General features: G+C 38.7%; 3 protein-coding genes and 3 long non-coding RNA genes across 13 annotated transcripts in view; 2 read left to right on the plus strand and 4 right to left on the minus strand.

Annotated features, from left to right (window-relative positions):
- The window catches only part of LOC135412084 (uncharacterized), an 8,753-nt gene extending 4,913 nt beyond the window's left edge, over nt 1–3,840 (minus strand). Inside the window, exons 1-2 of the long non-coding RNA XR_010429496.1 lie at nt 835–3,840; nt 1–39 (exon numbers count right to left, since the gene is read on the minus strand). The exon at nt 1–39 is cut by the window's left edge and continues 103 nt beyond it. This is a non-coding gene — a long non-coding RNA (uncharacterized LOC135412084). The remainder of the gene's footprint in view (nt 40–834) is intronic.
- A 12,043-nt stretch (nt 3,841–15,883) lies between these two features.
- LOC135412090 (uncharacterized) lies at nt 15,884–31,506 on the minus strand. Of its 2 annotated transcripts, none has more exons than XR_010429498.1 (3): nt 30,664–31,506; nt 18,139–18,281; nt 15,884–16,356 (listed from the first exon to the last, which is right to left on the minus strand). It is a non-coding gene; the product is annotated as an uncharacterized LOC135412090 (long non-coding RNA). The 2 variants fall into 2 exon arrangements; XR_010429499.1 differs by lacking the exon at nt 30,664–31,506 and adding an exon at nt 20,277–20,787.
- LOC135412089 (uncharacterized) lies at nt 21,144–22,596 on the plus strand. Its single transcript, XR_010429497.1, has 2 exons — nt 21,144–21,734; nt 22,186–22,596. It is a non-coding gene; the product is annotated as an uncharacterized LOC135412089 (long non-coding RNA).
- ID2 (inhibitor of DNA binding 2) lies at nt 23,727–25,783 on the plus strand. 2 transcript variants are annotated; one of them, XM_064650489.1, is made up of 3 exons: nt 23,727–24,184; nt 24,408–24,472; nt 25,142–25,783. In XM_064650489.1, exons 1-2 carry the CDS (start codon nt 23,837–23,839, stop codon nt 24,462–24,464), a joined length of 405 nt encoding a protein of 134 aa, XP_064506559.1. In that variant the 5' UTR covers nt 23,727–23,836; the 3' UTR covers nt 24,465–24,472; nt 25,142–25,783. The 2 variants fall into 2 exon arrangements, with proteins under 2 accessions (XP_064506559.1, XP_064506560.1); XM_064650490.1 differs by having other exon boundaries at nt 25,229–25,783.
- A 14,287-nt stretch (nt 31,507–45,793) lies between the features above and the next one.
- KIDINS220 (kinase D interacting substrate 220) lies at nt 45,794–123,529 on the minus strand. Of its 5 annotated transcripts, none has more exons than XM_064650483.1 (30): nt 123,429–123,529; nt 115,665–115,814; nt 109,889–109,987; nt 108,350–108,448; nt 106,817–106,915; nt 105,812–105,913; nt 105,279–105,377; nt 104,222–104,419; nt 101,920–102,018; nt 99,494–99,592; nt 98,758–98,856; nt 97,601–97,778; nt 96,934–97,098; nt 94,874–95,053; nt 94,336–94,501; nt 93,753–93,904; nt 91,108–91,397; nt 88,756–88,896; nt 87,886–88,129; nt 87,629–87,717; nt 86,488–86,632; nt 84,757–84,919; nt 68,826–69,004; nt 64,929–65,155; nt 60,725–60,835; nt 56,338–56,370; nt 53,326–53,466; nt 51,465–51,563; nt 50,124–50,372; nt 45,794–48,192 (listed from the first exon to the last, which is right to left on the minus strand). In XM_064650483.1, exons 2-30 carry the CDS (start codon nt 115,770–115,772, stop codon nt 46,921–46,923), a joined length of 5,325 nt encoding a protein of 1,774 aa, XP_064506553.1. In that variant the 5' UTR covers nt 115,773–115,814; nt 123,429–123,529; the 3' UTR covers nt 45,794–46,920. The 5 variants fall into 5 exon arrangements, with proteins under 5 accessions (XP_064506553.1, XP_064506552.1, XP_064506555.1 ...); XM_064650482.1 differs by lacking the exon at nt 56,338–56,370 and adding an exon at nt 59,805–59,861; XM_064650485.1 differs by lacking the exon at nt 60,725–60,835.
- Nucleotides 123,530–133,951: 10,422 nt separating this feature from the next.
- On the minus strand, nt 133,952–226,130 carry MBOAT2 (membrane bound O-acyltransferase domain containing 2). Of its 2 annotated transcripts, XM_064650487.1 has the most exons (14): nt 225,968–226,130; nt 210,772–210,917; nt 207,324–207,401; nt 166,994–167,089; nt 163,029–163,084; nt 152,843–152,897; nt 151,868–152,051; nt 149,583–149,639; nt 145,819–146,011; nt 142,769–142,872; nt 142,358–142,422; nt 137,351–137,483; nt 134,750–134,901; nt 133,952–134,188 (listed from the first exon to the last, which is right to left on the minus strand). In XM_064650487.1, exons 1-14 carry the CDS (start codon nt 226,037–226,039, stop codon nt 133,966–133,968), a joined length of 1,614 nt encoding a protein of 537 aa, XP_064506557.1. In that variant the 5' UTR covers nt 226,040–226,130; the 3' UTR covers nt 133,952–133,965. The 2 variants fall into 2 exon arrangements, with proteins under 2 accessions (XP_064506557.1, XP_064506558.1); XM_064650488.1 differs by lacking the exon at nt 149,583–149,639 and having other exon boundaries at nt 225,968–226,128.
- Nucleotides 226,131–282,493: the final 56,363 nt, after the last annotated feature.

The raw sequence follows: 282,493 nt of genomic DNA on the forward strand, positions 1-282,493 counted from the left end.
TTCAGAGGTTCATCAGCTCCATATGGATCCAGCCAACTGCTGTGTTAAATCAGAGCCTTTTCCCAGAATTGACATGGTAATGAAGTCATGGTATTGCTCACAGAAAAGGCCTCCATAGGTATTTTCCTCTCTAACAAATCCAGCCTTTTCACCCCATTCACTCCCTAAAATTATCTCATAACATTACAACATCTGTGAACTGGGTTTTTGCCTTTTAATGTCTAGCATGTTTTATTACATGACTATGCATTACATACTGGTTAACAAGACTCCTACACAACCAAGGAAATAAAATAAACTTGCACTCTTCTCTTTCCAGCTCAGATTGTTTCGTTCCCTTTTAATTTATATCTACTATATTTATTTTTCTCCAGATATAGCTGTCCAAAGTAGTGATGTGCAAGATGAACTTCTTTTTTTCTTATCTCTATCAGAAAGTGGTTATAGAAATATTCCAGAATGAAAAATTGTTTAACCACAAAATGGTAAATCTATCAATACAAAAAATTGCTCAAGACAGTCCATGCTAATGGCAATTAGGTTCTAACACTTTCCTTCAGTTCATCATATGTATGAGCTTTGCTTTAACAGCAATGGTTCAAGATTTGTTAAAGAATAAATATGAGAAAGTTTATTTCTGCAATATGCCATCTGCAATAAATATGTAGATATTGACTTGATATGAGAACACAAAGTATCTTTATTGGAAACCTATGTCTTTCTTGTAGTAATAATGTACTTGAACAAATCTGATCTATGAAAATAGGTATCATTGCAGATGTGTATGTATGTCCAAGTTTAGCCATATGCTGACTGGGATAGTTTGTTACTTACAGTTAGTGCAGATTTTTCAGATGGTCTGTCCATGTATGTTCCATTTCTGGTCTGTATGTATCCTGATACTTTTCTTTGTATGAGTTAACACTGTGTCCTGGTAGAATCTGTCATTTTGGATTAGAAAGCAGAAAGATATAGCACACACAATCCCCCTTCTTCACCACAGCATAACATCCATCCAACGCCACCACCAAGAGGGAAGCAGCATGGCTTACAAATGGACAACACCTCAGGATCAGAGTTACAGTGGGTTCACGGGGCAAGTGACTAAAGATTCTGCTTAGAGAAACTGTCTGTGGTATCCCTCTCAAATCCTGACTATGCTTCACAGTGCTGGTCTCAGCACCTCAAGGTAGGTGCAGTGGAGTCGCTGTATGTACAGACAAGGACAACTAAAACAGAGTTGTTTTAATAGAACAGTTGCTCAAAGAAGTAACAAGTGACTAAAAAAGATTGGGAAGTCCAATTTGAAGAGGAGGTAGCTGAGAGAGGAAATAAAAGTAAGGTTTCTAGAATCATAAAGGTGGTAGAAAAGCTGGTAGCAGAACTCTTCCAGAACTTTTGCAAGTCTAGGGTCACTTGATGAAATCAGTAAGAAATCAATTTAAAAGAGTACTTCCTCACAAAGCATCTAGTGAACTTGTGGAACCTGCTGATGCAGAAGGCTGAGGAGGGAAACTGCAGCTGTAGGATCATAAAAAAATGAGATAATTTGATGGACCAAGAGTCCATAAGCAGATGCTAAAAGGGCTACACTAATGTCCCTAATGCAACTGCTCCAGGTGTGGGAGGGAAGTCAAGGGGAATGAACTGCAGAAAGTGGCCAGGCTAGTATGGTCTCCCTAAATAACATCTGTTTCTGTTTTTGGAGACAGAACACCTGGGCAGCTGAACATTGGTCTCACCCAAATAGCATCATTACCAAGTTCGTTTTTACATCCTGAGAATGTCACTCCACCACCACCCAGATCCTAGAGCTCAGCGTTCATTCTACTTTACCAATGACTGCAAGACTCTGCCAAAACCAGCATCAACCATAGATCTGCTATTCAAAGTAAAGCCATCTAAAGGCACATGGAGCACAAGACCAAGTCATAGAGAATCAAGAACTGCTTTGAAGCAGAAATTGAGAGATTTCTTATTCTCATCTGACACAAATATTTCATAGTGTCTCCAGTATCAGAAGACACACTTTTTATTACTGTGTGACAATTAACGGTTGTCTTATGGGGGAGCTCCAACTGGATAAGACTGGAACCACTATAGTCACTGACAGCATGTGTGCTGGATTATTTCCTGAGCTAAAATATTATTGTCTGTGCTTAGTGCAGTAAGGTGCGCTGTCATGATTTTTGAGATATATGTTTCTCCTTTGGAAAAGGAGCAACAAAAAATACTGGTAGGACACTTATGCTGCTCATGGGTGAATTAACTCATAATTAGTGAGACCTGCCAAAAATATATGCCTTTAATCCCAAGATCTTTAAATCTATCATGTTTAAGGATACAAAGGTCCACATGTGAGGATATTCCTTTTAGACTTATCATTCCAGAGGGATAGACAGCTGTAAGGTACAGGGACAGCTCTACTAGCACAGTGACTCATAAACACTACCCAGGGATGCCCTGGGATAAATGACAACAGCCCCACGAAGAGTAAAGTAGCACTTGATGAACATGAACAACATCTCCTTAAAATACTCACAGAAATACAGGAAAAAAAACTTTTTGCTTGTATAAAAATAGAAAGAAATGCAAGAATAAAAAACATCTGCAAAGAAACACTGCAAAGAAAAAACATATGGAACTTTTATAGTAGATTATGCAAAAGAATACCCTTCACACAATAAATTTGTTTTACCTACCCATGAAAACCAGCTGCTGAGTCAGAGTCAGCCCACTCCATTTGTCCACACTTTGGCTTTCAAGTTAACTAAAGTTTCTATCACCTAACACAACATTAACTGCTCGAGCAGGACATACAGAGCAAAGACAAATACCATGCTATCTCTCTGGTCCCTCCAAATTCAGACAGGACCCCATCTTGTGAAGTGATACTGGGCCCTGATGCAACAACTGTGGCAAAAATGTGGAACCGAGAGCAAAGCCCAGGAGAGTTTCAAGTCCTGGTTAGTAAATCCCGCTGCGGCAACCTTGCACACCAAAAGGATGGTTTCTACCACAGGTTTCTGGGGCCCTTTGGCATCAGGCAGTTATGAAGAGGAAATGTTATCAAGAAATCACACATACTTTCTCCATGGCACAGTCTCCTCCTTTCCAGGCAGCAGAGTTTCCAAGTTGGTAAAAGACAAGTTGTCCTGCATAGCAGAGAGCTGAGATGTTGACTGGCCCCTTGGAGAGCAGTGTAGGGCAGGGGGGAAGGGACATAAATCCTCAGTGAGAGATAGGAGGATGCACTTGCTCAGAGTCTCTGAGGGCAAATGTTAAAGAAGTTGGCCATTCTCTGTGTCTGGGACACTTACTGACAACTGATCTCATCCTTTCCTGGAAAGAGCTTTTTAACTATTCAATGCACTTTAGACCTCTTTATTCAGGAATAGCTGTTTAAATGCAGCCTGGGGCGTGGATGTATGGCATTGTGTTGCAACTGCCTCCCCAATATTTGCAAAGGGATTGCTTACCTATTATCTCCCCTGCTTGCTTCTTCCTAGAGGCTACTATGAAGAACAATGCAATCGTGCTTGAAAGTCTTTTAACTCAGTATACAAACATTCAGATTTCTGAACAGTTCCCACAATGTATTTACAAAATGACTACACCTAATATTCTGAGATTGCTGATGTAGTATCTTCCTGTCTGCCCTCACCTACAAACTCATGGAGATGTATGCCAAAGGTAATGCTGATGGTTTGAAATGGGACACTAGCACCTCATCATAATGGTGTTCATGCCTTGGTCAGAGCTGCTCAGTCCTGCTCTCTATTACTCTAGTAGCCAGAAGATAAGGAGGAGCTAAAGAGGTAAGTAAATCTGCCTCCTTAGACAAGAAGACCTATACTTGCAGGTGTAAAAACCTGTATTCCAGCTCCTTCTTGCACTCCTGTAAGTAACAATGCTTTCCACTGCAATTTCTCCATGGCTATGGGCTGTTTGATTTAGTGACACTATGCGAGACAGGAAAAAATTTTCCTTCCTCCTCTCCCAGGAGTTAGACACACTTTGCTCCTCAATTACACTTATTAGAGTTGTAATGAGTGAAAGCAAACAAAAACACAATTTTGATTGGAATAAGAACCACAGGAGTTTGTAAAGGAAGGCAGAATCCTTTACAGCCTTGCTCAATGCATCCCACCCTGGGTGAAATGGCATCTACTTCACATCCACTTGGAGATTTGATGCAGCAAGATAATCATTTAATTCCAGTTTTACTAATGAGCTGGAAAAAAATCTCCAACACGAAGAACAGCTTAGCCCCTCAGAAGAGGGGCTGCCTTAACCTAGAGGTTTGCTGCCAACCCAGGGGCCCATGTTTGGGATGTCACAGAGGCCACCAAGCCTGGCAAAAGTTGAGGACTAGCATCGGCTCCTACACTTTTCATGTAGGATCGACTGAAGCTGCGACAAAGAGATTCCAAAATATCAGAAGGGACTTCATGTCCCTTGGAAAGATGTTGAAAGGACCTGGAGCACAGGGGACTGGGACCCAGGCAGAGTGAAAGAAGTGGATAGAGTGAATGACTGGCTACAAGACTGGTGCCATGGTCAGGGTTTCGGGTTCTATGATTTGGGATGTGCCTTCAACAGAGTGATGTCAATGGCAGATGGGGCTCATCTGGCCAAATGCGGTATGAGTGTTCTGGGGAGAAAACTGGTGGGACTTATCAGCAGGGCTTTAAACCAGATTTGGCAGGGGAAGGGGATGCTCTACCGAGTGGCAGTAAGGAATCAGAAAACAACAGCACTTTAGGGAACAGAAGGGAAACACCTGCAAATCATCCCAAAAGAATGAGAGAGGGCTTCTCCCAAGAGATGAAGAGGTCAACAGCCCAGCTGAAGTGCATCTACACCTATGTACACAGCCTGGGTAACAAGCAGGAGTTGGAAAGCATGGTGCAACTAGAAAGATACAACCTAATTGCTATCACAGAAACATGGTGGGACGAGTTACATGACTGAAGCACTGCAATTGAGGGGTACAAGCCTTTCAGAAGACACAGGCTGGGAGGGAGGGGCAGGGGTGTTGTGGTCCATGTTAGAGAAGGGATAGATTGTGAGGAACTGCTTATGAATAACAGCCATGCACAGGTTGAGAGCCTGTGGGTAAAAATTAAGGACAGGACTAACAAAGGACATCTGTACACAACACCCTTATCTGCAAACTGGAGAGACATGGATTTGATGGATGGACTATTTAGTGGTTAAGGAATTAGCTGGATGGACACGGCCAGAAAGTTGTGGTCAGTGGCTCTATGTCGAGGTGGAGGCTGGTGACAAGTGGTGTCTCTCAGGGCTATGTCTTGGGACCAGCGTTCTTCAATATCTTCACCAGTTACATAGACAGTGGGATCGAGTGTACCCTCAGCAAGGCTGCAGATGACACAAAGCTGAGCAGTGCAGTTGACACACCTGAAGAATAGGAAGTCATCCAGAGGAACCTGGACAAACTTGAGAAGTGGGCCCACAAGAAACTCATGAAGTTCAACAAGTCCAAGTGCAAGGTGCTTCACCTGGGTCAGGGCAATCACAGATACAAGTGAAGCCTCAGAGAAGAAGTCTGTGAGAGTGGCAAAGCACTGCAACAGGTTGCCAGAGAAGTTGTGGATGCCCCATCTCTAGAAGTGTTCAAGGCAAGGCTGGGTAGGGCTCTGGGCAATCTGATCTAGTGAAAGGTGTCCCTGCCCACAACAGGGGGGCTTGAACTAGGTGATCTTTAAGATCCATTCCAATTCACACCATTCTATGATTCTAGGAGGGCATGAGGTAGCAGACATAGAGGCTAGAAGATTTTTCCAGATGGAAGTAGCTGGGGGTTGAGGCACAAAAGCGCAGAGCATGGAGAAGACTATGCTGCTGTTTCCAGTGAAGGAATGAGGAAAGACATTGCAGGGTCTTCAGTCCTCAAAATTTTCCTAAGTATAAACACTCAATCACATGTGTAAATCTAGGACCACAACATGATAAAAGCACTGACTCTTTTTTCCCCCCATAGATCACAGAGTTCAACTCTGTTCTGATGAACCCAGCAGAAATTTTTGCTGTTTTCTTTCAAAGGGCAAACATGTTCTTTTACTCTCCCCTTAAAGGGTCCTTTGACTTTTCATCTCCCTTGCTTTTAGTTCAGCTTCCAATAACAATCGCTTAGGGATTCTTGGAAATTAGCAGTAAGTGTACAGTATTTCTAATTTTTATCTCACTTTTTTCAATCCTTCCAGCCTACTGCTGTTGGGGTTTGTTTTTTTTTCATTTCTAAGGCAAGTGTTTTTAGCTTCCGCTCATCTGTGTCATTCTAGAATTGTTGCTGTCCTTGCCACTTCTTTACAGTCTTGTTTTCCACTTGACGTTTGTGTTTAGGTACACTTCATCTACATCATTGTTTCCAATCAACCTGCCACTTTGGTTTGCATGACCAACAGCTCCCTAATAACTGCTGCCTCTACATTTAATCCATCACAAGCCACAGGAGATGCTTGAAATGAAGATTGCAGATAATTTGTAGAATTATAAACAAGAGATACCTAAATCAATACAGAAATTCTGTTCAATTAATGAGCACCCCCACCTTCCAAACTAAAAAAAAAACCAGAATAGTAAAATATTTCACTAGTTACTTCAGCACTTATCTTCTAGGTGTCTTTTTTGGCCCTCCATAAGAGCACAAACAGTTCAGATAAGCATTAGCGCACAGAAAAAGAACACATCCATAAAATAAGGTACTCATTAACAGTAAATTTCAGCGTCCAGATTCCTTACCAACATGCCAAGACAATCAAGATGAAGGACTGGCAGGAATTTCAGGCCTGCTGTATATATTCTTTTGTAATTTCTTTAAAGATGAGGTGGGAGAAAAAGTGCTTAGTTGTTTGCAAGACTCTTCAGAAAGAAGTGAAGTTTGCTTTGAAGTTCACACAAACTTGCAAATATTTTAGCTCATGGCTGTTATATTGAACTGCTTATTAAGTGCAGCAGGAACAATCTGGTGCACTATTAATTTAAGAGATGTATATACCCGCACTACTAATGATGCTGTCATTAAAAGAAGAGGGAGTGCAACCTTCATAAGACTTGATCCTGCAGTGAACTTCACATTGGCAGGTTATGCATCAGTCTGGAACTCACAGCTGGACCAGGTACCAAGTTCCTACTTCCTCTTCTTTACAGTTTGTTTACAGCTTTTGCAGCTTGCTTAATTTCACATCAACTTACAAACTTTAGTTAGTCACCAACTGATCGTGCAGCTCAGTCAGAGGTGTGTTAACAACCAGACACTTGAGTTCACTCGCATTTAGCTGATTTAGCCACGTTAACTGCAGCCAAAGCAGAGCCAGGGTACCCGTGCCAGGGTTGCTTACTAATGGCAGCAACACCAGAAGCAAATAAACAGACAAAAAGTTTCAAATAAGCAAAGCATCTGAGAACCAGCAGGGTGTCACAAGGCACTGGAGCGGGTGAACAGTTGGGTATACATTGGCCTGTCTCCCTGTGCTGGGTGTGCAGGCCATTCCAGAAAGGCATAGTATAGCAAAAAAATTACATATAGGGTGGAAATTAAGTCCTGGGATAAGAGAAACAATTTTAGCATCTATCTGTAGGTGTCAATTTGTAAGTTAGTGGTCAAAGACTACAGAGCCATGCAACTGACTCAAATGCAGACATGCACATTTGGGCAACTGGTTAGACACTCCCTGGAGACTGATGAGATGTTCACTGACTACAGTCGGTGTCATTTGAGGTGCAATTGGATGTCCACAAAATCCATGTGGGCCTGGCAAGGATGACACACCACCTATTGGACTTCTTTCCAAGACGGAGCAGCAGCTGGAGTTCAGATGGAAGACTTCAGCAGTTCAAATAGACTCCTACATGTGGACAACTAAACCGAGAACCAGAGCTTTGCTGTCTTAATCTGTGAGATTAATCCCACACTTACTTACAATAAAGTTGCACAAAAATATACAAGAAGATTTTAGGGCACATCTCTTTAAAGTCTCATGGGACCAGCAGACCTCTGAGAGACAGCAAAAGGGTAACCGTAGTTTTTGTGGATTTGAGGGGGGTGAATTCCCAATGCACAACCAACTTTCATAATTGTTTTATATTTTCAAGGGTTATCTTATTAGAAAAATGGACTGGAAATATATATTTCAAATAATCTGGAGAGCCTAAACACTTCAAGAACCACACAAACACAAGGAGTCAACACATCTGAAGTTTCAGCCTCGAGAGATGACTGAGAGGGGATCTCATTAATGTGTATAAATATCTAAAGGGGGGATGCCAACAGGATGGAGCCAGGCTCTTCTTGGTGATGCCAACCACTAGGACACAAGGCAATGGGCAGAAACTGATGCACAGGAAGTTCCACTTGAACATGAGGAAGAACTTTACTGTGCAGGTGACTGTGCACTGGAACAGACTGTCCAGAGAGGTTGTGGAGTCTCCCTCATCTGGACGCAATCCTATGCAATGTACTCTAGGACAACTCTGCTTAAGCAGGGGGGTTGGACCAGATGATCCACTGTGGTCCCCTCCAACCTGACCCATTCTGTGATTCTGTGAAGTGTCTCATCTGAATTCCAAAAATACTGCTTCTGAACAACTCTGGAAGACTCCATTATAGTCATTTGGACTTTGTGAGACTGAAATATAAAAACATACTTGCTACCACTGACAAGAGATGCCCTGTGTGATTGCATTGCAAGGGGTATTGCTACAGAAGGTCTTATGGATATTTACAGAGAACAGAAAGGTGCATTCTGGAAAAGCAGACAAAAACTGCAAACCGAATTTGCTGGGCTGTAAAGCCTACAACCCTGTCAGAGATATTCAGAAGCATAGGTAGCCTTTGAACTGTGTTATATGCAGCAGGTCATTGCTGGTGAGCCTCAAATGGGAAAGCAGTGACAGATCAGGCAGCTTCTCTTCTAGTTAGAAAGGTACCTCAACTGTTTTTAGACAAAAGAGCTCCCCAGTTCTGTTTCTCATTGGAATTGATTCCTCACAATTAAGGCTAATCCTTAATTTGATGTTTACTCAGTTTACTGTCTTTCTGCATTCTGCATTGTCCACATCTGGCATTACACTTTGTATTTATTCTAGTCAATATACATTTATTCATCAGCTGTGTTTGTTCTAGTCATGGTTGAGATGGCAATTTCATTCTAAGTCTTTGCATACATTGATGGATACATTACCTTTCCAGCTGAACTTTCTCATGCTTGTTCTCAGGCTTGAACCTGCATTTTTTTTCTGAAAGTTAGAAGTAAAGATATGCTCCTCCTCAAACCTCTCATATTTAGATGTAAGAATACAACATTTTAACAAAAATGCTTTTGATACAAAGTGCTTTTTATTTCTCTTTTCGAGTCCTTCAATTTTAAAGTAACTCTGAAATTATAGGAACATTCTTCAAATGTTATCATAAATGTGAGGCATAAGACTGTTTAGGAAAAGTAAGGTTTGTAAGGAGAAGGAACACTACCACTCCCTTTTGTGCACGAACTCCAATGGGAGGGTGAAGCATGTGAGTGTGAGAATGTTTGAGTCACATTTGCATACAAATAGTTACAGAGCACTCAAATGAGTCATGAGAATTCACAGCTTCTAAAAATGAGTGGAAATGTTAATGCAATGGTAAGGTTGAGATTTCAATTGACGATAAGCAAAAATATTTACTGTTCTGATTTCAAAAGGGACTTTAACTTCTGCCCATTATTCCTACCTACTACAACAGTTTATGCAACACTTGTTAAATTCAGATCTTGCCAGTATTTATCTATATAGATTTTTTAATTATTTGGTGTCTTTATTAAGGGAGGGTGGAATTTTTTTGTGTAGTACAATATTGTTTTTCTTACATTAATGGTGAACTGCATTACACCACAAGGGGCAATAGCGATATCTTATCAACAAATCATAAATAAACTTAAATTCTGTGTCCTGGTAAAAACAGGCACTGGGGTTAAGACGGTCTAAAGTGCTGTTCAGGAAAGTAAGGAAGGTGTGAGAGCTGGGCTTTGTGCAAAGAGAAAGATGGGAAGAAAAAAGAGCTACCATTTCTCAGAACAAGGCTTGGGTGCTCACTTGCAGGACTGTATCAGGAAATATTAGAGGATGGAAAGTCAGTTAGGATGAGTACAGTCTTCCGTTGCTATAATGACAACAAAATTAAAAAAATCAAAAGAACTTGAGTGCTGTTCACATCCAGGACCCAGGAGACAAAGCAGCAAGCTTAGCACAGCTTGAAGAGCTCATTCTCCGTTACCAGCGTTTACAATAGCCAAGGTAATGTAACAAACAGCAGAAAGTACAAAGAATTTTTCTTTCTCTGGTACTAAGTGAAGCAACAGAACAATTTAGACAGATGACTCTCACTGATAACTCTGCTCCCATACCAGCTATCATAAGCACCTATCCACACCACGGGTAACACTTCTATTGCTCTAGGAGAACACATCACGTGAGGATTACAGGAACAAAGTACTGCCTGACTTTTGCATCTGTCATCCTCGCAAGCTGCCTGGTTTTAAAACATTAGCAAAAATGGCAAGGTAACAGCTTGTGTTTGTTCTGTCATCCCCCCACTTCAAGACCCCTTACGCACTGAGAGACAGACTGCGGGTCAGGTTCTGCTCTGCCCCATTCTTTCTGTCGTTATTTACACCTGAAAAAACTGAGTGGAAAACATGCAAAATGGTACCATTTTGTTTTGATAGTGTTTTACCCTCACTTCACAGGGGTGAGAATGAATAGACAGGGTGCAAGGCAGTGGAGAATCGGGGATTCTGTATATTAAAAAACAGTGCAGACAGCCACAGAAAGTGTCAAACACCATACAAAAGGACTGTTCATGCATTCACGCTCAGCATCTGTGATCTGGACAGTATAAACAGAAGTAACTGTCTTTGAGCTATGTGGATTTTACAGGGTTTTGTTTATATAATTTAAAAATCAGCAGACCTGCAAGGCTGAATGTTGCAGGATGCTTTGCAAGCTGCAATCTCACCCATTTCAGAAGGCTTCGGAGCATACGCTGAGGAATTCCCTTATTGTTGATGGATGGTGAAGGCTATTGTCAGATGACTGATACTGGCTCTCTGCCATACGATGCTGGAGCTTACAGTATTAATTAAAAACCCTAAAACAATTTGAAGAATTGCCTGTCTGAAGCTCTGATTAGCTAGGATGCCTGCCCCTTCCATATGAAGTTGGGCAAGTAATAACAACTGGGAGGGAAGCCTTTCTGCCATGCTGAAAGGTTTAAGATATGTGGCTCCATATGTAAGAAAGCCACCCCCCCAAACAGACCTTTGATGCTTGAAGCCAAAATGCGCTCACATAGTCTGAAAGGGTGGACTCTGTGTCAGTCCCTCAGCCAGGCATGGGAGCTGAATTCACAGACATGCAAGAGTCAGGAAGGATGAAAGCAGCATGGTGGCTAAAAGCAAACTGGTAGAGTTGTGAGTGAAGGAGAGGGAAGGTAACAACCAGCAGAGCCAAGAGCTGCTCCTGTCTATGTCAGCTTCCAGTGACAGCTGGTGATTACTAAAACAGCATCATGGCCTTGTCCTCCCCAGCAGGAAAGGGGTTGACAGCAGATCTGCAGCAGAAATAACAGGAGCATGTTTTCACACAGGTTGCCTAGAAAACAATTTAACTTTTACTCTGCCCAGCTATTATCAGCAACGCCCCACAGGCATCAAGGGTGAACTGCATCTTAAGGAGTGATTTGAAGGAGAATGACTGGAAAGAATTTTCCAGACCTTTGTTCCACACATGCAGGACAGGATACAGGAAAACATGAAGGTATCTGTGTGGTAAAAGGACTAACACACGGTACAGGCCAGCACTGCTAGCAGAGCAAAGGTCATATTCAACTATGCACTAAGTTAATAGAGCTGGAAAGAATGGATAAAGAGTCCAAAAAAAGAGCAAGGGTTTTTTTGCCTGGAGCACAGGGGATGTTATGTGAGGTTAGTGGTTTTAGGGGCAGGTTTTCTTCTTTAACTGGTTTGTGAATTGATGGTGGTTTTTGTTGTCTAGAAGAAAATCTCACACATCCTGGGATTTTGTTTTGGTCTCCCTCATACTGTAAGTATACTTCAGAGCTATTAAGTTCAACAGCCACGAGTTAAGCAGTTAAAGATGAGCTCTGACAAGTTTCCCAAGCTGCTTCTAAAATGTATTTGGCAAATAAATTCCTCCTCATCTGCTAATTTCAGACTTTTAAAATAATTTATCTCTCAAGTACATAACATAATGTTATTATCTTGTTCTTTACAGTCTGAGGGCAGAATCTATTTAGAACGTGAGCAGGCTGGCTATGTGCAAGTGTAAAGCTTTAGATAAAATTCACTTGCCAACCCAGAGCAGTGAAACAAATTCCCTCTCTGCTCTCACAGGCACCTGTTATACTAGCCAAAAAACAGCCACATCCTTCACACACATTCACAAAAACACCTGAAGCTGGATCCAAAGCTGTGAACTGACAGGGAGAGTCTTCCTGGGTTTCACCGGATTTGCATCAGGCCCCATATGTGTAAAGCATCAAGACTACTGAGTCTCCATCAAAGGAGTTTCCACAGCCTGTTTCATGTCTTACCCACAGCCACCCCCATAACAGCTGATCCACACAGACAGCCTGCTTATTCTATACAAGAATGTACATTTGCAGCTTATATACATGTGCTTAACTCCACAAAACACTACCAAAATAGCAGAAAAGAGAGAAATTGGCACACTCCAGATTGCTTCTTAAAACAATTCTTCAAGGTATGTTGCTGCTCTCAGCACAGAGCAGAGAGTAGCACATCCCCAGATGGCAATGCCTTTACCAGGTTTAAAAAAGAAGCATCTGCATTACAACAAAAAACACCCAGTCAATAAAAAATTACTTAAAACTTTCCCATGACATTTTTTTCCCTTGATAGAATCTATAAAAACACTACTGAAAACAAAGCAGAAGCTCACATTAAAAAAAAAAAAAAAAAAAAAAAAAAGAAAAGAAAAGAATACAATCATGCTTCAGAAGAAAACCAAGGTTATTCTCCTGAACATTTTCTCAGGAAATTCTCAAAGAAATGGTCTGATGCTTACAAGGTCTGTCAAAAAACAAGGCTTCATATCTCATTCTTCCCAGGTCAGACCGCAACTTAGAATTTCCATTGCACCAGATGAATGTCCCAAATGACCACTTCTAGAGTGTCTCTTCTGTGAGGGTTATAAGGATTTCACTGGATCAGCTGTGAACCTATGTCTTTCATAAGCTAGGAAATTTATTTAGCTAGGGCTAAAATCACCACAGTTAACCTCATAAGTTGCCCTATTAGGAGACAGAAATACAGGAAGCTTCTTCAGAAGCATTCACTTTCTGGATAGTGTTGCTTATTTTAGCTTGTCATTTCAAACGAAAGAAACCCAAACTGATGAACAGAGATCTGAAACTTGAATTCTCCCTTTCTCCTGTTCCCCCCTTTAATCCTTAGACTTCCTTGTTGCTGTTCCAAATCTTCATCCAGCTGTGACTGGTACTTTTTGAGACTGATCCTTGGTGGTCACGTTACTGGCACTGCACTACTTTGGGAGTTCCCAAATGGAGAGCAGGAGCTGGAATCACTCTGTGGGCCATGAAAAGCTTACTGGAAAGGACACCAGAATGCTCCTTGTTACAATTATTGCTTCTGCCATCCCAGAATCTCTTCCCACACTTACTAGACTATACTCTGTCCTACCATCAAAAGGTTCTTTTTTCAGGAAAAAAAAAGAAATAATTATAAGCTGTTATCTTTAAACCAATGGTCATTTGTGAAGCATCTGTCCAGAAAATGTACTGGTTCTGACTGCCAAATTTGTGATCGATGGGACCTGTTACTTCAGAGTGGCATTTTCACATTTTAAGTATTTAAGAAAAATTCGCATTGACTTCTCATGTGGTAAACAGTCTCCTGACAAATGTCTGCTTTAAATGACTTGTCCATCATTCTTTGCTACACATCACCTCACAAAAAAAAAACTTCATTGCAGAGGCATGGATTCAGTTAAGCCCTCCACAGCAGAATTCAGCTGTTTTAAGAGAGCGTCTTGCTTCTTTCAGAACCCTCTGTGTACCTTCTACAACAACTGAGGTACAACTTCCACAGAAAGCAACCTCCCTCACTATTTAACTCACATCTCATGGCTAGGCTTCGTGAACGTAGATTTGGGAACTCACATCTCTGCCCCAAAGAATACCCAGTCCTGCTAGCAAAGATTACCACAGTTAACAACAGGCTGAACGATGGTGCAGAAATGCACAAAGCATACAGCTATGAGCATCTAGCCTAGAGGTTACACCCTGTGGATTGTAAATCCCCAGTACTTCACAAGACCACAGCCAGAAAGACTTATTGGTGAAAGTATATTAGTCACTGCTCATTTTTCTCACCGCTGCCAGATGTGTCAAGTCACAAAAAAAAAAAAAGGTGTAAAATTACCAAGAAAGTCTGAGAACCAGCCCTGACATGGGCCATCCATATCAAGACCTGGATGTCTAGTTAAACCATATGCTGGCTGGGCTAAGGACAGCTGGACTCAGAAATCAAGAGAGTATCAAGAGTAGAGTTAGGCTTTTAGACTTCTGTATTAGGTAGAAATAAGTCATCACAGAAGCAACGATTTTCTAAATTATCTGTAAACTGAGTCTTGAAAGACAGGCTTAGATGTAGACATCAATCAGACACATGCTGTAAGTCAAGCGAGGTGAATCCCATCTCCAGAGCCAAGAGACCTGTAGAGCTGTGAAAGGGAATAAGGAACACAAAACTATTGCTAATGAAGTGAAAACAAGTCGAGTGATAAGGCAGGAAACTAAGAAGCCGCTAAAAGTCTAAATTCTGATTGTTCAATGGAGAACTGAGATCCTCAGCTAGGTATCAACTGTTTTGTTTTGGCTCAAAATATTCTAACAAGTTTGTCCATCCTTTTAATGTTTTCAGACCTCTGGTCTCAGTTGTAAACAATAGCTCAAAGCCTTAAGTAATTTAATTCCCAATTGCTTTCCCAATGCCAAATTTAAACATATATCCTCAGTATTTTGATAAAAGAGGTAGAAGGGTTTCTCAACCAAGAGTTTTGGATTAGTTTAAGGCATTCAGCCTTATGGAGTGATTGACATGAACAATGTGGTGGCGTCATCTTCAACTGTATTTGTAGCTAGAAACACATCAGGAGAACATAGTACTGTAATTTTGCCAAACTGGACACTGATTTTCCACCATTGCTTCTACAATCTAAAATTTGCAAAATGACTGTACATAAGCCTTTGGTGATCTTTAACAAATATTAAATTATAAAAACACATAGCTTGTCTTTTTCTGAAATTATCCATTTGCAAAGAATATATGTGCACCAAACTTAGACCAGCACAAAAAACACTTGCACTCCAGTAATCTGATAAGAAGGCTGAGTGACCTTTTGCTGATCTCTGATGAAACAATGAGGTACATAGTTGGGATTTATCCTGCAGTACACCACAGCACTACTCCATATTATCAAAAATGAAAAACTACAGCTTTTTGAAACTGAAAATTACAGGCTCATCTCTTCAGGGCTAGGATTAAACATGGTATTTTTAAAGGTATCCCACCTCCAGGTTTAGAAGTTAGAGACAAATTTTTCTGGGTATTCAAGTGCATAAAATGCAGTATGTACTTAGTCCATTTTCCATAGTGCTTCAGTTTCTTTGATTTAAATAAGAAGCTTTTCAGTTTTTTTAAATTCCCAACTGTAACTTTGTAGCATCTTCAGATATTTTTATGCATATTTTATGCAACTAACTCTTCTCTTAAAAGCAGTACATAGTGCCTCTAGTCACTTAGACTATCCACAAAAGTAGTTCGCACAATTACATTTAATAGTTCCACACTTAAATTTGAGACATTCAGCACCAGGATTTACAAGTGCAAACTAGGGGCATACATGGCTTTTAGGATCTACAGGCTCAGCAAAATATATACTTCATCCCAAGACATTTCACCACAGCCACCCATGTCCAGCCTCCCGCTAGAAGGAATGAGCATGGTACAGAGACAGAACTCAAACAACTAACTTTGATTACATACTCAAATTTTAAAGGCTAAATTCAGGTATGATGAATCAGAAAAATTAGTCATCCACAGTGGAATCCACCTCACTTGTCATCTATAAGGCAGGCTTCAGGTTGAAATTGATTGTCTATCTTCTGCTGAGAACTGATGGAGAGCAACAGCCCCCAGTGAGGAGATTTGTTCCATCCTGAGAGAGGTGTTGGATGGGCACAGAATGAATCACTCTCTGCAGGTGTCTCTTGTTCTCTCATCCCACTGACTGTAGAGAGATTAGACACAAAACCTCTAAATAGCTAAGATAAGGTGAGATGAACCTCACCCTCAATAATGGGTGAGTTTGCCAGGCCAGGCCCAGCATTCAGGCTTCTTGCCATCCTGGAGATGCCTCTACCCCTGAGCTACAGTGTCAGGCTCCCTCTTGTTTATAATCCCTCTGGCCCTTTGAAATTTGCATCTGTTTCTTTACTGTGGCAAGCTTGAACAGGATGGGTGGGTGTCCTCCACCTTAGCCTTATCTCTGGTCGTTAGGGTTGCTTTGCAAGCAGGAGGGAGCTTATATCACCTCTGATGAGGAGAACATTGAATCTGAATCTCTCACTTCCAGGACAAGTGCTCTCATGAGAAAAACTGCTTATGAGAAAGTAGCAGTTCTTTTCCTTCTTTGCCCCTGAACTTTCCGGCAGCTCCAGCTGCTGTGCTTTGTGCTAAGCTCCATGCTGTCATTGTGCATTTAACCATGATCTTGAGCACACCTCCTGGACCAGGCCTCTCCAGAGATCTAGACACATACCTATTTTGTGATTCCCAAGTGGGTTTATGCAGGAGACAGTCACTGAGAAAGCTTAACCTAGATAATGCTCAGTCTGGGCCTATAAAGAAGCAAAGTTTTAACAGCCTGGGAAACTGGAACTCACAGTGGTTCAGCAGGACTCGTGAGGGTGCACATGCATTTGGGATGCAGTGCACACATTTTGCTAAGCTGCACTTCCACTACCCAAACCCTGAGTGGAGTTAGGCTTTCCTGACCATAGAAAATTTTGGTCTATACATTAGTTTAAAAGGACTGAGAATGCTATGGGTCCTGTCTTGACATAACCTGTAACGATAGCTTTGGTAAAGCACAAAATTAGTACCACCTGCTTAATACTACAAAGCTTTCCACCATGGAACTGAGGTTTTCTTCCTGAAGCCAACAGGAAGGCAAAATTATAGACTGACCAACAACTAGTCACTAGTCACTACTACCAGTCGCAGTACAGACTCAATTTCTCCTCTGTGCTGATGAAACATTATTACTTAGCAAAACCAAAACACACAGAACACACTACACAAACACATCTGTATTTGAAATTACCATAACTTTATATTTTGGGGGGGTGGCCTTAAAAACATACCTGGAACAGATTTTCAAAATCTTCTCCCACCAATTCAATTCCCAATCCCTCCATTTTTTTCAGTGAAATTATGCCAAGCATTTTGTCATCTTATTGCCATAGGCCTATACCTAAAATTCACAATCGGGCCACAATGGGAGACTGAGGGAAGCTGGACCAGCCAGCCAGATAATTAACAAATGAAAGAACTTTTAAATAAAGGCCATTAGGCCATTTTTATTCCTTGGTTTATTCCTTACTGTATGTGAGGTACTGTCAGTAACCTCTTGCCTGGCCCCTCTCTCTTTTCTATCCTGAATAGATTTTCCAGAGAATTGGTGGGGAGTGTAAAATCTGCAGCATTTTAGACCTACATTAATTTAAAGGCATCACTAGAAAAGCTACGCTAGATGAAAACCATCTGCTACATAAGGCATGTGCTAATAAGTGAACTTGCTTGATCCCAGATTTTAGCACAACTGTGTTAAGTTAGAGAGCCACCTAACTGGTTCACTATAAACACTTCTAGAGGACAATGTGTAACTTAATTAAAATATAGATATTGCATTAATAAAGATTTTTAAAAATATAGGAAATGTATTTGGCTTTGATTACAAACATAATAGCTAATGCACAGATCTAATACACCTTGTACCTGTAATACTTACTCTGATAGAGAGATGCAGGTCTCAGAAAAATTTCATGGCATTGTTCTTCACAAAGGATCAGGTAAGCAACAGCCCCCTTACAGGTGACAGTTCATGTAGAAATGCCTTCAGGGCACCGGTCCTACTTGCAGAAATGAGAAATCCTAGAAAACAGAAGAAAACATTAGAACTGAAGTGTCTGAATTTGGATTAGATATAAATGCAGCAAACCCACACAATTCACATTGAAACACCTCTCTTTCCAAGATGGTGATAGAAAGTAGTTTAAGGCATTTTACTCCAAAACAGTACTTTAGGAATCTGATCATAAAATGATACCAATGTCAAAACAGGATCTGAACAAAAGCCTGTCCATCCTATAGTCCAACACTTCTAGTGAAAATGGAAATGTCTCAAAAGAATGAAAAAACATTTATGTTTTGCTACAATATATCCCAAGCCTCCAACAACATGCGGTTTGGGATTAACAGCAGCAGATCGGGGATGCTTAAAAGTGGGGATGAAGGGAATGATACCGTACAAAAGCAACATTATTCAAAAGCATAGTAGGGGGAGAGGAAAAGAGATCTTAAAGTTGGCAGATCCGTGGCATTTGCAAATACGGCCCAGAAAAGAATGGAGTTTGGAAATGGGATTCAGAGAAGGTGCATCCATCTGTTACTTGAAGCAGAACACAGAGGGGCTCAGAGTGGGGTGGAAGCAGTGGGTATTCTCTTGGCCAGTGAAGGTACCTGAAGTGAGAGACAGCAGTGATGCCCAGCCCTACCGCCCTGAGAGCCGGTGTCGGGAAGCAGGTCCCATGTTTGTTATTCACAAACAGCCCCGGGAGCAGGGGGCTGTCACCCAGGGGTCCCGCTCCCCAGCTGGTGGTGCACGGCAGCAGCGGTGTCCCGGGGCTGAGGGACACCGGCTGCGGTCGCACACGGCAGCACACGCGGGACACGCGCGTGGCGCAGGGACAGTGGCCGCAGCCGCGCCCCTGCCAGCCCGGTCTGCAGCGCCGGGGACGGGGGCAGGGGGAGGGCTGCTGCCGGCGTGGCAAGGAGTGAGCAATGAGGTAGGGAAAAGTAGAAATAAAATTTAAAAAAAAAAGTCCCTTCCCCCAAGGCAGCTGTGGAGTGCGCTGAAACCCCCTTTTAGGCACAATCAGCCCCGAGCATCTGGGCAAGGATGAGGTGGGTGCAAAGTGCACGGGGAGGAAATGTGTCAGCTGCAGCATCCGAGAGCAGCGGAGCAAGCTCAGACGGGAAATGAGCTTGCGAAGTGCACCCGACAAGATGATCGCGGGGATAAGTTGCTTCTATGGAAACTGCAGCCCGATGAAGCAAAAAACAGTTTGATGGCAAAGTTTTAGCAGGAGCCGGCTCATGCCTGGTTTCAGCTACATTCCCCACCCCCTGAAGAAAAAAAGAATAAAAAGCTGCACAATGTGTTTCTTGTTATGAACAAAAAAAAAAAAAAAAAAAAGGAAAAAATGGGGACACAGGTTTTTTCCTGTATGGGCTACATCATATTAAGCTGTAAGTTTAGTTCTGGACAAACAATCTCTTGTTGCATCTCTGCGATGGAGGTTAATGAATTCCCACAGATGATGTTGGCCAAACAGTGGTCGGCTTGTGACTTGATTTCCAGCATCATGATGTGAGGGGATCAGTATAGAAAAGCACTTTGAAGGGAAGAGGCTGCCTACAGCAGGATTGTTTCTACAAGCTAATTGTACTGAGTGCAGCTGCACAAAGCTGGATCAACAGTAATAGAAGGCGGCGCAGACTTCCTGACGCCAGCCCCGCAGAGCTCCCACCAACAGCCTGGCAATTCCAGATTGTTTTCCAGACCTTATCTCTCCCCCAAGTTTTTTTTTTTTTTCTTTAGTCCTTTTTTTTTTTTAATTTTGTGACCGGAACAAAAGTAACAGGAAAATCCTTTGTGAACGTAGAAAATGCTGTTACAGATCGGTGCCTTTTGCAGAAGTTGTAACTAAATATTTTGCATGCATTACTCTCCCTCCCGCTCAAAAGAAAGAAAGAAAAAAGCCAACCCCCAAACTTCTAAAACTTTTCTTTGAATGAATTGGAAATGTGAGGCAAACAAAAGGGAGAGGGTAGTTAAAAACGGCCGGGTTTAGCGAGATATTTTACCTGGTACACTGAAAACTCCTGTATCAAAACTTATTTGGACACCCCACTTGGACAGGCTGGATGGTGTCAATGACTTGGAAATGGGCCAATTTTAACAGGTTTTTTTTTTTTTTTTTTTAGTCTGGTTTGATGGCTTAAGTACTCGGCAATTAAAGCCATTTACATTATTACTGAATGTTTTAGATAGATTTCATTAGAGGCAAGGGACACTGCCGCGGAGGAACTCGCTGCTCGCCCAGCCCCGCGGGCTCTGCCCGCAGCCCCTCGCCCCGCACACGCCCCAGAGGGGGACCTCGGGCTGAGAAGACCTTAAAAGGCGAAAGGACAGGCACCCTTCAAAAAAACCCGGGACTTTTCCTCGTAGAAAATACTTTTTTTTTTGGGGGGGGGGGGGGGTGTTAGGGAGTGAGGGGATGGTGCTGGTGTGGCAGGACCGAACCGCACCGCAGCCCGGGAAGCTCAACCCGCTCCTTCCCGCCCGGGTCGCCCCTGCCCGAGGGACCTTTCCCGCGGACGCGCCCCCTCGTCCCTCCGCGATTTTTTCCCGGTTTATTCTTTCCTTTCTGCGGGCTCCCCCCCTTCCCACATTCCCTCTTCCCCCCCCTGCAGCATGGCGGGGCGTCCGGCGGCGGCCCCCGCTGCAGGTGCGCCCGGGAGGGGGAAGCGGGGCCGGGCGGCCGCCGCGGGCGCAGCCCCGGTCGCCATGGCAGCCGCCTGAGCGGCGCCGCCGGGCCCGGGCGGCGCGGGCGGGGGGGGCGGCGGCGAGGGGCTGATGTCACGGGGCTGGCGCCGCGCAGTCCGGGCCGGCCCCGGGCGCGGGGCGGGGCGCGGGGGTTGCGGGAGGGGACACGGCGCCCCCGGGGCGGCCGCGCTCCCGCCGCCGCTGCCGCGCACCCGGAGCCGCCCCGGGCTTGGCGCCGGGCGGGCCGGGGCCCCCCGAGCCCGCGGCGCGCAGCCCCGGGCTTGTGATTTTGAGGAGAAAGCGGCGCTTTGTGCGCGGCTCTGGGCGGCCGCGGGTCCTGCCAGATGTTTGCAGCGGCGGCGTTTCGGAGGTTGGGAGCCGGCTGTGAAAATCCCGGCTGAAAACTATAAAGAGGCGAACGCGCGGCTCCCGAGGCACCCGGAGCTGCCTGGGACGGGCCGTGGGGAAAAGTCCCCGAGGAGCAGCTCGCAGCCCCGGTGTTTTCGGGCCCCCCCCCCGGGGTTCCCCCCGCGGGCAGCGGCAGAGACGCGGCTGCCGGGACCGCGCGTGGAACCTGCGTCGGAGCGCAGGAGCTTCCAGAGCTTGCGAGCCCCTGCCAAAGCTGTCAGGGCTAAAAGATCAGAATTGTGGGAATTAAATGTTAGCAAAAAAAGCCAGTTCAGCCGCTCGCTTGGGGGAAGCGCAGCCTGCTCGCGGGCTACTTTGCGTGCAGAAAGCGCACATGACAATCATTAGATGACAGAGAAAATTGCCAGGTTAGCCTCTCCACATAACTTCCCAGTGTTCTAAAAGCCCTCGGTGTAGAAAACCGAAAGCATTAGCACAGGGTCCTCTGCAGCGCCTGGCCGGCCGGTCCTGCCGCGCTGCTGCGCTGTCCAAGCACGACAGTGATCGGAGAAGCATGAACATATTTACGTTGGCTATTATTACACTAAAAACATGGTCAAAATTTCTTCCACTGGTGCCTTCATTAGACAGAAAGGCAAGCATGTTGCAAGACTAAAACCTGTGGCCTCAGGTCAAGTACTACCACCAACTGATAGTTTAGCAATGTAAAGGATTGAAGTCGCTCTAAGTGGTGATTTTAATCGAGTCGTTAATTGGTAGCGTTACTGTAACTAATAATAATAACAGTAACAATAACAACAGTTATTACTATTTACTTTCTGTAACTGCACTTGAACAGTGTATTTGTCTTCCTATCAGATTGAACGTCGAGATTCACTTTCACCCTTCGCTTCTCAAAACGCGTTGAATTGTGTTCCTGTCAGCCTCGGCACCGCCTCCAGTCCACCCCCGGAAAACATCCCCGGGGCAAACACCCTGGTGTGACAGTCACCAAAGTGTCCTGCTAGAGAATAGCCAACCACCAGCTCAGGAATGCCACGTTAATTGGAAAAAACACTGATGCGGCTCTTCTCAGCTTTGTCTCCAAATGTCCGTAATGTTCCACCCCCGCAGCCCCGAATCCCTTCGTGTAGCTACGCAACAACTGTGCAGATATATCCAATATTTGCCTGCTTTTAATAGTTATGATTGACAGCACAATCCTCACTGATTTTATGGATGTGTGCCGTTACTACGGTTTTGTTTGCAATGAACACTAATGTACTTTAAGTATCCGTGTGGTTATTATAGAATTGCTGCAATTTATGCAGAATTTAATTTGTATTAATTGTATATATATGTTCACACTTTCGTGAGTTGAACTTTCCTCAGGTAGAACGTGAAATGGGGGGTGGAGGCTGTGTCAGTTTGTTACACAGCCGGTATTATAAGCAAAATACAGGAAAATACAGTGGAGCTAAACTTAAAAATAAAATCAAAGTCACTTCAGCTAAACAACAACAACAAAATAAATTAACTTTTTCCTTTGGAATGTTTCTGGAAGATGTTTCAGTGGCTGCAGCCAAAAGCTGCTAAAAGTACAGCGTGTAGTAAGTATTTGCATTTGTCACCAGAAACAATCTATGCATAATTAATGGCAGTACTGTGTCACGAGCACTGATAGGGCGCAGATGAGCAGCCTTTCAAGGGTAATACATGTAAATGCACTTCCAATATGCACATTTGCTTAATGATCTCCAATTAATAGTATCATCTGAAGTAGTCCCGTTCTCGGGAAGCAGGGCGCTGGAAGCGGCGCCTGCCTGCCTGCCTGTTGGGGTGCTTAGTGTCCCGTTCTCATCACGGCAGAAAGCTGCAGTGGGCTCTATAGGTTTATTTAATCTTGATTTATCTCATTCCCGCTTACACCTGCAGCCTACAGTGCTGGGCTGCTGACCCGGCCAGTGATTTACGGCACCGTGTGCTGAGTGGGTTCACAGAAACACGGACGGGATGGGATGCTCCAATTCACGACGACTTGGAGAAAGCTTAGCCCGCACTACCGCTCACTGCAGCGGGGTCTGCGCGTCCCGCACCGCCAGCCCCGCACACTGCAGCGTGTCTGTGCGGAGGGCAGCGTGGGATGTGGGCCAGTGCGGGACTGGGGGAGGTGGGGGGGGCAGTGTAGGGTACAGGACAGACAAGGACAAGAACACCCCACCGCTGCCCCGCGCTGCCCGCACTATTTACTGCCTCAGCTGTGCGGCACGACCACGCCCCCCGCCGCGATTGGCTGCGCGGGCGGAAGGCCCCACCAGTGAGGGCGCCGCGGGGTGATGGACGTGCCGGCGGCGGCCAATGGCAGCGAGCGCGGGCCGGGCCCGGCCGTGGCCGCTATATAAGACCGGGCGCGCAGCTCCGCAGCTCAGAGCGAGCTCCGGCAGCGCCCCAGTGGGACGGCAGCGCCCGCGCCCCGCAGGCTTCAGTTCGTCCGCTGGAATCGCGCTCTTCCGCCCGCCCGCCCGCCAACATGAAAGCCTTCAGCCCGGTGCGGTCCGTCAGGAAAACCGGCCTCTCGGAGCACAACCTGGGTATCTCCCGGAGCAAGACCCCCGTGGATGACCCCATGAGCCTGCTGTACAACATGAACGACTGCTACTCCAAGCTGAAGGAGCTTGTCCCCAGCATCCCGCAGAACAAGAAGGTGAGCAAGATGGAAATCCTGCAGCACGTCATCGACTACATCCTCGACCTGCAGATCGCCTTGGACTCGCACCCCAGCATCGTCAGCCTCCACCACCAGAGACCCGGGCAGAACCCTTCCTCCAGAACTCCTCTGACCACCCTTAACACAGACATCAGCATCCTCTCGCTACAGGTACGTGGCTCCCCCGCGCTCCGGCTCGCCGCTGACCTGGATCGGGGAGCTCGGGTAGCATTAACGATGTCCCCAACGCGGGTGGCGCGGGCCGTGTCCCCGCGGCGCGGATGTATCCAGACGTGCCATGGGGGAAGCGCTGCGGCACCGGGACACTCCCGCTCCCGGCTCCCTGAGTGCTCGGCCACCTCGCCCTTACCCTGCTCTTCTTTTCTCGTCGCAGGCGTCCGAGTTCCCCTCAGAGCTCATGTCAGGCGACAGCAAAGCACTTTGTGGCTGAACTGAACGGTGAGTACAGTGGATCTTATTTCTAAACTTCGCGTAAAAAGTGCCTCCACGGGGAACGGGAGCCGTGATGGCTAGTGCTAAAAGTCTGTCTTAAAAGTTTGTTACGAGATGCCTTTGTAATTACTAAGAAATAAGGCTAAGAACTGGGTCGTAAGGTCCTAAGTGTGTGTGTCTCTGAGGTTCACCCAGTAGCACAGGCTGCTCTGATCTTGCTCGCTGCTTAATGCAAGTTCTTATCTGTTCTTGGAGTCTTAACTTCCCGGGCAAAAGTGACTGATTAAGTTGGGAATCTTGGCACAATTCCTTAAATTCTGTGATGTGGGATTGTCTGCGCTATCAGTTAAATAAATGACTGCTTTTAATCAAATAATTGCTCTAAGAGGCAGACTGGCGCCTCTGAGCATTGCGTTTACAGAGATCTAAATAAAGATTGGACTGAGAATCCTCTTTCTACCCTCTCCCTGGAGTGTATGTTATTTTAATGTTCAATCTGTGTTTTTGAGAGAGAGTGTGTGAGCGTGTATGTGTTGCATCTGGACGCCAGGGTTTGCCCAATCTCTGAGTGTTTGGTTAAATGTTCAAACTGTGGCTTCCTCTCTGGCGCCAGTCTGTCCGGATCTCTGCCCTGTTAGCATTCTCCTAAATATGCCTCTCTTCAATCTCTTGCAGGTGTTCCACTGATGACTTTTTTTTTTTTTTTTTGCACAAGAAAATGTCTACAGGATTTTTTTCTGAGGTGCTGAATTTATTTTTCAGCTGTATCTGGAGGGGAAGATCCACGTTCAACTAAAAGGACCTTTTAAAATTAATAAAGAAGAAAAAAATCAAGATTGATCTTTATCCCCACCCCATTTTTCAACTTGGACTGAACCTAGTTATTTATGAAGAGACTCTTAAATACCCTTTCCCTAGTTGGAAGGCTTCCTTTATATACTATTCCCAACGTGGGGAGCGAAACAAAAATCTCACAAGGAGTTGCCCATTTTAAAGCAGACTTTGCCTTTTTTTTCCAAAGGTGGAGCGTGAGTACCAGAAGGATCCAGTTTTCAGTTTTTTAGGAAAGTCTGGGGTCAGAAATTACCTTTCTGACACAAACCTAGAACTGAATGCTGTGTATATATTTATATATAAATATATATATATGAGTGAAACCTTGTGAACTCTTTAATTAGAGTTTTCTTGTATAGTGGCAGAAATAATACATTTCTGCAAAAAGTGTAATGATGTACTTAATCATGCTAAACTTTTTATAAAAGTTTAGTTGTAATCTTAACCCTTTTTATACAAAATAAATCAAGTGTGTTTATTGAACTGATTGCTTGCTTTATTCTTTGGGGACCAACTGTTTGCTGGCTTTGATTTGTGTTGTGTTTTTGTTGTTTGTTTTTTTTTTTAATACTTATACATTCTGTTATGACTTTTATCAAGTAAAAATTAAAATATGTAGAGATTATAAAAGAATAAAATTACCTGAAGTGAATAATTCTTGTAACTTGGAAAATCTTATTTGAGTGTATATTGTAAAGTTCTAAGTGATCTGCCTGTAAGCAGTGTGAAAGGAACTAGGTGAGGAATTTATTACACAGGGGATGCTATTGACAAAGTGTTTGGAAATGTACAAAAGCAGTTAATCCTGAGACATTCCCATGGAGTATTGCCTTTTTTCTCCCCTCCCACCCCTATGAATGATTCAGTTTGGGGTAGTAATGGCCCAGATCTGTTAATTTGTGTTTAGAATAATCACTCAGAATTCAGGGTTGTGGGTGGTTATTAGTCCCCCAATGATTAAATTTCTCTAAAAAGGCTTTGAATGTGAGAGTTGGTGATGCGTTAACATGGGATCTAGAATGATGAAGTGACTGTTGCCTTTCCACACTGGAATTTTCAAGCTTCCATGCAGTATTTCAATGAAATGGGGTTTCTAATCAGTTGCAGCAGCTTCTCCATATGACTAAGATACTGGGAATTGAGCTAAATCGCTGTTGTGTTACTGATTAAACTTTGGCTGCTCCTACAGGGACTCTCTCCATAAGAATTAAATTAAGTTTGAAATAGGAGTCTAAATTCCTGAAAGCCAGCAATGGTTTGTTTCTTCTTTTCTCTTTTGCCCTCAGAAGCTATGCTGTAATATCCCTTATTCAAGGGACACTTACTGTACCCTATGGAACTACTGTCCATTAGATATGTTTAGTTGTCATAAGACAGTGCCTTATCAGATGACATTCTAATTTAAGATCACTCATAAACTTCACTGAAATGGGAAGTTAAGCTGGGTCCTGCTTAGGAATGGAAGAATCACTTGTAATGTGATTCTTCACTGCTGGTTCAGGTAAGTACAGCTCTCTGGCAGGCACTACACTTTGGGCCTGAGGGAGCGTGTTCAGGGTTCCTGTGCTCTGAGGACTCTTAGCATGAAAGGCGGGAGCCTCACCTGGGGCCAGTAACACTTTCACCAGCGAACAGGTGGGTGGGTGGTGCTCTGGGGCAGCAGCAGCTGCCTTCCTTGCCCTTGACACCAAATCCATTCACGTAGGCTGGGAGAAAGCCAGCTCTGATCTCTTAATACTGATGCTGCCCTGCCCAAGCAGAAGCGTGCCCTCTCAGAGGATCAATGCAATCAGAAGACAAGAAGGGTTAGCAAAAGCTGGGACGGGGCGGGGGGTGGAGAAGGACACGGCCCAGAGCTGATCTGCATCTCACCATGCCCGGCCCCGCAGGGATTAGGGAAATCTCTCCCTGTAGCACACACCGGCTGTGCCTCCTGTGGCCAACCCTCGCTACTGTCTCAGCGCCCGGAGAGCACGGCTTGTTCCAGCTTCGTGCAGTCAACATTTAACCCTGACAGCCCAATAGTGAAATACTTCAGCGCCGCAACTCAGCATGCCTCAGTCCCTTTTATATACTCCTTTTCCTGTGTATTTTACTTAACCCTGAACAGTATCACATTCGGGATTGTAATCACAGTATTGAGATCTCTGTCATTCCAAACTACTAACAATCTAATGCAATTGCCACCAACTTCACCGTAAAAACTAATTTTTCACCCTACTGCTCATTTTAGGGTGAGACCACAGTAAGTGTCACTTTAAACTTACAGTTCAGTTTATAAAATGAAAGAGCTGCAACGGTCAGATCACTGTAATTATTTTAAGATCACCCCTTTAGAAACTAAGGCATTTACACTTTGATATTTTTAAACTATGAGATGATTAACACACTTGTAGAATGAAACCGATTTCCTTATCATGCATAGCCAAAAGAGAAATTCACAATTTACAAGGCGTGGGGAGCTGAGCAGGAAAACAAACAAACATGTTTTAAAAAATGTAAATTAAGAAAGGAAAAAAATTTTCCTCTTTCAGAATTAACTAATTCCTCATCTTGACAATGCATTCCTACGAACAGAACTAGGGCTTAAGCTAGGTGTTCATTTAGGGATTCAGTCTTTTGTTTTGTTCTGAAGAAAGATTTTATCATTCAAAGATCAATAGCAAGGTCAAAACTGAGTACCCAAAAGCCTTAACATTTATTCTTAAAGTTTCCTTAGAGATGTGGGATTTCTTTATTCTGTAGCATTATCATTGTCCCTCTAGAATGCATTAGAAAAATCTGTGATATTTTCACCACTTTCCCTGGCCCATTTACTGTCCCTGGACATGGCTGTTGCCAACAGCCCTGTTAACTGAGTAGCTGAACAATAGTAGATCAGGACCTGCAGTCAACGATGTTATAGCAAAATATTTTGGGCAACAATCAAATTTAAATTCTGCAAAATCTTTTTGAGTAGGCCATGTATGAAAATTGCAAATGCACCTATAGGCAATTTTTTCCCATGGGGGAAAAAAAACCAGAAATGCAACAAGAGGACTCTTCATCTAGAAGAGAGGTTTCCTAACCTGGCTTTTCTTGCGTATTGCCCTTAACAACATATGGCCTAGCTCCCAATGTCATCCCAGACAGAAATCGACGGGCTCACACCCACGGGTGTCCCTCCAGCCCATCTCCGGGTAAGGGAACGCAGAGAGCAGGCTGAGGTTTGTTTACTCACTCTCGGGAAAACAGCACTGCGCCTATCTCACCAAAACCATTCAGAAGCCACTTTGCAAAAATAGTGCCAATATTTTGACAAAAAGCACGACCGAGAGCGCTGACTCCGAGCAAAGGCAGCACCTTTGAGCTGTCTGCGCTCCGCGCCGGCTCGGTCCCGCCGAGCGGGGCGGGCGGTGCGTGGAGGTCCAGTGCCACCCTCCGGGCCGGCCGAGCACCGCAGCGACACCGGCCTGCACAGCGACACCGGCCCGCACAGGGACACCCGCCCGCACAGCGACACCCGCCCGCACAGGGACACCCGCCCGCACAGGGACACCGCCCCGCACAGCGACACCGCCCCGCACAGCGACACCGCCCCGCACAGCGACACCGCCCCGCACAGCGACACCGGCCCGCACAGGGACACCGCCCCGCACAGCGACACCGCCCCGCACAGCGACACCGGCCCGCACAGGGACACCGCCCCGCACAGCGACACCGCCCCGCACAGCGACACCGGCCCGCACAGGGACACCCGCCCCGCACAGCGACACCCGCCCGCACAGGGACACCGGCCCGCACAGCGACACCGCCCCGCACAGGGACACCGCCCCGCACAGCGACACCGGCCCGCACAGCGACACCGGCCCGCACAGGGACACCCGCCCCGCACAGCGACACCGGCCCGCACAGGGACACCGCCCCGCACAGCGACACCGGCCCGCACAGCGACACCGCCCCGCACAGGGACACCCGCCCCGCACGCCCTTCACGGGCTGCCATTAGCGCCCAGATCTCCCGTCATTATTTAAAACCCCGTTTTGTACTTGCTTCTGCGAAACGATGCTTTAACAAATTCAGCTCTGTTGGCCGGGAAGTTCGTTCCTAAGAAGTGACACGGTTCGTAAAAGCGTGAAGAAAAAGCTGCTTTGAAATAATAAATGCTTTGCTTGTACCATCATGGGGAAAAGCACTAATTTGATTAGCACTAATTTGTATTTGATTCTGGAAAGTAAAACACATTCTCTAAACAATCTGGTATGTGTAAAGGATTCTTCCATACAACAGTTTGCAGTCTGGATCAATTCACACAGTGTGGGAAAGAGATAAAATTATAATTTACTAATGAGAATTATCATACTTGTGATTAAGTATCTCTTCCTGTTTACCACTGCCCTTGCTTACTTACAACAAAAAATGATTTACACAGCTTTTACTGGAAGCTGTAAGGAAGAGGGATAGCAGAATGCAACTGTCGCATGACAAAAGATTCAGTAAACTACATAAATGCTGGTATTCAATTTTGTTCAGAAAAAGATTTTTAAAAATGTACTCTTTAAAACTACAGTTTTGTAAAAGGATCAGGATTTCCTGATTCTACAGATAAATGAAAATGTTGATCTTTGAAATCAAATTTGTTTTATCCACATTACCTCAATTCCTCTCTAGAACAGTCATATATAAGTTATCATAATTTGAAAATGTAGGAGCCAAATGCAAACACTATCTCAATAAAACAAAACTGATATTGCACAGCAACAGTCACTGATTGTACGAGCCATTCGCTAAAGAAAATGGAAGGAAAAAACAAAGGACAAAACTAACAAATGCAATTTTGGAGTCAATCCTAGTAACTGAGAGGAATTAATATTTCAGATGGTTACTTGATTTGAAAAAAATATTCAAAAAGGGGGACCCTAGGCAAAAACTATACATAGGGCCAAACTGAGAAAAAATAATTGCACAGGAAGTGCTGCAGTGGACTCTGCTGCTAGCTGCAATATGAGACAGTCCTTTAGTTGCTATTTCACAAGAGCATGATGAATGGATAGATAAAATGACATTATATGAAGCTACAAGACCTATCCAGATTTGAAACAATTAAAGTAACTACATTCGTTTCCAAAAAGAATAAGTTTTTATAATTTCTTGTAAATATCACCACAAATTACGCAATGTCTGTGGTGAACAGTTTTATGAATACATTAGGTATTTCTACTTAAAACTAACAGCCTGAAACAGCTCTTAATTTTACTACTGATGGCAGAACTTCAAAAGCTCATATAGAGTTGGGGTTTTTTTTCTTTTTTTTTAATAACTGGATTGTATTTTTGCTGAATTTCTCTTTCATTTGGAAGAGAACAAATTATTTGGGTACTTACCATCTTGCATTTGAGCAGACACAGGACCAGCAGTATTGCCTCACTGAAGCCCATCTCGTGCAGCCCTCTTGCTAACAGCTGCAGTAACTGATGCTTGTGGATGAGCACAAGATCAGCTTTGGGTGGTACTTCCTCCATGTATTCTCAGCATCTCATGTTCTCCTAGAACAGCTTTCCTCATATTTTTGGCATGTAGATTCACTTTGATGTAGTTTGTCAATACAGAACTTGAATATCCTACTGGATTTATACCTGTCATCTTATTTTTTCCTCACCCTGAGAAGAGATGTAGAGCTCTAAAGGGGGAGAGAGAGGCAGGAAGAAAAAGGGAGGACAGAGATAATGTAAGACTAAACATTTACTGCACATTAGACTGGAAAAGATCAAAGCTGCATGTCTGGCCTTAAAAAGGCAATGAAGTTGAAGTTTGAGTTGTGTTTTCAGTCTTGTTCAAGTTTCTTTCACCTGGAGTAGAGAGCCCAGCTTCCAAACCAGACAGACCATGTCACTCAAGGACATACAGAACTGAGCTGGGTTGGCTATGTCTGATACCAGCACCCCAGGGAAATGCAATGTCTTAAAAAAACTCCAGCAGTGTCCTTCAGTTATATTTTCTGCAAACCTCATTGCTTATCCACAAGCTCTATGTGGATAGAAATCTGTGCAGTACTTGAAGAGAAGGAATGTGATTACGGTTTACTGTAAACCAATGTAGAGATCAGAGAACACAGGAGAGCTTGTGCTCACAACAGATGCTGCTGCTGAGATTTCTCCCATGCTCAGACCCAGCAGTAACATATTAGTGCCCTCTAGAAAAGGCATACTCTCACAGAGCATCAGAAAGACACAGACTTACCTCAGTGGAAATGAGAGAAAACATTTCTCATGGACATCATTATGCAGGAGGTTAACTACAAGAGATGTGGCAGTCATAAGATACTCATCTTCCATTGATTAAGGGTAGGAGAGATTTGCTCCCAGAGCAAGAGTATGCAAAAAAAAAAAAAAAAGGCTATTTCAGAAAAACTGGTTAAGCCATGTTTCATAACCTCTTGGGGAAATATCTCCTTTCTGCTTTTATATTTCTCCTCCTAAGTATATGAGAACACAGTGCCACTGGTAGGGGTTTGCCTTTTTTAATTAAAAAGTTTGTGTAAAACACATCAAGTAAATCTCCCATTAGTACTTTTCAAAAGATATAACAGTTAGAAAGCTGAGTAAATCACATGCCGAGTCTATAAACTCAGTCTAGCTATTCTTAAAAAGCTGTTTTACAGCAGATATATATTTCCACCCAATAGATATGAAGATGTTATAAATGTGGACACATTCTCTTTACTAATCCTTACTGATTCCCATTTTGTTCAGATTATCCCATTGTTGCTCTTACCACTCTTACAGGAAAAGCTGGAAGTGTTGGTTGGGCCTCATCCTGTAACTATCAAGACATCACAGTACCTATGAAACTAAATTCTAAATTCCACCGTAAATCTGCTTCTTCAGTCATTCAGAAATGTTAAAAGTTCTTGGAGGTTGAATTTTTTGATTGAATTATTTTAATTCATGCACCTACCTAAGTCTGAAAGTCTAATATAGAAAAAAGAGCTATGCTTAGAGGAAAAAGGATTACTTACTTAGAAGTCTGGACCTTTGTAGTAAACATATACATAAAAACTGTGTGTTATGTACACACAACATCCAACAAGCAATTAGTAGTTTATTGACAGCATGAAAAAAATTCTCATAATCTGAAAATCTGAAACAGAGTGTCACTAATATTGAATGGTACGTTATTTTTCGGCAGCTTTGAATACTTATTTTATTACTACTTTAGAAAGGGATTTTGAGGTTAGCAGTATTTTTGAAAAATATAAAAGAAAGATGGATGAACAGTACTTCCTAGGGGAACGAAGCACTTATGGAGAGATATCCAAAGGCAGAAACATACCTGGACTATGGCAGTTCTGGAGGGGAGCAGATTTGTTAGTTGTGAGCTCAAAAAATAACCACAACTTTTCAAATGGAAAAAGAAACTCAGAAGCCAGGCATCAAAGTGAGAAAATGAAGCAGGTACTTCCAGTAAATACTACAGGATTTATTGGACTTCCACTGAAAAATGTGAAGTGACAGCACCCTGTCACAAAACAATGGAAATGTGACACGTAGAAGAATGAGACAAGAGGGATACACAGGACAGAAAGAATAAGTGGTATCATGTACACACAGACACACACACACAGAGAAGTAAAGCCTGAAGGAAATTATTCTGCCAGGGAAGGGAAGAACAGCAGGTTTTATGCAAAGAATTACAGGTAATGAAAACGTGGAAAATACAATGAATGAGGTAAAGAAGAACTTTAAGAAGAAAAGAAGAACGGGTAAGAAAGAGGCAGAACACAAAAAAGTATGTTTACAATGTAGAAAGTAAGTGCAGTCACAAATTCTATGAGAAAAAAAGCAAAGCTATTAGAACAGAAGCCTGTAAAATTTAACGTGTTCTGTTAACTCAGGAAAGGGATGGACAGATTTATCCTTCAGCATCACTGAAGAGTTTTAACAGTGTCAAAAAACCCTCTTGTAATTCCACAGTATTTACAAACATAAAATGCTAGTTTCAGCTGGCCTTGCACCTCAATCAGAATATAAATGATTTCTTTTTTTCCATTTTGTAAATTATTCACAAGTAAACTAGGATTTTAGCCCTTGATTCCTATACCTGCCACAATAGATCAAATTTAACATTTTCTAAGGAAAATAAGAGAATTACCTGTAAAAGTATTTCATAAAAACTTCCTTTTGCAGGTTCACTTGCTAGGAAAATTATGAATGAATCATCTTCAGTAACACAATTCCTGCCAAGCATGCAGTAATAACAAAACATTATCATAAGAAGCATGTAATTCACTTAAAGTAAGGAGAAGAAAAAAAAAAGGCCAACTTTGGCAACTTATTTTTTTGAGATTTCATACTAACGTTTTTTAGAGTTATTTCTGATTAAATCTTACATATTTATAACATCATGACCTCACATACAATTTCAGAGGGTTACCAATAAATGTGTAAATAAATAAGTAATCAGGAGAATTTTTTTTTTGTTGGTTACATAAGGAATAAAAAGGGGGGGTTTCTCCTTCAGAACTATATGCAGCAAAGGATAAAAAGGACTATGATTATGTCAGAAATAATAGAAATGATGAGCAGAGTTCAGTAAATGACAGAGGAAAGGAGGACTAATGCTAAAACCAAGAGTTCTGTGATCTAAATTTCTCTATCAATCAGATTTGCCGATGAAAGTCATTCACTAAGAAACAATAACAGCAGGTTCTTTTGATATAAAAATTTCAGATTTACAATGGAAAACCAGCTCTATAAGTGCTGTTTTGGGGGCATTAATTCATACGGTAACCCAAAGGTTAGAGGGAGTGGATGTGAAAATCCAGCATTTTTCCAATCCTGAAAAAGGATACCTCTGCATACAAGTACAAGGGAAGCATGACTGCAGTATGTAAAGACGAGCCTGGAAAGATGAGCCTAAGCAAACTTTCATTCTGCTAGGCTAGGTACCAGCATCAAAGAAGATTGTCCAGTACAGACCTTAATGTAGGAGACAGCCATGGAAAATACACAAGGCTGTACTGACAGCCTTGTACTGACAGTCTTTGCAACCTGACTGCTCTTGATGCTTCAGACAACTTTTTCAGTCCTACTCATCTGCATGAGCTGATCTAATGCCACCAGACTGCAGCATAGACATGCCCAAAAGCAAATGCCTAAGGCCTGCAGTGGAGGAATACTTGGAACTAATACTTGCCACAACTAGTTACTGGTTATCTGTCCTTATCTTTCAGACAGTGTCACATTGAAACATAGGACCTAAAGGTAAGTGTAAGGTAACTGTGTGGCAATTTGATGTGAATCATTACAGAAAAAGATCTCAAAAGAAGCACACTTCCAAGAAGACCTTCAGATAGAGATGCCTCTTTGAGTAACTGAATGTTTCACTGAGGAGACATTCACAAACATTATTCTGATTCCTGGAGAGAAAAAAAAAGTGCTTTATAAATGTAATCAGTTTCAAGTTTTAGAAGTACTAGTTTACTATCTCTTAGTCTCTGAACTATTGCTGAAATACATATTTTAATTTTATTTTATGAACTAATGGTTTCCACAGATTTCTTAAGTACATAATTACAAGTCAGGAAAGAAAGTTCATTTAATTCAATTTCTGTAGAGTTGGTGAATGATTTAAGGTGTCTATGAAAACACTTAAAAGCCACAAAAACTTCTTACCTTTCCCTTCAAAGTTCTGGAATTTAAGCAGCTCAAACCAGTAATTTATCAGCTGTTGAAGGTGATGAAACAGGGCTTCACTGATGTGGGGGGAAATAACGATCTTGTGGTTAAGACTTTGAACTGGGAGCTACAAGACATAGCTCTTAGCCCAAATTTCCTACAGATTTTGTATGTGACCTCTGCAAGTCATTTCACTCCTTCATGTTTCTGTGCATCTGTAAAAATGAGAAATTTTGTTCTCTCTCTCTCTCTCTCAGGAATTCTTATGAACCAGCATGTCTGACACGGCATGATACTGGGCTACCTTTGTAATACTATAAACGGGAACATCTTAGGCACTAAAATTGGTCATTTATCATGTGAAATCGTACTTGCCACACATACAAACAGTTGCCAGTCGTGACCTGGGAGTTACACGACCTACAAGCCCTTCCAGGATAGCATTATGTTTTACAGAGAGAATATCAATAACAATAGGACAGATTCCATTGTAATGGGCCAAAAAATGGTCCTTATCCTGTTGGAAGCATTAATGTTCAATCTGTGGTTTTCCTTATGTCACCAAGTAAAAAAAGATCAGGTAACATGATTTTATGTTGATTGCATTTTGCTTAAATAAGCACATTAGATACTCTCTCTCTCCTTTCTTACCATACTATAATAAAACAACAATGATTTAAATTTAGCAGAATTCTGAGGAATTAAAACAGCATCATGTAAACAGTGAGGAGACAATTAAAATGAGCCTGGATGATACTGTGACTAAGGAGAGACAGGGCACTGAAGTGCACAATTTCTTAAGAAGTTAAAAGTAAACAGCAAACCATTTTAATTTAATTCTTCCAAGATAGATACATTTAATTATCAGTGTTAATAACATTGTAACATGAAAGCAAACACTCAACATGACGATAGGCAGGGTGTAAGGTCACTGTGCAAAATACAGAAATCACACTTGTGACTGGAAGCCTGGCCATCAAGGGCATGAACAAGAAGCTATTAATTTGATATGCAAAATACACTGGTTTGCCCCTCTGTTTCAATTGACAGCCACTGTATCCCATACAACTGGAACAGTCTGGGGTTATTGTTGCCACTGCCTCTTTGTCACCTGGCACTTTCTATTTCATAGTATAAAGTGGGACATTTTGCATTTGAACTTCTGCTTCTGCTGCTGTGAGGGGGAATTTTGCAACGTTGCCTCTTTTGTGGGTATTTACACCCAGGCCTACTCCATCGGTGAATTTCCCAGGAACATAAATGGTTTGGCACAGGTTGTTTTTCCTTTGGGAATCCCATCCAAGGTGAATGAAGTGACAGCAGATGTTTGAAACAAATTTCTGTGCATCTTGCCATGTAAAACCAAAAAGTGCAAACCAGGGTGGCAGAAGGTCATGTTATGATTTGTTCACTTATAGTACTCTCAAGCACTCCCAGTGAATGAAATTCCACAACCTGGCTAGGTATCACTGATACTGCTTTATTAGAAAGCTTTTATTTTCAGACTACCAGGGTTTTTTTCCACTCCAAATTAGAAGCTGATTATTTTATGCTCCACTGGTAGAGCTTCTCATCTTTCTGTAACAATATTTTACATAGGAAGAAATTATGTCCATTCAGCCTTCCTCCAAATCCAACTCTTTCAATATTACATACCTGTAAGTCATGTTTTCTGTATGTTTTTGCTGTTCTCCTCCAGTTGCTTTTTAAAGTTGCTCAGGTCTGGACACACCTTCAGTAGCAGGACATACCTCTCCTGGATTGGATGATACTCTATTAATTCACCCATCAGAGATTTCCCTTTTGCCCCTCTATCTTTCACAGTATCACTTATCTTGTTAGCTTAGTACTGATTTACTAGTCACACTAAAATCCCTTTGTCTTCTGCAGTATTTCAGTGGGATATAATCCATTTTATATTTGTGCATTTGATTTCACTTCTGTAAGTGCAATACTTTATACTTGCCTTTAGTGAATGACATCATGTTTATTTACAGTCCTCTATGTATCAAGCAATTCTGTCCTTTGAGATAAGGCAGGTTCAGACAATAGTAAACTGAAATTCCACCAACAGGGTTGCAATTAAAGTAATGAACAAGAATGGACCCAACAGACCCCCATGTGACCCTACTTTGACATGAGATAACTGATAATCACTCCAAGTTTACCTTTTGAAGCAGTCTGCTTTTACTCCATTGCATGATTTGCTTAAGCTTTAATGATAAAAGTCTTAGTGCAGTCAAACATCTCATCTGCTGTATCCATCTTCTGCAGGCTGGTTACTCAGTCAAAGGAGGAAATTGGAGCAATTTCATAAGGATCATTCCTGAAAACTTAAAATTGACTTTCATACTTGAAGTTTAAATACTTGATGAAGTTCTTGCAGATGTCAAAGTAAAGATAATTCCCCAGAGCCTCCCTTTTTGCCTTGAATGTGGTTCCAGGTGGTCCCCTCCTATCTTCTAATAGCTATATCTCCACGATATAGCTGTCTCTCCCTTTCTCCAAGACAACTGATCATGGTTCATAGATTCTTTTGACTGGATCCTTAACTTCAGTAGCTTAACAGATTTGCCATACTGACTTGAGGCAGTCACTGAAAGAAAAATAAGTATGCTTAAATTACTATCTGGACAAAAACGTGTTGGTATGCTGGACAGGTCTAAGTGTTCAGAACCTCCCATTTCTGATCTCAGAAGTTTTCTTTTTTAAATAATTATTAATTTTTTAGGATTACAGAATTGTCCTGCTAATTTAGCTTTGTAACATAAACAGAGGAAAGAAAAAAATGTAAGCCAAACAGTTATGTGGAATCAACTTATCTTGAATTATTTTTCTGTTTCTGCCTGGTTTTCTTCAGAAAGTGTTAAAAAGAAATACAATACAATACAATAGCTAAGCATGAATGAATTTTGATGATGTTTTCTTAAGAATTTTCAAATCCAAATAATTCTAAGATATCTGAATAAAATTTCAGTGCTACATAGCATCAACTTGGAAGACTTTAATAACTACCTTCAGTAATTTTGTTTCTGAAATGTCTTTTCTTTAGCAATGATTTACTTTCTTATGTGTTGTTCATTTACATATTTATATTGTAATTGCACATGTTCCCAGGCAGTTAAGAATTTTCAACCTTTGCACTACCCACAGCATGTGTTCACACCACATCTTCACACATACTTCAGATACAGGTGCTGTGTCATCTCAGTCCTGGCTCCACTACAGAATTCCAGAGTTCTCAGAAAGACTTACCCTTCAGTGCAACTTACGAATATTTTTTTTTCTCCATTTTTAAATGTGTGTTTAAACATCTCCATGCATCACTCTCAGTGACCTGGAAAGGGGTGTCACAGTCCTCATACTAAGACTTACAGATAATCTTACAAGTTTAGCAACAACTCCTTGATGTGTGTGTGATGCCATAAGTCTTGCTGAATGTCGGTTGCAAGTCTCTTGGCTCTGCTCTGAGCAGAGAAGAGCTTCACAATTATCTACAGTGGGCACTGTCCTCAAGGGTTGCCAGAGTTCTGATGAAGTGTGACACTGAGCAGGTTCTTCCATAGACATGTCATACGTATATCATTATCCTGTTTAGCAGCCTTTTCAACTACGGTTGCTTTGCTATTAACATGATCCTGACTTGATCTCCTGAAGACAAAAACACTCCCTCCTAGCATCCTGGTAATGAAAGAATGGCCTAGGTATGGAAGGCTACATAAAATTACACTCCCTAGTTAAAACAGAATTGCTTTGGAAGAGGGGAAGCTCTAGGACTTCATGGATGCTTTATCCAAAGAAGTGAAAGTGGCAGAGACCATCCTAAGTGTGGATTTCACCTGCTCTCCTGAACAATGCTACAATCTGAAAAGAGACATAATCATGAATGGCAATGCTTTAAACTCCACCAAGGTTCTGTCCTGCAGTCCTAATCCTGATCATTACCTGGTTTGTTCCCGTTGGTCTTCCACACTGCAAACAATTTAATTAAACCTAAAGAGCCTTTGAGAATACTGAATGAACATGTGTGGCTGGTGCACCAAGATAATGCTGCAAATTGAATGTGGAGCAGACTATGGGATGGTTGAGCTCCTTTAGCTCAAACAGAAAGTCTGGACCTTCAGCCAAGAGAGAATAAGCAGAAGGTTTTTTGGAGAACTCTCTCATAGAGCCCTTTACGCTCTTGATAAGGATTTCTCCCATAGCATAGGAACATCAGTACTCTAACGCTGACAGATGTCCAGTACTCACATTGAAATAGGAAGGTTGAGTGGACTAGAATATGTAAAGAATTTTTAATCAGCTCAGAGATCAGATAGAGATGTTAGTTCAAGATTTGTTATTGACAGATGTAGATAAATATAAAAACACGAACCAAATCCTAAAGAATCCAAAACCTAAGATTATTTTTCCAGAAAGACTAGAAAGGGGCTCATCATAGTAGGAGGATGAATATCTAAGTATTCTGTCCAACTTTTCACAGCCTGAAAATATTTCTGAAGAGAAAAAGCTCTGATTGATAGATTTCTGCGCTCCCTTGAATTTTAGGGACTATTTAAAGCAAATGATTTTTTTTTGTTTTGTTTTGTGGGGTTTGTTTGTTTGTTTACTGGCCCTGAAATTAAAACAAATAAAATTGAAGAATTATAAGGTGGTTGATAGAATCTGAGCAAACTGATCTTATGTTTTAGAAGCTAGTTATTCAGGCAAAAAAGCTGTGGTCCATCCCAGATGAGCTATCAGCACTGTCAGGCCTCTGCTAAAAGACAACTAGTCCAAACAAAAGTAATTTGCATTTTTTCTGAAAGTCCAAATATTTTCAAGGATGTGATTAAAATAACAGTCCCTTCCTATACTGGAAAATTACAGAAGTGGGACTATTTTCCTGAATTTGAATTTTAAGCATAAATGCTTTCTCTTGCAAATCTAGGATGAATCACCATTGTACTTTCTACTTGGGAGTAAAGTGTGTACTGTAAATGCAGATAAATTAGTTCTATGGATCTCAGTTTTCCAAAGTACCACCAAGTGCTTAAAGAAATTATTATACAGAGAGACTGAAAGTTGATGTGAAGACAAAAAATAAAAAATAAAAATTACTGAACACCATAGTCATGGACAACAAAATTAAAGACTCCAGTTCATATTAGCATATAAAAAGGTCTGATGAAGCTGAGCTAGTCTCTCATCAGATGGAGGAGAGGCAGAAGGTAGCACAGATGGTGAAAACAGAGGAAATTATTCATGGTTCCTCGTCACACCTTGAAAGAAGCTACTGAGAAGATGATGTTGAAAATTAAGACCAGAAGGCATCCCGGAACAACAAAACCTCTAAACCCTCCTTTATATTCCAAAGGTGTAAATATGTCCTGAGGTTAAATAGGCTTATGGTTTGAGGATTTGTCTTTTACAGAAAATGAAAAAATCAAGATTTCTTTTTATCTTTCAGAGTAAAAATACCTGAACACCAAAAGTTGACTCTTGAGTCTTTAAACAAATGTAGAATCTTGTTTTCTTCAGATTACTTGAAAGCAAGAGCTAAAATGTCCTGTACATTACATTATTTGCAATGTCACTCAGACCTGCAGCATCAAACATAACGTAGAGAGCCATGGGGAAAATTAACTTTTCCTTAATGCAACCTCAAAATTCTTCTAGGATCTTAACAGACTACTTACAACACAGATGAGCTGACAACTGTGCTTATCCTACAAGCAAGCATCGCCTGATTATTTACCAGGAATAGCTGCAAGGAAAGCAAGAAGCAGATTTTCCCAACAGAATAAAGTTTGAAGGTTCCTTCCACCAGCAAATATCAATTAGTGCACTTTTTTTAGATGTGTCCACAATACTGTCCATGACAAAGATATCAGATAAAATGTATTTTAAAACCAGCTTTATGGACTGTGGATGTGTACATTCTGTGAATTTTTCAGAGGAAGAGGATGGAGAGAAGTGAGGAAAAAGTGTATTGTAGAACCTAGAGCCTACCTAGGTTGTAAAACCTTCCTAAGGTAAACCCCCTCACCAAATAAATATCCCCATCCAGGCAAAAAACACCCACCATCACTGCAGCACAACACCATTTTCTGCCATTGCTGAAGTGGGAAAAAATTGCAAAGTACAGCAGTTCTTAGCTTATCATGAAAAAGTCGAAGAGAAGGCAAGTCACACTGCCAGGAACCAGAGCCCCAACCACCAGTCAGGTGGTGAGGCAGAACTGAAACAGCTCCAAGTACACAAAGTACTTATGCACCAAACATGGTGAGTGGGGGCAAGACAGGACATAAGCATGTACAGTAAGAACAAGGGAAAGCAAATACACTTAGTCCAAAACGACTGGCAGGCCAAAGACATTCAAAGTTAGAATCTTTAACTTTTTGCAAAATGGGGAGGACCACAAACAGGCTGCAAGGTTTATAGTCAAATAGGAAACATAAAGAGGATGGAAAACAAAAAATGCTGAGTAATGAGAGAAAGGTAATAGGAATCTTCAGTTTAGATTTTAGGACTTCTTGTGGTTTAAATGAACATAAAATAAAGTGGGTCTTTGATATCAACAAAAGTCCAATTTGACCGGCAGGTGAAAGCTCAGGACTCAATTCCTGACTCTCCTAAAAAATACACAGAATTCTGTATTCTACCCCTGCTGAGGTGGAAAAGGATTTTTCTGGGGTCCAAAATGAAGTTAGTAAAATTTTGCCACCTCTCCAAAGTACTATAACAAATTAAGAAGATTTGATGGTGCCGCAATATGTAAACATATTCAAGAATATGTATTGCTTTTAGCCAAGCACAAACCATCACATTATTTCAGAAGAGAGAAATACTCAAAACCAAAAATGTTAAATCTCTGCTGATTGCTTCCCTGTGGTTTAATTAGTGAGGAAAGGCAGAAAGGCATCACAAAATTTCCATTTTAGTTTTACTGTTCCCCACAGCCAATATTTTATGCCTTTGTTTTTATTTCTAGGTTCCAGGGACACATACAAAACATTCAAACTTTTCCTTTTGTTTTCTACCATTAGAAATTCTGGACACAAATAAAATCTTATAATGGACCACTAGCATTCCTTTCTTCCCCTTCACTTTCATAAACAATAAACTTATTGTATGCCAGTAACAATATACAGACACTCTGGTTTACTTACAAAGATAATTCTGCAATCCAGGGTACTTCTGTAAGAAGCAATAAGGATATGAAATGTCAGTACTCAGAAAGGAGATCTCAAACATGAAAAAACCTTGAACACTGTGCTGGGTCGTGGCAACACTAATTCACATAACAAAAAGAATGGTCTGTTGCTAGAATCTCATCTTAAAAAGAAATATACCTTAACTCTCAATTATAAGCTTTTTTATATAAAACCTCTCACAACTTTTCATCAGTTTTAAATTGCATTCTGACTTCTATAACCTGCTTCCATGTGTTAACCAAAGGGCAGAACATGCTGCATGCTCAGCTTGCACGACAGACATCTTCAATGAAAAAGTTAGCTGGATGTTATATAGCTAAAATCATATTTTTAACAGCTTGATTGGTCTCCATGTGTCAATTAGTCTTTAGAAAACTCTTGTTCTGTTGGAAACATGGTTTGATATTATTTATATTTTATATTATTAAATTTTTTGAGCATCCATTTTCCCGTTTTTCATTTGTTTTTGTTAAAATTCAGAAACCTGTGAGAATATGTCATACTCACAAAACTGTTCCATATTCCCATAGAGAAAAATTGTAAGTAAAATTTTCCCCACCCTGCCCTTATACCGATGAAATGGGCCTTAATAAAGATAACAGAAATCTAGAAAATACAATGCACAAGGCTGACAGAAAACAGCGTGTAAGGTTAGCACAGTCCTTCCAGTCTCCTCTGCTTAACTGGAATTGGAATTTTGCTCTAAGTTCTTCCCCACTGCAGCTACTATGTGGCACAGAAACGACCAAAATCCTAACAGCAAATTCACTACCTGGTATGAACACTACTGTGGCTTTCATGTAAGAGACCTCAAATATCCAGGTATTATTTTCTTTGGCAATTTCTTACAAATGTGTTTAGAAACTTAAATGAACTTGTAACAGATGATAAAGCTGATCAAAATTATCAGGGCCACAGAGTGCAACATGCTGGACTATGGATAAAAGATGCTATTGGGATCCTTTGCTTGTGTGTCTTGTGGCCATACATAGAACTTCTCATATGGTTAATGTGAGGTCCAGAAAGCTTCCTGCTATAGTTGAAAATGTGAAAAAGACTTTGAGGATTCGGTTGACAGAAGTGAACAGTTGAACCCCAGACAAGAGAAAACACCTATTTTCAGCATGCTGTATAAATCCATCATAAGTGTGTCTCAGGAAAGTTTCCCAAAGATTATATAAAGAAAAAAATTAGGGAAGAAACAAAAAAAATTAACAGTATTTAAAAAGAAAACTGAAGACAGCTAAAGACTGAAAACTTACCAACATCACATATATATTCTACTGCATGGGCTAAATCACACAGGGTGATCAGACACCCCAGAGTGACCAAGACAGGCACAAAATGGAAACTTTTTTCCAGAATCTCCAAGAATTTTACCAGATCGTTATTTTGTTGCAAGTTTTATGAGGGGGATGTAAAAACTACCCTCTGCCCCTTCTTCTTAAACTGCCACCCTGGAAAAGGCTGGCAAATAGCCATAAGACTTTCATATAAAACCTGAAATGTTACTTGCATCCAATTTTTCCTTCCAAAACTGATTTATTTTCACCCTACCATGCAAACATATCCAGGCACCACAACAAGAGGACAAGCCAAACTGTGCTTGTAAGATTCAGTTAGGCAAAGCAGTCATGGTTTCAAGTTCCTCTATTCAGCCATCCGAACTTAGAGTGGATACATAAACTATCATTACAAGAGTTTTGGAAAGTGGTGAATACCAGAAATAGTTTGCAGTTGTCTTATTGTTTTATACTCTTCATTCGTTTCCATTCTCTGTGGAACTCTTGGTTCCATGATTCCCACAAGTCACACAGTTAACATTTAATATTTCAACACTGGAAACTGTTTATGGTTTTTTAACTCCAAGAATTGTGCAACAAACTAAGCAAGCAAGTAACCATAGAAACTGTGGTAGAGAAAGAACTAATTTCAGCTAGGAAACTGCAGTGTATTTTTAATTCTTGCAAATGTTATTCTGTCATATTCTACATGTGAAAAAATCATTTAACATTTGCAGTAACTCACATATACTTGTTATGTACTAAAAGACACTTCTTACTACTGTGCTGTAGTAAGTATTCCATTTCTCTCTTCTTTCTTTTCTCCTCTCTCCCTCTATCACAGTACAACATTTTCTTCTGTTAGCTTACGAACACCTGTATAAAAAAAATTTTACAAGGGTCTTCAATGGAGAAGAAAAATGCACCCTGTGTAGCTATTTTTAAGCAAGTAGACTCTAAGAGTCAGTTATATTTACTGTCCTGTTAAAAACCAGCTTTTGTGGCATATTATTCTTAAATTGGCTAGGAAGGATTCATATTTTCCTTATTCTAGGAACTTTGCTAGGCAGGCATTAAATAACAAGTCCATGAACACATCTAATGATATAAAGTACAGCCTGCATGATATATGATGCAACTGAAGCAGTTCAATGAAACAGGATCAAACTGCTGTTTGGAATCAAAATGATTTTAGGTACCCACATCCCATACGTGACATGGATCTTCATACCCAAAAGGAGTATTACATTATGTCCTGTGCCATCTTACAGACACTTTGCTTATAACTATTGTTTCTTAATGATGGTAAAGAACTACACTGGTATTAGTGAACACAAGATAAAATGCTGAGGTTTTCTACTCAACTGCCTATTTTATCCCAATGTTGGTATTTTATGAAGAGTTGAAAACTTCCAGGAAGAAAAAGACCTCAAAACTATCTGGAAATTTGTAATTCATCCATTTGGATTACTTGATGACTTAAAAATATTTGAAATAGTTAGTATCTTTCATAAAAACTGAATACGTCTAAACGAAGAAGGCTACACTTGTCTTCTCTTGCAAAACAATGCTTATAAGTATCTTTCCATAAAAAGCATCCCAAAAATTTCTGAAAGCAGAGTAATGTACTTTTATTTTTAATAGGAAGAACCCAACCCAAAAAAATGTTCCCAAAGATTCAGCAAAATATCATGAAGCTATGCAGGCTTTGTGGACTTTGTTTTGGGAGGCATTTCAGTTGAATTGTTAATCCAATAGATAGAGATATGTGCATATAAATTTCCAGTACTTCTGTAGCACTCTGATGAGTAAATTTTAATTCAATCAAACAACACACCAATTCAACAGAATGCAAAACCATACAGTTCACATCTCCAGTCCTGTAAGTACAAGTACGTGGAATGAAAAAACAGAGAGCCTGGATAAAAAGCCAGTTCTTCTGTTGACTCTGGCATGGAAATGCATCCTCTTGATTTGGATAACAAAGGCCAAGACCACATGGTCCCTCAGGAAGCAACTGGTTGGAGATACAGTGGGACATAAACAAAGCTTCACACAGCTACTAGCACATGTTAACTGCCACAAACAGCAGGGTTACTGCTTTGGACTAGTGGGAGGTGGCCACTTCTCTGCAGCTCACAGCACTTCATTTAGAAACATCTGCTCTGCCAATTTCATTAATCAAATGTATTTTTACACCTAATGATTATATGTGTATTATTAATGATATTGCTTTAATGCATTTTTAAAAATTAAATCTGTAAAGTACTTTAACCAAAACACTATGGATTTAACATTTTTATCAAGTAAAGAAACAAAATACCGCAAATAAGAAGAAATTTGGACACAAGCCCAATGTGCCAATTTATTTTTTATTCTCTTTCTACTAGCAGACTCTAGTTTGAACAATTCTTCCTCAAAACCATGCAGATTTCACTGGACAGTACAAGCATTTGCTACAACATCATTCAGGTACATTACTTAAGATGATAAAAAAATCTTCAAACACTGTACTTCAGAAGTAAAGAAGCTGGCGTACAGCTTTGACAAGATTCCAAAAAGTATGTATTAGTTTTAGAAGGGCAAACACTGCTTATTTTTCTTTCCATGACCAAATGATAAACACCGTACCAAGGAAAAACCACACACAGCTACAAATGCTTCCTAAATTCAGACATCATATTCATACCTTATCCTTACAATATTTTAATGTAGCTCAGCTGGTTGCATCTATTGAGACCATCTATTTAGTGACTGCAAAATTACGTACGTACAATAAATAACAGATCCACTAAGTCAGTGATAACGTATTACTTTATAAATAACTGCCAATGCCAGTGACACATCAAGACAATGTTCCTTTCACACCTTACCACCACTTTACCCGACGATCACAAAGTCAACTGCAATTACTGAACATACAAAGAGTAAAAGCACACATATAGCCAAAGAAGTATCTTAACACTCAAATTTCAACATATGTAATATATGTTGCACACATCAATCCATAAATCAACGCAAAATTTGATAAGGGTGTCACGGGTTGTGATATTAATATTCTGGCATCTCATACATCAAATGGCAAGGATGGACAGTATTAACTTTACTTGCAAGTATGCAGAACTAACTGGAATGTTTAGATGGGATAAGTAATACACATCCCAACAGAAATCACATCATAATTTTCATAATTAAACCATACTTACTCTGTAACATCTGCCCCTGACCAAACCTTTGCACAGTGTCTTAAAAAAGAACTGGTTTTCCATGCTGACAAGTACGGCTTTTATAAGTGGGGAAGGTCTGAAGTAGTTTGCTTTTTGTAAAAACTACTCCTTCTCTCCAAGAAAATGACTGAAAATAATCTAGACCATCTATTACAATACTGAAAGCTTGAACTAAAAAGCTTAATGTAACCACAGACTGACACAGAATTCCAAGTAAGCTACAATTCACGGGCAAACTCTTTTTGACCTGGCTGCTTTTTACAGGATACTCTCTCTCTCTTCTCCAAACCCAGCTCCCTCTGAGCCTGCAACGGTGTGAAGCTCTGATGAATCTTTTGAAAGCCTGGTGTAACTTGAACGCTGGCTCCGCTTGTGAGCAACCGTCTTCAGGTTCTCATTCTGAACCGCAGTTGGATTGGAACCTGAGCCAGGGTGCAGGATGATTTGAGATGGATCTCTGATACCTTGTATTTCTTCAAAATTTTGATTAGCTCGATTGCTTGGAGCACTGTTGTTATTTAAGGTGACTGTACTAGGGGTTCTGTTTAAATTATAGACTTTCTGGCAAGCTGGCCAGTTCTCTTCAGGGCTACTTGCTATCAGGCTGCTTTCAGAAGGGCTTTTCTTATCTTCTGAGCAAATAGACATGCGAACCACAGCTGGATCTTGAAGGCCACTAAGGCTGTGTGGAATTCCTCTCTTTGCACTGTGACTGTCATCTTCAAGCTCAATGAGATTTGCCTTTTCAAGCTGAGAATCATCTGCTCCTTCATTATGGAGGGAATGATTTGGAGAACTTTCATTGGATCTTACACCAGAATCAGATGAATCTTTCTTATCCAAAAGGGCATCTGTCAAGTATTCCTTTGCTTTGATGAAGGTTCTAATAGGTTCAGAACCATGTTCTGGAGATTTGGGCTGCTTCTCTACTTTGATATCTGTTTTCTTATCTTTACCTTCCTTAAGGAGAGGAGTATTATCTGATTCCTCAGTTCCGGACTCATCTTCATCACTGGGAAGTTTTTGATACCGGAGAGTAACTCCCTTAAGCTTTAAATCTGCAGCCTGGAATATACTTGTTCTTTCTGAAGACTTCTTTCCTGGGAGAAGCTTGGAACCAGACTGATCAGATTTTTCATCTTCTTCAGTAATAGGATCCAAAGGAGATGCATCACTAGTAGAAACACCTGAAGTACTGTAATCAACAACATCATTTCTCTTCAGCAAGAAGGACTTCCTTCCATCATCTTGTTTCTGTTCACCATCTTTTCCTTTTTCCTGCTCTGCACTGGAGTGCAAGGAACCCCCTGATGTGCTCTGCCCCATATAGAAAGCACTTGAGCTATGAGGGGAGGACCTCCCACTCACTGTAGTAGAATTGGCACCTCCTTCTAACTGTGACATCTGAGCAATATACTCTCTATATGCATCTCTGTACTCTGCCTGCACCTTGTCAGTAAGCTTTGATATTTCAATACTAGAATCTTGAGAGTTAAGACTTGAAAGACTTGGAGTTCTTCGAGTTTGTGACTGAAAACAAAAGAAAGAAGAGAGAGAGAGAGATAACAGTTAAATGAACTATTTATTTTTACTTTTACTGATCTTAAATAAACTAACTCAGACCGTTAAGTATGTGCTTAAATTATTCTTTTTGTTGCTGCAAATTCTCAATGCTATAATTAAAATACGTTTACTATAATCATATATATGCAATCACACACACATTCACTAAACTTACAAAGTATTCTTATTGTTGGTCCCCATAACAGAAAATTTCCACAAAACAAGCATTTTATCCAGTGCATTTGAGGCTAACTTTTGAGTATATAATTATAAGAATTGAATTTGTATGTCAAGATGGGCTTTTCTAATACATTTTTGTACATCTACAAAATTAGCATTTTATATTAGACAGGAAGAATTCATCTAAATGTTGAACATCTCTCAAAAACATTTTTAAAAGACCCCCACTCTACCCCCACCCCACCTCCAGCTGTTTTAAAAGACTCCCCCCGTACTTCAATACACCCTGGCAAAATGCCATTGCATGTAGCTGATTTCAGAAAAGTTGGTTTTCTGGCAAACATACTTCTCTTTGCCCCCTCCTCTGCTTTTAGAATTGTCTTTATTTTTCTATACCCTACTCTGATTTGATTGGTAATTAATTAAACTAATTTTCCCAAGTGGAGTCTCTTTTGCTCATGACAGTCACTGGTGAGTGATCTCTCCCTGCCCTTATCTCGACCCAGGAGCCTCTCATTGTATTTTCTCTCCCTGAGCCAGCTGAGGGCAGTGACAGTGCAGCTTTGGTGGGCATCTGGTGTCCAGGCAGGGTCAACCCACCGCAGCAGAGAAGCAGCAATATTATTTTTTAATCAGTATTGATTTAAAAAATTCCAACAGGTCAATTCTAATGTTTTCTTAAGGACAAACTACCTTTCTCATTCCTTTGATTCAACTTCAGATAACTGGGCATCAGAAGCACTATTTATTTAAATATAACAACTTTGAGTAATGCCAGTTTTGGTTTGGAAAAACATACACTAATAGTCTGTTGCTGGAAATAGGCAGTAAGGGTAATCAGGACCCTACAAATACACTCAAACATGCATGCACACATTCAGAGGTATCTGGGATAGACATCTATCTCTGGGATACATATCCCAAACCTATTTTCATGGACAGTTTTCATTATTAAAAATATCATCTATAGTTAGTAACTTGTGGTGTCTTCCTATTTTCATGAACCTTCAAGATTTTTTAATTTACTTCCAGAGATAAAAAAACTGCTAAAATGTTTGGGTTTGGTGGGTTTTTTTGTTTGCTTGTTTTTTTTAATTCTAACCACTATTTAGTTACCAACTGATTTGTCTTATTTCATAAAGACAAATGAAAATCCCACACTTCAGGTGATTTCATAAGTTACAGAAAAGAAATGACCACAACCTATGGTAGAAATTAGAGATAGAGAAGGATGTCAGCTCTGGAGTCTATGAATAGGTTATGCATTGTCAGGACAAGGCTCTGATGTCATGGAGAACTGTAGCTGTCTGTTTTAAAAAACCTAACAAATATATCTGTAATCCTTTGAACAGCATAACATCTAGCTAGCACTTAACTAAAATATTTCATACACAAAACCTGAATATTATGATAAACAGAAGTCTTGCATGACACTAACCTAAGCTAGATGAGAAAAGCAAGACAGCTTTCATTTTTTTTTCATGAAGAGTGATTATGGAACAGATGAAAAGTTTTCAGATGGTAAAGACTAAAGACTTTGACTCGCAGAGTATGGTTAGAGTTTACATCTCTGCAGAACTAGTCTTTATCAAAATGGAGAACTGAAAGTATCTGAACCATCCCAGCAGACATATTTCTTGACCTGTCTTTATGAAAGAATGGAAAAAACCTCTTTTCCATACGGATAAGCAAGCAGAATACATTTCTCTATTAAATACCTGCCAACTTAAGTTACTATGGCGGGGAGGAGCTTCATCAAGACCAATTGTGTTGAGTTCTTCAAAGCTGAAGTTAAGTGTGTAGGGAGCTTGACCGGCAAGACCTGTCAGCTCAGTGTGAGGCAACTCAGTGTTATGCCCAGGACGGCGAGTAAGTTCACTGTGAGGAATCGCAGTTGTAACGTGCTCAGTTGCTCCACGAGGATCTTCCTGAACAGCCTGATTTTCAGAATTTCTCATTTCAAGTATCTTAATGCACAAAAAGAAACAGAAATAGTTCCCAAACTTGATAAACAAGAATTCTATTAAAAAGAGGAATGAGGAATTCACAACTGTAAAAATATACCTGCGTATGTCGTTGTGACCATGGAAAAATGCAAAGAAAAATCTGTTCACAGACCTAGTGCATTCATTGTCTTTACTGCAAATCACAGTTTAATATTTAATAATTCTTTGTATTTAAAAATTATTATTACTGCTCAGACCCTTGAAAGAATTCATATCACAAAAACACTTAAAGTCTTGTTAAACTAGGGAAAGACTATAAATTTAAAAGCAAAACCAAACATTACTTATCTAACAACAAATCTCATTGTGTAATTCTCAGTGTTTTCAAGACTGACTTAGCAGTTGAGAGATAAACTGTTATTTTCAGAAAGAAAACTGGCAATAGTCTAAAAATACTTAAGAGAAAACACAGTTCTCTGTGATGTGTAACTCTTCCTGTAACACTGTCATTTACTTTCAAACTGGGAGGAAGGAAATGGGGGATATTAAAAATCTATACATATGCTTCAATAACAGCATGCAGCATTCTTATATTATACAAGTATGTGTCAATTGAATACTGTACATTTATCTTATTGGCTTGATTTTCAGCTTAAGTTCCTTTAAAAATCAGGCTTATTCAACTGTGGGCCACACATCTCTAACAGCCTGGCTGTCCAAGTCCTTGCACATATTATTACACATACTTCGAATTCTCTGAGTAGTTTTTAACAGAAGGACAGAGGCTTCAAAAAGAGTTAAGTTCTGATCATTTCATTATAAAAGATAAATTTGAAAGGGGAACACATAAAGGAAAAAAACAGATCCTATAAAAAGAGGAGGTAAAACTTCAGAGTTCACAATCAATTAAGACGCAAATCCATAGGGAAGCAGTTATTCATTAGTGCTCAAGACAAAAAGACAAAGTAACAAAATAATAGATGTATGCATGTTTTAAGACAATACTTACAAACTTAAAGGTGATGACAAAAAGAAAGCAACCAGGGAGAAAAAAATATTCATATTGAAAAAGACTAATTTATGATGACTTGAATACTGAACAGAAAGTCTTACCATGCTCCTGAAGAGGTGCCAGTCACCAAAATTCATATTCATTTCTTTTTTCAGTTCGTCAATATTGCACTGAGCCAAGACACGACCATTTATATTTGCCTGAAACAATAAAACTAAATAATGTAAATTACAGATACGAGATTTATGGCATGGCAGTAACAGACTAAAAAGGTAATTAAAATTGGATGCGGACTACTAGTGAAACTCCCCAACACCACTCTTTAAGTCCAATTTTATAAAAACACATTATATAGAAGTACATTTATTGATGATTGCTGATGGATAAGAGCCACCTATGTGTCATGGAAAAAAAAGGAAATATTAAATAATAATATAAATATACACTAAAAATGTGTATATGAAAGGCAATATGATTGCATTCTATAAACCGACATAAGGAAACAACACATTATTGGTAGAAAATTCCAGGGACAATAAACCACATTAATCTGCCTAAATTTCTCTGACTCAGAACAATTGGAGTGCAGATACCCAAGCATCTGAAGACAATCAGACAATGAAGTCCCAGGCATCATCCGACCCCTGGCTTAAGGCATCTAAGATCAAGTACTACCTCCATCAAGTTTCCTGTCTGCATAATACAGGCTTACATTCCTCCCATCATCAGAAATACCCAGGGATAGAAGACTAGATTTCTTTCTAAAGAAAGTGCCTAAACAACATATATATTCCAGAAAGGTGACTCCTTACATTTAGGCATGTTTATATAGTGCTTAACTTTCAAAGGCACCAAATTCAATACAAAACCATCTCAACTGCATAACAATGAGAGGTATTTCTCTTTATACCACATATCAGTGGATGGACAGAATGTAAGAGGAACCATGTCTTAGGAGAGCAGTCAGAAAATGGAAGACCCAAGCTGAGAGCTACGCTTATACTGAGGGATCTCATACACTGAGGGTTCCCATATCCCAGCAGATGGTCTTAAATCAAACCAGGAAAGAGACCAGGCTGAGCCATTTTCATCCCTCTTTTTTACAGTAAGAAATGCAAGAATATAAATAAGAGGAATCTCGTTAGAGATAACTGATGAGCACATTCTTTTCACACTCTAGGGCAACGGAAGCAACTGAAATTTTTTGCAGCTATGCTTAATGACCTGCAATCTAACATTCTATTTCTTGCTTTAAGCAACTTAAACCTGTCTCTTAATCTTTGAATCAACATCCTTCCTGTATTTGTTAAGATATGAGAGGTTCCAGGACAAAGTGAGCTCAGCAAAAACACTCACTAATGACAACCTTTGTATTTTTCCCTTCTTTCTTTGTAAAAGGTGAAAAAAAAACGTTCACACAGAACGGTGAAAAAATTATTAAAGGAAAAAATTATTCTGTGTGAATGTATCTATCAGAGAAAAGAACAGTAGCAGAAAAATGTACAGTGGCCTTTTTCTGAAGCAATAGATGTGGACTGTGATAAAGAAATGGAACCATCTTCACCACTCATTTACAACAGAAGAGATGTGCCAATTTTTCACAGTGAAAAAAAGGGATGTTGCTACCTGGAGATAGAACACATTTGCAACCTTTTCTATCTATTTATTATACATGGCAATTTTGAAAACGTTTTTCTCGCTTCTATTCTCAAAATAACCAGTCTCATCAGCATTTATATTTCTGACTGTTTTTCTCTTTTGACAGAGCACATTTTCTTGCAAAAATAAATGCTTGTATTAAAAATGTCCTCCAAACTTGGCATGCACAGAAGTTAGGATGTTGTTTTGACATTTGATGTGTTTCAGTAAACATTTTCAAGAAGAGAGGCAACTAAGTATTTCCTTTTCCTTGTGTAGCTCCACATTTAGGTACTAAATACAATAATGAAATTCCGCTGATACCTTTTTTATTGTTGCAGAGTACTGAGGTAACATGCTCTGCTCCAGACCATCTATCTGCTTTAGCTTCTCACACACAGCTTCCACGCTCATTGTGCTCAGAGACACATGTGATCCTCCTGTGGTTGATCCTGGTCCTGTTCCCTGTAAGGTGAGAAAACGTGCACATAAGACTTGTTCAAGTACTCAGTACACCTAGAATTTCACAATACACACTAACACAAATCAAGCTGTGTTCAACTACATTTTAAAATTAAGAGATGAGAATAAGAATGCACAGGCATTTTTAATTGCTATCAGAATATCTATATATTGGGAAACCTTTATTATAGGTATTTATACAAGAAAAAATCCCAGTATCTTGTGTCCTGCCTCTATGACAAAATAACTCTCCTAAATTATGTTAAGAAAAGAAATATAAAAATCAGAAATATTAAGTAAGGGTTAATCAATTTAAAATGCATCTTCACTCACAAGTTTCCCCCTGATTTTAGTGGTTAGTTTAGTTCTGGGATGTTTGGTTTTTTCAAATAATGCAGATACAACTCAGATCTTCCTGTTTTAAAAACTCCTGGTTTAGTATGAGACAAAGATAACCTAAAACATAACTCCTCAATGACTTGGATTCTTTGGGTAATTTTAGCAACATCTGTCCATTTTCCAGATGTTCCTTCAGCTCCATTTATGCAAGATCAGCCCAGGGGCTGTGTACCACAGTACAGAAACACTCATCAGCACTGCAACTGCCCTCCAAGATACTATGAGCATGCTTCATACATCTCAAACTTTGGCAAGATTTAGGTAGAAAATATTTATGATTCAGCTTTGAAAACACAGGAGTTGCCCTGTTAATGTTGCCAGCTTCTGGGAATTTCAAAGAAAGGGTGGAAAACCAAACCAAATGCATCTGCATGTAGTCAGTACACTAAGACAGTATGTTCTCAAAAAACCCCCACATATTCCTTGGATGGGGACCTGTGCAGTTACACCAGTGATTCCAAACTCCTAAAAGCAAAATCAGAACCCGTTCTATCAGCTGTAAAATACTCCCTATGTAGGTACAGAGTACACTCTCCTCCTGGGAGGGAGGCTGCACCATTGCTTTTTCCTGAAGTTTTGGTTTCAGCACTGTAGACCATGCACCAAACAGCTCATTTCGGGAGGATGCAAAAGAGCTTCTAAAGCTTCAGAGCTCATCATCACATGCATAAACACTGGGATGTAAACATGCACTTTGACTATCCACAGTTCAGTTAATCAAATTTTATTATACTCAAATCACCAATGAAGACTGGTTCTATAATTGCAATACTTTCCCCCCATTTTTATTTAATTACTTCAAAGTTGTTTAATCTTTTAGAATTAATATAAATTAATAGATCTAAATATATTGCTTATGAAAACCAAGGATCATCATAGAGAATGCCATTAACAATATCTGAATTATCTAAACTAGGATATTTACAATTAATTTATTCAAATAGTAATTCCAAGGCAGCAATCCAAATCTCCATTATCTACTGTCATTTAACCTCAGAGTAATTTCTGACATACTGTTGTTAAAGATATCCTGATCTGGGGAGGTAGGCATTCTCCCCAGCTAAGCTTCTCACAGTTTCAAAGTTTAGATGATATTACATGTAATTCCCACAAGTTCTCTGCCAGATGTGCTTGAAATGGACTTAAAAATAGCTGTTAACTCCTTTTGGGAACACTACAGGAGGTTGTTGGGAATTTAAGCCTGGCGGTTCACACACTTGCCTAGAAACAGCTGGGGCACTAATCTTTGTTCCTGTGACCATTTATAATTTTTTTTTAGTGTGCTGTCCACTGGATACTACACAAACAAAAGATATATCCCATTTTCTGGGAAGGCAGTCTACCTAAATTATTGCATAAATTAGACATCATAATTCCAGTCCAGTCTAGGCTCTTAGGCAAGGGCTTGGTATTCCTTCTGAGGACAAGACAGCTACTTTTCAGATTCTGCAACATATCCCTAATTAGGTGCCTACAATACTTAATTAGTTATCATACAGGACAAATTTTATGTCTTAATTTAGTCTGACTTTTAGCACATCTAAAATCTACATCACGTTAAGGATACAAGCCAACCATCAAACTGATGAAGATGACAGGACCCATAAACTATTTATCATATACTTTTATGAACATCTTTATTTTTCCCTTTTAAAAAATAATTTTTTTTTTATTTTCAGCTTTTCTTCAGAATATTGGTTTTGTCCATTATTTCCCACAAACACACTATTTACTATTGGCATGAGTTAGATAAAACATCAATGAAGACAAGATAATTTAAATCTTAATTATTTTTTGAAAAAAAGCTTATCAATTAAAACAAAGGAAACCATTGTAGCCAAAATTACATTGCAGCACTACTAAAATAAATGATCCCTAAGCAATGTATGCAAGCAATTGCCTTTGTTCTTGGAATCTATTGAATACATTTATGATATATCTAGAAATAAATGAAGTTTTAAACACTTCTAATTTAACAGTTCTCCTTCAGATCAAAATGGTTTTTTAGCAATCAAGAACAAGCTATTCTTTCTGCATGCATGAAGACTTAGTTTAGAAACTTTGCTTTCTGTGTATAAAAAGAAATACATAAAAGAGCTAAAATATTTAGACTATTTTTGTTAAAGTGTGAACTGTTTGAAATAGATGCACATTAATCCAAATCATTCTTTATGAAAAGAACTCTCTGAAGAATAAGTAATGTAATAGCTTTAGGGATATTGTCATCATGTAAGTGAATTAAAACTGTACTTAAACTGACACATTTTTCAGCCTTAGTGGTTTTGTGAGAGATGCTTAGAGAACATTAGTCTGAAAAGTATTTGCCATGCAAAAGCTAAAAGCAGCTTGTCAAAACAAACCTCAAGGCTAGTAATGAGCATTAGTTTACAGACAGCCCAGCAAGAAGCGCCAGTATGAGAGCTTCTGAAATGACTCCGAAACAAGTGAATGATAATTCACAGAAAGTGGCTGTACCTGTCTGGTTTTGTTTAACCCAGATTCACACAGCTTTCAGAAAAGGACAAAACAGAATTAAAAGAAACAACAGCTTAAAGCGACATCACAAAGGTTGAACATACAGACGACAAGCTTTAAAGTAAACAGAGGGAATCAGTGTTAGGACACAAATGGGATATTTTCATAATGTGATGAAACTTCTAAGGCAGATCTTCACAATATACATTGAGATATGCTATACAAGTACTATTTTCCTAGGAGCAGACTACTCTGGTTTGCACTCATAAAAAAACCAACACTTGCTATATTTTGTTTTGCATAAAAGTTTTATATAATGTTTCTGATGGAAAATCCTGCTTTTAATAAAACATCCTCCGGTCATTTCAAGATCACATTATACCACTGATGTATCTCAAATAGCTTTTAAAACTTCTGTATAACTGAACCTGCCCACTACCCTTGCCACCACCCAAAAAAAAAGCAAACCAGCACCACCCACAGAACTGAAAAGTTATTTGTTATGAAAACAAATATTCAAAGCACAAAAATGCTACATAAAAGCACTGGAAAATCTGTAAGAAAACTCCCATGCCATACATTTTCATTCATGCTCAAAACTTTGCAAATTACTTCCAGTTTCTCAGAGTGCTGTATATTTATCTATCTATACTATATGCTCTGGGCCACATTAGTTCTCATTCAAAGCACACATATTAACTACATCTTAAGGGATTATATATTCAGTGCACTATGAAAAAATGTATTTAAACAAACAAAGTAATTATATCACAACAAGCTGCACCCTAACTAGTCACAATTAACAATGCAAACTAAAGCATAAAATCAAGTTTATTACAGATTAGCACTGCTAATGCTGGTTTGATTTCTAACATAATAGAGGATTCTGTGAGCCATTCTGTGTTACCATTCCATGTCTGGTAACACTGCAATCCACCTACAAACTCTTCAAAAGAGCACTCAAAAGTTATTCAGAAATAAGCATTTGTACAGTAAAACCAGCAGAAAAGCATGTTTGCCTCCATCCCAGATGTCAAAGGCTGTCAAAGATATCTTAAGTCTATTTCCATTAGTGATTTAAGCCAATACCCTAAAATTTGCAATGCAGTTTCATGCTGATACAACTAAATAGATGGTATTTGGTAAACTTACCAGTTTGACACCTATGTTTTGATCCATTCAGCAAAGAACAGTTAACTACAGTCTGAGATAGACAAGTTTTATCATCAGCAACAGAATCCAAATATAGAAGAACAGAAATACAGAAACATAGAAAGTGGTAGAAGGTGTATCAAATTCTCGATACGGGATGACTGTTCCCAAAATATTCCTCATTTCTACTAAGCTAACGTAGACTTACACTGATATTATGGGACTAATGATTAGGATCTGAAATTTCAGAACTTGGCCAACCAACTCCAATGTCAGCCTGACAACAACACTGAAGCCTTAACTAGATCACATAACAGCCTCAACACAGCTCTGTCAACTCAGGCAATAAGCACCAATGATGATCTGTATATAGAAAAAATTATACTCATGACTAATCCTTTTTTTTTGCCCTGTTACGACTCAAACATCCAAAATAATGATTATTTTCTATTTTACACAGAAGTAAAATTGCAACATTTCTGGCTCCTTGCCAGTTGTGCATGAAAGACAATTTTGATTCTACATGCTCCTCTTGTTTTCAATCACCAAATCAATTACACATCTTGGTTTTCATTAACTACTTTGTGCAGTTTTTTTAGTTTATTTAATTACTTTGCATGCACCAATCCATTTAACAAGTAAAGTTGTATCACTTATACAGCAGCAACAACCCATCAATTAAGACCTACCTAAATACATGGATGAAATTATTGTAGCCATCATCTACAGGTAATTGTAGTAAATAACACAAGTATAATACTGTTTCTTTTCACAGAAAATTCAATAAAGTTGACAAAAGAAGTTGTTTTAGAATGGGTGAAACCTTGACAAGGCATTACACAAAATATCATATCCTGACTAACAAATATTCCTGTCAACTACCTAGAGACTTCAAAAAAAATTCAAAGTTTTAGATTTACACCATAGGTTAAATATTACTAAGTCTTAGAAAAGTACGTGATCTGATGTGCTGCACTACACAGATTCACAGTAGTATAAATTAAACTCAAAATTAGATCTAATAAAATCCTGCATTATCATAATTTCACACAGAGTTTCTTTTTAATGTTTTAACTCCTGTATTTTCTTCCTTACTTACAGACAATAGATTCCATAACTTACAGGAATCTTTTAAATTGCTGTTTGAAGCTGCAGCCTGTGTGTGCTTTAAGATACACACTCAGCAGCAAGCTGAAGAGCAACCAGGTCCAGCCCTGCTGCTGGAACTCATTCACTACTTTACCCTGAGACTAAATCCCACTTTTCCAGGCTTGTGTCCCTTTTCACACTCATGGATACACACACACTTCAGTCATCACTCTAATACTTTTGAGAAAGTTCTTTTTTGAGAAATTTCAATGGTCTGGGAAGAGAATGGGATACTGAGATAAGGAATCAAACACAGGGAAGACTTCAGCATCTTCAAAAATATACTACAAGGAAAATTACTCCCTTCACACAAGGTAGCTAATAATGTGGGAGAGAGAACTTCAGGGTACATTTTCCATTGCATCACCCATATATGGTTGCTCAGTGAAAGTTACATGCAGCTAAATACAGTTTGGAGTTTGTGGGGGTTTTTTTTTTCATTGCATAACAACAGAAAGACATTTTTGCAATGATCTACTAAAAGAAAAAATAACTGAGATTAAACTATAACTATTGCCAAGAACCATCGGCAGCAAACATTAAGAGAATCATGACAGTCATGTGAACCTCTTTGTTTCAGTAACAAATCATGATCACAATTAGAGTTAAAACTTATGTCATAAAGATGACTTCTTTGTGTGAATACTCAGGATAAAACAAACACAAATCATGGAAAAGGTAGCTGTTAGCATTCTGACTCAAGAATAAGCTTATGACCAGCAATTTCGTTTTTTTCCCATTTCTATCCAAAGTTGCTTTATACAGTGTTACCTTCAATAGCTTTATGTCACCAAATAAAGAAGTAGGGTTCGGGCGAGAGAGTTGACTGAAGCAGAAAAACACAGTTACTTCTAAAATTTAAGCACTGAATGACCAACTGTCATTCTTCACTCTGTTTAGCTACCACAACACTCTTTACTGAAAGCTCACCACAGCTACTGAGAAAGGCAAGGGGAAAACTACAGGGGAAAATAGAATACATCTTAAAAGTGACATATTAGCTCTTAAATTCATTCACGAACTACATTAGTTTTCAACTACTCTATTTGCCCACCAAAGCCACTGATGCAGTGTTAGTGAACTGCAGTTATGATTAATGCAGACTCATTACTGCTGAAAAAGCAATGAGATGCTAAAATTTCCACACCACATGACTACTCATTTACCATTGAGGGGTCTGTGGGTGAAGGAAGCCCCTCATCAGCATCCTCCTTGATAACATCCTAACAACAACAAAATATTATGGTTTGGGTAAAATGATCAAGGGCTCAACAAAAATTATGAAGTAAACAGTGAATGAGAATGATCTCATAATAATACATAATTCAACAGAAACACATTTGTTTTCTTTAAGTGATTAAAGCTTTTACAACCTTTTAACAACTTTGCTCATTGTATCAATATCCTAGAATTAAAGTGATGGACAAGTGAGGCTTTTACGTTTTTATCTTTCCTTAGTTCATAATTCCATTTGAACAGCCATCTGTCAGTAAAATAAATACTGTTAAATAGGAAATTTATTATTCTATAGGAAGGTAGAAACGTCTGCTCATTTCTCCTTTTCAATGGGTAAAGTTGAATTATATGTACTTGCAAAAACATTTAAGATAAAATGTATTTTGTTTTACATTTCTTTTAACATTTTAATTTGACCTTCCAGTTTCTAGTATTTGTTACAACATTAAAGGATGCAATTTTATCTTCTACAGATACGTCAAAGAATTTGTGACATATTATTAAAAAAAATGGAACAAGTTTACAAATAGCAGTCATTTTCTTACAATATTACACTACATCAATTTCAGTATTATAGTACAATTGGCATTTTCATTAAAATATTTTTTGCCAGTATTACTCCTTTAATCTTGATATATGGATGTTAGAATTTGTTTTCCTCTGTACCGAATTTCTAAAGTTAAAACAAAATACATTTTACATTACATGTTAATAATACCTTTGCTTAAAATATTTATAATATAAAGCTTATACTTGTCTAATAGAGAATCATCATTAATAACCTTCATTTTCATTACTCACTATATTTATTGTCTAGGTTAGTATTTGAATTACCCTTCAAAATACTTACTAGGCCATTGTTCTGATCTCTGGACAAACTCGTTTTTAGTGGTGGACGTGAGATGAGATGAGAACTGCCAGGGTAATACCTTGGCATGTAAAGATATGGGGCAAAGAATGGCTATGGAAAAAAAAAAGTGTAACAAAAAAGGGACAAACAATTACACAAATCAAAATGTAATAATAAAATAAAAATCATTTCAACAAAACACATCCTCTAGTTGAACTTAATAAAGTGAAAAGAGAAATTACTAATAGCTTTCTTTACTTTTTGCATTGAACAGAATTCAGTCAAAAGCTCTGTAGTGAGTTATTCAAAATCCCTCAGCAATTGACACCCATTCATTTTCCTCAGAGCCAACAGGTGCTCTGGCATGGTTTTCTGGAGGAACAGAGTTGGAATGGTTTTTTTGGTAGCTACACTCTAACATGTGTTTTGAGTATGGCAAAAGGATAATTTAAGGATAATTCTGACAATTTCACTCTCTGACCTTCTAAACTCAAAATCAGATGCTCAGTAAAACCTGCAATCATTAATAATAGCCAAAACAATTGTATCAAACAAACAAAAACTGTGACACAGAATAGCATCACTAGAACTTCCCATATCTGTGGCACCCAATCTGAGGGTTTCCACAAATGCTAGATTTTATAAATTTATAAATAGATTCTTATAGCTGACAGTATTTGAGCTTTGTTTTGTTGGAAATATATTAATGCATGTTGTTCAATACAAATATCATTTTAAAGGACAATGTTAATTTAGACTTTAGAAAAAGCAGAATTATAGTACTCATTGCTTTCAACTCATTACCTAGTTCTTAATAAAACCCCCAAAACAAACAAATAAACAAACAAACAAAAATCACAAAAACCTAAAAAAGTCTCAAAACAATGGCTGTATTACAGATTTCTGTAGATTTCTATATATAGCATTTCCAAAATTGTATTATCCAGCTATTTAACAAGAGACTATATTATTCGGTTTGTGTTTCTGCACATGACAAGATTCTGATTAATCTACTGCAGCAAATTCAGTAAAAAGTAAATAATTGTATAACTCAAGGGCCAATCTATGAGGGCAGAGTAAAATTTGTTGAAATATTTCACTTTAGATTTGTCAATAAGGACAAAAAACCTTCTGTATTCAGAAGGAGCCCTATATGAATTAAGAAATTTAAGTTTAATGTCTGAAGGTATCACTTATGTAGATGGCATATGCTAAAACTTCAAGCTCTTTATGGAAAATAAAAATGGTCCCATATTCTTAGCTGCTAGAGGGAGACTGAACACTTTCACACAATAACTACAGAAATTTCATATGCTCTTCCAATGTATGAAGTTACACAAAATGCACTGAGACCAATAGACTAAAAGGGGAAGTTTGGTTTGGTTTAAATATGTAGGAGAACCAATACCTAGCCTTTGCCTTACATTAACTGGTTAGTATAGAAAGATGCAGAAAACTCACTGAATTAAAATTATTCCACTGTCATAAGACATATTCTAGAAATAATATGAACTTTTTTTAAAGAGAGATTTATTTTCAGAAAATATAATGGAATAATCTAATGCATCAGTTTTCCACTAAAAAGTTTTAAACCACATGGAAAACCCCCAAGCATGAAATGCTCAATGATCATACTGCATGCAAGTGCCCAGCTCTCACTGCAGTGCCTGTTCTCTGAAATACACACCAAGCACCCACTTGCTGGTTGCAAGACATCAAACTACAAAGCAATGGAAAAAAATTTGTCCACTGATGCAATTATCTCACAGTTCTTCCATAATTTCTAATCAAGTCTTGAACCCACTTCAGCTACTCCACTGCTTCCCAACTGTGGGATTAATTCTCAATTATAGGTTTGAACACTACAGACTCAATCTTCATTTGAAGTATAATACAGGTATCATAAAAACATGATATCAATATAAGTACATATTGGGCATAAATCAGTGTAGAGTTGCTCTTCAAGTCTGCACATAGCCTACAAAACACAGGAGTGGTTATTATTTTTTCAAGACATCAGAGAATTTTCTCCTTTTTTGAAAAAAAAAAAGTACTCCCATACCATTAATTCTAGCTCCCACCCAGGAAATCCCAACTAGACTTGCTTACTGCTATGACCTTCCATATAAGAAAAATGATCTTCACAATGATTGATGAGAGCTGCAGTTCTTAGAACATGAACTTGAATTCAGCTTGTAGCCAGGCCATTAGACAGTGGTCAACTGTACATTTCAGATAGTCCTATACTGATAGCCAGAGCGCTAAGTTGAAGACCTGATAAGTAGGACTGTTATTTTTTCTTTCCAGCTACTCAGAGGGAGAATGGGATTTTAAACCAAAAATTAATAGATTATGCCACTGCAAGTTCAAGGTCTATAACACAGAAGAATCTAAAGAACAAAGATGAAACATACATAATAAAAAAGTGTATTTCCTAAAAATAAACAGAGTGTTTTCCCCAACAGCTCAAAGGTTTCTTTGTTAAGCACAAATGAATGCTTAAAGACAACAGGACAGGAACCATTCACTGGTCAGAATATGGCACATATCCCCAGAACTCAGAGTGGTTTTGAATAAAATTCAGCCATTTCCACAGAAGCATTTGAATCCATTGTGCTGTGTCATACCAGTATTCAAGACTTCTCTCGGAAACTTCTACTGGGGAGAGCCTATTCTTCAATTGCTATCCTTTTTTTTAAATACCATTCTTACAAATACCTGAGAAGTCAAATATGATTGAAAATGCTGAAGGAAACAGTCTTTCAGGATGAATTTCCTACTCTTAAAAGGTTCTCATCACTTATCTCAGTATGTGGTGTTCATGACAGTACCTTCATGAGTCCAAAGTAATGAATTCAGCTCTCTTGACAATATGTGTAAGTGAAACACCAAAAACAATTATACTTTAGAAGGGTAGTATAAAATTCCAGAGACAAAGGCCAAAACTGAAGCATTTTAGTCTTCAGCAGGCAAAAAAGTAAGCATACCTCTAAGCCTGTGTATGTACTTCACTTGTAGGAACAGCTGATGACTCACGAATAATTGTTTCTGTAATGCTTATTAGAGCCAAAAAAACCCATACAGGTTTCAACAGTATATCACCCCTGACTTTAAACCTTGTCATGTACAGCAACACAAAACAGGGCAAAACAGACACAAAAACAGGGCTTCCAATGAAACACCTATTTTAACGAAGCTGAGTTAGTATCAGCACAAATATTCATGTGACAAGTGTTTATCAGTGTTGGACCACTTCAAAGTATATGTCCTTTTACATTATTTTCAGCGAAACAGTATGTCACTGTATTGAAGGTATATAAGGATAATTTTAGAATAGATAACTTAAAAACTTCTATGCTACATGTACTCTTTTTTTTTTTTTTGCTTTGGTTAGTAAACACTGATTTAGGAATAATTCAATTTACTTTTCAGCTTACTAGTTTATACATTTACCTACAATCAAATCTACTTAAAATTGAGGCTATTTCCTGTAGATAGAAGTAAGCTATGACTTATATCAGCTCTCTATGTTTTTTTTTTTACAATAGTACTAAAAAAAAATTAAAAATAAAGTTTAAAAATACTGAATACATCCTACAAAATCAGAAAGTTTAGACTCGATTTGACTATACAGTAAAGCACTTCATTTCATTTTCAGGTGAGCCATTCCCAGGATTACGTTTTCTGAGGCCCACAAATAGCTCAAAAATGTATTCTTTATGCAATTTATGTTAATTCCTTTAAATTAGTGCAATACCGGATTAGGGAAAAGATCACAGAATAACTTTAAAAAGAGACAAAAGGGAAGACAGACATACATTCTTGTAATGTAGCTCCCCACTTGAGTTTCTGTATGTTTTAACAAAAGTCACCAAGAAAAAGCTGGGATCCCTTTCAATGTCTGTGAGTCCGTGAACAAATGAGTAAAGTTTACCCTCCCACCCCCCCAAAAAAAAAGCCCTGCAATATCCTACAACTGAGCAGTGTCAAAATGATGTGACCTTTTTTCCCTTTGTTAATTTGTTTTTTACCACATTTCTCTCCCACACAACAGTGACTGAACGTTACTGTTGGATTTGTCAACTCTTGGACTTTTCTGAACTCCTAAATAAAACTTGCATGGGTATTTCACTATTTTATAGATGACATCTGCAGTATTACCAGATTAAATCAGAAGAATGTTAATTGGATCTGGATTATTTACCCGATTGTAAAAGGGATGCTGAGGTCCTGTCATACCACTATAGTAACTGCTATGAGGTTGTGGGGATAAAACTCCGCTATTGAAAGGTCCATTGAAGGAGGTTGTAGAAGAGCAAGCTGATGAAGGCTGACTGAACAGAGATGTTGCTCTTGCAGGTGCCTCATGTAAAGGCAACGTGGGATAAGGAAGTCCTCCAATATTCATCTGGTCTCTTGCAGCACGAACATCTGAAAAATAAATAGGTAAGATTTTGCCTGAGGTATTTGGAAAAGTTTTCATTTGTTTGCCAATTCATTACAGTACATTTTTGTGTATTTAACTCCCATCACAATTCACCAAGTAGAATGTCAAATTTCAGCTGCATTCGGTTGATTTCTCTTGATGATCACATCTACATAGGAGTCTTTTAAGAAAGTCAGGACAATTCATTGCATAAATTTACGTAGCATACTAAATGCCTCTAAACATTCAGATTTTTTTTTTAACGTGGCATAAAGGAACCTAACTGTCACTCTCCAAGAGAAGCTGCTCCAAGGCTGGTCTGTTCCATGGCAGAGCAACAGATCCCTCCACAAAGTGGCTTTTTCTGACCTGCCAGGAGCTGTCAATATTCTCACAGGAGGTCCTAATGAAACTGAGGTCCCCAACACGCCTCAGCCCAGGCAGCGGGAGCAACCAGGAGCGCGAAAAGGCAGTTTGCACAGCCAGGTGCACAGGAAGGGTGTAGTCACCCCACCAACTCAAGAGGTGAGCTTCACTGGTGGTCATCACCCTCTGGGAAGGAGCTCAGATATGGTATCCACAAGGCAGAAAGTTATGTCCTCTGCACTTGCCAGGAAGGGTGTGACAACCCAGACAGAGCTCCCATCCAGGTCTCAGGCTGCAGGGAGGGCCAGAGCCAGTCACCAGTATTGGACAGCAGTAGAGACAACAGCTGTGTGGGGTGTGACCAGGCAGACGATCCTGGTCCAGCCTGGTGGCACAGCTAAGTGAGGAAGTAGAAAGGTTAAGGAGCATGACAGAGTCCAAGCAGAGAAACTATTGGAATCATGCTCCGGCCTCTCTGAGACAGAACAGCCACCAGAAAAAAACCAGGATCCAGGGGGTCCTGTATCCTCCCCCCAGCAGGCAGAAGGCAGCTGCGCCAGGGGAGGTTCAGGTTGGACATCAGGATAAATTTCTTTGCTGAAGAGGTGGTTAAGCATTAGAAGGGCTGCCCAGGGAGGTGACTGAGTCACCATCCCTGGAAGCATTCAAGAAACAACTGGATGTGGCATTTAGTGCTGTAGTTAAGTTGATATGATGGTGTTTGGTCAAAGGTTGAACTTGATAATCTTGGAGGTTTTTCCCAGCCTTAATGATTCTAAGATTCTAAGACAGTATCTCAAAAAGGAGTGAATGGAGGGAAGTCCTCACTCAGGGCAGCAGACACCCTCCCCCCCCCCCCCCCTTTACCCATCTCACACTCCCAGGTGCCTCTGTACAATAGGTATGAGGATCTGGATGTGAAAGGCCAGTCAATGGATGATGACAAAGACAGTCCATTACACCAGAGGTATTCCAAGGGTCTGAAAGGCCTACACCTCATATCAAGACCAGTTTCACAAGGAAGAGAAGACAGATTGCAGTTGTAGGTGATTCCCTTCTAAGGGAAACAAAGGGTCCAATATGCTGACCCCTTCAGAAGCCTGCTGCATCCCTGGAGCCTGGGTTAAGGACACCACCAGGAAAGGCCCTACCCTGATATGGTCCTTGGACTACTATCCATTACTGGTCTTCCATGTGGGAGGCAATGAAGTTGAAAGGCATAGTCCAAGTGCAACCAAAGAGACTTGAGGACCATGGGACAATTGGTGAGGGAATCTGGAGCACAACTTATTTTCCCTCTATCCTTTCAGTTGCAGGCAGTGCAAGAAGAAATATATAGACCCAGTATATCGATACATGGCACCATGGTTGGTGTCACCACCAACATTTTGTCAGTTTTGATAACAGGAAGGCCTACAGGGCACCAGGCATCAGACAGGATTCACCTTTCTCAAAATGGGAGAGTCTTTGCCTGAGAGCCAGCATAGCTAATTCACAGAGCTTTAAACTAGACATGACAGGGGAGGGGCATAATATTAGGCTTGCCTATGACAAGCTGTGCAATGACATATCAAGGTTAGAGGGACGCAGTGCTAGTGAGGGCCCTCAGCCAGTGGCTCTGTGCTGGAGCACTCTTGAACTCTTATGGAGATCAACCAGGGGCTCCTGAGGTAACAGAAGCCAACAGGGAAACACCAGTGAAAGGGACATTCCTTTAAGAAGGTGACATGGCCAACAACCCAGCTGAGGTGCCTCTACATCAGTGCACACAGCACGGGCAACAAACAGGAGGAGCTGGAAGCCACCATGCTGTTAGAAAAATATGACCTAGTTGCCATTCTGGAAACTTGGTGGGAATGAGTCCCAAGACTGGAATGTGACTATTGATGGCTACAGGCTGTTCAGAAGGGACAGGGGAGGAAGGAGGGGAGGAGAGGTTGCCCTCTGCATCAGGAGATGGATAGATTGCAAATTTTTAAAAATAGTAGAAAGGAGAACCCCAGGAACTACTGGCCCATCAGACTCACCTCTGTGCCTGAGAAGATCATGGAACAGATCATCCAAGACACATGGAGGACGGGGAGGTGATCCAAGACAGTCAGCACAGCTTCACCAAGGGCAAGTCCTGCCTGACCAACCCAGTGGCCTCCTATGGTGGGGTGACCATGCCAGTTGACAAGAGAAGGGCTATAGATGTCATTTATCTGGACTTCTGTAAAGTCTTAGACATGGTCCCCCATGACATGCTTCTCTTTAAACTGGAGAGAAATGGATTTGATGGTTGGACTTTTAGATGGATAAGAAATCAGGTGGACACTCACATCCAGAGGGCAGTGGTCAATGGCTCAGAGTCACAGTGGACATCAGTGATGAGTCGTGTCCCTCAGGGGCCCATATTGGGACCAGTGTTATTTAATATCTTCATTAATGGACAAAGGGATTGAGTGCACCCACAGCAAGTTTGCAGATGACACCAAGCTGAGTGGTGCTGTTAACACACCTGAGGGATGGGATGTCATCCAGAGGGACCTGGACAAACTCAAGAAGTAGATCTATGGGAATCTCATGAAGTTTAATAAGACCTCATGCAAGGCGCTGCACTTGAGTCAGGGTAACCCCCAATATCAGTACAGGCTGGAGGATGAACAGATCAAAAGTAGCCCTGACAAGAAAGACTTGGGGGTGCTGGTGGATGAGAGGCTGGACATGAGCTGGCAATATGAGCTTGCAGCCCAGAAAGCCAAACAAATCCTGGTAAGACCCCCCCTGGAGTTCTGCATCCAGCTCTCGGGTCTCCAGCACAGGAAAGACATCGACCTGTTGGAGTGAGTCCAGAATAGGCCACCAAGATGATCAGAGGGCTGGAGCACCTCTCCTGTGAGGAAAGGCTGAGAGAATTGGGTTTGTTCAGCCTGGAAAAGAGAAGGCTTTGGGTGGATGTAACTGCAGCCTTCCAGCACCTGATAGGAGCCCACAAGAAAGACGGAGACTATTTACAAGGACATGTAGTGACAGGACAAGAGGGAATGGCTTTCCTCCATCTGCTAAAGCAGTCTCCAAAGCAAGAACAGCAGATTCTCCCCTCCAAAACAGAGGCTTTAATCTAGTATGATCTGGCCATTACAGCAAAGCTACTAAGTGAAACAGAATGCCGTCAAATCAGTGACGCCAAATCAGGGAAGTCAAATCAGACAATCTGAAGGTCCGATTTGATGAACAAATCAGTATTCTGGGTAATATGCAAAGTAGCTGTACTTAAAATGAAAATAAATAATAGAATTGTCATTTTCCATTTATTTGAAAACATACCTGCAATGATTTCGCGCAGTTTGGGATCCAAGTTCACAGTACAAGGCAAAAAGGTTCGTACATCACGTGCAACAAGAACAGGTGTTCGTGAGGATAAAAATACTTCAAAGTTCCGTATGTCTGCATCAATTTCAAGTAGAGGTTCAACATCTTTAGTTGTAGGAATATTCTTTGAAATTCTGGGAGGGTGAAATTAGATACATCATAAGCCATATTTATTAGAGTATGACTTCTGTTTACATAGTGATATTCTAGGGTGAAATACTAATACACTTGCATCCATTCTCCCTGTTCTCTGTAAAATAAGAGAACCCATAAAGAACTGCACTGTCTGCAGAAGGTTTAATGTAACATTTTCTGATATGCAAAAAACCTCAAACTGCTAAACAATCTGATCTAATTGTATTCTTCAGATAAATGTCAAAGAAGCCATACAGAAGACAAAAATCAGATCCAGAATTTACAGATCAGTAAAAACAAATCCAAAGTCAGGGGAAGTCAACATTAGTCAGTGTTAACCTCAAACATCTATTCAAATTCCTATACCCAAATCAGAAAGTCCATTGTTAAAAAAATCTCATTTTTAAACTAACACCTTTTGTAACAGAACACTCAGGCATCTTTAATGTTGATCAAAATCCAGCTGTGCATCCATGGTAAAAAGTGGGAAAACAACCACCTGCTTTCAAGTAATTCACCTTCTGAGAAAGGAAGCCACAAAGGATAACAACAAAACCATGAGACATGATCAAAGTCAGGGACTGTTCATGCATTATGACTATTGTCAAGCAACAGTGGGGGTTTTGTAAGCACTTGTGTAAAGGGGAGTTTCTGTAAAGGAAGGAACAAGGAGAAGGATTAAATGTTAGTCTTGTGGAAGTTTATGAGAAGCTTCTACCAAATGCAATCAGGTGATAGTGGGTCAGATGGACCTATCTTATTTGGTATCTTATCTCATAGTACCAAGATCTCATCTAATATCAAATGAGAAATGATAATCTAAAGATTACTAAGATGAAAAAATGTTTCTCACCCCCAGTATAATAAAAATGGAAACGGTGAAAGAATGCACTGAGAATGGTGAACACAGTTACAGTAATGGCTATAAAGTGACTGTGACAGCACTCTACATGGATACTAGTGAAGTAACCACATTGTAGGTAAAGGAAAAACAGAAAAAGTTGTGAGAAAAAATACATAAAGATAAAAAACCTTATACAAATACAAAACGAATTATGCATCTCAGTAGTTAGTGGCTTCTTCCAAAGACATATTATGACTACAGTGCCGTGAAAAAGGGTGACAGCATAGATATGTTGACTGTTCTACGAGCTGCTGTAACTTGTCGAAAAGAAGTTGGCATAGCACAAAGAAAGTGTAAGAGTTTTCTCTGATTACAGGACAGTTAAAGCAGCTAAGGCAACTACCAGTGCTGTCATGGGGGAGTGCACTGATGCATGGATGGGAAGGGAGGAGCCCTCGTGCATACCCAGTAACTTATCAGTACAACCAGAAATCTCTTACATTAAATAAATTCACATTTGTGTCTATGAAGAGAAAAAAATGCAACACTTAAAAGAACTGCCCAACTGGTTGTAATTGAATTGTATTTTTAATAGACCTAATGAACTAAGTCTATAATTAGCTGAACAATCTTACCTTATTTCACAATTTAATTGCTTTTTAAAAGCAACAATCTTTTTTTTAATCTTTATTTTTAGAACCTCCATAAAAGGTAAATTTTATGTACCATGAGATTTTTCCAGAGACAACAGTGACTGACTTACACAGAACACTTAGCACTTAATGTTAAGAGAAATAAAAGAATTGAGGATCAATGCTAGATGCTTGAGGTGCAACCTCTTTCACATTAAAAAATGTATTTCAACTGTGTGTTAATTTTTCAGTCTGATCTTTCAGGATAGTCTTGCTATATACTAAAAGTAGAATTAACAAATTCCTATAAATTTTACCAGAAAACAACTGAATGGACCACATACCTAACAGATGGAGGATACTGCCATACCATGCTGTCATAAACAGTGTCTGTGAATAACTTCATTCATAGTGAGAAGTTACTTCTACAGCACAGGAAAAATGTAACAAATTATAAAGCATAAAAGCAAGTGTAGCCTATTCTAACAAAGGTTCTGATCCTTTAAATCGTTATGAGATGTTGTCCGGATGGCAGTGGGATTATCCACTTTGGGGAATTTCAATGCATGTAAGGCTTCACAGGCTCCAGCCTTCAGAGAATAAAAGGTGGTTTTATAAGAAGCCAAACTTGACATCCAGAAGTAGGTTACAGTTTCAAATAATGGGAACAGTTCATTCTGTGGCAGTGTTTAAAGAAATCTAGTAGAAGCTAAAAGTAGTCCTAACCTCAAGGAGTGAATGGTTAAAAGGAAAAAATAAGAACATTGGCAGTATCAAAGTAAAACTTGTACACTCCACAGAATCTGAGAAGTGAATATTTTACACTAATTTTTAGCTACTACCTTAGGTTTTTCTATTTTGCCTTACATAAAACTATAACTACACTGACTGAACACGTGTATGTTTTCAATCTAAGAAGAGAAATGTAAAAAAAGCAAAATCACTAATGTCTGCTTTATTTATATACATTAGTTACATAGATTTACTGTGAGTATTCTAGATAAGAGTTCAGCACTGGCAAAGTAAAAATTAAGTCACTTTTTAAGTCAGGGACTGAAGAGTTAAAGAGTGGCCTACTTCAACACTTAAATCTACAAAATAAAAAGCCAAAAGAGAATGTGACATAGATTTAAATAAAACACACAGCTGATGAATCACATGAAACAAATTAGCTGAATTTTAATGCCAGCTCTACTTAAGTCTGAATGCGAACAGTGTTCCGAATACGATGAACAAAGCTACTGTTCAGAAGCCAATAGCCCACTGCTGGTGTGCAGATTGAAGTCTCTATTCTAACCTCCTGAGCTCCATGTCTTAAACTACGCCTTTGAAAGAAATATTTATGTAAATGATAATCTTTTGGCAAAGAGCCACAAAAACCATACGTGCCTGTACTTCTCAGATAAAAAATAAAAGGTTAGCATGTAAAGCACTTTAGGAGTTACTTTTTCTAAAACATAAGCATGCAGATCTAAAAATAAAGCACTGTGAACACCCTATTCTCATTTTGGGGCTAGATTCCTGAGGTAAAAGAATTACTTTTTAAATCAGAAACATCAAAAACTGTCAGTGTTACAGAGTGTCTGTTTCCAAAGAAACTACTTGAACTTAAAAGGAATTAGGCCAAAACAGAGCATTACATTGACAGAAGTGAACCTTAAAAATTCATTCCCCTATTCTGCATTTCTTAAATTAAAAACTGCTTTCATTGTGGATTAAGTTATATTCCAACAATGATGGATTATTTCTGGCTTTTTCCTCATATACAGATAATTTACTATAAGTACACAGAGGTACATAATCCTATCTTCTGTTCAAGAGACTGTAAATTTGAATCAAATTTTTTCTAGTTATATTCATCTTGCACTTCCATGACTGACTTGGAGAATAACCACCATGGTCCAACAGTGTGTCCAGCACTGAATGTTGCCAGGATAGCATGGGCTACACATGACATTGCCCCTCTATTCACCAGCTACTTCACGACCCAACCAGGTGGTGGTAAAATGGCAACAGCATCAACTACCTCCATCTGCACTTGAGGCTGCACTGTGCCCGCACTGCCTGTGCCATCGGTCATGTCAGGCCCTGGCATGTGCCAACAGGCTCTACCATCTCTTCCCCCCAGCCAGGGGTTTTGGGGCCTGTGCTCAAGGCTGGCTCTGACACAGTGCAGCCCAGTGCCCTGGGATCTGACTGTGGTAACACGAGCTGCGAGAAACTTCACTGGAGGGCTCCCTTGCCTGAGTTAAGAACAGCTTTAAAGCTCAGGCCTTTGCCCTTGGTCCTCACCTGAGCTAATCTATGTACCTTTGGTCTCAGCCTTGACCCATTGACCTAAATTCCTGCCTTGGCCTAAAATGTGCCTTGTGGTTAACAGGCCAGCTGGGCTGTTTGCTGTCTCTGGTTACTGTCACTGAACTTGCTCTGATTTTCCTGTTTGGCTACTGTGGGACTGCACTCCTTGATCATGAGGACAATGCCCTGCCTGCCCTGCTGTTCTCCTCAGCTCCCAGCTCGCCTTCTCTCATGGAGAAGCCTGCCCTCCTGTTCCCAGACAGGTGGAAGGTTGACTTCACTGCAAGTGAGAAGAGCCATTTAACTTTTTAACTCCATAAAAAGCAACAGACTTAATTAATTGCTATTAAATAATAGAGCAACAGAACACATGTGAATGAAGGCATAGCATGTTTTATCCATCATGTGCTTTTAAAATTTTTCTCTCAATACAGTGTAAAACGTTGCTTAAAATAATGAAATAACTTCTCATTAAAAATGACAAAAACCCATGATTTCTAGAGGTTTGATACAGAGAAATACAATAAATAAACAAATGCTACTAATATAATGCTTTGCTCTGAAGTTATTTATCCTATTCTTCTCATATTTGGTCAGTACAGTGACAGTGTTAAAAGTTCTCACATAAAACACTCCAGGAACTTTGCAGTACTATCAACATATCAAGAGCAGTGCTGTAAACATTCCTTCAAACTGAAATTTGCAACAGGTCATTTGGACACCAAAGAACATTCACTTATAAGCACACTTGTATAAAGACAGGAATAAAAAGTCATAACACACTCAATACTAAAACATACTCAATACTAAAACATAAGGGAATAAATGCTTTATCTTAATAAAGATCAAAAAAAGAGAAAGCTATAGTTTGATATATCTATCTAGACAAAAAATCAAACCCCCTCAGAGCATATTAAGCAGAAGAGACTTCAGTGAACAGATGCAATAGCTATTTAAAAACTCCTATTACCATAGGTATTCAGGAAAGCTTGCTTTGCAAAAGTGACTCTATCCAATTCAAATACCAGCAGATAAAGCATCCCTCCTCAGTGTTGCTTTTAATCATTTCAGAGAGAAAAAAACAATTTCATCCTTAAAAGATTGATATTTACTAAACTAATCTCCCACACTCAGTATCATGCACTGTCACTGAGCCACATTAAAAAGCTCTATTTTTAATACAACTTTCCAGAACACACCCTACACTGGCATTCTATAATTAAAAAAAGTGTTCATGAAGTTACAAATGCCCAGATTCATTCACAGCTTTGCAGTGCTATTTGAATTACAAAAGGTAAAAGAATTAAAAAAAAATTATTATACTTATTACAGAGATGGAAAAGCAGTGAAACACAGTAGCACAGAAGAATCTAAGATTGCTCAAAGCTGGTCTGTAACCAAAAAAGTAATTTTGTATCACTAACTGAGGAGTCCAACAATTGTAATTCACAAGTGAATTACAAGAATATTGTTTTAATCTGGTTTTGGTATTTTCATCACTGAACATCAGCTACAAAGCTACCACATGGCTTTATGCAGGGATTCTTTTAGTCAGTACCCTCACCTGTAGGAATTCAGAAATCCAGCAAATGTTTGCAGGTTTTCTAGCATCAGAAATGGCCATGATTTACCCCAGTCTCCAGCACAGGACTCTTTTCCGGGGCTACACCATGGGATACTGTTAAACCTCAGGCAAAAGAACACTCCTCCTCCAAAAGTCCACAGCAAAAACTTCACTCACAGAAGCATGAGTTCCACTTCTCAAAGTCAAAGACTGATCTCTCAGTCTGTAACAAATGCTATTTGGAAATGAAAGGCGAAGAAGTACAACTGCTAAACTACATTAACTTTAAGGTTAATAACCAAGATCTAAGTCAAACAGAACCACAGGCACACTACATCCTTTATACAGCATTTGGATTACCTGATCTCTCCTTATCTTGCCCTTGCATTTCCAGCTAATCATCTTACCTCACAATGTTTTCCCATGTCATCAGGTTTTGAATAAACCTTCTGCTTGACAAAAATGTTCGTCAGGCACAAAAGGCCATCATCTCCAATTTTATTTCCCAATTTGATCGATTCCCCCAAAAGTAAAGAAGTCTCAGGAACTGACTTCATGGCTGGGCTTCGCGAACAAAGATTTGGGAAGGGCTCTACCCACGTTTGTTGCAAGCACATTGGGAACTGATTTACATGGGTTTAAAATAAAAGTTTTCTTCCCTGACATAATGTTGTTAAAATGAAGCCTTCTGTATTCTACCTTAAACAAGTATCAATCAGTGGTGCTTGGAGGGATTTGAAGTATACAGAGGAACATTTCTGACAGATGCCATTAATGCACATTAACTATTCTGGCAGCATCTAAACTTACCTGGAAAGTATTTTTAAAATATGACTTATTATTTTATATCACACAGGTAAATAAAAAAAGGTAAAAATATTCCCCTTTCTTGTTTTTATCAGCTTTTGTTCCAATCCTTTTTCTCTCCCTACTACCTTCTCATCTGAACTTCCATGTCCTACTTCCACAACTACTTGTCATATCCTCTAGTACTTTCTTTACTTCTTCTAGCCCTGCCTCATATAAGCCTATTTAGGAGACAGTTTGGGCATCAACCACCTACTACTCAACTGGTACACTGACTTTTAACACTGAGCCTACACTATTAGCACAGTAAGAAACATAATAACTTCCATGTGCCCTGCTTTTCAAGTAGGAGGCAATAAAAGGAAACAGAAAAACAAAAAGCAGGTTAAATATTTTAGAAGTAATGCCTCACTGTGAGGTCCACAAGAATACTAAATTGTCTGCTTAAAGGAAGTGATTTATTTAAACCTGGCCTGGGCAAAGATGATTGCAGAGAACATTACAATCAGAGTGATGAATGTGGCACCTTTCATAGCTTTTTCATTTTTAATTTCTATAATCACTAAATAGCTACACTTCTTAAATTAATACATCAATAGGCATTAAGCAAATCACAAATCCCTCAAAAGTTCATTTCACCCTTTTTATTAAAAGGCATTTAAACAGTGTCAAAACTGGAATTAACATAATAACCTTCCAGAAAAGTTACATTTCAAATGATCTTGCTCAATTTTAACATTGCTAGAGATGTGCTGAAAACATGTAACACACTTTTCTAAAAGAATAATTCAATAGATACTTGTCTAAGGCACTATAATGAAAAAGTAGACAGATAATGCTTATCTTTGGTTTTTATTTTACTTCTTTTCTTACTTATGTATATTAACAAAAAAACCCTCAAATGATTTAAACAAAAGCTTTTAGCTCAACACATAATTGCAACAAAATTACAATAATTGTACCAATTAAAATAATCCTGAATGAACAGTTTGTCATCTTAATGTTCCAATGGTTTATAGAAGGATCTACTTAATTAGCTGAAATTGCTTTCCAATGTTAGTATCAAATGTCATTTGTTAAAAGTTGAGCGATTTCGAAAATAATTTAACAAAGCAATTTTACAAAACACCAAGAACCAACATTTTCTTTTCAGCTAAATAAAGCAAGCAGATGTGTCATCAAATTGCTATAAAAATAAATGAGCCTTTATATGGAGAAAAATAAATTTTACTACTAGTGCTACAGAATACTACTTTTTTTATGAAATCAATTTCTTTAATAAAATAATTTTATATCATTTATATCTTGGTGGTATTTCTAGTACACTGTAAATATATTTTCTTAAATTGAAGCAGTAAACAATGAAGCAGGAATATCCCACTGTATGTGAAACAGTTTTAACCTAAGTGATTTCCTAATTTGATTCACACAGGTGTATCACACAAGAGATCTGAACCTCTAACACCAATGAAACTCTGCTATAGAACTCCCAATCTACAGTAATCAAGTGCTGTTTCACCTATAACTAAGTTAGTTTTTACCAGTTTAAGAAAGAAGGAAAAATTAAAAAAAGTGGAAAAAAAAAAGAAAAACAGAGGATGAGTTATCTAGTAACCTGAAATTAAGTATTTCTCTGGTTACCATTACTAGAGATAACTTTTTCTGTGTCTGATTTCAAAAAGGGGTAACTTCAGTAAAGACTGGAAAAAAACCCCAAGAAAAATCATATACCAGTGCTGAAACTGGACTAGAACTTAAGAAACTAAAATACAACAATACTTTCCATTACTGATAAAGGAGATAGAGCAGATGTCTTCCACAAATTATCCCTTGGAATGGTGTAAGAGTTGCAAAAGCATTAAAAAAACTAAGATATGAGCTATGGCTGACTTAGATCCCTTAGTTCTCCCACCCCACTCCACCCCCCCAAAAAAACAAACCCCAAGAATCCTAAATAAAAAAAAGCTGCTATGCTATTCTTCTAAATTTGGTATGTTCTGCCTTGGCACATCGTATTGCCATCCAATTTGCCATCCATCATAGGTAGGCATGCATACATATGTGCACAAAGACTTTATCTCAGAGGTTAATTTAAGCCCAAGTGATGGATGAATTATATGTTGCTAAATTTTAAATAATGGTTAGTTACAATTCTGAGAAAAGTATAACCATTTTCTCGTCCTGGAAAATCTCTTTTTTTCAAAATCAAAAAGTTAAGATTCTTGATTTTCATAGTTTGCTTCAGCTTCCCAAAAGGCATATTTTCAAGGAGATTAAGTAAGGGTGGAGATCCTAATCTGAACAGATGGCTCTTGAGAGTTTCTTCTATCCTGAGCCAAGCTCTTCTGTTCTAATATTTTTAATAAATATGTAAGAATAGTCACAGAAATTCAGGGACCAGCAGCTATTTGCAATATCCTCACAAAGAATTGATAAGCCCTGTCTTAATATCCCAGTTTTGTCAAAGCGTGGGCAAAGAATGACAGGTAGGACTGTCGCTCGTGACATCAAGCCCAACAAGTAGACTAACATCAAAAGCAGCCAGTAGGAAGTACCTGAATAGAGGTTGTGTGAATACCTGAATTATGTATCATTAAACAAATTATAAATTCAGTTCTGGGGATAAGCATCCACTCCTCCCCAGCAACTTTAAAGAGTGAGACAGTGCATCATGGTCTCTCTTAGGACTATTTCCTTAGCTATACCAGCCTTACATTTCATCACCAGTTTCAGCAGGTGATAGCTAGAATTATATTCAGAAAGATACAGAATCTAGATCCTAACCCCACGAGAGAGAGGACAATAATTACCATAGATCTACCTAATTCCTGGGTGACTGTTCTACCTATGTCTCATACCCACATACGACCATGAGAAAATTCTCATGGATTATTATCAACTTCATACTGACTTTTTTCTCTCCAAGGGGCCCTCCATAACAGGTAGGTCATTTAATTGCTCTGGTAACCTCCAGTGTGTTCCTTGCCATTTTCTTTTCAAAGGCCAACTGGAACTTTCCTACAGTGCCCTTGTCTGTCTGGACAACACATTACGTTCACCAGGACCAGAAGGTTCCTGCAATTTGCCACACAACCTGTCTCAGCACTTGGTTTAACTAATTTAAACACATTTCTCTTCCAATTAAAGTAGCCTTTGCTGTTGTGCTTTATGCTGAATCTGATTTTTATCTCCTGCTGCAAACGTGCTCAAACCACATTTATTTGCCCAGGCTTTTTAAGGGCTTCAGCTACTGACTCTCATGTGCCTGAATAGGCTCTAGATGCAAGGTAACCTATAGCAATTCTGGGCATTCACACAAGCAGAACTGCTCATGTTGCAGGAACTTCAGGGGTAAAAATTCAGCCCATCCATAGTCTTTCAAGTGCTTACGAATTTAGCCAGTCACATTCTGAAATGCATTCCTGAACTCAAGAGGCACACAAGGTTTCACTTTCAGCTGTATAAACCTTACAGTTCAGCTACTAACAGCCCTAAGAAGTGACCAACTGGTAAATCTGTCATATTTAAAGAGCACTGGTTAGCTCATAGATGCAGAAACTCTCCCTAATATCTCCAGATTTCAGAAGTAAAAAAAGCCTACAGGCAACAGGGTTACAGAATCAGTTTAGTGATTTCTAGGAACATCTTTCAATTGACAAAGTACTGCAGAATTTGATTTCTGCTATGCTAAGAGGGATACAAAGAGATAAAATGTGTTCAGCAGATTATCTTACTTAGTGAGTCAACTTAATATGGAAAGGGACTGAGAAGACATTCCTTCCCATAAAATCAGCTTTAATAGCATGGCTTTTAATCAACAAGGTGGCAATATCAAATCCCTGACATCTTCAGCCTTAAGCAGTAGAAAATATCAAGAAACAAAGATGACCAAAACTCAGAGCCTCAAACTGAAGTGAAAAACTAAGGCTTTTGGGGAAAAGAAATGAATTAGTCAAATGTCTTAGACTGAGGGAGACTTGAGAAGAAAGGAGAAAGTATTCAAGCAAAACTAGGACTTGTCACTGCATAGGAAATAGGACAGTGATGATATTCACAGCAAAATCTGATGTGAGACTAGAGCTTTCCTCAGTCTCTTAAATATCTTTTCTACTTTGGTACAACCTTTTTAAAATGTGATGACTAGAAACTCTGGTGCTTGAAATTTAGAAAAATCACAGACTTGTATAATACAACACATTCCTTCTTTCCATTGCTTTGCTAGGAACTCCTAAAGACTGTTTCATTTTCTGACTGTTGAGAGGCACTGAACATTTTTCAGAGAAATCAGCAACAATTCATTAATTCCTTTCCTCAGTGCAGATTTACAGACCCTTACTGCATTAGCAGGATTATAGATGAGAGTATTTTCTCCAGTATGTTATGATACCTATATCAACAATGACTTTGATCTGCAACCTACTGATAACTACTTCCACAACTCTATGTGAAACAGTCATCCTGGTTATATCCCCCCACTGTATCTCCCCCCTCTGTCAGATCATTCACAGGTATGTCCAAGAACACAAGACTTATCTTTGGAAAGTTTACCTGTAAGTTTCTCACAAGACACATACTCCTATCTTTTGCTTCCTTCGTTTTCCTGAGGCAATCTTACCAAGTACTGTCTTAAATCTTAATACATTTAGATGTTCTTAGATCAAGATCTTGCTTAAAATTTCTTAAATTTCAAAATATTTCATTGCTTTCTTCATATGTTCATTGACTGTTGAGAATTCAGTTTCTTGAAACATATCTTCCTTCTACAAAAGCCATAGGGAATTTTCCCAGGATATAATTTATTTATATCAGGCACTGTCATTTATTCTGGTGTTATGGATGTTTCATTTGTCTTCACAAGAGAGCACATTCCCATGGCTGGCTAATTTACAAGTCTGAGAAATCTCAGTTGCACACATTCAACAGAAATTTGCTTTAATCTGACAACTTAATTCTCTTATAAAGTCATTTGCAGAAAGACCATTATTTTATTCCACTTCAGAGCTCTAAAAATTTGCCTTTTGCAACTTCTGCAGACCACTTTGGTTTAACTGACATTAGGAAGACTCTGTACAGCAACATGGAGGAGCACAACACAAACGTAGAGGAATATTAATTATATGTCACAACTATAAATAAAATGGTAAAGATAATTAAACCAGACCAGGATGAAGAGGTTGGTAATGACAATAGTGGGCTCGACCACAAGGGAACCTAAACACAAAAGGGGAAGGAGAACACAATAGACGAACTCAGAATTTAGAGCTTAACCTGGTAAGGAAGAGACTATATGAAAATCCTAATAATGAGAGATGACTTGAAAAGGCAACAGATAAACCCAGAGGAATAAATACTGGTACTAATAAGTGTACCAGCTGGAAAACTAGACCAAGGAAAGATCCAGACCAGCAGAGAGAGGGAAAGGCTGGAGGTGGGAGGACAGAAGTGAGACGACATGGCAAGTCCACTTAAGGAAGTAAAAAGAGTAAAGGCATTCTTTTTGAGAATACAGACTGAAAGCCAACAATGCAGATTCAACATTGTTTTAATTTCAAAATTTGTCACAGATACAAAGCATGGGATTGTTCCCCTCTATGAAAGAGTTACAGCATAGCAACATTCTACCTTTTAGTATAAGAGAAGTTAAGTGACTCCAATTCATAAAGATTCATAAAGGTATGCCTGTGCCAAAAATCCAAGTCTAATTTTCTTTGGGGCATTGTTTTGGTAGTCTTTTTTATATTTTTTAAAAACCCAGGGGAAAAGTTGCCAGTGTAACATTCAGTAGGTTTTTCCACATCTGCATAGTATGATACAGTGAAGATACACTTCTCCTGACAGAACTGTTTTCATACTCATCAATATTCACAGTCTTCACAGCATCTCCAGAAAACCATGAATTTATTTTCCCCAACAATTTTTCATAATAAGAATATATTAGTTAGCTTTTTCCTTAAAGACAAATTGAAGCACTGAGATATAGTTGTATGTGGTTAGTTACCAAACTGAGATATCCATTTTTTTCAGAGGACTCCACCAACTGAAAGCAGAGCTCCCAGTAGCTCCAGAAATAGCTCTGAACCCTGAGCGCTTAATATCAGCCTACAGAACCCTACGTTGTATGCCATCTCCCCACAGAGGCACAAGTACTGTCCAAGCGAAATGTACCATACAGGTGACTAGTCCAGCATCGCACAAACTCTGACAAATAGTTGTAGAGCGCCTTTCAGTTGTCTTAGTTTAGTTTTCCTATTGCATTCTTTGCAACTACAACAGCTAGCACTGAGACGTGACAGAAAATGGTCCTCTCCTTTATTACGGTTTGTAAATACAGTCTGCAGAATGAAATCCTGGAGCTGAAGGGGAGCGCGGGATGCGCGGGGCGGGCCGGGAGCGGCGGGGCCGGGGCTCGGCGGGCGCTCCGCCAGCGCCACCTGCCGGCACCGCCCCGCGCCGCAGGCGGGGAACGCGCCCCGCTCAGCCGCAGCTCCCACGGCGCCAGCGGCGCTGGGAGGGGAGCCGGGCACAACTGGGACACAGCAGGGACACAACGCGGGGTTCATTACCGCCTGTCAGTCATACCCTCAGTGCACACATGAATTATCTACTGTAACTCTTCAGCCCAAGGGAGCTGTAACAGACCAGCCCACTGTGCCAACCCTCTGCCCCACACAGTCAGCAGCAGAGAGTTCTCACTGCAAGGTAACACTGGTGATTCAAAAGCTTAACACAGGATATTTTAAAAGTTGGAAAAGCAACTATAATATCAAAGCATTTTCCGTATACAGAGAATGTGATCAAGTGTGAAACTCCTACACTTAACACAGAACCTACAAGATTCCTTTCATCCAAGGGAGACACTGAAGTGGCAAAACCAAAGACTTGGCGTTGTCACAATAAAAAGTAGTTTAATACTAACTATTCAGTTTTAGGAAAATTACACTCTTGCTCCTGCCCTAAAGTATCAAAATATTAAAAAAACCAAAAACCTTGCAGATGAAAAGGCATGAAAGAAGTAACACAAACTCAGCACAGGAACAAGCTGCAGAATTATCAAAATCTGGTATCTATTCATGGGACTCCAAATGGGAAAACTGCTCTATAAACTGGTAAAAGTTAGAAAACAGAAACTGAAGTTTTAAAAGAGGAACTAACTTTAAAATTATATGGAAACAGATATTTTAGCCAAGGCATTTCAAACAGTTGTAGATAAAAACAATAACAATGACACAGAAAGGATTATTTTGGATAAAATAATTTTTAGAGCTCTAGATAATTCCAGAGTTCACAGACCTTTTCATATTCAGTATACGGTAAAGATGATCACCCAAATCACCAGACAGATGAGATCTCAGCTTTGTTAATACTTTAGTAGAGTTATATCTTTAGTTCCTTACAAAGGTTAAATAGAAGTGGCTGAGACATCAATTCTCCTCCTGAGCACACAGCAACATTATTATTAGGAAACCTTTTTTTAACTGTTAAGTAGTCCAAGAAAGTAGGTCTTGTAGCTTTACATTTTAATATCAAATAATCCTGCTGGTATTTTTTGCTAAAGAGAGAATCCAGAATATTGGTCCTATTTTCTTTTTCCTTGTTTTCCTGGCATTCTAGGTAGAATACAAACAGCTTTACTTAGAAGATCACCACCTTCCCTTTTCCAACATACGGTACAGGGTTCTTCACTGTTTCTTCACATTATGTATTCTAGTTTTATATACTAAAAATTATCTATACACTTATAACTGTCAGTTATGACCTGTCAGTCTACTCAAGTGGCTGTATTACTTCCAAACACAACCTGCACAGCAAGAGGCACAACAACATAGCCGGAGTGTTGAACATCCTCCACACCTGAACTAATAAACCATGATACGCCCCAGCTGGCACCCCGTATCAACAGCTCAAGGGCCTGTACTAACAACAAACAGTACAGAACCCAAATAAGTCACTCACATTCAGTTGTGACTGTCCTTTCTTTTTCTTCATGTTCGTTTACTACAGATTTAACATCAGTTAATACTGGATTTATTAGTAGTCGTTTATGACTACAGAACAGGTCTCTAATATCTCCTTTGGTTTATCAGAAAATATAAACATTGTTATGTCTTGAAGACAGCTTTGGACTTTTATCATTCCAAAGTGATTTACTACTGTAGATGCTAATAATCAAAAAGCTGTAATAAGTTTGTTGGATATAAAAATACAAAATTGTGAAACATGCCACACAGCAAATCTAAATAAAGAGAAGAATGAAAAGCATGACAGGAGAGGGGATCCCTGATGATTCTGAATTATTGTACTTAGTTGATCATGTAAATGTTTGCAACACTAGTCGTGTGAACCCACAAAGCAAAGCTGGGTTCCCATTACTTCATATTTGGTTTCACAGGTGCATTACACTCACAGAGGAAATGCAAAATCCAGAAACTGGATCCATGCTCTAGAGGAAAGTGTTTTCTAATCATGCACTTATTTGCCTCTGAAATGTGGTATTTTGGAAACAATCTCCCAGCCAGAAGATACTCCAGTCTACTACCTGCCCTCTTAGTCTGTCTTCAATCTTTAGCCTCATCACGTCCAGTGCACTCTTGTCTTACCTTCTGGGCTGTCTGTGTCCAGATCTTAACCTCGCTTCAACTTTCCTTTCCTAATACAACTCATTCAGTCATTTTTGCCATCCAATCCTAATTCCGTTCTCAACACTTCAACCATTTCCAGCCCACCTCAGACCCTCATCCAGTTCATCTTCTCCTATTCCTTGACTTCCAGTGCAGGGCACACTTCCAAAATTTTCTCTCCAAGTTCATTCCCCTGGACCCTGAAAAGTCTCTAGATTTTCTGGTAACTTGTTCAGTCACAGTCTTCCCTCTTTACCTCAGCTGTTCTTTTCCTCTGATCTCAATTGTTTCTTACCCTTCTTTCTTCTCACTGACGTCCATTCTCAGATTCTGTTTTTCTCCTATAGGCCCAACTCTCAGTCACATTCTTTTTTTCCATTCCTCCCCACTGTCATCAGGTCACAACCCACAAGTACCTTCACACAAGCACACACGTGTCCTGTACTCACTGGCAACACAGGGACCATTTGTTCTCAGTTGCAATACCTAGACAGCTCTGTTGGATAGCAACTTGTACCAGAAATGGAGAAAGTCATGCTTCATTTTTCCACTCCTTAACTGCAGCATATGGCACTGCCATAGCTCCAGGCACACTTGCATGAAACCTTCAGAGACTTTGATCAGTAAGGGCAGTTTCTGCAGAACTTACTTCAGACTAACAGCAGGAAAAAAACCCCAACTTCTAGCTTGGCCAAGGTAAAGATGAAAATTTTGATATCAAGAGACAGAAGCACAGCTAGCTACCTGTGAAAGAATTCCAGTATAGTTCTCTTTGTTTTAAATACAAAGCATTCATTTATATATGGTTCATCCAACAGCAATGAAAGTCACCTAGAAGATTTCAGAAGTTAGCAGAAGAGAGTAAGATTGTGGAAATTTTAGATTACAACATGATAGCTGTTTGAAAGCCATGTTATTCTAATCATCATTAATAATGATCACTATTTTAATCCCTGAAAGTGCATACTATTACCAGAATAATGCCTACCTCTCATAGATAGTTTTTAAAGTCAGCTGATCTGGAACACCTTCAGTCTCTTCAAGATGCAGGATGAGCCATGATGTTCTGTATGGCCACTGCTCTGTGAGATTGATCCAACTAGCCAATCTATCCCAGTTGAATGTGATCTGATTAGCTCTCAATAAACGACCTAATATAACAGGAAAGGAGAGAAGAAAACACAGAGGATTTTTTTCCCTTTTGAAAGACACCTCTTTTTTCCTCAAAGTAACAGCTATGTAAGTACTTTAATCTGATCTGTGAACTTTCTGCTATTATATTTTTAGCTCAGTAAATTCAAAATCATCTCATTCACATCTAAAAATATCATTTTACAACCTAATAAAAATTCCTGCAAATACTGGTCAGAATATGAGACTCTCCAAAACCGTCAGGTTAAACACTAATTATCATCATGTTTCAGGTGAAGTTTAACTTACTTCAACAAAACTCAATAAGGAATTTCACACAGCATTAATTTCTCAATCTAAACACAGAAATTCATGTGAATACATTGACAGATTTTCTACACACTCACATATGAAATGTGGTCAAAACAAGTTAAGCATACAACTGCCAACTTCAATAGCCAATACAGTAAAATTCAGAGCTATAAAGAAAGGACTGTTTTATATTAATAAGGTAAGGTATAAATTACAAAAAAGGTTATTTAAAAAAACTCAGAAAAAGTTAAGGCTACAGTTTATGCATTTGAAGTTTAGCAAATTTTCTAGAACTTCTTTATCAATACTGGTAATGACATGTAACTTGCAGCCTGAAGGCTCTGCTCATGAAATCATGAAGCTGTTCATGAAATCATCCTGTGTAACCACACATTATACTGCATTAAAAGTGTTCTTGCAAGGTTTCTTTTTCATTTAATTTTACAATTAACAGTTTGTGATTTTGTTATAGTTTTATATCTGTACTACAATTTGTCAAAACAAGACATTTCATACTACAAATTGCAATGACAAAGCCAGGACAGCGCACACTTATTTAAAAGATTAGTTCAGAATTTTAGATCTGTTGCAGATTTATGCTCTTAACTATAAACAATGCAAAAAGTAACTCAATTTGTTTTTTCTGAACCAGTTAGCTGTAGGGTTACTCAATGCCTTTTAGTGTCTGTAATAGAAAAGACAGTAAATAATCATTCCCTATTCACTTACTACGTAAAACATGATTTTATTAAACCTCCATAAATCCTTTTCCAGTTATTTGGAATACAAGTCCTGATTGTATTTTGTCGAAGAAAAACAGGTCCGAAAATGCTTTCATCAGCCCCACACAATCATTTAGAGAAAAATTATTCCAAATATCCATAGCAGAAATGAACAGGATACATACCTGGTTTTCCCTCACAGCTTACCTTTTCAGATATCATCACTACAAGCTTTGTTCACACCAAAGTGTTATGAAAATGAAAAATGTATTTTTCTTACCCCACTTCAAAATTTAAAAATACGAAACTTTCTAAAAAAGTAGACTAGAATCATTTTCCTCCCAACTGAAGTCAATATTCTGTAAGTTCTTCATAGACATAGAATGGTCTACAAGCTTTTCTCACACTCTAGAAGAGTTTGCTTCAGGAAGATTTTCAAAATCAACACGTGGACTGACTTGTTAGATTTAGTTTACACACTAAAAAGTCTGAGTGTAACTACAAGCAGCCAAAACACAACACTGGTTCACTGTACACAACCATGTCACACTTACCTGTCACTGAAACAATATTTAGCAATCTTCTCATGGTCTGGGGGCTGATATCACTGAACCAATCCTCTGTAACCAACAGCTTGGTCAAATCAAAAGACATCTGGCGGGTAATGGTACGCTGCATCTGGCGTCTTCGGTAAGTATCCTGATAATGACACAAAAAAGCAAAGAATATTGATTGGTATCAAAATGTTTTGTGTATTTGAAATACTTCAGTTTTACCTGATTATAAAGTTAGAGCTTTTGTGTCCGTGAGGCTGACATGAAATATCAAATGTATTTATCAGAACTTAATTCTGATTCAGCTGTGTAACAGCTGAACGTGATTTCCACAGAAGCCAAGAAGTGGTAAGAGTTACACATTTTACTTCCACATCAATTCTGAGAGGGTAAAATAGATTGACACAGAACTATTTTGTAAAAAGTTTAATAATTTCAGTATTGCCATCATCTTTTCCTACTGTGCCTCTAAACTAACTGCATTTTAAAATTAAAGTGACTATCAGGTTCCTCTGCTACATAACTCCACAAGTCTCTACCTATGGAAGCTCAAAAACCTCAGAATCCTCAGACTCTGAGTTTTTTGGGGGGTTTTTTGTTTGTTTTTTTTTTGTTGTTGTTTTTTTTTTTCCACAATTTTGGAGATCCCTTTTATTCAACCACCTTCTGATTTTATGTAAAGATGCGAAAACAGAGCAGAAAGCAAGAAGAAAGCATGGTGGACATGTTGCACTACAAATCTAGTACTTATTATTTGAAATTCCACAATTACTGCCCCTTGTTGCAACATCCTGCAATAAAGTGATACCAGGCTTACACAAAAAATATCCAAAATATACATACATACATAGATCATAGCTACTACCAGATTTGCTGTATCATCTCAGTGTTCACAGAGAGCTGAATTTAATTTTTGTGGAAATGAACACTTTGGTGAGCAAGCACGCTTCTTCCTCTTTGACAAAACATCAGTCTACTAATTTAGGAATGTCCTTTTCCTACATGGATCATTTATAGAAGTTTCATAAGAACGGTTTGGTAAGTCTTTCACGTTGGTATCATTGAAAATGTGAAAGGAAAAAAAAAAGAAAAGAAAAAAGGTTTTACCAATATCTCTATGTAGTCTAAAAATCTTTCTCACCCGCCTATTGAGAGCAGTTTTGCTACCAAGCTTGGTCATGTCTCCAAGACTGTTCTGAGAAACTCTCCTGTCAACCTCTTCATGCAATCCTATGGAAGGGAAAGAACAGGTGGGCATTTTCTCCATTCGTATACATTCGACTGATCTATAAAAATAACACTAATGACCTGTCAATTATTTAAACAGTTTGTTCCAAACCTTAGATTCTTGGATCATTGGTTTTGTAACTCTTATATCATCCTCTTGTATAACCTTACCTGCATTATCTGTGTAAGGAATGTCACCATTGGTTGTTGAAGCCACCATCAGTTTTTTTGCATTACTAAGCCCTCGGCTATTCAGAAAAACAGGCAAATGGACTATGTTTCGCATGTAATCATGTCCATTTATGTTTGAATCACGGAGAACACTGTTGAGATTCTGGTTAATAGCTTTTATAATAATGTGTGGGTCACTTGCAAAAATAGCAATAAATGGGCCTTTTGAAAACAAGACTCGCACCTGTAAAAAAGTAGATATTACAGCTTGTTAACAATAATTAACTGTAATTGTGGATCTTTTGAACATCTGATTCAATATTTTATATTCATTCTGTTCAAGTTATAAACCTGAGAGGCCAAGAGATGTATAGAGATGTCACCTTCTTCAATACGAGATACCTAATGTTAGGAACTTACCCACAACTTGAAATAAGCATATTTGACAATTTAACTGTAGTAGTTATGGTGGAAGTCATCACCAAAGAGGTATCATGCAGAGGTATCATGTCCCAGCCCCCACAAATACTGAGCATCTAAGCATTTTTCATCTAATGGGTAACTACAAAAAACCCTCCAAACATTGTAAGTTTGTTTCAACAGGATAAATACTTTCAATAGTTTACAACCGATTATTTCAAAACTTTTCAAAAGTACTAACGTGATTTAATTGTCAACTTTTCAAACTCACTACTCTTAGCATTATATTTATGCCAGTGTGCACAAAGTGGCACAATGTACACATAAACCTACTACAATATAGCCTTCTTTTTACAGAAAATACACAATAACTGCACGTATCCGAGCTCATCTATGGAAGAGATCATTCATATGATCCAGAGATTATCCTTAAAAAATAACCCAACTCACAGTATCAAGCATCTGTAAAACTTTGTCCTGTTCACAAGCATCCAATCCATCAATAATTACAACAAGCCTCGTCTGGTTCTGAGTGAAGCTGTCAATGGTTTTTGCCATTTTGGCCATCAGTTCCACTTCACATTTCAAAACCTATAAAAAGGAAAAGCAAAGAAGAAAAAGACATCTCTATAATACTTTAACTCATAAAAATATATAATTCTTTTTGCAGATTGCTACTTCTCCCAAAAATGCTTCAATAAGATTACAAGAATAAATTTACAAATACTCAAAGTGAAAAGTCCTAAGATATCACTTCCAACATTTTAATTTCTTATTTGCACAAAAATGTACAGCTTAAACACATATTTCACTTTGAAGTAACAAACTATCCTTATTTAAATTCCATTACAATGTTATTTAAGAAACTAATATTCACACACTGTAAAACAGTATTTCAAAAGTAAATAAAATAAAAGAGTATTTGTAGCTTCAGCGAGTCCTCAAAAATTGCTTGGCATAAAATGTACACTAAAATTTTCCATCTGCCTTCCAGCCAAGCACATTATGCTATTACTCTAATGCTCAGTCATTCCTATTCAAGATATGCAATGCAATTTGTTAAGCTTTTCAACATTGTTGCACATTTAACACCCACCCTTAAGAGAGAAACAAAGGTGGAATTTGCCTGCCCTAATTTCACCAATTAACAGGTAGACATTAGAATCTGACTTATTCATCACTAGATTCATCTTGAATGTGCACATTAAGACGACATAAAACAGATGAACAACTCTCTGGAAATACCCATTTTTCTTCTTTGACATCAAAGGGTGAACTTAATTCCTAAAAGGCTGAAGTTACGTCAGATAAATACCACTCAAAAAACAACTGTCAAGAAACACAGTACCAATACAAATAAGGTTTTCTGTGCTGCAAAAACACGGCACCAGGCATGCTGGCATCAGGCAGGATTCACCCTTCTCAAAACAGGAGAGTCTTTGCCCAGGAGCGAGCAGGGCTAATTCACAGAGCCTTAAACTAGACATGACAGGGGAGGGGCATAATATCAGGCTTGCCCATGCCAAGCTGTGCGATGATATATCAAGGTTAGTGGGACGCACTGCTAGTGAGGGCCCTCTCTGCTGGAGCACTGGAGCACTCTTGAAGTCTTATGGCAGCATGGCCAGTAGGTCCAGGGAGGTGATTCTGCCACTCCACTCTGGTGAGACCCCACCTGGAGTGCTACAACCAGCTCTGGGGGCCTCAGCACAGGAAGGACATCAATGTATTGGAAAGAGCCCAGAGGAGACCACAGAAATGATTACAGGGCTTGAGCACCTCACCTATGAGGAAAGGCTGAGAGAATTGGCACTGTTCAGCCTGGAAAAGACTCTGTGGAAACCTTTATTGTGGCCTTCCAGTACCTAAAGAGGGCCTATAAGAAAGATGAGGACAAACATTTTGGCAGGGCCTGTTGCGAGAGGACAATGAGAAATGGTTTTGAAAACTGAAGGAAGGTCGATTTAGATTAGATATAGAGAAGTTTTTTTATTATGAGGGTGGTAAAACTCTGGCACAGGTCCCAGAGAAGTTGTGGATGCCCCATCCTTGGAAACATTCAAGGTCCAAGCAACCTGATCTCATTGAAGATGTCCCTGCTTGTTGAAGGGAAATTGGACTACTTGACCTTTAAAAGGCCCCTTTCAACTCAAATTGCTTTATCATCAATGAAAAATATTTGCACATATATTTACAAGATATTAGCTGTAATCTACAGAGGTAACCACCATGATGCTAAATTTTACTTTCAAATAGGAGCATATAGGAGATCTGATGACAGCCTGATGGGTATAGTTTTTATCAGTTTATAGATATAACCCAGCAAAACAATAGTATTTTCTACAATTTTTCATTTAATATGTGGACTGTCTTGGAATGTTCTTTCAGTGCTAAAATTCCTTTCTTAATAAAGAGGTCTTGCTGACAGACAAAGCTGGGCTTTGTTTTTCACCTGAAGAAGATTCAAAAAGTTATTCTTTCTAGTCTTATGATCTAGAGTAAACTCTAAATACTAATAGTTTAGAACAATTGTTTTCCTAGTACCTTCCTCACAGCAAAAAGAAAATCAGAAAACTGAAAACTTAATCCAAATTTAACACTCCTGATTGAGCAGACAGGTCTCATACACTAAGCACAATTACCACTGGCACAGAAGTGTTCCCATCAGTAAAAACTCACCAAGTCTCATTCTCCAGTTGTGAGACTTGGCCTGATTAAATAAATGGTATCCCATCTTAAGAATGCTCCATGTTTGGGGGTTTGTTTCAATTATTTTACTGGTCAATTCACATAAATGCTTACCTTCATGAACCCCTCACTTTTCAACTTGTGAAGCTTGGAGGCAGCATTGTGAAGGCGCTTTCTCTGAGAATTCAAAACTGAATCCATCACTTGCCACCACGTGCGGCAATTCAAGAAAAAGGCCAAACCAACAATACAGGTCACTGTTATAAGAATAACATTCACTGTCATGTTGGCTGACTCCACATTAAAAATCGCCAGCAGGGCAATCGCAGAAACAACGCAAGACAAGATAAACAGGAAAATCACAAAGGATGGGAGGCAGCACGTTTTCTTCCATTTCTTTTTACCTAGGAAGCAAGTATTTGCTGTTAGAATGAATATACAGCGCAGTGACAGTTGAGTACAAAATTAACTTGCATACTTCTCATAAAACACTAACTTGTAAAAGCTTACTGCAGTATTACCACCCAGCCACAAACCTATGGAAAAAAATTATCTACTATTTGCCACAATTCTTGGAAATTATGAAGCGGAGATATTCCTTGAATCTTCAGTTTATTTCCATTGTTTCAGGAAACCCAGAATGGATGGAAATGACAATCATTAAATAGATTTCATATCAGTGTTATCACTCCTTTTGTGGCATCTCTCTGTAAAGTGCATTTACATAAATAAATCCTGGGAAAACAGTACAGTAACTACTCAGTTTTAAACTGGAACCTGGTAGTTACATAATCTAATAGTAATGGTGCCATCGGAGAACTAAAACAAAATTGCAAGCTGCAGCCTGAGACCATCCCTTCTTGCACACCAAAACATACACAAATGGGAGGACACATGGTTTGGACAGGGCCTCAGAAGAGAACACAGAATTCCTGACTGTAAGTGGATTGATAAGGAAGAGACAAAGAAATACTGCAGTTGGAGCTTAGCACAGCTAAATCAGTGATCAAAGAAACAGCATTTTCCAAAGCAGCAGCCTCTGCCTTTAGGGCCTGTACACATCCAGTGGTGTACATACCTAGAAGATTGCTACCTTCTCTACACAGTTGTTGACAACAAAGAACAGATCACAGAATGACCTGAAGCAAAATGCTGACAGCTAAAAACCAGCATTTGAACTGGAATGGAAAAATCAAATTCCAAATATGCTACATTGAAAGAGTATCCAAGGTTTATACATGGCCTATGTATGATACTCTACTGGGGCATGAGCTGGAAAGGTCTTTCACATCACTCACATACGTGACACAAAGGATTGTGCTGCAGGATAAAGAAACAGAAATGCATAATGACAGGAGTGAGGGGCAAGAAATAAAGAACAACAGCTCAGTTATAATTACATTCAGTTCTAGACATACTGAAGCAGGAATGAAACCTTCCTCTTGTTAGAAAGAGACACACTTGGATTAGAGAGACACATAAGAATCAACAATGAAATGACAATTGAACAGGCTTGTCTGCAAGTTTACAGATGTAACAAAAATTTAAGATATAGAAGACTAAAAATAAGCCTACATGGAATTTCTATGAACATCTAGAGACAATAAACGTATGACCCTGCACCTGAAAACGAGAGAAAAGGAGATGATGTGCAAAATCACCAAATAGATAAAATAAATTTTAAAAATCAATTAAATAATTAGAAATAACACGGAAAGGCAACAGAGCCAAGGAATGCAAGAGAAACGTAAGATTAAAAATGAAAGGGAAGACATAATTACTGCACTTAATCACAAGAAGCCAGCACTACGGTGCCATTCCCAAGACAACTTTGGCAGAAATCACAGCATCATGAAAGCCATTTCACTGAGGTTAAGGAGAAGAACTGCAGAATGCCTAACATGGAAAAAAAGGGTGAAAAATTGCACACGTCCCTTTCATAAAGAATATGCAGTTAATTTCAGAAAGAACAATGAAGAGTAAGTTGTGTTCAGCACATAGCTGAGCATAGCAAACAGCATGTTTTTCCCACCCTCTGCAAGACAGAAGCATCTAAACATTTCACTTTGTGAGAGGAGACAGCATCTAACAGAGTCCTCAATTTGTGGACAAGGGAAAATTTAAACAAGAAATAACTGACTGAAATTGAACTCAAAGTACAAGTAAGTCCTCAATTAATTGAAAGTTACCATCTAGAAACTCTTTCTTCACAATATCACTCTGCCTATTTTTTTTTCCAGAAATCTACATATGGAACAGAAGAAAGCTTGTTCCATTTGGATCAAGCAGGAATATTTCTTCCCATCTTACCACAACTGATAATAGCAATTCATATCTTTGGACCAACATAGTCTACACATTCATTATTTCCTAGAATAAGTAGTGGTCACTCATAAAAGCTCTAAATTAAAATCTAATAAACTAAACCAACTTCTCTTAGCAATACACAAAAGCATACTTTTCCCTTTACCTGACTCAGACACAATGACTTAATTGCTATGGAAATATGCTGCATCTACAAGGATGTAATGTGAATATACATTTCCATAGGCACTTCTAAAAACAATATTTCATAGAAGATATTCCTTTATTATATCAATAAAATCAAGATTAGCAGAGAAAATGGGGTATTTTTCTCTCTAAAAATTTCTGCATGGCTACAACAATTTCTAAAAAGAGCTTATAAAGCAAAAAACAGAACCCCTGGTAACAGTGCACTGAAATGGAATAATCGGAAATGTCATTCAGGTAGAAAAAACCTTGTGTATCTTCTGTCTTGAAAACTCGAAATAGCCTTGTTGCTAAGAAACCAAATTCCCTTTCACATGCATCAGAGAGGGTAGCAATCATCTCAGCCAATGAAGTTTCTCCACCTACACTGGACAGTCTATTGTAGTCGGTAAACAAAAATCTGAAAGAGAAAACACATGTATTTTGTATACTTTAGAAAGCTTAAAGTATTTTCTGGCAACGAAAAAAAAAATCTTGCTGCATCTCTGCAGCCAGAAGTTTTTTTCAAGTGGTACAAAATATGCAATAAGCTATATCAGAAAATTCTTATTTTGTCTGGTACAAATTTTTATTAGTCCAAGAGTCAAAACCCCTAATTCCAAAAAGCAGTAACTTTCATCAACATAAGCAGATTGTTTTTCTTGAAAACACTACTATCTTCTTCACATTGAAAAGTTTAACTTCATGATCTTCTAGGGCTACTGTTTTTCAAACATGAATCTCAACAGCTTCTCATATGAAGATAAACATGCACATTAAAATACACAGTTTGAGAAGTATCAGAGTGAATCTGAATGAGTCATTCATGAGTAAAGAAATGAAATAACTAACCTGACAGGTAAAGCTTTAGTGGTTTGCTCTGGTAATTCTGGTGGGTTCACAAACATGAGTTTGAGAAGCAACTCTAAATATCCAACATGTCTTGCCAACCTTGTACTTAACACCCAGGCCCAGTTCCATCTCTCTCCTTCTCTTCGGCCACCAAAGTAAATTACAGCTAAAATATTAAAAATTAAGAAGATGTTATGGCTTCACTTCAGTCAACATTCACAGCTGAAAGAACCATGAAGTTTGAACACATGAAGCATGGAGTTCTGTAAAAAAGGTTAATGACTTTTAGCAGTTACGGCTAAAAATGAGAATGGTAAGATTAACCCAATGAAATTAACATTTGAAATTCTTCTTTGTTTTCCAGAATGCCTTCTCACAAATCATATGCAAAATACAAGGAAAGGGTCCAAAGGGGTCTTATTTTCTACAAAACCATTTAGTAATTTTTTTTCTGAATCACAAAGCAGATCTACGAAACAATATTTAATTCAAAAAATAGTTAAAAACCTTCACAAACTTCATATAAAATAGGACTTACTAAAGAAAATGTAAAGAACTGCTAATAAGCTGAGTGACACTGCTATTCCAAGCTTTGCATCCACTGTGAAAGCAAGCAATAAACCCAGACCTCCACACAGCAGAAGTGTGAGGAATACAATAAGCCAGGAGAACTGAAACAGAGGTTCAATCTGCTGTCCTGCAAAAGTCTTCATTTCATCTAAAACAAAAAGACAAAGACCAGTTAACATGTGAAATAACTCTAGAACGGATCATATTTGAAAAGAAACACTTTTTCAGTAGATTGTATAACTTATCTCTATTACTGATCCAAAGAAATACAATGGATGCTTAAATTCTTCTTCACACATTAGTGCAAAACCCAAAATTTTTATCCATGCAATGAATGAAAACCTTTAAATACACACTACTCACACTCTTTGCTGTAGTTTTTCTACTTTTAAAAGCATATTGAAAGTCATGTCATTTCCTATCCTACTTCAAAAGTGTAAAACACGTTTTCTGACATCAAGAAAAATAAATCCACCACATCTGTTGAAAAAAATCCACCCAACCTCCAAAATCTCCACCATTGAAACATGGACTACATTCCTTAAATAGTCAGATATAACAGTACAGTTGAAGGCTTCAGCATTTATTTCTGTTTGGCGATTCCTATTTAGTAACACAGAAATTCATGAAGAAACTTATTTACAGATACACAGTCCAGAAAAAAAACATGAATGAGGAAGAAAACACTGAAAAAGTGTTTTAAACATGTTTTAAACATGTTTAAATGTGTTTTAAATATGCTCACCTGCAATAAACATCACAGTCAAAATCAACATGTTTCCTGTTTATAACATGGGGCATGAGGCAAACAGAATGAATGCAGAGCCCCCATTTTGGCTAATATAGAAGTTTTTAAAAACAGAGAAATCACAGAAAATAAGAAACAACAAGACAGGTAAAGGTATTCTCAATTACTGTGTCCAGTTCTGGGCCCCTCAGTTCAGGAAGGATATTGAGGTGCTGGAGGAGGTCCAGAGAAGAGCAACAAGGCTGGTGAAGGGACTCAATCACAAATGCTATGAGGAGAGGCTGAGGGAACTGGGGTTGTTCAGCCTGGAGAAGAGGAGGCTCGGGGGAGACCTCATCACTCTCTACAACTCCCTGAAAGGTTGTAGCCGGGGGGGGTTGGTCTCTTCTCCCAGCCAGCTATCAGTAAGACAAGAGGCCATGGTCTTAAGCTCTGCCAGGGGAGGTTTAGGTTGCATATTAGGAAGAAATTCTTTACAGAGAGGGTAATCAGACATTGGAATGGGCTGCCCAGGGAAGTGGTGGATTCTCCATCCCTGGAGGTTTTTAAGATGAGACTGGATGTGGCACTTAGTGCCATGGTCTGGTAACCACAGTGGTAGTGGATCAAGGGTTGGACTTGATGATCTCTGAGGTCCCTTCCAACCCAGCTGATTCTATGATTCTACATTGAAACATCTCAGAAAAGCATCCTTTGTTAGAAAAAGCTAAAACTGTAAATAAGTTGCCTATTTCCACTGGGGAAAATATTGACTCACTTCATACACTGTATTTGCTTCCCTCTGTCATTTCAGATCAAAAAGCTTCAAGTAAATAAGAGGAAAGGGGAAGAAAACTAGATGTAAAGCAATTATGCTACAGAGAATAAAATATGAATAGCCTGAAATTGTTTAAACTTAAAAAAAAAAAGTCACATAGGTTGCACAACAAATAAATACTGCAGCAGAAGAGGCCTGAATCTGATTTGACACTCAAACAGGCCCTGCAAGGCATATTTTGGCAGCCAGACTTTCAGTTATACTTAAAGGATAGATTCACTGCTGCAGGAAACTCACAGGGCAATAGACAGCAACACTTAAAAGACTGTCTTGACATTGTATAAATGAACAAAGTAGTCTATGGAAGAACTAACCACAGCAGAATTTAAATCCTTTCATCACAGAAACAGAGACCAGATACAACATTACACAGACCAACAATTCTCGCAAAAACTAATTACTCCCATGTAATGCTTTCTATAGACAGATTGGAACCTACAAAAAAGGCTAAATCAAGTTTTACCTTCCAGTTTCTTGAGCAGGAATGATTTTCCACTTCCCCACTGTGCATATAAGCCTACACAGATAGGTGGCTGCATGGTTGGTTCACTAAGAATATCAGCCAGAGCACTGCTGTACAGATCATAACCCAGCATGTCACCATCAGATTCCGTGGGAGACAAGTGTCCTGCAATACAAACACTATATTACACAACTTTGCTTTAAGAAAACTCTTTCAATATGACAATTTTCAGACATAAAGTCACAACAGGTTCACCCATATTCACTCCTCCCATATAACAGCTGTTATTATTGATACATTCCTGTTCATAGGAATTTTAAATCATTCACATAAGTTACATAATTATCACAACTATTAAAGCTTACAAGACTCAAAATCCAAAATCACATAAAGTCAAAGAAAGTCATTCCTACACAAGCAAGGTCCAAATAAAAACAAAGTGATCAACAGAAGTTGCAAAGTATCTCGTGTCAAAAATCAAAAATAAAAGGCATGTTTGACCTTTGTTAGGCTTTCAGAATGTAGAATTTTTTTGCCAACTGATTATTTTTAAAGCTTTCCCATTAGTTGCAACATTAAAAAAATCTGTTACCACTTTTCAATAGAGAATTGAATAAACTGGATTCTCAATATATGAGTGATAAAAAAACCAAACGCTTATACTTACTGGCACCAAATATCTGTGTTAAAATACTCTTCTGGTGGCTACAGTCAATATTGTAAGGTGTTTCTCCTGTTTTGTTGGGTCTATACAGCAACCGACCATCTTTCGGATTTCTTAAGAGTAATTCAGCAAGTTTACGGCTTCTTCCACGAATAGCAATATGAAGTGGAGTATCTCCTTTCTGCAATTAAGTGAAAAAACAGTAATATCTAACATGATTATTGACAAGATTATTGACAGACCATATGGTCCACATCATTTCAGATGTATTATTTCCTTGAAATACATCTTAAAGCACTCAAAAGCATCAATGTCTTACAGCAAACATTTTTCCCCTCAAAAAAGCATTACAAATGTTTCAGAAAAGACACATGAAAAAGCAGTTCTTAGAACGCTAAATCTAAGATACTGTCTATTTTTTTAAATGCTTATATTAATGTATCTTAAGGTTCACAAAAATATCTTAAGGTTCATGAAAACTAGTCACTATTTAGAAACCAGTGTCTACTAGGAAATTCAGAGACTTGTTCAGAACAAGAAATAATGCTTGTTAGAGTTGTTTCAATGTCTGCTCAGAATTCTCAAAAAAACTTTCCAGTAAAATCTTTTTTATTACATCAACATTAATACTTGTATGCCCTAAACATAACACTAGGAGATTAAAAAAACTATCAAATAAATGTTTCTGTAACTAAAAGGCTAACAGTCAGAGTAGGTGATGCATAAAGAGACAGCAACAACCACTTGTATTTGTCCTTGGCATTGCTAAGTTTAATGTCCATTAATCAAAAACTAACATTAGTGACAAATAACATTTCTTTATGGTCTTTTTCAAGTGCATTAAGAATTAACTTATCTGTGAAATTTTTATTCCTGGCCTGCATTTTTTTCTTTTCAAGTTATTAAGAGCACTCTAATACCAAAAAACCCCCAAACAATAGAACAATAATATATTAATAGTGGAAACACATTTACATTTAAGTATTCTGATTTATTTAATTATTAAACACATGGGAGACTAAGCATTTAAGTATGATGGTCTATTTAATTATTAACATATGGGAAGCTCTCTTTCTGTAGCCTCAACAGCTCTCTACAAAATCTTGCTGCAAATCTAAAATGATTAAATATACTAAAATAAACAAATTAATATTCTTTACCTTGTCTACAGCTGAGACCTTGGCTCCTTTGTCCAGAAGAAGCTCTACTATTTCAATATTCCTCATCTTGGTTGCCTTTATAAGCGGTGTTTCTCCGTCCTAAAATGGAAAAGTAGGCCTAATAAAAATCCCTATATACTCAAAACCAAGACAAAAATAGTGATTGGGTAAGAAATTAAATCCAAAACTTTTAAGACAATTTTTATTTAAATATGTTACTGTGCAAGTAACAACACTTCAGCACTTATGTTTGTGAAAAAGTACCCCAGACCTAGTATTTGATTAGAATCAAAGAACAAAATACTAATAGAGAAAGACAAAATCCAGATATAATACAAGGCATTTGAATAGACCTCAATGCTGTGCATACTACTTCCTCTTTTTTTTTATTGCTGCACATACAATAGACAGTGGCCCAAGGTCATGCTTAGTAATATTAGAAGCCTTTTTCCCCAGTTTCTAGTAGCACCTGCTCTCTAGTTCTTATTGCTGGTTATGTGAATGATGCTGAGGTAAAGAATCCACATGTTCCCTGCTATCACAGATTTAATAGGAAATCATATTTATGGGGATATCACTAGTGCTAAAAATCTGTATTTTAGAAAAAGATTTATTTTTTTTTTTACAGCGTGCAAGGTACCAACACTTCCCAAAAACTGAATTTAATATAATCTTAACATCACATAGGAGCTGAGAAAATATGTTAAACAAAGCAATTCAATTAAAATTCTGTTACCTTGGTACATGTTTCAGTATCAGGATTGCATTGCAAGATATCCCTCACCATTGTAGCATTTCCTTTCTCAACTGCCCAATATAAGGCAGTTTTATTATCCTGAAAAAAAAAAAGAGTATTAAATGCTAACAGTATCTTCATTCATTTGGATAAATTTCATAAACTGCACATAAGGTACAGCCATAATATATTGAAAATAGCATATAAGACAGCAAATTTTAGCACAGCTCAGGGCAAAGGGAAAGGCCACCAAATCCAATTGGCACAACAGTATAATTTGCAGGGAGGATGAAAATCTAGCAAGAGAATACAAATCTATTTTAAAAACCCCTGTGCAATGTATTAAGATGCTTTAACAATCCTAGCAGATTTAACCTGTCTTGAAACTGTCTTGAAACAGTTTCAAAAACTACATATAAGTATTCAGTTTTAACTCAAATATAAAAGTTTTTTAATAAAATAAAATAACTTTTTTTCATAGGCCATGCAAGCTGGAAGGCTGTAAAAGTAGAGGGACATGAAAGTCAACATAAAGTACCAGAATGCTGATCAGCCAGACATTGTATCACCAAACCAGAGAGAATGGTTCAGAGCTGCAAACCTGCTTGTGTCATTAATTTTTTCCTCCAGTCATGTGTGTTGCCCCAGAAAGTCTCCGTGCCTGCAATTTTTAGCCTAGCAACTGCACCATGACTCTTTCTGTTTGAGGCATACTTGTGTAGACATTTAAGAAAAGCCTCTGAACACACACCTGCTTCCAAGCAGGAACGTCAAAGTACCCCTTGCAGCCTTCTACTTGCTTGCTTCTTTCATTTGCAACTCTTCCTCTTTCACTCATGGGCTTCACAGTAAACTGAGTTTAAAGCCTTTCTCAGCAGTTTAATAAGCCTGGTCAACTAAGATTTCTTTCCTCTCTGGTCACTTGTGTTTCATCTTCTCTATCCCTCTGTCAGCTGGTTTCCAACAAGACACAACCCTGAGGTGCTCAACTTCTCAATAGCAACATCAGCTACACAGCCAGGCATGGGTTTGCCAGATGCTCCCAGCTGGGCCCTTCCCCTTACTAGACAGGCTGAGGAGAACATCACCTGAGCCCTCCACTGCCCCAACACTCACTCTTGAGCCCTATGTTTTATTTGCTGAAGGTACCCACCAGCTAGTGACCATATGAATGAATCATCAGCAAGGAACACAGTTGCTGGAAGGCTGGACAAGACTCAGCAACTTTTCTGGACCATCACAAATGTGGGCAGTTAACACTTCTCCCCAGAACAAGTCTGGCTGGCAGGCAGCTGCTGCAATGCCAAACAGCAGAGGAGTTGCTAAACATTAGTGCTCATCTCTGATTCTGAAACTGCTGGTCCTAAACGAAGATCTGAAATGCACACCCAGAACCTTCCTCTGATGGCACTGACTCCCGCTGTGCCAATAAGGCCACAAAAGTATTCTCTAGATCAACCATTGCAAATGGATATTCAGGCAATTTTACACTGCCAGAAGCCACAAGCTTCCCTGCCACCAAAGAAGCTGGGTGCTCTTGCTATTTCTGTATTGCCTCAGTCCTATCAAGATGTTGAAAAGCTTCAGATTTTCGGACCCATGTCAGCCAGAAGCTGAGATACACAGGTTTCCAATGGCAGGTTAGAGGAAGACATCCAAACACTACTTTTTCTCCAAACTAAAAGCTTCCTGGCTTCTCACAGATGCTCTGCATCAAGAGCAGGCACTGAACCTTTGCAGCTCTCAGTGACCAGTTAGTTTTGTGTTCAAACTTGGCAGAACATGTGTGCCTAAAAGTAGAGTGATTTGAACAGCTTCAAGCAAACGAAAGCAAGTTGAATGTAACAATAAAAACAACTACCATGCCGAACAAGGGAGCTTCCAACAGAAGAATAAAGATAATACCTTAATGAAAGGACAAAAAAGAAAGAAGGGGTAGGTAGAAAACATGGAAATCACTGACAACAGTGTTTAACGTAATAGAGACAGTTGGTGGAGACAAAAACCAACCAAGCACAGTGACAGAACTGAACTGACAACAGATATAATCTAAGGTGCATCACATTTTATTGATATTAAATTTAAAATATTATCAAAATAATGATGCTAAGGGGTTTTTTAAGTATGTCACCATTTTAAATCTGTTCAGTAGTGCAGATGAAACAAGCTGAATTTGTCTTTTACTTTTCAACCATTATATAAATTAAGTGAAAAAAATGCTGCTTAACAAGTCATTACAACTACATATATCTTAAAAATTGCATAGCAACATGATGTATTTTTCCTGTTTGATGGAACCTGAGTTTCCTACAGAGTAGACAGAGCAAGTTTTAAAGCCCTGTTTTCAGAAACACAGTATAACTGTTTGGTATTTCAATTCACATCCTATTTTAGAACTACTATAACACTTACTTTGAGGTACTTACCTGACCTCTGATATCTATATCAGCATATTTATGGAGCAGGGCCCTCACAATTTCAACATGACCACCTCTAACAGCCCCAATCAACACTGTATCTCCACTCTAGAAAAATTGTGAAAGAACACTGAACATTAATTAATACTATTTAGGAAAAAGAAATGTAACAGAATAAATTATAGCCTCAAAACATACATTATTCCTATTTACATTAAGAAATCTGCACTTGTTTTTAAAAAAGATACAAAAATAGTTCTATCTCTAAAAAAATGGGTATACAAAATAAAAAATTCTGGAGGTTTTTATTTTTCAAAGAAATTAAATTGCTATGGAAAAATAAGCACTCCAAAAATAGGTCTAGTTTAAACTACTCTCCTAAAAAATAACATCATAAACTATAATGAATATGAAAAAAAAATTTGTACTGTAGTTCATAGGAAGACCAACCACTCACAGTAATAACCTTCTTAAAATCAGACAATAATGTTGACTGTCTCTTTTAGATGTTTCAAAGCTGAAAGAAGATCTTCAAGAATTTTAAACAATTTTATACCTTTTTTTGGTGCAGATTTGCCTGCTATCTTGCTTACACACACCATGCTATTATAAAGAAAAAAAGCAAAAGGCTGATTTTATACCCAACTGATCAAAAGGAAGAATATTTTGGCGTGGTAAATGGAGCTGTCTACTCATAGAACAAAGTTACAATTGTGCTTAAGGCTTCTGATTTTAACACACTTAAGCATATAACAGAATTTCAGAATATGAAACCCTGAAATGACCTAATACTCCTTTTACGATGACACAGGAAAAATAAATAAAAGTATAGCAAAATCACAGGTGTGGAACTCAGAGAGCTCAGTAGTAGCAAATCCCCCATCAATCACAGTCATTACACACCTGGCTGCAAACCAAGAAATTTTCTTTATCAAAATCTACTCTAGCATCTGAAACTAAGAGTACTCATTGTTTTGTGTATTTTTGGAATACAGTCAGCTGTACTGATAGCTGTAATTTATCCTTCCTAAAAGCACAGGAATGCAGACCTTGTAGAACACTGTGGAAGAAGAGGTGGGGAGATTGCAATGCATTTTCTTAAATATTTAAAATTTTGCTTTCATATGTGCCCAAGATCAAATTTGTTGTCACATGCAACACTGCAGCTCAGTACATAACAATCTAAGAAATGCGCTGACATTTGAAATATAGGAAATGCATCCAAAAATCCTTTTAAATTTATGAGGCAAATAATTAGGAAGTTTTCCTCTATTCTCTACAACTCAAGCAATCCAACTTAGAAACTGGCAATGCAGCCTCAAAAACATATAACTGCTCTGAACTAAATCACTGACCTTGACAGAGGCATCTAAGTTTAGGTATTTAACCACCTATAGCCCCAAGGCTGCAGTGCTTGGCCTGCCTCTGACACTTCAGAAAAACCTGACTATGAAGAGGACAATGCAGTCCAAAGCCCCTGTATAAGCACCCAAATAAAACCCTGAGCAAGCAGATTCCCACTCAGGGCACTGTCCATGCTGCACACCTCTACTGAGCAATGCACTTACAGGTCAGGCACACAGAACAGCTCAGGTAAACTGTTCCATCTACATGTCTTAACCCAGAGATGAAGTCTTCCTCTAATATATGCAAGTGTTCTAGTAAAAAGTTTCATCATAGAAGATAAAGGTCCATGCTGAATTAAATGCATACTTTTTTATAAAATGCATTGGTTTGCAATTTTAACAACACTACCACGTGCATTAATACACAAACCCCCCACCCCAAAACCTACAGGTTAGTTCAGTATTAGTCTTAATTCTTGTTTAAAGAAACACGATTTGACTTAAATGAAAACCTAAGAGCTGATAAATAGGAGTTCTACCAAAGCAACAAGGTAGTTATCTCTTCACGTTTAACTTGAATTCACTTTTTTACCCTTTTTTTTAAAAAAAAAAAAGGAAACAAAAAATATCAGCAGTGAATATTACCCTGAGGAAGGGAGCGACTGCTTGCACTTTAATTTTTGGTTTTTAATATGTTACAGATACGACAAATGATCTAAGGAAACTCTCAATTCAAGAATCTCAAAGAAAAAGAGTAGTTTCTATAGTTTATCCTTTACCTTCACACAGCAACATTTACCACTTAACACACTTGTAAAATAGCAATACATAAAAATACCCCTAGGTGGCAGAAAAATCAGAAAGCCAGAAAAACCACATATTTACAAATCTGCATACACTGGTATTTAAACATACGTGATTATGGCATATATATAAAACAATAATTATGATGAAAATTTACTCACTCGATCAGGAATGTTCACATAAGTTCCAGCATCAAGAAGATCCTGCACAATTTCAGTATGTCCCTCCTTTGATGCAATCATCAAAGCTGTATTTCCATCTTTATCTGTCAGGTTTACATTTGGGTTCCTTTTCAGTATTTCTTTCACCGAGTCAGTATAGCCGCCCTTCACTGCTACAATAAGTGCAGTCATAGAATTCTTTAAACAAAACCAACAGATTTTATTGTACAGTGGATCATCATTATATCAGCAGTTTAAGTAACAAAAGATTAGTCAGATGTTACTCTCTTCACCATCCAAATGCTACTTCAGTTTTGTGTTTTAAAGTGCACCTGTAACGCTTTTTTTAAAAAAAGAAATAAACTAAGTACAATAGTAGAGAACACTTCAAATGCAAACAGTAAAGCTCAGACCAGTTTATTCTAACTCCTGAATGTCACACATATGATAAAATAATTTTCTTGTCGCATGGGAACATAGTATTGAAGAGGTTTTTTGAAGAACTTCAGAAATAATCATATGAAGACCAGAAGTTTTTCCAATTTTCCACTTTTATTTTGATAAGCAACTTAAATGTAATCTGTTTTATTTAAAAACAATATGCAGCTGAAAAGTCCTGATAAAATTTCAGCTTCTGAAAAGGCCCAGTCACCATTACTATTTCCAAAAGATACTTTGTGTTTGATTTACTTTTCAAATAGCACTGAGGAAAAAGATATTTGACAAATGGGGCTTGGATACAGATTGAATTTTGATAGTGTTAACCTTCAGATTACAATTACCTAAATTCATTATGTTCACTAAAATTTACACTTAATATACTAGTGTGCCCACTGTCATTACAACTCCCTAGTTACATTATAGTTTTATTAAAAGGCACAAAGAAGTTTCAATAATTTGCACATGAAGTCTTCAAATAGCTGGAAAGTAACACACTCAAAGTAACACTAACATTTCATCATTTCATGTATTTCTTGATATTTGTATTATAAAATAAAACAGGCCACACGGAGGTATGTACCCACATCTCATCACTGGAAAATTAACAGTTACTTACAGCTCCTTCTTGATCAACATCAGCTCCCATCTGCAGCAAGTATTTCACACACTCCAAATGACCTTTCCTCGCTGCCCAAACCAGTGGGGTGGTTCCATACTGAAAAAACATTTACAACATTTTATCATGTTACTCTCTGAATTTTGTATCCTCTACAATCTAGTATTTATCCTATACTTTACAAAGATAATCCTATACTTTACAAAGATAGAATTTGGTCTTGTGACTTAACACAAACATTTGAAAAGTCATTTCAACTTTTCTTTTGTAGATGATAGCTGTAAGAATTACTTTTCTCCACAACCTAGGATAGCAAGGTTTCCAATAGCTCAAAAAATAGAAGTGTGCTCCACTGAAATAAACATTAACAACCATCTTCAGCATACTATGGCAAAACCTCTTTCAAGCATAACAACTAATTCTCATTTCATGGCCAAAACATAACAGCAAATGTTTTTCCAATCAAAACCTCGTATTTTACAAGAAATTTATCAAGCACTACAGAAACTAAATGTCATTTAGATATAACTTACTTTGTCAGAGCAGTTCACTTTAGCTCCATGTTGCAGTAAGAGATGTACTATATCTGCGTGGCCTCGTCCTGCTGCCCAAATAATTGGATAAACACTGTATTGCTTAGAATTAAAAAAACCAAATAAATAATTATAGTCTGAATTATTTATTTTCCACAAACAAAATAATGCTCCAAGAGAAGTTAAACCCACAGAAGAATGAATATACAGAAAAAAATGTAGCTACATATCAACAATTGTTACCGAGTACATTGTCTAGATGATACCTAGAAAAATGTACACTTGAATCTGTTTTGTTTTAAAACTCCTTAAGCGAGGTTTATCAATTCACATCCTCCTCTTAATACGAACATTTGTACTGTAGGAAGGAAGCAAGAGACAGCTATGCAATATCCCTAAGCAATCAGGACTGCAGTGGAGTCACACCATGCAAACCAGAAATCAACCATCAGAAAGGTTGTTCTGGCCACTGATGCTCTTTTATGATTGCTCACTGTTGCCTCAAACACCAGAGAACTGACAGGATAAACAAATTGTTCAGTCAAGCTTCAACATGCCTATGCTTTTATAGAATGTGCTTATAAAATTAACTAAATCTCAAAATATTTGGGTTTTTTAATTCTCTAGCAAGTATAGTACACATTTATATAATCTAAGCCTCTAAATTGCACACGTTAGTTATTCAATTAACTTCTACAGATGCAGAAAAATGACAGTTGTTATATAAGTAGTATTAGATACACTACATATCTTTTCTATTATTTCCTGTCCTGATAATCTGAATCTTATTATGAGCTATACATTCATTTGCTTCAACTAATAAAATTCAAAATTAATAAAAAACCAAGTGGCTATCACATAGATTATTAAAGCAGCTTTATGAAGTACAGTGATTAATGTCATATTGCAAAAAAATGCAAAATGTTTAATCAAGACAATAAGACGAGTGTACAATTCAGGACTTTAAACATTTGGGAGGAGGGATCATTTAAGACTAAAACTTACCATTCCTGTGATGTTTGGATTTGCTCCTTTCTCAAGCAGCAGTTTAGCTACTTCAGTACGGCCCTTGTATGATGCCCACATCAGGGCAGTCCATCCTCCCTGGCAAGCACAAATCAAAGAAATGTAAAAACTGAAAAATAATGTAAGTAATTACTTTTATTTCATTTTCTATTTGTCCTAAGACTCTTTTGCAAATCTAAACCATAGTAAGGATTGACTACACAATATTGGAATCCTCCTATTTATGTACAATAAGCAATAAGTACATCTGTGAAAGGACTAATTTCCTGCTGCATGCAAAACTTCAGAAAACATCATGTTCTCCATGTTGCTTAACACTGAATTCAGATTTCAAATGCACACAAATCCCACCACTGTATTAAAAAAAAAAACAACCAAACAAACAAGAAACACACCACTAAGTTAAAACAAAAGTATAGAATCCAAATCAATTAACATGAAAAGTTTATTTTTGATTGCTGTAACAGGCAATAATAAAAGCAATTAATTTCAAAGTGCATTGATGTGTTTATTTACCTTTGTAAACTAGCAGACCATGAGGTTTCACTGCCTAAGGCATTTGACAGGTCAGGTAATCAAAATTAATTTTAAAATAACAGTACGCCTCTGATAACTGTAACCACAATTTTTATTTATTTCTTTAGAATAAACTTCTGGGGAGGTTAAAAGATCCCTCTGACTGATACAGGCCTAAAAATCAAGCACTGGCCATGTGAATGTGCTTAACATTAAATGAAAAAGCTGGATTAGTGAAGATGCCTCAGCCTTCAGACAGAGTGGAACTTCAATTAAAGGAAGCACTTGAACTCTCCTCTAGTGGTTTTCCACACTCTAACTTAAGCAGAGCAAAATTAGTCCTTGCAGGTACTAATTCCATATTCTGTCAGTGGAGACAGTTTTAGCTCTTCAGAGGGATCTAACCTGAGAATCACATAAGCAGCTTTTGCAATTCTTTAGGTGGACTGGACTGTAGCAGCCACTTTCCCATACAAAAATTTGGTAAGATGAATGAACAGAAACATCAAGATATTGAAAACAAGGACTGTTGTATGAACAATCACAGCTGTCCAGAGAAAAAGTAATTACTTTTCCCAGGCATCCTCTGGGAAAGATGACATTTATCTTACCAGAATACTTTTTAAAAAAAGCCACTACCACCAAAAAAACAGACAAAAAAAACCCAACAAAAAGCCACAATCCTGCAAAACAACTTGCCCACACAAAACACACCCAAAAATCAAACTGTTCTTCAGTTTAGCTTTTTTCCAAAGCAAATTAAGAGGAAAAAAGCAGACCTAGAAAACCAGTTGACTTTATTGACACTAAAGCAACTACTTTACAATGGTAAAAAACAATATTTAACTATAGATTCTTTTTCACTTCAGCAGCACTGAGTACATAATTTAAGAATCAAAGAACATTCCTTTGTTTTCCGGAACTGGAAATCTCCAATTCATGAAATTGTTCTTCTTACTAAAAACTATTTTATTTTTACCATAGCACAACACATACCAAATCCCGATGCTCCAAACTGACATTATAATTGAGTAGCTCTGCTACAATAGCTGTATGCCCTTCTTTAGCTGCTGAAATAAGAGCTGTCCAGTTATCCTACAAAAAATAAAAAAAAACATTTTGAAGTAATATTCAGTATTTCAATACAATTAAACTTGTTTTTCAAATGTTTAATCCACAACAGGAAATACACAAGACCTTAAAATAACTGTCTTGTTAAAAAAAAAGTACTAATAAACTCATGGTGTACCAGTGTATGTACCATATACATATGGAAATACAGAACAACTCCTCCAAACCTCCCCCCCAATTATCTGCTCTCCTACCCAATATCCACCCCTTTCCATTCCTCAGTTCACTGCAGGTTATCTTAATAATTTTGTACAGGAAGCAACACCTAAAAAGGATTAGAGAATGAGGTCAAGACCTTGCAAACTGCTGAGAGGGGATGAGATGGTAACCAAGAGCACAGAAAACGTTGGCGGTCTGTCTGTGATGCGACAGCACTCAAGGGACTAACGTGAAGGAGAATCTGGACCACAGCTTTTTAGATTTATGATCACTTAAGGAGATACATTTCCTCTTGCATTACACTAATTTTCCACCTAATACTCCAACCACATACAGGTGTGGACTACTGTTTTATATGCTTATAATTATAGCAACAGTTTATAAGGTAGATGTTCTTCTTAGAACTATAGAAACTGTGACATTTATAGCAATTGTAATAAAATGTCTCAAAAAAGAGAGACTGGTTTTTTTTGGTTTATTTTTGTTGTTTCCTTTTTTATTTTATTTTAAATGATAGATTTCATACCAGACCCTTCCTGGATGGTCACACTGCTATAAGTAAACTAAGTGCAGAACTGAAAAAACACAAACAATATCCTTTTTGTGTTTATCAGTCTTCATTGGAATATATAGACCTTCCAAAACTTTTTAACATCTTTGACCTATTCACCCCTTTTGGGCATCTTTCATCTACAGTCAACCTCTTTCTCAAAGGCATGAAGACAATTCATAAATTTGAAACCCTTCTGTGCCACCATTCTGGCTTTCACCTGAAATAATCCTTTAACCTAAATTCTCCTTCAGTATTTACTGAAAAAAACACCAAAACCAAGAAAAAAAAATTCCAAACAAACAGAAAACCCCCAAACCCACTGACACACCTCAACATCACTGAGATGAGCAAAATCACTTGGACCTCATCTTTGATGCTGTATTTCTCTACTCCTGCCTAACCTATTATATTATAGCTTCCCAGTACTAATCTCCCAGAAGAAACAGCAGCAGCATTCAGCAGAGATGCTCAGACATTTAAAACAACTTGAATATCCCTACTCTTTATGAGGACCCAGAGGAATACAAAAGCCCAGGAATTTTGGATAAAATTTCTCTTATATGTCATCCTTTTCCACCTGTTACTCTTCTTCCTGCCCCCAATACTAACCTAAATTCCCTTTCTTTGCCTGCCTCTTGAAATGTCTTGGTCCTCCACTGTTACATTCTACCATATAAAGCACTAATACTTACTGCATCTTCCAAGTTGCAGTTAGCTCCTTTCTTGAGAAGCTCCTGGACAATTTCTAAATTGCCTTGCTCAGCAGCCAACATGAGTGGAGTCTGGCCATTCTGAAATCAAAGTGACAGGAAAAATGATGCACTGGAAAGTGATACAAATGCCACACATACACACACAATAAAAAAACCCAGAAACTACAGAGGAACGTTGGTTCCAGTTTTTAATTGCCAGTGAGATGTAGTAAGAACGACTGGTTTTCAAACCATGCAGTAAACTCACAATAAAAATGAAAAACATGGTATTAAACCCTGTCACATAGGCAACTCAAAAAAAAACCAAAAACCCCCAAATCCAAAAAATCAACCAACCAAAAAAAACACAGACAAAAACAAAGCCCCTCACATATTTCAGACAGTAAAAATGGCTACCAAAAGAAAAAAGTTACATTACTGAACATCTGCCTTTCTGAATTATTTGCTCACTGAAGACATCTTTAATACAGTCTGTTATATCTTTACAACTTGAAGTAACTCAGTCACATTGTTAAGAAATTAATAAATAAATCCACCATAGGAACCACAATGGCCATTAAAACATGCACACTGATTCAGAGGAACAGCTGCTGAAGCATTGGAAAAAGTAGCCAAGTTATATACCCCACTCCTGTCTGACTATACAAAATACAGACATCATTTCTGTCCTGTGCAACGCAGGTTCTTAACAGTCTCATCTCAAGGAAGATGAAAGACAGAAAATCCTGTTTATTTGCCTTCAGAGGTGTTTTAAAAGTCAGTTACAATCTGTCATCCTTCCATCAGCCTACTTCTGTGTCAGCAAACTTCTGAGATACTTTTCATCATGCAGAGCAACTGTAAAACTTGCTAAATTTTACAGTAAATTTGTTAATTTCAACAAGTTTAATAAATGAAGATAATTCTTCCTGGCCTGTCTTCTGTTTTCTCCCTCTAACATAGAGAAAACTTCAATTATCTCGTCTCTAAATAATGTAAAACTCACATGTTAGGAGTTATATACCAGCAATTTCCCTGAAAAGAATAAAAATCAATGGAGAATCAGAATATAGTAATATCACTAATCTTCACTATTGAAACAGTTAACAGTATGATTAATAAAGACATTTGATGACTCTTTCTACTCTACACACACAAAAAATCACAGAAACGCATGGCATCTTTGAAAAAAGCTTTCTGGTCCATCAGCTATTCCCTAGTCTTCACAGAATCTTCCCTGTGACATTACAGATAACCAACAGTATTAATCATGACAGGATATAATGCAGTATCTAACACAGCAATTTTTCACAGAGAAAAACTAAGCTCTCATTTAAGTTTATGCTGTTATAACTGTATTTTGCATATATCATTGCTTCTAGATCCTAAAGTACATGTATCAAACAAGCAGTGGGTTTTAGGTCTGACCACAAAAAAAATAAAATCCTATAAAAATAAAAATAAAGAGGAAGGCAAATACTACTTTTTAGAAAAGAACAGCTCTCTCTGGAGGAGAGAACAGTCATAACTTTTGTTCTTTAAGATAAGCTCTTATTATGAAGTTAATATTTTGAGAATACACATTCCAAGTGATTTCGGAAATCATGCCTGACCACTCTGAATGCCTTCTGTGATGACATCACTGGTCAGTGAATGAAGAGCTGAGGCACTGCTTATGACATATCCAGCAAGGATTTAGACACTGTCTCCCATAACATCCACACAGGGTAATGAAATACAGCCTAGATAAATGGACAGTGAGTTGGACTGAAACTGGCTGAACTGCTGAGCTCAGAGCATTGGAATCAGAGGTACAAAGTCCAGCCGGAGGCCAGTCACTAGTGAGGGGATCAATACTGGAATCCTGTTTAGCCCCTTCATTAAGGACCTGGGCAGTGGGACAGAATGCACCTGCACCTTCACAGCCTATACAGAGTTGGGAAGAGTGGCTGATGCACCAGATGGTTGTGCTGCCATCCAGAGGGACCTTGACATGCTGGGCAGACAGGAACCTTACTGTACTGAGTAGGTGTCAGGTTTTGGTATCCACAGAGGAATACCAGGTTTTGATATCCAGAGGGAGTTCACAGAATCTCTGTAAAGAGAGCCTGGGATTGCCCTGTACCAAACAGCCGATTCCAGCTGGCTCCAACCAACCCACCTCAGGACACAGACAAACTCCAGAGATCCCTTCCAAGCAGTGCTTTAGCACACAAAAATCCCTATTGTAGCATGATCATTCTTCTCACCTCCTTCTGAATAGTTACTGTTGTTATCACTCTGATTGTCTTCTACGGGTGGATAAAACAAAAGAATAATATAAACTGAAGAAAAGCATGTCTGGGCAAGAGGAGGCTGTGGATGGGAAAATTATTCTCTCCTGTAAGAAGTGTCACACAGCTGCAGACTGGCTTTGGTTTTCTAAGACAGATGTAAAACTTTTCTGAAGGGTTGAAAACATCCTTCCCTTTTCGTTAGAAGACTCTCAAATAAAAGTATAATGCTTTAGCAACCATCATGAAGATTTTATCAACAGAAAAACAAAACATAATTACTACACCTGTGACATCCAGATTAATTCCCAAAAGTTGCCCAAGAGTTTAGACACTCCACAAAAACTAAATACCCATATTTCTCACAAGCACACCAAGTACTGTCTATTTGTATATCACAGCTCAGTCTAAGTATTGGAATAACCAAATTATAAAGGGGCACACCTGTATCTTTTTAGGGAAATCAATTAGTGGTGTTACCTTACAGATTAGTGCTCTCTCACAGTTTGTGAGAGAACAGAAGATTCAGAATTGAACATGCAGAAGGTACTTCATTATCAAGAGCAGAAAGAAAAGCACATCAAAGGAAAGTGGAGGCTGTTAGGATCAAAGTGTATCACACCAGGCAAGCATCTATCATTAGCTGTTAAGTAATCCATGTATCTGGTATGAAAGTAAAGAAATCACACAAGGGAAAAGGATGTGTAGGGAAAAGGCAGAGAGACAGACTTGCTCCACTTAACTGAAACTGCTGGTGTTAATACAAAAAAACTCATCCACACACAAACTGACTGGGACATCCTAGTTTTTCTGGCAACTGACCACATCAAGATAAAAAGGGTTGGCAAGAATGTGAGTGATCCTACCATTGGACAAGTCACTGCAGCTTGGGAGGTCCTGGCACTAGCAAAACTTGTCTCACCAGCAACCTTTTTAGACCTCCAATGACACTCCCGTTTCGGTATTTTCTTTTTACCCAAGAAGAAAAGATGCCTTGGCAGACCCAAAACTGGAAAGAGAATTGCACTCAAAGCCTCTGAATTCCAAGGAAGAGCTAACGCTTAAACAAAACTCCTGTCATTGATACATAGGAACAGTCCTCTCCAGTGGGTTTAAAACTGATGCAAACCACCAATGTCTGTCTCCAGAAACAACCTTCTCCAATGCAACATATTAGAAGACTGAAAACATTAGGTATCAGGGGAAATGACCTCTGCAAAAAAGGCAGTTATTGAAAGCCAGGACAAATTTAGTCCCACTAAGAAGAGAAAAAAATTTAGAAAAGAAGGTGAAGGCAGTGACACTTGATAAAATCAACACAATCTGTCTAATTTCAGCCATGTTGTTGAAAAGAATTACCAGTAGAGGGAACAGACTATTCCCCTTCTCAGATACACTGCATGCCAGGTGGTGAGGTTCATGTGTATGCTCTGAAACTTAAAAATTCCCCCATCTCAAATACCTCAGCATATGTGCATCCACAGCATGGAATGAATGTGCCAATAATGAAAGAAAACCCTCTTAATTGAAACCAGATCTAATAACTACAGTAAGGCTAAATTCTGTACACTGTTTTCACATTTGCATGATGCTTTTTAGTTTGACTAATATATGCTATTAGACTTCTTTTCAAAAAAAATATTCTTTCCACCTTATGCAGATTTAAAAAATAATGCAAAAGAACATGCATTTTACAAGACTTATTTATTAAAAACATTAAAAAGTTGGAAAGCCAGTTTTCTGTACAGTACTAGGTGAGAAAAAAGTACCTGGCCTGTCAGACCCAATGTCAGAGCCAACTGCTCACAGTAACTGGTGCTCTTTTGAGAGGGCTTGATTAAGGGCTAACGCTGTCAGATCTTCTTCAACCCCCAGCACCATGAAACAGAAAACAACTCTATGCACTGCTCCAAGCTATAGGGAACAGCTGATATGCCAGAGGGTGGGGATATTGCTCAGAGGAAGTTCAACAGGCTGGAAAAATGGGCTGATGACTTCCCTGTAGTGCAACAAAGGCAAATTCAGAGATTGGAACAGACTGACCCCATGGAACAGCACTGGCTGGGGACTGCCTGCCTGGGGAGCTGCCTGCAGAACCAGGCATGGGGTCCCGATGAACAAGAGGGCCATGACCCTGCTCTGCACCCTGTCAGCAACACGGGCAAATCAAACACTGGGCTGCACTACCAACAGCACAGCTGGCCCTCCACTCAACACTGGTGAGGCTGAATCCAGAACACAGTGCTCTCTCCCAACAGACAGTCTCCCAAAAACAGACAGACTGACAAACTGCCAAGTCCAGCAATGGGGTCACCCAGTTATGAGACTGGAGCACAAGACATGCAAGCGGGAACTGAGAGCTGGATTTGTTCAGTCTGGAAAAACAGAACAGCAAGGGGGCATCAACATCAGTCTTACACCACCTAGACAGAAGGGAAATCTTTGAAAACAAAGGCAGATTCTCCTCAGAGACTCACAACAAGGAGAAAAGAAGTAACAGTCTCAAGATGCAGCAAAGGAGAGTCAATAAAACATAAGGAAAACGTTTTCAAACAGAGTGGTTAAGCACTGGAGCATTGCTCAGAGATGCTGCAGGTTCTCCATCCTTTTGAGAACTTTCAAATTTTGCTTGTAAAGTCCCTGAGGAAGCTAACCCAATGCAACAATGAAGTTAGTCCTGCAATTAAGAGACTGAGCCCAAGGACCTCCAAAGACCACATCTATCCCGAATTTTTCTATGAAGCCAATTCTCTGAATACAGTACGTAAGTCAACCATGTTCCAGTTCTACAACACTACTTAGGAAATCAGAACTAAAATAAAAATTGATAATACAAGCTATACATCCAGATGAAAGTCCAGATGCTTAGAAACCAAATATTCTACTACAGAAGATGAAATAACATGCAGAAAACTTAACAGCACGTCAAGATAACAGATTCTGAATAATCCACATATAAACTCCCTCCTGTGCATCAAGACTTCCTGTGTCCTCCTGGTAAAGTCATTTAATCCTACTGGTTACCTTTAGACTTATGTTTTGGATACATATAATTTCATCTAGATGAGCATCTGCTCAGATTAAGTTGCAATATATGATCCCATTTAGATTGTATAACAAAGTATCTCTTGGCTGAAAATCAGGATGTAGGAGAAGGTTCATCATCATCCCAGGTTTCACCCCAAAATGAACAGGGCAAGAATGCATATGCAGTTGGATCTGTGAACTAAGAAACAATTCCTAGCTGCAGAAATACAGGTATAAACTTGGCTGACAAAGGAGGGAGCTGTGTTTTCCAGCTGAGAAGAACACTCAGAAAACATAAAGATGCCAAGGTGCTGACAAAGACTGAATACACAGCACTTAGGCTATGTAAAGGTAAGCAATCAGTTGAAAAAACCCTGAAATGTGTATGTTAAATAACCACTGTGATCTCACTAATTATTCATTCTTTAACTAATAAGCTGCCATATGAAACTAATATTTTTAAAAAATCATCTTACCTCATTTCTCTCATCAACATCCCTGCATTTCTCAAGAAGTGCTTTCAGAGCAGGAACATTTCCTTCTTCTACATAGGTCAATAGACTCTGACTCATCAGACTTGCCATCTTCACAGGGTATTTAAAATGCTTCTATGTAGCACAGCTTATCTGTATTTCAAGAAAGGAAAAAAACCAGAAAAGAATAAATAACATCTCTGACATTTGACATGAAAAAGCACAAACTCTATATGCCAGTAAGTTACTGACTGGGTACAAATACCTGCCATTCTCCTCAACAAAACGCTGTGGAGACACGGGCATTAAAATGCACTACGTTACCATGAAAAGTCTTAATCTTTCTAGTTCTTAGAAAATTACAGAAATTATTCTAACTTCAAAGAATATGCCAACTTGAAAGGAACCCATCAGGATCATTGAATCCAACACTTACTCCTGCACAGAACCATCCCCAAGAGTCACACCATGTGCCTCAGAGTATCATCCAAATGCTTCTAGAGCTCTGTCAGGCTTGGTGCTGTGACCACTGCCCTGGGGAGCATGTTCGGTGCCCAACAACCCGCTGGGGGAAGAACCTTTCTCTAATATCAAACCTAAACCTCCCCTGACACTGTACTGTCTAAATATTTTGAAGGTAATGCATAGTAGTCTTTCATTTGCACAAATGTTTCTGCATTATAGGAATATCTGAATATATTACATACTTTATATATACTAGTTATTTACAATATAACCCTTATCCTTTGTGTACATAAGCAAAACATTGAGACTAATCAGCATTATAAAATACAGTGATTCTATCTAAATTGCAGCCATATGGAACTCTGAGAAACACCATTTACTAAATCAGTGATCATCAACTTTATCCAGACATGCCTGCATGTGATGGCATGTTGTTAACTTGCTAGTGAAACTTAACATGGCTTCTGTTGACTGATTATGTTTTTAACCTCTAATATTCAAAACAGGAGAAGTTTTTCTTGGTTAAGGCAGACCATTAAGAACCATTTCAGACTTTCTAAAAACCTGTGTGCTAATGAGTTCAGAGCACCAGTAGTATTACTGTGCCAAATTTCTACACATACGGCTGCAGAAGCTGAATCATGCACTACACCTAAATTAAGTTTCGTTGGATGCAGAACAGGCTGTGGGGCTGAATACAAGACCACCCCCCCACACACCTTTCTCCTCACCAGTCACTGACATGATCACTCTCTCTGGCTTTTTCTTGTATGACAGCAGTGTAACAGGAGAGGAAAAACTCCACTTCAGTGTTAGCTAAAGCCTACTGCTTAGGCTATTCTCTACCAGGCAGAAGCCAAAGTGGCTTTCCCGGACGAATTTCTTACTTTTACTCTCACATCAAAGCAGCCAATGAGTTTTTCTGCACTTCCAACTGCAGTGGAACAAAAACAGACACGAGGAAGCCAGCAGGAACTTCACCATCCTTAGCACCATGCGTCCAGATTTAGAGATTTAAAACACATAATCTAGCTCCTCTTTAAACTGCTTACATAGTCCGTAACAGTATCACACTATCCTTTCTGCTTTACCAAGTAATTATGTATAGTCAAACACAATGTTGTCAGGGATATGTTAGATACAACCTGAGCTCCCTACAGCACTGCAGCCATCAGATGACCTATATACAGAAATGCCTTGTTCACAAAAATGCCAGTTAACACCTCAGCTAAGATGACAGCAGCTCTGGATACGTGCAAATGAAATTCAGGCACATAGGAATGTCTAGTGACAAAAGAAAGTACAAACTATATGAAACTATAATTCAGACATTATTTAAAACAGACACCTAAAACCAGTAAAAAAAATAAACCTAGATCTAAATCTAGATGTGAAGCCCAGCAGCAGTTTTCCCAGGCACTGACCAAACAGCCAGTCTCTCCCACAAGAAAGCTATAAATAAACTAAGACCACAAAAGGTCTGTCACATTTACCGTACAGTTAAATTACCATCAAAGGGTAAGCAGCACAACAGTGGTGTCATATACTTGTCTTCATTCTTTTTCAGCAGAAGGAAGAGCCAATTGAGAGGTTGGAAACTTACAACAAAAAAACCACTAAAGTACACCAAAAATGAAAGCTTTGAAAAGAAACACTGCTTTTAGTGACTCATTGCAGGCACACTGGCTCCTACTGCCATTTCAGACACAAAAATAGCAGGAAAGTCAGCATCTTGCCTGGCATACAGCTGCCATCCAGAACAGCCCACCTCCCTTGTGGCCTGCAGCAGCATCATACAGCCCTATGCAGGTGTCTCAGATCTTCTCAAGCACCTAAAATGACATTAGATATTGACATACACCTGTATTCCTCCCATCATTTTTTACATTTGACAACAGAAATTCAGGAAATGCGACTTGCCATAGCTCCACTGCCATCACAGCCATTTTCTGATTTTCCTGTGCAGTGTCACAGCTTCTTTCTGTAGCTGTACCTTAAATTCCTATGCTAGTTTCCACACCAAATACTCAACTGAAAACTGTACTAAAAAACATCCACAAAACATGACTACAAATGTCTCAGCAAGTGAATTATACTCTGCAGTTGCTATCAAAATGTCACCAATTACTTTTTAGCTAGTGTGAAAAGTAAAAGAGCATTCAGCATTGCTTCTTCCTCAAAGTAAGATTCGTCCCTTGATGTTCCCTTTGGACATATTTCCAAAAGGCAAAGGCAGCCCTGCTGCACTGTAGATAAGCATCCTGCTCCAGAAATCCCAGTTAGCAACAGTGCAGCTTCTGCCTTTATGCAGAGCTCAATCCCTAGAGGCAACTTAAATCTTTGACTAACAGCAAAACACCTGATGCCAATATATACATCTAGAGATGTGTTTACAAGCTCCACGTCAATATTACTTCTATAAAATGAAAACAGATTTGCAGGGGTAAACTCTCTCTGACAATGTTAGTATTCCTTACCCCCTATGCTTCGCTGTCATATAATATCCCCTTCTTAGAATTAATAAGTCTATTTTATAAAAACAAGAATCACAAAATGAAATACTATAATTGTGAATTTTATATCCTCATATATTTGCTTTTTATTTGCCCCTTTTCAGGCAAGCTTCTTAGAGCACCCAAAAGATCAACATCACTGGAGAGCTTTATGAAAGAATGGTTTAGGGACAACCATCATCATCCAAAACCACAACCCCCCCTTCCCCCCCCCCCCCAATCCAGAAACAAAGGTAAGTAAAAAAGGGTGCTGTTATGACTTTTGGAAACTTTGCTTTATTTCTTCCCCTCAAGAACACAGAACACACCTGAAATTAGGCTGAAGCTTGTTCATGATACTTTCACTCGTGACAGTAAGTCAACGTAAACTGAGCACAGCTGCAATACACCTTTTTATTAAATAAAATTCATGTTATCATGTTATGCAAATTAAGCACTGTACTCAAAGTCCATATATGTGGTGGTCACCAATGAGTGATTTCTTCCAATGCTTCAGATTTCTTTTAAATGATCATAAGGACTTTGAACCAAGACTCTGAGACACAGTCTCTAGCTAGAGAAGTAACTCTATTCTGGCCCCTCCCATGGAAAAAGCTCCTGAAATATATATTCATACAGTTTTCAAACAGCCCTAGAATAAACGAAAACTCTCAATGGCTTATCCTTGAAGAAAATAAAGGATAAGAACTTAATCCCAGCCAAATTTTGTAAATACAGTGCAAAACCAGTACCATTCAAGAGCATCCTATATATAAACGTTGCTTAATTGCTCAATTAACACATTTACTTTGTTCTTTGACACAGCAGTATTTTCACAATCTACACCAAAAATTTCAATTACAACCAGGAATCCATTTGGAAACCAATCCCCTTTCCAGTAAGGATTAATGTTGTTATTTTTCTCTCCCACCAAAGCAAGCCAATTCCCAGTCCACAAACCAGTTTTTCATTCACAATCCTAAATTCCAAGCTTGGAAATCTCACAACATTCTCAGGCAGCAAATGCTTGTATTTTATAAAACTAAGAACACACCAAAAACTATGAAAAGACATAAAGAGCACAAATGGTCAGGTGAAGGCAATGTTTGCAGAGAGATTTACCTGTTTTTGTAAGGCTCTTGCATCTTGAGCTGAAGCAGAGGTACCTTATCACAAACCTTATCACACTGTTTTGGAAAGACTGCAGAAATTTGTTAATCTACAAAAACGTAGCTTCTCTCAACAGCACCAACACTGACTGCAGAGGTCCTGATAACTCAAATCTGCAAATATTTTATGTACTCTCAGAATCTCGTAGTTTTTAACTACATACGAAAAACATTATTACACACTAAATTTTCTAACCATCATAATCTTTTCCATAGCTCTTCCCCTGTTTCTTTTATTGTGTGAGCAGTGATTTTTTAATGAATAGATATAAAAACTAGTCAACAAATACTAGCATAACTGAGAAGACCTTCTTTTCTTGTTTTATTTTCAATAAGTAAAGATAGTAATGACTTACATAAGATTCATACTTTTCATCATACAATGAAAAAGATTGTTGCCTTTTTTTTAATGCTTTCTTCTATTTCCAGACACAAAAGCCACCTTCCCAACATGCAACACTGTGGCAGATTTTCCAGATAACTCTAAAAGGAAATAATTACTGTGCTGCTGGAATCCAAGCACATACAAATCAAATGCGTAAATACACAGTATTTCACCCTTTAAACACTGGAAATGACAGCTTTTCAAATGAGATTTTAAAAATGAGAAACACGGAAGAATTGTGTGTATGAAATTTATTATAAAAGACTAACATAAGTCAGTCTCATATCCTCATACGTTTTTGTGCTCTTTGATGGCATAAAGAAATGAAAAACAGGCTGAAACATCACCTTTACTCAGGCTGCAGGGAATCTTGCTAACACAAGCATTACCCTTCCTTTAGGACACCTTATTGTAATCCCTTCCTAAATGGACATACTTCCCAAACGCTAAGAGATCACAAGTCAGGCATCACTTGAAGTGGTAAATATTTTAAAATATTTTTTCCATGGAGACTGAGTCAACCAGGATTCTGTTTACAGAATAAATTTTCAGAATAGCTGAAATGAATCTCTAAAAATATTAATTTCTGGTATTCAGAGTTGGAGAGAAATAACAAATCTAAGTTTCCATAAGTAGTCTACACCCACACCTCTTCTCCAGTGTCTGAAATTCCGGTGTGACTAATGACCTTATGCTACTTCTCAGTTTTTCCTTATTTATCTGGGAACATTTATTCTACTTCTCTTAGCCACATTCCTATTGTCCAAACCTTTTAACAGATTACCTTTTTTTTGCTACTTTCTATCAATGAACAAAATAAAGTAACTCAAAAATTCTCAATATACAAAAAGTGAACTAAAGCTAGAGACACAGACATTCTTATTTTGAAACCCAAAGCCAATATGACTAAAAAATGTTTGCACAAAAGGAGGTCTCTATGGCTGTAACCATTATTACTGTACACAGTAAGAAATACAGGAAATCAGTGATAAACAAGCCCTTCTTTTCTACGTTATGCACTCAAGGCAACAGCCATTTTGAAATATTGTAGTGATGGATTTTTTAAATTTTTTTTAATAAACCCATGGGGACTGGGGATTACACACAAAAGACTGGAAAAATGTAAATACATATTTAAAATAAAGTGCTATTGTCAGCTGATAGGAACTATCAGATATGTCTATGTTCTACCCTTGTTAAAAATCAGTTAAAGTGTTTGTGAAGTATCTGATAAAAGGATCTATACTTTATTAGAGAAACTAGTTTGAGACAAAATTTAAATATAGTCAATAAACATTAATGTATTGCTAAAAACATGTGAATTCTAAGAGATAATTCAATTTTTGTACAAAATACAAAATGCTCAGTCCTACAAATCACTATTTTGGGTTTTAAATGATCAAATGAAAGAAAACAAATAGAAACAGGTAGCATTATTAAGGGGTTTTTTAAATTATACCAACCAACACAAATCAATTGTCAAAACCTGTATAAAACACATGCAAGCACAACAAAAAAGTCTGCAACATCACCTTACACGGTCTCATATGGCCAACACGTTTCTCTGTACCACAAAATCAAGGGTTTATTAGCCACAGACACAAGATGTAAGACAAAAATCTAACTTTTACAGTATTTACACTTTAAGGAGAAAGTCAATCGTGTGATACAGATCTTTAACATGGAACATTTCATATGCTGTGGTCACATAGGATTTCAAGCAGATCTGAATTCCTTCATAACCAATTCATTTTAAATAAACAGTGCTGCAGAACAATGAATAGATGCCTATCCAGTATACAAAGAGGTAGATTTTCTTACATGTTCTGATCTCAGAAAAAGACCTCCTTTTTCCATTCCATTTCTTTACTATTTGATGGGGGGAGGGGGTGTCAGGCAATTAATCTCATGATTCAAACACTTTTTCAGGAAAAGACATATTATTCTTCCCTCCATCAATTCTTTACCAAAAGTTATCGAGAGGAAATCACTTTTTCAACCAATTTTTAAGCATATACGAGAAGTGGCAAAGCCCTATTACTTTTCAGAGATTTTACTACTCCTTCAGTGGTGCCCTGTGGCAGGACCTGAGGCAATGGGCACAAACTGAAACACAGCATCATGGAATCAATCAAAGAATCAATTAAGCTGGGAAAAGAGATCAAGTATGGTTGAACACCAAGGTGTCAACTAGATTATGGCACTAAGTGCCACATCCAATCTTTCCTTAAGCACCTCCAGGGACAATGACTTGACCACCTCCCTGGGCAGTGTCTAATCACTCTTTCTGTGAAGAAATTCCTCCTAATGCCCAACCTAAACTTTCCCTGGCACAGCTTGAGGGTATGTTCTCTCCTCCTATTGCTTGTTGCCTGGGAGAAGAGGCCGATCCCCACCTGCCTGCAACCTCCTTTCAGGTAATTGTACAGAGCAGTAAGATCACCCCTGAGCCTCTTTTTCTCCAGGCTAAACAATCCCAGAACTCCCTCAGCCATTCCTTACAGGAGCCTTCACCAGCTTCGATGCCCTTCTCTGGACTCAAAGGAGTCTCTGTCTGAACATCAGGAAACACTTTGTTACTGTGAGGGTGACCCAGCACTAGCACAGGCTGCCCAGAGAGATTGTGGAGTCTCCGTTCTCGGAGATACACAAAAGCCGTCTGGGCACTGTCCTGGGTGATCCACTCTTGCTGTCCCTGCTTGAGGAGAGGGGTTAGACCAGATGACCTGCGGAAGTCCCCCGCCAACCTCAACCATTCTGTCATTCTTCATCTTGGAAATCACATGCTAGAAACTTTCCTTATCTACCGTTATATACCTTTCCGAGTCAACAGAAGGAGAGGAACTCGGAACAAGAGGCTCCCCCGCCGCCAGGGCGGGGCTGACAGCGAACCCCGGCCGTGCTCGCGGCACCTTCGGGACGCTCGCGGTGCCCCCGACACCCCCACACCGAGCCCGGTCCGCCCCGCACACGGCGCCGCCGGAGCCCCGGGATGCCCCGGCCGGAGCGGACACGCCGCCGCTGCCAGCCCGCGGCCCTCCAGTGAGGGCATCGAGGCTTGTGGTACCAGGCCCCAGAGCCCACCGCGGACATGCATCCCTCTCGCCCCGCGCTCCCCCGGGGCCCCTCCGGGAGCGGCCCCGCGGTGCCCTTTGTCTGGCAGCGGCAGCGCCGCCTCCCCACCCCCCCGCCACCGTGTCCTTCCTCTGCCCTTCCGCGCCCGGCCCGCGCTCCCCGCCTTCCCCCCGCCACTCACCCCACGGCCAGGGGGACTCGGCCCCTGCGGCGGCTCCCCGAGCCCGGCCGGAGAGTGACACGGAGAGAGGCGGCGGCCCCGAGCGCTACTCAGCTCGCCCCAGCGGCGACGTCCGCCATCTTCCCTGGCTGCGCCTCCGCCCGCCCGGGCCGTGACGCGCGGGGGCGGCTCCGCCCGGGCCCAGGCGCGCCCGTGGCCGCGGGCGGCGGGGACGGGCACGGCAACCCCGGCCCGGGAGCACCGGCGGGGCAGCGCCGAGGGGGGCACCGCCCTGGAGAGCCTACGGCAGTCCTCCGGCTGCTGTCTGAAAAAAAAGAGGGGGAAAAGGGTTTGTGGAAAATTGCTGCTGCCTGACGGATAACCCAGAGACAGGTGGTGGTCAGACCGGGGGTGAGGGCTGCCGCTGGGAAACAGGAAAAAAAAAAGAGTAAGTCTCACCTCACCTCGCCGTTGTCCGTGAAACTCGGATTCGTTACCCGGTGTGCAACAAGCCAATAATCACATACTCGAGAGAGACTTCGGTTATTTATTTATTCTCGAGGGCACAAGCCTGCGTGCTCGGTGGGATTCCACAAATCAAGCAAGCCCCGCTGGAGTTTATGCACCATTATTAATAATGTTGATGTTAGTAATAATTTGAAAATTAATAACGCTGAGGAAACAGCATGAAGCCGAGTTGGGAGGTTTAAGCTGGATAGCAGGAAAAGCTTTTTTACCCAGAGGGTGGTTGGGCACTGGAACAGGCTCCCGAGGGAAGTGGTCACAGCACCAAGCCTGACAGCGTTCAAGAATTGTTTGGACAACACTCTCCAAAGTTGTTTGGACAATCCTCCCACACGGTGGGATTCTTGGGGCATCCTGCGCTGGACCAGGAATTGGACTCGGTGATCCTGCTGGGTTCCTTCCAACCTGGCACGTTCTATGATTCTACAATTCTAAGATTTATACACAGAAACTCAGTGTCAGTAACCTCCCAAGTGCAACCCCTTGGGTTGGTTTGCAATTTCCGTAACAGTTGCATAACCCCAGCTAACTTCTACGCATGTTCAGGGGAAGGGTCTCCACTTCTTTTTGACCTGTAGGAGTGATTTTTAGTATTACAATGATTGTCCAACTATAGGATACATGGACCTTGGTCTTTTGCCAAGCAGGCAATAAATACAGACATACATCAAAATCTTGTTAGCTCCAGGATGTCCTTGAGTAAGGGATGCTGGCTGCTCTCTGTTCCATTGATTAGGTCGCCTTTCTTGCTGATTAGGCCTGGAAGTACACCAAGATCAGAGTACGTCCTGACTTAAGATAATTTTGACATATTCCACATTTTGCAATAACACCACATACTTTGAGATTTACCAGCTTCTCCCAGACTCCTCCAAAGCCCAGGTGACCAAGCAGCTTCACAGGTATTTCGAAAATTCCCCTCACAGCCCAGGCTGGGGTGTGTGTGGCTACAGTCACCTGATGCCATTCCCTACATGTTATCAGTGCTTTCAGTGATCCTAAAAATGCATCTAGTGACTGTAAAATGCCACTTCAATCTTCAGCACAGTCCAAATTCATGATAACAGATGCATCTAATTCATTTGGACGACTGGATGAGAGATGATCTCTAATGACTATAGCAATAACATCTCCCCAGGAGATCATGGAACCTACCTGAAACCTGGGATGGCAGCAAACCAGCCAGGCAAAGGAGCAGAGCCCCCATTTCTAAGGTTACTGAGTCCCAAGTGTTGATATAAATCTTTACAACACTGAGATATTTCACCTCTGTAAAGAGCTATGACTGTTTGCTTCCAACAGGGCTTCCTATATATCTCAAATACTTATAATCCAGAAAGCATGCAGCAAGCTCACTTTTTAAAGCATGAATTCTCATATGACCTTAAGAAAGTCTTCACACCCTGATAAAATATACAGCTGTCTTTCATGCACAAAAGTTGTTAATACAAAGCAAAGGTGCAAGTTGTGAAATTCAAAAGCTAAATCCACTTAGATATTGCCCTAAAACACTGGTTCAGCAGAAAAACTGGGAGAAATTAAGTACTTAAAGCATATTCTTCTTTACACAATAGAAATACAATACGAACAAATGGAGGATGAATCCCTGCAGTTAATGCTGAGCTGAAAAGTGCCCACCGTGCTACCTGAACATATGTGTAAGGGCCACTATTCAAGAAAGAGTGGTCCTGATGCTTCAAGCATCTGTGTAATCTTATTTACATAAGAGAAACCACAGTCTGACAAGACTGCCTCTTAGTATTTATAGATTTTGAAACATTTTCAAAATATTACCCTTTTTTTACAGAATTGATACGGAAACATATATTAGTATCTCACTTCATGATCTCCTCATAGCCCAAATCCTTATTCCAGTATCAGTGTTTCCACCCATCAGGTGCTAGCTGTGTTTTCACCCTGCAGTTACAAAGTTATTAGGCAGAAACAGTAGTTCCTTCCCTCCTGCACAAAAAGGAACTGTACAAACACTGTGAATATGGAGGCAGAGAAAGCACAGTTGTCTGTATGGTTCTTCACTTTCATCCACTTGTGCTACAGATGTATCCAGCTCCTTGTGCTCTTCCAGTTGTACCCTACACTAAGAAGAACGACGCTTTCTCACCAGGGATTACTTCACATAGGCAGTGAAATGTGGTCCCACTGTGGTTTATTTGGTTTGGAAAGATAAACTTTAGCCCACACAGAGTAATAACTCTTTTTCTATTATACATGACCATCCTAGGAAGAGCTGTAAGATATACTGCTAAACTCTGCTGAGGGTACAAGTCTCCAACTCTGATCTAGAAAGTAGGGTGAACACATCCCTCCCTAGAACAACTTCTGTATTCTATACTGAAACATCCTGCATGTTATCAGGAAGTTACTCAGATGGAATTAAGTTAATTATAGACACAGGAAAACATCTGCTGGCTTCAGGATGTTCTTAATCATGACACTTTCTGTGCGGTACCTTAAAAGAACAGAGTTAAAAATTTCCATCACCAACAAGTCTTAGCATTCTGAAGTAGTACCAGAAAGCTGTGTTTTATCGTAATCTGTTCAAATTAATTTTTCAATAAATGCAGGATTGTTTGGTTCATGAAGACACTGCATACTCCCGACCGACTCTGTTGTGAATGTTTATTTGTGAACGCAAATTCTATTGCAGTCTAACTTCTGGTTAGAATGACACAAATCACCAGAGCTTCTAAAATTGCATATAGCTTGTCCAAGAATTCTGAACACACAAGGCTTAAAAATACCATTGCTTCAGTAGGGCATTTCAAGAGAACAACACAAACATTCCAGTATTCCTCTAGGGTAGGACCCCTTGCAGAAACAGATCTGTGTAAAGGCAGAAACAGATCTCTGTAAAGATGTCTTCAAAAACATTGGCTTTACAAGGTTTGTACAGAAGCAGAATTAATACCAGATCAAGAAAAGAGAAAAAATTATTTAATAGCGTTTTAGTGATATATAGTCATATAGTTCAATAGTGATATATAATATCCCTTCTTTTCTCTAACAATCTAAGCACACATGGTAAAAACCTGCAGGTCAAGAAGTCTCAGTCAGCTTTAACATCCTGTCACCAGCCAACAGAAACTGCCGTAGCAGAGTCCTGGTAGTCAAGTTTCAAAAAGAAAAAAAAAAAAGAAAAAAAGAAAAAAAAAAAAAGTACATGTATGGTACCCATTTAGCCCTGCTTCTTTGGAACCATCAATCAAAGCAGCAGCTTCTTCAAAACACTGAATTTGATTTCTCAGTTATGAGGTTTCCATTTCTGAAGCTAAAAATACACCAGTTGGTCATTTCTGGAACTAGTGCTTGTCAGGCAGCAATATGCTCCGAGACGGAGAATTGAAAGTTGCTCCAGTATCTTTCCCAAGTAACAAGAGGCTAGACTTGAAATTTTATTTACCAGCTCTACTGGAAAATAATTATATACATATACTTGTATATGAGCTCTAGAAAACAAATTAAATAAAACCAATTTTGAAGTAGAACATTCCAAATAACAGTGTAAATCCATGCAGTGTATGTTTAGTAATTAAAAGGAGAAACCGCATTAAAATAATTTTGTTCTTTACTACTCATTAAAGACAGACACCAAAGAATTTAGACAAAAAGAAGTTTGCTTTTCTTTTAAACTACAGTTTAATCAGATTTAAAGACACAAATTAGAAAAAAACATTTATAGGCAAGTTAAAAACACCTTTAAAACATAACAGCATGCTGCTTCTGCAGCACTGCTGAGACAAATTAGAAATAAGTAATTATTAAAATATCACAATCACAGTGTAACTAACAGTGGTATTTTAATTTTACCATACACCAACACTTAGTTTATGGATCTGTTGAAAAATAACACTTTTTAAAAAATATATATTTTGGAATAATAAAAATGAAATTCACTGACAATGTATTATAATCTGAACCAGGAAAGGCAAATTTAGGAACACTGTAGCTATCCACTTTTTAGGGGTGTTCTCTCACCTTAACATATGGGTGGTTGGAGGCATAACTACTTCTGCATTGAGGTAAAACTATTCCCTTGAATGTGTAACCAAGGCAGGAAAGAACAAAGTTCCATATTTTAAATTCTTAAATTGAATAACTTATTACAACATCTTTGAATAATGCTATGTTTACCCATTTTACACTATTTTTCACCCAATACATTTTGAATGTTCTCTTCTAACTGATCTAGAACACATCTGAGGTCTGGGATTTCAGAATAACTACCTAATTACTATTGTAGCATTTTGACACCTTTGTCACAGTAAGACACATCAGCAGATTCTTCATAGAAATAGTCAATACCACTGGACAAAAGAAGATACAAAGAAAAGATGTAAAGAGAACTGATAAACACATCAAAAGGCAAAAGATGCATAGGCAAATACTCCTTAACTTATTGTGACAATTGTTGCACCATTAATACGTAGTGTTGCACTATTCCAATTACTGGTCTCTAGGCACCCTGTTTCTCTGCTTTTTATTTCAGATTATATTGTCCCAGTCTTGAATCTGACTAAAGCATGGACCACAGCTACCTATTCATATGACATATTGCAGTGAAACCTGAAGAAATCTAGCTTGGGGTATTCATCCCTTAGAGAATGAAAGGAAGGAAGAAGATTGTGAAGAGGTCTGTTTTGCCAGGAGGTGTTTGGAGTAAGGTGCTGGACTGAGTCACTACTAATATAAAAAATTTCCTCTGAACGTGGCCCTATCTCAGATCTCAGTCTGAAGTCAAGATTTCTATTCCTAGCCTGAAGGAGAATATCCTGTAAAGGTTGGTTTTGCAACAGAATGAAAGAAGCCTTTTCCTTGCCACTGAAAGTGTAAACAACAGATTCTATTTTCATCTTAGGAAGCAGAAAGCTTAGTAGTCTGAGAACAGAGCCCCACAGCCTTCAGATGTAATGTACAACCGGAGGGCTCAACACCAGCCTCATCTGAATATTGATATAGCTTATTTTAAATGTATTTATGCACGCTATATGTAACTGCAGTTTGTCAACTCAAAGTTTACACAAATTATATGGATATGTACATGGGTTTAGAAAATTTAAAACCATCTAAAACCAAAACGGGGGCTAAGTCACTGGACACACAACTAATGCACAGACAATGATGAAGCGGCAAAATTTGCTTTTGCAAATTTGTATACCTAAACTGAGCAAAAATATGTTTTAAATATTTAATGCAATGAAAATTGATACAGTTGATGGCTACATTTTGTAAAAACCTACAAAAAGCTCATCTCAAAACAAGTTTTGAAGAAATTTTGTTTTCATTTCGTTTTGACCATAACAACCAAGTGTTGCGATATTTGCAGTTGTAACCTTGCAGGGTGACTTCGTGGATGCCTGGATTTCATGGTGTTTGATAAATGTCTAGGTTAAGACAGCAAACACATCAAAAATCCAGACAGATGTAGCATTGAGCAGTGGCAGGCTAGGTCACAAGCAAGTAGAATCTCTGCCAAGCTCTGCACAGAGGGTTAGCTCCTCACAGGAATTGTGTAGCAAACCCTTCCAGCCACAGACAGGACATGTTCTGACTAGAAACTTCTCCACTGCCAGCTTTTCCACCATGACTGTGAAGAAAGTGAAGACTGACAGTGCAAGCTAGGTGAGATCCAGACAGATCCAGTAATCTTATGAGAGTAGGCTCAATTCACTAGAGTATCTGCTTACATACTTATTCAGAACAGCATATAATACTTGTTTAAGTATTTATTGCCAATTGATTTTTTAAACAGGAAAATTTAAAAATACTCCCAAGTGCTGCTCAAAGTATTATTGGATCTAAATAAATATATAAACGCTAGTAATGTAGTGAAATGCTGTGATGAATCAGCACAGAAATAATGTGTATTTTTTAATACATAGAGTCTGCATCATATTAAAATCCTTAAATTAATTTCCATCTGTTTTTCTAACACTGATCACTTTTCAACACAGATGGCAATATTTCAAAATTTTCACTGAAACTGAAAAATTTTCAAGCCTGATTTCAGAAGTCAATGAGAATAACAAATGAAAGACTTAAGGATAAGGGAAATGAAAGCCTGAATTATTGTCACTTGTGCTTTTAAATTTCTTTATCATTCAAGGCCAACTTATAAAGTTGAACATGTGAAAGTTTACATATAAGCAACAGTGATACATTTGCAGGCAAATGTGAAGACACATTTGACCATGTATTTAAACAAATTGTCAACAATTTGTTTGCAAAGCTTCTGAGAGAAAAATCTAGACTCTGTTAAAATTACTTTTGATGTGAATTTGACGGGAGGTGAGGATCTCAAACGTCTCCTCTGCATCAGAGGACATTTTACCACTAATCAAATAAATGCCATCAAAAGAGGCAAAACTACCTAGTGTGCATCCTGTCATACAAGCCTAGCATTTATATTCACATTACTTATTTCCCGGGGGGAAACAGAACAAGTTCTTTAAGTGTAAAATTCTTCTAATAAATAATATACTATATTGGTAAAACTGATACCATATGACAGTGTAGAGCAGGGAATATACAAAGATCTCTTCATAGTCTTCTCACTAAAGTATGATTTGTTATCAAGAGCATATTTTTAAATGTCACCAATTATTGAAATCCTGTCTACATGTCAACTTAAGGAATGGCCACAGAAGAATAAGTTTCCTGAATAAGAAGGGCATACCTATAACTGCAAAGCTAACAAAGCTTCTGATTAAAACAGTAGTGGGCACCACCAAAAGTATTATTTAAATATGTAATATATATCTCTTTCATTCATACAGAATCATAAAGGTTAAAAAAGGTTTAGCAAGCAAATAGTTACTCTCAGGGTGACTACATTTACTAACATTAACTCATTAAGTGCCTGAACGAACTGTTTGCAATAGGCAAATATCTGCAAAGCACCATAAAATTATGAATGATATGTTGTATTTACTTTTCATAGTGTGCTGATCTGCAATAGAGAAAACACTTTTACCTTTTGAATATAAATTAGTTAATAAGTGAAAGAATACTAAGCCGTGTTTCCTTCATGCCCAAAACATACATAGGAAATTTACTTTCTACAATTTTTCTCAGGAAGAACAATAGTAAACCACCACCATCCTTTTGAATTCAGTATTATCAAATGATGTGTGTAAAACCTAAAAATTATCTAAAGCATCGAGGCTGGCTGCTCTTGACTTTCTGACTGAGTGGGTAAAAAGGGTCCAGTGCGACAGCAAGGCAGAAAATGAGTAAAGCAGCAGGAAAGCAAAAACAACAAAACCCCAGTTTGACTAAAATCAGAGTGCTGCCATTAAAACAAAATACCTCTTTCCATAGTCCCCAAGAGAATTCATTTACATGAAGAGCAGATTTTGGTTCAAAGTACTTTTATACTCAGAAATTACATTTAAAGGGTAAATTCTAAGACAGTACACTCAAATTCTGTGCAGAATTAATTGCCATAATTTTCTTGCACTGCAATTATTTAATGGGTTCGAATAATGAAGGAAAAAAGTCATGTCCAATTTTAAAACATGTATCTTGCCACCTGTGCCCAACAAAAGCATGAACATATTTTCTTGATTGTTTTAACTTCCCTAAATACAAAAGTTCTGAACGAAACTGTACCTGTGAATTGACTCACACTGAAGTCACACACAAGCCTGCACTATCCTAAACCTGCTTATTTTCTGGGAGTGTTTACAACTGTTTTCATATTTCATTAAGAAGAATTAGTAAGCCTCCATTGCACACATGCCAAAAGAAGAACATTAACAGAAAAACGGCACACTGGATGTTGTACTGGCATCCAAAAGTGTTTGTTTGGGTAGATATGGAGCCTGAACCAACAAGATGAATTTAAGTTCAACAGTAACAAATGCTGAAAGAATCAACCCCAATTTTACTTACCCACTCAGAAATTTGCAATTCTAATTTGTTCTCTTATGTAAATATCCCTTCAAGTACAGAAAGCAAAAAAATGTCTTTCCTGATTCTGTATCTAATAATGATGACCAAAAAATAAACTAGTGTTCCCTTATTATTAACAAGAAAAGCATAATGTGGTTTCAAAGAGGCATATGATAACCATGACCCCATGTAAGGGGAAGTCTACTTGGGCAATCAAAGTGAGGATTTAAAAATCAGATTATTTTATCTTAAAGATAATACAGCTGTCACTGAAACAATGAACATCCCTGCTCATCTAAACAGACTCATTTGCTCTCATTTAATATACAGTTTCCCCTTCCTAACTGTGTAGACTAATTAGTGCTAACCTATATATATGGAAAAGTATGTTATCCTCCTCCTGGAGTTTTAGGCAAGGAGCCAAAGGCCAGATACAGAACCATGGCAGCACAGAAACAACTCTGACCAAACTCAGGATCTGGTTCTTTGAGAGTACACCAGAAGTACTGTGACAATTTTTGCATGGTTGTATCCCCAGAGCTGAGGACCATCATTGCACTTCTAGTATTAACAATATTTATCTAACTGGTCCTAAATATTCAATGAAAAATTTAAGGTTCAAAATATTACAACATTTTTCTCACTCATTGCTAGTTATTAATCAACAAGCTGCATTATTTTTTCTCTGGTAGTATTTTGTGTCTGGTTTAAAATTAAAAATAAACCCCATGTGGATAAACAGTTTGAGTTTACTTAAAAAAATTATAAGAAAATATAGAATATAAGCAATTAAAATGTAGCCCTTTAACAGCAGTACTCTAGCAGTGACCATCATCACAATAAATGGTCTGGAATAGACATAACCACTGCATTGTTTCCTTGACACACTTCCATGATTCAGTAGGTCAGATATTCTGAAGGATTTCTTTCTTCTATTAGGTTACCCACAAATATGATATGAACTTTGCATCTAAAATTTAAAGAAAAAACTTTTCCTCAAATTCATACACTTCTTTGGATAAAGGACCATCAATTATCAAGTATATAGAAATTGGTTATGATAGTCATTTCATATTTGACTACCTACACGCTGGAGCTTCAAGGTAATTTTGCTATTTTATACTGAAAGCATCATCAACTAACTGATGCCTGAAAATTCAAAATAACTTTAAGTATTAAAAATCACGTTTTGTAAAACAGTTCTATTCTAGAACAAGTATTTCTGGTATTTAAGGGCAAAACTGCACTTTCACTGAAATCCCAGTGCTTGCACATTGTCTTCTGTGCCTTACGGCCACTTTTTCTCCTCTAGCTGCAAAGCCCACTTGGCAGTGTTTTATTGGGTTTAGGTACTTTAAAATAAAAGGAAACTACATTAGAGCCATCAAGCCCTGGAAAAGGTGAACCTTGAGTTGTTTTTAATCTGTTCAGAAGGGCCATTTTAATCCATTCAGAGTAATCGTACTCTTTATGAAAGAAACCTAACTATAATTTGGCATCAATGTTTACAGTTCTGTAATGTACTGTAATAGTTTGAGATACTTTAAGAAAACCCTCCAAATACTGAGATGCTTATTGCAATTCCCTTTTAAAGATTCAAAAGCCTTCTAGTGACTTTGCATTTCCTATTTTTATCTTTGTTATAGCATATAGTGTTATATATTTGAAATGCGCTTTCCATGTAAAATCAAACTTGAAAACACCCACTTAGAAACAATATTTCAGTAAATAGAGGGTTTAAGGCAAGTCATTCATTTGGAAAAATCATTTTCCATTTGTTAATCCTAGATTGACACAATTTTATTCCACCCCATCAGTGCCTTGGGATACACAACGTACATTCAGCAAAGGGCACACATATGACCCTGTGGACATACGTTGCAAGTCCTGAGTGCCCATTGAAATAATGGTAACATCTTCATATAAGGCGTGACCCACAGGGACATGGCATGGGAGGGGTTAATTTGTTTTGTTTCCAGTCTTGCTATTGTATGTGATTTTCCTAGGTAATGCATTCTTTTCTTACTAAACATCTTTGCAAACAAATACAAACCCCTTTAAAAGGTGCTAAAAATGGGTTTCTGAAAACATACAAAATATATTCATCATAGTATTTCCTTAATCACTGTTTTAATGTTTGATATCTGCAGGTTATTTCTTGTTTCTGACTGAAACTATTATTTGTTGTGGAGTAACTGTTCTTTTGCAAAAGATTTTCTTCTTCTAGTGTTTTGGACCACACAGGCTGGATGGTTTCATGCTTTTTACTTCCTTTTTGAGTTCTTTTCAACGGAAATACCAACAACACCAGAATGCTGGCAATATGAAGACAGAAATAGCAGGAGCTAAAAAACAAAGAGAAATAATAATTCAGTAAAACTTTCACCACTCATACAGGATACTTAAGGAATAAACTGTCAAAACCTACTTGCATACTTCAAATGTAAGATAAGAAAACATTAGTATTTCCTTTAAGAAAAGTAAAATAAGGGGGAAATCAGAAATTAAGTCCTCCCTTACAGTATTTAGTGCTGTAGCAAGACAAAGTGAATAGAAATTTGCTTTCTACTTTTTATCACAAGTTACTTCTGGGAAGTCAATATCTAGTCTTGCTGTAAAATAGTTCAAGGGCATATGGTAATCTCTAAGGTACCCTCTGTTTTGTTTTTGGTTGGGTTTTTTTCCCTGCCCCAGGAAAAATAAGTCTAATACGACAGCAAAATGAAAGCACTCTAAGGTTTTTCGTACACAACACACACCACATTCGAGCACTGGAACATAAATACAGTCCACTCAGATAACAAATCAATTTTATAATTATGATTACAATAGCTTCAAAAATCTTACACTGCAGAAAACACTTCTATTTCAAGTTAGAGAAAAGGAAACAGATAGAATGTGCTTACCTGTAAAAGGTGAAAGAGGGTTTTACAGAGAGCAGTACAAATGGCACGACTGTGTAACTTATTGCTATTTGAGTTGCCATCCATGTTATAATATCATAACACACTTTAACAGCAGGAGATTCAACAAAATAGTGTCTGATATTGTTTCTTATCTGAAAAAGCAGGTAATAGAAAATTAGCTTAGGAATAAACTTTGGGAGCTCAGAGTTTGTTGCATTGACACAAAATTCATAGGATGAATTAAAATGCTACAGTTTGGTCAAATATCTTTGAACTACTCAAAATGCCCATCAACTTCAACAGGAGTCAGTTCAAATTCCCTGTTCTTCATCCAACACAGGAATTTAAGCATTTATCAATTTAAGCAGAATTTAAATAAATGAATCCTCCATAAAACCCAATGCAACTTTGCACTGGTTGTCTGAATCAGGACAACTCTATTCTATTAAGGCATTCTATAAATATAGAGGGTTGCAATAAATGAAAGCCAGAATCCTGATGAAAGCTTCTATATGCTAAGTCATTTTCATATACTTGTTATATTTTAGGACAAGCAGAATATAAATCAGAATATACAAAATATCAGTTCTAATTATATATTTCAGGAGTCTTAATAACAACTACTATCTAGTGGGATTGATATAAACTGACTCAATTTTCTATGCTGTCTTCTTTTGTTTGTAAAATTCTGTTCAAACAGCAGAACAACAAAGGTATTTGAAAAAATCCAAATCCAAAACCCACACAGATTTGGGTTCAGTTTTATTTAAGTCTATAGTTAAAAGACACCAGTAAATCTTTGTCCTTCCTTCCTTTGACTGAACTATCGTCCTTGCTTTAAATCTTATTTGCTGAGAAGCCAAGATGGGCTCCATTCAGCCTCCGTGAGCTTGGTATCACAGTTTCCATCTCCCAGTCACTTGCACTGAAGCAAAAATGCAGCACCAAAGTGCACAGTTTAGTTTCTTCAAATCTCTGTTTCTTTAGAACTCCTGTTTCCAAAGAACATACCCAAGGCTAGCTCCTGCTGATTTAATTCTTTACATTAAAACCTTTCTTTACCCTTCTTGTTCTTACCCAAATTGCCTTGTAGATACAGCATTGCCACTCAGCCTTTGCTTAGTTAAGCTAAGTAAAACAAGTCATTCTGGCCACATACCCTTCATCCTAATCTCCGCCCAGTTTCCTCCTATGGTCACATGCAATGACTTGTTCCTGAGTTCTGAAGAATTCAGATGAAGCTTCACAGAATTTCTTGTAGAGAAATCTTGTATTTTAGGACTTGAAGGACAACTTTAAACACAAATCTACAATTGCCCCTAGTAAATACCTGATTTTGAAATGTGTAATGATTAAAGGAGGTAAAACAAATTGAATACATGCTTAGGCATGACAGAACAAAGTGTGGACCAAAGCTACCACACTTTGCAGTTAAAGGCTAATAGAGTTAAATAATGACTATGCTGAAGTACTTCTAATATATCTTAACAGTTAATATTAAGTACCTGTTAATACAGAAACTCAAACTATTTTTTTTACTAGCCTATTGATTGATACATATGAAATGTGAATACAACACACCTTACTAGAGAAACTCAGGATGAAGTGCAGTGAACACTCCAATTTACTGGACTCATCTCACTGAGTAAACGACTTTTACCTGAGAACTGTCCCAGAACCTTGGCTTTTGCACCAGCCCCTGGCTGATAAATGTCAAAAGTTCCCTGTGATAGTCTGGAAGAAGAAGAAAGCTACATCTATTGTAAAGAAAGGAGTCAGTTCTGTCAAACAAGAACTGTCCCCTCAGCTTGTGAAGAAAGAGAAGCATCTGTTTTATTGCTGTAGAAACAACTGAAGTCTGAAATACCACCTTCCCTAGCTCTTAGAGCAACAAAGAGCAGTCTGCTTCATTTCTTATTTTCCTGGTTCTTTCAACGAAAAATGTGGTCAGTTATGCTGCTCTGACATGTAATTTGTTCCTCTTTTCCACTGAGTAACTGATAAACCTGTCTCTGTTCTTACACAGCTTTCTCAAGCAGAACTGTGAGAGATTTCTTGGCAGATTTGCTGGTTCCATATGGTTCTGAGTAGCAGCCGCAAAAGCTTGTTAATGTGACTGCACTGCTGGCTGGCCAACTTGAAATGGTAGCTGCACTAGAGATTTTTATCTGCTGCTTGACAGGGAGCATTCTTTAGTTACTTTAGACTAGTACTGGACAGAAATTAGGGAGGAGGAAGACTCTATAATATATAGCATTAACATCCACATTTCAAGCTACTCATCATCAGTGATTTCTTCAAAATTATCTTAGATAACATCAACCTATTCATTATGCCAGTAACACAGGATCAGTTAATACAGAGGAAGAGCTTCCACAAAAGATATGCTACAAAGATGTTATAGGCTGTGTACAGTCTTGTTTCCACCAATCAACCCTTCCTTACATCTAATCATTCCCATTGCTCTCTTAACTGAAAAAAGTAAACACCCCTATCAGACAGATTGTGTATAAACTGTAAAGGGCGTCTTTGGTCTACAGAATATGATCAATTTTCTTTTACAAAACATATTATTCAAGAAGATACTTGGTTGGTACTTACAGCTCGTGCTGCTAGTGTCATTAGTACTCCTGTTAAAAACGTTAAATAATATCCTGGGTAAACCCCGTGCCAGATGGCAGAAAGGATGAAGGTTTGGATCGTTGGGCTGAAGGTGGCTCGCTCATAGCACACTCTAGCAAGTCAAAAACAATTCAAGATAAATAACACAAGTCACTCACAATCTTCTCAGTCATCCTTTTTACTTTTACCAGTTGCATCTCCAACACAGAAGTTTGAATGCAATTGCAATTTCCTGTTATTTAATAATATTGTCACTGTATTATGATTTACAGAAAACGTTTAGAGCTATTCACAGCTCCCAGTTAAGCCCTCAGCGCAAACCTGTGCTCAGTGCCATCACACATGGTACTTATTCATAATGAAGGGATACACAATCATCCAAAGATGGGTGTTGGTGTTAATGAGGGATCTTGAGCCATCCAAGAATGTTTTTGAAAAGCTACACTGGAAGGTGCAGACAACCCTGGAGACTCTTGCAATGAGTCAGATACACGTTTTTCACAAAATGAAAGCAGCCTATAGGAGAATGGGAAAAATAACTACTCCCTTCAATTTTGAATAATAAAGAGATTAGAGTTGAAAATATGTCTATGTGACACAATTAGGTGAGCATGATGATGAAATAGTAATAAATACTCTAGTGTTGCAAGAGTATCAAATAAGGACAATGCTGAACTCTATTAATTAAAAATTGAGACTCTGAACTATTAGGCAAGGTCCTACAGTAAAGAATTCTAGAAGAAAGAAAGGAAAAAGGAATCCAAGAAAGGTATTTTCTAGAAGACAACATTATATGACACAATGACAAACCATTATGATGTGGAAGAATGATAGGAAACATGGTAAGGTCCTGATATGGCTTCACCAAGATTTCTTTAATGTCTTTAATGATCTGAAAACCAAAAAGCAATAGGAAATATGGAAACAGATACAAACTAACATGAAGCAAAAATAAACACCACAACCATGCATGAACACAAATCTATACCTAACACACAAAATGAGTTTTAACTAAAAAGGCCATAGACACCAATATGTAAAAGGTTTTGTAACCACATAGCAAGTAACAGAAAAAAAGAAGAGAATTCACGTCTATTATTTAAAGAAGATGACAAGCTAAAGATACAGAGGGCTGAAACAGTCACTACTAATCTAACTACTTTACTACAACTTCCATGTATACAAAAGATTACTGAGACCTACTGATGCAGTCAATGTTGAAGAGCAGAAGGCAAAAAGACAGCATCTGAATAGGGAAAGATCAAAAGTGTATTTTGCTAATTTAGTTTATTCCAGTCAAATAGATGTGGTAACTTTTATCTTATGAGGTCTTCAGTGCAGGATATGAGCACAACCCTCTCCTCCTGCCAAAGGGCTTCACGCACAATGGCCAATAAGATGAGAACATGGGGCTAAGTGGAGGGCAGGTGCTTGCATGCTTAATACACAAAACTATCTGAGGACATTTGCCCCAGGTACATCACCTTAAAGACAAAAGCAGCACTGGGCCAGGCTGAATAGTAAACATAGAATTTCAAAGAAACATTTTTGACAAAGAATCTGTCAGCCTCAGAAGTACAAAAGCTTTAGGAAAATTTGTGATGAGTCAGGGAGACATCTTGGAGCAAAATACCAATCACCAAAACCTCGTTTGACACTGCCAGACGTCACCCCACCAGCACTATGACCTCTGTCTCAGCCAGGACAGAGCATCCCTGGTAGACATAGTAGCATCCCTGCACCCAGGTAGGGGACTGTCAGTGCAGTGTGCCATGCCAGGGAGCAGGATCTCATCCCTGTCAGCTGCAGGTACAGGAATTTGTGGCGTGCTTTTCTAATGGGCATGTGAATCAGCAGATTCACAGCGAGCTAGAGCACTCACATCTCCCACAGGTAGTGCATACAAGCAGGGGGCCCAGACTCCCAGGAGGAGGGGTGGGTTTGCATCCCACATGTCCTTGGGAGAGGAGGTGCAGTTTGCATGTAACTGTGTGCATACATGTGTGCTTTTTAAACTGCTTGGGATTAGTTACAGAAGAGGGTTTAGAAATGTTTATTAAACCAGAGCGCTAAGCACACACAAAGTGTTATCTGTTCTAGTACTGCTATTAATTCTGAACATATATTTTACTGAGCAGTGGTTAATTATGTCTCATTAATAAACTGATATATGGCTTCAATCTTTATTTGGTTTAAACTACTGAAATAGTTCCCTGAAAAGCATTCAAGACCTAACAAAACTAACTAAATTAATTAACCAAATTAACTAACCAAATTTCAGCTGTATCAATGCAAGTCAGGTAAGATATGCTACAAAAAATCATCAGGTTTCAATTTCTAAGAGTAAAAAGTACACTTAAACTCTTCCATGGATTTGGTAATAATAAATCATGTTCAAATGCTTCATTTGACATTCCTAAAAACACACCAAGGAAACATGGTCATCACAACAGGTTGCAAAAATATATTCAAATACAGGTGGTTCAGGTTATCTTATCCATAAGTTGCTCTAGAAGTGGGAGGATGCATCAACTGTTCAAGAAGAGTACTGCCTTTTGTCTGGTTCTATATTTTCATTACTAACTTGGGTGGTAGACTGAGAAGTACATTTTTCCACCTTGTCTTCCCTTCCTTTTTTGAGGTGGAAGGTGGGATGGACGAGATTGGCATTGTTTTCTTAGCCGATATAGCACTAGAATCCAAAATGATCTTGATAGACTTGAAGGATGTTCTGAAATCAACAAGATGAAGTCCAAAGCATAGAACATCTAATAAGAAAAGTGGAAGATACAAAACAGTACCATTCCTGTAACATTCCTGAAAAAGCGTAGCTGGGTACGAATATGAATCAACAGTATGAAACGCTGAATATCAGCTGAGCATGAATCAACAGTAGATTGCTGCTGCAAAAAAAGACAGATATAACACTCTTTCTAATACATCACAGTATTACCTACAGAAAATAATGGCAATTAATCCAGTCAAATTATTCAACTCAGCCTGTAACAAGCCAGGGAAAGACCTTGAAGGTCTTAGCAGAAGTACTACATCCACTCTAAGAAGACAGGAAGTTTGGAAAGAGGTCAGAATCAAGTAACAAGAACCAGAAAAGTTTTGCAAACATGACCAAAGACAAATGGCATTAGATGGTTTCTTTGGAAAAGAGAGTGAAGAGGCTGAGGGGGGAATGTAACAGCTTTCCCAGTCAGGAAACACTATCGTGGTACGTATTGTTGCTATATGCTGTCATGTAAACATCTATTTTAACTTGCATCCTTGTAACAATAACACCTCTGAATTGCTATATCTTATGATCTACGTTAAACGTTTACTAAAATTCTTTGTGATCTGTAGCTCCATTAACTGTGTTTCTTACAAGGAGTTTGTTTTTACACACAATCAGGGTTTAAATCCTGTGATTCTGGTGGTTTAGTTTTGCTTTAGAGAGTATCAGAACAAACCAGAACAAATGCTGATGTCTGCTATTTCATGTGAGATAAATGGCTAACAGTTTAGGTACTTCTATAAATGGTAAAAAGGTGAGGTATTAAAAGTGGATGTTTAAAGTAATACATGAGCTTGTCCTCCACTCTAATTGTTGTAGCATTGTAACCAACCAAATTATTAGTAATATAATATATATTCTCTAACACTATTTATGGACCTCATATACAATCAATTAAAACAATCTTACTTGCAACAAAACCTCCAGAAAACATCCACCCTTCTCCCGTTCACTGTGGCAGAATAAAATTAGATTATCCTCAAAGATTAAGACTATCCTCAAAGATTCTTCTACTATTGTTTTAAAAAATATTTATTAAAGGAGATGTTTTAATTTTTCTTCACATCTTATTTTATTGTCACTCTGAGCAACTGATTTGAATTTTTTTTCTTTCAATTCTTAGCAGAAGTGTTATACTTCTTCACTAATAAGAGTGTTTCTTTAGAATCACTCTATTTAGGAGATTTGAAAGTTTGCTGAAATACAACCTTTTCCTGTTAAGTTTTAATACTGATAAATTTCTGTTCTCTAACTAAATTAAAATAGCTAGATAACTTATTTTCTTTATTAAATGATACCTTTCAATACCTGCAAACATGCAATTCTTCTTTGTTCATTGTCTTAGCAATAGATCCTGTTGACCATCGAGCCAACCAGAATAATCACATAAAACTCAATTTCTGTTTTTAATTGAGTCAGCAAAATATTTAGGGATGAAATTATGAAAGGAAAAGAAAACACTATGAAGAAATTTGATGGAAGAAACATCCTGTTGCCAGCTATATTAGAATAAGGGGTTAAGTCCTCTGAGTGATCCCAAGATAAGGGTCTCAAACTTGCACCTATGGATAGAGATCCAACTCAACAGACTGGAAGAAGGGAAACAACACCCACATGCTACTCAGGAGCACTTTTACTTTCTAGTTACCACAAAGAAGTAGAAAGATGTAGTCCACAGGACACTATACCTGTTTCCCAGACAAGGAAAGAGTGCAGCTGAGGGATATCTGCAATTTCTGTTTGACAGCACATTGTAGGGTTTGATGTCTCTTGTGCAACTCTTAATGGAAGGAGCACAGAAAGATCTCTCACAAAACGTATGGAGGTTCCTATATCACTATGTGGCTAAAAACAATGCAGAGCTTTCACAGGCTGAGATGTAGGTTTTGCCTGCTGTTCTCAGCAACATGCACTGGTTTGAATGCTAAGAGAGGAAAAAAGACGCCTCCACAGATCAACAGTTTTATGTTCCCTTTGGCCAGTGAAGAAAAACTGTTTCTGTCATAACCTGACAGTCTACACTAAGAGTGAAGTCTTAAATTCAGAGGTTTTAATTCAAGTATTACAAGAAGCATGTCCTGTGGAGTTGCTAAACAACTGATGTTTTGTGGGGGTTTAGCTTTAAATGTTACATCATCTTCAAAGAAATATTTATCTAAGAAACTTCAGTGGAAAAAAGCTTTCCTTTAAGAAATAAATACCTTTTGAGCCAAAGAGCTGTTTGGATATTCCAGTTATCAAGAAACATCTTGAAACTTGTGGAAAACTGTAAAGTAAAACAAATTAACTATTTTTATAATCATAAAGTGTTATAAAGTGTTTCAAAATTCTCATGTATAAATTATAAACCCTCCCCCACCAATTTTCTGATGAGTTGAACAAGTTATTTGCTCAACTACTTATAACCACAAAATATTTTGGAAGTCAACTGACAAGTAGAACATGTTCAAAACAGACTATTTTCCATCCTTTCCTAAGGATGTGAACACATCATTTCTGACTTAAAACATATTCACTACCTTAAGGAACAAAATGCGTAGGGAAAGTTACTGAAATTACAAATAACTACCTACATGGGGATGTAGGTTTTTTTAAAAGAGCCAGAAACAAACCTCTATTTGCTGGATTCTCAGATTTGATATTAGATCCCAACGTGTAACTCCATTTTTATCATAGCCTCTAAAACCAAACCCTGCTGCATTATTAATTGCATCTGCTGCAAAGAAACAAAAAGAAACAAATTAATTATAAACCGCCTGTATTACAAACTGTGCATCACACAGCATGTAGTATGTTAAAAGTATTTATCACACCTTAAAGGCTACATTTATTTTTTCTTTTAAATACTGAGGATCACTTGAACAAACAGAAAACAATCCAAGCAACATATTGGATTTCAATTCAAAAACTTGTACAAAAGCATAAGAATGAAAGGTAGCACTATCTACTTCACAGTACAGGTGTTCCCTCTCTCTCATAGCACCTACTTAGACTTGCTTGAGCAATCTGACAGAAAAAATAAGATGCATCAAGACTATGAAACAGTATCTGGTTGTAATGATTTGAGACAGCAGCTCAACACTCAGATGCGTGTCTTTGGTCTTCACTATGCAGCAACAGCAATGTTTAATGCATAAAGATAAAATTGCACAATTCCCTTCAAGCAGGTGCACATTCACAGCACCCCATGCAGAGCAGTGCAACCCTAACAAAAGAAAACAGTAATTTTTTAAGTGATGCAGAATTGTCAAACTTCCACTAATGGAACAAGGCCACTGTTAACACCTCTGAATGTGAAGTGTCTACACTGCACGTCAAAGGTCAGATAGTTCAAAGCAAACAATGTTTTTCCCTAGGAGAAAAAGCACTGCTGTCATCCAGACTACTCAGGAAAATCCAAGGGATCTCTGCTGCCTGCCCCTTTCAGTCATTACTTTTGCCTGAGCTTTGTTAGCTCAGACATTAGAATTTCCTCAGCTGTTCAAATTAGGATGGCCACATGCAAGGAAAGGAGATGGTTTTTTTCCCAAGTATTCCCTCTGTTGAATCAGGTGCTTGGTGGGATGCACCCAAACATGGACACACATCCACGAGGCATGAACCCAACCACTTACATGGATCACTAAGGGACCATGGGCAGAAGAATGCCAGCCCTTCTACCATGTCAGAGGAGTCCTGAGGAACTGGAATTAAGGCAGGCAAAAGGCTCTGCAGAGCCATACAGATCTAGTCCTCTAGTTACAGGGCCCTCTTTGTTAGCTCAGAATTCAGCTAAAGCACTGTAATTAGATTGTGACCTTTTCAATTACAGCCAGGAATGTGGGAGATACTGCACAGGTTTTATTACCACATTGAAAAGAATTTACTTCATACAGTAGTCACATGTTAAGAAAAATTTGTATCTTCTGTAATTTCCTTTCTTCTCAACAACTTTTTGAAGGTATTAATGTTGTGTATTTGGAAAGTATAAGAAACAATTGACTCAAACACACAAAGGGTTTCTTTCCTGAAGTTCAGTTTTTCCTGTTATCCACCAGTTTGGAAAAGGGCTTTGTAACATTTCATTGAATATAGGGTAATTTATAATATTTTTATTTTCTTGTGAAAATTTTTTTAAAAAACATCTTTGAAAGCAACAAAATCTGCTGCCCTACATCTTATGTCACTGATGTCAACTTCAAATATTAGGCAATGGTTTTATGCTCAATTAGAAACAGCTGAAGACACAAATCCCACACTCTTTTGCTAGCTAAAGTACAAAGACTATAGCTAGAGTAACTACTCATTTTATTCACAACCATTTTAGTAAGTATTTCTTTAAAGTAATTTATTTTATTAACAAATTTTTTTCTGAAGTAGCGTACAACTCAACAGCATAACATCCAGTAAAACTGGGAAAGCCCCCTCATATTCTACTCCTACCAATATAAGTTTAAATGAGACAAAGTGGAAGGAAGAAGGTTTAAAAAAAGCTATTTAGCAAACTAAAAGCACAGAGTTGGCATCATTTATTTTCGTTGGTATTTTACCAAAGGAATGCTAGCTCTATACTTTTAGCAAGTGCATAAGGACAAGTCTATTTGAAGTATTAAAGGAAAAATCCCACCAACTAAGATTATTCATTTTTCAGATGACTCCTACGATTTACAGATCATGATATGGGTGCATAAGACCACAATATTTGAAATTATTTCATTCCACAACAAGCCCCAGAATTACTATATCCAGACAAGCTGAAAGCATTTCATTCATTGACCAGGAATGAAACCAGCAGCTGTAAATGAGTCATGCTGCTCTGCTACACTAAAGCTTTCTTTATTGCATTGTTCCCACAGATTCTCTCTCGAAAGAATTATGAAACAAATATGTAAAACTGGAGAGGAGGAGGAAGCTGATGAAATCTGTTGTGTGAGCCACTTCCAAGATGTCAACTTACATAAATAAAGTATTTTTCTGTTGTATGTGTGGTCTTTTTCAAATAACATGAGGTGAAACACAAAAGGATCTTTAAACTATATAATTTATTCAAGTTTAAATCAATTACTAAGGATGTTTTCTCACCTATCATCCAAACTTTTAGTAAACAAAGACTAAAACTGAAGTGACACCCATCAGATTCTGAAAATAGTACTGCAGATGCCACCTACTATTAGCAAAAGTACAATACATCTGAATTTCAATATATTCATTTTCTTTCATGCTTGAGTAACATCAAGCAAATTACTAACCACAAAAAATTAACTTTGCAGATATGCCAAAAATCAAGGCATCAAAATAAATTTAAAAGAAAAAAAGAGGGATTGTACATTAAACTAGATTTATTTTTTTATTATTATTATTTTTTAAAGTTGTTGCTCATTAAAACACTACCACCCCCCAAAACTCCTAAAGTTTCACTCAGACCTTTAAAGGAGACTGAGATCTCATTTGCAACACTGACACAACACTGTGCTTACATTTCTGGTACCTTTTGTTTCTCAAAGAGAGAGACACTATGGAATATACTCTGCCAATACCTCAGAATACTTAAATGCAATCAGGTTTTCCTAAGGCCTCAAGAGGGCACTGCCACTTTTTAATATATGCTTAAGTGTGCAGCATCTTAAATGAAACTCAACACGTGCCCTTTTTGTTATTACTATATTTTTAAATATATACTTACCTAAAGTCCATGCAAAATAATACTTGGGTCTGGCAGCCATAAGAGACACATATAGGTAGAAAAACCTTACAGGCCATGATGCTGTAGCTCTGAAGTTATCATCAATGTTGTATTCCACCGGCAAAGTTTTTGTAATAGTCATGTGGAAGAATAGGGACAGTCCACAGATCAAGAGTTTCTGTGCCACAGCTATCTGAAAGTTTAAGATGGAAGAATTTGTAAGCTTCATTTTTTTTTAATCTTCTGGAAACAAAGGAAAATTATAACCTTCCTTCCCTATACAGATATAAATGTATATCAATTTTTCTGTAATATATACTACCAACTTTAAAATAGTTGGTAACATTTTACAGAGACTCAAGGAATATTGTTACATTGATCAAGTTGTGAGCACCCCTTCTCCTGGCAAACACAACAAATCCAGTCTGACTACAGTAAGCCCCTAAAAACCCTTCAATAATGGGAAGACCTTTTGCAGCTCCATTTTTTTTTCTTATTTCATTGCCAAAGTAATGAAGCAAGTAAATATTTAAGACATCATAACACAAAACATATAATCTAGGACAGAGTACAACTACTGCAGAGATGCCAAAACAATGGCAAAGCTTCAGTTTATTTTCAGTAATCTTTGGCATAATGCAGGTGTTCAATTGCTGCCCAACTTAATATAGCAATCATCTCTGCTAGATTATTACAGTATTTAAATGCTAAACCAACTAAAATATTGAAATAATTTATGAATTTTCAGCCAAAATACCTCAGTTCTATATAGATCTGTTTTCCCAAAAAGAATGATCAAGCTATAAGGGGACAAATAATATGCTCACAGATGTGTTACAATTATGTTGTTCGGGTAGGACCTCCTCAGATTTTCTCAAAACTCAGCTTTGCTATCTATAACCAGCACAGTAAAGAATCAGTATTATTTTTAGGAAAACATTTCTACAGTTCTATTATAAAGCACACAGAGCAATAATGTCTAATACTGACTGCTCTAAATCACTAGTCTGATCCACACCCCAAGGACAGATACTTTAGGAACTTTCACAGAACATGGTAACACTTTAACCAAGTACCAACAAAAGAGAAGTTTGAGAGTTGGTTCATTAAAATGTAATTTTAAAGCTTTTATTTTAAGTAATCTCAATATTTAAACATTACAGTTTTAATTTACATTAAAATTCTCCAGAAACTAAACTTGACAAGAAAACAATCAATCTATTTTTCTTTGAAGCATCAGAACAAAAAGATAATCAGAATCCTTTTTCTGTCCATGCTGTTTCCAGTATACCTGCCCAAACTTTTAAAGATAACATTCTGCTTCACTGAGAGTTCAGCTTCACATATCTAGTTCCAAAATAAAGGATAATTCTGTTTCATGATACAGAATGGAGCATTAAACACCCAACTGAAAACACAGACTTCGGCAAGACACACAGTATCAAAGATTCACCCAGTCACACAGATGATACAGGTGATACAACCTGATAAAAAATTTGACTTGGAAAAGCTGTAAAATGGTGAGGGTATTTTTGAATATTACATATATTTCATGTGGCTCATCTCAGAAGATATTTCAGAGCGGATCAGGAATCACAACTATTTAAAAAAACACAGCTGGGAAATTCAGGAGGCAGCTACCAATTAATGGTTAAAACTGGTGTTTAATTACTTGTTTCTACTTGCTTTCTAATAAACCTCATTTGAATACTTTACAACAAGAGTTCAAAATGAAGGGCATTAACTTTCTAAAAGTGTTCCTTTCTTATTCTAGAACTATTATTCCACCTGTTAGAGCAGAAGCGAAGTTCAGTTTGCTTTAATTTCTATTTTAATTCCTGAAAAAGTTATGTTCTTAAAATCAGTGTTAATAATAACACTAATGAATCTTGAATTCTGGTATGCAGTACCTGATAAATGCAAAAGTTTGATTTTTGTAAATACCAAAAGGAATCACCCCAAAGTTCTGAAGACAGCTGCAACATTTAACTTCAAAGTCTAAGCTACAATTAAAAGTCGTGTTCAATTTCACATGAGAAACAATATTTATAATCTGGTAACACTAACAATCAAAATATGAGCATGAATATATAAAATAGGTGTTTTCCATCTGAAGGTCACCATAAAGTCTAAAAAACTGTTTTGGCAACTTATAAGTCATGTTATGTCTGTTTAAAGACCTGCTTTGTGCCTCTGCCATTGTTTACCAATTTTTCTATTAGTAAATAAAAATCATTAATCTGCCCATTCAACCCAAAATCTGTTTAGTACCTCTCTGAAGGTTCTTAACTAAATTGTGGAGGTGTGAACCCTCCTTTTAAGGTTTGGTTTCAACAAAATTTACCTTAAGAAAAAATACTGAACTCATACAGGACTCTGCCACAAATTCAACTTTTTCTTTTTTTTTTTTTTTAAATTATACTACTTCACTGAATAATTATACATCCCAGCCTGCTGATACCACTTACAGGAATCAGTATCAGGGATATTAGTGTCCTTAGAAAACTGTGATGGAGATAAATATCTTGCCTCTACAAAGTCTGGGAGCTGCAGTTTCCAGACTGGTTTAAGCAGAGTTTCTGAAGGACAAACCAAACACAAGCTGCAATGCAAAGCATCAGTTCTGCCCTGCCTCCACTCCTTGGCTGCAGGATTGGCTCTTGGTCCTTATAGTGAGACACATTAGAGAAACAAATCAGATGAAAACCTCGATTTTTGGCATTTTATGTGGGGTTTTTTCTTTGGTTGTTGTTGGGGGCTTCAGGGGGAGTGGAGGTGTTTTGTTCTTTGGTGTTTTTTGGTGAGTGTTTTTTTTGTTCGGTTCATTTTTAATGGCAAGTTAGAGTCAGGTTAGATCAAATTATCTGAACCAGGCTACAACACTGTGCACTGACACTAACATAACCCTACAGTTCAATTACCTACAGAAATGCATTTGGTAAAACATTAATTCACTTCCTATTACTTAATTAACCAGGTTATTAATAAAAGCTTCTTTGCCAAAGCATAAATGGGCAATCACTGGATTGCACATTCAGGGGAGTGTTGGTCAGTTTTTACAAGGACAAAATAACTTAAAGTTTAATTTCATTTGCTCTTTAAAGTTTTCAATGTACCAAAATAACTGGTCTGTTAAGGAATTAAAAGACCATAAGATGCAGGATAACTTTGACCTGACATGAATTAGCATATACAAATTATTTTACAACAAAAAGGTAGAAAGTCCTGGTTCATTTAGTTTTGATGAGCAACTGGGCATACCTGTATAAAAATATCAAATATGGTCAACACTGGGAAGGGGAAAAGGTACTTAAGCTAGAAGACAGTGCCAGGATGAAATTAAATGTGCATAAATTAGATGGGAATATAATTAGGTTGAAAGCTAGATACCTAATTTGAGAAAGGAGTTCAGGAACAGCTTTTTAATTGAAGAAATAAAGCTAAAACACTCACAGAGTTCAGGAATTTTAGAAATATATTACTGTATAAACATGTATAATATATAAAAACAGATACAAAAAAGTAGAGAGGAATCTTTAAAAATTTTATTTGAATGAACTTCTTGCCTGCTAATCAACAAGAAGCTCAGTGTAATATTGAACTATATTAAAGCACATGATGTGGGGGAGGTTGGTACTTCAGATAAAAATTATAGGTAATTAAGAAAGAACTTTAAAACCTGTACGAAGAGTCTGCATAATAAGCAAAAAAGCAGATATCTGCTGACAGGAATCTAAGGGTAGCCATAATAAAAAGAAACTTACAAAGACAGATATTAATTTCTGAGAGTTGACACCACTTTGAGCACCAACAACTGATAGCTTGCAAAAAGGCACAATAGGAGGGATATAAGAAGTAAGTTTTAATATGGTGACTTGATTCATTTAACATGCAATGAACACAGCAAAAATACTAAACCAAGTTAACATCATGCAGTCAACACACATTACAGAGGAGGAGGCTGGCATGAACTACTTTGGTTATGTAATTATATTTAACAAAAAGTTAAACTTACTCTAACTCAGCTCAAGGATCGTTCTTTTAATTTACTACATTAACATTTGCTGATCCCCATTACATTTAATTTCTTTTTTATAGTTACCTAACAATTTATTCTTCTTGAAATAATAACATGAGAATCAAGGAACAAATTTTAAGTATTTATACAAAGTTAATGGTATTTAAACATTCTTCTACAACAAGACAATGAATATTTTACTTGATGCAGCAAATGCAGTGAAATGCTATCATTCATATTTCTCCAAAGCACACAATACGCACTGGTGTTATAAAATGCAGCCAAATTTCTCTAACACCAGTTGGCAGATAGAGTATCAAGAGCATAAACAGCTTCTCTTTGTTTTTATGTCAAAAGCTAATGCAGCATAAATTGCAAAAAGTTTCAAGCATCTTAAGAGCAATTGTCTTAAGGAAAACCGCTTACCTGAAAGAAGAAGCCATCATAGGTTTACATTTATTCCTATTGACTTTGTCCAGATTGCTAGCAAGATTATGTGATAAAAAGCCAGGAAATCCTATCAGGTAATTAGTAGATGCATGTCCGGAAAGTACTGATATGGGCATATTTGGTTTAATTCCATATATTTGCAATAATTTTACTACATAACATTTTTCTGAAGAAATAGGATTTTAGTAAGCAGACTTTACTGAGCCAAAACAACATTTAGAAACAAAAGAAGTGTCTGCAATTTTGTCAATACAACACACCCATGCAGAGTATGGACCATGTGGTGCCACAATCTATGCAAGGAATTCTCTCCATCTTTCACCCTTCCTAACTACTTGCTCCACAGCACACCTGTGTGAGCTTCTGTGCTTTGTCAACTTGTGGAGCAGTTTGAAGTGTTATCATCCTCCAGCCACTCTTTTACATTCCTGTGGTGCAAGTTACTACAACCACATCAGATGGGTAGAATGGAACTGCAAAGAATCCTCATCCACTTTCAAAGGGTGGAAGTGGTTGGAGATGCCACAACTGATGGGGAAGCACTCCCTGCTGGCCCAGCTGTGGGACATAATCTCTAGATGGCAGGATGAGACAAGCACTTACGTGTGGGAACGCCTTCATCTGCTCCAGCAACAGTTGGTGATCCACAAGATAAGAAGAACATGGGTAACTGCACTGGAATTAGCAAAAGCCATCTATCTGAAGTGTTCCAGCTGACCCCATGATAATTCTGCTTCTTATGCATGTTAATAATTATCTTAGGCACACACAAATGTACATGTCTGATACACTTCTACTTAAGAGAATATGAAAAGAGTGAAAAGATAATATCCAGTACTCTGATCATTAAACTAATGGGATTGAATTTTAAAAGTAACAAGCTTTGTGAGCTTTTGATTTTAATTCAGTTCATACAATCTCTCTTGCTAGGCATGAGCAACTGGACTATCTTATTTATCCATTTGGTCTCTTTTCCAATAGAGGAACAAGGAGAAAAAAAGAATTATGTGGCTAAGAATACTATTCATAGTGTTATGGCTAGTATACCTTTTACTACACCTTCAGTATCTCTTCTCTACATGATTCAAAGCCTAAAAAATGAAACTATTTCTCTTTGACTGTTTTTCAATTTGTTACATATGACTGCTTTCGACTTGTTGCAAATAAACATTCAAAACCAACATAATTTGAGAACATTCATGAAACCTTGCTGGAACTCTCATCAGCTTTCAAACAACAAACTATGCACTTTCTCCTTACCAGGACTTTTTTTTTCAGCACAGTATATGCTTTGAAGGAAACGTGCATGAACTGTTTTAATTTAAAGATGGCTTTTTACCATATAAGCTTGTTAGGAAGCTCCAATTTAATCTGTTTTTATCCACAAGATCCAGTCTGGAAACCATGGAGAAAACCTGCCTTAAAAAAATAAGCATATAACTTTTTGAGCAGGAAAGTATTCTGTTGATGAATGAACTCCAGATAGAGCTCAGAAGTTATGCCTGTAAATGAAGAGTGCAAACCAAGCTTTTCATGCAATGATTACGTAAGCATCAGCACTGCAAGAGTCATACATCTTACATTTGGGGAAGGATCCGTTTGTTCATATTTTGTATCTTCCTTCCCATTTGCTTCAGACTGTTGCAGTTGGTATGATCTGCCTTCAATGAAAGTAATATAGTCTTTGTAAGAGCATAACGGGCCTGCCAGGATACCCATGAAATTACAGTTGTAACTTAAATACTCCAGTAGACTTGGCATGCGTCTGTAATTCAAAGACAAGCAACTCGTGAGATGGGATGTGTAGTTCTACAGGATTTCCACAGTAGGAAAAGTCATACTCCATGTTATCTCTTACTCTGATTGCAGTAAAAAACACATGTATGAAAGCAGTTTATGTGTCTTCTGTAATCACAGCTTGAAACATTCTACACACAGAATTTCTTTCCAATCCATACTGAGCATTTTCAGACAGACCTCCTGAACTCTAATGACCCTGTCCTTGCCCAGCAGAGGTGTTTGACTGAAGCTGAGCCTGGGGAAGGAAAGGGAAGGCTGTTTCTCTGTTTGTTCAACTGTATTAGGTTCTCTATTTTGAATCAATAAACAAAGCCTTGTGTTAACTGGCAATAATTTCAATTAAAGCAAATGTCTCAAATCAAGCCTCTCTTGCCCAAGACAACACACTATTTTCAAGTCTCCTGAATAAAGAAAGGAGAAAGGGTAAGTTAAATACTGAAAAACAGAATTAAACAAGCATGTTTCTTCACCAGCTACTTCATATGTGTATTGTTAACTAGTCTCCTGTCTGATATGACATTAATTTGCATACACTGCATAGAACTTATAATGCTTTTCCTAAATAAGTATAAAACCTACTTCTAGTGATATTTTTCGGAAGAACAGATGTACAAATTAAGCTACAAATATAAAAAGCATGGATCTGTTTTACATGAGCTTGTAAACTCTCTGTCTTGAATGTGAACTGTAGAAATTGCACAGAGCATTAATAAAGCACACAAAACAGCCCCAAAGCAGAGATGTGAGAAAGCCTACCTTACAGCCAAACACCTCTGTGATGGAGTCAAGTCTTCATTTTTCCGAAACATTCCTAGGGAAGAGGACAGGAAAAAGAAAATATAAAGAAAAGCTAAACCCCCACACATTCATTAATTAGCTGTTTCTTTACTCAGTAGAGCAAGCCTCATGCTGCAATGTAATTTCTTAACCCCTCAAGCAATTTCAGAGGTATTATGTCACATAACATTTTTGCTGGAGTTGGATCAAACAATTCTTACTGTTGATAGAATTACAAACTTTTGTATCTTCAGTTATATCCTGCAGTGCCTAAACCTGAAATCACATGGATTGAAGGAAAGCATTAAGACAACTTGTGGTAAGTGTTGACAAAAACAATTCTCCTACACTGGTTAAGACTTCAAAGTCTGCAGGTTTTAAAACTCTTTATTCCCAGTCCTGGAAACTGGAGAAGTCCCAAAACCCTTTCAACATTGCTGCAACCCAGGGACATTACATTAGTCATTACAATTTTGATGCGTAGAATGAACACAGCCCAAGACAGATTTCAGCAATTCTAAACTTAAGGTAAACCTCAAGAGCACCTTTTCCCTGCAAGTAAAGATTGTGACCAAGGTCCAGTGAGGCAGGCACGGCAGCAAAGGATGCTACAGTCTTTGTCACAAGCACTAACAAGAAGCCCTAACCACTGCTAGCAGAAGGGGGCAGGCCAAGTCTAAGTTCAGCAGCAAGACTGAATTTACCTTCTTGCCATATGTGGCTCTTCCTGAAATGCTAGTGACCTATCCCTGAAAATGAGTCCTCAAAATCTGTACTCCCATAAAAGAGAAAAGTAAAAAATATTATTTTTAACACTTTAAATTATTATGAAATAGTCTAATTCAGAGGCACAAAAAAGTAGAGCTCCCGCCTTCAGACAGCCCTGGTTTATACCAGACAGCACTGCCTGCCAAAATGACCCCTTCATCTCTTCCTGCTGCCTCTCCAGTGGCGCAGACATTCCCACATGCAGCCATTCCCTGCTGTTCACATTTACAATTTTTCTTTGCCACTAAAAACTTTATTTTTATGCACATAGCTTCCTAAAGGAAATGAAGCTTATGAAATCCAACTTCAATTATCTTCCTCCGTAGCAGTGCTCAAACCCAACAGCCAACTTCCAAACAAGTTTGATGAGAGTAGAGGTAATATAGATATGAAATCCCAATGTGCTTTACGAAAACAGGTGTTTCTAAAGAAGATCCTCCTACTCCTCCTCTCATCGAATGGTTGCCTTCGACCCCACTCCTCAATTCCAGTATATCCACAGAGGGGAGCCCTTATACTTGATCCAAGTATAAGGAAAGTTTCAACTGCAGCCAACTTCTTTTTTAGATATCAAACTCAGTCAGACTTATGACAAAAAAAGATTGAGGGGCTGGGGGGAAGTAAAACCTAATTTAATTCTGTGACTCATGGAAACATTTATCTAAAGACAAGATAACTCTGTTGCCTCAGTGTGACTCCAGTGTGACTGTGATCTATACACACAACTTCAAAACCACATTTCTAGTCTTCAACAAAGCCAAGAATACAGAGGGGTTAGCAACTTGCCATCTCCTCTCTTTCAATATGACCTGGAAAAATGTCTTCCTTGCTCCTGACCCTTCACAGTGGAAAGTTACCCTCATCCATACTCACTCAAGAGTAAGTTCAGTAACTGAAGAACAAAGTATCATGCCCTAACTTCATGCAGGCACCTTCTCATCTTCATTGTTACATTTTCACATCTTCTCCTCGGTGCTATAGCAAAGATTTCTATGCTGATAAAGGTACTGAATAAAAAATGTCAAGCATTTTGAAAGACTGTGTAACCTTTAAGGCCATAAAGATTACAGTTCTCAGGTAGTGAATCTCTGAATTTAACACAAACTTAAACAGAAATTTAACACAAAGATGCCTTGTAAGGTGATAGATAGATCTTTTCTGCCCCTTTTTGTGTGACATGCCCATAGAGAGATGCAGATTCCACAACATGGCTGGTGTAGAGAAGTGTCCCATGCAGAGCTTTCAGTTTCTCACAGCCTCCACAATGCAAACTGACTGGAGCAGGAGCCCCCTCTGCCATTATATTCCATATGAGTATTCTACCCTTAAGTCAGAAGGAGGAAGAGATCACCAAGTGTGTCCAAATTAACTCACATAAAGCCAGACTAGCCACTAAGTAAAGGTAATTAGTCAAACAAAAGATTTCACACCATTGATGTGGTATAAAAAAGGAGGAAAAAATCCTCAAACCTTAAATAGAAGAATCTAACCACTGAAATATGATCGTGGTTTTGTAGGGGTGAGGAGGAAAGAACTGGTCAATTTAAAATGGGTTCCAGTTATATATATATATATATATATGTACAGACATAAATAAGAACTCAGTTAAGGCTCAAATAACCTGGTAAGCAATGCTCTTGCTGTCTCAAACATACTGCATACAAGTAAGCCTCCATTAATTTTTCATTTCCCTATCTCAAGAAGATTTCCCTTCAGCCAGCAGATTCTTTGAGGCCAGTTTAGTGGCTTTCCCCACTTTTTTTTTAAATACCTTCTCAGTGCCTTGAAAGTCCATTTATCATCTTTGCACAGCACACAAGAACAAGGAAACCATTGATTTCTGTCATACTCTTGAAAGCTTTCAGGGGGCTATTGATAAAATTCTTTAAATCATAGAAAATGTATATGTAAAAGGTGCTCTTACATTGATGTTTAACCAATATGAGATGAATTAATACATATACACTCAATATTTCCCAGGCAGTGTAAGCCCATGGGAACAGAGACTTCATAAATCACAGCTGTTCCCTACCTACACATTGGAGATGAAGAATCCCCACTTTAGCAGCACTCTGCTGCTAGGGAACTCATGTGGGTTTGTAACTTTTCTTTGGGGATTATAAGAATTGTTTTCTCCTATCCCAAAGCAGGATACTGCCACAATAGCTGCAGCTCTTAGATGATACCAAATCACACAGTGGAGATTTGAGAAAATGGGTTTTATCGAACATCTGTTAGAGAGGTGAAACAATTTGGCCATTCAGCAACTATAACTCTGTTTTCTCATCCATAAAGCAGGAAATACTCCTGTGTTCCTCGCTTGGTAAAAGAATTTTGTAAATCATCGGTAATAAAATTTATCCCTAGTGGTCTAGGTCATGAGGAAGTTTCATCTTTTCATTCCCTCTCAAGAGCTCATATCCTAATGGTAACAAAACCAACATCTTCAGGTACACACAGCTATCCTGCCATATAGGCTTTATTAAGGGATAATATGACTCCTACTGTGCTCTCACTATGATAATACAATGTTTACAATCATACCATGGCACCATCCCAGCTTTGCAGTTAAACTTATCCACTTTTGTATTTGTATGGAAAACTGGCTAATCAGTAACTAATAATGCTTAGACATAAGGTTATATTACATTAATAATAAACATGGAGATCCTATTGCAATAAATTTTGAGGTTCTGAAACGGATCACCAGTTAAGCCCAAATGGATGGTGTTATTAAAATATTTTAAGACCTGAAGAAATACAGACAGTAAGAGTTTTAACTGTTACTAGCACATTGGCAGCAACAAAAGCAAATGGGTATAGATACCCACTGAGCAAAATTGAAAAAAAAAAAACTACAAAAAGCAAGACAATTTAGAAGTCGTGATATCCAGAGAGCCATGCAAGCAAACACAGGCCCAGAGCAATACTTGAAGACTTAGAAGGGGAGAAATACAATATCATTCCTTTAACTGCTAATGACACATACTGTAATAAAAATTATTTCATAACTGATACTGAAATAATAATGACCATAATGTCACGATCACAAAAGGGAGCACTTTAAAAATAAAAAAAAATAAAAAAGAAATCAAGAGACTATTGGAAAGAGATCAGTAAAAGAAACTCCTAGGTATAAGAAAGCATCAAGTTACAAAAAAAAAACAAACCCAAAGCACCACCACACCATGGCAGTTTCACTTATACAATTAACAGAAATATCAGAAAAAAACATTCTTGGTAAAACAGCTGCAAATTTTTTGCTCTAATACAAAGATTTATAAAGTGGAACTGGGTCATGATGACTTATCAAAAATCCTTATGAGTATTTATTTCTAAATACATAAGCACACATTCCTCTGCCTCAAGAGTTGTGAAAGTATAGACAAGAGAAAACTGAACAACAGCAATCATCCAAATGCACTTTTAAAAAGACATAATAATTCATAAATGTAACATTCTTAACTGACCCCTGTCATTACAAAAAAGAACCAAAAAAACCCAATCTGAAAAGTGAGTTGACCAAAACATGGTATTTCCCTTTTTATCGTGGTGTCACATTGTGGCAATCAGCACTTCAGCCTGGTAATCCTGTTCTGGTTTTAAGCTATCTACTTAAAATAAACTTGAATTATTACATCTCACATACAGAAACACATAAGCTGTCCAGCGCTTCAGGACACCCACATTTCTACCCTTTAAGCCAGAGCAGACCAATATTAAAGTTGTCTGTCAGCCTTTAGAAAGATATGGTGTCTTTCTGCTGAATATTAGAATTATTTGCCTTTGAAAGAAGTAAAAGTTAACTGAAAATAAAGAAGAAACATTTTCATCAACTAAATCAAGAAATTATCTTTGATACTTCTGACACTATTCTATTGTTCAAGAACAGCTAACAAAACCATTACTACTAACATAGTAGCAGGTACTCAGCTTGGATGGGACTGCTCACTAGCTGCAAACCAACAAGAATCTTACTTTCTACTTAAAATAAAAAAGAAAGAAAAAAAGCATTGGCTGAAAAACCTCCCAAGTGTATCACGTAGAACCATAACCTGATGAGGTGGGTAGCAATAAATAATTAAGACTGTGACAACTAGTACAGTGTTTATGAAAAAGTTTCTTCACTTTTTTTTTTCTCACCTTCTTCACATTTTCCATATATTTCATCTATGCATTGAAATATCTCTCCTCTCAGGGGCCATACTGGACAAAGACTATATTTTCATTATTTCACAAGGAGAAATGGGCTCAAATAGCCTATTCAGAATAGCCTATTTGGAAATCTTACAACTTTGCAATATTACAATAGCAATATGAGAGAAAACAGCATAAAATAACCCAGCCATTGTCCTAATAGCATACTGTTGGAGCAAAGCAACTGTGACCTAGAACGCTGGAGTAAGACTAGCCTTTAACTATATTTTGCTAAGGCAGAGGTAAAATTTTAAAAAAAAAGGCCTTCAAGTTGCACATTCACTGCACTCCTTATCTTCCTTTAGCTCTCGCAGTAAGTAAAAGCAGTGCCTCACCAGATCTGCATCAATGTTTAATCTATTGCTTTTAAAAATGGAGAGTGCCAGATACAAAGAAGAAACAATAATTAGGGAAAAAAGCAAGCAATATTCCCAGAAAAGCACATTTAAGAATTAGCAACTACAGAGCTGAAACCCAAGGTACAAGGGATGGGAGAAGGTTAATGTAGTGGGTTTCTGTGGCTGGGTTTTGGTAGCAGGGGGCTACAGGGGTGGCTTCTGTTAGAAGCTGCTTGAAGCTTCTCCTGCCTGGTGGAGCCAACGCAAGCCAGATCCAGGATGGGCTTCCTGCTGCTGGCCAAGGCTGAGACAATCAGAAGCAACAGTAACTCCTCTGTGATAACATAGTTAAGAACATATTTAAGGTTGTTGCACAGGTGAAAATTGCAGCCAGGGAAGTGAGAACATGGGAACAACAAGGTAGACACCAAGGTCAGTGCAGAAGGAGGGGCAGGAGGTGCTCCAGGCACCGGAGCTGAGGCCCCTGCAGCCCGTGGTGCAGACCATGGTGGGGCAGCTGTGTCCCTGCAGCCCATGGAGGACCATCGGGGTGCAGAGACCCACCTGCAGCCCATGGAGGAGCCCTTGCTGGAGCAGGTAGATGCCTGAAGGAGGCTGTGACCCTGTGGGAGGCCCAAGATGGAGCAGGGTCCTGCTGGAGACCTCCAGGCCGGAGAGAGAGGACCCCATGCTGGAGCAGGTTTTTCCCTGGTAGGACTTGTGGCCCCTGTGGGGGACCCACATGAGTACAGCTCATTCATGAAGGACTGCACCCCATAGAGGAGTGACCCACAGGACAGCAGTTTAGGAAGAACTGTTGCCTGTGGGATGGACTCACTCTGGAGAGGCCCATCAAGGACTGTCTCCTGGGGGGGGGCCCACAGGAGCAGTGGAAGGAAGGACTCCTCTCCCTGAGCAGCGGCAGAAACAACAACTGACCACAACCCCCATTCCCTGTCTCCCTGCACTGCTGGGGGGAAGGAGGTAGAATTTTGGAAGGAAGGAGGGGTGGGGGGAAGGTGTTTTTAAGATTATTTTACTTCTCACTCTTTTGCTCTGACCCTGTTAGTAATAAATTCAATTAATATCCCCACTTAGAGTTTGTTTTGCCCATGATGGTGATCAGTAAGCAACCTCTCCCAGCTCTTAACTCATGAACCCTTTGCTGGTTTTTTTTCTCTCCTCTGTCCAGTTGCAGAGGGGAGTGAGAGAGCGGCTTTAGTGGGTACCTGGCATCCGGCCCAGGGTCAACCCACTACAGTTACACACACAAGAATAAAGAGTTTTGTGGTTAGAAAGCATGTGAGAACAGCCCCTGGGAACCAAGAAGAAGCTGACAGAATAAAATGGATTATGATTCTGGTTTCTTACCTGTATCTAGTCACACATTTTTATGGATGAGTGTAACATAATAATATGAAGAAATAATTTGGAAAAAATTATATATCATGTTTATTTTAATTTGAAAAAATTACCATTTATTTTCTTTAAAGTTTCCTGTATTATTTAAATTAGAGAAAAGAAATAACAACAGGGTTGGGTAAAAAACTTTGAGATACTTGTTTTTTCCTTTTAAATATCAAAATCAAACCTAATGTTCCCTAGTTCTGCTGACTGAATCTTCTGGAGATATAAAAGTAAGTATATTGTGACCTTTAGACCTTCGATGGGTTATGAATATAAACATTTGAGGAGAATCTTTGTTTAAGATTCCTTAAGGACTAGAATTAAAAACAAGCTGCCAAAGCGCATACAGATTAGTGAGGTTGGATTTGGATATGGGTATTTCTGGAAAAGATCCTTAATCTCACACAGAATTGCAATAAAATTAGTGAGGCTCATGAGTGGGGATGAGTGGGTTATAAGCAAAAAAAAGAGGGAGAACGCCATGTGAACTCATTGCAAGATACAAAGCTAAGAAGTGACAGTATCTCTCCATCTCCCCTGCTTAACTTTTAGTACCTTATAAGTACAATTGCTAAAGGCTTCTCTACTTTCCACCACCTCATAGCTAGAAACTTCTCATGCAAGTCAAATCCTCCATTTTATAGCCCTTCTAGACAAACCCCCTGCTTCTAAAACAACTGCAACACAATTTTTCTTCTCCAAAATATGCTAGTTTTAAATTTGATTAAAAAGTGCTCCAGATTATAGGATCTAAAGTACAAAAAATTTCTGTTTCTCCCCTAACTCTGTCATTAGTGTTGCAGAAATAAATCTAAATCTTGCCATAAAGAATAAATATGGACACCAATAGTCTGGTGGTGCATGTACAATACAAATCATGTATTCTGCCTTTAGAATATACATGTGAGATGCCAAAGATAATCAGCAAAAAATACAGACCAAGTGACTGACTACACTGACTACTCATTTTTGACAGTGCTTATCTGAGCAACTGTAAAGTGAGAACTATCAAAGACTGAAGTTCAAAATGTAAATCACAATACATGAAAGGCATACTCCAAATTTCTTCAGGTGTAAATTTATGATCCATGCAAACTTCTGAGAAGTCTGTATTATACAGTGAACTTACATTAATCCTATGCAATTTCCATAGAGTTTTCCTGCTTAAAAATCCCCCTCACAGTAACAGCACAGGGGTGTAACAGTTATAGGGGTAATTGTTATTTATTTATGGGATTCCATACTAATTTTCAGCAAATCCACTTAGCTAGACAGACTCTTTCATATGCAGTGTGAGTGAGTGGCCTTCCTGATTACATTCAGTTCACTCCAGGACCTTCCAATGCATCACTAAAACAGCTCAACACAAGGAACTGGCTGCCATGGCAAGACCAAGTCTTGCCTTTACCACAAAACAAACCTAATTACAACTAGAGTCTTGAAGTTTACCAAGAACTTTCACCAACACTTTTTCAGCTGTTTTTTTTCATTACCTCTCCTTGGATCTACTGGTAAAAAAAGAGAGAGGAAAACAAAGTGATTGGTGATTAATACAGCCAAGCTGATCTGACTAGAGGCTCAGAGTGCCATTAATCACTTAGAAGAATGTTTTCAACATTATCTCCTCTCTTGTTAGTCTATCTCTAAGTAACTTCACGTAGAAGCATGGACCTTTGTACAGTGAACAAAAGCCCACTGACAGTAGGCTTGTTTTCATTAATTTCTTGTGAAGGATCCCTTTTAAGTTGTCTATAGTTAAAAAACTTTGCTTCAATGCAATCTTAGTTTCCCCTGTACACCTTTTCTTAGTACCTCCTGACACCAGACTAGCAGTTGCTCCTGAATTCACATTGGTCACATCAACTTTTGAAAGTCATGTTCACACTGCAACTGTGATCATCCAACTCAAGTCAAGGATTCTGCTAAATTGCAGACACAACCAGAGAGAAAGTTTTTAATATACTACCAGCTACTCCTCATAGGCTGACAAAGACTTTAGAGGTCAACAAGGAACAAAATTTCAAGATTGATACTCAGAATTCAATAGTATCTACAAGAAATCCAGACAGAAAATAAGCTTATGAGGAAAACACAAATTATTTGAACTAATTTAAATAGGAAAAAAATCTCTTCTAGTTCATTATGAAAGTTAATAATAGAGATGACTAAATGAAACATTTGTTTCAAGATTGCCAGGAACACTCACATGCTTGTTCCTACCACCACTCCACTATTTGTGTATGATCTCAGCAAATTCAGAATATTTCTTTCTACTAAGAAGCAGCATGTATCTTAGGTAGTAGAACTATTACTTCCTCATAATAACCTGTTTCCTCTAACTTGTGTACTCTGTAGTCCAATTAATTATAGATTGCAAGACTAATACTTCTGAATATATTTTCTCTGGAAGTTAGATATCAACTTCTTTGACCAACTAGATATGCCTAGCATTACTCATTTTCATTCATACAAAAATACTTACAAAAAGGTGTTTTCCTGCTTTTTCATATTCCTGAATGCTGCTGCCTACAGGCTTCTCTAGCCAGTGCAAATTAACAAGAATGGAAAAAAAATGAAACACCAACAGCACTAAAGTTAGGACACATGAGACAAAAGCATATTAAACTCAATTACATAATGTTACTAAAGGAATTTCAGGACAGCAGGTGGCTTGATCCAGGTGTCTGGGGCTACACTCCCAAATCTTCAACTGACAGCTGTAGCTCCAAGTGATTCAATCTAATTGGACACATTTATTAGATGGCATTTTAAACTTTAAAATGAAAATTACTCCTTTGAATTTAAAGGTAACTAAACATCTAGCTACCCTACCCACAAAAGCCGACATTAGGATTCATTGTCACAACTAAGGCCCACTTATCTGATGGATAAATCTAACAGGAGAAAAGACATAAGCCTAATTAGATAATCTCCCTGTTCACAGTAATATGTTAGCAGTGAGTGTAATTATGATAGTAAACAAAATGAAACATATACAAAGGCTTTATAAAAATCTGTATATATGGCACAAACTAGGGAAGAGCTCAACAGTTAGCATTTTAAAACAAAAGATGCTCAACAACAGAAATATGTGCTTCTTCTATCTATCTGTCAGCAGCAGAGATCTCTGAATTGGGAAATTCCTTAGCTAACTATCAGGATCAATAATTCATCCCAAAAGAATGTCACTGGTCTTTGGTCACTGACTCCAGAAGTGTCACTGGTCTTCTGATAAGTCATGTCTTCTGCACAGTGTCAGCATTTTTAGAGCTTCTGCAGAGTCTGAGCAACATTTCTCAGCACTTTCATTAGTAAGCATCAAAAGAAATAATTGAGACAGAAAAATATGTTTTGACCTAAAACACAAAACTGGACTAAAGTAACTCACTGACTCATGACAAACATTCCTTAAATTTATTTTGTATGGAAAATTAAACACAGTAAAGAAATCTTACCGTCATGAATCTCAAATGCCAAACTAGTGATCTTCTGTGTAATTATCATCATTGGACTGTTTAAAAAAAGGAAGAAAGAATAATTTAGATAGAAGTTTAGGATTTTCTTTCACATGGAAATACCAGGGAAAGTTTATAATAGTAGTCCAGCCTAATTACTCTAAACTGGACGATCTGCAATGCAAGAGCAAAGTGAATAATTTTTTTGAGCTCAAACCATTATAGAGTTTTCAATACAATGAAAAGAATTTAAGCTTTAAATGCAGTATTTGATAATTCACACCTTTTATTGCTTCATTAGATTCCACAAACACAGCTAGTGTTTCACATGTATTTTCTACTAACAGTTTCTTTTTTTTACCTTAAGAAGAGTAAAGGAAAAAGGGCAGTAAAAGCAATTATATTCATTGCAAGTTACTGCAGCAGTAAAAAAAACCAATAAAATTATACCAAAGTTGAACATTAAAATAAATTGTTTAGGTATGCTGACCACTTCCAGTGTTTCTACTAACACCTGGTCTTATACTTAATTTTTCCATCTAGAATTATTATTTGCTTCAAGTAAACATATATGGCAAAACAAAAACCCAGTATAATTATGCTGGCTCCAACAGAGTTCCCTTTGTTCTGAATTTGGTATACTTGGGTGAATCATAAACTATCCAAGAAATATTCTTCCCTGGCTATCCAACTCAGCTTTGTACTGAGAAATTATACCATCTTCGTAGTATTTAAGAATTTTTGAATGATGTAAATCTCAAATTGAAAACCTTCAATCTGGGGGAGGGAAAGAACAGAGGACTGCGCAAATTAAGCTACTAGAATTTAGAAATTTAACTTTGAAATCAGATCTCAAAAAATGTATCAGAGTTATATTTACCTAGTAGTGAGCTGGAGGAAAAAAACCAAAACAACCAAACCACAAAACCGAAACTCAATAAAAAATCCTCAACAAACAAAAAAAAGCACAACAAAATAATCATACTGTAAATTGGGCATTAGTTTTGTTCAAGTTTTGAGTGCACTTAGCATTTTTATAACACATTTAAGTTGGCCCAGGAAAACAAATCCAAAAGCCATCAAGTTCTCCTTCACTGACAGGGCTACACCAGTATTTTGCCAGATTAATTTTGTCAAATTAATTTTTTTTTTAGGTAATGGTTATTTCAAAACACACAATTATTTCCAGTCCTCAAAATGCAATTGGGGAAAAAAAATTCTACTGTTAATATCAGTGCCCCAAAATCCTGATATGAAGACTAGAGTGACAAGCAAGGGTCATCAAGGAAGAGAACTAAGCAAGAACAGATAGTCTGGTAAATCCTTCATATGTCTTTCCAGCATTTCAGCTGAAGACCTGCCTGGTGCTGGCAGAAATCCCCAAGTGATTCTGAACATAATGGGTTTTCCCATCAAGCAGACATGTGACAGCATGGATCCTGCCTGGTGGAAGGATGGAGCCCAGGAGGAGCCCAGTTGGCCCTTACACTAATTCCAGCTGATATGTCTGTCACTGTTGTCACAGCAGGCACCAGTTCGGGGGTTTTTTGCCTTCTGAAGTGGCTATTCCAGTATCATCAAAGATTTGGCTGAGGAGCAACAATCTAGAGACTAGAAGAGGAAGAGTCCTTCCTGGCACAGTGAGGCTGTGAACCAGGATTTTAACAACCCCTTTCAGGTGCTGGGAGAAAGAGAAAGGAGGCAGCAGAAGGCTTATTGGTAGTACTGCAGCCAGGCCCACACAGCTCTGCACAAGCAAGTGCATCTCCAGTACAAGGTCTCCTCAGCTTTCTCCATTGTCAGTGCATTGAGACTGTCCTTTAAACTTTTCCCAGATTTTCTCAGCTTGGACACCTTAGATGGGCATGGCATATTAGGAGAAATATCTAGGTAAACAGATATTTGGAGCTCCTTTGGGGCTAACCACCGTAGGAATCCTTGCCAACATGTTTAGAAGAACTTGCTGATGCTGGGGTTCAACAGCTGGCTGGGCAACTTTAGTTATTTTCTTGAGCTTACTCTCTTACCCTAGAACTAGGGAAAGTTTTCTTTCTCTGCCTGTTTTGGAAGTAACCTCTGTCTCAGGTGTCAAGGGAGCATAAGCAGTGTATGCCAGAGATTTAATGTGATGTGCATCCAACTCCCAAACTGATGCAAGAAAGGGTGGTTTAAATCTGACAGCTCAAACATACAATCAGACAGTTGGATCTAGGCTTCAGAACAGTTCTGTCCAGAGCACAGAGCTCATAAATCATAGTATTATAGAATGGTTTGGGTTGGAAGCGGACCTTGAAGATCATCTAGTTCCAACTCCCCTGCCATGGGCAGGGACATCTTTAACTAGACCATGTTACTCAGAGCTCCATCCAACTTGGCCTTGAACACCTCCAGGAATGGGATGTGAGAATCTTTGGACATGTTTAGACCCAGCAGAAATCTCTGAGCTAACACAAAACCAGCAGAGCTACAAAGCCAGCTGCTATCTGAAAGCAGTTACAGTTGCATTTGAGAAATGGTGCACTCAAGCTCTACTAATAGTTTTGAGAGAACAACAACAAAGTGCAATTACACTGTTTCCAGAGTCAGCTCAGAGCTTTGATCACTGCCAATGTTGTACACTTTGGCCCTACAGTGAACTGGAAGGGATAGCATTTGGATTACAGATCAACTTGTAACGGTGAAATAAATTCAACATCAGTAAATCTAGTTTCAGTGAATTTACACGTCTGTCTGTGTTGCAAGCTCTCATTACAGCCCATGGAGATGTAGTCAATAGTCAGGGGCATCTGACGAGTGACCCAGTTCATGCTCAGGTAGATACTCAGTAGTCGGACAGCTGAAATGCCCTCCAGACTCTACTGTCCACGTCGATCACATCTCTGCTGACTACAATTGGAACTCGGATATCTGGCTTGAAGGCAGACACTTGGATGTAAGACAAATGTAGAAAGATGTTTCAGAAGGTAAGAAGATAAAGATGACAGAAAAGATGAACTTAACCATAAAGGCTTTTGTCTTCAGCCTACAAGTTAAGTTTCTGGACTATGTGCCCGTTAGTTATGAAGACTGAGAAGCAACAAGGCTAACAAGTACAACTCTACTACAGGTAATACTAAACTACAAAGACCACTGCCATTCATAATATTCCTGAAAAGTATTTAATGCACTATTTTTAGCAGTAGCAAATACTCCCCACCTCTTTTTCCCCCCCAGAATACACACTCTCCTTTAAACCAACAAAAGCACTATCATAATAGCAAATTTGTTTATAAGAAATGTTGTGCTTCACTTCTCTGTGTCTGCAGCACAAAGAAGAATCACCAATATGGTTTATTTTTACCTTGCCCATTTGGTTCTGTTTTGCTCCTATACAGTTTAAGTCAAATATAGGTAGAAGTTCATTATATAAAATGAGGGCATATAGAAACAAAACTTTCTGTTTCCAAGGGCTGTGTGAGTACCTTATCATCCAGGTGCCTGCCTCCTTAGCTTTCTCCTTCTTAAATATCTAACATAAAACCAGAACCAAAAGAAGCTAAAAGCTAAGTTCCATAAACCATTCAGATTTTCTTCAAAAAGTTGTATCAGACTGTGCCAGGCAAGCAAGTAAGCCAGACACAATTCAAGGTTCATCATGCTGTCATGGGTGGTAGCAGAGACTTTAGGGAAAAAAGAGAAGAGAAAAAATTCCCATAGCCATCAAATCCTTTATGCCATTCAGACAGGAACAGGAGGCAACAGGTAACACATGGGTGGTTCTAACAAGACACAAAAATTCTCAGGTTTTATGATTAAAGCACGTATGTGTGTCAATATGGACATACATGCTCAGCTTTCTCCCCAAGTTTAAAAGGCTGACACACATGGGAGGGATGTGGGGGAGCAAACAAAAAAAAAAAACCCCCACAACAACAGATACAGTATCACTTAGGAGGACAAGATGGAAAGATTATTTTTCTCCTTACCCAGAAAAATCCGCAGAATACTGTCCATAGTCAAAGATATAGACTCTAGTAATTTGGCACACAGTGAGGTATCCCAAAGCAAAAACAAAGCAATACCTGGAAGGAAAATGGGGAAAAAAAGCTTTTCAATTAAAAAACATAAACATTTCTCCATTGAATAAACTACCTTTAAAATAGAGTTTAATCTCCAATTATTTCTAGTGAATGTTACATAATTGGAGTCTGTAATTACACCTTTATTGTGCCTGAGGATTTTTTTGTAATGTTTATTCTATGCAAGCACAGAATTTTTTTTTATAAAGAAAGCAGTACAACCATACAAATCCTATTATCATTCACTAAATAAAGCATAGGAATTATAATTTTAAGTGCCACTGTAAAAACTGGAAGTCCTATAAAGAGAAAATTAATCTGTTAAGCTTTTTTTTTTTTTAGTTCAGAGTTAATTTACGTCTGTATGAGTATAGAAGTTTGGCAAATTATACATAAAACATAATTTCCATTGAATGTATTTCTATACATTCGAAATTCAGTACTACAAATCCCCTTGCTGCTGTTTTCAAAAGAAGTGGAAAAGGCAATTAATTTTCAAATACACGTTAAAACATATCTGAGTGAAAAAGGAACAGGATGCCTTTATGTCTTCTGTTAAGATGATCCTCAGGAAATGTAAGAAAAAACACAGATAAGTACCACCCTGTGTGTTATATGTATTATAAAAAGAAATTTCACATATTGTTTTCTCAGTACAACAGTCCACCAGTGAGAACTGACTTGCCAATACACCTCACAAAATCTGCCAGATATTCTTTGAAGTCAAAAAGGGTGGTGAATGCCAACAGGAACTTAACTAATCCTCTAGGGCTTTATGTATGAACTGTACAGTCTCAGTTTCATGTTCACAAGACTAATGTGCAATCTGTACAGCAGGTCATATAATACATTAAAAACCCAGTTAGAATAAAAATATCCATACAACAAAAATCATAACCAGGACTGGATTTAGGTGAAATGGTGAGGGACACTGCAGGAAGACCCTGGAACATGATTCTCCTTTCTTTTCCAAATAAATATTTTGAAAAAAGAAAAAGCTAACATAAGAAATTCTAAGGTCTTAGAAATTATTCTTCCATCTGAAAGTTGCTACTCAATACCTGTAGTTTAACCTTTAATTGAGAATTGTGCTAGATATAGACCATTTAATATTTTCAAACATCCAACTTTGAAATTTCAGATTACCTTAAATATCAGTAGCTACATTAAACCACACTTGTTATTTAATTTGGGGGGGAAGGTTTAGAGTACCTGTTTTAGAAATAGTTCATTTTCTGTTTTCATTAATATTAATAATCCAGAAACAGTATGATATTGGGTGTTTGTAGTAAGAATTCGACACAATTACACAATAGTTGTCTCATAATTATACCAAATAATTTCATCAAGAAAAAAAATTAAGACAAGTAGTATGCAGTGGACTGTAGATATCAGGAGTATGATATAATGTAGAATTCTTAAAGTTTGGAATTAAAATTTTCCTGAGATATTTTAAGAAAAACAGTGCAATTGGTCTAGAATAAACAGAATTACAGAAGTACCTCTATCTGTAGCTTTCATAACTTCAAATGCTATCTACAGAAGTAATACATACTTTGTTAGGACAAGAAACACACTTAATACATTAATGGATTAGGTACACACCTTCAGACAGAAGAAAACAGACACCAGTTTCTACTCCTAACAGTTTACATAAAATATTTATGTTGGTTTTAATCAAGGCATCACAAAGACTTCCTTTTGCAAGGAGAAAAGCTATGCTGTTAAATACAAGTGAAGAAATACTAATAAATATCCTAAAATAAAAGCACTTGAGAAGTCAGGAAACTTGAGGTTCTCTTCTAGAGTCCATATGATACAGTCCTGCAGGATTATGTAATCCTGCAACTGCAGATTCCTGTCTCATTGAAGAAACAGGTCATTATTCTTGATATATTCTACAGGCTTTGTATTCAGGATTTTACTTACTGCATATGTTCCACATGCTGCACTCAAGAAGTCTGGTATTTCCCCATGAGCATTTCCTGTTACTCTCCATGCATTCAAGTGTTTCATAAAAACTGCATTCCTCTTTAAGATGAATTTTAGTGACAGTTAATGATACCCCAGTTCTACATATACAAGAAAATTGAGAAATAATGAGACTATGTGAGTCTGAATATCAAACCAGGGAGATGCAAGGTCAATTCTTGGACAAACTTATTTTTTCAAAGTTGACAGAAAGAAGATAACTTGTTCAGAAAAGCATCTGATGCTTGACATCCTCACAGAGAAGCTGATGACATATAGGCTGGAGGAGCAGACAAAGTGGATTGAAAACAGGCTGAACAGCCAGGTTCAAAGGTGGTGATCGGTGGCACAAAGCTGAGTTGGATGCCAGTAACTGGCTGTGTACTCCAGGGATCAATATTGGATCTTATCCTCTTCAACATCTTAAATAATGATCTGGAAGATGGGTCAGAATTGAGCCCCATCAAGTTTGCTGATGACACCAAACCAGGAGGAGCAGCTGATACACCAGAAATTCTTGCTACCATCCAGAGAGACCTCGACAGTTGGAGAAATGGACTGACAGGAACCTCACGATGGTCAGTAAGAAAAACCCCAAGCATCAGTACATTCTGGGGGCTACCCAGCTGGAAAGCAGCCTGGCAGAGAAGTAGCTGGGAGTCCTGGTGAATACCAAGTTGGACATGAGCCAGTAATGTGGCCTTGCAGCAAAGAAGGCAAGGGGGAGGGCCAGCAGTTCGAGGGAAGTGATTCTGCCTCTCTGCTCTGCCCTGGTGAGACCTCACCTGGAGTGCTGCATCCAGCCCTGGGTCCCCAGCACAGGAGGGACATAGAGCTGCTGCAGCAAGTCCAGAGGAGGGACACCAAGATGATTAGAGTACCTCTTCTATAAGGAAAGCTGGAGTAGCTCAGCCTGGAAAAGAGAAAGCTCCGTTGAGACCTTTATTGTGGCCTTACAGTACTTGAAGGCCTATAAGAAAAATAAACTTTTTAGCAGGGCCTGTTGTGATAGAACAAGGGGTAATGGTTTTGAAAACTGAAGGAGGGTCAATTTAGATTAGATATAAGAAAGTGTTTTTTTATGACGAGGGTGGTAAAACACTAGCACAGATTGCCCAGAGAAGTTGTGCATGTCCCATCCCTAGAAACATTCAAAGCTGGGCTGGATGGGGCTCTGAGCAACCTGATCTAGTTGAAGATATCCCTGGAGGGGTGGACTAGATGACCTCCAATTCAGACTATTCCATGATTCTATGAAATAGATGTTAGCCCTCATAAGCAACATGGTAGGGCTTCTCACAACATTCAGTTAATATCCACACTAAAGTTATAGTGCAGAAATGGAAGAAAAAAAAACCACCGTGAACTTCTTGATTAGATTCCAGATTTAATTTTTCAATCTAAAACAGAAGCTGTCTTCCCACAGAGCAGTGAAATTTGCTGTTATGTTGCATTCACCAAACACAACTATGAATTTTAACTATACTCCAACAATGTCAGACACAGCTCCAAGTTACACACAGCTTGGAAGACTGCAGATTTTTAACTGATTAGTAAACACATGCAATCCATTCTATACTTTTCACCTTGCAAGTGCATCTCTGCACATTAGTCATGCCATATCACACCCCTTATCGATGAGAAATGTCATTTAATTAGGCAAAGTGCAGCAACATGCTCTCCCTAAAAGAAATCTAAAAGGTTTATGACAGCTTATATCACTCCTTTTGTTTCTCCTGCAGGTTTGTGGTGCAACTTGCTAATCATCTTAATTCCCACACAAATTCACCTTTACTTAAAAAAATTCAAAACAGATCTGAAAATTCTTTGAGAACTTTCTAAAGTACTCTTACTGCGTGTTTCTTTGAGGATTCATTCATCAAAAAGACTTCTGAGATCAGAAAATTGAATAAGGTTTTGCAGAGCTCAACTGTATCAAGCTTTACCCAACTACAATACTAATTACAGGCTGCACACAAATGTAACAGTTTTACCCAAGGCTAAATTTTCTCCCCCAGCAGAAAAGCAATTGGTCTTAAAAGTCAATGTTACTCTATACTTGCTACTATCTGAATAATGTCTTGTGAGCAGAAAGAAGTAATTCACACTGGACATAAACAGCTACAAGCAAGTCACAATATTGTTATTATTATAAGTAACTTCTAGACAAACTGACCTGCAGTGAACACTGTATTATATAACAGAAAGACACAAAGACATTCATTTAGAATATGATTGAGGCTAATTCACAGGATCTTTGTTAATACTTTATTTATCAGCAGATGTGACAAACTCAGACATATCTGGGAGACACTGTAGCAATGAATACCAGAAAGAACAACAGAGTGGTACTTATAACTTCTGATTTAAAGTTGAAAAAAAAAATAGGCAAACTATATTGAATAACCTGTTCTACAGAAAAGCTTTTCTTGTACAGGTATTCCATATTATATTTTAATTCCTCACAACTCTGAACTTCTGAGAGGACTAAAAATAATATTTATTATGTTCTACCTATCAAATTCTATCTTTCCTTTAAAAAGAAATATATAAAGTAAACTACCAGAAGGTTTTTTTAAAAGTATATTCTAACATATTATAAATTAAATACCTTATAAAAATATACATATAGATTATAATATAAAGAAAATACTAAGTAAGCAGCCTCTCAAAGTAGTACTTTACAGATGGTGTTCATCAAGAGAACATCTGTTTAATTCTATTAAAAAAAAACCCAGCAAATTATCTCTTATTAGCATAGAAAATACATAGTCCTATATCATTATTTCTTGTTCAGTCATTTTTTGCCAAGTAATATTAACCAGCATAGATATTAGGGGCTTTTATCTGCATATGTATATAAAGCCATAAAGCTTCCTTATATGTATATCTATGTGTGTGTGTATATACACACAGACAGACACATGTACAGATACACACACTTCAGTTCCTTCACATGACAGGAACTTCTTTTCGTCTCCAAACATCTTGATGGAATTTGATACACCTTTCGTATTACACTTGTTACTGTTAAATTGGAGTAGCTACACTAAATAGATTCTGAAGCAGCATTTCTGCTACTGCAGAAAACCTCAGTCTCATCCCTGTACTACCCTTCTTGTTTTTTGTCTTCGCAAGTTTAACATTCACACCAGCACTGCCCATCTACTCCAGTGCAAAGTGGTCTGATTTTGTTTGAACAGTTGATTTTTTTTTTCTCCTACAGGCAAAGCCTTTTTATCCAGTGTCAGCTTACAAATTCACTCCATGTGATACAGCACCATGGTTTAAACCCAGCTGGCAACAAAGCACAACAGAGCCGCTCACTCAGTGCCCCCACCACCTACCCACACCCCACAGGGGAGAGGAGAATCAGAAAGAAAAGGTAAACTTCGTGGGTTGAGATAAGAACAATTTAATAATTAAAACTAGATATAATAATAATTGAAATTTTAAGCAGAGGAAGAAAGAGTAACAGAACCCAAGAGAAACAAGTGATGCACAGTACAATTGCTCCCCACCCACTGACTGAGAAGCAGGATCAGTTCCCTTCCAGGTAACTCCCCCCAGTTTATACATTGAGCATGATGCTCTGGAATACCCCTTAGGCCAGATCAGGTCAGCTGTCCTGGCCATGCTTTCTCCCAGCACCTCCTCACTGGCAGAGCATGGGAAACTGCCAAGTCCCTGACCTGAGAGTAAGCACTATTTAGCTATGGCCAAAGTGTCAGTGTGTTACCAACACTGTTCACATACTCAATCTCAAACACAGCACTGTACCAGCTACCAGGAAGAAAACGAACCTTGTCCTTGTCAAAAGCAGGACATACACCAACACTCCTGCCCACCACATCAGGTATAATAGAGAAGGACATAAAAGCTCCACATCACTGGCAGTACTCTACAGCAGCAGCTCAAACACAGATGTCCAGGAATGCAGATAAGCAGAAAAAGCACAGAAACTTCCCAATGTTCTCCCAGACTCAAACAATCACCAGACACCTGGATTCAAATCTGCCATCCACATGTCTAACAACTCTCAGCATATTACTCCTGTATCAGCTTCTTGCTCCAAAGCACAGCCTCATCTTTACCACTCTATGTTGTTCCAAATACACTTGAGAAAGAGCTGTTAATTTCTACATTTTCTGCATAATTATACACAAATTTGGTAGTGCTGAATGAACCAACAGAACTTGTTTATACAAAGCTTCCACATCTTTAAGAATATAAAGATTATATATGCAGTTTAAAAGAAGAACCCCCATCTTTTACCTGTGTCCCTCAGAAATTTTGGGTTGCTAATTAAGAAAGAGCAAGAACATCCACAGATTAATTCTAGAGCTTTGTATCTGCTGATGGGCAAGCTGGGCTGCACCCAGACCTAGGCTAACAATCACCCAATATATGTTATGGTTTTTGCATAACAGCGGGTGGGAGCTCCATTTTTGTCATTTTATATTTTTGGGGGACTCAGCATCTTAGTTATAAAATATTTGTTCCTACGATACCTATCTCTGTTTGCACAAAATGCAGTTAAAATAGAACCGTGACCTTGACAAAGGCAGGCTTTGAGAGATGTCAGAACAGCTTCTGTTATTTTAGGCTCTTCTTATGCAGTGGAAAGACAACAGCACAATATGCTATTTTGCTGGAAGAAAGTTAAAGAAACCAATCAACACAGAGCACTTTTTTAACAGCTACTTGGCACATATTGCAGATTTAGCCTTGAAATAAAGGCTTCATGTCCAGTCAGAATCCACTCCTTCCATTATGTTAGGAAAAAATAGGTTTTTTTCTTTAAATGTGTAATTATTCAGTTTCAAAAGGTAGACCTAGCCACCATGTAACATTACTGCACTGATTTTTAGAAAAGGTGACAGAATAGCCTCTGAGTTTTCCCAAGCACCATGCTGAAAGCTGCTGTTGGGTTTGCTTGTTTTTCTACTGATTGTGCCAAATTAAAAAAAAAAAAAAAACTAAAAAAATTAAAATTCTTGTGCCCAGGGTCAGAATGCAGCTATATTAATTGTTTTAATTCTAATGAACAAAATCAGTTTTCATTGTTCATGCAGACAAATTCAACTCAGAACATACAATAGTTCTTTACAAAAAAATCAAAGGAAAAATGTACATCAAACAAAAAGGTCCAAAGTGTCAAAGCTAAATATCTAATTCTGCAATCATCAAGTACAAGTCAATAAAAATACTGATTACAGTTAGCTTAGTTTTGACTGTTTGATTGTCACAAGGTAAGCTAGCCTGCCCCAACCTGCTGTTCTACACCAAAAAGAGATGCCTATTTACACAATCCCTGGTTTTGGATGCATTACTGACATACATAATTGGTATTAGAAAATACATTAGTTTTATGACGTAAACAATAACAGACTCTGAGTGTGTGGCCTTAACCAAGTCCCAATCCTCTATTTCAAGAAAGTACTCTCTAAAATACAAGCAATATTAATCCTTCTGAGCCACTCAGAAGCCTTCTGATCCATGCACTGGTCTATCCCTTTTGATTACTTGAAGAAGAGATCCAAAATGCATTGAAATAAACAACAACTAAAAAGACAAAACCAGACTGTCTATGAGCCCATTTCCAGAGAAGGAAGCATTCATACCATCATGCTTTGGTAACACACATTCTGACTATCCCATTCCACCCATTTTCAATCCTCAGCTGAAAATTTTGGGGTCTGATAGCCATTTTAAAGGAAATTTAACAAGTGGACAGAGTTCTCCAACATTTAGACCCAACAACAGTCCAATGCAACAAATGCACATGCCTCCAACCCCACTTGTTGGCCTGCCTGTCACTACGGGCAGTGGTTTGCTGAGCTGGGCAGCACGTGCTGGCCACAGGGTAGGCCCACGCCTCTGGATTGGTAGGGTCCATGCTGGGTTTTGCTCAGCCAGTAGGGAAAAAGCTATCCAGGCCCATTGGTTTCCTGCACACAAACAGACATACAAGGCAGGGGACATGAAGCTTCATTAGCTCAATTGCCCCAGAACCATTTGCCAAGGCTCGGCTTGTTTGTTTACTGCAGATCCGCTGCTGACATTATCACTTGCCTAATGTATTTTGATGTTTTGCTACATAATGGCAACATAATGACTTGGTAAAGTAAATCTTTACCAAGCTAAATTAAATGATCATTCCATTTACAGCTACAGGCCATATTCCAAATGCAACATTAATACATAACAAATGCAACACAGATATCCTTTTCAAAAATGCACAGAAAAAAAACCTTTCTCTTTTCTACATACTCCCTGAATTTACATTCTCTCCCTTTCCAACCTCTCACCCCGCTCCCTCCAAATCTGACACATCTCAAGGACAAGGAGATCAGCTTCAGGCTCTCATACAAGAGAGAAACATCATCTACAACTGAAGACAGGGCAGGAGGGAGGGTGCTTTTGTTTCTTCCCTGGAATTGAAGAAACATGCGATTTATTCTTCCTATAATACTCCAAAAGGAACATGTGTCATAGGAACCCGGCAGGGTGGGAATACAAAAATGGATTTTATCCCCTAGAAAACTCAAAGCAGAGAGCTGAAGTTGTAATGTTAAACTGAGATGAGACACGAGGGGTCACCTAAGTTCTCTCTCACTTGAAAAACCATATTGTGTCACGTCAACCCCTATTTCTGCAATAGCTTGAAAGTATAACAGTAAACAACACAGATAAGAGCACCAAGTCTGACCTTTGCATTTTAAAAAGTTGACAATAGTATATAACACTTAAAAACATGCACAAAGAAGAAAGCCTAACAGTTTCACAACACAAAATCTATAAAGACAGTATTCCCTGGTGCTGGAATCCACCCTACAAAACCCAAATGAAGGAAGGAGAATCTTGAGATCTTCTGACAAAGATGAGTACTTGTAATTCAGAAACAAAATAGCTGCTAAGTTCTACAAACCCTTCTATGCTGCTGCTGCAGCAGCTGCTTTCATTTGTTCATCAATTTTTCTACATAATATTTGCCTAGCTATATGATGTTTCAGCATCACAGCATGAAAGTTATTTTATCCTTCCTCTTTCTCCCATGTGATACGTAAGTAACCTTCCTTCAAATACCAGAACTGTGCCCAGTATCTTTACTTTTGCAAATCAACAGAAACACACAGATCACATGGTTGGAAAACAGTCTCCTAGTAGGAGTTTGGCAGCAACACAACTTCTGTAGAATATTTTCAAATAAATAAATATGTCCTTACAGAACATTGACAATAATGGAATATTGAAAGTGCTATTTTGAAGTACAGGCCTACTAGTCATAACGGTTTAGCAACTGTAAACCAGAACTGCTAAATACAAAATATTTTGCAAGACTAAATGATTTTTGTTTCAGTGCACCAGAAAGCTTCATGCAAGAACTTACAGACAGTTTAACAGAACTAGTTTTCTGATGGCAAAACAATAGCAAGGTCAATCATTAAACCCATCACTGCTGTTAACTTGGCACTTGGCAAGTATCATCGTGGATGAAGATAAGAGGGAGCTGTTATTTACATTCACCTACTCGTCACTCTAACCACACAGCTCCTTGCACCCCATGCACATCCCCAGGTACTGCAGCTGTTGCTCCTTCCTGGCTGCAGAGTGGAACAGACTCCCAGCTGCCTCAGGCCCCCAAGCTCTGCTACAACCCCACATCCTCACCTTGAGACACAATGCCTGAAACAGTGAAAGAGAGTGGCTGCAACACTGATGGGAGAGAGGGGGAGGTTTGCTCAGTCATGAGGTGATGCCAGCTGGAATTTGTGTTCAGCCAGCCAGGAGACATTTTCTGCACGTGTTAAGGATGGCAGCAGCTGGGAAACATAAGGGATATGATTTGCTGACAAGGTGATTGCGCAGCCAGACTCAGTACACAGGGCAGCTAGCAGATTAATAAACAACCCAACTCCCTGCAAGGTGGAGTATGAAAAACAAAAAGCCACAGGAATCAAATTTAGTTAGAGAAACAAAGTATTTTAATGATTCCATATCAAAGGAAAGCCAGGAGTTTGTGTTAAAAACCTAGCACAGCTGCATTTTCTTTTAAATCATTTTTCAAAACAAAATGCCCTATTTACCAGAGGTATTTTATCAGAAGGGATGACAGTATTTATATTTCCCACCCTATTTCTTGCTTTGCCTTCAGGAAGGAATCAAACAATTCTTTGTTTCCAGTTGGTCACAGAGTCAGCCACAAGCCCCACAGCTGGTTGGACCCTCACCAAAGCTGCAGCCCTACACCTTGCTGAGCTATTTACACCATCATGCAGACACACATCTCAAACAGCATAATGTCTGGAATAAAACCTTTTCTGAAGCAAATAAAACCTTCTCTGAAAAATATTATCTGCTTAAAATATGGCTTAAATGAAATGCCTGCTTTGCTCCAACGCTTAATATTCCTTTAACCTGGAAAGACCTACCCCTTCAGATGACTTGTTTCATTCCTTTCCAGTCCCCACCCCCCAGCTAAGTTAAAGCACCACAACAATTTCCTGCCTTCTACATCCTTTAATCAATGCATGGCAATGTGTATAACATTCACATGATGCATCAGCTTCCCCACTGTCACAGTTATTTGTCATATGCTCCTGCAGAAACACATGTAGAGATCTAAGTCAGCTGTTTCCTGCTCTCAGCCAGGAGAAAACCTGTGGGTAGCTCCATTTTCTTTGCTCCATGGTGAAGCTCGACACAGGAATGCAGGATGGCAACTTCTATTTTCATGTAGATTTTTCTCCCGCATGTGAGAAACACTACTGACTATTTCCAGGGATGAATTTGAGATACTCCATAAAAAGAGTGATATGCAAGAGAAAATAGCATGGCCAGAAACCAACCCCCAGCAAATATGAACTCTCTGCATAATGGTTATTTGTGGTATACAGTAGTCCTACTGTCCTACACTCATAAGGAAATCCTTCAGACTGATGGCTGGAGGAATCACTACCTGTAGGTTGTTGTATGCAAGTACACAAGGAACCCATTATGAAAAAGCTGAGCATTTATTTTTGGAACATCTTTCATTCTTCCAGTTAACAACGGGAAACCAAAAAAAGAAAATTTAACTACTCAGTCCAAGTTGTGGCACAATCACTTATGTAAGTGTCATACTTTAACCACAGGCAACCAATAATTACTCAAAGCTAGATTTATGATCTTTAAGTTAGGAAGTAACTGTGTTCTCAGAGTATATATGTATGTATTACACATATTTGTACTTATATAACCCACACCTTTTTCTTAGCTTTGATTTGTTGGGATACTGTCTTGATCCTATTTCATACACATTTGAACTTAGCTGCACTTTCAGCCTACAGTAGGCACTGAACTGCTTGCATTCTTCTTTGTTGCCTCCCTGCTCTTAAGTAAAGATGTACAAAACAACCCATGTTTGTGACCTTCTAATATCCTTCAAAGTTTTCCCTCTAAATGCCTAGAGCAATCAAATTATCTCACAATTTACTAAATATAAAATAAATTTTAAAAACTCAAACAGAATGGCTCAGTTTATTCCAGGCAAAAGAATCGTATGACCAGTCCCTAACAAGATATTGTATGAAGTGAACTAGCAGACACTTTTGGGTAGATTTAATCTCAATATACTCTAGTAGAAGAGGCTACATTTCTTTACAAATGCAGCCTCCATGCCAATGCTAAAAAAGAATAAGGAATATCAGGTTGTTCTCAATTACCCTTTGAAATCCGAAATCAAAATCATGAATTATTCACCTATATGGATACCCATATTACTACCATTTGTCTATCACTCCTTATCAAGGTGTTCCATTACCTTCCTGAGTTATTCTCTCTCTTACATTTCCTAGAACTTATTATACACCACAACTTTCAATTCATTGAATTTACATAATTGAGAAAAGTCACTTAAAACTCTCTCAAGAGAATAAATAATAATCAACCTTACTTCAACAATTGCTTTCTCCCAGCATTCAAACACTTTTCACACTCACTATCTGGAAATTTCCTCATACTACTGGTTTATTCTGTTCTGTACAAGTAGGGATATGACCAAACACAATAAGCCATTCTTTATGAGAGCCAAGACCATTTTTTTTTCTCATCACAAACAGGGTGTCCAAACAAATGAACTTCTTGCTTCCAAATCTTTTTCAACACTGATTTATCAATGTACAAAATCTTTTGCCACTAGCAGTCTAGAGACTACACACAAAGAAGATATCTGCAATCATTTTGCCAGCTCAAAGCTTCCTTTCTGAAAATTTTAATTACTTAAAGTCTTTTATCTACAGGTAACACAAAAGTCAAAAGAGAATTCTAAAGAGACATTTATGAATTTTAAACCTGAACTACAAAAAAAAGAGACTAAGAAGAGAGCTTGTCTTGATTTGTGCTTTTCATGACTGGTACTATTCTGAATTAGGAAATATGCTCGAATTTCTTTTTCATCATCATTCTAGCCATTATATAGTGGAAAACTCTGTATTTATTAAAAGCCAAATATTATTATTTGGAAGTTTTTTAAACTTACAGCAACAGTCAAAAAAGTAGTTTACAAGGAATAGTTTATACCTATTTGTTCATCACAAGAAATACATGTTACAAACATAGAGAAGCAGATTACTGTGATTATGGTGGCAAAGGTCCCACTGCACATTAGACAGTTCACTGTAACACCACTGAATAGCCAGCACAGACAGGCCAAACAATCAAGGAAGAGAACTCCAGCAACTGGGAAAACCTATCACAGACTCATCATATGATTTCAAACAGGTGACTTAAACCAAGATCCACAAATGCAAGTGTTCCTACTTATACAGCTGTTCTTTAGACATTCAAATTCCCTCTGTATAAATCCACAGAACCTTGATATTTAAGTGCTAATTTCACAGAGCTATTTCAAGCCCTCTGACTGCCCTAACTATATAACACACAGAGAAACACTTACTTAGCTCACAAGAGCTTTCCATGAGCGTGTTACAGATTACAATTCACTGAACTGAATCATAGGATGATAGAATACCAGGTTGGAAGGGACCATGAGGATCATCTGATCCAAACTTTTTCGCAAAAGGACAGTCTAGACAAGATGGCACAGCACCCTGTCCAGCTGAATCTTAAAAATGTCCAATATTCGGGATCCCACCACTTCCCCGGGGAGATTATTCCAATGGTTTATTGTTCTCAGTGTGAAAAATTTTCTTCTTACATCTAATTGGAATCTCCCCAGGAGTAACTTGTACCCATTACACCTCATATTTTCCATATGACTCCCTGGAAAAAAAGGAGTCTCCAACTTCTTTGGAGCCACCCTTTAATATCAGAACACTGTGATAAGGTGTCCCCTAAAATTTCTTTTCTCAAGGCTGAACAAACCCAGAACTCGGCCTTTCCTCATATTTCAGGCTGCCCAGTCCCTTTATTATCTTTATGCCCATTCTCTGGACCCTCTCCAGCCTGTCCACATTCTTTTTGGGATAGCAGGGACCAAAACTGAACACAGTGTTCCAGGTGTGGCCTGACAAGTGCCAAGTAGAGTGGGATAATGACTTCTTTCTCTTTGCTGAAGTAAGACTGATGGGCCTATAATTTCCTGGATCTTTTAAGCCCTTCTTGTAGATGGGGATGACATCAGCCTTCCTCCAGTCTTTCAGGACTTCCCCAATCGTCCCAACTTCTCGAAGGTAGCACAGACTGGTCTCACAGTCAGCCAGCTCTCAACACCCCCGGGTGGACATGGACAGGGCCAATTGCTTTGTAGGAGTCAGGCTCCCGTAAGAGTTCACACACCAAGACTCCCTTCATCGACAGTGAACATGTGTACATCAACCTGGATTTTTGTTCCCAAGTACAACAGCCCAACAGTACCAGCAAAGACACAAAAAAAGTGTTGAGAACCTCTGCCTTCCCAGAGTTGTTGGTGACTAGTTCGCCTCTCCTGTTTAACAACAGGCCAATATTTTCTCACTGTTTCTGCTTGTTGTTTACATAGCTGAAGAACCCTTTCTCATGGTTTTTGACATCCCTGACCAATTTCAATTCAAGGTGATCTTTTGCTTTTTTAAATGCCTCTCTGCACACCCTTGCAATGTCCTTACAGTTCTGAACAGGTATTCATCCACTTTTCCATCTCTGTTATGCTCCTCTTTTGGTTTTGAACATATTCAGAAGTTCACAGTTAAGCCAAGGGGTTCTTTTGCTCTGCTTACTTCCCTTACCTTTAAAGGGGATTAACTGCTTTTTGTGCTTCCAGGAGAACGCTCTTGAAAAACTCCCAGCACTCGCAAGCTCCTTTATCCTCCATGGAATCTCTCCCAGTTGAACTCTGAGTGAGCTGAAGTTTGCTCTTCAAAACTCTAAAGGCTTTGTCCTAGCACTAGCCTTCAGCTAGTGCCAAATGCCACAATATTGTGATCACTGCTGACAAGGCTATCACTAACTGAGATATTACAAAACAGGTTTTCTCTGTGAGTAGCAAGTCCAGCAGTGCCTCCCTCCCTGGTGACACACCTAACATTTGTATGGGGAAGCAATTCCCTGTGCATTCCAGAAACTTGATGGATGACATGTCAGCTGCTGTATGGTTCTTCCAACAAATGTCTGGGTAGTTGAAGTCACCCATAAGAACCAGTTTCTGTTGACCTAAAGCTTGCTTAAGTGACCCAAATATTGCTCCGCTGGCCTTATTCTCTTGGTTTGGAGGTCAATAGCAGATGTCCACTCTAAGATGCCACCTTGGAGACAACCCCTCTGATCTTGACCCAGAGCATTCAAAAGGGCTTCCATGATCACCATAGCTGATTATTAAACATTCAAGGTTCTCCTTAACATAGAGCGTGACTCCTCCTCCCCTTCTTCCCTGCTTGTCTTTACAAAACAGCTTACAGCCATGGCAATTCTCTAGTCACATGAGCTGTCCCACTATGTTTCAGTTATTCTGTGATATAATAACTTCCTGGCTGCACAAGGAGCTCCAGTTTCTCATGTTCCTCAGTTGGATGTGATGGGTCACATGGGACCCAACCCCTCGAGTCCTTCACTTTAAAACTAGCCTCAGCAAGCTGGCCAGCCTGCTGTCAAAGATTCCCTTGCCTCTTCTAGACAGGTAGATCCTACCCCTCCCCAACAGGCTATAATCACCAAAGAATGTCCCATTGTCATAAAAGCCCAAACCCTTGTGACAGCACCAGCCACAAAGTCAGAAGCTGATTAACATTATACATCTATTTTTTTCATTTGGACTCCCAGGGCTCTGTAGTCTTCCCTGATTTTGCTTTATGCTGAACTGCTTCATGGTCCCTATTATAAGAACATCTAAACACTAAACTTGTCTACTCTCCAAAACAAGTTTTTGTTAGAAAGGGTCCAACATATTTATAAATTGTGTTCAAGTTAATCAAAATCACTAATTTTCAGACAGAACTTTTAATTTTATTCTAAGCATGTGAAACTCTACACTGCAACCCTTCAAGCCTAAAAATAGCATGATTGCCAGTCAGCCAGAAATTCAACATGCATCCAGAAGCTCCTACGCTGCACTTGCCAGGAATGTCAAGACTTTGAAAAATCACATATATTATAACAGTCAAGACAAACTAATCTGTAACACAAGCACACAGAACACACTCTATGATTACTCTTCCTTCTGTATCTTCATTAAAAACCAAATTTGAAGAAGCATTTCAGCTAAATGCACATGTCCTGTTCTACATGCCTTAAAATAAAAATACAGTTTCACACATTTAGGGATTATGACATTTATTAGCAACATGAGAACATGAGGGGAAATGGACAGTATCTTTTCAGGAAACAATTTCACACTATTTTGGTGATCAAAATCCAGAGGTATCCATATAGTCTCAGACCAAAATAATGAGAGCTCCTCCATGAGGGGTTTGAATCAGATGTATTCTATTTATGTGAAACAAAACATACTGAGTTTATATGTGTATTTTTTGCTTTTAGTTATTTAATCATCTGTTATGATTAAACACAATGGTAGTAAATTTCATTGGTTGATCTTAAGACCACCAGGTACCCCTCCAGCCAGGGCTAAATTTAAATTGCTACTAGACATTAGGAGTCCTAGCTCTTCAACCATTTATACTGCTCTTGCTTTACTAGTAATCACTCTCCTCCCACTTTTAGTTGTTGGAAGAGTTGAGAAAACATTCAGTAAGGACATTACTAGTCTGAAAACATATTCTGTTAAGGCCTTTCTGTTACTTGGAAGAAAAAAATTTAAACCACAGAATCAATCAGGGTGGAATGGACCACAGTGGGGCACCTGGTACAACCTCCCTGCTCAAGCAGTGTCATTCTAGAGCACATTGCACAGAACTGAATGCAGACAGTTCCAGAATATCCCCAGTGAGAGACTCCACAATCTCTCTGGGAAACCTGTTCCAGCCCATGGTCACTGCACAGTAAAGAAATTCTTCCTCATGTTTAGGTGGAACTTCCTCTGCATCAGTTTCTGCCCATTGTCTCTTGTTCTATTGGTTGGCAATAGAAGAGCCTGGCTCCATCCTCTTGACAACCACCCTCTAGATATTTATACATATTAATGAGGTCTCCTCAGTTGCCTCTTCTAGAGGTTGAACAGGCCCAGCTCCCTCAGCTTTTTGTCGTACAAGAGATTCTCCAGACCTCTGGCCAACTTAGTAGCTCTTTGCTGGACAATGGGATTAGTTTAAAAAAAATGTCAAGATGTAATGCTTTTCAAATTTCTGCTGGTGTTAGGGACAAATTACTGTTTGCTGTAACACCATTTCACTACAGTCTTATGCCAGCACACACATTCAAATTAGAAAGAAGTAAGAGGAAGAAAAAAGTTGGTGGCAGCCTTGTGAGAAGAAGGCAGAATTAAAAACAAGCAAACAGATTGTAAGACTCATATTTTGCATCAGTGAGTTCAGCTTAATGCCAGAACCTTGTCATACTTCATGTCTGGAGATGCAAAGATAACAAGTGTAGACTTAAAAAGGATGGGAAAAAAAGAAACAACAGAAGCTCTCATGAGAAGAAGAATTCTACTTCAAGCAGCATCAACTGTAAAGGACACCTACAAGAAGGAGCTGCAGTTTTGTCACAATTCATAATGAATTATACACTTAGTAGTTAAAGACAGTACTCAATTTTTCAGTTGTTGGTTTATTGAAGTATTTTCAGTCTATCTGAAAGCTATACCATAGGGATCAGATATTTCTATTATAACCAGAGGCAGTACATAGGTTAGCCGTCAGCCACTAGTAAATTAAAATCAGTGACATAGCCCAAAAATCAGAAGTGTACCTTCAAGTTATTTGTACCTTTGCCAGAGAACATACTTTTAGGAGACCATGAACATATTAGCCCACCTCTAGTCAGAAGTCATTACTTTCACAAGATACAGACATGTTACACCTCTGCAATGACAGAATCAGTTTCTCAAATTATTTCAACAGTGAAGAAATAAAGCCTGTGAATGCAGTGACATATAAAAAAGTGAAACCACATGTATCCTATAAAATCTATGACTGCAAGAATAAAGGAACAAAGATTTTAATCCAAAAGAATAGTTATTCATCACTGCTCAAATCATACTGGACCACTGGACCATGAGACCAGATTTACAAGGCAGAGAGAGAAATCTCAGACTATCAGAACTGCTGTTAAGCAGCCCAGAGTTTTACACTTCATTTTGTTAGCCTAAAATATGTTTTATGAAGTCAATTTTAATTCAATGTGAATGGTGAAGCATGGGGTAGGGTTTTGTTCTCAAGGTCCACTTTGATCTTATATAGATCTACTCCTAGTTGACGATCAGCTTGAAGGAGAGAGCATTGGATGGCAATGGTTATCCGGACCCAACAGGATAAAGTCCTGAGTAACCCCATCTGACCCCACCGCTGTCCCTGCTTTGAGCAGGAGGTTGGATCAGAGTCCTTGATGTCCCTCATTCTAGGGATTTAACCAGTTTATTTAACTGTCAATTTAACATTTTGTTAATTGTTTATTTTCTAAGATAAAATGAGGTACAAATTATCAACTTTTTTTGCTAAAGCTTGCCATCAAATTATCATATAACTGCATTCCATGCAATAAACAGTAGTGTTTAAGAGCTTTTTGTCCCAAAACAAGCTAATTTTCCTCAAATAATCAAAATCCTTCATAGCACTTGTGAGATGGAAGAGTTGCACAAGAAGAATATCACAGGATGCAGATTGAAGCAGACCCTACTGAAAGAAGTTACACTGCAGTGATCAATACTGGGGCTCAACTGAGATGTTTCCACATAGGATAAATGCAATAATTACACTTTTGCACATAGTTTCATCTGTGCAGTATCTATATATCTCCATATAGCAAGTTATAAAATATTGCTGCATTCATGGAAATGCACTAAAAACATCACACTCCAAAATCCCAATATTTTCATTTAATAATAGAAACATGTACCTCCTACACAAACTTGTAAATTCCTAAAAAGTGTATTTCTATAGAAGACTCAGTTGCACTGTAAGCATCATAGTTAAATCAGATTTCTCTTAATGCTCTAGCTACACAACTACTTACTCACAAACACACTAAGTTGCAGATATCTGTAACCATGAGAGCAAATGTGTCATCTCAACTTTTAGTACAGGTGGTAGAGATTGTAGGAAAATGCACATCTTTAATAAAGATGTCAAACATTCGTAAAGATATTTTGAAATAAATAACTAGAAATGACAGGGAAGCATCTGAGAAGAAAGGTGTCAGAAAGATCATTTACTTGAACAACCATGTGCTCCAACACTCACTACGATTTGCTGTGGGAAACCATCATTAAAAAAGCTTCCACATGTGAATGCCACAAACCACTTAGTTAAAGGAGCACAGGAGTTATGCAAAGCACCCAGAGTTAGCCACAGTTTTAAAATTATGTGTGTGGACTCCCACATACCTCTCCTCCTTACGCAAAGTTTTCAAGAATTGTTTTAAAGGCTTTTAAATTGGGGAGGTGGGGGGCGAAGGGACACACAGAAAAAAGGGGGGATGGGGACAACACACAAGAAAACAAAATGAAAACAATACACAAACATTACTAGGACAAGAAGCTTAAATGCTAAACAGAAAAATCTGAGAGCAAGTAGGGCAGGCAGAACAAAAAGCACATCCCTCCCTTTGTTCATTGTGTCCTTGGCAGACAGGCCCGTGTTTCCAGCCAAGTCTAGTATTTTCCGAACAGTGGCAGATTCTGCTCAATTACCCCAGTCCCTTAGAAGCACTCCCTGTCCCTCTGAGGCCTGGCTGCCTGCTCCCAGCTCTTCACCACAGCCTTGCAGCCCCTCAGTGAGCTATGGGCACCAGCAGCTCCCTCTGCAACTCTCCTTTTGCCATCCTTCAGCAATTTCCCAGTCCCTTAACCCCTAAGGAAGCTCTCACGGGAAGAAGCAATTTCTCCCTCCATACAGGAGATTCACCTATCCTTGTTTTAAAACAAAAAAATGAGTCATAATGCATTTTTTTCACTGCAATTTATTTTGGAACTTCTTAGGCAATTTTTGTTTTACATAAAGGATCAAACCAATGGCTTGCTTAACACAGTACCCTTGTTAGGAACAGGTACATCAGCAGTAGTTGTAAGAACCACATGGTACAGTAGCTCAGACTAGAAAATACCTGGTTGGAAGATAAATGTTACTTTCATACTGAAAGAATGAGAGGTCCATTAGGAGACCTAATAAAAAGGCAAAAACCAGGCAGGCATAACAAGAAATAATACCAAGAATACAGCTCAAAAACATTCAGATTAGAATCAAAGTGATTACCAGAATCAAGTTTAATGAAAAATATACTCTGACTCTCGGAATCTTCCACAAAAGCATCCAATCTTGATTTTGAAATGCATTTAATTAAACTTATTGGTTTAACCATGGGAAATACTATGTCTGTGCTACATCAGAACTTAAAAATCTCCCTTTAAAAGTTTACCTCAAGAAGACTTTACCTTCATTCCTTATAGCTGGAAACCATCTTAGATCCTGGTGCCTAGCATTTACAAACCTCCCAGAATCCTTTCTCTTTAGTAAGGATACTGAAAACCCTTCTTGGCATTTTTCTACAGTCTTGGCCCCAGGAACATCCTAGAAAATTAAAACCTGTATTTCTACTATGAACTGGGACAGAAGCAAACCCCTGCTTCTCTTAAAAGTGGATTTTTAAAAGCAATTTGGACTTACATTCTTCATGAGAGAAAAATAAATAAGCTGACTTTCCTGTCCTGTTCATATGCATCTCCATTCACAGCCAGAACTAGGTATATCATTAAAAGTTAGGTACTTGCTTAGTGTAATAGATTGCCACAAACAAAACTACTTATATTTAGAAATAGGTATCCCTGTTGGACAGCACAGTCATAACTCCTGCTTCTCAGGATCAATAGGAATATTAAATCCAGGTTTCCACCTCAGATCCCTTCTCAGTCTCCCACCCACTGTCCTACAACTGAAATGTGGTTTCTCCTATGCAGACAAACAGCTTCAGGCAGGTTATGATGATACGTCTCTTCTGATTAACTTCCTTGTCAAGATATCCAACTCAAATGCCTTTAATTTCTCATCTGAGTTTTTCACACCTCTTTTTTTATGTTGTAAATTAACCTTCTCCAAATTCTCAGTAAATGTGCAGTACTCCATGTGAAATAAAGTCTTTGACACTGGACTCTGTATGACACCACATTCCCTAGCCATGTAAGAACACCATGTCTTCCCTATTACTCTCCACTTCGCACAGCTTCCTTTATAAAGTTTCTCTTGTCATCCATGACATACAGATCCCATTCCTAATTTCAAGCCAACTATGTTGCACACACAACTGAATGGCCTCCATTCAAGTAAGTATCGTTTGCTTTTTCAATGTTGAACTAAGTCTGTATTTTTGGCCATTTATTGTCTCCTATTAGTTCTGACATTTCTCAAGACGCTATTACCTGCCTCATTCAGCCAAGCTTTGCAAAATGTTGCCACTTTGGGGAACTTCAAGGGAGGTGACACATACCCCTACACAGCACTGTTTGGTAAGGTCACACCTGAAGTAGCATGTGCAGTTCTGGCCTCCTCAGCAAAAGGGAGACATGGACATACTGGAGAGAGTCCAAAAGACCACAAGGATAACGAAGGGACTGGAACTTCTCTCCTATAGTAAAAAGCTGAGAGAGCTGGGACTGTTCAGTCTGGACAAGAGAAGGCTCAGGGGGACCTTCATAAATTCTTGGAGGGAAAGTACAAAGAAGATGGAGCCAGGCTCTTTCCAGTGGTTCCCAGTGACAGGAACAGAGCCAGTGGGAACAGACTGAAACACATAAGGTGCTGTCTGAACAACAGGAAACATTTTGTTACTTTGAGAGTGACTGAGCACTGGCACAGTTTGCCCAGAGAGGCTGGGGAGTCTTCCCTCTTTTGAGATACTCACAAGCCATTTGAGTGTGGACCAGGGTAATATGCTCTGCATGGCCTGAGCAGTGGGGTTGGACCAGCTGACCTCCACAGGTGCCTTCCAACCTCAACCATTCTGCGATTGTGTGGTTATTAAAGTCTTTTTCAGATCATTAGTAACTATAATTGAGTTGTGGAATTGCTACACTTTTACCCAGAAAGAATCTATTTCTACTAGCTTCCTAATGGCAGATGATACTTAACCAACAGCAGTCCTTCACCTCTAACAAATGCTTAAGGCATAAGAGCAATTCACAAGAAGCTGCTTTTGAGCCATCTTTTTTTTTTTTTTAACAGTCACAATGCATCCAAAAACATGCAAATCAAATAGTCTGTAAATCATAAAGGCAGTATTGCCAATTTCAGAAAACAAATTCAAAGATAAGGTTCAGAGACAATTTGGAGAAATAAGAGTTCACAAATCAAAATACAAGTAAAATCTAAAAGATATTAAGTTAAAAGAAGATTAGTCATATTTAATAATTATCCACTGAGAAAAATTTAGCATGTGTAAGATTTCCTTGAAACTGGGAAAAAAGTTTCTTTATAACATTGTCTTTAAAATTAAAAAGGGGAATTCAGAAAATCACAGACCCTTGAAATCAAATAATATAAAGGATTTTGTTGTTTTGGGCTTTGTTTTTTTGCACAGTATATATTTATAAAAACCTAGAAGGTAAACAGCGCAACACAACTGAATTGAAAGTTTGTCCAGAACAAGTATGACTTGGTCAGATTACCACAACTAACAGATGTGGCCTGCAACATGAGCAGCACCATGCACAGTCAAAGCCTAATGACTGCATTGATCAAACCTACCCTACCTACTAGCACAGCCAGTGTGAGGAACAGTGTCCTGGCTTCAGCTGGGACAAAGTTAATTTTCTTCCTAGTAGGTAGTACCGTGCTGCGTTTGGGATTTAGCATGAGAATAATGTTGATAACACACTGATGTTTTGGCTTACCCTAAGTGCTTACCCTAAGTCAAAGACTTTTCAGTGTCTCATGCTCCACCTATGAGCAGGAGTACAAGAAGCTGGGAGGAAGCATGGCCAGGACAGGTGACTTGAACTAGTCCAAGGGATATGCCATACCAGAGAGCATCATGCTCAGGATATAAACTGGGGGCAGCTGGCTCAGGGACAGGCTGTGCATTGCTCAGTGGATGATGTGCAACTGTACATGCATCATTTGTTTCTCTGTGATTGTATTTCTCTCTTTTGGTTGTCTCCCCTTTCATTAATACTTCATGGTACTTATTTGCTGGCTATGGTTAAACCACAACACACGGGTATGCAGACAGACAGTCCGTTTTAATCCTAGCATTTGAGTTGCTGGACAGTACCTCCTGATATCCAAAATGTACAAAAAAAAAAAGGCTTTGATGAAACACCATCAAGTCATATAGATGTATCAGATATTGTTCTACTAAGTCAAACATATCAAAACAACAGGAAACATTTAAGTATTTTGGTAACAGTAAGTACACTAATTAAATATGCAGGTGGACATTAAATTACAAAAACTGCAAACAGTTGATCAGAAAGCCAAGTTACCTTGGAAATAAAAATAAAAAATTAAGTAAGGTTTAAAAGCCTCAGATGGAACTGAATTAAGTTGTGTGCAAAGCACAGTTTTGCCTGTAAATAATCAACCATACAAATCTGTAATGGAAACCAACTATTAGGCAGCATCATAGCAGAAAAGGATCCGTGGAAAGTCACAGCATTGCTAAGCAGACAGAATAAGCCTTTTACTCTGCTCAGCATTACAAATACCTTAACCTGTTTTGAAAAGAACACCTCCAAATCACATAGAACTGGAAGAATTCCAAAAACACTACACAAAAAAAAAGAAAGAGGCCTTGAAAACACAACCCGAGAAGAGATTTAAATAGACTTGTTCAGGCTTTACTGGACTGAAAGAATATAATATAAATGGAAGACTCCTGCAAGTGGTAAGGGAATACACTTCTCTATATGGATGAAAGGGACTCAAACTACAGAAGATTTAGGCTAAACTTGGGCTAATTTCTAGGAAAACCTAACCACAAGCAGAGTTAAGCACCTGTACAGATTGCTTAATGAGACCAGAAAATTTGTAGATTTTTTTAAATTATTTTTAAAAGGTTTTAAACTGCCTTTGATTAGAGTCCAGATAAACTCTCAAATCTCTTTCAGCCTCCTTTTCCAGAATTCTATATTGGGCTTCATTTACCAAAGAGCACTTCTTAAAATGAGAGAAAAGAAGTCTGCCTAAAAAATTGTCCAGTATGTAGATGAACAGTATTTAAAGTATTTATAACTTAGAGTCTGTTAAGAGCTCAGATGCAATTGGGAAGAAAAACAGCTGTGGGAGCCAGTCAAGATACTGATGATCTGGCAAGACAAACTCAAGTACAGGAATGAGAGACACACCCATGGGAGCTGTTTTCATGTTGTACCATTTTTGTGCTACTCAGATTTCTTTTAAATGCTTCCAATCTTGTCAAACCAAGGTTCTGTTTGTTGAAACGATTTCACATTTTGCATTATCCAGTCAAATAGTTGGTTTTGAACACATTCCATGTTAAACCTCATTTGATTAGGAGTTCAACTATGCTGTGAGAGCATGCAGTCTACACCTCCCTTATCTCCTGATCAATGCAAACAAATATTTTCAAGTGAGAATGAACCTTTAGAACCAGTAAACTCCGAAATATTTGTTTGGTAAGAGGGAGATAACCCAAAACATTTTTTCTATCTTCTAATTTACAGACTGTAAAAATATTTTGTGTATCAAACTTCTTTGCAATGTCACAGAACACATAGTTAAATGCAAAAAAAAAAAAAAAGCAAGTAGTGTAAAAAAAATTGAACTGAGCTTAAGTTCTCACCCACACTTTTTTCCTTCTATATACAGTGCTTTTCTCTATGTGCTTTTCTCCTTGAAAAGCCAAATGTAACATTTCTTATTAATTCCTTTGGGAGAGCACAGAGTGCAAGAAGGCAGACAATCCCTGAAGAAAAGGAGAAATACAAATTGTATGCGTAGAACACCAGATTTCTTAAATTCCATAAAAAGGGAAAAAAATATTGAGCAAGATGCAAATCTAGTAATAGAACTACCATTTGATTCAGCACCATCCCAAAAGAGGATACAAAGTTTGTGGCCAAAGCAACATTGACATCAGCCCTCAGTAAGGCAAGTTATTTTAAAAATTTTCATTAAAAAAACCCCCAAACAAACGAATAGGCATATTTACCTTGTGAACAGGTGTAAAGAAGTTGCGGATTAAAAATCTGAGAGCTAAATTCTATCAAAAGTTTCACCCCTTCTCCTCAGGCAGAGATCTTGGACTCTGCAGCAGAACTGCACCCACACATTGATTCTCACAAGTCATGCCCTGATGAGCACAAGAAAGAAAGATGCAGGCAGACAAGCATGAAAATAGAAGAAGGCTTCTTCCTTCAGAAAGGCACTTCCAGAAGCGTTAATCTGTTGACATAAGTCACATTGTTTTCTGCTTTTCAGCAATTCGGAGAAGACAGCGTAGGAAGAAATGGAATATTGTTTCTAGTCTACTCCTCCTTACTTCTGCTTGTCTCTTCATAGTCTACCTAGTCTACCAAAGGGTGTAAAAAATCAAAACCAAAAACCCACACATACAGAAGCTTTCTTTGCTTTTAAGAAAAAAAAAACCAAACAACAAAACACACGAATGCAAACAAAGTCACACAAACAAACAAAAACACCCATTAACTTGAAAGTACTTGTAATATTGTTCAGTTCAGAAAAAAACCTCCCATTTTCAATGAATATTTTCATACCAACAATTTCCAAAGAATCAATCCATTTCTAAAAATCTAAGCTCGTCTAAAAGGAAGGTGTATACTTGCTTCCTTTAAATGGTGACCACACTAGTAGGAGACTTTCTGCACCATGTATTTCAGACAGCTTTGTGTTCCAGTGGAATACAAATTCTCTCTTACTACCTAGAAATATTTCCTGTAGATTTGGAACTCTATTTATGCAATCTCTGGAAATCACATTTCCTTGTATTTATCTAGTTCAAACAGCAGGGAGATCTGAAATTTCATGAATAATACAGCATCTTTCATTACTGCAGCCAAATAATCTCCAAAACAGCCTATGACGTTTAAAGGGTAAAGCTCTTAGTCCCTTTTAGAAATTAAATCACCTCTTCCCCAAGATTTAGTCAGAAAGCATGACGCAAAGACTTTTAAAAACTCACAAGCTACACTGGTAGAAAAAAGCAACAGCTACTAAAGTCCCTACGTACACTAATTAGGTCAGAGGTCCTGCTCCCAACTTACCTTTCACACTGTACTTACCTCTCCACAGATTCTGCAATGCTGAGCTATGTCAGGCTATAAAACGACAGCAAACGCCCAATGATTTGTGTTTTGTTGTTGTTTGCTTTGTGAGTTTTGAGTTTAGGTTTGGGGTGCGGTTTTTTGGTTGGGGTGTTTTGGTTTTGTTTTGACTACTTGTTTGTCTGCCTGGGTTTTTTACAACTAAGACGCCCTAGCAAGGAAGATTATATCAAAATGATCTTTTAAAGGATTCCTGAAGGAAATGACATTTTGATACATGCTGTGAGAGCATCATGTTTTTGGGAGAGTAGTTAATCCCTTCAAAAAGAAGAGTTGGAGTATTAAAGTAATTTGGAAGTAGCGGCCTCTCTAACTATACCATCCAACAGAAACGCCTGGAAAAGACCTACAATAACTTTTCCATCTGAAGCTGAAAGAGCCTTCCCCTGCCCAGACTAGAGAATATACAGAAAAACACAAAAGCACGAAGTACATAACATTCAGATAAGTATCACCAGTTCAAATTCAAGAAAAATGAACACACCCTTTGAACTGAAAAGCACGGAGAAGTATGGTAGCTTACACACAAAAGGTCAAGGCACCACACTGTTCTACACAGACAGGAGAGGCAGGCAGTAGGCAGAAGGAAAAGAGCAAGGAGTTGCTTCAATTCACAGGAATGCAACCATTAGAAGGTTCTTGGAATGAAAACAGAAGGTCCAGCTGCTGAAGGGGAACACAAGTGCACAAAAGGATGACAAAGTACGGCCTGCAGTACAAATCAAGTCCCAAGATGAGTGAAGGTTTTGAAAGCATCACAGATTTAGGACAGTCAGTACTCTCTTGTTCACTCAGCCTCCAGTTTTCATGACATACAAAGGAAATTATCCTTAAAAAAGCCAAATTCATGCCCAAGCTGATTGAAACAATTGGCCAATTTCAAATGCACAAGCATAGCGTTAGCTTCCTTTCACTAAGAAGCTAACAAACCCAAAAACAAACGAAAAAAATCAAACCAGCCACAGAGAGCCCATCATACACTTTCATTTCTAAGACTCAAAGGGGACAAGAAATGGACTGAACTGTGGAGGAACAACTCATAGGATCACAGAATGGCTTGGATTGGAAGGAACCATAAGGAACATCTGGTTCCAACCCCCTTGCCATGGGCAGGGACACCTTCCACTAGACTGGTTGCTCAGGGCCCCATCCAGCCTGGCCCTGAACACTTCCAGAGATGGAGCATCCACATCTTCTCTGGGCAAACTGTTCCAGTACCTCACCATTCTCACAGGAAAGTATTTCTTTCTTACACCTAATCTAAACTTACTTTCTTCCAGCTTAAAGCCATTCCTCCTTGTCCTATCATTATATGCCCTTGTAAACAGTCCTTCTCCATTTCTCTTGCAAGCCCCTTTTAGGTACTGGAAGGTGCTCTAAATATCTCCCTGAAGCCTTCTCTGTTCCAGACTGAACAGCTCCAACTCTCTAAGGCTGTCTTCAGGGGACAGGTGTTCCAGCCTTCTAATCACATTCCTGGTCCTCCTCTGGACTCAGTCCAACAGTTCAATGTCCTTCTGATGTTGGAGACCTGGGATCTGGACACAGCACTCCAGGTGGGGTCTCACAGGAGCAGAGTAGAGGGACAGAATCATCTCCTTGATCTGCTGGTCAAGCTTCTTGTGATGGAGTCCAGGATATGATTGGCTTTCTGGGCTCCAAATGCATGTTGCCAGCTCATGTTGAGCGCCTCATCAACCAACAGCTGAGTCCTCCTCAAGGCTACTCTCAATCCATTCTCAGCCCAGTCTGTAGGTGTGCCTGGGATTGCCCCGACCCAGGTGCAGGACTCGCACTTGTCCTTGTTGAGCCTCACAGGGTTTGCACAGGCCCAGCTCTCAAGCCTGGCCAGATCTGTCTGAATGGCATCCCTTCCCTCCAGTGTATCAACCACGCCACAGTTTCACGTCATTGGCAAACTTGCTGAGGGTGCACTCAATCCCTTTCCCTTCGTCATTGGTGAACACATTAAATAGAACTGGTCCCAGTACAGACCCCTGACGGACACCACTCATCACCGGTCTCCACTTGGACATCAACTGCAACTCTTTAACCCCATTAATACTAAAATGAGGACCTGATCTTTAGAAATCTGCAAATGTCTTAAGGTATTGCTTTAGAATTAAAAAGATACAAGCAAAATCAAACCTAATAAAATAAGCCAGTATTACCTCAGACACAGGAAACAGGCAAATAAATACCGTGGCTAGAAAGATTTGTACAAAAGCAAGTTGGGATTGTTTTCAAGCTGGTAGACTTAAACATCTTAATATGTTTTCTTAAGGGAAAACACTCCAGTGTTTGCTTTCCAGAAGAAATGTTCCTTGTACTTAGGTAACAGCCTACTTAAGACATAAGCCAGCTGTGTGCCCTTACCACAAAAAAGGTATCCTAGGATGCGTTAGGCAAAGTATTGCCAGCAGGTGGAGGGAGGTGATCTGTCTCCTCTACTGAGCACTGGTGAGGCCACATGTAGAATGTTGGGTCCAGTGCTGTGTTTTCCAATACAAGGGAGACATGGACATAGTGGAGCAAATCCAACAAATGGCCAGAAAGATAAGGGACTGGAGTACCCTTATACGGAAAGGTTGAGAGAGCTGGGTGTGTTCAGTCCAGAGAAGAAAAGGCTCAGGGGAGTCTCATCAATGTACGTAAATACCTGAAGGGAGGCTACAGAGAGGATGGAGCCAGGCTCTTTTCAGTGGTGCCCAGTGACAGCAATGTGCCCAGAGGCAACAGACACAAGCTAAAACACAGAAGGTGCTCTCCAAACAGCAGGAAACATGACAAGTTTCCCACAGTTGTTGTGTACTCTCCCTCCTTAAGAGATATTCAAAAGCCATCTGGACATAGTCTTGGATAACTGGCTCTAGGTGGCCCTGCTTGAGCAATAAAGTGATCTCTGGAGGTTCCTTCCAACCTCAACCGATCTCAAATTCTGTGAAGATCTTTCAGGCTGTTACAATTAGTAAAACTGATTATTTCAGTTACACACCAGAAAACAAGGACTTGCTCCTGTATGAGTTAATCGTGGAACCTTAAGCCCAAAATTTTGCCATTAGAAAATAAGATGCTGACAAAGCAGCTAAAGTAACCAGTTGCTGCAGGGGAAGGCTCACTGCTGAGCCTTTAACGAGAACTGTCTGGCTGAACTGAGACTACCATCCATTTTCTCCCTCTGCCTCCTCAGAGTTCTTGGCATCTAAAGCATCCAGCAACCAGCATCCATCTGGCAGGAGTCCTATTCTGGAATCCTTCAGGCCCACAGAGATAGAGCACTCTGAACTCCTCTGGTAAAATGAATCAATATTTCCATTTGCAAAAGATTCGCTTTGACAGAGAATCCTTAACTGAGCACACTGATAGTTCAAGGATTGTCTGCTGAAGTTACCCAATGATTACTCAAATCTAAGAGAACAACAGATCAGATCAACAATAAATACACAAAGTCCATAATTCAAGTACCATTTATTCTGTTTGGGTTGTGTGGTCTCCTCTTTCCCATCCCATCTTTTCTCAACAAAGAGAAAATTTGCATAACAAACCACAATTTCCACGAGTTACCTGTAAACCACTACCTACTACAATTCTTAAGAACACCTGCACACAGAGACAGAAACAGAGCAAGAATTCTCACTGCCAAGAAGGGTAAAGGAAAGTGACTCTACAGACTGGCCAGGTATCTGCTCGGTGACTTGATCAAATGCCATTTCAAACATATGTCATCATTGTTTATGTGACATGAAAACCGAAGCAGTACATCCAGAACACACTGGACAGTGTCACAGTGTTCCTGTGTGTTTGCAGATAATGGAGAAAAAGAACAGTTAAGAAATAGAAACTATTTTCTGATTGCTCACATATTTTCACTCTTACTATGAGAAATTAAGGAAAGAAAACCCAATATGTGATTATGAAACACTGGATAAATACACTGCAAATAGATAGAGGCTTCATTTCACAACAATGACAAGCACACAGCAGGTCATTATCATTCTGATAACATATACTTCAAACAAATGTCTTCAGTGCTGACCTGAAGAATAAGTTTACAAGAAATATATTGAATAATGGATGTTCTTACATCTGTTAACACCTATAGCAGAATATTAAAATGATTAAGAATGATTTTATTTCTTTATTGATTTTGCTCATAAACACAAGATGGTGATGCTTGTAAGGAATGGATGTTTTAGCTAACACTGGCATTGCTTTTACCATTACCCATTTTACCAGTTTTAGAAAGCATCACTTATCTTATAACCCACTGCAGTATTATTAGTAAAATATATGAGGTTTACTACTTCCAGCAAAAGGGTCTCGTCTACCATAAGAAGTGGACAGGGACTGCAACTGATATTAATGTGTGTTTGAGTTTATTTATGTTGTAATTTGTATCTCAATCCTCATTCATAAGAGGATGGCTTTTAAGAATAGAAATAATTTTGTATTCCTGAGGCACTTCTACACTGCAGAGTGAATACTTTTGCAGGATCTTTGAAAAGCACACCGAGTAGTTATATAAGCAGCAAAACATAGCTAGCACAACAAACTAAACTTATTCTGCTTCTAGACTCCCTAGGCTCCTTTATTTAGACCCTTCTACTATTTATACAGATTGTGTCACATATACTAATTGCTCAAACATGAAGTACAAAAAAAATGCCAGGGAAACTAACCAGCCTCCAAAGCCACATACTTTACATCAAACCAACATCAGAATAAACCTTTATTTTAACCCACTTTTCAGAAGCCACACATGAACCAAGATTTGTTTTCCCATTAGAAAGCCTTAGCTTTTTCAATTTGGAAATATCCTACCTGGATGTGGATGTTGACCCTTCAGATATTTATACAAAACACAGCAAGAGCTGTTATTCTGTTCTCCAGCAGCTGGGAACTATGAAGAAGCCATCGGCTTCTGACTGCAGCTCTGAAAGCAGATTGGTAGTAATGCCCTTGTGTTCTTCTGGAAAGGTCCCTCAGGCACAGTAATGGAACATACCACATCATGGTCACATAGACCAAATTGTAATTTTGTTACCACATCAAATGGTAAGAACTTACTGTGGGGACAATTCTTAAGTAATAGCAATCATACTGCTTACATGAATTTCTAAAGCAAACCTTTCAGTGAACCTACTGCAGTCAAGCCAACTGAAAAACAACACCCTCAAGACTACAGGTTTTCTGTCTGCAGAAGAATGTACTGGTCAGCTTTCCAGAGCACCATGGTCACACAGAGAAAGAGATCCAGAGGTGCCTGGACTTGTGTTTCATTAGAACTGGAGACAAGTGGATACTGCTGATCAGTGAGATCTCCTTCCATGTCGTAGGAAAAAAAAAAGAACAAAAAGGATGCCTCTAGAGGTTTTCCTCTTGATTTATTATAACACATTTACCAAGTTTTAGCTGACATCTGTATACCTTATGTAGGGAATGGCAAAAATCTTACTATTTCTCACTATATACATATCACTTTCTTTATACCTCACGAGATGTCCTTAAAGCATTCAACAGATTATGAGCTGCTTTGAAGACAAAAAGCTCTCTACAAAAGCAATAATACCTATCACTAAAAGTAGTACTAAGTATCAAAGACATTAGGCACATGGATGATGACACAGGATATATTAAACATGGTATCACAAACGGATACCGTGGTGGAGGGAAGCAGAAGAGGAATATCTGATGAGCTGAAAAGCCTGAGACTTACTGAAGAGTTTCCAAGATATGGGATTTAAAACATCAGACACTCCTAAAAAGAGAAGAATACCAAGAAAAAGAAAGCCACCCATGTGACTTGTTTGAAATTGTGCATTACTTGTATGCATTGTGCATTCCCGTGTGGTACAATCTATTAATAAAACAGATTATTCAGTCTTTAGGTAATCGTACACCAAATTACCCAGAGCTTCCTTTTGCAAGCCTACTGACTTTATAGTTCCTGTTGTGCCTGTGATTAGTAATGACTGCAAGAACTGCTCAGCACTTGGCTATACTAAGTATTTTTTATTTCATCCAGTTTTGAAGATTAACATCATGCAGCATTGTCCAAGGTACTTGCATTTTCTTACCAGATGTAAACACACAGCAAACCTGTTTAAGTACCACATGGCTGAATTTTCACAGAAAATAGAACACCAAAAGTTCCATTTAAGTCAGATTTAATACAGAAATCACAAAGCAATTTATGGCACCTTTTTCCTATTTACCCACTTCTCTTTCAACATAATCCAATGCAACTTTTAAACAGAAAGTTTGAAATTTACTGTTACAAAACAGTAAGCCTCCCAGCTAAAAACTATGCCAACGGATATCTAAGGAAATAGGATTTCTTGCACATAGCCAATTCATAAGCAATTCATCCACACTGAAGAGAGTAAGTAAATCAGTCGTATATCTTCTCATTGTATAGAATAATGAATTTATGTTTGAACATCAGAAAAACATTTGTCTTTGAAAAACCTGAAAAGTGAATTGAAAGTAAAACCAAACTTGTAGTGTCAAATACTCCCTTTGATATTCCTTTATTACTCAGACTGGCTTCCACCTGTTTCTACTGATTTAGAGACACAAGACTTCTGTACTTTCTCTTGTCATAGTCTTTGTTTTATGTGTTTTTCCCTCACTCCCCTTTTTATTACTGATACTACATTTTATAAATAAAGAATAGAAAGACTACTTGTTGCCTAACATGGTCTCCTCCTACCAAATTAACTGTCTCAATTATAGCTGGTTTATTTCACTTTAAATTGAAATGAATCTAATAAATTTAAGTTAATAATGCCAAATCTGTAGAGTTATTGGGTGGGGGAAATTAAAGAATAAAAAGGTTTTGTGCAGGTCCGGATCATATGAGAAGGCTAAGCTACATGAAGTCACCTCAAATCAATTTTAAGCTATAATAGACATTGAAGCAAGACACTAAAAAGAAATGGCTAGCATGCTTATGACAACTGGAACTATCCAGGATCATGTTACTTACTATTAAGGAAGACTTGGGTTTCATAGGGCAATCTGCTCTAGTTGATCCTGCTTTGAACAGGCGGGGTTGGAGTGAGAAACACTTCCCTCCTCAACTATTCTGTGATTCTGTGGTCTCATCTTTAACTTCCATTAAAGACACTTGATCTACAAAACCAATCAGCTTGAAAAGCTACATGAAACTTACTAATATTTTTAATTGAGACACTGGATTTTAAAATGAAGGCATTTGTATTTTTAAAACCATCAATGCTTTTTATTTACATCCACCTTCCCTTAAAAGAAACAAAACACCAACAGAATTTTTGTATTTTGTTGTGCATTGTCATCATCTTTTAGATCCAACCCAGACACTTTGTACACCACCACTTGCAGTTCTGCAGGCAAAACTGACTTGCATAATTTACAGCCAACAGTTCCATTAAGGACAATGAAATCATTGTTTGCTGAGCTTGTCATAATTATTCAAGTGAAATTTGCCTCAAATACAAGATTTTCCACCAAAGCATAAAAAAACATGCAGAAGCATGCTCCTAGTGAAGAAAATTGACTATAAGACACAGAATCCTTGCATGTAATCTCTCTATCCCAAATGCTACTGGTTAAATTCAGTCAATGCCATGCAACCAGAATTTTTAATCAACTCTTATTAGCAGCAGTCTTTGCCAAGAGCTGAAGAAGAACACAGCTTTCACTGAACTCTCCTAGGTACAATTTATTCTGCCACTTCATTTTGTAGGGAGCCTGATTTATTTGACATCAATAGTTTGTTGAGGTAATAAACCATGCAGCAATGATACCATGACTCAGAGCTCATTTGCTACCAGTCAAGTTGCTTGGCAGCGTGACAGGCAGAGTAATGTGCCTTGAAGAAGTATCTGTATGGATGGTACAGCTTTCAGAGATTACCAAATACAAAGCCCAGAAAACATGGCTTTACCCTATCAATTTTCTTTTGCTCAACTGATTGTGCTCAGCTTCACTTTGAGCAAAAAGATTAAAAAAAAAGATTTATGCAAGCAATAGCTACTCTGTCCCAACAGATTTCTAACACACCCTGGCATTTTAAACTACTGCTTTCTTCCAAGAAGGAGTTGTCCTCTATATGCTTATAGAAACGAAATGCACAGTGTGAAAAAAACTACCTATCAATTTGAAGTTTAGGGAAGTAAGAGAACCCTCTTTCAGGTAAAGATCAATACTCAATAAGGTATAGTTACTTCACAAAACAGAAGTCTATAAACTTTTTCACTTGAGTTTTTTTCAAGTGTGATTAAACAATGCCATTGGCATGTAAAATCTTTTAAGTCCCTGTTCTCCCGAGAACTCTGTTCTTTTGAGTAACATCAGCAGTCAAGTAAAAATAAAATAAAATAAAATTTAAAAAAATAAATAAAAGTTAAGAAAAGGGAGCAGGGGACAGGGATTTAAAAAACAAAATGATTTTGAATCTTCTCTCTGGAAATACCAAGTATATGATCAGATTTCTTTTCTAGTTGCATTTAGGCAGAATATGCCCCCCTTCTGTACCAAATCAACTGAAACAGCCACAACACTTCAAAAATGCCTTTGCATTGTTGTTTATTATCTTTATCAGGCTCTATATTTAAGCATCAACCTTTACAATGCTGCAGACACTACATCACTCCTGTCCTTCCTTCTTTCTCCCTACACATACATGGGAACACATACCTCAAAGATTAAATAAATGTATTTAATCTTTATTTAAAAGTGCAGCAAAAAGTGATAGGCACTAAAGGTAAGAAAATTCTAGTTCTCTTTTCACTCCATTTCTGTAATTACAAAAAAATATGCTCAATAAAGGCTTTTCCATTGAAACATTCCAATTTTAAGAAGGATAATATATCAAGTTATTTTTCAACTTGTACTTTTATTGCTTTAAGGCATGCATTGGGTTCTATTCAGGCGCAGCCAGGAGAGCTACAGGAAGTTATCAAAGTGGATGAACTACTAGTGGGTAGCTACTTAAAACAAATACTTTCAGAAGAAATTCATAAGGATTACTAGGAAATTCCTTCCCAGCTGCTTACTTCAACAAGTGCTCACTTTTAAAGTCATTGAAGACAGTCATCCATTTATGTAGCTATTTTTGTAGTGATCAAATCTCCAGCATACAGAGAATCACTGCATGGTGCTAGTCAGTGCTTCCATTCACGATCTTCAGAATACTAAAGTCTGATCTCTAGGTAAGCATCAGAAAAATCACGACATTCAGCATTATTAAAGACATGACTGACAAATTAAGTGTCACAATTAACACGCCAAGTGAATTAGTTCACTCAGATGATCAAGACTTTAATCTGAGATTTCTAAGACAAAAATCATCAAACCTCTTCCACACTTCCTTTGCCAAATCTCCCATTGTTTGTCAATGCAGCAATAAGGAATGAAGGCAAAGGGGAGCAAGGCATTGTTCAGTCCTGGGTCTGGCTAGGAGGCTAAGGGAACTTACTGAGGACTAACACTGCCAAATCTCAAGGAAATTATCTCCACAGAGACCAGATCAGTTAAAACAAAAGTTTGGTTTGCTTATTCAAATTCAAATATCTATTTACATTACCATGTTCAAACAGCTCACATACATGGGCATAGGTACAGTACAAAGAATTGTACATCTATCAAACCAAAATAGAACCACAGAACAGCTGAGGTTGGCAGGGACCTCTGGACGTCATCAGGTCCAACCTCTCTGCTCAAGCAGGGCCACCCAGTGCCAGCTACCCAGGACTATGCCCAGGCAGCTTTTGAATATCTCTAAGCAGGGAGACTACAATCTCTCTCAGTAAACAAGTGTTTCCTGATGTTCAGACAGCATTGTGTTTCAGTTTGTGCCTGTTGCCTCTGGTCCTGTAACCGGGCACCACTGAGAGCCTGGCTTCCTCTCTCCAGGTATTCAAATATGTTGCTAAGATCCCCCCCTTTTCTGCAGGCTGAACAGTCTCAGCTCTCTCAGTCTTTCCTCACAGGAGAGATGCTCCACTCTCATCATCTTTGTGGCCCTTTGTGGTACACACATGTCAGCTCATTATGTATTTACTGCTATTCATTATCTTGGGTTTCTGGGTTCTTCATTAATTTGCTTTTCACAACTTGTATATGCCACAAAACAGTTAAGAAGGTTATTTCTGGCATTAGAAAAAAAAAAATTCACTTAAGTCTTAGCAGTTCAACTCTAGACTTCTAGAACAAGTATCATCCTGCAACTTTAAGCATAACACAGAAGGTATCAGACATGAATAGCAAGTATATCATTTGATTTTACATTAGCATATTTAAGAAACTTAAATAAACATTTTAACAGTAATCATTTTTAAAACCCAAATCTATTTTCTACACTAACACAGCTAGGACTTCCATATTTTGTCAGTGAAGTCACTGAGAAAACTACAGACTTCAGTGAAGCACCTCTGAGGCCTATAATTAACCCCCCTCTGCCTACAGGCTGAGGAACATTATTTACCAACCATAAAATGAACAATAAAGTCAGAAGAGAAAGAGTTACCTAGAAACCTTAAAACCCTGTCATCAGATCACCTGTGCAAGCACTGCTCCCATAGGTCTCAGCTAACAGTAGCCAAAGGTTTAAGGAAAAAGAACCTTGTGGCATTTGTGGTTTTGTCTTTTAAGACAAACAGCAATTTCATAATCATAGAAGAAACAGAAGAATTTCTAAGAAAAAGATAAATATTAGTACTACATCAGTTACCAAGTGCAAATTCATTGGAATTGAGAACTTTTTTTAAATATATTTTTCAGTTTCACAATTAAGTGAGCCATGAGAGCACCAAACAAATATTAAGATAGCTTAGTCCCAAATTAAGAGACAAAAGCTTTTGAACCATTCAGGTAAACTAGTGTGATCGCTCCACCCTTCATTCAAAGTACTATGATTTAAATAAGACTTAAGTATAAAAATAATGGATCAATTTTAGTTACATCCAAGTCTCAGATAACTCACTTTTTGCTAATTAACTTAATTCTAAAAGTTGTTAAAATTTAAAATATAAAGTTTCCTTCCTTTTTAATACGTTCTTCACATCCCACACCTCAGGTTTTACCTTTTATTTTTCCCCTCCCTATACTATTGTTCAGTTAAGGCTTTCATCTTCAACATGTATGTCAAGACCAACCTAGATGCAAGACCTGCACAAGAGCCCGTTCCCTCAGGAAAACCACAAAGGTAGGAACTTCATAGTAGAGACACTTTTAGAATCCAGTGGAAGTACATTAAGAAAGAAACAAAGGTTTAGAGGAGTAACAGTATCAAACATGAAAGTGCTTTGGAGAATGTGGAAGTTTATAAAAAATCTCCTTGCTTTGGAGGGTAAGGAAAGCCAGCACACAGCAACTGAACTGATAGCAGTCTAAAATTTAGTTGTCCCTTATTTGTTTAAGCAATTTTTAGAGAGGCTGAAGAGACTGAGGAGCTATATTAGAGGGTAGGGAAAGCAGGAAAAAGGAGAGGAATAGTGACTTTCCCATTCATACCCTCATGAAATCTGCAGGACAGCAAGCAGGGCAGGGAAAAGAAGAGGGAAACTTAGTTCACTGAATGAATTTCGATAAAAGACAATAATATTTTGTACAATACACAAGTGTTCTTCCAGTACAAAAGTCACTTGAATTCATATTCACACCACATACAGGTACTTGATGTTCTATAGACTCTAAGGTTAAGTTGCTCATGAACAAGACAGGTAACCTCTAACTAGGACTGCCAGCCAATGGGCCCCTCTACAGTACAGAAAGTAAGTCCCAAACCTTGGGTTATGCAGGTATCTCCACGTGCAACAATTAGCTGTATGTATACACACATCTCCCACTAAAACATTGACAGGGTCCTTCTCCTGAGGCCAGGCGACAGCAGCTGCACTCTACTATACAGCACTTAACCTTCCTCCTCCTCTGGGCTCCATGAGACACATTCATAGCCTGAAGACAAACACTTAGGTGGGGACAGGAGTTATTCACATTAGTTTCTGTTCAGATTGCCAAACAGAAAGCTGTAAGGGGCATTTTCATAACAGAAAATTAAGAGTATGTAGTGCTTTTCTTTAGTAAAAGGTACAGACATTATCCCTTCTGGGATACTCTGGCAATGGAAGGAGCAAACGTTGTAGTTTTGCCTGTATCACCTATTAGAAATGACTCCTGGAGCTTCCCATACAGTGTGCAAACACTGTCCACAACTTGAAGTAACAAATGACTCTGTTACATTTTTTTCCTCCACCGAAAGAAGAGGTTTTTAGTTTTATACAATGGCACATTAATTCATACGGTGATACAGCAACAAAAGCCAGGTAGTCAAATCTAGGTTTTCCCCTCTCAGCTGCAGAGTAACAGTTGTGTATAACACAGTAGACATTTCAGCAGATCAGGCCATGCAGTTAAATCAACTGGTGTGAATTAGGAGCATTGGGAATTAGAGTTCCCTTGCTCCAATGCAGCAGTGTTAAATACACACATGCCTACCTGCCTCTCACCATGAGGAATGTAAACCACTGGATTTATTTTTATGAGAAACCTATGTAACTTGTTATGATAAAAACCAAAGTGTTCCTGACTGGTACCTCCCTATTCTGCATTTAACCATATTAATAATGTCTTTTAAAATATTAAGTTATCTAAGTTATAGCTCACATTGCTGAATGTCTAAAGAGAAATTGACCTGAACAAGCTGCTTTATAAACACCCCTAATCAAATAAACAATTTGTATAGAAACCAGCTGTCCAACCAAGTGAGGTTCTCTCACATCTGCAGTAGTTCAAATATGTCAGGCTTTGAAAATCCTGAAGATAAGAACCTAATATGGGATATTTCAGAAGACAATATAATTATATTCAGAATCACAGTATAAAGCAGCAGAGTGCTCTAATAGGTAGGATCATGAACTAAGGCCACCCTGGCTTTGTGCTTTCTGTGTAAAGCAATTTTCCTCTTTATTTCTTTTACCAGAGTCTTTCCTAACTACCTCACATACTTCAGGAATCTATTCAAGCAAGAATTTGCTATTTTACTAAACATTTATGCAGGAATTAACACAGTGGGAACCTAATTTAGTTCTGATCTCTAGGCTAGCGGAATAGTAAAACATATGCATACAGTAATAAAATAAATGTCTTCCCTTCTTTTAAGAATGATTTAAAAAGAGAAACAAGTGTGTCCTAGTTAGAACAGCTGGGACCAGTTCATCACTGGATGGGCGTAACCCAAAACTGTGTATTCTATAGCCTTCCATGCCATTTCCCAGAAACTGTTATCAATAGACTATTTACACCCTCTGCCCAGAGCAGCCTGACTCCTCAGGCTATAAACTGGGTGTTAAGAGGCCTGTGAGATAGGAGGGTGGCCCCTGTCCTCACATCCATTGTGGAACTCCTCTGCCCAGAGCAGCCTGACTCCTCAGGCTATAAACTGGGTGTTAAGAGGCCTGTGAGATAGGAGGGTGGCCCCTGTCCTCACATCCATTGTGGAACTCCTCACCCTGAGGGAAGTACTGGGCATTCCTGCCTGAACTGGAGAATATATAATCTTGGAGTCTTGGAACTTTTTTAACCACTCGTGGGATCCAGAAGAAGACTGCAGACCACCGCTCTCAACCAGACTGCAGACCACCACTCTTGACCAGACTGCAACAGCACTCTCACCAACATGTTTTCCCCTCTCCTTTTACTTTGGACTCAGGGGGCCCAACGAACACCACTCTGTTCATGCCCCAGGGTGCTGGGTTATACATTTGGGTTTTGTGGGTTAAAACCAATTGTTTGTCTGTATAATCGTACTTATTTTATTATTTTATTAAATTGTTATTCTGCCTTATAATCTCTCTTTTGAGTTGGGTTCATTTCCCCTGCCAGTTTACCTTTAAACCAGCACAAAGTGTTATTCAGATTCTGCTAATCTAACCATGTGTTCAAGCAAACTTAAAATAATGCCCTATGTATTTTACAAGCATATTCTTTCCTTAAGACAGCATTCACACTGTGTTATAAAAAAAAAAAAAAAAGAAGAAAAGACAAACAATTAGTACCAAAATTTCTCACATACTTTCTCTTCTCTTCAGATATCTTCCTTCTGCTATCATTGGCTGTTATCAAATTACATTTGTACAGTTAACTCGTTTGTGAGACACCTGAAAACATTTAGGTTTAAGTAATGACAAAAAAATTGGAATGTGTAGAACACAAAAGAAGTCTCAGTGGGTTATTAACATCTGTAACAAGCTTTAGATATTCCAAAAAGCTGGCAAAAATTCCCAAATAAGCCATCTTCTCCCCTGGAAATAAAACCATGGTTAGTAGAATTCAAATACTGTAATATTATGATACAACTAGAACTATGGCACGTGTGCACCATTACCAAGGAACTCTTAAGCAGTAGCATTCTTGTAAAAGCAAAAAAAAAAATAAAATTTTAGAATGGAAACTTACTTGTGCATATTTTCCACTCCTATTACGATCATGATATAGTAGGAAATTCCACTTTGTATAACAAAATGTAAGGCATACCTAGGAGAAAAAAACAAGCACCCTTACAGTGTTTTCTTTAAAGGCAATAAACTGCATGCATTTATTTAATGTGAAATTAAAGAGGTTCAAAGTTTAATCTCCCTTTAGCATAGCACAGACAGCAGCAATGAACAAAAACTACAGACTTAGCTAGAATGCTTCAGCTCATAAACAAGCATATAGTTAATGTTGATAATCCTTAAAATACAGAGAATATGTGTCATAATACTTCCACTTGGCATTATTTCCTGTGTAAATAACATGAAAGTTTTCTGGTTTAATTTCCATATGCATCTTTTTACCCATTAATAACAATAGGCTCAGATAAGACCAACAATGTCTTAGTGGCCACAATATCAGCATATGGTAAGATTTCCCAGTCAACAGAAATGGTGACCATGTCCAGCCAGTCTCTTTGTCCTGGGTTGTCAATAACTAATAAAGGCATACCAGTGATGACAGTCTCAAAAACACAAACAAAACACCCTACACAGTAACAACCCACAGATTTTTTCATGAAGGTGCTCTAATCTCTTCTTTCTTTTCCACAGCTATCACAACCCCATTGCTTTGGGAGTTTGTTTTGTTTTTCCAAGGAGTTATACTTCAGTAATCTGTAGAGCACTGGTAGCAAAGCAGTGCCAGTGGTTGGGGAAAAGAACTGATTCTCAGTAAGTTGAGTCTTTTTCACTCTTGTACTAAAACTGCCTCGGTAGCACACTCACATGTGCTCAAGTGACGCATTGATCTAATTTTGGAATTTTTTCCCCATAAAAAGCTGTCATTATTTTGTTACAGTGATACTGTTTTCTTTCAGCTTATCACTAGCTATTTCCTAATTTAACTCCTCCTCTACTCACAACAAAATTACTTCAAAGACTTTCAACAAGAAATCCAGTTCTATCCAACTAAAATCCTACAGAGTGTACACATGATGAACTGAGGGAAAACCAGTCACTTGGACACAAATTGACCTTGAAAATCTTTACTTTTTATGGAAGGTCCAATCTGCACATGCTCCCATGCTTCACCAGTAGCTAGTCTCATCTAAGAAAGGACTACCCAAAATTCAACTACACATTTAGTATAGCAATTGCCAATTCAGAAAGTATTCACCTTCTTTTCTTATCAGCCACATATTAGCAATACTGTGTAGCAAAGACAGGCATTAGTAAAATGACAAAAATGTAAAAGTTTAAGAATTTGCTTCTTATACAGAGAAAGGAGAATAAGATATCAAAGCCTAAAAGTGTGGATTGACATGGAGTATCATATCAGGATTGCAGTCACTGAAAACATTTCTCTTTCAGAGTTGTTAACAATAGCAATATGATTGATCTTTGATTCAAACATTAAAGGGGATATATTGAAATACCACATGTAGTAGTAAATTTTAAACATATACAAAGGGTATTCTGGTTCCTTTATGCTATTTGCTATTATGCCAAGGGAATTATTCCTTCTCTTCCTCTCCTACACCCCCATCTCAAGTACTACAAAGGCAACTGAAAACTAACACACTTGAAACTGAAGATGACAATATAGCTACTAATAAATATCCTTAAAAGGGTGCAGATTCCAAACTATTTCCCACATTTAGGTTTGCATGATCTTATCTGCAAATCTACGGTTACTGTTTTCTTATATAGTGTTTCTAGTAACAGTTTCTTTTTCGTTATATATGTGTTATAACACACATTATGGCACAAAGTGTCACTGAAGGTATAGCACAGGCTTGTAACCGGTATGTAAACTTGATTTCTTGGGGAGGGGAACCAAACAAAACAAAACCCTCAAAAAACCTGCTCATACAATATGTACTTAAATAATAGGAAAAAGCACACAGCACAACAGAGATACCAGTTTTTTAAAGAATGCATACTTTTAACATCTCAAATTATGTTCTTTCTTTTCCAGGTTTTTAAAAAGCTTTTAGCTTCATGATTGCAAAATAGAAATTCATTGCTAAAATAATAGCTTTAAGTATGATCCAAACTAAACTAGAATAATCTGGATTTCTACTATGGCATAAAATGTATCTCTTATTTCTTTTCCAGGGCATATTGCCAATGAGAGGTTTCCACAAAAATTTATTTATGTCTGTTGGGAGTGGAGGTTGTTTCTTTCCAAAATCTCCCATACCCAAATTTCACATACAAATATATTGATAACACTTTCTAATTACAAGTTACGATTAATGATTTCTGCTTCTAAAGCAATGGTTACATAAAGTGCTTCTAAAGCTTATACACCTCTCAAAAAAACCACATATGATAGCACCTATCTCCCATATCATCCTCCTCATTTGGTGCTAATACTGGAAGTCTTTGACATCAGATCTCTCTCTCAAAGCAGAATACTGTGGCCAAATGTTTAAGAAATGGATGGGAGTTTTAAAATTTTATATAAAAGTAAATTGCACATGTAAATCTAAAGAATAAAGGTTACTGATTTCTTTTCCTGAAATTAAAAGTAATACATATCAACTAATGTTAAGAGATCTCTGCAACATGCCAATATAGAGGCCAACACTCTGTATGTGCATCTTCCCACCTGCACAACAGCTTGATTAATTCCCCATAGTTCAGTAACACTATAATAGCCAACATAAATGAGTCTTCTATACACTTAAAGCCAAGTAAGCACTTTGTTTACAATGCAATAAAAGGAAACTGGCACTTAATTAATCTTAAACTATCTTGGGAAAATGCAAGCCACTTAGTAAGCGATTTTTGAAGGAAAAATATTCACAAAACTAAATTGATACCCTTTTCTAGCTCTACTAACATTCTGGTTTATAATACCGAAAAGATCAAGATATGCAAACAGCAGACAAACAAAACCTGTGTTTGAAAGAGAACCACATCTTTCTTCCAAAACATTAAAGAAAAAAAAAAGGCACAAAACACACAGAATTGAGGCCAGCTCATTTCCAGGTGTTTTATACTACTAGGAGTATCATCAGTACCATGGTTCTGGTCACTCTTCCTACAAAAAGTCTGATTATATTCAATATTCAGAAAAAGACACAGCAAGTTCTCATGTGCTGAGTATTTATGGGAAATTATCTTAGTCATCACACCAGTGCTATGCCTTAAGACAATACTTCTCCAGCAAGTTTACAGGAAAAAGCAGCACAAGTTAAACAAACTGCACCTGCTACCTGCTTCATCCACCCAAAACCACAGGCAGACAGTATGGTAGTTACCAATTTGCAAATGAAGATCTTTCAAAATTTGTGCACCTCACCAGAAAATTTGAGTTAACTTCTGTACATTTTTAGCAGCTAAAAAACCACTGAATTAGATAATAAGGTTCTTTGAAACACAGAAACAAAATTCTACAAGTTTTGAATTTAAGTGCAACTTACCATCCAAAACAAAAAAGTGCAAGATAAAGGCCCAAGAGGGTTGCAACAACATGTCTTATAAATGGGCTAGTTTTGCTTGAATGAAGGTATGTTCGAAACCAAATAGCCGCAAGCAAGGCAAACAGTTGGCACACTACAAAGTTGACCTGCATAAAAAAAGAAAAAAAACAAGTTCTCACACAAATGTGTATTAAAAATTAACAGAAATATCCACACATTTTTAGCAATCTGCAGAACATTTTGCTCTGTCGTGGTTCTTCCCCCAGCACATCAGCCTAAATGAGCTCCTCCCAATGAGCCCTTCACCTGCTAAGGCACAATAAAAAAGTGTTCCCTGAGCAGCTCAGAGGAAAAGATGTATCAAATTGTAAGGCAATCTGTGCATAAATCAAGAAAAAAATTCTGTATTTTCCTGTAAATTTTCTAAATACCAAACCACTCTATTAACCATGAAATCATTTCTACTCTTTCAGTAATGTGAAGATCTGGGCTGGGTTTTTATTTGTTTTTTCAAAGTGAGCATGACTTGGAATTACATATCAGCTCCAGAAATCACTGTCAGATCACTACAGTGGCCTGTGCAGAAGCAGGGCTCAGCGAGTGCACTTCAGTGGTATGTAATCAGATAAACAGCTTGGTTGCACACCGGATTTTCTTCTTGTAGATTCAAGTAGGATAGTTTCAGAAATTCCTTTTCCCTTCAGGCCATTTATTCTAGAAGATAGAATATTTCTTGTATATTAAATATTTAAAGGTATTAGGGCACTGAAAGCAAAAGTGGGATTGAAAAAAACTAAGCCACTAAGTAAGAAGAATCATTCTGAGTGTGGCCTGAAAAAAAATTAACAGTAAAGGCATGATAAAGAAATAAATTCCTCAAATACAGCAACCATTACCAAAAGTGGCTTAAGCTACAAAAACCTGGATAAATCCCTTTATTTAGAAAATAACATTTCTCACTCTTAGATTTTTTTTCTTGCATAGAAAACTGCCTAACAATTTTCCCAAGCATCCCAAGTCATCACAAGCAACAGCTGAGGAACCACTGCTTCAGGTCATAAGCACTTCAATACATGAAACTTGCACACACTGCATGCTTGACCGGTCCTCCACACAACAGTGTTTTAGGCTCTTTGATGTGACTTAACTGAAATATACATTTTATCTTAACACCACAGAGTAAAATGACAATACTGGTTTTATGGTCATGACAGCAGGCCTAATATTGGTGTTTGCAGCAATTGTAGCACACTTGTAGTACTATAATTCAGCTAGTCCATTTCTTTATCATTTTTCAACCACGTTTCAGGCTGTAACAGGTAAAGGTGAGAGTATACCAACAGGGTTATATTTAAAGTAGAAATTAAGTAACACCAATAACTACAGAACTCTCATCTTTGTAATAATTGCAGACTCCCCATTTCCAAATCCAAGGATAATTTTCCTTTTTCTGAGCAAATCCAAAACCTTCTGTAATAATAAGCTACAAAAGCATTAAGTGCTAGTAGGGAGAGAGACTCAAAAGCAGGGCTGCTCGTCTTAATAGGAGCAGTTCCCTAAACTAAACTGTCATGTACAGTTTACCATCCATTCTCTTACTCCTACATTTCTATTATGCTTTTAACAGTATTTGAAAAATCCTAAATAAATGAGGAGATATTCTTTCAGGGCATAACTTGACCTGTTTTCTCTCCTTTATAAGCAATGATGCAAATGAAACAGAGTGATGTTTATAACTCAAGATGATTCTATGGACTTAGTGGAAAAGTTTCATACAAAACAGTCAAGTTAAATGAACCACTGAAAGGGAAATAAACTGATAATGTTTTAGAAAAGAGGGCAAGGAAGAAAAATTTAAAAAATTAATTATTAATTCAGTATCAACATTTCTATGAATATTTATTACAGAAATTACTCTGTGTATACCACAAAGCACATTTCTGAGCCAGAGAACTCTCACCCTAGACATCCTAAAAGGAAAAAGGAGACAGAGAAGAAAACTGAATATTCACAGATATGCAGTGAAGCTGAGGTGAAGAGACAGAGGGAAGAAATGGGCCTGAGTACCTGCCCTTAAGTGGACAACTTTGCACTGCTGGTTTTTCTGAATTTCCAGACATCAGTGCTTTGGCTGCATTACAGATAATTTACCAGCTGGTATCATATGATGCCCTTCTTCAGATTACCACTAAAAGCAAGCTGGCAAGACCCAAGGGAGAAGAGAAGTCATCACCTGGCTCCCACTGTTACCATGACAAACGGTAGAAGTGCTTGAACTTGTAGACCAGCCCCACAAGCAAACTTCCAGAGATGTCAATTCCTTAAAGGTGAGATTTCCATGGGGGAAAAAAAGTCTGATGTAAATCCATGGAATGATAAGTTTCACCCTGAGTAGTTATAATTTAGCATATATACAAGAGAACAAAACCAGAATTTTTTACCTCTTCAGGTTCAAGACATCAACAGCTCAGCCTACAAAAGTAGCACCTCAAAGTCACATAGAGAGAGCAATGTGTAATGGAAAGTTATGTGCACATAAGAATAAAACCCATGCAATTATAATGTAAGTTATCAGCACTAGTTATTCAGCAATGAATAATGTAAGTGCGTGTTAGACATACTAAGCTATTACAAAACCTGCTGTGTGTAGCCAAGCAATTTCAAAATTAAATCCACTATTTTTGTTCAAAACCAGTTGTACAGCCAGGGCAGTCAACAGGCACTGTTCATGCCAGATGTAACAGTAAAACATGAACAAAAATTCCCAGTTTCAGCATTTGGAGCAGCTACATAAAACACAAATCCATTATATCATTAACTGCATTAAGTATCTACACAAGAAATTTTCCATTTGCGTGATCTCTGCAAAAGTCAATAGAAAGTTTAAAAGAAAACTTTTAAACACATTTATTTTAGTATTTAAAAAAATTAAATGTAAGTTATGACATGCTTTTGTAAAAACAAAGTTATTGCTTAGGAAAAAAGTGTTTAAGGGATCAATTCTTATAAACTAAAAAAAAAAAAAAAAAGGAAAAAGGTCATCTACTGCCTCAAGGATTTTCACCATCAAGAGGAATGTTTAACATAACATTAAATTTGAACAGCTAGAAATCTCCAACTTTAAAACACAGGCAGCATCTTTAATAAACCAATAAAGAAATTTAAGCCCACAATAAAAAGAAATATAGAAGAAAAGTTTATTTCTTGTGCAAAACTAATTTTAATATAGGCAAATTTTACCCACTAATTCATATTTTAGACTAAGCTTCCTCTTCATATCAGCTATATTTTAATATCAAAAGCTAACTGCTGCATCAAGCCCTCCAGAATCCTGCTACTTCACAGCACAGAAGGCATTTGCCTCATTCAGAAAAGTAGCCAGAGAGGGAATTTTACTGATACAGATAATTCCTAACTGGATGGCACAAGTTAATCATACAGGCCCATACAGCCTCCAATCCACTGAAAAGCAGCAACATGATGTCAAAGTTTTGCTTCCTGGCTGTAGCAAGGCACCAAGAGGCACCCAAAGAACAATATGTACTATAAAGTACCTCACAAGTAACAGTGGTTTAGAGGGTGAAGTACCAAAGATGATTCAGGAATGTTGCATTTTACTCTTTCTTCTGTCAATGACCCACACAAACTCTTTGGAAGTTATCTTGTCTTTGTGCTTCTCTATTTTCTCATTTTTAACAAATTTTCTCCTATCAGAAGAAAAATAAGTATTCAAACTTTAAACCGCAATGAATATCTGTGGCCTCAATAACACACTCTGGATGAATTAAAACTGATATGGAGGTTTTGTTTGGTTGTTTTGTTTGTGGTTTTCTGTGGATTTTTGTCTGTTGTTTTGTGGGGATTTTTTTAAAGTTGTTCTTGAAAAAAAATAAGAAGGCAGTTTAGTTCTTACTGCTGATGAATTCAGCTTTGAAAAAAGATTACTCAAATATAAGCAGAAGCACTGAAGCCTACCTGATCATGTGCAGAGCCTAAAATAACAGGTTCAAGATGCAAGATGCTTCATATGCAAGAGTCAAGAACCTGTGGAGATGACAATTCTGCAGACAGAGATTTAGAAGTTCCCCCCAACTGACCTCCCCTCACTTGGCCACACCACGGTACATTTCCTCCATGGAATTCCACTTTTCTGAGCTGCAAGATGTCAGCATTACTTGTCTCCCTGTCTAGAGTAACTTTTGGCCCTCCATTCTACCACAGAAATAAAGTTATCACGACTGTTTCCTGCTTTATGTGACAGGGCTAGTGAGCAAGGCGCACTGAGCAGCATTCCTCGTCTACCTTTAGCTCTACTTTTCAAGAACTATAGTTATTAAAAAAAAAAAGGCATTTTAAGAAAAAATAGAACATGAACTACAAAAACACTGTGAAAAGAGCTCTTTCAAGAGTTCAGAGATCAAGACATACTGTACATACACTTTAAGAAGCACTGATTATAAAGCTGAAGCTTTGATATTTTTTCTAAATCTACAGGACTACTTTAGCAGTACCATTTTAAACACAAACCCCCCCAAACATCCTACCTGTTGACATATACTTGTAAAAATTGCCAAACCTTATAATAACTAATAAAGCATCAGTTTTGCCTTGTTCCTCATTATTTTCTTGTTCTTGCTGCAAGTTAAGTCAAAACCCTTTACCTTTTCCACCAAAATATGAATGAAAACAGGAACAAAAACAGGAATGAAAAACATCTACAAAGTGTTCACAGAAAGCTGGTTATAATACGAGAGAGCTGATGCTTCTCCACTCAAATCAGTTCAGCAGTTTAATTACCTAGGCAGCCTCATCTCCTCGGATGGTAAGATTGACAGAGAGTTAGATAACAGGTTAGCAAAGGCATACAGTGCCTTCAGAAAGCTTCATAAAAGAGTTTGGCAAAATAAACACTTGAAGAAAAGTACCAAGATCAGTGTTTACAAAGCCATAGTGCTGTCTACTCTCTTATATGGATCTGAATCATGGGTCAGCTACCGCCACCACCTGCGTCTCCTAGAACACTTCCATCAACGCTGCCTCCGTACAATCCTAAACATCCACTGGTCAGATTATGTGACCAATACACCTGTTCTAGAACAAGCAGCAGTCACAAGTATTGAGGCCATGTTGATGAGAACACAGCTGTGCTGGGCAGGGCACGTCTCCAGGATGAAGGACCACCACCTCCCCAAGATCTTGCTTTATGGTGAACTTGCCACCGGCTGCTGCAAGAGAGGAGCCCCAAAGAGGAGATACAAGGACTCCCTGAAACAACATCTCAGCCTTGGCCATATTGATCACCATAACTGGTCTACTCTGGCCTCCAATTGGGAGGCCTGGAGACACACCATCTATAACGCTGCTGATGCTCTTGAGAAGACACGCAGGATCACTCTCGAGGAGAAAAGACAACACAGAAAGAATCATGTCTTGCAGAATATTCCACCTAAGGAGTCTTTCTGCTGTGCCTTTTGCAATCGGACATGTCTATCTCGTATTGGCCTTTTTAGCCACCAGCGTGCTTGTAACAAATGTGGGTAGAGCCCTTCCCAAATCTTCGTTTGCGAAGCCGAGCCATGATGATGATGATGCTTCTCCACAGCAATAAGATAGCACTATTGATGGATATTCTTCTGTCCAATTTCTAACCTTCATCCAGTATAAAAGGAACAACTTGTACAATTATCCAATAATTGCCTAATGCCAAACCACTCAGAGTGAGAATAACTATTATTTGAAGCCAGTGTCAATTTTCAAACTACTTCCCATAAATTGCTGCACTGATATTAACGGGAGGGAGGGGGAAAGGGAGATAGCATTTTCCACAGTAAAGCTGAAAAAAGCAATTCCATGACAAGGATAAAAATCAAACTGTTTGCTAATTTTCTTCAGGGAAGAAATGTCAGGAACAGGAGTTTAGAGACACTGGCATGGGTACTTAAGAGTAATTCATAGAACATTTCAATTAATAGTGAGTGTCTTACATGATGAAAATGTAACTTTGGAGTTGTATCAAGATGGGAGACATTTGTGTTAAGGCTGTATATTCTTTGTAGCAAAGACGGTAATACTAAGTGTTTATACAGTATCCAGAAAAGGGACACTGTTTTTCAGATTAAACTTCCAAGCACAGCCTTCTAATAGCAGCCACTTCCTTGAAGTGCATACTTTAACATTTGTGTTAGTCAACATTAACATCACTGGTAAATGCTTTTTAATATTGTATAAATATACTTCATCTTCACATTAATTTACTGGCAGTGGAAAGGACTTACTCATCAGATTCTAAATGTTTTCTTTACAGGCTGGTTTCAGTCCAAAACATCAAATGCAGTCTTGACACAGGTTAATAATAGGATTTCTACTTTCAGTAGTAACTCCCAATTTCTAGTTTGCAATTCTTAAGTATGCTGCAGAGAGTGAAGCACACCATGAAGAACGTGATGTAGGCAATAGTAATCTGGTTTGTGCAATAAATGAGCATCAAATCCAACAAGCTTTTTCAAAGAGGGGTTACTAAATCATTACTCAGAATTACTCTAAGAAAAACTGTATGACCAGAGATGTACAATGAAACATCAATGTACACATTTTATAGTGAAAACAACCAAAACTAATTCATTAAGGATAGGAAGATGTCAGCTGAAGGGTGTTCTCTCTGACAGGCTCTTATGGTTTTGGCGTTACTGAGTTGTCACACATAAAAGCTATTTATTCACAGGAATAGCTAAAATCTAAGAAGCTAGTTTGGTTCAAATGTGAAATTGAACTAGGAATGCTTGGGGTTTTTTGCTTGTGTGTTTTGTTTTCTTCTCTCTTCAAAACACTCGCTTCTCTTAAACAAAAACTGGTTTGGCCAGTTAAGGATTGCAGATCTCAGACTACCAGGGAAAAAGGGTTTACAACCTCAAGACACCAAGCCTGGCATTATGTTGGCAAAACACAGTTCCAAAGACCAACTCAGCTACTGTGCTATTACAACCAGGGCTTTTTAATCACATACTCATAGTGTACATGCACATAGTGAGATGAACTCAAAGTCTCTACTCTGTCGCTTATATCAGCAGTATACAGGATATTCAAATGATATTCTTATTTTAATGCTCAGAGAGCCACTACAATATCTGAAATTTTGTAAAAACTTTACAAGCTACTCACTTTCCCAGCCATTTTAAAATAAAGCAAAATAACATCTATGGAGGTACCTTCACTGAATGCAATCAGAAACTGCCACTTTCTCCATTAAGAACTACCTCAGTACAATTATATTCCGCTGATAGTGAGAAACTAAAATCCATCTGAAAACAAGCAACAGACATGGAAAGTAACACTCCCTTGTCCCTATAGCCTGCAGAAATCCAGTAATGGCAGTAGTCCTTTTAATTAGCAAGTAAAACAAATATCCCCTATCTTTAAAATGGTCAGCTTCTCAGTGCTCTCCCTGTGGCAGGTTGTGGGGGGAAGAAGAGGGCTCCACTACGCTCTCACTTGAATGCACTACTGATCAACTCAGACTCTTCTCCTCCATGTCTATTATCCTCCAGCTCTTCCCAGTTCAGGAATCATCTGCATGAAATCAGCCAAGCATCTCCAAGCACCACAACAGCAGCCCTGTAAACATTTGCAGTATTCAGCAATCCGTACAGGTAATGAGCACTACTTTGAGCTGTTACAACTTTTCAAATTAATTCAATTTTAATAATATTTTAGTAACATTTAGATAAAACATTTTTATATAGAAGCATAATTCTTACTTCTTACATTCAATTCCATTACAGATAATCATTTGTCTCATTTGTCAACATATTTTAAGGCTAGACCATCTACAAGTCTTCTAGCCATCACTGGGCTTCTAAAATTCCTGCAGATTTATGGTGACCTCAAATTCTTTCTGGCCTTTCCATCATGAGGAATAAAACACCATTCATTATAGTTTGGACCTTCAGATCACTTTTTCAATGACATGCTTAATTTACCAAATTATTGGGTTTATATATGTCTATGTGTGTAAGATTTACAAGAAGCAGCAGAATCAAAAGCACTACTCAGCCAAAAGGCAGGTCAGAAAGATTAAGAATGATCTATACAGGTGGCATTACAGTATAGAATATACCACTGTAGTTATACAGCCAGTGTGCTCACAAACCATGTTTCAGAATAAGAGCACCACCTTCTTCAGCTTAGGTCACTTTAACTGGAAATAAAAGGAAACACCAAAATCCCAACTACAGGAAATCGCACCATTACAGCCAAACCAAAATAGCTTCTTCACCTTTGGATATATTATTCTAGAATAAAAAGCAGAGCTGTGGAAGTTTTCCTTTGCAAAAGATGACTTAGCTGCCAAAAACATCACTTAAAACAAGCAAGCATAACTAGCATTTATCTAAATTCGCAGACATATTGAAATTCTCAAACAGATCTGCTCACTTGAATGAGTGCTAAGAGGCTAGTAATGTTGATTCAACTAATGTTGAATTTCAAGTACTTCCCAAAGGAAAGAAGGAAAATTAAATACCCACATGGAAGAGTTATATCAATATTCTTTGTAAACTAAATACTGTAAAGATGCATGCATCAAGCAAACAGATTTTCATCCAGATACATGTAGTTTTCCTCACCTTTCAGGAGAAAAATAAAACTCTACAGTCTAGTCTCCATTGTTCAAAAGCTAGGAAGACAAAAAAAAACATAACACCCAACTTGGGCAACTGTTACTCAGGAAAAGTGCATGTTAATCAAAATACTAAATGTGAAGAAAATATGCTGTAATCAAGGCTGCAAAGGATGTATCACAGCATTTCATTAGGTTAACACAGGAACAGGTAAACAGGAATTAAAAGTCAACAAATGTCAGGGCTACTAAGTGATAAGGATGACTCATCTTTTTCAGCTTTATCAGTTTCCAAAACTCTTGCTTTAAGTCAGCACAGTACCCAAAAAAAAGGCCACAGTGAGAAAAGATCTACATAGCTGTGGTACAACAGATTTACAGCAGTAACCCTTCAGAAGAAACAGAAAGCAACACAGTGGTAACCATGTACTCAGTAAGTTACTCATCATCTTCCTTTATACCTTACTGTTTTTTCTTTATTAGCCTGTTCTTTGAGCCCTTCAGTATTTCTTTTTCAACATCCCAGAACTGCAGTATTTTCACAGCAACTTCTGAACTCCATTTTGAATTCAGAAATGGCTTGTACTGTCATGATCACATGTGAGTAAATGTTCACACTTACACCACCTCAATGAATTGCCTAAGGATGGGAAAAACAATTTGACAGAAAAAAAAAAGGCAGGTCATTAAAAGTTGTTCAGGTAAAAAGAGTGTTTAGTTTAAATGTTTACTGTAGAAACTTTAGGCTGTAATTACATGGGAGGTTTTCTGCTGCTTTGCAAAAACCTGGAGAAAACACACCTGGTATGGAAGTATGAGAGTACATCAGAATGAAAATTCACTGCTGCCTCCCTAAAAAAAAAAAATAATCAAAGTAGCTCTTTAGTTTACATCCTCACAACTATATTCATGAGCCTGTATTAAATAGAGACATTTCTTTCTCACACTTAATCTTTCTATCACTTAATAAATAGCTCATCTTTTCTAACACTATAACCAGTGCCTGTTTTCTTTCCTTTCCAACACTATTCATTACAGCTTCTACTTCTTCCTTCAACATGGTCACTTTATCTTGCCAATTTTTCCTCTTATCCCAACAATTTCCTCCTTCTCTACAATTTTTCATTGCAGAGTTATCTTGATAACTCGATAATAGGTAGAGAGTTAAGTCAATACCTAAACACTAATACTAAGACCTGGGAAAGGCATTACTGCCGGGAGAGTACGACCCTTCTGGTGACATATTCTCTCCCTTCCAATAGTTCAAAGGGAACTTAAGAAACCAGTAAAAACTTGGCTAGCAAATCCAAACAATTCAAAACATCCAGTACTTACAGAATGAAGAACAGGACTTTATTTCCAGCTTCTTTTCACCCACTACAGTCTGCCCTCATGGGAGATCATGCCTTGCTATCCACCCTTTGCTATCCACCTGTTGTTCTCCTGACTGCTGCTAGGAGCAGATAAGGAAAGTACAGCATAAAGTAGGGGCACAACTCACCCTACCACTCCCTTGCCTTCAGTGTTTGGATTTTACACACCCATGAATGCTACTTTTACTCACATCTATTATTTCAAGTTTCCTGGGTCACATCCAAAAAAAAAAATCAGTAACAAGCTGCTCTGTATTCCACAACTGTACACAAGGGTCTAAGAATCAATGATGGAAGAAAATAAAACTTGGGACACTCTTCACTTTATTCTTTTTTTGTAATTTGATATTGCTTCAGACAAATGTTAGGCCATCTAAATTCTGGACAGCTATATAGGACAAACATTTTGATATCCACTCCATGTTTAGACAAAAAGGTTTTTATCAGGCTAAAACATTTCAGCCCTGAGGAGGCTACATTATGTTGCCTTGGCAGAAAACAAGGGCAGCTAAGGCATCACTAATGCCCAAAATTTTGTGAAGTAACAGAGATCTAATTAGGAGACATATCTAGATGTGCCCTGCAGGTAAATCAGGCACATACTGCTTCTTGGCAACGATTCCCTAAACCAGCTCCAAACCTGGCCTTATCCCCAAACTACAGCTGTGCTCACCTCCAAAGCACCAAAATAAAGGGGAAAAAAATTACAGATACATCTTTCATGTAAGAAATAAATATTTCATAGATATATACAAGGAAAAAAATTCCTGCCCGCTCTCCTTGAGGGCATCAAGGTGAAACACAAGGGCTCAGCATAAGTCAGTGCTATTATGTAGAGTAGAGTGTGCTAAGGGCATGTTGAAAGCAACTTGGGTAACCCTCTGCACAAGGAAGCATATGCAGAAAATTATGCAAAGGTGTAGCAAAATGGCCTGAGATCACTAAATTAAAGAAGTTCATATGGTTTATACAGGTCACATTTAGGAGGACCTGGATTTTTATGCCTATTCTTATTAAAAAAAGGTCAGTTTAGATTCTTTGAAGATTGATGGCACTCACATAGAAAATCATATTTATTCTACACAAATGAGCAAATTTAACCAAATAAAAGCTAAAATTAGACTGGGGGGAAAAAAAAACAAACAACCAAGACAAATGTGGAACTAACACAATTTTTTTTCTTTCAGTTTTATTGAAAAGACACTGCTTGTCTTTACATGCTGGATTTTAAGTGAAGTGCATAATCATAAGCATGACATTTTAGTGGGTCCACATATCTTCATACAGCTATACTGTTAGCAGTTGGAGCCACATTTTTTCTTTTCTTATCTAGAAGGGAAGCACTGAAATTATCTTAGTTCAGACCACATTTTAGGATCTCAAGTTCAATCTCAGACAACCCATGTAAAAAGTTGATGCTTACATATTGTCATAGTCAGTCTCGTATCTCCCCTGCTCAGCTATTCCTCTACTACAAGTTATCTGTTTCTACAGCAAATGAAGGGCAGTAATAACCTCTGCAATTTCCGCCCATTTTCGGTAAAAAATTTTGCTCCCTCTGGTGGAAGCAGTGAAAGCAAAGATTATTCTCTGAACTCACCTTACCCTAGAGAGACCTAAAAGCCAAGATGAAAGCTTCCCTCTCCTAGAATCATTGTCACAGTAAATTTAAATCTTTCCAATTTAATGGCAAGTAAACTGACAAGTTATCAGGAAAAGTAATTTGGCAACAGAAATTCAGCAAAATAGTGACAGAATTAGAAATGGACCAAGGTCCAACACCCTATTTGTCAAGCTTCACCTTAGAGAAAGAAAAAAGCAGGAGAAACACAGATATGACATGAGAACAGATAGGAAAAACATAAGGCTAGGTGAGAGACATAACCACAGTGAAATAATTTAAGTTGCAACCTTGATCCATAACACAACATGTGATACTCTACCAGCCAAGTTTTTACAATGAACCGTCCAATACTTCTTGGGAAGCTGTCAGGGGTGGAAAGGACCTAACTACTTTTATTCCCTCTCTCTCCTAAGAAGACAGAAGGAATATTGCTGTACATTAATATTTATTCACTCATTCATTAACTTTAGGGACCCAAGGTGATAGTTGTCGACAGAATGCTTTCTTTGCTGAGTAGGCAACTTAGGTTCTCCAAGACATGAAAAGATACAGTTTTTATGATGCTTTTCACTCCCAAACAGTGATTTTTTTTTTCCTACTGCAAAATAAAAGGTATGTAAGGTTGCTGTAGGTTCTTGCTCACACCAAGCATCTTCCATTGCATCAAATGACTAAAAATAATAGAAGAATTGAAACAAAAAGACTATTAAAAAAAACACATTAGCTTTTCCAGATTGCCATTTCAGTTAACTTGGTGCAAGACAAAACAAGAGCCAATGGAAGGGTTAATACAGCAACAAATTACTGCATAATACCTTGTTGGGGGATACACACAAGGGAAAAACAAGCTTTCCACTCCCTTAGCTACCTAGTACTCCAATACCAAGAAGAAAGGTCTAGGAACAGCAAACTGTTAAAGCAACAAAGCTTCTCTTTTGCAACACAGATGAGCACATAGAGGAGACTGCTGTGTCAAATAGCTCTAGTGGAGCTCATCCTTCATCTTTTGCACTGATCTCCAACGTGCACATAACCAACACCATTCTCAAACAGATCTCTACCTCTAGTTCTGCCAAGCACTAAGTCAAAAAGCAACCGATTTCTCACACTTGATCCACACAGAGATGTGGATCTGATCATAATCATAATCTTAGAGACAGCAGCTTCACCTTTAACTTGCATTTCTCCTTCCATTCACTGCCAAATAGGCAAGGTTCTTCTCTTCACTTGTTTGAACATCCAGAGAGTGGAATAATGTCAACACATGCTACCCGGATTTGTCTTCCAAGAGTTACATGCCTTAGCAGGATAGTTAAATAGCAATGACTTAAATCACAATTTAACATTTTTGATACAAAGATTAGTACCTGCTTATGGTCCAAACTGAAATACAGAAGTGGAGAAACAAAACCCATTCATTTCCAGCAGTTCCAAGAGCTGGTACTATACTGGAGTGCCCCTTTCAAGTAGCTGCTGTATTGGTATGACTGTAGTCATAGTACAGATTTGGATAAGTAGTAGAAATAACCTACTAACCAGAAAACTTTTATTCTTGTGTTATTTTTTCAAAGCACTGCTACATTTTCATACTGACTACGTGTATAGTATCACCAAATGTCACACATAATCTTCAGGCAAACACACTAAAGAGTATCAGCACTTTCTTCTCTGCCCTCATTCTCTCCTTCACTGTCTTTGATTTGATTACACTGAACACATTTCACATCCTTTCTGTACTACAAACTTACTATCAAGATAGACTCTTGAGCTTAGAGGTTACAATAAACTAACTTTTCTTTTTTCTTTATCCATTATAGATGTATTCTCCTCAATGCAGCATAACTTTATAACTCTTCAACTCATACTCCAGTCACAATCTGTGCTCTTCATATGCAGCTGGACCTGTATTATGTATAGTCCACTGATGTCCAAAACCAATGTATGTCTGACTTCTAACTGCTTATAACCATCTTCTAAACTACACATTTAGTCATCCTCCACTGTGATTACTCCCAAAAGCTTCAACAGAGCTCAAAGTATACTTCATAAAACCTTGGTTTTACAGGAGCATCTGCTGCGAAACATTCAATACAGGGAAGTTTTCCAGGCTTTGATAAAAAGTAACTTCATTGTCATCAAAATGCCATATCCACAATATTTAAAACAATTTTGGTAGAAGTCACACTATATCATAAAACAATTAAATTTATGACTGCTATTACGAGTAGATAATTATACACCACCAGCATCATGCCATAAAAAGATGGTCAACTCTTATTTAGCTTGCAGCACCCTGTAGAAGCTGCATACTTTATGGAAATAAACACATGGCACCTGGCAAGAGCAGCTTACAGCTTGCAGGTATGAGGCACCCAGCCACGTGGTGCCATCGATCCCAGACACAGGTATCATTGCCAGGGGTGCACAGTATCCGTTCCATCACTGCAAGCTCAATTTCAACTTGCCCGCTTTCATCAGTTTTCTAGAAGGTACTTTTTCATGTGCATCCTTAACTAGGGCTCCATTCAAATAAACAGCTACGGGAGTAGGGCAGGAAAAAAAAAAAGAATAAGTGTGTAGCTCAGTCACTTCCTAAATGCTTTCACTAGACATGCTCTTTCTTTTGTATTTTATTTCCAGTTACTTTTCTCACTTATAAGGTATATTTCATAAAACCAAACCATCAAAGTCTCTCTCTACAGAAGCACAGACTGTTTTCCTTGATGTGTTTCACTCACACACACATTAATGGGGGCTTTAAAAAAAAAAAAAAATGAAATTCCTAACATGGAATTTCTTGGTGCTGCAAAATTTATAGGAGGAGTTACTTCAGGTTACTTTTCTTATGTATTCCTAAACACATAAATATTACGTAGATTTAGGAGGTCTAGACTACTTCCCCCATAAACATTCTGGTCCAACTTCAGTGATTAAACTCCGCAAACCTCAGTTTCCCAATCTTATCTTGTAATCTTCTGATGCTTTGTGAAGACAACAGGAATAACAGCCTTCAGGAATTTTTATATCACTAGGACAATAGATACCACAGAAACGCTCTGCCTCTAAAGTACATACGGACGCCCAGTAGCATTGTGTGCGGCGCACATTTTTAACGCCGCGTGTAAAACCCCCTGGCAGGCGCATCCAGGCGCAGCGCGCTGCTTTGCACGGGCAATTATTACCCAACCTTCGCATCGCTGGAGCCGATACCGGCCCCGCTCCCAGCTGCGGAGGCACATCTGGCCGACGCGCGATGCCAACAAGTTGGGGCGCGGCAGGGCCGGGCGGGACGCGGGCGGGATGCGGTGGGATGCGGGCGGGATGCTGGACCGGGCGGGGCGGGCGCACCTGCCTGCGGAGAGCGGCCGCGCCCCGGCGCCCCCCGCCCGCGGAGGGGAACCGCGGCCGCCTCCCGCTGCGGGCGCTGCCCGCCCTGCCCCGACCCCACGGACGGACGGACGGACGGACGGACGGATGAAGGGGCCGCGGGGATGGACGGCGCGGAGCGGGGGCGCGGTGCGGTCCCTCCCCGGCGAGCCCCCGGGAGCGGCGGCGGCGGCGGGGCGGGCGCCTCCCCATCCTCACCTGGTCGACGGGCAGACGCACGGCGTTGCTGAGGGGCTGCAGCAGCGTGGAGCCCGTGGTGCTGGTGGCCATGGCGAGGCCGGGCAGCCGCTCCCCGCCCGGGCTCCCGCGGCGGCGGCGGCGGCGGCAACAACGGCGGCGCGAGCGGCCCCAGCCCCGCACGGCGCCGTGACAACAAGGGGCGGGCGCGGCCCCGCCGCTGACTGACAGCGCCGCCGACCAACCCGCGCGCGGCCCCGTCGCCGACTGACAGGCGGGCTCGCCCAATCCCCGCCCCCCGCCGGGATGGGCGGGACCAGGCGGCCCCGCCCGGCGGCCGCTCTGCGCTGAGGGCGGGCGGGGCTGCGCGCACCGCGCAGGTACCGCGCAGGGCTCCCGACGGCCGCGCCCGGCCCGAAACTGCACCTGAGGGGTGTTAGCTTGGACGTTAGGAGGAATTTCTACGCAGGAAGAAGGATTACACGTTGGAAGGGGCTGCACAGGGAGGTAGTGGAGTCACCATCCCTGGAGGTGTTTAAGAAAAGACTGGACGAGGCACTCGGTGCCACGGTTTAGCTGACGTGGTGGTGTTCGGTCATATTTTGGACTTGATGATCTCAGGGGTCTTTTCCAACCTAGTTGATTCTGTGATTCTGAGCACTGTTCTGTGCCCAGGTGTGCGGGACGAGCGCTGAGGGCGCGGGTGTTGATGGATGCAGGACCTGACGGGAAGCGGCACCTTCCTGAGCGGGGTGAGGAGGCAGGGACAGCCGGACAGGGACAGCCGGACAGGGACAGCCGGACAGGGACAGCCGGACAGGGACAGCTGGACAGAGACAGCGGGACAGGGAGTGCGGTGCCGGCGCGGTCAGTGCCCAGAGGTACAGGTGGCAGCTGTGGATGCGTCTGTCACAGAAGGTGACACAAAACCGTGTGGATGCTGATAAATGTTGAGATAACAAAGAGCCCAGCCGCCCATCCAGCTCCAAAACATGGCCACTTCGCTAGGACGAGCACACGGGCACTCAGCAGCTGCGTACACAGAGGTGGGTGAGTGGTGGATACACACAGGACGCGAGGGTGGCCTGGAACCCTGAAGTAGTTGCAAAAAAAAAGGGTAAAAATATCCCTATTCCTTCAGCCACCCATTGACTTAAGGAATTCTGCCTATGGCTGTAAGCCACAGTTTTTAGTTTATTAGTGGCCTGTTTCTTAAGTACAGAAACGTGACATGACATAAGCATGAGTACTTTTTCTGTGGATTCAGTCTAGCAGTGCCGTTTCCTTAAAGAAAGCAAGAAGTGACACAGTATTGCCAAAAGTGCTGAATTGGTACACAGAACAACTCTTCCACCTGTCCAGTCAACACTATACAATGTGGAACAGAGTGAGGTCTTGAGTGAAGGCACCATGTTAGGGAAGTGCAGCGAACTCTGTCAGATGAGCTGGTGCAGTAGGCTACTTATTAAATCATTCTGGTTTAGTGCCCTGCCTGCCTCTTTTAGATTAGAGCTTTCTCTAGACTTTTCCTTTCATACGAAAGAACTGAAATATTAGTTGTTCTAAAAGATGTGGTGAAGGAGGTTCTGAAGGAATATTCTGCTCTTATCCATAAAACTGCTCAAGAACCCTGTGTCTCTTGAGATAAAACTGCAGGTTATTCCATGCATTTTATCAAACATTTTTTATAATTATTGTGTGTTACACCTCTAAACCACACTGCAATCAGCAATTTTCCCTCAACACAAAAAGTGTGACAGACTTGAAAGTGTGTGAAAGATGAAATGCCTTGACCAATATCATGTTAACAGTCTAAATGTGTCTCGAGTAGTGGCTAGGTGTAGTGTTTTACATAACCATGTAAGTTCATGTTTAATGCTAATTGGTAGTAGCAGGAAAGTGGAGGTAAGTATAATTATCTGAAAACACACATTGTTTCTCTTACTGAATTGCAGACCTCACTCTGTACTTATGTTTTAGCTTGTGGTAAGGTCTTTTGTCTGCATTTAAAGAGACTGGTTAATAGGTGCAAATAAGTGGTTTTAATTAGATTTCTTCACTGCATGACAGGCAATTACAACTGTGGTAGCATATTCAGCTTCAGAAGCAATAGCATAATGTTCTTGTAATAAAGCAATGAGAGCTGCTTTCAGAAAGGAGAAAAAAAACCAAACTTTTCCCAATTAATTCTGAATTGGAAAAAAATATGTAAAATCATATATAAACCTGAAAATTATATATACATGTGAATAACTTCATAGGAATGCAGTGCCTTAGGCTCAGTACAGTCTTCATTACACTATACATATGTATATAAGTGTATGAAGATTAAGCTGTTTTTATCTAATTTTCTTTTATTAAGGAGACACATACCTTCACAAAGAAATCTTTGGAAATCTTAACCTAAACATTCTAGAGTGAAACCACAAAAAACCTGCTTTAGGAAAGGCTGATAGCTAATTCTGAATCAGTCTAGTCACAAGAAATTAGTTTGGTGCATCTGTATAAATCCATGGAGGTGCCATTACCGACACTTTGATGAAGTACTTGCACCAAATAATTGACCCACTGAATGAACTCCTTACTTTTGATTAACAAAATGCCTGAGAACAAGCTCAAGATATCACAGCATAAATGTCAGTTGGGTTTAAAACACAGCCCTTTATTTTTCTGGTAATTTCTATTCTTTTGTCAGTGTATATGTTCTTGCAATGCTCAGAAAATAACAAAAATGTACTTCCCTGCATGACTCCTAGAATCTTAGGGGTTTATATATGAAAGATACATCTGTACTGTATATCACAGTATCCATATAAATAGTTTGCAACTGTGGCATTAAGTTACATAATTATGTCTTTCACAAGTTTCCACTGGAGAAATGCCGTGTTTTGAGAAGATTTACCTGTGCTCTTACTTAGGAAGGTGTGTGTTGGGGAAGATGACACCACAGAAATATATCTTGAAAACAGTCACAAAATAATAGTCCCTTTGTAATGACAGGGGAGATTGGTTACATGGAAGAACAAAAGGGGTCCTGCCCCATAGAGCTGAATCTATGTTTGCAATTAAAAGTGAAGAGTACAAATGTTGGTCAAGAAGAAAGTAACAGGAAAATGAGCAATTTCTGCCAGAGAAAATGAGCTTGTCTTTGATGTCTGCTGTATAATGTATGGTAAGGGCTGTCCTGGGCACTGCAGTAAAACTAGGTCTTCTGCTTTTCCTTTTTTTTTTTTCTTAATTTGAAAGAAGATTTTATTACAGATGCTTTCAGAGGACTTCCTGCCTGTGTGAGAATACTGTGTTGAGTGTGGGAAGGTGAAGCATTGTCTGACAACAGGCACCTTTCTGCATCACATTGGCACAGTAACAGTGTAGTTAGTCCTGAAAGTTAAATGATGCTGTGAAAAAAGAAGGCTGGTGAGTGATACACAGAAGCTGATGTACCAAGAGTAGTGAGCCTATAAAATTTCACATGAATCAGGTAGTTTTCAATATTCGTTACTTACTTTCCTCCTGTTTAAAATATTTTCATGTAAGTGAAAAAGAAATGGTTCTTCCACAAGGAAATTCTTTCCACCACAACCTGTCAGTTAAAATGCAGGAGAGCACATAATCCCTGGAGAGTGGCTTGGCACGCCATGAAAAACTTTTGATGTTCTACAATTAAGTTTTTATGATCCCGTACATGCTTATATTTCTTGGGTACAAAAATAATCTCAAAGACATCTCTCAGATCTACCTCACATTCCTTAATCTGACAGAATGATGTAACAAACACTAGAGGCTTCCCCGTAAATTTTGTTTATTTGAATGACAATCTAAGATACTCAGGTGCTTACAACACCAGTCTTCCTATATAACATTTTACAATAAAATAACAAAAAGAGGAGCACTGTAGCAGAAGACAGGAAGGGATAAAGTTACTAGATGCACCATTGTGTACAATTCTTTTTCCTCTATTTTTTTGGTAGGGCCATTCCGGGAACACATTCACAGTCAGAAAATAGGAACAATTATTGAAACTTCTTTTAGCAAAATAAATGAAAAGGAAGATGGGTTTCAGTGTTAGCTATAGAGAGTCAACCACTTTTCCAAAGTAAAGTCTTGCTTACCCTGAAATATCTGAGACTTCATTCCAAAGGGAAGAATATTTCTGCAAAATCTGATGCCAGTCAAGTGTAAATACTCTTCATTTAAAAATCTACTGTTGAAATTTTGGTATTTGTATTTTTGCCTCACCCTTCCTCCAAAGCAGTCTTTTGCCCTCTCTTCAAATATTCTTTACAGCACAGTAAGCTTCACATGCATCAGCTGTTTTCTGAACTAATATAATCTTTAATTAACCATTTCTGCTATTTTGATAATTTTGTGCTCAGTGTGATTCCTTTTAATATAAGTAGAATGATACTATTGCTTGCCAGTTCAAGTAACATTTGTTTGTCTCTCCACTTATTAGGAAAAATATAAATACCTTTCTACAGTTTAGACACAAAATCTCCCTTTGGGTGTTTTAGCAGAACACTTTGGCTTTAGATTTTTTACTTGTTTTGGTCTTACAGATGCTGGTTTTAAGGTACCAATCAGTTTCTATCATAAAACTGATTTGAATCAACTTTCCTCTAAGTGTTTACTTCTTGGAAATTCTCTTACAGGAACATGCATCCGTGTGTCTCAAAAACATAGAGTCACATTCAGATGACACCATATAGGTTTTTAATTATAACACAAAGTCTGTTAACAAAATCAGGCAGAGCTTCTAAAGAAGGTTGAGTGAAAGCTGACTAAAGCTTACTGTTCAACTGTAAATATCAACTCTCAGGTGCAGATCTGAGAAATTATTTCCTTGCTAAAGGAACTTCCTGCTTTCATGACAAGGACAAACCAACTGACTTCAACAAGAAGTTACTCTGATAAATGAGTGGGTTGCCTTTTCAAAGCAAGTTCTACTCAAAAATTCTTTATAGAGAAACAGTACAAACTGACAGTGTACAGCGTTTCAAAGAGTAATAAGTAATGCCACATGCAGTTGGAGTATTGTTGTCACTCTGATAATTGAAAAGTTTAGAGAACAGAAGCTCTTTCTTCAGAACTGAAATAAAAGCAATGAACTTCAAAGCTAAGTTATGAGCTTAAGAACAGTCATTTTGAGTTTAATTAGATACTAATTATAGACTGTGGGAGTGGCAGTGGATGGGAGAGGCTGGTGATACCCTTGCAAGGAACCTACTACTATGAAATAGTAGTAAAGAACTGAGAAGTGTACCTTTTTATTGATTTTAAAAAACCCAACCATACTCAGATTAAATACATATGAATAAAGGTACATTGAATTTTAGTTTTATTTTCTGTCATACAGTAACAGCAGGGGTTAGAAATAACAGCTTTTAAAAGTTTCTCAGGTTTCTGGGCTGTCTTTGTATCATGTCTCCTTGGCTGAAAGGGGAGACCTGACTTTCCTTGATATCAGATATAACAGATTCTCAAACTGATCCTTGCCACTTAGAGAGTTCAGTTCCTATTCACCCTAGGTGAGTGCAACAAGATAGGACTAGGACTCTTCTTTATTTGGATTAATTGTTTTTTAAATTATAATATGCCTTATTCATCCCAGAGTTGCTTTAGTGTTGCTTTTAATGCCAAGATAAGTTTCCAGAGTAAAGTGAGTTTATTCTAAGAGCAAGGCTTGAAATGTGGGAGAGGATGCAAATTAACAAAACAACAAAATTGCAATTAAAGCTTACCAAGTAAGTTTTCCTTTCAGTTGCTTCAAGTTCACAGTTAATTTAAAGGAGAGAAAGGAAGAACTACAGAATTTTCTTTTTCTATCCCCCTGGACTGGCTCAGTCTAAATAACTTTCTCAGTCCATATGGTTGTTGCTACTTAGTTTGGGATAGCTCTCCTTGTTCTTACACATTATCATGTTCAATCCTGATAGTATTTCTGTTCAGTAAGAAGTAGGAAATTTTCCCTGAGGAGGTTCTGGTGTTAGTCTAGTGTGTTCATTTGAGTTTAAATTATCCTATTTTTGGAACATTATTTAAGTTTCTGTCATAAGACATCTTCACTGTTCATGCATTTTATTAGTTTTGTTGTGTGCTATTCATTTAAAATTCTTTATAAAAATTGCACATAACAGCACTAGAAAGGATGGGGTTGGACATGCAACACTTCATTCCTGCCTCTCTCATCGTTCCTATTATTTTCTCTACACACTCTTGGGACTACTGCTCTTCAAATTCCTCCCTTGCTACTTTTGACTCCAAGAGTATCAGTCAGCACAGCTTAAAGGACCTCCTCTTTGCCAGCCAGTAGGTCATGATGGACTGTTTAGTGGCCAGAACTGGTGGTGTGTGGCAGAACCGGGTTGAGTGTGAACAGAAAGTAGGAACTTGGGATGTTCAACCTGTCAGCTGCATCCAGGAACATCCCAGTGCAATTGAACTTGTCACTTGATCAGAGCCTGAATGTTTCTGCAATTGTTTTAGGACTCTCCTGTGTCATCAATGCCTTTCTCTTGCTTTCTGTGACAAGCAAGAAGCTGTTGCTGTCTGTTCTAGTGGGTGAGACTTCACTGTTCAGAGCAGCAGGACAGGCTGCTCAGCTCAGAGATAGAGACCCTAGAGGAAATGGACCAAGAGCCTCACACCGTCAGACACTGAGCATAAAAATACTTCATTGAGGTTTAGTTTTGTTCATTGTATCTCAGCTTGATGTTCTGTCTGCTAAGTGTCCATCTGCAAGCACGTGAGCGTTCTCCAAATGCAAATTTGTGAGATAATAGTCATAATAATGTAGTCCTCCTAAAAACATGCCCTAAACTTTAATAAATAATGTTCTGAGAACGGTAGTCAAAGATGCTTACTAGCATTCGGGTTTCTGAGAGTTACTTTAAGTCATATGCAAGCTCAGATATGTGTCCCATTTATGTAAGTGGTGTTACTTGCATAAGTGAAGCCATTTGCATAAAGTTCAACCATTCAGTCAAGCAGTACTGCCTCTAAAATTGCACTATGTGAACCTGAAACACTTTAGGATATAAATTTATCTTTCAGAAAACCTATCTGGGAAACTGAAGAACCATTTTAGTAAATTGAATATACAATTGATATATATAAATTGATATATATATAAGTTCTCTTTTTTTCCTCAACGGTTCAGATAAATCATTATCGCATTAGATACATTTATTCCTGCTGTGCTTCATTCTTTTGACCCTCTATTCTATGTGTAAGAGCAGGATTTGGCTAGTATCCTCTCCATGATTTTTGAAATTGATATTTATAATGATAGTAAATGTAATGTTTCTAAACTGTACTGTAATTGTGGGGGTGGATATTTAGGGTAATGAAAGATTGAATGAAAAGTCAGTATTCCTTCTCTTGGTTCGAGTCAGTAGCAGCTTCATCACTTCTATTAAGATTAGGATATATGTCTCCATATAACAAAATCTGTTCATAACATCAACTGTTATGGAAGTCAGAATAGTCCATTTCATGATGTTTTGTCCACAGATCCCTGTTGTAGAGTGGAAATCTACCTGGCATCACCACTTGTTTTGATCATCCTGCTCCTAGTTTTGACATTTTTATTGACAAATTGTGATCACATTTACTTTTAATAAAGAATTGAGTAATAAAGATTTCATAGGACAACTATGTCTCCTTGTCTAGACATTTTGTGAAAGAATGTAGAACAGACAACAAATTTAAAAGTACATAGCTATTCTGTGGAAATCACTACCAGAAAATAAAAGCCTTCTTAAAGGCATTTTAAAAATAGCAGCAACAGTAGAGATAATTTAAAATTGCAAAGGATATAAATCTTTAAGCCTCACACTTTTACTTATTAAGCTAAGCAATCATTATCTGTTCTATGGAAGAAATTTACTATATAATTGACCTCTCAAAGTTTTGCACTTTTCTGAAAGATGCTAAGGAGAGAGAGAATGCTAAACCACTGATCCGATCCCCTAGTGCTGTAAAGTTGTTCCATCTCTTCCTAACTGTACTCATTTCCATTAGAGAGTTATTGTGTCACAGTGAAGAAATACTAACTTCAGGATCTTGCCATTTATAACCCTGCAGGGGCCACTTGAAGCAGACTGGAGCCCTGTTCCTGCAATGCTCCAGTCAAGTTAATACCATGAGCCATGTGATTGATGTTCTTAGGACTGCACTCCCTGCTGTTTTAAACAGGAAGCTCTTCCAGTGTTACTTTAGCTGAGCGAACAAGGCCACTTCCTTAACAGTACAATAACAGGAATTCGATCAGAAACTTCAAAATTCAGTTCTCCAAGGCATGAAAATGATTGCTTTCATTCTTGCATTATCTGCAGTATTTAGGTATAAAAGTTATGGATTTTATTTGGAAAAAAAATGCTTTCCCCTTATTCTTTTCACAAAGAGGAATATGACTTTTTTATGATTGTTAAAATATTGTTCCAGTTTTGTGAGAGATTTATCATTCTTCTTTCTTTCCCTAGTCTAGATTTATGTTGCAAATATCCCAATATGATTCTGCAGGGAAATGTCCTCAGCTACTTCTAACAGTTTTCCATCTTTTAATGTCCATGTGTGGTTCACCACTAAGAACCGTAGTTTTAGACAGATATTGTTTGAGTGCAGGTTGCTCGAGAGGCATCGCTCAGTCATTTGCCTGCATTGCTTTGCTACTTCTAATTCAGATACAAGAAATATTACAACTAAATTAAACTGAATTATTTATAGCGCAAAACGAAATAATTTGCCTCGGTTTTTACTGGTAAGATTTGCTTTCAGGGATCCTAGACCATGGAGATCAGTGGAAAAGTCTGGAGCTCTGAAGTCAGCCTCAGTGGAGGAGGATTGAGTTAGGAAACATTTAAACAAATAGAGCGTACACAAGTCCGTAGGATTTGGTGGGATTCAACCATGTATGCAGGGCTGCTTTCAATTGTGTCTGTAAGGTTGTGAAAATCAGAGGAGGTTCCTGGGGACTGTAAGAAAGCAAATATCCCACCTGTATTCCAGAAAGGCAAGAAGGAGAATCCTCATGGAAATTATTTTCAAATCTTTCATGGACAGGATGAATAAGAGTCAACACATATATAAATGGAGGAAACCTCACCTGGCCAATCTGACATCCTTCTGCGATGAAACAACTGGCTTTGCAGATGAGAGGAGAGTGGTGCACGTTGTTTGTTTTGGCTTTACCAAGGCTTTCAATGTTGTGTCCTGTAACATCCACACAGGGAAACTAATGAAGTGCAGACTAGATAAATGAACAGTCAGGTGGACTGAAAACTGAATGAATGTCTGGGCTCGAAGGGCTGGGCTGGACACAAAGTGCTGCTGGAGGCCAGTCACTCATGCAGTACCATGGGGGTACTGTTTATTCTCCTCATTAAGGACCTCGATGATGAGGATAGAGTGTACTCACAGCAAGTTACCAGACAATCCAAGGTTGAGAGGAGTGGCTGAGATCAGATGAATGTGTTGACATTCAGAGGGACACTGACAGGCTGAAGAAATGGGCTGACTCTTGTTCATGGACCTCATAAAATTCAACAAAGGGAAATGCCAAGTCCTGCAGCATATGAGGCTTAACCCCATGCACTAGTACACACTGAAACCTGGGAAGCAGCTTTGCAGAAAAGGACCCAGGGCTTTTGGTGGACAAAATGTTGACCATGAACCAGCAATGTGCAATTGCACAAAAGGCAGCCAACAACATCCAGGCATTGCCAGGAGGTCACCTCTAGTGAGAGGTAAGACCACACCTTTAGACCTGTTCTGAGCCCCCCAGCACAAGAGATACATGCATACAGTGGAGAAAGTTCAGCGAAGGGTCACAAAGATCATTAAGAGAATGGAGGATGTGTCATACAAGGAGAGGCTGAGAGAGCTGGACTTGTTTAATCTGGAGGAAAGAAGACTTGGTAGATCTTATCAATGCGTGTAAATACCAGAAGGAATTAAGGTAGTAAAAGACCATGGAAACAGCATGTTTTCAGTGCTGCCCAGGAAAATCAAGTGGCAATGGGCACAAACCGAAAGACAAGAAATTCCACTTAAATATAAGAAATAACTTCTTTACAGTGACGTTGGTCAGACACTGAAACAGGTGTCCCAGATGGGTTGTGGAGTCTTCAGCCTTGGAGACCCTTGAAATCCAACTGGATAAGGTCCTGCACAACCTGCTGTAGTTGATTGATCTTTGAGCAGGGTAGGGCCTGATCTAGACATTCTGATAAGATCCCTTCATGATTCAACTATTACTCTTCTGTGATTCTATCAAATTAGAGTAGTGAGAAAAGTTTGAGATAAATTCCATCATCTACAAATGGGTAAAGCCTTCGAGCCTGCGCAATGGATTTTTTAGGTGAGATGCAGTATGTGTGGAACTGAACCCACCCTTTAATCCTAAGGTTCATCTGCCAGGGCCGAGCAAGCTTGGACAGTGGCAGTGAGGTCCTCAGGACGTAGGTTTAATTACAGTAACCTTCTCTTAGATGGATGGCCTTACAGGGCTAAGCGAGCTCCATCTGCCCAGGTTTGGGATTAGAGTTGTCCTTCTCCTAGGATGACTGCCAGAAGGCTAACGAGCTCATCCTGCCCATGGATGTATTGTATCTGGCCCTACGGTTTTGACCTGTCTGGCATGGGCGACCCTACCAAAGGCATGAACCATTGCCAGCATAGCTCGCAACCACATAGGGGTACAGAGGAATCTACAAATGGAACATAAGAGCATAAGGAGCCAAGTAAAACCTCAAGAAACATTGTTGGCTGGGAGTTTCTATTCAAGAATACAGGATTTGTACATATCAGGAGTGCAATACATATAAACAAACAAATGCTTGCAGAACAGACTTAGACAGTTCCTTTTGGCACTCTATACTCTACACTAATTTGCTGACAGACTTCCTCCAGATTGGGATTTCCAATTGTGGAGAGACCTTTGAATGGAAAAGTAATTTAAAATCCTTCTCAATTTCTGTTGAAATCTGTTAATTGGAGGAGCCTGCTGGGAAATCCTATTATCCACCATGGTCAGACTTCTATTTTTAATGTGTGTTTGAAGAACTCCGTTCAGCTGCCAAATCCAAGAAATTGCAAATTGTGGCTTTTACGTATATGTCCAACAATGTCACTGAGTAAAAGGGAAATAGCATAAAGATGCTTCTCTCCACCATTTTACTGAATCTTTTTTTAGTAGCCCACATGTAGTTTCTGGATTTTGGAATTGTCTTGGCTGGTGGCATGTTTTGGACAGTGCTAGGCATGGTGCTCAGGTAAACTACTCCTTTTCCAGCAGTTTATTCTTAGCTGTGGTTATACCTACTCTGGATTAAGCTCTCTTCCCTTTTTTCCTTTTTTTTTTTTTTTTTCTAGGTGTCCTTTATTTCCTCTCCCATATCCTTGAGGGACATGACATGTCACATACCTGGAGACACAGGTTCAGGCTCTCTCTTGGGTGGGAGATTCTACAGTCATTCTTCAACCATTCAGACATTTCTCTTGGATCTGCACTGTTAGCTGTTTAGGCCTTAGCAAAGATTCAACAACTTTCTTTTCTTTCATGATAGGCTCCAATAGTCTGGTTTTGGCCAACATGAAATTAGTTCTGTTCAGAACAACTGCAAAGGCTTTTCCTCTTCAGTAACAGATGGATGCATGCATGTTTGGCAAAGAAGAGAAAGACTGGACATACATTTCTTAGCCATCTGCTTCCTTGATGATCTCTTTCTTAAAACTGTGTTATGGAAGAGGAGTAGCAGGGTCTCCAGCATGATGTTTCTACATAAATAAATAAAAAGGCATGATTCCTGCTCAAAACTTTTACAGTAAAAAAAGAGAAATGCCATGAAAATCAGTTAAACAATTCAGGCTTCACAGAGGTATGTATGCTGAACAGGGATAAAGCTGCATTACATAACATAGAAAATATTAATTAATTCAATCTTTGCAATATATATCTCATGTATACAATTCTACCCATAGAGCCTAAAAAAAAAGGCAAAATTTCATGTATAAAATTTTGCAGCACTATAGAAGAATATGAATGTGGTGTGGTTTATACCTAACACAAAAAAGCCTGTTGACAGATGTGCTTGTGTTGAAGGCACTGAAAAGTCTATGCTGCTTAATTGCATCATTCTCTCCCTTGCTCATATAGATACTTGGGATTGTTCTTCAAGTTGGAGAGTGCAAACCTTTTTTTTTTTTTTTTTATCCCACTCTACTTTTTGAAACTTATGTTAAGTCATAATAGCCATGTGCATACAGTGCTGCTTGGAACTTTTGGCTGTATTTTCCTGGGAGGAGCATTCCTGGTTTCCTACAGGACCCAATAAAACAACTCACTGTGGTGACCGTGTGCTCATGCCCCTCTGTTTTTACAGTGTTTGCAATGGGAAAAAACAGTCCCTTCAGTATTGCTTTTCAGATAGCAAGACCTGGATTTTCAATGTGAGAGTTACTTATACATTACAGGATCTCAGTTTGCAGATTTAATTTACTTTGTATCATTTCCCCTTTGAGCTCAGCAGACCTCAGAGGCTTCTGGTAAAATGTATCAAGGTGACAACAGATCATATTGTGAGAAAGTGGTTTTTGTTATTTGTTACTTTGTTGAAATAACCTTTAGGAGCTTACTGACTTCTGATGGAAGTGATTTGCCTCTTGACATTAGTGTGACTGAACAGCTAATTGACACCTTAGCCGTGGGCCTGTTTGACTTTCTTAGAGCCTGGGCAACTCACTGATGATATGAATATCTTAGAGATCCCTGAATGGAGAGGGAATCTCCAAGGCCAGTGTGGCCTGAACATTTTCTTCAGGCTGGGCAAAATTTTAAAATAGCCTTATGAACACATAAGATGTAAGTATAATGAGGAATTTTTTGAACTACAGAAAGTCAAACACAAATTGCGCTATTAATTGACCATATCCATTGCCTAAAGTGCTTTCTCCCTTAAATATTATCAATTATCACTTTATATATGGATTTGGAAGAGTGCTAATCTGAAGTAACTACTTTTTGAATTATACCTGCAAACCAGCATTCCCTCAAGGACAGCTTATCTGCCACAGCAGAGGGGGCAGAAGTGAGTGGTATGCAGTTTATTACCAGGATATCCCATGATACAGTTCAGCAACTGTTAATGCTTCCAGGAACCCTTGCCCAAAAGCATTGACTGCTGCACTTCCTGGGACAGCTTCCACCTAAAACACACTAGCAGTGCAGACCTCTGTTGACTTCTAATGTTAACAAATGTCACCCACTAAAGCAGCCTCACAACTGAAAAGCTAAATCACAATTTAACTGTGCTAAAACTTCTCCTTAGACTAGTTCACAAACACTATCCTTATGCAGATGCTGATGACGATGACTGTTATCAGTGAAGTAAAGGTTGCAGCATTTACCACACATCACAAACCATCATAGGGGACAAATCTCTATGAAAACAGATATTATCATATTGGAGAAAGAGATTTAAGGAGATGGTTGACTTAACAGTTCTGCAGCAGTCACTGAAACTGTTGGAGAAGCTGCTGTGCCATTGTTGTGATTCTGAAACAGCAGATCCATCAATGATGTCTCACTGTGAAGTTGGTCAACAAGTATCTAAGGCAGTTTCTTTTAAGGGAAAAATACTGGATTAGATTGTTTCCTTTGTAAATCACTATTCCACACCTGACTGGGGGCAGCATTCAAACCAAGTAATGAAGCACAAGCTGTCAACTGCTTCTGGAAGTTATTTCCCATATGAGTTGGCCATACTTGTCTGCGTGTGCTGCAACCGTGACAAAACTAGCCTTTATTTGAATTTTTATTCACATAATTGCATATTTTAAAATATTTTAACCTTTTGTGGCAATTGCTGGGACATGTTTTATTACATCATTTTAAAAACCCAACCCTATGGGAATTCAAAGTGATGCAATTGTTCCATTTATGTATATAAAAAGCCCTTCTGTTGGCAGTCATCCATGCAATGAGAAGCCCTAAGCCTCTTACTTGGTTTCTTCCATTTCTAACTGTAGACTGTAACCATCTACCAAGAAATCTTCTCCCTGTTGTACAGAAACATTCCTAAAACAGTAACAATGTCAGTGCTTGATGTTTTGAGGGTCTCATTCAGAGCATGGAAGGATTTCTCCCAGTGCACCTGGTCTCCCAGTAATTCTTTTAGTATCTGGGGGAACTTTTGTTAAGGAAGTTGCTTCAGACTCTGTGTTAGGACAACTGGCCACATTCGTATTGTAGTAACATTCCATGGCATGCCTTTCTACTCTCCTCCAATTTTTTTCTCCTTTGAAAAAGTGACTTGTGAAAACAGAGCATTGCAGGAAGTTCTATACTGAAGGCAGTATAAGCATGTTACTGGGCTCTATTTAGCAAAGACTGAAAGTCAGGGCATGTCCAGGCATGGTTCAGACCCACTGCCTTTCGGGAAGTTAGTATCATTTGCCTGATGCTCCCATCGAATTGCTATGTGCACCCTCCCTCAAAATGGCATTGCTGCAATGTGCTTAATATATCAGCTGAAGTCATGAGGGCCATTGTGTTCCTGCTGGGATCTGACCAGGATTTGACTGCACTTTTCCTACTGATCGACTGTATGTCAGGAACGTGTATGACTTGGGCTGGCAGCCTGGGGCAGCCCATGGTGATGAGAGGCTGTAGGACAAACACAGAGTTGTACAACACTGCCTCAGTGAAGCAGCGTAGTGGGAAAGTTTGTCCAAAAGACAAAAGCGCAGGAGATTTGGGGATGGTGAGTGAAGGATGTACTGGCTTAAATCCCAGCAGCCTGTGGTTCTGCTGCAGCCACGGTGCAAATGAGCAGGATGAAGTAGGAACAGCAGCTGAAGCAGGTGTGGGAGTGATATCTGAGCACCCCAAGCCAGGCTGCCCTTACACCACAGAGCAAATATAGGAGCACAGAGGGCTGTGCTTCCCAGGACGCCTGGACAGAGGAGTGAGCAGAAGCTCACACCCCAGCCCAGCTGGGCACCGGTTACTGGCGTGTGCTTGAAGAGGCCTCACCACGGCAGCGCTTGCGGAGCTGCTGGAGCACTGTCAGGCAGATTTGCGACTGTGCAGCCCTGCAACACAGCACTGCCATGGCCAGTAGCAGGTCACAAGCTTTGTCCTGAGTCTGCAGGGCCTCAGGTTCTGCCTGAGCTTTTCTTGACCTGCTGCTTGGTTTAGCTGTGGCAGCAATTTCTGTCACTGTCCAGGTATCTGTATCCGATGTGTTTCACTTCTGTGGTAGACCAATAGTTCTGTAGAGAGAGCAGTAACAAGCAGTTGTTCTGGGTAGAAAGAGATGTTTACAATCCTGACACCATGATGTCCTGTAGAGCAATACAGGGCTGCTATGGTGGTGGAGGCAAAGAGCAGTGGAGACACAGAATGCAGCACAGAGGTGTGCAGGTGGAGTGATGCTAAGACGTGGGGCACGGCCTGGCACCAGAGACCCCACAGCCATAAACCAGCTCCATAATGGTCAGCTAAAAGACCTTGCAGACCTGGAGCTGGGCAAAGCTGGGTTTAGGAGTGACAGAGAAAGCAAAGGAATAGTATGTAATACACATATGTAGGACCATATATATTAAGTCTGGATGTTATTTGGACCTACAGACCAACAAATATGTAAATGTGTGTAGTTAGACTCTAACTATAAGATTATTATGCTGTTACTGTAACTTTGTCCATATATAAATATCCTACCCACATCTTATTCTTAGTTTTTCTGTAATAATTAGATCTAGACTAATGTAGATTCCTGAATCAAGTTGTGAAGATTTGGATTATACTACTAATAAATCCTTACCTTTACTTATAAGGAACATTTCTTTTTTGCCTGTAAGCAAGATTTTAAACACAACAAAATTGAACACACGTTCTCTTTATTTGTATAGCTATTGCCATGTCCCAGGAAGGGAGGCACTGTCCTGAGTGGGCTCTTTGTGGAGCAACCGAGTCCTTCCCAAGATATGGCTGAGGGAGCAACTAGCAAATGCACGGCAGAGGGGAACCAAGTACATAATCATCTGCATTCATCCAGCACATATTTTCACTATGGGACTACATCCTTGTTTCTCAGCAGTTATAAGCTTGAGATTTCTTAATTTAACATATGGTCTAATGATGTACTTTTGACACTACCATAAAACCATTGTCCTTAGTATTACTTTTTTTCTCTTCTTTTCAGTGTTCTGAAAAACCTCTAGATTGAACACAAGATTACTCAGGAATTCAGAATTAAATGCTAATTTTTGTTTACAGATAAACAATACTAACTACTACTAATTGCATGTGCACAGTTCTTATACAGCAAGTGCATAGCACTTTACAAATATTGATAGAATTAGTCTGATAATGCAAAGAAAATGTAAGTCAGCATGAATTTGGGTACTCAGCATGAAACAAATCTGATAACGCATGTATGTAATAAAAGTGTGTAATGGTTTATGCTGATTTACTAAGCCTGTTGACTCACTATGTAACCAAAACCCAGTTCAAGGAACTAGGGAGTGGCTGTGTAGGATGAGGGGCAAGGACTGTACAGTCTGGAAAGGTTTACTAGGATAGGACCCTGTAAACACAAGGCACAAAGCTTTTTATTTCCTTATTTTATTTCTTTATTTATGGTTGTTAAATTCCAGAAAGGGACAAGTTACACTGATTGGGTCATTGAGAAGTCTGGGCTCAACATCTCTTCATATAAGAGCTACATCTGCTTTGAGATGGGAAATTTGAAGACAGTATAAGAGGAATGCTGGAACAGCAAGTATCACCTCTGCTAAGCCAGTCTCTGGCTTGATTTGACAACCACCTCACATATTTCCTTTTATAAATGAATCAAATCAGTTCAAAAGCTCTGTTACATTGTTTGACCTTGTAACTCCCATCCGAAAGTTTTTTTGGAAACTCACTAGTTTGTTCTAGTGTCAGTAAAAATCAACTGGGGTACCTTGACACCTACTCTGTACATTAATTTGAAAAGCACACTTCCTTACCTCTGCTTCTTTAACACAAAATTTACTTTAAAGTCCAGTTCCCACTGCTGGCCCTTACAGGGCACGTGGTATTGTTGCTGTTTCCAGTATTTCCATACAAATCATTTGTATGTTATTTTTTTCACTTGTTGCCAGTGCCCTAAAGTAATCAGTACAAGTCACTTACTCTAAGTGCAGCAATTTGACTACAGTGAACTGCATTTTCTATCACTTTTCTATGTGTGTTTTAGATGTTTTCTTTAATTACTCCATTCATACATTTCTGCATTATTTTGAATGACCACTCAGTATGCTGGATTGGATTGACAGCCCAGAATTCAGTATTCACTTGTCCTGCCTGGCATTACAGGATTTTTTTTTCTTTTCCACTGGCAATGTTCATGGATTCTTAGCAGAAAGAATGGAGATCAAGTTAACAAAGCTGTACACTTCCTTTGCTGGCATCAAATAAATGCTGTGCATTTGGAGTAATTTCAGCCCTTCAATACACTTTAAGTCATTTTCAAACCACTGTCAGACAGCCAGGGGAATCTACTGATCTCTCCTAGTGTTAAAAAAAATTGCTTTTGCATTAGTATAGCTGATTAATTTTGCTTTCTAAGTCCACCTAAAAATCAGATATAAAATGTGATTGAAAAACAAGCCATGAGTTTTCGGTACTACCTGACATAACTCACAGTCTCTCACCAGCCAGTGACTGACTCCATCCCATGAGGCGGGTAAGTCCTGATTGTACCAGACTCCAGTGCCTGCTTCCCACAGTTCAGATGGTTTTTAACATCTTTCACCATTAACATCTTCCAATATAACTGCAATGCTTGCTTTTATTCTAGTATTAAACAACAGTGTATGTTGTGCTGTAGATAGTTGTTGCCACGCACCTGCAATGCATTTAAGAAGGGTGGCCCCTTCTTAGTCTGTTGATATAGTTGTGACAAATTGTTCTGAACAAAATGCACCACGAGTGCAATTAATCTAGCAACAAATTACTTTTTAGCTGCAGTCTCTAAACTTTGTGGTGGAAAAATAAGAAAAACTGAAAGAAAGAATTGGCCAAATATTAAAGAATTTTTACTTGGAAAACACTGAAAATAAAGAATTGTGAGTCAATTGGGCTTTTATCAAAATTTTCTTCATGAATGCAATTAAAGACAAACCATATCAAGCAAAAGAGGTTTGTTATATCAAATAATATATCTGGTTTATAGATTTGTTATAGCAGTGGAAAACAGTCTGTCTTTGGCCACATTTCTCCCCAGAATGGCAAGACACTAGCCACCAGTCTGGCCACTTTATTTTCAGCCCACCACTGCAGGACAGTTTAATAATCTTCTATGTGACGTATTGGCCAAAATCTCTAAAGCTCTTTTCTATAGAATAAAAATTCACACCATCATGTCCTTCTGTTTGTATTCTTTCCCTGACCAGCTGCTGAATCTCATCTTTGAACATATGGAGGATGAAGATGTAAAACTTTTTTTTTGGTTATGTTTGTGGAGTAGGTCCAACAGAATGGCTTTAATGAGTATATAAAGTTGTTGGCTTGTAGCATTCATATTAAGTCAAAAGTGGTTCTGTAGATAAATTTAGTTTGTTCTTACATACTGCTGGGATATTATTGTCTTTCATGATTATATGTCTAGTGAGAAGCCCTACTGAGATAGACATTGAATGATGTTGTTGCAACTTCAGGTGACAAATGTTCACTGATAGTTTGGACCAATTTAAGCACAGACATCAAGCTTTCCTGAGCTGCCAGTGTGCTCATTTCATGTCTGGTTTGGGGCCTTCTGTGTTCCCAAAGTACTGTGAGCTATCCCACTTCCAATGTCCATTCAGTGTCTCACAAAACATTGCTCATCCTTGCTTTCAGTGCTGCCTTGGGCCATGACGTGTCAGCCATCTTGGCACCTTCTGTCAAGAAAAGCTGAACTCCAGTTTGGGGAGCACCACAAAACAGGAGAAAGCCTCAGCTGCAAAACCTCATATTGGCAATGTTTTCTCCCATGACTGGTAGAGCCTTGCAGCATCTGGACCATTGAAGCTCTGAAGATTCATTTTGAGGTTCTGAAGGAATTCTGACTTTCTGAAGGAACATGTTTGGCCAGTTTTACCACCATTCCATTGTTTACTGGAAATGCTCTGACATGAACAGTTGTGCTGATGTTTGACCCAGAAAGCTGAGCTCTTCATGCAGGTAAATTAGTGCTACACTGTTTTTTCCTGCCTTAGTAAAATACCCAAGGGCATCTAGCAGGAGTTTTTCTTGATCGGTGTAACAAGTTCCTCCTGGTGTCAGACAGATAAACCATGAATTGAACAAGGAAGCCTTCAACTGCAAGTTAAGACTATGGCTAGTGAGTTATCCTATGTTTGAATGTAACTTCTTTGTATTGCTTTTGAGCTTGGTTCAATTCTTCAGCAGAACTAGTGTGAATCTCCATTATGATTTCAAAACGTCTGTTTTCTACATTCAGAAACTAACAAATTTCAGTGAAAAATAGCAGTTGTATAACTTCAAGTCCTAGCATGGCACACAGGTGCTAGGCAATCACTATCATTTTCATGAGCAGAAAAGTACCTATTCTTTTTTAAACTTGTTTGACTTACTAGCTTTTAAAGTAATTAGCCTTTGTTAACGATTGGTTATGGAAGAAGGGCCTTCGTTTTGTCCCTCAGATGCGAACATATTTGCCCTGGCAGCTTCTACAAGAAACAGAAGAAGGTGACGAAGAAGTCACTTCTGGAAAGAGTACACATAGAGCATCTTTATCTTGTTGATTATTCATCCTTGATGCTAGCCAGCCTGCAGTGATCAGTGGGCAAAGGCAATGAATGAGGCAGTAAAGAGACAACCAGAAATTTGAGGTGATAAAAGGCCTTTCTCCAGAAATTTTAGAGAAATGCAGTGACAGACCAGCCCCAAGGAAAGGCATACTGACAGCACGACCTGAGCGCTCACATCCATCACTGTTGACTGCTTCTATTAGCACTTCAGTTTGGTCGTGGTAAATCAACTGCCAGGGTGGTACAGTAGAGGTTTGCTGCACAGTTGGCCTGTCACTGAACTGGGAAATCCAGGGCAGCAAGCTCATGATTGGCAGTGTTGGAAGACAGACCCAATACTCAGGTGGGAATGGTATATAAAGATCTCCAGTAACAAGTTATATGGAAACATGGGCCCATCTGTCTACATGAGCAAGGGAGGACATATCTGCTTCTTAGGCTATTGGGTATGCAAGTGGAATATTCTCTTATTTTGGGAGATTTTGCTTCAACAGTTCATGAGAGTTGTTAGCTCATGAGAAAAGAGTTTAGCCATAACCTAGGGGGCTACTGAATATCTGTGGGATGTTTTTCTAAAAAGTTGAAAGAGAAATTATGTCTCTTAGGGCGAGGCTAGAGATTGGCCTTTGCCTTTGGTCATTAGGTACTCCAGAAAGAAACATCTGCTATTGTATAACACTGGAGAGAGCAAAGGATTACTTCTGGGAGGGGAATAAAAGCCAGATACAGCCTGAACAACTCAAAAGGATGCAGGTGAAGTGTACGAACTAGTCAAGGAAACAAATCCTCCCATTTGCTGCCAAAAGAAAAGCATGGCTAAGGACTACGCTGTAAGCAAGGAAGCACATTTGCATCTGGTTTTGTTAGGGAAGATTGTATGGAGTCCATATTCAGATATGCATAGATTAAACTGTATTTGCATAACATTTTCCAGAAAAATATATCAACAAGTTTAAATATGATAATGAATCTTTCATAGAAATAAAGTTATCAAAGATTGTGATAAAAGACCAATAGTCATGAGGAACAATCAAAATAAATTTCTCCTGATCCATCGATCCTATAATTAGACAGAGAGAAATTGTGGTTCCATTAACCATGGAGTTTTTTACGATTTGTGAGGATAGAAGACAGAAGGACAACAGTTCAGTCACCTGAACACCAATTCCGTTTGTTGTTTTGGCAGTTCACTTCCTCCCCAGCTAAGGCTGCTCAGAGACCTGAGCACCACCTCTCTGCTTCTGGTGCTGTGGTTAAAATGAATTCTGCCTTCACAAACCTATCTAGCCTTCAGAAATTTGTCAGGTTCTCTGAGAGTAGTAAAGTTCTTTCCCTTATGATTTTAAGTGCTATGGAAAAGCAAAAAGTGAGGTTTCAGAAGATAAATAGCCAGGAATATATGAATTCATCAAGATCTCAGTGGCCCAATTAAACCATTTTCTTTATGAAGACTCAGCTCACAAAAAGCTGAGTATACTAATAAAACTGTGAGTCATCATTCCTATTTTATTGATTCTTCTTATCTTTCTGTATCTGAGGCAACAATAAACATGATTTATATGCACTGTGTTTAATTTCCCATGGTGTTCTAATCTCATAGTGGTGTGGGGGAAAAGTCAATGAAGATGGATGGTGAACAGACTGCAAACTGGGAGGCAGGCAGTAAATGTGGCCAGAAACTGGGGGTGAGGGGGTCATGTTGCAGAGATAAGTAACTTTTACATCTCTAAAGCTGATGCCATTTAGAATATACTAAAAGAAAAATAATTATGTGACTGGTAAGGCAGGAAGATGGTTCTGTCTGTACGCACAAAAAAGGCCCATTTAAATCCCCTTGTGTGGATGAATCATAACATGATACTTTATAGTTATGAGCCTTACTTCCCTCTGCACACTGCTGAGCAGGTACAAGTTTCTATGAAGATGTCTTCTGTAAGGTCCAGATAATCTGATCTATATTGGTGGTACCTGCTACAGCAGCTGTCCCCACTGAGCCACATGGACAACATAACACCCAAGGCATCACAGGGGCTTCCAGTGCCTTCATATTGCATTTTCCTTGTTAAATGGGTGTTTGATGGATAGCTGCCTGGAAATAGACTGTAGGCTCCCTGGAAGTGTCATTCACAAAAAATTAATTCAATCTTTTAAAATATAGGCAGACTAGAGGAAAATTACTACAGGTTATTTTCTGGTTCCTTCTCTCTGGATACATTGTTGGGGCTTTTTTTTTTTTTTAAACAACATTAAATTAGTCTGTGAAATCCCCCCCTTTCATTTATTGTCTCTGATAATATCCTCTGTATGACTGTGTTCCAGTTGCTGTTGAACTGGTGCCATTTCACTAAATGCTGTTTATCTTTGTGAAAGGGATGGTTAAGCCTGCAGCTTCTGGCAGAGTTATGACCCTCGTGCCTCCATGGGGACCTCTGCACATGATACAAAAGAAGCACCACTGGCTGCCTGAGAGAATTTGAATGAAGAAAGATGCCAGAGCTCTTGGCTGAAATGGGACTTGGTGCTGAGGACAGCTACCAGGAAAGTGCTTAAGAGTGCGAGTGCAAATACTTACTGACTCCATTCCTTGTAAAATTACTTACAGTGGCTCAAGAAATCAAGAGCATGGATGTACAAACAGGTCAGTTGTGGGCACAGAAAATGTAGACTTCTAGAAATGCCATATACCTCAATAGAGAACATCTCAGAGAGAAAGAAAAATGCCTTTCCAAGGAGCAGCTTTTTGTAGGGTCATTGCAGTCATTGGAGAGGGATATCCCAGGAAGCCCAGCTTTGTCTCTGGTTGTTACTGGAATAAGAAAAAGGTCACATTCTGAGGCAACAATAGTTTAAGCCTTTGTAAGCAGCTCCTTCTTTATGGTTCATTTTGTGGTCTAACCAATAAATTATATTACAGTTTCTTCCAGAGAAAGGCAGCTCTACAGTTAGAGAAAAGCCCTTTGGGTTCTGTTCCTCAGCTCTGCTATCCCTCCCTTCTCCGGTGAACACAGAGATCCTTAACCTACTTTTACATTATTATGAGGCTTGGAGCCTGTGCCTGCTCCCTTTGAGGACAACTGGAAAGCTGCCATTGACTTCAAAAAGAGCATGGGCAGGCTTCTCGTTAGTTAACACTCGGGAAGTGCTTGGAGGTACTTAGACAAGAGATGTTACATAAACGCGATTAATATTGTACCTTCGCTATCAATACTGCAGTGCTCTGCTGCAGCTTGGTCAGCAGGATCTTCATTCACTCTGCAGCACCCTGTGGCTGCAGGATTAGGGGTGAGTTAAATGCAGATAAATAATCTTCCCAAAATCAATGCTAAGACTTATCTACATAAATAGAGCTTCTCCCTTTGTCTAAATAAGAAAATCTCTGTTCGTGGGAAAACTCTTTTAGAAGTATATATTAACACAAGCTCTTATTTCTGGTACAGTTATAAAATGTGGCTGCTTGTTTAGGTTTCATATACTTGAATCCTCACAGATCCCCAGGGGATACCAATATAATAATAGATACAGAAGGTAAATGCTATTTAATACTGACCATTCAACCGTTCACGTTAGATTTTCCCAGTTAATTGTCAAAATTTAGCTTCCAGTGATACAGAGAAGTCCACTAACACTGATGAGTTATATAGGTTATATTAGTATTTTGATATAGTTTTTTCCTTGCACATTCCATGAGAAAGAAGTTCTTTATCATTTTATAGAATTCACATCAATGTTTCAAGTTCTGTGGGCATTTCCTTAGTGATTTCATACTGGAATCAAGTCAACTTTTGGTAGTATTGCTTGACTGTCATCTTGAGGCCACTACAGCCAGAAATTTGAAAAAGATATTAGAAGCTTGGAAAGACAGTGTGATACATAATGACAACTAGTGCTGACAGCAAAAGATGGATGTGATACGTTCACCTGAGAAGGATCAAAGGCAGGGAGCTGGTAGAAGGAGAGGGATTTCGTATGAGTCATGGCTCCTTGCAGCAGTAATGACAATGGGTTTGACAGTGAAATCCAATGGCAGGAAGGCACAAATCCCTGTCCTGTGTAGACAACTCACACACATGACATAGGCTTTATGTTGTATGAGCAGAGTTATCATCCATTATGAGAACTATAATATGCATTAACTGATTGATTTAGTTATGTTCCATGAACCACTGACTTTTTTTTCCTAAAAATTCAATCTACAAGATAAAATCTGACATCATGTCTTTTGATAAGTTTTCCAATATGGTGTAAAATTCCCCTTTTGTATCACACCACTGCAATTCTTCATCAGCATTGCTTGTGCATTTTTGTTCCTGAGAGCCTAAAATTAATATTTTATTGTAGTTCCTTTTGTGTATTGTAAGCACTTTGTTGTCGTGTGCTGCAAAGATTAATCAGTTTGGTTATTCTTAATAAAAACAATGGCATGTAAATGATTAACATGGCTATGTAGCTTTTGTTTCAGATACAAGCTTGCTTGGTTGAGGACGGAATCTGCAGATCATCCATGGATAATATACTTGAAGAACAAAGCATTCTTGTAAAAATGAACATGAGCTCAATGAAAAAAATAAAAGCATAATGAATAGAGGGGAAACCTACTGTGTATTTGAAGGGGGAAATATAATGCACCTTATCAAATTGAATAGTCAGTATTTATATTCCCACATTTCTTTCATGTTATACACATAAAGAAAGCAATTCTTGATGTAGACATCTGGTTTATCAGTCTTTAACTGATAGAGAACCTGAGGTACATGGATAGTTCAGGCAAATATTTGCAAGCAGTGCAAATTATCTGAGCTTTTTGTTTCTTAGACACATAATGTGAGATACTTGGAGTGTGATGAGATGAAGTATTTATCCCATTATTCCAGTCACGGCCTGGCAATCGTTATGCCAGCTCATGCATCATTGATATATTTGGTATGTGAACACTTTGAGTCACAGCATTTCTACAGAAGAGGATGTTGTTCGCTATCATTGTTATTCACTCTAACTGCTGCTTTGCAGGTACTTTCAAGGTTAGTGTTTTCAAGGCTGCTGTTCCCTTCTGTACAAATATGACCTTTCATTCTCTTACATTGTTTGTTAATATTAAAATGCAGGATACTTCTTAGCACTCTGTCCAGTAAGTGATGCAGATATTTTGCTATAGAAGTTAGGTTTGCATTCTTAATTTCCGTTGCATCAGCCTTTGTGCTGCACAGGGATATTAAAGCCAGCTCAGGAAGAGCTCACTACAGCTTCATGTTGCTGAACAAACCCATGCTCCTGGCTATCTCCAGGCTTCACTAGTTCTCTTCAGCCAGGTACCAGCTCCGAAGTGCAAACCATTTCTCAGTCAGTTCAATGATTAGTGAGAAGCAGATCTGGATAGAGGTGTGGAATTTGTGTGCAATTTGCCAGTCATAACCCAGAAGTGACATGTTAATGCTGCTCTCTGGGTTAGTCAGAGAGAGGCTGGGCAGATTCTTACAAAACTTCATTGCACTATATGGGCAAAATCTTTCTGCTCCCTCTAAAGCCTATGAGCAGCTATTTTATGCAGTCTTCAGGGTGACTGACTAAAAAATTAATGTATAGCTGCTTAAATAATTTAAATTCTGAAGTGGTGTAAAATCATCAAACCAAGTAATAGGGATGGGTATATTCTCTGCCCTACTTCTATTCAAATTCAGCCAATTCAGTATTTTATGCCTGTAAAAGCTTTACACTGAAGTTTGGAGAGAAATGATAAATGTATGTCCTTTGTTAAAAAATGTATTCACAGAATCATTAGAATATGCAGAGTTGGAAGGGGCTCACCAGGATCATGAGTCCAGCTCCTGGCCCTGCACAGGACAAGACCAAGAGTCACACCATGTGCCTGAGAGCATTGTCCAAACTTTCCTTGAACTCTGTCAGGCTCAGTGCTGTGACCACTTCCCTGGGGAGCCTGTTCCAGTGCTCAACCACCCTCATCCCAAAAGGATGAAGAATCTTTTGATAATATTCAGCCTAAACCTCACCTAAGTGAGTATTGATTAAGTGATAAAGTCAGGGATTGGCAGTGCCTGATACATAATGCATTGAACCTGAAGATCCTTCAGACTGGGCTTCCGTTTTGCAGGGACAAGACAAAAAACCATCTCCCTCAGGTCTGGATGTGTAGGGATATCAGGCTTCATTGTTCCTATTCACCTCCAGTATCTGTCATTTATAGAGGTATATATTCTTTGTTCCCAAGAAGGCTGGAGAGAGTCATGTTGTCATTGCAGTATCACCTCCTGCATAAAGTCTGACAGGGTTGCCCAGCACTACACTAGCTGTTGTCCAAACTAGAGCACAAATATCCTGTCTTTATGTTAAAATTGACAGAAATGAACAAGGAACTGGAATCTTTAAATGTTCTCAGTGTTAAAACTGTTTCTTGTTTATACTCAGAATATATCTAGCACCACTATGATTACACGTAATGCAGAGGGATATTTCTCCTGGACATTTATTAAGGCAGACCTAGTCCTGCCTAGAAGCTACCAGTCACAGTCATCCCTTGTGCAGCTTCACTGAAACAGATGAAGTTTGCCTCAGAGATTCTGCTAAATGTAATCTAGCCTTTAAAATACTTCTGCTATCATAGAATCATAGAGTCATAGAATCAGCCAGGTTGGAAAAGACCTCTGAGATCATCAAGTCCAAACCTTGATCAACTACCACCGCAGTTATTAGACCATGGCACTAAGTGCCACATCCAGTCTCATCTGAAAAACCTCCAGGGATGGAGAATCCACCACTTCCCTGGGCAGCCCATTCCAATGCCTGATTACCCTCTCTGTAAGAATTTCTTCCTAATATCCAACCTAAACCTCCCCTGACAGAGCTTAAGACCATGCCCTCTTGTCTTACTGATAGCTGGCTGGGAGAAGAGACCAACCCCCACCTGGCTACAACCTCCTTTCAGGGAGTTGTAGAGAGTGATGAGGTCTCCCCTGAGCTTCCTCTTCTCCAAGCTAAACAACCCCAGCTCCCTCAGCCTGTCCTCACAGGACTTGTGCTCAAGTCCCTTCACCAGCCTCGTTGCTCTTCTCTGGACCTGCTCCAGCACCTCAATATCCTTCCTGAACTGAGGGGCCCAGAACTGGACACAGTACTCGAGATGTGGCCTCACCAGCACTGAGTACAGGGGAAGAATCACTTGCCTGGTCCTGTTGGCCACACTGTTCCTGATCCAGGCCAGGATGCCATTGGCCTTCTTGGCCACCTGGGCACACTGCTGGCTCATGTTCAGCTTCCTGTCAATCCGGACTCCCAGGTCCCTTTCTGCCTGGCTGCTCTCCAGCCACTCTGTGCCCAGCCTGTAGCCCTGCATGGGGTTGTTGTGACCAAAATATGTCTGGATTGTCATAATTTATTTTTTCTTCAATTTTTTAAAAAAGACATTCCCGACCACGTAGCCTCATTGCCTCGTTTCACAAGAGTGGATAGCTGCTGACTTGGAAGGGGTTGCACCATAGAACAAGGCCACTGACTTCATGCTTGAAAAAAATACATGGACTTGTCATTTCCAACAACTTTGTTTTTTCTTTGAATAATTATACTGATGAACTGAAGCAAGAAAAGTAGAATATAGACCAGCACAGAGACCAAAGCAGCAGCTTATTGCACAACATGGATAACTGTAGATCTGTTTTAAGCTTTCAGAGACCATTCAGGAAATATTTCGTTATGCTTGGTACTCACACCCTCTTAATTCAGAGACTCTAATTTACATCAACTAAACATTGTAGCAGAGAAAATCCTTATACCAAGCACAAGAAGTTTGTGGTAAAACAAGAAGAGCACAAAAAGCAGTCTGAAACGTTGTATGTCACCAAACTAGTTAGAGCTGATTTATTAATGATAATGGCTGCCTACACAGACTGTTATTTGTCTTAACTTTAACAAGGATCTTAAATGTATGTAAAGTCCACCCAAAAGCTGAATATTCTCTTTTTGACCCCAAAGCCCCTCTTGCTACCAAACAACAGCTTCAGTTTGTTAAGATAATCCCTTGTGCTACAACTGCAGTGGGCAGAGAATCAGATGTGATCACTATGGAAAACCCTAAATCCTGGGGTTTTTTTCTGGATTTGGACACATCTCCCACTGGTGAATGGAGTATTAGTTTGAATGCTCAGGTTTTGCTTCCTTGCACTCTTAAGAGAATTATTAAAACCCGCATTATTCTTGTTTTAGTATCTGGTTAATGATGTGCCAACCAAGACTTTTTATATGAACCTTTTTCATTCTTTCTTTACTCATTTCAAACTTAGCTGCAGTCCTGAAAAAAAAGCCATATAGCAATAAACAAGCTTGGAAGAATATTTAGCAAATGTTGTGGTTTGTGTGGATATCTATATCCCTTTCAAATCATGCCTAGTTCAGCAATCATATGGGTACAGTATTTGTAATTCATCAGCATTCTGTTATTCACCACATTATGAAGTTTATTGCTAAATAGTTTCTGACTTCTTAGTTTATTTTTCATCTGTTAAAGTTATGCAAGGACATACATACATGAGCACTGAGAGGAGACTGACTCTGGGCCATAAAAGGGAGCCAACATTTTCAATTATATGGTCAGTTTATTATTTCTGCCCTCCAGCAGAAAGGTAGCATCCAGACTCCAAAAGAAGATACTAACATTTTATTGCTAATGGTGGGCTGGCTATGGATAATTGATATAAACTGTTATAGTTTTAATGAGTTCACCATAGTAATTTTAAGCAAATGAACCTGACAGGCAGTGCATTGTAGAGGTATTACTGCATGCCTTTAATAAAACATAAAATAAAAAGCAAGGAATTTCGGCTACCAAGAAACCTCTGAAAACAAATCTCCTGTCCACCTTGTTGAAAAAAAGAAACTAATGGAATTTTTAAAAAGCAGAAAAGAAAATAGGTCAGCCTTGCTTTTAGCAGTCTGAGGATATTTATCACCACTCAGAAGAATCTGCCCAGAATACTGTTTCTATTTCCTATAACCCATTGCAGGATGACTTTTACCCTGGAACCAAAAAAAAGATTCAAACAATGGTTTAATGTTAGGACCCTTTTCTGTGTATTATGCCAAAAAGCATGACTCGTTAGGGAACTGATTTCAAGGTGTTCTTTTGAGGAGTGAGTAGAGATGGAGACAATCTCCTCTCATTAGTTTTATCTCATTCTGGACACAACTGCAAAGGCTGTGCAAAGAAATAGCATTAGCAGTTAGGAGCTGGTGGGGTGGGGCTCAGCTTACTTGAGCCAAGCCCTATATTACTGTCAGAACTTTGCCAGCTGACAATATAAATTGCAGCAGATGAATTGATATTGACTTGGTTTACATCCAGTCATATAATACAGAAATGCCTAAATCACTTATTTCAATAAAACTGTGAGGAGAGCTGAAATTCTGCCATGTTAATAAAATGCCAGGTACTTACCACAACCACTCTAGTGACAGGGCCTACCAGCCTACGGTTGTACTGTAATGCTTTCCAAAACTTTATCTTCAGTATTTCATATCTAAATGTAATATGTCAGAAAGGAAAATAGAAGATAGGCCTGTCGGAGCCAAACTGGGAGCTACTCTCACTTTTTGAGCTTCTGAGGTTAGCATGCTGCTTACTATATGAAGAAATAAGAAAGATGTTGTTTAAACCTCTTGCAATCTGGAGCAGTGAAACCAAGAGTAACATGGAGGGTATTCCAAAAAGGTTTGATCCTTGGTTTTCCATTTGAGCTCTACTATGAGGCGTCCCTGGGCTATATTCAGTGTTCAGTATCTGAAGGGCTAATTGTCCCTGCTGAATGCCTGGTCAATGTCAAGTAGTTAGGTACCAATATATTCATTTAGCACAGACTTCTCACTGTATCAATACTGTATTTTGAAGGCTATTAAAAAAACAAACCATGGACTTCATCTTCAGCTTTCTTCCCACATCATCCTTGGCTTACCACTGGTATGAAATATATCAAATATCCCCCTCCCATCTCATATCTGATATCAGTGACAGACTGTCTTCACAGGAGCACATTGAAGAACAGAAGATGAAATGATGAAGTTGTTTGACCTATCCTGGAGTTAGCAAGTGGTCAAATGAAGAAGATGCTGTTTCTATTTGGTTTGCTGACACCTGATCAACCACTGGTACACAAATCTATGCCAATGAAGGAGGAAAGAAGAAGGAGGAAGAGAGCTATGAAGGTGCCTGATGCATGGATTTCCTTATCTAAATGCCACAGAGGCATTTCTGCCATTGTGGCACCAGACCCAGGGCTGACATCTCCTTTGTTTCCCTTTCCAGTTATCTCTCTGATATGCTTTTTTCCTTGAGCTGAGGATAATCACATTAGGAACATACTGTGCTTCTATGTTTAGATCTCTAATTAGTTTACTCAATAGGGTAAGTAAAATTATCCTCATTTTGAACCATCAAAATAAGATGAAACACTTTACTCAGCATCTCACCCCAAATAATTTATACAAATATACTTTTATATCTATGAAAATCCCCCCATTGAATTGCTTTTAGTAATAGATTGTTGCAGTTAGTTCCACACCCTGTGTCTCATATCTCACTTCCAAGCATTCATTTCCAAGTAAACTTCATACTAGACTTCTGTTCACATTGCACTGTGATGTGAGGGAGAGGCACAACCACACAGCAGCAGCAGTGAGGCAATCTGCTCCACAGGGCACCTCATCCTCTCCATGAAAACTTTGAAGTTTTCTCTGTTTACTCTGGAAAAAACAGAACAGATGTATGTTGACATCTAATTTCTCCTAGTCAGCTATTTGTGAGTACACCACTTCTTAGAACAAATATGAAGTTATGCCCATAGAGGTTAAGTAATTTTTAAAAAGGATAGTCTGTGGCCGATGAATCCCAATACAGTTTCTTTCCAGTTGCCACCCTTTGCTACAAGGGACTGAAAACTTGGACTCGTCTCATTCATTCAAAAAGTTAACTTTTTTTTTTAACCTCTATTTTACATGGGTTTTTTTAAGAAGAAAAAATTTAAAGGAATCTTGTAAAAGATTTTTGGCTGTTTCCTCTTTGGCAGCATATGTATTCTGTTCAGCACAGTCATTACATTGGAGCACACAAAACCCCAGCTTTCATTTGTCGGGACTGACTTTTAAGAAGCTTTTTCACCAGTGCATACAATTTGGTCTGTGTGTCCTCTTTTGTAGCCATTATTAACTCACAGTGTGGGCTATAAACCCAGGCTTCCTCATCTGGTGCCAACTGGCATCTGTCACCACTCTCTCCTTATCTGCTACCTCTGCCAGTTCCCAGTGTGAAATGAGGCCACGCCACGCTATCGTCGGGATTAGACCTAATGCACTGAGTTCTGTCTGCCCTGTTTATTTTTACCAACTTATTCAGATTTCCAGTCTGGGCATCTGAGGTCCAGAAATACTGGTGTTTTAATAAGCAGTAAATCCACACAGATGCAAAGCCTGACTATTTTCTCTTGCATTTGTCTGTGTGTTCTTAGAGAGCATGGAGGAGATGCAAAATCCTACAGCAAGGGAAACTCTGCAAAAGTTGCTTCCATACCACTGCTGTGTGTGTGTCCAGGGGCTAGAAGAACCAGGAGACACAAGGAAGGACAATTTCCCACCTGTGACAAGAGGTGCCTGGAGCAGATTGAGCTAATGCTCTGCAGCTATTGACCAGAGAATTGTTCTGCTACTATTTCCTAAACTAGCTGTATCTCTTCCAGATATTGAGAGATAAAATGGATGAGCAACAAATGTATTGATAACTTCCTCCTCTAATATATAATGAAGATTAGGTAAAAACATTGTATGATCTGAACCCCAATCTGAAGCTGATGGAGCAAAACACAGACTAGATCAGATGCCAAAGCACAAAGACAGGGACACAAACATGAGATATGCACTTTGGTTCCGAAGTATGGAAGAACATATAGGAGCTCACTGCAGAGAGAAAAAGCATCTAGTAGTTATTCAATGCCAGTGCAGAAGTATCCTTAGCCACTCTTCCCCAAGAGTTCCAGTCCAGTCCATTTTTAGACACAACCAATCTCTTACTAGATATTTCAGACAGGAATAGATTGTACTGTTGGGAAGCATTTTCCTTCACAGGCAAAACAGAGCTCTCCTCAGTTTCTTCCCTGTGTTTTTTTTCTTATTACTGCACAAAATTTTTCAGCATCATGGGTGTTTACACCTTTTTAATACTTATTTGCCTGCTAAATCCCTCGGTGCCTTTTTACCTTTCTTAAATTCCTCACTACAACTCTTTGATTCACCAACTCACTATTCAGAAAGTAATAAAAACATCAGGCTTGCAATTAATAAAATAGGGTTAGTAAGGTTAAGAAAAAAATGGAAATTAAGCAAGCCTTCAAAGCAAAAAGCTGCAGAACAATTCCAGAGGATGTCATAGATAGTAAAATTTTATACATGTCCATAAAGCAATGAGATTAATGGAAGAAAAACCCTTCAAGTGCCATGAAAGACAAAAATGTCACCTCTCAGCAAGTCAGTTAGTTGCAGATCACTGAAGAATGGGTGGTGAACAGGGGAAGAGTCATCACATGCTTCTCAAGCACCTTGTGTCAGCCACTTCCAGGGAAAGACTAATGAACTGGATGGACCTCTGGCCTGGTTCAATATATCAGTTCTTACAGTTTTTTATTATCCATTTGGGATGGCTGGATTGCTTGTTTGATTGATGTAATTTATCTACTGTATCACAGAGAACCTGTGCTAAGAAAACAAATTGCTATATTCATCATAACGTTGCTGGGACAGAGGTCAGCAGTGCAGAGCAGCACTGCTCGACTGATAAAGGTACAGCCTGGTAGCCTCAGAAATGGGTTTCAAGAAGAGGTGCTCAAGGTGTGTGCTTGTGCAGATAAGAGAGCGGGCAAGTGCACAACAGCAAAGTGCCACTCCAGTTTTGCTCTTCAATCCCCTCACGTGGCAGAAGACAGATCCCTCTCTGGGCAGCTTCAGTGAGAAGGTGGTGAACAACGAGATCAAGTAGAACTGCACTCATGGCAGCCCAGGGGAGGTCTGGTGGCAATGAGGCACTGCCACAGAGCTGTAAGTTGGGGCTGGCCAGGAGCTGGAAGCAGAAGTGTAACTCAGCTCCACCAGCATCTGTGCTGGCAGGGTGCCCCACTCACCAAAGCCCAGGGCAGTGCTCCTCTATAGCAAAACATCAGCACCCTGCAGTGCAACAGTGCTTTAAGCTGCAAAGCAGCAGTGTTGCCCTGCAGGAACTTCATCAGGATGAGCTCCAGGACATTGGCTGAGCTTTCACTAACTGAAACTTGCACTTTCAGGCCATTACAACTCCAGGATTGTAATTCCATATCCACAGATTCCCCTTTTCCTCACTTCTCTTTCTGGCTCACTCATGTTTGGCTTCTAACATTCTAAGCACAAGGTGGTTGAGGGCAAGTGCCCTGAGCTTAGTGATGGTACTTGGGTCAGAAGAAGGTGAAACAGTTAATGGAGACTCATGGACACAAACCATGATTGTGGATTTCAGATCTCTATTCTCTTATCACTTCATAGAAAACTACATTCATTGAGCTCAAGGAAATGAATTTCAATATTGGAATTAATATTTTTTATTTTTCTCAGTAATTAAAAAAAATCAGACTATGGAAGTTTCAAAAATAAAACAATTTTTCCTACAGGCTTAAATGCAGTGATTTATTTAGAAATATTAATCCTAAAAACTTGATATATACCACTTGCTACCAGGAAAAAAATTGTCCAAACCAGTCAACTTTCAGCTTGATTCATTATCACCCAGCAAAATAGACCTCTGCCACAAGTAAGGCATTGCAATCCACAGTTCTTATCAGTCTGATGTAGCCTCTGACTATATTTGTTTATAAACAGATCTAGAAATTACAGCACAAACAATTATTAAATTATTTATTAGTTTCATTATTTGAGTTAATTTTCATTACCTTAAATTAATTATAATTATAATTAAATATTATTTTATTTGTCTAGCTGTTTACCAACATAAAGAAAGCAGGATTCATAGATCAATCACTGTTTTCTTCATCATTTCATGTATTCTGTGATTGTCTAACCTGGGATGGTGGCAAACACAGGTGTTTTTCCATTCAGTTCAGGATGCTTTTTGTATTTGTGGAAGGAAGACAAATATTGCCTCTGTTCCTATTAGTTTCAGTGCTCCAATGCATTTCACTCCTGTTTTTCTGTAATTCATTTCCCTTTCCAAGTTATAAGCTGCTTGGGACAGGCACTCCACTCTAAACTGACTAAAATGTGCTGAGGGCAGGTTTCAAGAGCTTGAGAGTAAAAGAACCTTGTTCATATATTTGTTTTCACACTATTACACCAAAGCCAGATTGTATTAAGTTATGTATTCAATTCTATTATAATCATCTTAATACATGTGCCTGCAGTAGTCAGCAACTTGCAAAAATATCCTTATATAGGGAGCTTTATGCTTGGGATACTTCCAGTGGTTTTGGGGGTTATTCAAGAATCGACGGCCTTGTGTGTGTTTGTATATGCAGGATCAGGGTTGCAGCTTTCAGGGAAGTAATTTCTAGACAGGAACATGACATGCTATGTTTCACACTCTGACAAATCTTACAGTAATACTCACATCTTCAAGAAGAACTCTCACAAGAGTGTGACTCAAACCAGCCTCGACTGTCAGCACAAGTAAGGGATGAAATGCTCAGATAAAAGAAGTATCAAAGCAAGAAGCCAAAGCAGGGTAACTATTCTTTGGTATGGAAAGCTACTGCTGGGCAAAACCCAACTGCCACCTGGCTGACATAAACATGGTGATTACCAATTAAAAGTCAAAAGGAAGATGATAAAGAATGCTGGATGGAGGACTAATTAAGGAGTTTATAGACCCTGTCTTTGCCTTAAACCAGCCTCATTTTGAGGTTTGGTGTTTCTACTACAAGAGTGTAACTGTGATTTGTGGGGTATTATCCATATCATATATTTTTCATGGTAAAAACTATTGAAAAATAAATATTTTCACAAAGCAGAAGTTTCTTAAAACACTTAAAAGTTTTTAACCAATACTTTTAATTTTCTGCTGTCAATCCCTATTTTAGAATTATCTACCAAACTTCACATTCTATTATTTTTGTGAATGTAGCAGGTTTTCTCCATTATTTTTATTTGATAATCGAAAATTCTTTTCTCTCTGAAGTGTCACATGCTGCCTTATGTGTTGTTGTATTAGACAGCTAGAAAATGTTTTTAATTGAATCAAGGTAGCCGTATGAAGTCACAAGCTCCTTATGACTGAGCAATACATTATCAATGTACATGTGTAGTTCTGTGTATATTAGACACATAGGTTTCTACAGAACTATCAAACAGAATTTGGTCTGAAAGTGGACAAAAGTTGGTCTCTGTGTATGCTGTAACCTCTGGGAAGTTCTGATGTTCCTGTTTAAGCGTGGTGCATCTGGCCATCACGTGCACGGCTGTGTTGATACGAGCTTGGTGACGTTGTTGTGCACTTACTGAGTCCTTTCAGTGACCACAGTGGATTTATTTCACAGGCTCCTCTTAGCTGCGTGCCTATGCTCTATGGACATGCCTGGGATTTCACATTATATTAATTCTGTCTCTTTCACACTGAATTTACCTTTTATCCATCACTCCCTAGGTCTCTCCTCATCCTCCTCTCACCAGGTGAAACAAGTACAAATCCTTTAACCTTTACTTGTAGATGTAGGCCCTTAATAATCCTGGCACCCTACCCTCCATTTTCTCTGCATCCACCCTAACTGGACCAAAAAACCCTCCTGAAAGCTGTTTTTCAGATGGAGTCTCACCAACTCTGAGTAGAGAGAGACAAGGCAGCGGGACAAGGAGTGTTGAAGCCATACATATAAACTTGCAAGACATTTTTATTTAGGAATGAAGTATCTTCAGAAATCTCTAACAAAAATGCAGCAGGTTAAGATCACCCTTACCCTGGACAGGAGCACAGGATCAGGGCAGAGCTCTTTGAGGCACATGTAGCAGGGCTTCACACATTCTCCATCATATTAATTTTCTTCAATGTTTTTAGCTGATAAACAGCAGTCAGGGCAGGCAATTCAGGCAATGCTTCTCACCAGCTCACCCATCAGCTGATCCTGGTGGCAAGAGTGGGAAAGGGACCCTCAGTAAGAACCAGTAATTATCCCAGATCAAAAGGACAAATACAGTGATACAAACACCTTACTAGTGACAATAGTGAACAACTACCAGGTAGATTAAATTAACTCTTTACCTACTACAGCTCCTTTTAAGTGTGATTAGATCAGCTCCCCTCATCCCTGAGATTCTTCAGTTCTAGTACTGCACTTTGACATAGAACAGTAGTTGGCCATGTTTATCACCCTTGAGGATGTTTGGTCAGGACCATCTTTTCTGATGTTTTCAGATCACCATCACTGCTGAGGTGTTATGCAGAACTGTCATTCTGCCCAGTCAGGGGCTCCATCACAGCTGCCACAGGCAGTCAACCCTCCTCAGCATCCCTTCCCACTTGTGGTCTTCAAATTGCTGTAATTTATGCCATTGCTAAGCCAGTTCAGTACAAGCAACATTCTGGAAAAGATGTGGTTGTTTACCAGTGTTCATCCCAGGAGAACAGAGTCTCAAAAACCCTCTTACAAAATATTTTCATTTAAATAGGTATAACCACACTCTGATTAATTTAACTCCCTGAATTCAAAACACATCCATTTCTGGGTTTGCCAGGAATTTGCTTCTTGTTTGAGCCAACTTTTAGTGACCACAGCTGTTCTTCCATGTCACTGTACATTTCTTTGAGCTATGTAAAGAATTGCTAACACTCAGTATAGTCTGCATATGCAGACTGATAACTCAATATTACTTTCTCATGTGATGAATGATTAAGGCTCTAATGGAAGGTTCTCCAGAAAACTAGGGGTATGAGGTCTGTGAACTCTGGTTACAACTTTTCCCATGAGTGGAGGGATTGGGATGTTTTTTCCAGGTGAGATTCTCTCTCACCACCAATTACAAATGAACTCGTGCTGCAGCTGGTCCTTCAACCATGCTGTTTATAGCTTCCCCCTCCACGCCCTGATCATCTCCTTTCATGAAACTTTCAGGAATTCCTGTGAAATTAAGGAGCTGTAGACAGGCACTCAGGTTCAGATAGGCAGGATCTCCCTCTGGAGGCCTCCAACAGCAACTGCTGCTTTCCCTTGGCTTCGGAGACCTGGGGAAGAAGCGCTTTGGCAGAGCCAAAATGCTGCTGCAAATCAGATCTCATCCCGGACAGGATGTCCTTGCTTTCTGATCTGCCTTACAATCCCAATCCTTCCTCCAAATGTGGCTGCAATTTGCCAGCAGCTTCAAAAGTTCGTGGACTGCCGCCTCTGCCCACTTCATCCCAAATGGAAAAGCAGGGAGAAGGGCTGCGCCGTTTCCTGCGCTGGCCACGGGGCCGGGGCTCCCGAGCCAGCGGTGCCCACGCGGCGGGGGCTCCCTCGGAGCTACTCCGAAGGACCCGACCCGGCTTATCTGACCGTAGCACCACTGCGGGAGGGGAAATAAAGAAGTCTGGTAGAAATGAGTCTCGTGAAGACTAGATAAGGGACCAGAGGATGCACTGCACCAACTCATAATGAAGCCTCTGGTGCAAATGTTTGAAAATCATAAAAGAAAGCCAGAATTAACTCCTTAGGGCTTTGAGCATGTTAAAGGGTTACTGCCACGTCTTACAGAGCTACACACTTACTTCACTATCTTAGTCCCCCACCTGACTTGTTGAATCACTTTTTTTTTTTTCCCACATACACTTGGCATAAAATAAAGCATTTCTGGGCACAGGAAGAAAGAAACACAGGCTACCAGTTCTTCCCGACAAAATATTCTGGATGTTATAGAAGGTTTACAGTTGTGATTTTAAAAATAATAAATGTGCCCTTTTTGTAACTGCAGTAATCTGTATGGAGAACTTAGAATCAACTTCTATAGAGATCGTGTTGAATTAAATGAGTTTCACTTAGTACCTTCCACTCTTCTTGTACCTTTTTTTTTTTTACTTGCATGAGTCTTTTGAACTCATGTTGATCAGTTCTCCCACTAATAAGCTGGCTTCCATCACACTTGTAAAGGTTGCCATCAAACTGAAACCCAGAGAGCTGCAAAAGTTTTTTGAAAAGCTGTACTGTAATATCAATACCTCTGTATAAATAAAACACTTCCATTGAATTTCAGCCAGTTTAGCTGGTATAAAGTTCCTGATTAAAGAAGAGCTCAGACTGCAATCTCTTTTGAAATTGTAGCAGTTAGCAAATCGAACATCTTGTAATAAAAAAAAGCATCTTTAGTACATTTAATACAAGATTTTGTTTTAGGAAGAGTTAACAGATTTTTTTTCAGATTTTGAAAGTATATCTAAGCTAAAAAAAAAAAAGAGAGAAATGTCAACCCATGATCTGAAGGGGAGATTGCAGTGCAAGTCTATGCATAACCATAAATGCAACAAGAACTGTGGCTTGAATACTCAGAATAATTCTCAGATATAAGTTATTGGAAGTTAAAATGTTTGTCTGCTGTGTTAGTGACTTGGAAATCAAGTAAAAGGAAAGCTAAACAAAACTATTCCCGCTCCCACAGTAACTAAATGCAGAATTATCTTTTATCACTAAGAGGCGCTGCTGCATCAGGCCCTTGGGCGACTCTTGCTCGCCACGCGGTGAGGTGGAGCCGAGAGTAAAATACTCGTACAATACAAGGGTTTGGAGAGAGTTTTGTTTATTCTTGCAAGTGTATGTATTATCTATCTATCTATTTATCTACCTCTGAATTAATACTGTTCTTTCAATTGAAAAAAATCTTTCAGCTTAAAAAATACATTTTACTGAGTGTCTGCTGTATCTTCTGTCAGAAGCATCCTTTCTTTTCGTTCACTTATGGAAGGTTTTGTGCTGGATTTGTAATCTCAGAAACCAGTCTGAAAATTATGATGATACAGACAGCAAATTCTTGGTGTCTGAGGTTGTGTAAGTCCTCAAGCTGGTAATGTACAAAAAGAGAAATTTTAGATCTATAGTGCCAACTCTATTCTCATGAGAGAATCTAAGAACAGGCTCACAGTGCTTCTCACTATGATACAGAGAGCATGTTAAGCAATATTTTACTCCTTCCTTTGTAAAGATGGAGTTCCAGGAGGGGGCATAGCTAAGCCAGCAAAACACACAAATATTTTTTAAATGGTTCATACAGGTAAGGTGACTGTTACCAGCTTGTATAACTTGTTCTAATTTGACAAGGAGGTTTCTCACCAGAGTTCATAGCAAGCTGGATGTGGACTGGAGCAGGGTAGGAATCTTAGAAAGGATTTGCAGGTGATGACAGCAAATCCATTTGTAAAACAAAACCTGTACAAGACTAAAACGATCACAGCTCCAGCGTGCAGCTGGCCTAGAAAGTACAGGTTGGGCTTAGTATGTTTGGTTTGGGTTTTTTCTTTACATCCTTGCCGTGGACACTCTGGAAATCCCAGAGGTAAAAATATTAGATTTTAAGATGATAAGTGGTCCTTACGGCTCTTCCAAGATGGTTTTAATAAAAGGAAGGGAAACAAAAAACCGTATTTCCCTCCTTGAAGGACTGCAGAGAAGAACTTATAACTATCAGTACTGATTAAGCAAGAAACTATCCATTGCTTCAAAACAGCGTTTGACATCTAAAAATACAACAATTTGAATTAAATCCATTTACATTTGTCACAATTGCTATATATACCATTCTTCTCTTAAAGGCGAACTTAAAAGCTTTATTCAAAAAAACCCTTAAACCATAAAGTAGAAAAGGGAGATAAAATGCCTTTGTAAAGTCTCTTGCAGCTATAGGCTCTTGTATTATTTGCATTTGGAAGAAATTAACAAATTAACACAGGGAAAGCAGCAGTTGCAACCACAGAAATGTTTACTGCTTCCCACCCCTTGCAGATTATTTAACAATTAAATTAGAGGAGGAATGTTCTTCTTTTGTGATTGGTGATGTTGGAACTATAAAACAAAACACTTTCCAAAGGAGGGAATATAAGGGTATGGTTTTAAACACAGCAAAGCTGACGAATGCAGTCCACATCCCCTTATCCACCCTTAGCTTTAGCCCTTTTGGGATTAAGTGGTGGTGTCCCTTTAGGCAGAAGTTGTTGCCTCAGCTTACGTGGATCATCAAATTGAAACCTACTGCTTTTGGCCTTCTTTTTCCCATTTGTGACTGATTTTTACATAGCCTTCCTCTCGGGGCTGAAGAGTCTTTTAAGTTTTGTCTCTAAGATTAATCATAGAATAGCATCATAGAATCATAAAATCATTAAGATTGGAAAAGACCTCCAAGATCTTTGAGTCCAGCCTTTGACTGAACACCACCATATCAACTAAACCATATCATTAAGTGTCATGTCCAGTCATTTCATGAACACTTCTAGGGATGGTGATTCCATCACCTCCCTGGGCAGCCCCTTCCAATGCTTAACCATCCTCTTCATGAAGAAATTCTACCTGATGTCCAACATGAACCTCCCCGTACAGCTGGAGTCTATGTCCTCTTGTCCTGTCACTAGTTACCTGGGAGAAGAGGCCAACCCCCACCCAGCTACAACATTTCAGGCAGTTGTAGAAAGCCTCCTCTTCTTCAGGCTAAAAAACCCAAGACCCTCTTCAGACATTAACTATTATGATATCTGGTTACACTTTTTGTCTTCAGTTGGAAGGTTAGTGTTGTTTCCAATGCAATTTTTGCTATTCAACTTTTAAGAAAAAATCAGTTGCAGTCAAAGAACTTTGAGAAATTTTTTATGTATCTTCTTCCTATTTCTTTTGCTACTTTAGCATACCACAAGTGATGCAGGGACTTTTTGGACTTCTGAGTTACTCTCTCCAGCTGCTCCTCAGATCTTTAAAGCAGATTAGAGAGATGTGCTGCTAAGATACCTGTTCCGTCTCCCACTGCCACTGCTGGAGATGGTGTTGCACAGAGGGGCCTGTCCTGACAGGCCAGGCTCAGGTCCTCACCAAAGGCTCACAGTCCTCTGGCAAACTCTCTGCTTTCCTGAAGGAGAAGTTATGAAAGAGGCAAAGGGCATTGTGACCAGAAGTCAAGAAGACACAAGATACAAGTCTGACATGGTAGGGATACAGCAGTGTGTGACAACAAGGAGTTGAAAAGCTCTTCAGCATGTTGCATGATCTGTAGGTGGTCAGGACAGGAAGGTAGAAGGAAGTGTGGTTTGTATCCTCAGCATTCACATCCCATTCCTCTGAAAGTTTCAATTACCCCTGTGAGAATAGAGATTAGTTTTCTTTTTTTAAATTATGCTGTTCTTTTGGCATCAGGTGGCTGAAAGTTCCTGACGTTATTTAATGTTGTGCAAAAGAAAAAAACCTTTTGTGTGTTTAAGAGTGATTGTTCAATTGTGACAGTTTGTAAGTAGGAGGCAGTGGCAGAATTAGGATGCAAAATTCATTTCATATAGACAACAGCTGAACAGGAAAATGGGTCAGCCTCCTCAAGTAGAGGAGGATTTATAATTGTCAACATATAGAGCAGGAACATAATAAAAAATTTTCACTGGAAGGTAACCTTTTTTAAATTTCAACCACAGTTTAGTTATAAAAATACTAAAGGCATATGATGGAAATTCTACGTAATTTCCAATATATCCTTGTGTAAATGTCCCTAGCAAATTATCAAGACATCATCAAAGTAGACCAAATGTAAGACTGGTGTCTCTGTCTTCTAAAAAAGTTGCATATCCCTTCAGAAGGGTAAGGGTATACCAGCAGGGATGGCATCAGAATTTGTTTTAATTTATCAGCATTAAGATTTTGTTGGAAAACATTCTTATTAATAATTAATTGATGATGTGGTGATTGTATTTTTGCGAGTACTTTGCTTTCCCATGAACTCTGTCTTTACCACATCCCAGTATAGAATTAGCAGTGTCTGTCTTTTGCTTTATTGTTCAAGTTCAATAATTTTTTCCATCTCCAGAGCCACTGCAGACTTCATAATTGAACAACTCTATGTAAAGAAAAAGTGTGTCTGCCATAATTGAACACTCTCTCTGTGCTGCAAACATCATAATAAATGAATCAACATGCTGAGATTGTTCAAATTACTATAATTCTTGTATCTTAATTAGTCCCTTAATTTCAAAGCCCATAAACAATGGTTAAATAAGAAATAATCCAAAGGAATGGTAAAGGGAGGAAAAATACACTTTATCTGGAAACACAGTGACCATATTGTATTCCATCCAAGATGTCTAGCAACAGCAAGGCAGTGACTGTATGTTAAACATTTAGCAAACCCTGTAGCATTTCTCCTTCATCTTTCCATGGTATAAAATTTAGAATAATCATCTTGCTGCATGTTGCAACTCCTACTAAACTGTTGTTTTTTATTGTGTAAGGATCTAAAACACATAAGCTATTCTGCTAGTCCCAACATTAAAAATACTTGTCAGGAGATGGGTAGCACAGAAATATTGTGCAAACTCTCAGCTGATGTTCAGGGTGATCAGAAATTAACCTTTAACCAAAATGATATTCAAGATTCCTCCTCTATCACCTGGCAAAGATAAGCAATGGCTCTAAGACTTGTGATAAAATCAGAAAAATTAGCACAGCATGGAAATGTAGCATATTAGGAATATTTTACGCATAAAGATGGAAAACTACAGAGCAAGAGGTAAAAGTATTTCTGTGCACAGTATGGCAGTCACATTGAGATTAAACATTTGTTGTGGACCAGGAATTCTTGTCTGTACTGATTCATCCACACGTCACATTATGTCCGAATCTTTTTTTCCAGTTAAACAGAATGCAGCCTTATTATCTGATTGTTTTTCTGGCAAAGGCACTGTGTTTTCTTCTTGTGCTTCTTGAACAGAGATGCAGATTCTTAAACAGCTGGGCATTCAGCAGAAATGATCTCATTCTTTAAATCTGTAATGTCAAAACAAGACAGAAATAACCTTTGAGTGCAATGAGTATTTTTGACAAGATTGAGGTCCCACGCAGGAAATGGGACATGGAATTGTTTTTAAGATCTTTAATATGTGTCTGCCAGAAGAAATCTAAACTGATTTTTGGAAAGAAAGGATGAAGTGGACTGAGAATTTTCTTGTGGCTGTTCCATAATTAATGTTATTGTTGCCAGGCTAATTTGTAATCACCAAAAGCCTCTGCTTTCCCCTTTGACTGCATGAGGAATTTGACTGCAGGATGGAGTAAGTTTTTCCAGTAGCCTGGGTAATCCCTGCTCTCCTCACCCATCACTAAAACCATTCTTTACATTAGTGTGGTTTTCAGCTGCACTTGAGATCTGAAAGCAGAACTCTTATCAGTTATTGAAATAAATTCCAAAATATTGTGACTAATGCTACTGACAGAGCTATAAATCACCATGTCAATAAAGGGTAAGGTCTAAAAAAATTATCTTTGTATTCCTAGGAAACTAGAATTTCTATATAAGCCCTGAATCATCAGAGTTTTTCAGGGCTCATTGTGGCTCTGTGAGTGCTGGAGTCCTCAGGCAGCAACAGAAGCAGAGACCAGGTATGAGTGCAGCTTCCTGAAAGGTCCTCTGCTCCTGCTTCCTGCACACCACTGCTTAGTGCCAAAGCACCAGGCAATTTCCAGAAGTGAGATGAATCACCTAGTTTGCTTCCCTCTGGAGTTTTGGGGGGTTTGGCCTTTGTTTTGGTTTTGTTTTGTGGTTTGTTTCTTTTTCTGGGTCAAGAGATTGAGTAAATTTTCAGGGTAAGCTGGAACAGACTGAACCTCCAAGGCAAGGAACAGCTGTGAATGGAAGAAGTGTTCCTGCTCAGAAAAGCCTGTCTTTCTCACATTTATTTGAAAGTAGTTCTGCTTTTATACATGTGCTTCTGTGCTCTAGGATATAATTTACTGTAATAGCAAACAGGATACTACGGTCTCTGGGAATAGCTGCAAGGGGCTGTGGAGCAGTGGTGTGGAAAGAGCTACATCCTTCCTGCAGCAGCCAGCAAGAGCAGCAGCCAGCCCAGCATAAAGCCAGGCTGCACTCAGCAGTCTTGGTTAATCTCAATCTAAATCCTGCCGGAAGCCCTGCAGCAAACAGTGTTGTACAAACTCTGTGATGGATCCGCCGCAGAGATCACTTACTACCCCACCTTCTGCCTCAAGTGCCATTTCTTCCCAGCATCCTGGCAGTTACCCAGGCTGTCAAACAGGGACTAAGTGTCTGCACTTTCTTTTTTGGGGGAAGAGGGAGTTTAGGAGAAAGCAGGAATTTCAAGGCCAGTATCTGTGTGAAGAGTAGGTCATTGTGTTTTCCATGTCCCATGATCTCAAGTGTCAGAATACGGTGATCCAGATGAGCAGCATACCAGCTGTCCTGCATTGCAGGACCAGGCTGTCCTGTGTGCTGCTGTCACAGGCTCCAGACCACTTGAAACTGAGCTCTACAAAATATGCATCTCTTATGCCTGCCTCACTCATTTTGCAGTTTCCTCAAAGACACGACAAAATTGCTTGAAAATAAAGCAGTTTTTTCCATATGTAGGTGTGAGTAATGTCCTAAATAATTAGAGCTGGTCAGAAACAAAACCACTGAGACCTTTTTAATATTTTGCTCTAAATCAGGACATTTCCAAAATCATAGAATCATAAAATCATAGAATCATAGAGGGGCTTGGGTTTGAAGGGACCTTAAAGATCATCTAGTTCCAATCCCTCTGCCATGGGCAGGGTCACCTTTCACTAGACTTGGCTGATCAGAGCCCCATCCAACCTGGTCTTGAACACTTCCAGGGATGGGGCATCCAAAACTTCTCTGGGCAACCTGTTCCAGTGCCTCACCACCCTCACAGCAAAGAACTTCCTCCTAATACCTAATCTAAGCCTACTTGCTTTTAGTTTGAAGCCATTCCCCCCTGTCCTATCACTACGTGCTCTTGTGAAAATGAGAAATTCTAAAGCATTTGAATTATAATTATAAATATAAAAATTATAAAAGGCAGAAGCGAAACACTTCCTTAACACATTAACCTTTTAAAGAAGCAGACCAAAACACTATTCACTTAAATTTTATGTTTTTCAATTTTCCACTTAAAAATATTTTTTTAATCTGACATTACACCATTCTAGAGAGAGGGTATTGAAACAGAGCAACCTGTTTCAAACACCATCACTATGCAGCCACCACTGGGGCTGGGGTCTGATCAGACACCTTGTATTGCTGTGTTCTACACCTGCACAAATAGATGTGTCCTGGCCTGGGTTTCCATGACAGGAAATAACACCATTTTAGTCAATCTAGAATGGGTCACACAGGTATGAAATGAGCAAAGCTATGGCCAAAAGCTGAAAGGGCCTTGCCAGACCAGATTAAGCAGCATCACACTCTCACACAAAATGCTCTATGAATGGGAATCTACCGAACCTTTTGTCACGGGAAAAGCTATGCATATAATTTGCATATTCCAGTGCTTTTCTATGAACTAATGCCTTGAAAACATATGGGTTTTCATGTAACCTCTTCTGTCAGGAATTCTCTGAAGAATGAAATCTAAATGTGAAGCAACATCAAGTGCTGTAGGATGCTGCCTCAGGTCCATCAATTATTCCACCTTTTTTACATATTTTCCAGGATTGTTCTGCCTCAGCATGGGACCCTGAGCCACTACTTCATAACATAGTCCATGTGTCATGGAAATTGGTGACTGGTTTCATAAGCAGCTTCTCACTGACCCAAGTACGCCACAGGAACATCTTTGGTAGACTACAAATACCACTTGAACACAAAACTACCATGAACTCAGAGCAGATTTCTGCTACAACAGAGAAAAGTGTTTTTGGAAGCCAGCACTTGAACATATTCTTAGATTTTAGAGATAAAAAGACCTTATGTCTACTCTTCTCACTACTCATTCATCACAAACCTTTAAAGGGAAGTTTACATAGTTTGTGAGAGCCAGTTTTGCACAAGTTTTTGGAATTCAAGCCTCTTCTGCACCTTCGGCCTGGTTCCTGTTTCAACCTCCCTTTTTAAATTTCAAGATGCATCTGAATACATTTGAAATGAACTCCCAACTGCTGTCTTTGGCTCAGGAGAAGATGAAGAAGGAAGGAGAAGTTTCTTGCCCAAACAATTATGAAAAGGGACATTTTGGCTGTTGTTCACTGCTGTGTTTCCAAAGTAAATCTTCTCATCTCTTAATTGTCTGTTCATACACAACCTGGCAGGTCTACCTGACTGACACCATCTGTTGTTCCTGTGCTGGGGGAGTGAAATTAGTCTCTTTGGTCTCTGTAGGGAACCAGATAAAAACAAATGCTGAAAACCTAGTTGCTAAGTCTAATGTACTGCAAAGGCTAAATCAGTGATATTTATATCTTGAGTCGCATCAAATTTAAGCTGTGGGCAAATGCCCAAATATTTTTGCAAGTTGTTGCAAACATTTATTGACAATAAATATGTGACATAAGTATCCAGGATGCCTATGAAGAATCGGTGTTAAAACAACATTTCTGCAGACAACTGTTTATAATACATCCTTGAAAACTTGCAGCTGAAGTATGTTTGCTGCCTTGACTTAATTTGTAGATTTAATATCTTAAAGCCTGAAATTTAGGGAAAAAGAAGTATTTAAGAAAAACAAGAATGCCTTCAGTGTTTAAACAAATAGAATAAGTATTGGCTGGGGGGGAGGAACTATGACTGTGAAAATTAACCTTATAAGAGTCCTTCTCTACACTTTGTCTTGTCATCTGGGATGCATCATTGCTTAATTTGATGCTTTGGGTCTGTTTTGGGTCAGATTTCTATCTGAACTGATAAAGAAATGTAAATCCTTAAGGCAACCCCCCCCCAGTATTAGTTAATTGTATCAGAATTAACTAGCTGGATTCCATGAGGAAACTTGCTGAAAAGCTTCAAAGGGTTTTTAATAAAATGGGTACTGTAGTTACTGGAAGCTAAAAAAAATTAATGAATGCTTAAATCTTGAAATGTTAAATCTTATTCGTAAAAAATCTGGAGGGTGGCAACCTGCAACAGCAGTTACTAATATTTCTACTTCCTTTGCTTTAAGGAGAAATATCTCCATAACTGTGAAATAAGCAGCTCAGAAAACTCTTAAATTACATCCTATGTAGCCTTTTTTGGCTGCTTCATTCAAGCAAGAGTAGGCTGACACTGCCACAGGAGTGTCAGATGTTGTTTGCTTAATAAAATATCTTTCTGATTAGACTGTGGGCAGATATGTTGGCGTTACAGCTATTAGACTGTGGTGGATTTCACTGAGTTTAGGAATACATTTCTCTTAAGCATTTTATTTCTTCTTTCAGGCATTAAAATTAGAATTAAAGACATACTCCTCTTTCTATAATCAAGGCATATTGTGAAGGATCTCCCACACAGCCCTTACTGTGACTGTGATCTTTCTCTTGCTTGCAGGTGTTTTTTCAGGGGACATCCCCTTGAAAGAGACCTTGAACCTTTTCCTGAAAGACCTGTTACTATTTGGGGCTGTCAGATTAAGTTTCTCTGTTTCAAGACAGCAGTCTTTTGTGGATAGCTGGGGCTTTCCTGTTATTTTTTTCCTACTACTTCCAAATAGTGGGATAGGATCAACATCTTTCTGGAAGTTCTGTGGCAATTTCCAAAAGTGCTAAGTCACAATTAGACATGCAGTGCCACACCCCATGCATTTTCTGCATAGAGGAAGATGGGGACTTAATGCCTTTCTGCCTGAAGATGTTTTCATTACTGCCTGGTGAGGTACTAATTTATATCCCAGAAGTTGACTATAAAATAGGAAATATCAGGGTGTTATCATATTTACCTTGAGTTTATAGTAATATGTATTACCTTGCAAGGTGCAAGGCAAGGGGGATTCATGTCCCTTATACTATACATATCAGGGCCCTAAGTGATTACCAGATACAACATCTAAATGTAACACAATGTTGAGGGTCATTATCATGGTCTGCTACAATGGTAGTAGATGCTACAGAGTCTTAAAAAACATAGAAGGTACCAAGAGACACTATGTTATCATTAGTAAGTAGTTTGGCTAAGAGATTTCTGTGAAGACTAAAAGTGGTAAGTACTCTCTAGTCATAATTAACTCCAGTACTGTGGACAGTAAAGGTCAAAACTGAAATATCTGGCAGATTCAGGGTCTGACTGCATGTTGCTGTGACCTAATTCTATCCAACTTACTACAGAGACTTCTTTATCAAAACCAGCAAAATAATTCAGTTAGAATGGGAAAAAATCTGGTAATTTCTACAATTTCTCTCTTGTATAAGAAGAGAGAAAATAACATCTCTGAGCTGACTAGCACTACCACAGTGAATGTATATGCTATCCAGTGACAGAAAACATTCCCTCACTTACCTTAAAGTGATTGTGATAAGCTAATGAAGTATTTTATACTCTGTTAGATGATTGTCTGCTTATGTGTAAAGGAGACTTTGTGTCTTCGAGGTTGGCAGCATACATGTGCACACTCCAAATCATAGACTCTCACTAAGCAAACCCAGCACTGCCCCTAGACACAGCCTATTGCAGCCACGCTACAAGCACTGGTCCCTGGGCAAAAGCAGAGATGGCAACTGGTTTATGTAAGAATTGAATTGGTCTTAGGCCTGCACTTAAGATTTCCTCTGAATACTGTGGAAGGAAAGAGCGAGTGGCCTTTTTTCTTCCTTTAGCTATCAATAATTGACATTTACTTCTATAGTTCCAGTGCCATGCACCTTTTTCCTTGGCTTTCAGTTTACCAATGAAAGTAATGGCTAAACAGAGAGTACCCACAAGGCAGGGCTTACCTGCCATCTCCTTCCCTTTAGTGACAGTCACCCAGAGTAAGTAGGAAACTGTAAAACAGTGAGATAAAAGAATAAACATGGTATTTTAAAGAACAACACTGAAGATGTTATATCATAGCATGTAGATATAAAGACTTATTTCGGGAGCAGTAGGGTTTGCAATCCCAACTGGTTATTGAAATGTGCAAGGACCTATTGTTTAAACAACACACACACTCTACTGTCATGGGGATGCCACATACGTGTCCCACTTCCACAAAGAAAAGCATACACAGCTTTGCTGGTTGCAAATCTGTGGAGAACGGTCACCACTAAGGAGGCTTTGTTTTTTTTTGCTTTCCTGTGAAAAAAATCAGCAGCTCTTTTTCATTCACAGGCACGAAAAAAGGGACAGGGAAGATGCTGACTTCCAGACTCTGCAAATCCTAAAAGAAAATGCAGTCCAGTGACAGGTAATTTATTTATTGTCACTCTGTTGTGAAAGCACCGTATTAATTTCCCACCACTGTGGGTGGATTAGATACTATGCATTCAGGAAGAATAGATACTATGCATTCAGGTGGCTTTAAGTGTAGCAATAAGCTGCTTTCAGAGGTCAAATAAACTGTCCCTGAAAGTGCCCATCATCTTGGTATATGAGAACCCACTAATACAGTGAGGGTGGGATGCAGTTGGGAAGGATAAATTTTAAAAGACATTTAGTTGAAACTAATTGAAGGTAGGTAGAAAATCTAACTGGGCACCAATATGCAAAGGGTAATTATTAATGGACCACTGTTTAAATTGAGGGATCGATCAAGCAGCATTTTTCTACCAAGCTTGGGGCTATAGGATTCTGGGCCAGGTCCAGCTTCATTCAAAGTTTCATTTGCAACCTGGATGATGGACTAAGGATCATTTCTATTAAATTTGCAGACAACATGAAACTGCAGAAGACTGAAAGGATATTGATTGACAGGATTAGAAGTCAAAGTGAATTTGACATATGGGAAAAAATTTCAGAAGACATAAGAGGGGAATTCAGAGGAAGTGATGCAAAGCTGTGTACTTAAGCCACGTTTCCACAATCATGTGAGATCTGTGCGTTGCTCAATCACCCACCTTTACTACCCAGCTCAGTAGCAGATATAATGTTTAATGTCACCATTTGTAACCTTTTATTGCACAAGTAACACACCACATTCACCTCTACCTTGAGCAGCAGCAGTAGGCTGTATACGTACCTGGAAGTGGTCAGAAAGCTGCGTGAAGAGGTATGGACCCATTCAATGGACATGACACACATTAGAAAGGGCCACGCAATTGTACAGCAGTCAGTGGTACTAAATCTGGGCTGCTGTAGTCCTGCCATCTGCAGGACTTCCCAGCTACATTCCCACCCTTTTAATTTTGCTAACTTTGCTTCTAATGCAACCACATGCTGAGACAGTTCAGGGGGCTGACAGCTGGCTCCACTAAGAAAGTGATTATTTCTCAGCCAAAGTAGCTCTCAGAGTTAACTCATAATTATATGAGCCTGTGCAATGACAGGGATAGGAATATGCATCTGGGGTTGAGTGGGGCAGCAGGACCACAGCAGCTGGGATGTGATCAGCTTCAGGTACCATAGGACTGTAGAGAGAGGACTCAACTAAGACTTGAAGAAGTCACAGTAGCCATGTAGATAAAGGTGCTCCCCCTCCAAAATCATCTTGTCCTATGAGAAAAGAGATGTTTCGTAGCTATGAGATGGGCTCCAAATATGGGGGATTGGCTGTAGAAAATATGCTTGATCACCTGAAGGCCAGAGGAATAGCCTGTAAAGGAAAGAGAGACCTCAGACTAACCTTAACAAGATTCTACTTCTCTGCTGTCTCCTGCATGGTATTTGCAGGAGCAAAGAGCAGCAGATGGCATAAGACAGAGCAAGACACTCAGATGGAGACACGGTCACCACCTGTGCCTGCCACAGCTTGTTCACTCACCCAGGATAAACGGGGGGGCAAATTGTGGAGAACACTCTGACCGACTGCACTGTGCACAAGCCCTGACTGCTGTTTGTTGTGCTGTGAAATTATGCATATGCTCAACAAAAGCAGTAAACAATTGTTTCCCGCAAATCTTGCTCCCAGGTTTTTTTTAATGGTGTTTTTCCTGCTTTACATCCTAGACCTCCAGCCTCTGCCAGACTTGGCACAGGGCTGGCACAGCCTAGATCCCACAGGCTGCCATTTCATTGATTATTCCCAACACTTTGTTAATAACCCCCCAAATACTCTTGCAACTTTTCTGCTTGGCTAAAAAGCAAAAACAACTCAAAGTTGTTAAAGTGTAACAGGACTTGTTAAAATGTAACAAGGGCTGAGTTACAAAAAGAAAATGTCAGTTCTGAAAAACAGAGGGACTATTGGGAACTGCAAAGATTTGAATCCCACAATGTTTCCTGCTGCATCCATCCCATCTAGTGATCCTTACAATCCTCTGTTCCTCAGTAAGAAGGATTTTTCAGAAAGAATCTTATTGTTCTGGGGAAATATAACAACTGCCATACTTAGGGCACAAATGTCGAGGGTGGTGTGGGGGTGGAAATGCAGTAGAGCAGAATGTGGCACAAAGTGTAATGGTCCTTTGGCTGCTGGCACTAACTCTCCATCACCTGCTCTCACTTCAACAAATGTGCAGAAGGCATGATCACCTAGAGAGAATCCATAAGGGAGCAATAAGAGCAATTGGTCTAGAAACATACGGAAAGTTTAGAAGAATAAGTGATATTTCTCCCATGGAGGAAAGACAAAGGGAAGCCTCATAATAGTCTTCAGAACTTTCTAATGGTGAGGAGCAGAGCACTGGAATTAAACTGTTTGCAGTGATTACACTCACTCTAAGCCTTTAGGAGCTGCTCAGACAAGGCCCTGTGAGGAATATGGTGGTACAGTCCTGGGATGAACTGATAAGCTGTGCCACCTCTGCCTAAATTTTTATGATTTTATAATTAATACATATCATTGCATTTCCATCCTAGAGCAGACAAGGCAATAAAGAGATTCATTTGATATGGAAGAGGATTACAGGGATTTGATTAAGAATATTGCTGTAATCAGAGTCCCCTCTTAGCACACTGAAAGGATTCTGCTCAGAACTCAGAGGCCCAGAGAACTCTGCAAACCATACTACCAATGCCATTCCTCTTCAGTCATCAAGTTACTACTCAATTACTCTTTTAATTACCTTTATTATAATTTGTTTTAATTAATTTCACTTAAGTAAGAAACAATTACTCATCTTTACTAAAACTAGAAGCAATTTATAACTTGTACTTCTGTAAATATTATATATTGCCACCTACTTGGGCCCTATTCTCCAGATTTAGGACTGCTAGACAACATTAAGATCTTTATCCAGCTCTTCTTGAGTCCTTCATAATGTTGCACTAACAAGTACGGTCTGGGAAAATGCTTCTGGAATCACCTCCTGTCTTTTAAGATAGCATCAGAATGGTTCCAGCAATTATTTTGTCAAGCAAAGCAATTTTACTGAACTACCTGCATAATCTGTTTTGAAAGTAATAGTAACAATGAAACAGAAGATCAGCACAGGAACTGCTTCAACAGTTCCTGACTCCTCAGTTAAATTACTCTACGGAAATATTAATTTTACTGAGCTTTTCCTCTTTCTGCTGATCCCTTAGCAGATAGCTGGTCCTTTTACTGGTGCACTTGTGTACCTGAATCTCATTGCTTGTGTCATTTCAACTGCCTGTGTGTGCTCACACAGTGCTACAAGGAGGAGGAAGCCCCAAAGTGGCATCCAAAAGGACAGGCTGAAATGTCATTTAGGGCTTTGCTATTCCTTACAATCCAGTGCTGAATGACAATGTAGAATACAAGTTACAATCATCCAATTCCAGATTTTCTGGTGGTAAAATGAATCCTGGGAGAACAGACATCCTGGTACGCTGCAGGTTTATTCGGGATCCTATTTCCTATCCGCTGCTTCCAAACACACACTCTTACTGCCTTTTGATTCAAAACGTCGGCCAGTTTTCTCGGTTCAAGTTGAGTTGTGCCAGGGAGAAGTGGGAGCTGATTATGGGGCAATTACTTTGTTTCTTTCCTTTATTTCCAGACAGGTTCTCTTTTTCTAAATACGAGAAAAATCAAAACAATAGCATATAATTCTACAGATCCCATCCTCAAATCTCTCCTATGCAAAACCTCATTAAAAATCTCTTTTTCTTTCTCAGCTTTTTCTCAGGTCACAGTACCAGACTTCTGTGGGTGTGCCCTGTCCCATATTTATTTATTTATCTATGTGATGTTTCTGCCTCCTTTTGTAAGGACAAGCCAAAAAGAACAAAGCACACCCAACAAATTCCTCTGTTGATATGTGCTTTCTTTTGGATGGAGCCAGCTGGTGTTTCAGCAGCTTTTTTTCCATTAAAGTGTTTAGTAACTTCTTACTCTTAAATGAGAAATCTTACACATAACAATATGCTCATCCTTGATGAGTGTCCTGATAAATCCTGATTTTTTACTGCAATATAGAAGTTCAGGCCAAATGGGGAAGAATATAATTAAACAATCCTTTTATTTTTCATCTGAATTTTGCAGAGGTTTCATATGTGCTTAAATTAGCTTTGTAGACTCTACTTCCTTTGGTCTTTGTCTTCTCTTCTGTTTATTTATACTATTTTAGCCCATTCAGCAATATTCAATAAATAATCATTTCCTTTCTGTTAAAAACTGCCATTGTACAGTGTTTATTCCAGTGCATGTTTACTACTGTTTTAGCTAAAAATCACCATCACCACCAGCCTGAGGAAGCTTAATTCAATAAGTTGTTAGTGCAGCCTGGTGATTAAGAATTTAACTAAAAGAAATCAAGAAAATGGAAGTAAACACATCTACAGTTTGGCTATGTAATATATGTAATCCTGTATGAAATGAAAGTCAAGTAATTTATTATTTCTATTACACATTGCATACAGAATCAAAATACTCTTAATTTATTACCATTTTTATAAGCATATGACAGAAGGAGCCAACAGAAGTGTATTTTCCATTGACACCGAGTCAATAAGCCTGATTCAGCTTGAGGCTGATTTCCAGTTTGCAGACTCAATAGATGTCCAGTGTGGAAGAAGGGCTAACACATACTTTTCCAACAGAAAACTCCTCAGAAAAGAGAGAGAACATCTTGGGATTTTTGAGATATAAAAAATTAATGTGTCCTGCCCATTCAAAAGACAGAAGATTTCTCAGTATTCACCAAACAGAATTGTTCTTTCCTTTTCTCAGACTGAAAATAATAGTGCTTTATGAGATTTTATCCTAGAATGACTGTGGCATGCAATGTCTTGGCTAGCCAGTGACGAGAGCAGCTTACAAGATGAGCTCACTGCCAGATATTCAGTCTTGCTCTGGTCCACCTTTAATATGCTACTCATGCAGGCATCCCTCTGCCACTGCAATTTTCCTGCTGCCTCCCCTACATTCATACCAGTAAGATGTTCTTCCTTTGAAATAACTTTGCTGTACGTACTCGTCTCATCTGAAAAGCTTTAAATCATCCTGGGACCTCCTTAACAAGACAGACTCTAACACACAGTCTTTGTTTAAACTTTTGTTGGCAAGTTCCTCATGAGACATACAGTAAATTCAGTCAAATGAAAAAGCAGGTCACTCCACTGTACCTTGCCACTGAATCATTGCATACCTCCCATTCCTGTGCTTCAGATGCAAGTACACTTTGCCACTCCATTACGTTTTAACTATTTTCCTTTCATAAAGGGAGTCCAAAACGTGACCAAATCAAAGTTTTACACTTCTTCTGTCAGTAAGTTTTATAAATTCTTGGCATAAATGAAAGCTTTGTTACAAAATGAGGTCAACAAAGGACTCCTGTATTAGGTCACTGAAGAGCTCATGCAGCAGGTGTTATACTATGTCAACTAGTCAAAGTGAGCTGCCAGTAGCAAACCATGACATTGACAACAGAAATGATAATACTAGGTAGCTGCCTCACAGTTGTTTGGAGTTTTCCACAAAACCCAGCACTTTTCATGCAAATATGAAGTCAGAACCTGCTAACAATAATGTATGAAAATAACATACTGTTTTGCAACAAACAAGCATTATGCTAATGCACAAAGCCTAAACATTCTTTTGGACTAGATAATTATCCCCTCTGTATTTCTGGAAAGGCAGAATTGGACAAGGGAGAACTGCACTAGCTCAGACATGTGGTCAGATAGTGGCCCAACTGAGACCTCAGTGCTTGTGGGTACATTTTATTATTGCTGTAACATAAGAATAATTTGTGGTAGCAAGAGACAGAACCTTTATTCTGCAAACTCCTATAATACTGCTTTAATTTTCATTCCCAGAGTTTTCCAGACAGTGATTGTAGTCTATAGCAGAGCTGAGCCAGCATCACACAGCACCAGGGAAAAACAGAGCATTAAAACAAATAATGGACACAGGCTGTCACAGGGAACTCAGAATGAGGATAGAGAGAGGTCAAGCACCAGGAAGAGGTCATTTTATGTAAACAGAAGTGGAGAGCACTAAATTTAGTCAGCTGATTATTTATCTCATATTACATTTTGCCTGAACACTTGGCTGTGGGACACAAAAATGCTAATGTGCCTCTGTGGATATTCTTGAAAGCATAATAAATTTGAAGAGTAGATAGATAATCTCATAGAAATAAATACTTTGGACCATGCTGAAAATGGCACTCAGGACAATACCACTTAGACATTAGAGATATTACAATAATTGGTTTCATGTAAAACAGATCGCTAAAGACATTGGATTAGTTCCCAGGAGTGTCCTAGAATGCATCGTTGAAGATGAGTTCTTTAATTGAATGTGTATAGGAACAGATATAACAGCTTGAGCCATACACAGTATGTCACAAACCTTAACAATTATGGCTATGTTTCATTTTGCACACCATCCCATCCCCATAAAATATCTTGCTTCAAATTTAAAGGTACAGAATCCAATGTATTTGCTTAAGTGGATTTTTATATTCTTTGAGGAAGGAAATACATCCTCCTGCTTTTTACTGAAAAGAACCAAGTACAGTCCTGGAGCAATATAAATAATAAATCTCTCTCTTACGCATTTATAAAGAGTCCATCAGTATGATACATATTTAACATACATGCACTTTAAATTTCATTATATATGTATGTGAAAATTAACTCCACTTTCTGGGTTTCCATAAATGGTTCTGTGTAACTGGTTTAAAAATACGGGCTACATGTTTTATTTTTCCATTTTTAATTTTTTTCTCATTTTTTCAGTTTATTTATAGAAGCTGAAAAACTGCTTGTTTTTATCCTTTTTCTACTTCAGGAAAGTGGTATGCCTCATTTTTTTTAAAAGGAGCTGTGAATATCTAGACTGTTTTTTTGTTTTAGTCCAGGAAATTAAGAATTTTAATTGGTAAAGTGTACCTACCCTTTTCTGGTTTTGCACTCGTACATGTGGAAAAGTAAATACAGAGTAACTCAAGCCATAAAGACCATGGATCAATCTGATCAAATAATCAGACATCCTGCCTTAGAGAATTTCCTCAATTTTTTTTTTCAAAAGATAAGTATCATAAAACAAATAATCTCTACTGTGAACAACTGAGCACTGTAATGGCTCTCTTATCAGTGCTATCATAAGACAATACCTTTGGAAATAAAGTGTTGTGTTGTCTGTAAGTGTAAAGATAATGAAAATATGTGAATGGAAATCAAGTGATTTCCTTTGAATGTTATATTAAATCTCTTGATTGACTCTCATAAATTGCTTTCAAATTACTGCACTAATTCTTTTCCCTTGGTTAGAAATGACACAATGTAGTATTTACTCAACAAGTTTTCCAACACTTAAAAAAAATGCAT

The sequence above is a fragment of the Pseudopipra pipra genome, chromosome 3 (assembly GCF_036250125.1).
Source record: "Pseudopipra pipra isolate bDixPip1 chromosome 3, bDixPip1.hap1, whole genome shotgun sequence".
Taxonomy (NCBI): Eukaryota; Metazoa; Chordata; class Aves; order Passeriformes; family Pipridae; genus Pseudopipra; species Pseudopipra pipra.

What these genes read in the sequence shown, in the direction of transcription:
- MBOAT2 (XM_064650487.1), bottom strand. Translation starts at nt 226,039, where the DNA reads ATGGCCACCAGCACCACGGGCTCCACGCTGCTGCAGCCCCTCAGCAAC. An exon ending in GGAGTGGAAAATATGCACAA is followed by an intron (nt 167,090 to 207,323) that starts GTAAGTTTCCAT and finishes TTTTCCTTCCAG; the next exon opens with GTATTGCTTTGTTTTTGCTT. An exon ending in TATTCTGCGGATTTTTCTGG is followed by an intron (nt 163,085 to 166,993) that starts GTAAGGAGAAAA and finishes TTTTTTAAACAG; the next exon opens with TCCAATGATGATAATTACAC.
- ID2 (XM_064650489.1), top strand. Translation starts at nt 23,837, where the DNA reads ATGAAAGCCTTCAGCCCGGTGCGGTCCGTCAGGAAAACCGGCCTCTCG. An exon ending in TCAGCATCCTCTCGCTACAG is followed by an intron (nt 24,185 to 24,407) that starts GTACGTGGCTCC and finishes TTCTCGTCGCAG; the next exon opens with GCGTCCGAGTTCCCCTCAGA.
- KIDINS220 (XM_064650482.1), bottom strand. Translation starts at nt 115,772, where the DNA reads ATGGCAAGTCTGATGAGTCAGAGTCTATTGACCTATGTAGAAGAAGGA. An exon ending in ATACTGAAACATGTACCAAG is followed by an intron (nt 98,857 to 99,493) that starts GTAACAGAATTT and finishes TTTCCATTTTAG; the next exon opens with GACGGAGAAACACCGCTTAT. An exon ending in AAACTGCTCTCAATAGGCGG is followed by an intron (nt 86,633 to 87,628) that starts GTGAGAAAGATT and finishes TGTCATTATCAG; the next exon opens with GATACTTACCGAAGACGCCA.